General features: G+C 43.0%; 7 protein-coding genes and 3 long non-coding RNA genes across 35 annotated transcripts; 6 read left to right on the top strand and 4 right to left on the bottom strand.

Moving 5' to 3' along the window:
- The first annotated feature begins 664 nt into the window (after window positions 1-664).
- PLCH2 (phospholipase C eta 2) lies at window positions 665-45451 on the top strand. The gene is made up of 22 exons (XM_084494690.1): window positions 665-953; window positions 12284-12430; window positions 13924-14167; window positions 14725-14854; window positions 18128-18298; window positions 20369-20462; window positions 21266-21469; window positions 21616-21736; window positions 22614-22785; window positions 23078-23185; window positions 23952-24110; window positions 25389-25481; window positions 26478-26578; window positions 27322-27419; window positions 28252-28434; window positions 28879-28986; window positions 29172-29296; window positions 30291-30375; window positions 30875-31021; window positions 31154-31233; window positions 37173-37509; window positions 42312-45451. The coding sequence occupies exons 1-22, from the start codon at window positions 911-913 to the stop codon at window positions 44042-44044; spliced, it is 4683 nt and encodes a 1560-aa protein (XP_084350816.1). The 5' UTR covers window positions 665-910; the 3' UTR covers window positions 44045-45451.
- A 2750-nt stretch (window positions 45452-48201) lies between these two features.
- LOC311422046 (putative glutamate receptor) lies at window positions 48202-61452 on the top strand. Of its 7 annotated transcripts, none has more exons than XM_084494694.1 (13): window positions 48202-48325; window positions 49288-49490; window positions 51063-51169; window positions 53201-53232; window positions 53870-53929; window positions 54478-54657; window positions 55518-55744; window positions 56441-56538; window positions 57065-57282; window positions 57579-57804; window positions 58241-58488; window positions 59036-59155; window positions 60897-61452. In XM_084494694.1, the coding sequence occupies exons 3-12, from the start codon at window positions 51097-51099 to the stop codon at window positions 59135-59137; spliced, it is 1464 nt and encodes a 487-aa protein (XP_084350820.1). In that variant the 5' UTR covers window positions 48202-48325; window positions 49288-49490; window positions 51063-51096; the 3' UTR covers window positions 59138-59155; window positions 60897-61452. The 7 variants fall into 7 exon arrangements, with proteins under 7 accessions (XP_084350820.1, XP_084350818.1, XP_084350821.1 ...); XM_084494695.1 differs by lacking the exon at window positions 48202-48325 and adding an exon at window positions 48486-48558; XM_084494692.1 differs by having other exon boundaries at window positions 48207-48325; window positions 59036-60907.
- On the bottom strand, window positions 59945-83510 carry PANK4 (pantothenate kinase 4 (inactive)). The gene is made up of 19 exons (XM_084494691.1): window positions 83360-83510; window positions 80743-80825; window positions 79776-79984; window positions 76957-77140; window positions 76382-76474; window positions 74467-74620; window positions 73305-73486; window positions 71722-71803; window positions 70447-70547; window positions 69584-69739; window positions 69326-69438; window positions 68718-68805; window positions 66590-66741; window positions 65017-65072; window positions 64403-64452; window positions 62861-62968; window positions 62312-62412; window positions 61727-61795; window positions 59945-61173 (listed from the first exon to the last, which is right to left on the bottom strand). Exons 1-19 carry the CDS (start codon window positions 83478-83480, stop codon window positions 60960-60962), a joined length of 2316 nt encoding a protein of 771 aa, XP_084350817.1. The 5' UTR covers window positions 83481-83510; the 3' UTR covers window positions 59945-60959.
- On the top strand, window positions 78599-103796 carry LOC311422049 (transcription factor HES-5-like). 9 transcript variants are annotated; one of them, XM_084494701.1, is made up of 7 exons: window positions 83399-83517; window positions 88031-88232; window positions 93107-93229; window positions 96766-96894; window positions 101564-102220; window positions 102373-102553; window positions 102676-103796. In XM_084494701.1, exons 5-7 carry the CDS (start codon window positions 102158-102160, stop codon window positions 102915-102917), a joined length of 486 nt encoding a protein of 161 aa, XP_084350827.1. In that variant the 5' UTR covers window positions 83399-83517; window positions 88031-88232; window positions 93107-93229; window positions 96766-96894; window positions 101564-102157; the 3' UTR covers window positions 102918-103796. The 9 variants fall into 9 exon arrangements, with proteins under 9 accessions (XP_084350832.1, XP_084350828.1, XP_084350829.1 ...); XM_084494706.1 differs by lacking the exons at window positions 83399-83517; window positions 88031-88232; window positions 96766-96894 and adding exons at window positions 78599-78793; window positions 92136-92272 and having other exon boundaries at window positions 93111-93229; XM_084494702.1 differs by lacking the exons at window positions 83399-83517; window positions 88031-88232; window positions 96766-96894 and adding exons at window positions 78599-78793; window positions 92136-92272.
- HES5 (hes family bHLH transcription factor 5) lies at window positions 83946-85675 on the bottom strand. The gene is made up of 3 exons (XM_084494712.1): window positions 85461-85675; window positions 85169-85334; window positions 83946-85078 (listed from the first exon to the last, which is right to left on the bottom strand). Exons 1-3 carry the CDS (start codon window positions 85512-85514, stop codon window positions 84825-84827), a joined length of 474 nt encoding a protein of 157 aa, XP_084350838.1. The 5' UTR covers window positions 85515-85675; the 3' UTR covers window positions 83946-84824.
- Window positions 90423-92216, bottom strand: LOC311422048 (transcription factor HES-5-like). The gene is made up of 3 exons (XM_084494699.1): window positions 92112-92216; window positions 91627-91807; window positions 90423-91467 (listed from the first exon to the last, which is right to left on the bottom strand). The coding sequence occupies exons 1-3, from the start codon at window positions 92175-92177 to the stop codon at window positions 91208-91210; spliced, it is 507 nt and encodes a 168-aa protein (XP_084350825.1). The 5' UTR covers window positions 92178-92216; the 3' UTR covers window positions 90423-91207.
- A 297-nt stretch (window positions 103797-104093) lies between the features above and the next one.
- Window positions 104094-112927, top strand: LOC311422042. Of its 2 annotated transcripts, none has more exons than XR_014685158.1 (6): window positions 104094-104387; window positions 104704-104803; window positions 106189-106301; window positions 107163-107240; window positions 108659-108816; window positions 112469-112927. It is a non-coding gene; the product is annotated as an uncharacterized lncRNA (long non-coding RNA). The 2 variants fall into 2 exon arrangements; XR_014685159.1 differs by having other exon boundaries at window positions 104149-104387; window positions 107163-107236.
- On the bottom strand, window positions 109593-166323 carry MMEL1 (membrane metalloendopeptidase like 1). Of its 9 annotated transcripts, XM_084494688.1 has the most exons (27): window positions 152166-152842; window positions 149677-150250; window positions 148525-148692; window positions 145940-146150; window positions 144918-144973; window positions 137925-138088; window positions 131365-131424; window positions 130418-130579; window positions 129949-130029; window positions 129447-129542; window positions 128731-128849; window positions 128001-128066; window positions 125628-125762; window positions 125022-125111; window positions 124301-124437; window positions 123712-123805; window positions 123339-123467; window positions 122970-123068; window positions 122313-122396; window positions 121945-122048; window positions 119423-119481; window positions 117199-117318; window positions 115950-116083; window positions 115590-115655; window positions 113260-113355; window positions 112918-112994; window positions 109593-112542 (listed from the first exon to the last, which is right to left on the bottom strand). In XM_084494688.1, exons 6-27 carry the CDS (start codon window positions 138076-138078, stop codon window positions 112443-112445), a joined length of 2262 nt encoding a protein of 753 aa, XP_084350814.1. In that variant the 5' UTR covers window positions 138079-138088; window positions 144918-144973; window positions 145940-146150; window positions 148525-148692; window positions 149677-150250; window positions 152166-152842; the 3' UTR covers window positions 109593-112442. The 9 variants fall into 9 exon arrangements, 3 of the variants coding, with proteins under 3 accessions (XP_084350814.1, XP_084350815.1, XP_084350813.1); XM_084494689.1 differs by lacking the exons at window positions 145940-146150; window positions 148525-148692; window positions 149677-150250; window positions 152166-152842 and having other exon boundaries at window positions 144918-145066; XM_084494687.1 differs by lacking the exons at window positions 144918-144973; window positions 145940-146150; window positions 148525-148692; window positions 149677-150250; window positions 152166-152842 and adding an exon at window positions 138225-138364.
- On the top strand, window positions 117328-138387 carry LOC311422043. The gene is made up of 3 exons (XR_014685160.1): window positions 117328-118506; window positions 133725-133812; window positions 138253-138387. It is a non-coding gene; the product is annotated as an uncharacterized lncRNA (long non-coding RNA).
- LOC311422041 lies at window positions 166093-221347 on the top strand. Of its 3 annotated transcripts, XR_014685155.1 has the most exons (7): window positions 198571-198646; window positions 210457-210501; window positions 211674-211759; window positions 212720-212795; window positions 213810-214202; window positions 219548-219681; window positions 220723-221347. It is a non-coding gene; the product is annotated as an uncharacterized lncRNA (long non-coding RNA). The 3 variants fall into 3 exon arrangements; XR_014685157.1 differs by lacking the exons at window positions 219548-219681; window positions 220723-221347 and adding an exon at window positions 166093-166247 and having other exon boundaries at window positions 213810-214815; XR_014685156.1 differs by lacking the exons at window positions 198571-198646; window positions 213810-214202 and adding an exon at window positions 201452-201577 and having other exon boundaries at window positions 220723-221158.
- Window positions 221348-222883: the final 1536 nt, after the last annotated feature.

Here is a 222883-nt window from a genome sequence, read left to right as displayed (position 1 = left end):
TGTATTTCAGTGGCACATAAGCAGGCAGGAGCTGTTTCTAGTTGGGATTTCTTAGGCAGCACCCTCATACTAAGATGCACCTTGAGAATTCTCTCTAGAATTTAGGCAGACCTGAAGGTGTTGCCATCTTGTGCCTGGGGACACAGCATGCAGTGATGTGCATCACTTGTTGGCCATTTTCCCTAATTCTTTATTAATCTTTCTCTGCAAGTTAATGAGGGAGATACATTGTCTTTGCCAAGAAAAAGAATCAGAAGTCTGAAGACAACAGCGTGCAAATTTTTAATCAGCAACTGTAGACTCGATTTCTCAACCTAAGCAAGCATGGGAGTATACCTTAGCAGTACGTGGGATGCTGTTTGAACACAGGGGAGGTATTCAAACAAACAGGAGATTATTTTTTTTCCTTCTCAAATGAAGCAGCTCCCCATTAATGTTGGTTTCCTACTGAATGAAAACCATCCCTCAGGAATTACAAGTGAGTTGTCTTTTTTACTCATTTCCTAACATACACAAGCATTTCCTTGAGTGCTTTTTTTTTTTTTCTTGGAGTGAAACAAAATAGGTGCATGTATCTTATCTGAGAGTGGGGAAGCAAAGAGTTAATAAAAGATTATCCCAGGTGGCTGAACACTTGAGTTGCAGTGAAAGGCTGGTAACATTCATTTAGCTCCTGTGCTGGTTTCTACCTGTCAGCAGCTCCTGATACACTACTATACAGGGAATAAAAAATGAGCTTGCTCAGACCAGAAGCAGCCAGCATCCTTAGGAACTTTCTGATGTTGCATTAAAGACCAACCTGCAACGTAATTTTTTATGATTTAAAAAAGGCTTTGGAAATATCAGTGATGTACATATGGTCTTTGCTGCTTCCTCTGGTATTTTGTTCACTTGATTCTCTCACTGGAATATGGATGATGCAAGCACCATTAAATGCCTCAGCCCAGATAAAGGTAAGGAGAAATGTTATTTTAACCACCTTAATATTACCTTAAACCACCTCTAGAGCGAGTTACACTATGGAGAAAAATAGAGTTAAGAGAGCTTTTTTGGACGCTTGTTTTGTAATTCAAACTTAAACCCTTAAAACAAATACGTAGCAGTTTCTTAAGGCAGCTTTTTGCTGTACCATACCTTTGCCTCCTGTTACCTCCAAACCTTAAATAATACATGTATTTCCAATGGCTGCTGCTTCCTGCATGAGTGCAAAGAGGCACCAGGTATATTTATGTCCCTTTTCTGCTTGCTGAAGTAGCTAGCTGTCACCATAAAGAAAGGCTTTCTATTTTTAACCATAGACCTTCTGCTACCCACATTAGAAGAGAGAAAAGAGACTCCGGTATTATTGCGAGTCAGCTGTATTGTGTTTAATATGTGATTTGCTTCTAATTAGATGGCTTCTTTGCACCCAGCAAATGAGTGCATAATATCAATTTGGATTGACGTTGTCCCCGGTGGAGTTATACCGGGGATGAATTCAGTCCTCCAGTCCCCTCTGTGATCTGCCTCAGGCTCTCATAACTCTGCTGCAGAAGTTATCTGCAGCTGGAACTTGGAGGCCAAACCTCTGGCTTCTGAAGAAATTTGCAACAATTCAAGACCAATTCTCTAAAACCCTGCTTTTATTTATGAAAAGCTTTATCTTCTAGTTGATTTATTTAGGCAAATATTGGCAAAACCCTTAACTGCGGTATATTTTAATTTAATCAAGTGTCTACTTGCTTGTCTGTGCGTATTTTCTATTTTATGCCTATTAAGCATGTGGTTTTGTGATAGTTACACAACAAGCACTGTGGCTCCGGTGTGTTGAGAAAACCTGCTCCGTGTGTGCTGGGTGCTGTTCTTCCAACACCTGCACAGCTGGGGAAAGCCGAGCAGGAACTGCCTCCCGGTGTTTCCAGCTAGTAGAGTACATCGCGACATGCTCCTGAGTATCCTGCTGGATCTGCTGGAGGATACACTCACTCAAGTTTGCTTTCCTTTTGTAATGTTTGCTTAAGGATCCTCACCAATGCTGTGCTGCTGCCAGGTGGTGTCGTTGTAAGCTGGGTGCTGGAAGCACGCTTCAAAGAAATGGTGTGGCTTAGAAGAACAGAGCTTCCAGGAGCTGAAGCTGCAGGCAGAACCTTTAATAGAGTTACTTTTTGAAGGGTGGCCACCTTCCTGCCACTCGTGGTCTCAAGAGGAAGTGCAGTTCCCCTCTCACTTGGTGTGAAGCGGTGGTGATGTAGCGTGGTTGCTGTCCTTGGGGTGAAAGTGGTCTCCACTTCCCCGTATGAGGAGGCCTGTGTTTGTGGTGAGCTGGCATTTGGTTACGAAACATCTCTTCCCATTGCCTTAGTTAGATCTGGAGCTGAGATCTGATGTCTTTCACCTGGAAAACAGAAGTGTTCTGCCTTCAGATCATCTGCTTGACATCAGGGCGACCTTATGAAAGTGACAGGATCCACATCATTTTAAAATTTAAAATTAGCTTATGTGTTGGTGGGTGACCGTATTGCATCGCCCTGGGACGGCCTTGGTGCACTCATTGTCTGTTGATGTTCCTATTTATGAGGGAGAGGAGCAGCTTTTCTTTCATTGATTTAGCAAGAGATTTAGGTTAAATATAATTAGGTCTGGAAAATGAAAATGTGGCCAGAACTCAGCTGAAGAAGCTGATACATCCAGCCTTCTTTGCTCCACGTGCGTGAGTGCAGTGGAGTGAGAGGAACAGTGCACATTGTATATTTGTTATGTAAAGGAAGGATCAGTGAACTAATTAGGTTAAAAAGGCTTATTTTTTTATTTAGAAAACACTTCAAGCCTGATTTCTTACTGACTCGCACCTTGTGCAGTCAATTGCACTTGTAAAAAGCAATTGAAACATGTATCTGAAGCTTAGTTCTTGACTCGCGTCAGTGGAAGAGCTCATCAAGCCCACTCCTCACAAGCAGAAATGACGACAAAGTCGTGCTTTGCAATAGAGATTTGAAATTTGCTGGAATGTGCCTTTGGCTTTCCTTATGCAGTCCTACCCATTTGTTACTGAAGAAATAACATCAAGTAACTAACATGAGTCTAAAAGTGTGAAACACTGGGAAGTAGAAAATAGGGTTTCTTTCTGAAAGCTCAGTGATTTGCCATACTTTTCACGTAGAGAGACATTTATCCAATTAATGGGGGCCTTTAGCATAGGAAATGATGAATGTCTCGCTCTTAAGACACTTCTAACAAGGAACATTTTAGCCGTGAGTCCTTGTCTAATTCTAGGTGTGTTAATTGGGAATTCTCAGTTGAGGAATTGCGTTGTCCTTGGTATAAATCAAAAGCAGCTTTTGTCTACGGCAAGGCATATGGGAGGAAGGTGTTGCTACGGCTTGATGCACATGCCAGTTCCTTTCAGGACTTCAGGAGGTGAACGTGAACCTAGCTCAGCTAGCAGGGGTGGCAGAGCACAGCTCAGCTCTCTGGCATGATGTGGCCAGGCACAGAGGGCGGGTGGGCCAGCCCTGTACACAGCAAAGTTCAGAAGCATCATTAAATGTGGATCCCTGTAAAACGTTTTCCCAGGAGCTCGCTTTCAGAGGTGAGCCTGCAGGCCAGCTCTTTCCAGCCTTGCAATGCCTGCTCGCCTCCTGGTTCTGCGCCCTGGGGGAGCGAGGCTGGCAGGCTGCTTTGGGCCAGGAGGGAGGGGATAGTGAGACCACAGCTAAAAATAGGAATAACCTTTTCTGTAAAAGCCCAGAAGCAATTACTTCCTGTATCTTTACCCTATCTACTGAGTCCAAGACTAAAAAATATTGGGCAATAAGCAGCATTGCTGACCTGCAGCCTTCAGGTGGCCCTCAGCTTGCCAGCCCTGTGCGGATGCTCCCTGGGCACTGCTTTTCAGCTTCCCCCTTGGGAATTTCAGCGGGTGGTTCCTGCATAAAGACAGAACATAATTATGATCATCTTCCAAGCCTGCAGAAAGACTTGCAATTAGCTTCTGAGATGTGCAGATGCTAGGTTCTGTAGAGTGATGTATTTTTGAAAGGAAGATGAGAAGCCGTTGAGTGAACATGCTTTCTCAATAATAGTCACAAATGTTAAAAATGTTTACGACAAAAGATGAAATCAAACCAATCTCCTCTCACCCCCTCCCCCCCCCCCAAAAAAAAAAAAAAAGAAAAAAAAAAAGAAAAAAGAAAAAAACACAACTCCAAAGTAATTGGAGTGGAACTTGAGGCAGGGATCTCACATGAAAGTGCATTTGCCTTATTTCAGCCTCCAGAGGACTGTTAACCTCCACCCTGCGCAGCCCGCACTGGAGTAACAGGCACCACTGGAAATGTCAGTGCCCTCCATCTCTGAAATCAGGTTTCTGTCTTCATGGCTCAGAGCACTTCATGCTCGTGTTCAGAAGAGAGGCCGACTGCGTGTTGTGGACTGTGGTGTACATTCGGGTAACATAGTGATTGCTTTACCCATTCGTTTCAGTTTAATGAGCAATCAGCCATTAAAATGTTAACAAGGTGCTTGAACATGAGCTTGGTGTTTTCTTACAAGGCAGGAACAAGAAAAAAAAAAAAAAGCTTTATTTTCTGAGAATAGCTGGTAGTTAATGAAAAGGATGCTGTCACCTCCCCACTACTCCTGCTAGTCTAAGGAAAATGTCCAAAACCATTTAAGTCCCTATGAAAGTGTTTCCTTGTTAACAAAGTTGAAAGCCAAAACATGGCTCTGAGCTAAATCTCATTTTCTTTAAGTTAGTGTGATACTGAAACGTTAGATAAATAATTCTTGTTCGTTGTGCCTGTCGGCAGAGGCTGGAGCTCTGCCATGGCCCCTGTGATAGGGAAGGGCCATGCCTGATCATCCTGATTCCCAGTAAGAAGCCACAGGGCTGGGAGGCCGATACGTTCCTGTACTGAACTTCCAGGGCACAGGACTTCTGGGCTCCCAGGTCGTTTAAATACAAGCCATCTGCTTTCTCATTTTTACACTGACGATCCGGATAGCTTGCTTTCAGCAATGGATGGGCTGACCAAGGGGCTGCAGAGGAAGCTGGCCACTCTGACTGGTTTGGGAGAAGTTTGGGATTTAGAATGAACTCCTTGTGATGATCCATCTCAGTAGCAGATGTCCTTTCTTAATGCCTCTCAGTCTGTCTGGTTTCCCTGCACCACCCTTTGAGTTCTGGATTCTTAAAAGTATTTTCTTAGAAGGTGCTCAGTAATACCGATGGGTATCTTCCCTGCCAACCTGCCTTAATCTCCCTTTCAGTGTTTATGACCCATGGCACTGAACAGATGGTAAAGTGCTGAAAGATCTTTAAATGGAAAGAGTTTAAGCTCTTACTTCTGTCAGTGTGGGGGGGTATTTTCTTGTACAAGCCAGAGGTTGGAAGCAATGACTTTAGAGCAACATCAAGTCTATCTCCAGAAGAAACTTCAAATCTTTATTTTACACCGACATTTGATCTACAGATGTACAAAATGTCATCAGTACAGCTTTGCAAGGAAAAAAAAATCAAATTTTTCCCATGAGCTCAAGGGAACTGAACACCATGGAGGGAGACGGGCTGGCTGCTGTGATTACATGGGTGCGGGTGCCGCTAACAAACGCTTACTCACACAAATAAAGTAAGAGATTTGCGGATCAGTTCATTTTAATAATGCAGATTTCCAGGGAGCATTGGGAGGCTCTGGACGTGTCCGTGTCCGTGGTTGGTGAGCCAAGGCAGCTGTGTCGGGGCTGGCCCCTCGGGATCCATGGCCTCACACAGCTGAACAGCGCAGCATTTAGGTAACACCTAATAGCTTGGCTCTGTTCAGAGCCTGTGCCGAAACGCTGCGCTTTGAAGCACGCAGGGTGGGAAGCAGAAGGCAGTAAACAACCGTGCTTCCACCTGCTGCCGTGCGGCTTTAATCCCAGCGGTGGATTTACTGCGCTTAGTGGGCTGCCCAGATGGCCTCGGCCGGCTGCTGTGGCCCCATGCCCACGCCAAAGGTCAGTGGAACACTTCCCGGGGAGGCGAGGAGCCAGCCGCCCGCCTCGCTCGGGGTTGTGGTGGGGCTGCTGCTGCTCTGAGCGACCCCGGGGAGCGTGGTTCTGACCCCGCACCCATCCCGGTTTTCCAGCCTTGGAAGTCAGCGGCGCCAGCCCAAAGGGATTGTTTGGGGAATTCTTAATGCGGCCAATGTGGGGTTTAGTTGCCTGATGAAAATAGAAATGATGACAGATGTTGTCTGTGCGCTGGCAGCATGTACTCGCTGCATCCCTCGTGCTGGGAGGCGAGTGGTCTTCACCCGGTGTCTGTGGCCCCTCTTGGGGTGTGTTGGGCTCGGAGCTGTGCCCTACCTCGGGTGTTGGTCTAGGCTGTGCTGAGTGATGCGCCTCTCGACCAGATGTTTGCTTTTGTTGTCTGCCTTCTGAAGCATCTCAGCACGTGGTGCTTCAGTGCCAGGAGCAGGCATACCACAATGAAGATGAAGACCTCAGGCAGAGGTACCCAAGGTGCAGCGGTTCTGTGATTGCTGCAGGTTTTCCAGGCTTTTTGCCCGGTGTTTGCAGGAAGTACAAAGGTGAGGAGAGAAGGAAGTGGGGAGAGAGCACACAGATAAATGGCACTGCACCAGATGGCATCAGGAGCTGTTGTTTCCCCCTTTAATTTTAGTACTTCTGCTGTGGGTTTGCAATCGTTTTCTTGTTACTCTGCAGCCATTAGGAGGATGATTTCCCTGGATGGGAAATAGCAATGCCTGTATTAGAGTCCGTATCTGTGTCACTAATTGCTGCCAATGTGTCTCTAAGTACTTTAGAGTCAGCCCTGGTGATGAGGTCAGGTTGGTAATCTGGTGAAGTGGGTCTGTAGTGTGAAGCATGCCTGTGCAAGGCCAGGCGGAGTGCAGAGCTGTGAAGTGACAAGCCTAATCCGGGCGGATTTGCTGGGCAGTTACAGCACCAGGCTGCAATGATCAATGGTCTGGCAGTCAATCTACCGACCATTAAAAACCAATTTATTACGTGCACCTGAGGTATCTTTTGTGCGAACCTCCGTAGCCAGCCGAAGGAGAGGAGTTGGCTCTGCACGCTGGTACCTGATGTACTTCCGGCTGCACTCAGCTGAATTTACCTCTCATGTTGCCTCTCTTTCGGTGCCTCATGCTTGAATCCTGATGTGTAGAAGGCACTAGAGAGAGCAGAGGCTGGACTAGGTATTGACTTTTCCTCCACTGCAATTTTTAGTCTTTTTAAGATGTTTCCCTTTCCTCAGCAGTAAACCATGCATGTTGGAAGTGAATCCACTCGTCCTGGTAGATTGCGTTAATCATAAACCCATTGCTTGGTGAGGACCTTCATTTTACTCGCTTCCCTCTCCCAAACCATATTTTTGGCAAGGTGCTGTGTCTGTGTGGTGGAGCCTGGCTCTTCTGCCACTGTTAACGTAAATAAGTTCTTTGACGAGGCCTTTGTCATTGCAGCATTGTTCTCCAGGTCTCCTGAACTCCCCTTTTAGCTAAGCCACAGGGCAGCCTGCAGGCTCAAACACTGTCGGTCTTCAAATCTTTTTGTGCCATGAACACCCTTTGGTACATTTGGAGAATAGTAAGTTTTTAAAGTGCCATGGGGAAACGTCTTTCATCTGCACCTTTTGTCAGGTGAGTGAGACTTTTCTTGGGATGTCAAGTGAGGCAAGAATAGAAACCCGTTTCAATAGGCTTATATCCTAAGTGCTCAGCTCAGTAGCTTAGGAGCTGGGAGAGGGATTAAGTCACGTTTAACCCTTTGTTATTTCCTGTTCCTTTCCCCCGCAGTTACCAATATCCAGCCACAATCAGTACTTAGAAGGGCTTGTTAGAACATCTCATTTTTCTCTGTTTGTGATCATCTTAGCAGGCCTGAAGGATGAGTTGATTGTGTCAGCTGAAAGGATTTACATTAACCTTCTCTTGGTAGGCCTCAGATTGCAAATCTGCCTTTAACTTCAGTGCCAGCTGCTGACATTTTGTTGTGTGTGTAACCTGGAAGGCTGCAAGCAAGCTTTCTGATCAGGCTGCAAGGGGAAAAAAAAGGAGCTAAACAAGCACAGTACTACTGGTTTATCGCAGAAGGTTGCCTTAACTCTGTCTCCTTGTAACTGAGACCATCGGCGTTGAGTTGTATCTGCAGGTAGTTAAGCTGACCTTTGTCAGGTCTCGTTCTGGCCCGTGCTAGACCTGGCTTCCTGCCCCAGAGGGCTGGGATCTGTAGGGGCTCGTGCCTGTAGCGTAGCAGTTTGCAGCCCCACATTTATACACAGCTCAGCGCTGCACAGAAGGCACTCCTCCTCCAATGGCAGAAGGGTGATGGGCTTGCTGTTGTCTCACCAAACTCCTCTTGAGTGAGACATTAGGGGAATGGAAGGCTATTTCCCCAGCGTTGGAACAAAGCTGAAAGCAACAGGGGGGTACACAGGCATATTGCTGCCTCTGATCCTTAGCCCAGACCCACTTTGTTTTTTCTTCAGGATAAATCTGTGGCCGAGCTCTGTGGCCAGCCTAACATCTGATTGCTGGACACAGGCAGTGAAATAAACATTGTGTACTTGGGAGTCAGGCATCTCCACAATTAACTGCGGTACTGCTTTCTCACACTGCGAAAGGAGGAGTGGGAAGCACTTAATGAGTATGTTTTAAACGGGCAATTTGTGTTCAGCTCGTTGAGCTAGAAGCATGTTGGGCTCCTTGTACAGATCACAGATGGCAAGAGCAATTGTATATTGTACTTAATGCAGATTAAGAGGTTGTGATAACGTAAATGACAGATTTCTGTATCTGGAGTGTATTGGATGTGTTTCAAAGGGAATGAGATAGTGACTTAGTGCTTTTTAAAAATTAATACTTACCTGCTTTTCTCTCTGCCAGTTTTCAAGCATTGTGTTCCTGGTTTCTGTGAGCAGCAGTTGTTCTGTACAGGGTAGCTGCCTGCCTTGGGTCCTAGGAGAGCATCCTCTATGGCGTTGTCTCAGTTTGCAGAGACATTTCTACACAGATTGTGAGATGGAAAGATGATGCTAACTAAGGAAAGGAAAAAAAAAAAAAAAAAAAAACACGCAATTTTTTTTAACCTTCTTATTTTTCTACAGCTGTAACATGTGTCACCTAAATCCCTTGACTGGATAGGGCAGAACACGGCTTTAGGATTAGTGCATACGGTGGATTTAGGATTTCAAGCAAACATGTTGCTTTGTTTCCAGCAAGTCTAGTTTTTCCTGCCTGGAGAGAAGTGTTCCTTCTTTTATCAGGCATGCCCATTAAAATATTGAGGATAACCTTCTGAGGAAAGGTGAAGATTTGTACAGTGATATTTCAAAGAGCTGGATGAGAAGAGGAGGTGATAATTCTTTTGTTTCAGAACTGGGAAGAGAGAGACCGAAGAGCTTAAGCACCTCGACACATTCACAGCGCAATGCAAGGGTGGCTTGGGAGGGCAGGGAGGAGACGAATTGTGCTATTAACTTTGCACTTATTTACTGCGATGGATATTGCTGGTTGTTTCTGAAGAGCAAGTAAAGCCACCAGCAGGAGTGGGACTTGCAAATCCGTCAGTCATCAGATGTCGGAGAGGGATCCGGCCCGCTGCGGAGCCGCTGCTGCCAGGAGGAAGCAGCATGGAGAAGGCAACAACTGTGAGCAGGTTCGGTGGCTCGGTGGCTGCTCAGCACCTGGTAATGTAGCACAGGAAAAGAACGTCATCAGGAGGCCTTTCTGTCCAGAAGTGGGTTCGTCTGCATGCCAGCTTGCCTCAGGGGCCTGAGTCCAGCCTGGGTTGTCTTTAAAATGCTGAACTGAAACTGAGCCCATCTTCCAAGCTAGACACATGGGCACGTCACCCCGAAAGAAAGGATTTTGCTGGTATTTTAATAGTCTGTACCTGAACTAGGAGGCTTGAATGTATTGTGAAACTGCTCTGTAACAGCCTGAACAATACCACTGGATTTTGGAAATCACAAATTATCCTGTAATGATTTTTCCTAACACTATTCCTATACCATTACACTGAAAAATTTGCAACTACTGAACCTTAATCTCTGCTAAGGCCTGTGGTGCTTGTGTTCACTTCTGAAGCTGCCTTTTGTCTCGGAAATGGATGCTCCAAAAAGTCCCTTGCTTCAAAATAAGTTTTCAGTTGCCCGCCTGGCTGAAGAATTTTTCTGGGTTGGCGGCAGTATCGTCGCTTCTCCTCGATGGAAAATAGGCCATCTTGGTAAGATGCAGGCTGAGCGCCTGCCACTTAATTGCTCAAGACACTATCATCTGGAAGGATTTTATGCTTAAATCTTGTTTAGTGACAACTTGGTCTAGAGCTGGTGGGGAGGAAAATAAGAACTCGAGACAAACCCTGGTCCCAAGTTATTTCACAGCATTTAAGTCTTTGCTAGGGTGCTATTCGGTCATCAAGAACCTCTCAGTTATGTTTCCGTTATTGTTTTCTTTTAATTTCTCTGGAAATGTAGCTGCAGTGTTGTACACTTTGGCTTGTGTGGACTTCTGAAATTTTCCATCTTCTCCCTCTCTCTCTGTACCCAGGAAGACAGGTTTGCCCTCTGGTCTTAGTTGGAGAATTTGTACAACTCTTCACTCTGTTTTTTCATGCAATATTTGTCTTGTCTTCCATCTTTGAAGCAAGCTTTTGGAAGTATTCCTGTTGTCTTCTTCCACAGTAGGCCACTGAAGTCTTGTAAGATTATTTTTATATATACTGGCGTGTAGTTGCAATGTCCTTAAGCTTCACAACTGTCTGAGAAAGGTCACTTTTTGTTTCCTAGCAGCCTTTCTTCTCTAAAGTTAATAAAAGCAGTACAGCTAGCTGGAAATGGCTAGAGAAATACTATTTTTCCTGTTCCAGTAGATGGATTTTAATAAAAGCCTTCCTGTAACACTCGTGCCCGGTGAGGCCATCTGCAGTGGCCTCAGTCGGGAACACCTGTTGAGTTGGGAGCACTTCTTGTCCCACTTGTCACCAAATATTTTCTCAACAAGAGAGCTGCAGGCATAGACAGCTTAGAAACTAATGGGAACTTCTGCAGGGGCTCAGAGATGCAGAAACAGCGCTGCGGCGTTTCCTCAATCCAGATGGCTGAGGGACTCCAGGTCAGGAGCGATGGAGAGCTGACAGGCTGACTTCCAATTAAGACTTCAATTCCAGCAGGATTTACAGGATCGTTTCTCTCGTTAATGTCTCCTTCTGTAGGGGCTGTGCATTTTCGTGATGGGCTCAGTCTTGCATTCACACTGGTATGCAGCAAAAACACTGTCCCAACCATTGCTGGCAGAATTATACGGATATGTGTTCTTTCAAAGATACTGTGAGATTATTATGATACTTTCATTTTATTTTTTTGGCCAATTAAAAGAATATTAGAGAGTCCTGAAATTTAGTGAGTCTTGAGTCAGTGAGAGCAAGCAGATGAGTAAAAGTTCTGGCACTAATACTGAGATGGTTGGTTTAAAGGAGAGAAAAGGCCTGCTCACAAGGCTTTAGGAATGCAAAGTCCTGTGTGTAGACAGAAAACGCCTTGAGCTGACTCTTGACTATGCCACTGCTGCGTGACAGTGTCTGGTTGTCTGGGGTGTTTTGGGTTGGTTGGGGGCTTTCTGTTGTTTGGTTGGGTTTTGATTTTTCTGTGTCTCTGTGTGTACCGGACCTTGGTCATGCATCTTTTGACAAAGCTGCTCTGTGTATAAAAATACTCAAGTGACTCAATCCCTCTAACTTCTCCTTATTTTCACATGCTGAAGTACTCCCACACCTCCCCACATGTACACCAACTCCCCAAAACTACAAAAGGACAATAATGCTACTGAACCATAAATAAGTGACAGAGGTGAGAACATCTTTCTAACAATACATGTGAAATGGGGCTTTTTTTCCTTCTGTCAGGATAAATTGTAGGGATTTATGATCTGTATAGTTCTGTTATTATAGTTCTGTTATTAATTGTGTCCAGCAAGACTTCTACATACTGCAGCAGCTCAAATTGAGCACTTGGAATGGGAATGGAAGGATATGTACCTTGTGCCAATTCTGACCTAGGACTTCATACCTATTAATATGAGAATGGAAACTTTCACGTTTACAGAGTAGTTCACAGATGCCAAGAGTCTGTTTGATTTTGTGATCACATCACATAACCTCTTACAGCAGACAGTACAGGAAAGTTTACCCGTTGACTTGAATTGGTAATTGAGCAGCTTGTTGTTTTTTTCTTTCCTGTAAAGGTGATTTTAAGGGGAACAAAATCTGACTGACTGATATCACTTTATTTTCTTTTCAGTGGAAAGATGTATGAGTTCCATGCAAGCTGGCACCCAAATGATCAAGCTCCGTGGCGGTTCCAAGGGACTGGTCCGCTTCTATTACCTGGATGAGCACAAGTCATGTATTCGCTGGAGACCGTCTCGAAAGAATGAGAAAGCCAAAAGTGAGTGTCAGCCACGGAGCCTTTCCTCTGATTCCTCCTAAGATCTTTTAAGCAAGCCAGCATGAAAGGTTTGGTGCAGGTGATCAAGTGAAGTGTACTTGGATTTAAAGAATGTATTTCATAATGATTAACAGTTGATGATTTAGTTTCCTTATTCCATAAGTATGACCTAGTGCAAAAGCAGCAGAAAGCTGCATGTGTTCACAGCTTGTTCACACTTATTTCTTTACATTAAGTTGTCCATTATTTTTATTTCCAGTGCAGTGCAGCTAGGGTTTCCTTGTGCCGTACACTTTGGGAAGAGGTGATGAGAGACAGTACTGGAAGTTGTGTGTGAGTGAGTGTTGGTTCATTGTGATCCCAGTAAGAAATGCTCTCAGACTGCAGTTACTAGGCTATTTAAGGAGATGTGTGAAACTGCATGGGCAAAGAAGCAGTACAGGGGAGATGGCATGTCTGGGTGCAACATCAGCTGAAAATTAGTTTGGGGAGAGGGCCTATTACTGTTCTCTCCCTAGCAACTGCTAGTTACCTACTTTTGGCATAGAGACATTCAATAATGCAATCTTTGTTCTACTGGTCAGTTTTTCCTTTTAAGCTCTAGCCATTTGTCTGTGTATAATATTCTGTCCAGCTGCACAGTAGCCATACCATAGCAAACAGATGTCTGTTCCTTATAATCTCCAGAGAACAATGGAACAAAGCAAAACAAAATTTGTCCTTTTTTTAAAAAAAATTATTATTATGATTAGAATTTCTCTTCTCTCAGCTTGGGAACAGGAACATTACAAGAGAAATAAATTGTTCATGCAATTATTAGATACACAGGCTGTGAATGTTTATCATCTGCACATCTCTACATTAAACCAGAAAGTAGAACTGGAATTTACTGATAAGATGAATCACTGTTCTGACCAACTGCAGTCTTTTTTATGCTCTGTTTGACCTCTCAAAGAGGTAGAAATTCTGATCTTAGAGGAATGCGTGGAACTGAATTCTCATCTGTTTTGTCCTTGTACCTAGGGAGGAAGGAAAGTGCCTGTCAGATAAAACCACCTTGCCTGGACTGGGCATGCCTGATCCTCTCTGCCCTTAGCACGAATTAGGGCAGGGATGGTATTCACAGCGCGGTGGACTTTGACTGTGGCCCATTCTGAAGGAAATCTACAAGAAAATGAAAGCTAGAAATATTATCCTGTTGTATTAATTGCAGATTGTTTCATGTCTCAGTTTTCTCAGGCTCAAGTAAAATCTGAATCTTACCTAGGCTAATTTTGTTATAGATGATTTTTCTTTTTGTTCGAATTGGAAGGTAGGCTCATTTGTTATGTTCGTGGCTAAGCACCAGTGTGATTCAGCAGTGTGATTAAAAGAGATAACTTGCATCAAGACAAACAAAAAGGGATTTATTTGTAGGACAGTCTCACTGTAAGCCAGCCTTCATGGATATTCTCCTACAGTCACTAATGAGCTACACGCTTTTGTCATTCTAGTTTCCATCGACTCTATTCAGGAGGTTTGTGAGGGGAAGCAATCAGAGATCTTTCAACGCTATGCTGATGGCAGTTTTGATCCGAACTGCTGCTTCAGCATCTACTATGGAGATCATATGGAATCTCTTGACCTGGTGTCTTCCAGTGGAGAGGAAGCACGCACTTGGATCACGGGTCTAAAATATCTGATGGCAGGAATCAGTGATGAAGACAGCCTCGCAAAACGCCAGAGGACCAGAGACCAATATCCTTTTTATACTGCTTGAAAGAGTATCTCCCAGTGGTGAGGAACAATCAGCAGCATAAGGATTCCTTTAAGTATTTGTTTTACTAAAAACAAGCTCTACACTCAAAGCTTCCAAGTGGTTTCTGTTGCAGTCCCTGTTTCCAGAGACAGAAGTGCTTGAAGAGGAGTGGTCTGGGAAAGAGAATGGACTGAGAAAGGTGACTGGGCAAGAATGGACTGGAATATGTACGGGTATATTCCTTCATCTTTTGCTCCCTGTGGAAGGTTGTCCCTTTTATTCGGTTGTACAAGACAAAATACAATGCAATGTTTCAATTTGCTCAGAAATCAAAGTTGTGTGTAACGTTCTTCTTAGTGTGGGTGAATAGCATGTGTTGAATAATGAGCACAACAAATCTGGAAACTGCTATAGATATAACACAAGTGGAATTAGTTTGTGTGTTACCTTGAATTTTCTTATATCCCTAGCCTCATTTACATGAAAAAATTCCTATATACATAATGTTCTGTAACGTGCCTTGGTATTCCATTATGGTCCTTAACTCCTGTTTAATGTGGTTGAAGCAGACATTTGATGAAGCAGATAAAAATGGGGATGGCAGTCTGAGTATTAACGAAGTGCTCCAGCTGATGCACAAACTGAATGTGAACCTACCCCGACAAAAAGTCAAGCAAATGTTTAAGGTAAGAAATTAAAAGATATTTTTTTCTAAGAGAATGGTGCTTAAGCTCCTGGAGATTTAACATGAAGCCTTAATAGGAGAGCTTGTAAATACCTCAGCAGCTGGTTCGTTTCCACTCTACTGAGAGATGCTATATCGTGCATTTGGTAAATTGAACAAAGTTCCAGAAACACGTCATAAATAAATTGTTATTCATAGAAAAAAGCATTATACCAGGTACTTTGTAGTGTTATATAACATAAAGACAGTGCAAATGTTGCTTTTTGCTGCATTTGTTGATCTGAAATTCAGTCACGTAGCTTCCTCTGATTACATTCCCTCTAGTAAAGTATCCAGTATCCTCCAGTAACTGGTACTAATGAAACTCCATGTATGCAGTCTTCCATGTCCGTCATGTTTTTTTCCACTGCTAAAACCTATTTGTTTGACATTTGGTTTTCTGCTGGCCTTGACACAGTTTGTTGTGCAACTGAACTGTGAAGTTCTGTGTGCTTTTGAATTCAAAAAGTCTGGTGCGTGAAGGACCCAAGCAGAAGTTGAATCAATAGTTCTTAGTGAACTGCGATGATTTTGTGTCTGAGTCAGGAACATCTTAGCACAGTTTTCCAGCAGCTCTCTATTAAAAAAAAAAAAAAAAAAGTATTGGACATGCTGTGAGAGATTGCTTTAGAGAGAACTAAATACTGGGATTTCAGTAGAACTGGAAGGAATCAAATCATATCTGTCAATGGCATCTGGGTTTATTGTTTTGTTGTTTTTTTGAAGTCACAGTCTAAATCTATTTAAGGCATTGTACATAGCTGAATACATAATTTTGGTTTAGTTATTTGAGTGGTAGAGAGATGTTATAATCCCCGTTCACAAAGTTGAAGCAGAAGTAAGTGAATTGCCTAAGGTCACACAAAGAGCTGTGGCACAGCAAAGGTAATTCTGTTCTCTGCAGGTGCCTGAAGACTGAGCTGTCTTTTATTTTAAACATTTATTGTGGTTGTACAGGTCCTCTGCAGTTTGCAATTGATCTAAGACTGATTAAAGGTTTCTGTAAAGTTTACATCTTCACTTTTACTTGCTATTGGGATGAATGATTGTGATCTCTGCAGCAGTGCTTGCTAATGTGTTAGCTCCTGGTTGTTTCCACGCCCAACTTTGTTACCTCCAGGGTGCAGGCTGTACCCTGCGAAAGAGTATGGGACATGATGACACTGCAGCTGTTTCAGTTTTTCTGATGCAATGTATGGACAGTGTGTATGTATCTTAAGAAACATAATGTACATGTAGGTGCCTGAAGTCTCACAGATGGAATGGCAACTGTTGGAGCACTGCTTCGTGTTTACTACGAAGTCATGCTAGTCTAGTGATCACGTGAATTTAAATAATTAGATCTGGGACACATTCCAGGCTCAAAAACCATTGAGATTTGTGCATGTACTGCCTAAGAAAAACAAGGTTTTTTTGCCTGTTACTTTTTATTCATTTTTTTCTTTTTTTTCTTTCATGCCATCAAATGTTACACTTACGGATGTAGCTCAGTGAAGAAAGTAAATTAAAAACTCATTAAAATCAGTAGATTACAGCGACTCTCTTTCCAGTAGGAGCCATTAGGTTTGCTAAATTTTGACTAATTTTTCTATTAGTCAAATAGAAGAAAGCAGGTAAAACTTTTCTGCATAAAAACATTCACTCATTGTATGCTGTGTTCTGGCTTTACTGCTTGTAATCAATGATAACTATTATTCATATCAAGTGCTTTGGAAAACATATTAGCAAGGAAGAATGGATTTGCTTTGTCTCTGTGCAGTACATAATTGAACTCAACTGGTCTCAGCTGAAGACATAATTGCTACTTGATAGCTTAGAATCAGAATATTAAGCAGCCTTGAACTGAACAATCAAATTTTTCTGTTAATGAAATAGCTACTCCAAGTATTTTAAGATAAAAAAAAAAAAGGGTACATTATATATAGGCACTGAAAAAAGTTACCTTGAATATTAATTTTCTAGTTAAAAATAAAAATGGTTAAAAAAATCTTGCCATAATTACAATGGGAAAAGTGGATTTTAGTAGCTAATTCTTGCTCATGAGTGCTTTCATATTTTCACCTGGGGCTCTTTTCTAAAGGAGCTCCACGATTCCTTATTCTTCCAGCCACATCCTCCATAGCAATGGCAGCTTCAGCCTTGTAGCTGATACAGGCTCTGAAACTGCTGAAGTGGGAGACTGGAGAGGAGAAAAAATCGTGAGGTCTGTCGAGGTGAAAGAGGGGGGCAGGTGCGGGGTGTGCTTTGGGAACAAGGAGGCTGCATAAGGTTTTAAAATCTCTCTGGATCCATTAGAATAAATTGCAGGGCTGTAGAAGTACTTTGTGCTTGGGCAAATAACTGTGAAATGCTGTTAGCAAACCAGGGCGGAACTGTGCTGTGAGGGCTGCTCAGCGTTGCTGTCCATGGTTGTGAGAGCTTATCGGCAGCCTTTTCCTCAGCTGATCCGCCTGCCCTTGTGTGGCAGTACATGAAGGAAATTCAGTGAAAAATATGAAGATTTGGTCAGTAAGAAGATGCCTTAATATACTTCTAATTTTCTGGCCTGAAATGTGTTTTAACTTGTCTCCGGTGAGGCTGAGCAAAGCAATATGCTGACAGCTGATTTACTGAAAGCACACGGGAATGCTGGCAAAGCATTTTCAGCAAATATGCAAGTACTGGGTATCCTGCTTGGGAAAGTTGCATCTTTCATTTTCATACTTGTCCCCTGGCAGAATTTCCCATTCATTTTTTCACGCTTTTAGGAAATTTTGCAGATTATTAGTTTACAGCCATGGATTTAACAGAGATCCTCCCAGATCCTGGATATAAAATTCATTTTAGAATGAATGAGTTCTAATGATCCTAAGAAAATAAGAATGGGTAAATCTGCCAGATATGTGCATGCTCTCTTCTGTGTCCCAGGGTACCCTGTCTTACTTCATTGTTACAGATAGAAGAAGCCCTTCTGGGTGCCCCATGGAACAAGAAAGGCCGTAAAAATGGTTTCTTGGCTCATGCACTACTTCATACATTTAAAAAGTTCAAAGGGGAAAGCATTTGTATGACAAACATCAGTCTGTAAATCAGTCTGTTCTATCAGACCCTGCAGTGAGTAGCCATGTCAGGCAGCAACAACCTGCATTTAATTTCAGTGTTGCTTACCCTTGTGCAGGGGTTTGTTTATTTAAAGTTTGCTCAGGCTGCAGCTGGGCAGTCGGGTATCTCATTGCTGTATTGCTGTGTGATGCAGGAGGCCGACACAGACGACAACCAAGGCATGCTGGGCTTTGATGAGTTCTGCACCTTCTACAAGATGATGTCAACACGACGTGATTTGTACTTGCTGATGCTCACCTACAGCAACCACAAGGACTACTTGGATGCAGACGATCTGAGGCGCTTTCTGGAGAATGAGCAGAAGGTAGGCCTGACCCAGGAAAAGCACTCCAGTCTACGTGCCTGTCTGTCTGCCCCGGGCGTGCCTTGCCTTTCTAAAAGGCAGGGAACATATATGTGAACAGTGAGCAGCTACTCTGATTTTAGCAGCTTCGCTCTGGAGAGCGTGAATGTTAAAAATAGCCAGTTAGATGCCTCTTGGTTTTCACCTTGTAGGCTGGGAAGACTGTTTCCTGAATCTTCTTGCCCTCACTGCTTCTTTCTTCTTGTAGGCTCTTTGATTGTGTCCAGAACTGTGATGTCTACAGTTACTTTATTTATCTTGTATTCTTTTAGGACAGTCCCATCAATATCTTTCTCCAATGTTAAACGTCCCAGTGCAAAGATGTTGCTTCTGGCTCTGCTTTTATCTTAGGGCACAGTCTGCGATGAGACACTGAACTACGTTGTCACCCTTTCTCAGTTTGCAAAGTAGTAGATTATGTTCCCTGGAGCTGCTGAGAGGATTATTTATGTCTGGGGAAGTGTTTTGAGGATATGTAGTAGTGCAAATTAGGTTCTCTCTTAGTGCTTTAACATTGCATGGCTGGAGTGAGTCTTAAAGACTCTCTTCATTGCACTGATCATGATAGGAGTGTGAATCTTTGTAAACCAAGCTGCCTGGAAGTCCAACACACTTACTCCGATCCCAAATAGCCCTTGGTCAGAACAAGTTTGTTTTTTTTTTCTCAAAGATGGTAACTTGGAGGGCCAGAAAGTGGCAACGCATGTGGTATCTGTAATCTAAGAAATGAACAGATGATAAACCCACATCTCTCTGGCAGTTATGATTTTAGATAGAGGGGTGTGTTTCTGTTTCATTGGCCAATCGATCCTCCCCATGGTGAGAGGAAAATGAGCACTAGCCAGAGGACACAAATCAGCTCAGCTAATCGCTGACATGGACAGCACATGCCTCTAGGGTTTCTCTCCCTTGTCTAGCTCTGCCCTTTCTTATGAGGTACATGCAGGGAAAACAAGTGTTCATTCTGTATGTTTGAAGCTGTGCCAGAAAAATCTGTTGTTTCAGAACTTTTTCTTCTGAACCTGGCAAGCCTATAATGTGTGGACAAATAAAGGGTTGGTTGAGTTTTATTTTGTTTTGTTTTTTCCTCCTCTTTCACGTTTGTTTGTTAGGTTTTAAATTACTCCCAGAAAAGGCGTTGATCTTGTAGTAAACATGTTGTAGTTTGATTCCCCCCCCCCAAGCAAAGATTTCATGTTGCCAAAACCATCAACGTGGCCACTTGGCTCTGGTGACCATTTTCATGTGTCGTGTAAAGCAGCCGATGGAATAGATCTGCTTCATCACTTAGGACAGGAACATTAAGTAATAGCAGGGATAATAATTTGATGACAAATCAAGAAATAGCAGGAATATTAAATTATACTGCTTATCTTCCAATATGTTTATAATTCAACTTTTAAGTACAGATAAAAATATAGCTATCATAAATTGTCTTTTTTTGTAAATGTTAACATTTACAAACATTTTTCCCTTTGTACCCTTTTCTTTTTTTCAATTGAGCATGCAAAGAGACCTTGAATTTAGCAGATTTTCTTCAGCTTTCTGAGAGCAGTATGTCCTGATTTCCTTTCACCCTGCTAGTTAAAACTGATTTTTCTGCCTGCTGCATAAACATATGAGCTGTTTTCTTTTTTCTTTTAAAGTGAAACTATTTTGGTAATGCAAATTTTGATAAGGCAAATCAATCATTAATTCTACAAAAGAAGAAATCCCATTGGTATGTGACAAAGTGTGTTCAGTTTGAGCGCTCTGTGTGGCTAACAATGCTAATCAGATTCGACCTACAAAGTAGACCTCTGTTTTATTGGATGTGATCAGGCAGCTGCCAATAGGACAGAAACTTTTCACAAAGCAGTCTAGTTCTTATCTGACCTGACACTGACTGGCGGGAGTGAGAATCTCCCTGGGTAACTGGAAATCCGTAGTGCCACTCTGGATAAGTTGGCCAGTTGATGAACTGTATACAGAGAAAAGAGCTAGGAAAAGCTGTGACTACTAGTTAACACCTCCTTTTTGCTACTTCTACAGATGACAAATGTGACTAAAGAACAGTGCTTGGAAATCATCAGCAAGTTTGAACCATGCCCGGAGAACAAGAAGGAGGGAGCTCTGGGGATTGATGGTAAGCTGGCTGCTGTCGCTGTTGCAGGAGAGGGTCAACAGTGTTTAAATTCTTAAGAGAATATCACGTTTGTTTGGATAATAGAAAGTCATAGAATTTTATTAGGTTGTATAGAGTAGTAGTGCATGGTGTTTTTTTTTTTTATTCTCTATTATTTGCGGAGTTGAAATTGGAAGATTTTAGAGGTATGTATCATGATGAAGTAGGAGTCATTACAGGTCGGCTGAAACTGTGTGTGTCTCTATTTGTGCATTTGGAAAATACAATAGAATTGAGTTTTATGATTCCTGCAGGTGTTTTTGGAATTTATTTAGACTTTAATAAGAGAAGCAGTCCGATCCCTTCCCTCAAACTGTGTTCGGCCACTGGAAACTGTCTCTAGGCAGTGCAGTACTGTACATCTTTCAACTCATTTCACTGAGGAGTGATGCCAGGATGTGACCACAGATGTCAGGAGGCTTTTATTCACTATCCAACCTAATGTCCCACCATAATCCTTTGAATTGTAAACCTAAAGGTTTAAGTGAAGAGGGGGATGCAAATGAAGGGTGGATTAAATACAGACATGGTTTTTAGGAAAGTCAGAGTGGGGAATTGAACAAAACACCTGGAATGTTTTTGAAAGCAATAATCACAGCTGGTCTTTGTGACAGATAGAATACTGTGGTTTTATTTACTTATTTTACTTGTCATGTTCATGAATATGTTGGTAAAATGTCAGTATGCATTTTTAGGCTAGTTTTAGGAAGGCTACAGCAACACAAAGGACAAATTGTATTATTTATGGTATTGTTTATTTACAGGTTTCACCAATTACATGCGGAGTCCATCAGGGGACATATTCAACCCAGAACACTACCAAGTGAATCAGGACATGAGTTATCCTTTGAGTCACTATTTTATTACCTCTTCGCATAATACCTACCTCATGGGAGATCAGCTGATGTCCCAGTCTAGGGTGGACATGTACGCGTGGGTGCTACAGTCTGGCTGTCGTTGTGTAGAAGGTAAAGATCAAAGAGGAATCATCACTACTCTCCATACTTTTGTTTCTTCTGTAAAGGGACACCTGTGACTTCTGCAGAAGACTTAGGTCCCATGGTCTTCCATAGATGTTATTTGTCTGACGGGTGTCATTGTTTCTATTCTGTAGTTGACTGCTGGGATGGGCCAGATGGGGAACCGATTGTCCACCACGGATACACTTTGACTTCCAAAATTCTCTTCAAAGATGTGATTGAAACTATCAACAAATATGCCTTTATCAAGAACGAGTATGTATACAGTCTGCCAACTTTTGAAATCAAGCTCTAAGCTGGAGTAATCTCAGGCATCCTTGTAAAGGAAATGATTGAAAATCTAACCTGTTCCTGCATATGACAGACAGGCACTAGAATTATGAGTTTTCTGTGGGGAAAAGGCCTTTAGAAAGAAATAACAAGACAAAACTGGCTGAGCAGGGGCATTCTGTGCAAAGTTTTGACTGAATTTTTCTAGCAAATAGATGACAACTTAGCCACATATCTCTGGATGTGTATTCCAGTGATGACATGGTCACACTTAGCCAGGATAAGGCTGAAGGCATAGCAGTTGGTCATCTGCGAATTCAGCTAAGGAGCTAACTTCAGGCAAAGCTAGGAAGTCAACTATAGCCATCAATTTGGAAAATTTTGTCCTGCAGGCATTGTCTGGCTGAAAGATGAGGAGCTAATTCGGGCCAGATGTCAGGATAGATTTCTCTTTATTCATAATTAGTTTTTAATTAATGAATCCCTCGTAATTCATACTTAAAGTGCATTGTATAGTAGCTCTTGTTCTCATTCTAAAATATATCCTTCTCTTCCTTGAACCTCTCTGGCAAGAAGTGGAGGTTAGGACTGGGTAGTGTAGGAAAGTGAAAAGTGTGCTCTAGAAAAAAATGCATCAAATCTGATAGCAGAAATTTAATTATCCTGTGACTGTCAAAAATGTGTGGTTTGGAGTGAGTAGTGGGGTATCAGTTCTCTGCCCACACTGATAAATATAACCCCTGTGGATTTCAGTGGTGCTGATTCCCCTTGTGGGAATAGCTCTGACAGTAATAACCCTTATCCTCTTAATGCTATAAAAGCTACATTTGTGGTTGATAATACTTGCTTATATCTCTGCCAGGTACCCTGTTATCTTGTCAATTGAGAACCATTGCAGTGTAATTCAGCAGAAGAAGATGGCTCAGTATCTTACAGAAATTCTGGGAGACAAACTGGATCTGTCTTCTGTGCACAGCGATGATTCTACCAGACTCCCTTCACCAGCAAGTCTTAAAGGGAAGATACTGGTTAAGGTAAAAACATGCTCAGTTTGTTCCATCCATCCTTTTTTGTGATGATTACAATCTCTGCTTGGTTATCACTTATACACTAATTTAAATGAGGTCATGATAAGCTTTCACCTCCCTGATCTTTAGCGAACATGGATGAGTCCAGAGAATTTTAGCGTTTGCTTGGAGTATTATGATTTTCACTTCTGTAGGAGTTGATTTTTGTTTCACATTGGTGATGTGTTTTTGTTTTGTTTTAATATGTCATAGCATGAGCTGTGTGTTAACCTGCCTGTGTATTCATTTCATCCTCTAGGGGAAGAAACTTCCAGCCAACATTAGTGATGATGCAGAGGAGGGTGAAGTTTCTGATGAGGACAGTGCTGATGAGATAGATGATGACTGCAAACTAATGAATGGAGATGTAAGTTCGGTGGTCGCTTGAATGTAAATGTATCTTCAGTTTTCCTATCCCAGGGAGAACAAACCTTGTGTGAGTTCTCTGGAATGTGGATGTGGTCTAATCTTTGGGTTTCATCACAATTTTTTAAGGTTTTAAGCCTTCCTGGGCACAAATTTGGCAGAAGTGCCTACTAGACGGCACCAGTTCTAGTTATAATCTTTCAGTTTGGGAATTTTTTGCCTCTTAATATTTTTGTGCCTGCAACTGTGTATTTATGCCAGATTCTGAAGCTTTTCCCATTCCATCCAGAAGAATCCTATGTCTGCTACAGTTGTAGAGTTTGCTGTGATGGGGAGTCATCTCAGTAATTATTTCTGTTGGCTTATAACAGAAACGTCCTCTGAGTAGCTGAGTCAAGCTAACAGTCTTGATTTATTTCAGCCATTTAAGAACTGCATTAATTAGTTTTACTTTCTCATGACCTCAGACACTCTGTTTGCACTTCAGATCTAACATCTACATTAGGGCTTCACATTCTCGCACATCGTGCATGAAGTGTGATATTGAGCTGCAGGTAACTGCCTCACATTATGTAAATGAAGAGATTGTTTAGCGTGCTCCGAAGCAGTTACTAGTAGTCAATTAAGGCAGATCCTTTGGCTAGTTTCTCTTCACTCTTTTTTTCTTTCAAATAAAATTTTAGTTTTCATTAGTCCTGTTTGGAATTATTAAGCCTTTTTTTTTTTTTTTGTCGATACTTTGATTAACAGTTCTGTTTTGTTTCTAGGCATCTACTAATAGAAAAAGAGTGGAGAATATAGCAAAGAAAAAGCTCGACTCACTGATAAAAGAATCCAAAATTCGTGATTGTGAAGATCCAAACAACTTTACAGTTACCACTCTACCATCATCGGGAAAGGCTGGTCAGAAATCAGATATTAAGAAGGTGAACATGTCTTACTGTGCTTCACTCACCCCCTAGGCTTGACTACTGTTTTGCTTGTCTCTGTAGCCACTTAGTACTATTATTTCAGAACAACATTTGTTCTTTCAAAGGCTGTCTGAGGTTGGGCTTATCAATGTGTTTTGACACTCATGAAATTGTATCAGCTTACTGAATAAATTATATATTATACACTTCAGATTTCATAGCTGAATTAATTCAATTAATGGTGATGCCAGGTGAGCGTCACTGTCAGATATGCAAAGCTTTTTTTTTTCCACTCAGCAATTAGAGCATGAAATGTACACAAGAAATGACTTTTCAACAGAAAGAGTTTGTTTCCCATTATATAAAAAAGTGAATATGAAAGTTGGGCTTTTTTTTTCCTCAGTTCTCTATGTTCTATGCATTTATATTTGTATTTTATACTAACAGTTATTTATAAAAATGTACTCAGCCTACAGAGCACACTTCATGAACTTGAGGCATTGTCAGTTTAGAAGTTGTGATAAGCCACAAAAAGCTTAGGAAGGTTGCTGCATACAAATGAAAAACATTGGAGGCCTGCCAATAAGCAGGTGTACTAACTGGGGATTAAAACTAGAGAGCTAAAACTCAGCTTTCCAAAACTTTCTGTTTCTATTGAGTTTTGTATGTACTTTTAAGCTTAATGATTTATGTGAAATATCAGACAGTATTCCTGTAAGTTCTGCCACTATGCTGAGACTTCTGGGTTAGCCAGAACAATCTGTGTTCTGTTAGACTGGAAAACAATGAAACTGTAAGGTCATATTAAAGCCTAGTGGCACCAACAAATTATATACATATTTAGGGTTTGCAAGAATTTTGCTTCTTTCTTACCATGAAGAATTTGCGGAAAACCATGTAATTGAGGTCACATCTCATGGCAGGATTAAGTCCTGTTAAACCAGACTTTTAAAATATTAAGCTACAAAACAGTCTGCTGTCAGTGAATGTATGAGACTTGACACTCAAACCTTGCGTGGATGAAAATAAACTTTCATGGTGCGTGGTATTAGGTATTTTTGGGGTTTCTGTCTGTTCTGAATGTTTCTGTTGACAAAAGTGGTGTCAGTTATTGCTGGGATAAAAGGTCTTGTGCTCAGCTTGTGTTTAAAAAAAACCTGCACTGGTTTGGTGAAGTTCTGTTGATGCTTTAGGGTGGGTTGCTTCACAAACTACTTTTGATTGTGTTTAAATACGATGTCTATAGCACCTTATTTGGTCTACTGCATTATTCTTTCTGTTTGATTACTTCAGAATAAACTTGAGGATGATGCAGAATCTGGGGAAGACTTCAGTACCAATAAAAGGCATAGCCGAACGTTGATGGGCAGCTTTTCTAAACGCAAGGTGAGCCACTCAAGAAGATTAGGTCTACACTAAAGATTGCATTCTTGGATAGATTCTATATTTGCTCACAATGGTGGAGAGGAATATCATAGCTGGATTGTCCAGCAGAGGCTTGCCTTCAGACTCACAGAAGAAACAGGGTGGATAACTGGTTGTAGTTGTGCATAACAGGTAGTTTCAAATTACATCAAAGAATAAAGCATCCAAGATTTAATCTGAAAACATTAAAACTGGTTTGCACTTTTTATGTGAGGCTCTGCACTTTTTTAATAAAAAAACTTAGATGTTGGGCTGAGCCATCCTCATGTGCATGCATATCATTCTGCAGTACTACAGATAAATGGATACTCAAAATCAATAGTGCCTTCAAAATGCTGAAGGTTTTGCAGAATCACAATGTGACTGAGGTTGGAAGAGACCTCTCAAGGTCATCTTGTCTGCCCCCCCTGCTCAAACAGGGCTGCTTAGAGCAGGCTGCCTGGGACCACATCCAGGCACCTTTTGAATGTGTACAAGGAAGAGGACCCCACAGCCTCGCTGAGCAGCCTGTTCCAGTGTTTGGTCACTTTCACAGTAAAAGTGTTTCCTGATCTTCAGATGTAACCTCACATGTTAGAGTTTGCACCCACTGCTTCTTGAAAAGCAAGTTTGCTGACACACATTTACTGACACATTCGTTTGTACCACCAATATGGAAGTGGTTTGTACCATGACAGCTTCTGTGTGCTACCGCAAAGCCCTCTGCATACATGTAACTCGTGTTGCTATTTTAACACCATAGAACTTGTTAGTAGTTTCCTTGATTGCTTTATTCAAAACAGTTCCTCACAGAAAAGAGCACAGAAAATTTTCTCCTCAATTTTTATTACAGACTGTTTTAAATGTCTTGAGTTTATTTTTCTTGTTGATTGTTCCACATCATTTGTAGAAAAGGGTGAGTCTCTCTTGAATATTAATATCAGTTTAAAACAATGGTTTTATTTCATTCTGGCACAGAAAAAAGGAAGCAAATTGAAAAAGGCAACCAGTCTGGAGGAGGATGAAGACGACATGGATTCTCAAGGAAATGTAGCCAGAGGCTCTGTACATTGCACCAGGTTTGTTACAAGTGGTTTTGTTTCTAAAAAGAAGATGCCTACATAAATGTGCCCACTAAATAGACATGCTACAGCTCTAGAAGCCAATTTGTTGAGGGCTGTCTGTAGTTGTGTGACAGGAATCTGGTATAAGGGTATATCCGTTGTCTGCCACATTATCTCAATGATATCTTGGTGCCATTTGGCCTAATTAGCAAAGTACAGTGGACCTAATGTGTCTTTTGAGCTCTTACCATCTCATCCAGCTGACATATAGACTGTTTGATTGGTAGCCCAGTGAATTCATTAAGGTTGATTTGCATAGTGCATCAGCTCCCCAGCAGATTTTTGGTTTCTAATTTGCCACGTGCATCAAGGTTCGTGTGATGTTTTTGAGTTCTCTTTGGAAACTGCCTTTTCAAAAATCCTGACATCAAAGGTCCTTTGTGGAATGGCTGCATAAGATTCAGGCTATAAAAAAAAAGAAATCAGATCAAGCAGTTCTCTAGGATACTTTGGGAGATTAGTTGTTAGTGATAACCTGAAGCAAGTAAGGAGGATCAGAGACTTGTTCTGTATACTTTAATGTGGTTGTTTCCATAACTTCTGTGCTTTGACAATGAAGCTCTGTGGTATAAAACTGTTAAATGCTTCCTTGGTGTAAGATAGACTTCTTATTTGTCTTTACCCTGATTTATTTTTAAATATGAGAAGGAAAATTTCTTTCTTAATTCACAGAAAATTGATTTGCTTTATCGTTCTAGGATAAACCGACAGAAGAAAACAATGAAGCTGTCTCGGGCACTCTCAGACCTGGTGAAATATACAAAGTCTGTTGGCATCCATGATGTTGAAACTGAAAGTAGGTTGAACTAAAAGTATCCTAAAAGTAATTGCTTCGTAAAGAAGTTGAAAGGTTTATGTTATCATACCTATCCGTATTAAAAGCTGTTTATCTGTTTGTTTCTCCCCTGCCCTGAGAAGAGTTTAACAGAAGAGCTGCGCACAATAAAGCTATACTATTTCAAAGTGGCTCACCACTTGCTATTCAGAATCCACAAAATGAGTCTAGAGTTGTGTGACAGCTTCCATAAAGGAGGTAAAGCTATAACAGGTAGTAGTAACACATGTAGTCTTCAGTAGCTTTTATAAAGGTTGCTCCACACTATTTACATCCTGGGAAATAGCAGAGGACTTAGTTATTTTCTTGGGAGGAAAGGTCTGAAGAGCATTTCAAATCAACAGAGGTGTCTCCGGAGTTTGGATTTTACTTCAAACCTAGTGAAATGTCCACGTTAAATTTCTAGGATATTTCAGTCCTCTTCCTAAGTTTTCTGCATCTGATTTTTACAGGAATCAAGATTTAGTTAAAAGCGTCAGAAAAAGAAAATTGCTTGCCAGAAATCAAACTTTCTTTGAGCAAATTCAAAACATCTTAGAGAGTGTTTTTTTAAACTTCTTAATGAAGATTCAGGTCGTTCATTACATTCAGCTTCATTTTCCCAGCTATAACTTCTCCAATTAGCACAATTATTCTTCTGTAGTATAAGAAAAAGATAGCACCCAATGAGTTGGAATTATTCAAATTATGATAGATCATTATAAGTAATTAGTGCTGTCTTTGTTTGAATGCTTTATTTAGATAATAAATAAATAACAAGATGACCTCTGATCACCTCTTGTCGTCTTTGTAGTCTCTTCTAGCTGGCAGGTTTCGTCTTTCAGTGAAACAAAAGCCCACCAGATACTGCAGCAAAAGCCTGCACAGTATCTACGTTTCAACCAGCACCAGTTATCCCGCATCTACCCATCTTCTTACCGTGTAGACTCTAGCAACTACAATCCCCAGCCATTCTGGAATGCTGGCTGCCAACTTGGTGAGCAGAAAGAAAGCTTATTTATTTTTTTGCTTTATTTTGGAAGGAACTTTTTAATGGGAGCTGCAGAACTAACTCTCAAATATGAGTTCTCTCCTCATCCAAGTCTACTGCCATTTGAGTCCTTCTTGTTATTTTCTATATTGTTACCTAGATAGATTACCTCAAAAATGCATCCTACATGCAGGCAATTGTCTGATAAATGAACATCCTTTTCAAATGAAAGAAGACTTCAGAGTTCAGACTCTTTCAAGGAGCTTCTCTCCCTGAAGCTGTGATGTCTGCTATATAAGAGAAATCTTTTTCAGAAAAATATTTGAGTCTTTGCATCCAAGAAGTCAAATGTCAAAACATATTTAGGTCTTCTTTCTTTAACTTGTTTCTACAAACAGAAATGTTGTCAATGTACTTTGGTAGTAATATCACTTTTTCTTTTTTTAACAGTGGCATTAAACTACCAGTCAGAGGGGAGAATGCTGCAACTAAACCGGGCCAAATTTAGTGCCAATGGGAACTGTGGCTATGTCCTCAAACCAAACTGCATGTGTCAAGGTAAGAAAAATCAGTAGAATAAGTGGATTACTTATTGCCTGAGAAGAGTTTATGTGGATCCTTATTATAGTTTGTTGAAAAATACATTTCTGATGCTAGAAGCAAGTAAGCCAGAAGGTATCAGCAACTAAAGCTATCCCCAAAGTTGCTGCTCTTTCACATTCTGTGGCTTCTCATTCTTTCAGGTGTCTTTAATCCAAATTCGGAAGACCCATTGCCTGGTCAGTTGAAGAAACAACTGGTTCTACGAATTATCAGTGGTCAACAGCTCCCAAAACCAAAGGATTCCATGTTGGGAGACAGAGGAGAGGTATTGAGCTATTGGTGACTGTTCTTATGTTGGTGAAGGTTTATTTCCAATTTAGCTGAGCTAAGTGTGAGGATTTAACTTCCTGCAGTTATCTGTTGGGAGACATAAAACATTAATAAATGAGCACTTAGTATCCTAGATCTTTAGGTGGTTTTCATGTCTACTAAGCATCACAGCAACAGCCTGATTTTTTTTTCCTCCAATTGTCAATACAGTTCCTCCAGGACAAGCAAAAACAGGACAATAAGCTCATCATTCTACTCACAACAGTACTTTAAATACCCTCCAAACCCCTCTGCTTGCATCAATCTGCTCCCAGTCCTTCATTTAGCACAGTATTACATGTTTTCTTTCTGTCCTTCCTTTGGCTTTCTGGTGTATGATTTTTTAAAATTGTTATTATTTATTTTGTTTTGTGATGACCTTTTTTTGTTTGTTTGTTTTATAATGCCCCTGGCAATTCCACGTAAGGAAATACCAGACTGAAATGAGTCAAATTTGCAACTCCTTGGTACCTTTTTTAAGACTTTTGTTAATTACTTGTGTTGTTTATCAGTGTTGCAATATCATTCACATGACTTTATTAGTCATTAACAAATGATAGGATGAGGCAGTTTTGTTGAATTAAAATTTCCTTTTAGCCTTTTGCCTCTTAGAAATAGAATCAAACCTCTCAAATGAGTTCTTACATGCTTGGTTTTTATGTGGATGTTGCAATCTGCTTCTAAATATTCTTTCTCCACAGAACTGTTTTAGGTAAACTACCCTAAAAAATAAATGTGGTAGAGTCATACTTAAGGTTTGTTGAACCTGCTTGGTTTCAATAATTTATTTCTTATTTTTATTAATATCACATATGTGACAATATGGAATTTGTCCTAATTCAGTTTACACTCAGATTTCAGAGGATGAAGAATAATCTTTTAAACTGCCATTTTATCCTGAACAGTAGGGGAATTTCTTGTCTTTTCAATATTTATTTTCTGTTTTCCAGATCATAGATCCATTTGTTGAAGTAGAAGTTATAGGTCTGCCTGTTGATTGCTTCAAAGAACAAACTAGAGTAGTTGATGATAATGGTAAGATCATATGTGTTTTGTTTGTTTGTTTTGTTTTTTTATGGTTGAAACATCCTCTTTCAGGCAAGCTGTTCATCAGGAGACAAACAGATGAAATTATGTGCCTATTATAGAAGAAAATGAGAAATGGATTTTTAATCATTTTTGCTGTTTATCATTCTTGGGTCTTAAATTGTTCAAATGAGTTGGTATGATGTTGTGAAGGTCTTGGTGTGATATGAGCTGTTTGTCTGACTTCTCACTGAGTATGAGAAAAGGCTATTACAAGCTAGTGGTTGTCAAAAAAGTCAAAAGAAATTCATCTTGTTCAAACACAACTTCTTGTGCTGTTGCACCTCCTACTGAAGTGAGTAGGGGTACTGGATTATCAAAAAACAACGTTTAAACTATTAGGAAAACTAGAATGTCATTGCAGTTTAGGCATTCCTTATATAGGCAGTCTTCTTTCTTCATCTGTCTTGTGAACAAAATATGTAAAAGCTAATTCTTTCATTCCTAGGTTTTAACCCAATGTGGGAAGAAACATTGGTGTTCACACTGCACATGCCAGAGATTGCACTGATTAGGTTCCTTGTGTGGGATCATGATCCAATTGGACGTGATTTTATTGGACAAAGAACAATAGCTTTCAGCAGTATGATGCCAGGTAAGACATAAATGGGGAATTACCAAATCAGTTGGCTAGGATTTTTTTTTTTTGCAATTTACAAAAGGAAAGTCTTTAGATGCTTTTTCTAGCATCTGTTTCTCCTTGTCAGCTTTGCTCACTCTGTTTCAGGTTACCGCCATGTATACCTAGAAGGTATAGAAGAGGCATCCATCTTTGTTCATGTGGCTATTAATGACATCTGTGGTAAGGTGAGTGCTGTCAGAGCAATGCAATTTGGTCTGCATGTGTAAATGAACTGACAAGATTTTATATCACACGAGGGAAGCCCAGTGGGTGAGGGTCCAAACTAATTTATTTATTCTAACTTCATCTCTGTGATTGTCATGGTAGCCTGAGATCTGTCTGAATACAGACAAAAAGACAAAGGTTACATTATAAAAAGAGATTCTTGCAGCACATTTTAGAGGGAGCCACAGGGGGCAGGTTATTTCATTGTAGTGTATGCACATTAATATGATTAAGTGTGGTTATGTCCAGTACAGTCAGTGCACCTTGCTGAACAAAAGGTTATACCCCTGAACCGCGTGTGCTTTCTGTCTGCAAAGCTTATTCTATGAAGGCTCTGTCTGCCTGATGTTCTTGCATTTTAAATTTAACTAAATTGTTAGACATTATTTGCTTGGGGTGTTTTTCCATAATAGCACTTCAAGTGCAGAGGAAAGATGATCCTCATAATCATTGCTGGGCTTATTCTTCCCTGCTTATTTGTTAGTAATAGTGTGTTTGCTTCATGTACAGGAAAAATACAACTTGATGGGTGCTGTGCCTATTAAAATAAAGCCTTAACTTTTCTTTGGCCAGCTGGCAGTGACATGGCTTATTTCCTCTCGGTGCACTGGATTTAGTTACTTTCATGGGATTAATTCCAATGAGTTTCAGGTAGACTTAAGTATGTTGTAGTGCCTTGAGAACCTCAAAACCAGTTTATATCCACTCACAATGTAAGACTGAGCCATCTTTCAACAAGCTGAAATTTCAGTATCCTGACAGCAGAAGGCACCATTGAATAGGCCAGGAATTGTGAGTTCTTTTTCTTGTGGTGTGCTTCATGCAAGAGGAATTAAAGTAATTCTTAAAAAGGAAAATATCTCTTTAGACTGCTAGGTTTGAATGGGGTGAAACTAAAATAACTACAAGGAAAACATTTTATTTTTATAGAACGAAGGGCTGTTTCTGGAAAGAAGGTCACTTCAGATATTTCAGTTAATGCCTGTAAAAGGAATGAGATATTAAGTTCAGCTCCTGCTTTTTTGTCTGATGTCTAACACAAAAGCCTTTGGGCAGATATAGCTTCATCAGGATAGGGATGGGAGTACTGCCTGAAACTTTGTATGATGGCATTATGAATCTGTTTGAAGGTAGCTCTGTGGAGCTACCAAGACTTTGCAAGAGACTTTAAAAGCTTTGGGTAAAAGAGAGAGTTAGTGTTGGTCTGAGTAAGACAGAAAAATTTTTAATTTCTGACTGTAGGGTCTGTCATAAATAAAAGGCTAACATGGAGGTGATGGTAAAAAGACCAGTCCAAATCTTGAGGGAAGAGTGATACCAATCTGAGTATTTCAATGCTAAGATCTTTCCTGACTTTGTTTTTGGGTTCAAGGGAAGTATATAGTGTGTAAGTCGTGCCTTTTATTGGCAGTGGGTAGGGATGTGATTCTGTCTGTAACGTTGCAGATGCTTGCTGGATGTGTGCATTAGCACAGATTCAAACAGCTTTAAATTTTATTATGAACTTCTTTGGAATTCCCGTGTTAGGCCTACTACTCTTTCTTGAATAGCTCTATCAGACACTCCACGCTTGTAACAAGAAGGTCAGGTAGCTCATCCTTGGGCACGAGGCCAGTGGGAATTGATCTGATCTGATTAATGGCGGTGTCCTTCACCTCAGTCCTGTGTTTGCTGTGTGGCTCCAGCAGAGAGGCTGACTGTCCTTAACAGCCTTACTCATCCTTTTGTGAATTCTTCTTCTTAGTCAAAATGATAGAGAACAGACAGGTTCTCTTCTACCTCCCAGTGCTGCTGTATGCAGTCTTTATGCTCCAGTTTTTCACTGCTTTCAGGTGATGCCCTCTGTGCTGATATTGTAAGGATAGCAAATATTTCGGTATTCTTCATTAGCAATCAAAGCCGGGAGTTTAGTATCCACTGTCAAATGGGACAAAGACAAATTGGGTCTGCCTGCTGTAGTGGCTGATAGCTGCATCAGCTTCCAAGTCACTGCTCTTGACTGCAGTGCTTTGTGAAAGAGATCATGTTCACAGTTGTGTGAAAATATGAAGAAAATATTGAAGAAACACTACACAGCCCTTTCTGCTTTGGTCTCTAGATCATGTTCTGCTGTGAATTTCGGTTAACAGAGTTTTGCTAAAATAAGAACTGTTTCCCCTCTTCTAATTATTGGCAGAAAAATCACCACAGTTATCAGTCTAATTTAACCCATCCTTTATTAACTCAGATATTCTACTGCAAGCATTTGGGAGCTTTTTTTTCTAGATGTAGATATTCCACCCTCAGTAGCTTAATATCACAGAAGCACAGTTAGATTTCCTTCACCTTAACTAGTGTTTAACTGATTATTTTTTTCTAGATTGCACTGTTTTCTTGGAGACACTTCTCCTTGTCTGTGTCTCTTCCATAGTCTATTAATGTATTGTGGAATTTCTTGTGTTTTTCTAGATGTGCATATCTTTGAGATTCTCCTTCGCTGCTGTTTTGTGTCTTATTTGCCTTTACTCTGTCTGTTTGTGATTTCAGTGGGCTTCTCTATGTCAAAAAAAGTCTACTTTTAGAAGCAGAACATTTTTAGACGCCTTGAAGGTACCCCTCCTGCCTCAGGGAGGTGTAGTGACCACCACCACACACCTGCATGCCTCTAACTCTTTTAGCATCGGTGTTCCCTTAGTAGCATTTTGGAGCTCTTCAACTCATGTAACGTGGATTGTGACATTTGGCTTGGTCAGTTCTATTGGGTCATTGATCAACCAGAGAGCCCTGAATTTATGAAGTAGATCCAGGATAAAAGTCCTTCTAGATCCTTTCTTTCTCTCTTCTTCGAGTCTCTACTTACTGTCTTTTCTCTTACATGCTGTAATTCTTTTACATGGAAAAGAACATTCAACAGTGAATTGTTTGCTAAATTGTGGGAAAGCCTCGTGCTGCTTTGTAAGTCTCCTGAAGAATTAAATAGGCCAGTGACAGCTGGAGTAGAGGCTGAAAGCACATATTCTGGATCTCCGTCAAAATGGCTCTCTTTTTCCTTTTTTTTTTTTGTAAGTTAACCAAATTTGTCTTTGCATTCTTGAATCAGTCCATTGATTCAAGCAATAGCGGCTAACTTAACAAAGATGCACCAAAGAAACCAGAATGATACCTGAGGTCCTGCACTGTGTGTCACTCATTTCATCAGTGCTTTTCTTTCTTTTGTTTTTGGGGATATTATTTGTATGTGTGTATGACAATTTTTGTTCTGGATTTTGCAAACATTTATATTGTGTGATTTTTGTACCAATAAATATGTGTACTTGCCAACTTGCAGCAATTGGAGCAGAAGATTTTTTGCTTCGCTCCTTAACAAATGCTGAATCTCATTTTGAAGCTTTCTGGTGGAAGCTGGATCCACTGTGATCCAAGCAGACTGTTCAATAGCCTGGCTCTCACAGGACACGTATTAATATTTCAGTTACATTTTCTCTGCCATGTATTATTGGCACTTTTTCCTCCACAAATGGGGGGGAAAAAAAAAAAACAATCCCTAACTTCTTTATCTTACCCTGTATATATTTGTAAAGTCCATTTTATGTCTCCTGTTAGCCATCTCTGTCTCACACTGGGTCTTGGCATGTTGTAGCTAAACTTCAATCAGAAGCTGCTAAACTTCCAGCCTGAAATAATATTCTGAATGCTTTCACTGGGGTTCATCTCAGGCGAATAAATCATGATTCCACATGCCGGATTGCACAGGACACTTATGAATAAAAGCAGCTTTTAAGCTAGTGCAGTTAACTGTACAATACAACTAGTTCTATTGGTGAGTTCCTATGAAGCAAAACTTGAAATATGTCAGCATGTACTCGAATATTTTGGGAGTGACCATTGTAATTTAAATGAGATCTTTCTGACCCGTTGTTTAGCACTGCAGAAAAGTGGCCTCACATGGGACATCACGGGGTAACGGAGTTGAACGGACAGCAGATGCCAACAAGTACTGATACTGATCATATTTATCATGGGTTTCTTACAATGCTTGCGCGCTGCATTTTTGTTCATTGTTTATGCTTGAGGAAGAGAACTACTGATATTAAAGAATCTGATCTAACTGGGAAATAAAGGGAACAAAGGAGGAGAAGATTAGAAAGGAAAAGTTTTCTCTTTAACTGATTTTTATGTATGGGGCTCTATGTACAGAGCAAAGCCCGTCTACCCTTTATCATACATCAGCTTTAAAAGTTGGCAAGTACACCTGGAATGTTTACAGGAATGCTGAGACTCTTTCAGTTTCACTGAAATGTAAATCTGCCGGATGAAGGTGGGAGATCCTTAACAGTTTGTGGTTATATATATTCAATGCTTAAATAAGAGCTGAAGTGTGGGAAGTATTCTCTTACCAACCCGACTAACTTCCTTTGTTTATAATGTGTTTCTTCAGTGATGAAAACACACGTGAGTGTCTTTGGATGTGTTGTGTAGTAGGAAATGATCAAATGTAATCGCACAGGAGAAAAAAGAGGACTCTTTGAGGATCCTGTGCCACACACCTAGTTGTAACATGTAACTGCTGCTCGTGGTAGTGCTCGATGCAAGTGCAGTGTCAATCTCGTTTATGCTGAAAGCCAAAATATGATACTTTTATGTCCACTGTGTATTTCCTGACAGCTTCTAAAGAATGTAAAGCTCCATTTGAACATCCAATTTGTTATTAGATGTATTAAGTCAAGACTATTCTTTAGCCTAAAAGGTCACTATCATTTAAATTCTGTAACCACCCAATGTTGCATGAAAATTAAAATTGAAATGATTTCAAAATATCTTTTAAAAAAAAAAAAAAAAAAAATGCTGCCATTCTACAGCCTGTTTTGTGTGTGCTGTATTTATTTTTCTTTCCTTTTTTAGTTTTGTTTTTGTGTTTCCTCCTGTCATTTATTCAGGGCATTCTTTTTGTTCCTGCTCGGACCTTGGTTGCATGCTACAAAGTCCTTGTCTAAAGTATGAGCGCTAGTTGATATCTCCAGTGTAAGAGACAGGAAAAATAATTGGATTTGGCAGGATCTAATGTGCAATTCTGCACAAGTGTTGTGTCCTGCACAAGTTGGGAAATTCAGCTCTGTGTTTCCAATTAATTTAATTCTTTGGCAATTCTAATTGGCCCTATCCTAACATTTTTAAGTCTATGAAATTGCATTTTTTTAAATTGAAAAACATGCTCAATTTTTAAAGACTGTTCTATTTTCCTGGATTACTGTGGTGACTTGATTGCCTGTGCCTCCTCCATGTTGTGCTATGTATCCACATGATGAATCTGTTGGGACAGAATTGTTTTAAACATGCACATTGTGTTGGGAAAATGGCCCATACCTCACAGAGCTTTGTGTTTAAAAACAAAACAACAACAAAACCAGGAAGCTGTATTGCTTGAAAGGAAACCCTTCAACTTTAATCTTAGAGTCTGAGTTGTGTGGCATTACGAATACCTGAGTTTTGTTGCTTTCCACATGCACTGAGAAACTCTTCAGCTTTGAGAACTAGACCCTTATACACTGACATATTTCCTTTTTCACTTTTTCTCTTCAATATTTTGTGATTTTATTTTTTTTGTTGTAAGTAGCTATAAGCTAGTAAGAAAATTATGACAAGTACAGAGATAAGGCTGGTTGGAAAATTTTATGTAAACACGGTTCAACAAAAAATGTGAAATTTTGCAAAACTGTTGCTACTGATCTCTTCCGTTTTTAATTCTTGTCCTATTTTTGGCTATGTTCTCATGCTGATGGTAGGCATATGGCAGAGGACTCCTTGTGCATGCGTGTGTGTGGTGCATGAGTCTGTGATTTGATCGTTGAACTTGAGCTCCTGTGCCCAAAGGAGGAGACTTGCACTTCCTAGTAAGACTTTGTTTTTCTTATTTTTCCAGGTCAAACAAGCTCTAGGCCTAAAGGGCCTGTTTCTCAGAAATCCAAAGCAGGCATCTCTGGACAGTCATGCTGCTGGTCAGCTCCACCGCAAACACTCCTTTAGCAGCCACATCTTGAGACGGACAGCAAGTGCCCCCACCAAAAGCCAGAAGAAGAAGAAGGGCTTTCCCGAAATTGCTTTTGACACAAAAGACAACAGCTCTGAAGGGGCCAGCGAAGACCGTGAAGCAGAAGCTGCCTCACAGCCTCGCTTTGAGCAAGAGGCAGAAAGTGCTCCTCTGTCACCAGCTCCCAGAGATGGTGCCAGTGGGGAGGTACATGGCAAAGGGTTGAAAGGTAAGGCCCATAGTTCTCGTAAAGCCAAAAGCCACAGTTGTGCGCAAGGGGGTGCTGCTTTCAGTGAACCCATACAGAGGTCTAACAGGGTCCGGCTTCAGGAGCACCAGAGCGAGAAGCAAAGCGTCTTTGCACGCTGCGCCATCAACAGCTCTGGTAGGATTGGCGTGGCCACCAATTGCATGAAATGCATGATTGGTTCCAAAGAAAGCCCAGATCTAGAAAGCAAGTGGAGCGACCATCCTACCAGGCCTCTCGCTAAAGATATGCTTCACCATGAGCAGTATAGCAGTATAACTGGAGAAGAGAGGTTAGAGCTAAAAGACTGGGGTGGTACAGGCCAGCCCAGACCGCAGTCAGATTTGCAGTCTTGCAGCAGCCCTGGAAATGCTGATGACCTAACAAGGAGCACCCAGTCTTTTGTGACCCCAGGGAAGAAAAATGTTGAATCTAAATGCCATGGAATAAAGGCTCGTTCCCGGCAGCGGTGGCAGTGCCAATCAGGTGGCAAGTATGGAAGCACTGTCAACTTGGTTCCAGCCAGCAATGGCTCTATATCCTCCAACTCCAGCAGTCTAGAAAGCCTTGGAAGCCCAGAATTCCCCAAGCACTGGTCTGAAGCTTCTCGAAGGCAAGTGGGCACCCTACAGAGGGAAATGAATGCCTTGTTCGTTCAAAAATTGGAGGAAATTCGAAGTAAATCCCCTATATTCTTTACTGGTAAGACTAGATTTTCTTCACCCTTCTCCACCTTAGATCACATCATTGTCTCAGCTGCTACGTAGCATCTTAGAACCTGCTCTGTGTTGCTTTGCTATCAAGAGCGCTTTTTCTTTATTTTTTGCAATGACAAGAAAGGAATTGCATAAATATTTTTATTTTACTTTTTTTGTAGATGTGTCTGGTTTAGATTAGTCCTTCCCACACTTAGCTGACCATCTGCAGTAGTAAAAACTGTCAATAGTCCATGAATGTTTGGGTCGCTTGTTCAAGGTTTTTTTGTTTCCTTGTTATTTTGTGTTTTGTTTTTATTTTTTAGCAAACGTGGTATGATACTAAGTAAATTTTGAGATCCAAACCAGAGCATTAAGTAGAGATTGAATATGGGAAAACCGTGTTAACAAACATTATTTCCACTACCAGTGTTTGTGTTTTATTGAGCAATAACCACAGCAGAGCTGCTATTTAATGTGCACTCCTCTAACAACAAGCCAGTCCCTTCCTCAAAGAACTTGCAGTTTTGTATGTAAGTTACTGACATCAGTTCAGGGATCAGTGGATGGAATTCTATGGTCTGGGTTATTAAAGAGATCACACTTGACCGTTCTGGCCCTTCACATATAAATCCTCAGTATGCAAACACTTAGATGTGCTAAATGTTGTTTGTGTGATTTGACTGTGACCAGAGGGCACAGAGTTACATAATATAAAGCAAGCAAGGTATGTGACCTGATGTTACTTGACATCAGCCAAGCTGTGTGGACTGTTAACGTTTCCCAATCGCAAAGTAAAATCTGTGCATTTAAAGGAAGGCTGCTTAAGCTACAGCATTTTATTTTAGAGTTGTTTCAAACCAGGGATATGCATGTGCTCACTGGGATCGTGTGGCTGTGTCTTTTCAAATGAACTGTATGTGAATATGGAAAATAGGAACAGAGGTTACTGAGATATATATATTTTAATAAGGAACCTGGCTTTTCTTCTCCCCTGATTTGGCAGAGAGGGGAAGGAAGGGAAGAGATTTTGACAAAATTTCCTCTCTAACAGAACAACTGTGAAAAGGAAGTAAAGAAATACAGCTTTTCCCTATTACTGCAGGAGTGTCTCTTCAGATTCCTTCCACTTAGTTGTCTAAGGAATATGAGCATTGATGATTACATTTTCAGGAACTCTTAAGTGACTTGGGTGCTTTTCAAAACATAATCCCTTTTTTAGTAATATGTTCTTGTCCATCTGTAGTGGGCTTCTTTGAAAGCCTCATACAGAAATCTAAAATATTCGGTGATCAAATTTCTTTCTTTTTTTTATTTTTTTTTAATTTTTCCCAGTATGTGCTTTGAGGTTTTAGGAGAATACCAGGGCAACAGGGGGAAGGAAGAAGTTTGCCAATTCCTGTCACTTGAAATTAATCCAAAACAGCAGAACCCTTCCTATGCCTAACTTACTAGCATTGGGCTTTTCATAGGCTCTGAGTAGCGTGACATACGGAACCATTTCCCATTGTCAGTGCCAGCTCCCCTGCTAGCCCCCTAAGTTACTAAACAAATATTGTGATACGCTTGAAATTTGATTAAATCCATCTGACTTCTCACGCATGGACTCAGCAAACCTTTAAAATTGTGCAATAGTCACTTGGCCTGGATGCTGACGGTCCGGTGACAAGCACTGTTGCACAAACAGCGTGCTTTCCCCATCCGCCCGCTCCTTTAGTGCCCTGGGCCAAGGCACCAAGGAAACCACTAAGAGCAGCCTAACATGGCTGCATTTCATAATTCACATTCTGCTGATGGGAAGTGCCAAAAGGGTGAGGCAGGAAAGTATAGTCTCGTCTGTCCTCTTTATGGCAACAGCATTACAGTTTCCAGTGTTTCGCCTTGTCAGTGCACCTTAGTCTTTATAGGTGACCTAGCCTGGATGGGAAGAAGTGGAGCTTATCAGTATGACCAGCTCTGGACTCCTCCAGGTCCCCCCAGTTTGGCCACGTTGTGAGCGGTGGATGCTTACGTACGTGTATGCCTTCAACAGCCAAGGTGCCTTCATCCCTTTTAAGACTCCCGACTAATGAAGTACCGGCTGTTCAGCGGCCGTCACTTGTTCAGCTTCGTGTCACTTGGAAAAACTGCTGCTGAAAAGAAAAGACCTAGTATGCTCTTGGCATTTCCTGGCAATACAGATTGTTTTGTCTGTAGCACTGGGAAGCGGGTTTGGTGCTAGCTTCCTTTCCCTGTTCTGGTGGAGTTCTTTGCTCCTCAGTGTTTTCTGCTCTGGGGCTCGGTAAGCAGGTGGCCAAACAAACAAGTAAATGCACAAGTGTTTGGTCCTGAAGCAGTGCTGCCAGTGGAAGCTTTGTCATTACTTTCAGTGGAGGAAGAGTTTTACCTGAGTGAAAAAGAGCTGGAAAAGAGAAGACAAAGCTCTTCTGGATACTTATTTATTTATTTATTTTTTTAATAGTCATCAAGTCTGATCCTGGTTGGGCCATAAAGCTTTTGGGCTCATGCTGGGGTCCTCCAGCCTGGTCTTACTCGAAGTGAACATGGGCTGTCAGTTCCTGGGAAGCAGGTGTTGTTATATTTATGCCTCGTCTGACATAGGAACGTGCTGTAAACGTGCGTCTCTTCTGTGGGGTCTCCAATTTGTCTCATTTCAGTGGTACAGCTTTGTGCTGCACTGATGTCTACCAGGCTCCAGTGACGACAGACATCTTTTGGCCATTTTATTTGCACCCAGTGTAAATGTAGGCTTTATACCAAATTCTGTGTGGCAGGTGGGAACAAACTCATATTATGTTACTAAAGTTTTCTTCCATGGTAGTAAAAATTGGTTTTTATTTTCTATAGCAAAAGAAGTGGACTTAAATCTGTCCATTTATGGATTCCACTGAGTGCTCTGGTTGGTCAGAAATTCTTAGGATCCTACAAAAATGTGTGAATATTTGTTTCCCTTCCCTCCCTCAGCACTAATTTATCCTGTTATGTGCACCTGCCTTCCCTACATTAACTGGATTTTTCCTCTGTTCTGTCCCATTATTCTACATGCACACTCTCCCTGTCTAGTTAAGAACTGAAAGGACAAGCAAGTTAAAGGTAATTGTCAACTGAGTGTCACTGATTCGAGCACCTTGTTGCCTGTACTCCTGGTTTTTATTTGCTTCCTGCCTTAAAATGATCTGCTCCAATACTCCTGAGGTTGTGGTCTGCCCCGGTGCATCACTGGTTCTTGCTGCATGTTCGTGTTGTGGTTTGGAGATGTGGGAGCAGTCTTTTTGGCATGATTGCTTGGTTTGTGCGATACAGGGTAGAAACACTGCAGGTGGAGTGGGTTTTTTTCAGGTAATTGGTGGATGTAGTGAGTCTTCAGGGTTGTGCTGTTGGCTTGGTGTTCACGAAGCATGCTTGTGTGTGTGAAAAAGAAACTGCAAGGTTTTAGGAAAACAAAGTCACTGTGTCATGTTTTTGGTTGGTTGGTTTGGCTTGGTTTTAAAAGCAAATTGACCACATTGCATTGTACATACACAGATCGTTTTACTACTAAGCTGCTTCGGAAGTCCTATGGTGCTTCTCTTTTGAGTAATCAGTTGTTGGAATCACATCTATTGGTCAGGCAATGATGTTCTGATTATTATATATAGTTTGACTATGATCGGAGGTACTGTCATGTTTGAGTGCTGCGGAGAAGGAAAAGAGCAATTCAGCTGTTGCTAGATGGTGGAGGACAAAAAGTTGTATTCTAAGAGGGGATACAAGGGCAAAAAGAAATGGATGGATACAGTTATGCTTTGAATAAGACAACAAAAAATAGTGTGTTGCTAGCATGCATGGACTGAGATTTTTCAAAAGCAACAGGCTTTTGGGGCAGCTCAAACTGAATGAATAGAAATTTTTGCTGCCTTTAGCTAGGCATTTGAAATCTTAAGTTATTTTTAAAAATCATTATTACTATATGCAACTGCTACCTTAAATACAAAAGGATACCACATAAAGAATAGATCTGCAACTAAACTGGCATTCATAATGGTTAATTAACCATGCGTCTGTTTTTCTTCTTTCTTTCTTTTTCCTCTCTTTCATGTCTCCAATTAGATGTCTGCCATTTCTCAATGCAGAGGTCGGTCACTTCTTTATGCAGCCTAGAAACTATCACTGAAGAGCCTGTTGTTGCCAATGAAAACCATCATGCCAGCCTCTTCTTCCCCCTGCCCATTACTTACAGTGATTCTGAAGAAGGGTCTGTGTCTGATCATTCCACTGAGTTTCAGTCCAAAGGAAGCAATGCATCCAACCAGCCTCAAGAAGTTCTTCTCACTAGAGAACAAAGACCAAATCTGGCTGCGGAAGACCACGTGCAGGCAGCCACAAGAGCAGTTGACACAGTTATATCCGTCCAAGAAGATGAGAGGACAAGCATGGTAGGACCTCTCAAAGAGGAAAATGGTTGGACACAGGCATGCCGTGAAGCCGAAGATCAGCGTAGTTTGGCAGTGTGTCCTCAAAAAGCCCGGCCAGTAGTGGCAGCAGGTAAGGCTACTGGTCAACCTGTAGAAAACTGCCAGAAGCAAAATGGCCAGACAGTTCAGGTACTAACAGACTTGAAAAACACCACTGAATTAAAAGGCCAAAAACTTGGTGCAGCAGCCATCCTGCAGCAAAACAATGTGATTAACGGCACACAGACAACTTTGCCTCCAGATGTTTTCCAGAAAGCCCAGGCTGTACAGGCTCTACCTTCTCAGACGAGCTCTTATGTGTTAGTAAGGAAGTCAAAGAGTGAAGGGATGAAGATGTTGGACTCCTCAGCTTTAATAAAAAACCCAAGTAGCATATCTCCAGCAGCAGAAGTATACTTTGATGCCACAGTTAACGACCGGATCTGGAGCAAGCTAGATTGCAGCAGTCATCGTGACAGCATGTCTTCCTCCTCCAGCATGTCCTCCAATGACACTGTGATAGATCTCTCTCTGCCCAATCTAGCTCGCAAAAGCCTCCCAGATCTTGGCATCCGTCACGAGAATTTTGAGCCCCTTGCAGCTAGAAGGGGGATGCGCCCACGTTCTGCTACAACATCAGGTAACGAAATGCCAATGGTGAGCAAGAGCAAATCCAATCCTAACCTGAGGTCTGACCAGCTGCCGGCAGATGAGCTCTGCCCCCGTTCTCTTGCCAGGAGTCCTCAAGATGCATTCTCATCCATTCCTAGGAGGCACACCTGGAGCAGGCTGTACATCGAAAGTCTCAGGCAATCTTCTAACAAATCCAAAGCCCAGGATATGGTTGGGAACAACCAGGCAAAATCCAAGAGTCTTGGAGACCTTACCTCGGATGATATCGTGTGCACTTTTGAAAGCAAATACCGTAGCATCAGCAGGAGTTTTGTCACTCGATCGATGCGGGAGCAGCGCCGCTCTTCAGGCCTGAGATCCTCAGTCAAATCCCAGGACGAACTGACTGAGCAGCTAAAGAAGCTGACGGCCTTTCAGCAGGAAAATGATATCACTTCCCCCATCAGTCTTGATCCAACGGAATCTGAAGAGGAAGGGGAGAGCCTGGGACTCCTGCGCAGGTCCTCCTCTCGCAGCCAGAGCAGGGTGCGGTACATCGCCAACAGGGCCAAGCAGGCTCAGGAGAGGCAGCGGCTGCAAAGCCTTGGCCAGCTGGGTGGGAGCCCCATTGAGGAGAGGGGGAATCCAGAGGGAGCCTGCAGCGTTGCTAAAGCAGTTTGCATGGATATAGCTTCTCCTACCGTGTTTACAACCCAGCCTAAGAACCAAATCGATTATAACACTGACACAGAAGTCTTCTTTATGCTGAAACTGTAATTCTGGTGAGCACTGAGTAAGGTGATGTTTACATTTCTGTCAAAACAAAACAGGGACCTGAGGGGCACAAAATGTCCTCATACAGCTTAGTGCTTCCTGGCCCTCCCTTGATGGTAAAGGTACTTTAGACCACGACTCCAAAAGAATAGCTGAGTGCTAAATTTGTCATCAGTCTGTGGAATTAGAACAAATGAGTTTAATTAGAGACTTACATTTTTACAGTCTTAATGACCTGACCTCGCTTTTGTATTACACTTTCTCCAGCCTCAAATCTGGCCTCCTTTGTGTGTGAGCATTGCTTGGCACTTGCAGTTTGCTCTGTGCAAAACTCATATTCTGTGCTAATTTCAGTAATTGCTTTGTATAACAGCTAAACGTCAACGTGATGTCCATGACTGCTAAGTTAAATGTTGCTCTTACAAGTTAGGGATCCATGAAAGGAGGCTGGATTTAAAATCATGTCCCTTGCTTTGTTTCTTTGAAGAGTTTGAGGCATCTGGGAAGTGGTCAAAATTGCAGTGGAATTGTTTCCTTATTAATGTAGTAGATAAAGCCTATCTTCCATCACGGACTTGATTATTTCAGTGAAAATCCGTATTTCCTCACTCTTTGAAGAATTCTCACCGTGTTCCAAAGCAATGCTTTTTTTTTTTTTTTTTTTTAATCAAGCTTGTTTATGTATATATAAATATATATATACACATCTGTGTGTATGTAGGTATGTATGTCTGCCTATACATGTACACATGCACACACTTAAACTGAACTGTGACTGTTCCTTGTCTCAAAGCATAATCTTAGGGAACGAGACAAGAGGAGGGAATTAGAAAAAACAGACAGGAAATATCTTCTGACACTAATTCAGAAATGGCTAAAAAGCACACTAATCTTTCCTTGAAAACAGAACCATTCCTTCTTTATGGTATTTTAACAATGCTGCTGTACATAGCACTTTTTGGATGAATTTTACTACTTCTGTATTGCACTGCCATGCAAAATTTTCAATGATATGTTTTAAAAAAAGATATATTTAATTTTTTTAGATGAACATATTTAGAGTTATATAGCAAGCTGACGAGAATAATAATTTTTCCCCCCATTTTTTTTACGTTTTATTTTAGGGTATGTCCCCCTATTCTAACCTTCCCCTTCCTTCCCACTCCCCCGCTCCAAAAAAAGTCATTTATTATAGATGTGCATTTTATCAGTGATGGAGAAGAATGTTTACTGAGATGCATTTTAAAGAGAAACAGAGATTTAATTTTATTTTCAGGCTGCATAGAGTCCCTATTATTGAGAAGATATTTTGCTTTTGTTTGTAATGATTCTTCTGTGTATATTGCAAAACGGAAAAAATTGTTTGTAAAACCACCTTATGCTACTAAAATAAACATATTTAATCTTCCAGCTGCTGACTATTTAGCTGTAACATAATGCTTTTTTTTTTTTTTTAATGCTGTCCAGAATTTGTGGTATGCAAACATGGTTAATTCTACTTGTTTTGCTTTAAAAATTCCTTAGCGGTTGATGTTTAATTTTACTCTTTTTCAGAGCAGTAACCATTTCAGGTCCTGCTAAAATTTTCTCAGGTCCAGCAAAGCACCTGCAAGTACTGGTACAGTGGCGTTCTGCTGTGGGACACACAGCACGTGGCTTGTGTGGGAGCAGTGTCTGGCAGCCAGTAATGGCTGTGTAGATGAAAATTCTGGCAAGACTCACGTAGTTGGTAGTCAGACAGACAATCCAAGGACCTGATCTATTCTGTCACAGCCAAAGCAGTGAATGTTGTACAGAACAATACAAAGATAAACTCTATGGTTTTCCACGTAAGATAGATAGTCTTGTTTCATTACTGAGGTTGTTCAAGTCTGACTGAAAATACTGCAGCAAAAATTTTCTCTTTGCTGATCTCATTCAAAAATCTCTTCTCTTCCTATCCCAGCAAAGTACACAGCGAAAATGTGCATTACTTAGTTCATGCTCTCTCCTGGAAAGGTCTTGGGTTTACTTGTAGGTTGCAGGGCTAGAAAGGAGTTCCTGGTTCTAATTTTAGCATCATTTGGTTACAAGCATTTCAATTCTGAGATATCAAAATGTGAGGCTAACTGTAGGTAATGATTTCATCTTGATATGGAGGTGGGGGCTGGGAGGGGTTAAAGTCTGTGATTAAATCTTTTTAAATGATCTTCAGTGTGCTTTGTCTAAACATGTTCCCTCAGCTTTCCATCCTGGCTCTGATCTTTATTGCTTGTCTTCATAATTTGGAGGAGAGGCCCTTGAGGTTTGTGTAACAAAGGTTTGGAACATGCACTGAAGTAACCCTACAATATCTTTGCAGCCTCTGAAGAAAAAAAGGTAAATCAACAGCAGAATGTGTGATCTGCCAAGATTAGTCTTGCATTGTATCTTAACACAAAGCGAATTTCATTAACATTCTCGAGACGGAAAGTCAGCCTGTAATACTTCAGATTTGAGCTGAAGAGCTGCAGGGAGTTGCTGCTTTTTTATCTTTAAAGCACACAAGTACATGCAAATTGACAGCTTTAGAAAGTTAACATTTAAAAAGCCTTTTTGTGTCTTTTCGAAGACCAAGTTGCACTTTTTTTTAGAGCTTTTATCGATTAAGCAATACTTGTTAAATTAATGCACCTCACGGAAGGCAGCATCATGCAGCAATTCAAAACATCTTCCTTTGTTCACATTTTTAAAAAGCTGTGCTTGAATTTAATTTACTAGGGCACATGTGAATTTTGTCCTGCCTGCAAATTCATAGTAACTGCCTTGACAAGTTGTTTTGTTGCACTACATAAGACCATTAATGATGTATCCATTTACTTGTCTGAGTGGAATGTATTTCATGGCACCAACACCGCGGGAGTTTACTGTGCAGTTTTGCTCTTCATCTGTTCTTCAGGGAAGAGGGAACACTCTCAGATCTGCTCAGCAGGCAGGGCACTGTCTAAAAAGGTAAGGAAAGCGATAAAGATTCAGCAACAGCGGAGGGAGTCTGGAGTCAAGGCTCTTGGCAGCACTGATTTTCTTTCCTTTTAGGACTACCTCTCTGCTCTGGACAGTCTTCTCCACCATTCATATGATGATCAAGATGAAAAAGCAGATTCTCCATCTCCCTCGTGAAACTGCAGGTAGATTCAGCGTAGATCCAGGTTGAGCATGAAACCACAGCAGGTTGTGCATGCCAGCTGCTCAGCTGGCAGCATTTGCTTTGCAGTAATCACTGCTTGCCATGAAGAAGGTGCAAATATTTACTACAGTCACACACCTTAATACAGCAGGGTCGAGAATTCATCCAAGATGGAGGCCAGAAGCACTTGCAAATGCTGCACAGTCACTGGTATTTGTTCTCCCTTCAGGATGTCATGCAACAACAAAAGCCTGGCAGCAGGTGTGAAGGAATTCAGAAAGGCAGGTGAAAACAGTATTCTTCAAGAAGGTCAGTAACTGAGTAAAAAGCTACTGAGATGTTTAAAAGTGTCATTTGCTCTGAAGAATAATTAGCACAGTGATAATTTAACCAATAAGTTTGTTTACATTTTTGTTGCTGTTGTGTTTACAAATGGAAAGATTCATGCTGAATCTGGTATCACAATCAGGTTTTTAAGTACATAGATCTTTTAGGATTTGGAGTGGATTTTTCTTGTTGCCCTGCTCCACCCACTGCCAAATAAATGAAAACTCCAAAGCCTTGAGCTAAATCTCTGTCCAGAGAAAGCCTGTTTTTTATCTTTTTCTGCTGGTTTGTAGAGTAACAGCAAGTATCTTCCCTTGTCCAGAGCTCATCCTGTGATGTCTCAGCTTCCTGCCCTGTGTTTTCAGCTCATTACAGTGTAAGATTAGGAGTCCTAAGTTTCCAAATGACAAACACTACATGGTTGGCCTTGCGATTTATGGTCCGTATTTCTCCAACTTAGTGTGTAAGAACACTGATGTTGAATGTTTGTGTCTTTAAAAACTCATTTTGTCAGAGCTGAGATGCTTTCAGCTGCTTGGAGTTGAGTTTATTAGTGGCTTAGCCCTCATTAGCTGCCAGCTGTGACAAATCACATACCATAATGTGCATCTTACTAAAGCCTAGAAAAATATTCATGAGAAGCAGCTGGGAACCTCAGCTTACCTGCTTTTTGCTCACCTCCCTCCCTATGCAGCCCTTTGCCAGAATCTCTAGGGTGAAGCTATCACACAGAAAAGTGAAAAACAACTGACGTGCTGGCCACGAAAGGTAGTACCTGGCAGTGCAGCTGTAAGCAGCCCAAAGCATCTAAGGTGAATGGATCTTACAAGATTCTTTTTGGTTTGGCTGAATAGAGAGCATGTAGTTACTGTTTATAACCTACAAGAGCATCTTGCCATGTTGTGAGGATGACTTGCACCAGCTGGTGTCTGACGTGCATTAAAAGTAAGCTCCCCTTAACTGCAGCGAGCTGTGAGTCAAGCCCTTTCACTCCGTTAAGGCAGACATCACCAAATGCAGTATTATAAGCACTTTTTATGGAAAGGTAAGTGGTTTTCATTGTGGCAGAAGACAAGCTGTGGTGACGTTTAATGATTGATTTGCTTAGTGGCATATCTAAGAGAAGCTTAGGGAAGAAGGCACAAGCAGCTGGAGTGTTTTCCATCTTGGACAGCGATTAAAGTCAAGTGGGAAGTAATTTTTTGTTTCTTACTCAAGTGTGGACATGTTCCAACTCCCCTGCAGGATGGGTTGTAATAATTTACTCTCTTCTGAATTCCTGTGAAAGCCCTCCTTTGTAATTGCAGTGCTTTGGTGTGTGTATTTATAAATGACCTGGCCCAGTAGAAGTGGCTGCTTGGCAGGGCTGTCCTGTAGCTCATGTCTGACGTGGAATGATTAACTGGAAGGGTGAAGGGAACAGGAATTTCACTTCTTTGCCCGTGTCTTAAATGGTTATGTGCAAGCCAGGTTTACCTTGAAGCTCAGGCTTTTCCTCAGTGCTCTGGGCATTGGGAGGAAAAACATGGAGCAGATCTGAGAGGGTTTTGGTGTTATACCCAAGTCCTGCAGCTGATCTGAGACACTCAGCATGAAGAAAGCTTTAAGCCTGCAGGACCAGTAGACAGGAGATGGGCACAGCTGAAAGGGCACGGTTCAGTAGAAAAAAGGCTTTTACAGGACCGAGCAGTAGCAGTCAGCTTTTCTGACCCTTGATGTGGCATCGAGCTGCTGGACTAAACTGCTTCCAAACATCCCCCTCCTCTTTCCCCAGCCCCAGGTGCCCCGGGAGCCTGCGGTGCCAGCTGTCAGTGGGCATCCTGCAGGAGCCCCCCCCGGCTCCTCCCTCGGGGCTTATAACAGCCCAGCGCTGCCACGCCGCCTGCTCCAGCAGTCCCACGGTGCCTGCTGCTCATCGGTGTTCCTGCTGGTGCCCAGCCAGCCAAGCCAAGCTGGGAGAGGCTTGAAGGAGTTGCTGTAAGTGAGATGCTGCCTTCACTCGCTGCTCTGCTTGTTCCAGCCTGCCTGCAGCAGGCTGTCTCCTTCCTAGCTGGTGGCTGCCCAGCTTTTCCATGCTGCTAATGCCTTCCTCCAGTACTGCATGCAGAAGGATGGCAGAGGAGTAGGTGGTGTCTCTTTTTTGTTTAGTTCTTGAAAGGCTGAAAAGCTTCTGAGGAGTGAGAGCTGCTTCTAGCAAAGTAGCATCTTAAATCCTTAGTTTGATTTACTGTCAAACTTGAGAAAGTTTTGTAGTACCTCGCCAGGTAGATGTGGTAAGTGGATGCTGCAGTTTAGTTTAAGCAGTAGCTAAAGAACTCGTCACAGGCTGGAGGTGCTGAAGCCCTCTGTGCTCCCATTATTCTCTCTGTAACTGATTACTGATTCTGTTTATTCTTAAATCATTCCAGTACTAGATTAAAGGAAGCATATTTGCCTTTGCAAAAATGCTTTTTTTTCTTCACATATTTAGACTGTGTTTGTTCTTAGACAGTAGCCAGTGTGTTAACAACTCTTTCATTTTTATTATTTTATTACCAGCTCTGAATACTGAACAGCTTTTTCTTTACTTATTGAAGGAAGCTGCCTGAAGTATAGATCACTTTATAGCGTATACACAATTGCAAGGAAAATTAGCAAAAATTTAGAGGTTAAATCTAAAGCTTTAAGAAGAGAAACCAGAGAAAAAGAAAAAAGCAATTCCTTAGTGGCTCAACCAGAATATCTCTGCTGCTTTCTCCTCTCTGTGCCTTGGTGGCTGATTGGACTGTCCATGTGCTGCCCTCCCAACAGCTAAGAGTATCTAGCATTTTGTCTGTATTCTATAATTACTTTCAGAAAATTTAGGTCGCTCCCTAACTTGAATGTCAGTCCTCTCCTTTGATCCTTTAACACTAATCCCATTTTGAAGTATTTTTAACAATAACAAAAAGAGGCAGCATTTAAATTTAACACAAATAATCTTCTGTGTAAATTTTATTCACTTCTTATTCTTCGTATGAAAGTGAAAAATGTAGAGAGAATGAATGAGAAAAACCACTGAGCCTTTGTAATGTCAGGAGTTTTCACAGGTGTGCAGGTTTGGGGAAAAATTCATAAAAGTTGATGAGATAAAATTAACTGAAGCAACCTTTCTCTCTTTGAGCACATCAGTCAGAAGCAGGTAATACCACACTGTAGCACCTTTTTCACCTGCATAGTCTCCTAAATGGTGATTTTTCCTAGTACTTTTTCAGTGTGTCTTTTGTAGTTTCTGTGACAATGGTATCCTGACCCTTGGTTGTCACTGTGATTACAAATAGTCAAAAATATAGCAGAAGCTTGAGATGGAGTATAACATGGCACTGGCTTTCTTTCATAATTCTGTTGCTGTTTTGCCATGACACATGTACAGTTATTTCAAGTCATGCAGAAATTTTGTTGCAGTGTTTAAAATGAAAAACAATTGGGACTCTTCCAAATGTGGTGCAGACAATCCAAGACAAACTGATTTAACTCAGCTTTGAGGAACCATAAAACCAGCCTTAACTACTTGTCTTTCATCTCGAGCAGGAATTTCCTCTAGACAGTGACTATTTCTGCTCCAATGGACAAAGGACAACACTTCGTGTTCTTTGTGCTTACAACCATGCTGCTCCTGAGAGAATCAAGCCACGCAGGTGAGAATATTTGGCCAACAATGCTGGCTGCGTCCAAATCTGATTTTTTTTTGTTCTTCACAGTCTGATAATTCTCTCGTTCTTTGACGACTAGTGCTAGATGAAGCCCGTATCTTAATCTATATGCAAAAAGGGAAATATGGGTGGAGGACACAAAGGCACGGGTTTTAGCCTGGACAGGAAGGACAGGGTAGAAAATCGGGGTGAGGCAGTTCTTAACAGTGCTACAAGCCATTTCTCATGAAGTCAGGCAGAGTCATCTCCCATCAGAAGGCTGTTCATGCTCAGAATAGAAGGGGTAAGGGCAAGGCTGATTTTTGCAGCCGCAGTAGCTTCCTGCCTTCAGGGCAGTAGTTTCAAGCCTTTAGGGGACAAGATTTGGAGGGATGAGTCCCTTTTATTTGCGTTGTGTTTTTGTAGATCCTCACAACGAGGACCTGGCTGCTGAGAAGTGTCACTGCCATGAACTTTGGGTTAGCACTTGGGTTAGTGCTGCGACTTGATTACTTATGGTCCTTTCAGGAGCCCTTACAATGGGGCTTTGAACAGCTGCATCCAGTGCCACTGTGGGGGAGCTGAAGCCCTCAGTACAGGCTGTTTTCTTCCAAGAAACCCTAGCAGGTCTTCAAAAAGGAGCCTCAAATGGCTTTTACTGGCTCTAATGAGTTTCTGAAGGGAGACAAGAAAACTCCTTTGTGAAGATTTCCAGCTCCCGTGGAGAACTGTAGTGGAGAGGGAAAAAGCAGTTTTTGTTTTAACAATAATGTAGAGTTCAGCACAAGACAAGAAAATGCAAAACCAGAGAATGAATAATACATAATGAATGAATATGTTGTTATATTTAATGAAAAACTCACAGCTTTTGCTTGGAAGAGCAAGAACACCCTCAGTTTTTTGTTTTCTCTTGAGGGATTTTTGGCCTTTGTACTGTGTGTTCTTTGATTGCGAGGAGCAATGTGCACATTCCAGAAAAACATCCTGGGCAATTAATAAGCCATATAGTGGCTGTGGTTTTAATTCTGCATCACAATTATTACAGCGTTCTTCTGAGTGTTATGAGAAAGGAGGCTGTGGATCAAATAATTTAACAGGATTTATTAAAAGGGCAGAGAGCAGAACCAGAAACTCAACTAACCCCATTAGTGATACTTCTACAGGTGGATTTTTACCAAATAGGAAAGTATCAGAGCCTTTGTTTTACAAATGGGAAACAGAGGCACGAGAAGAAGTAACATAAAACAGGTCAATGGCAGATCTGACAACAGGCAGGGTGTTGTTCACTGCAGGCTGCACTGTCTCTCATCACGTTTAAACTCTCAGCTGTATTTACTTCCCTTACTGCATAGGATGCAGAGAAGAGGCAAAACAGGGCAGACTTGCAGACCCTTCTCTAGTGCAGTACCTGTTGGTTCCTGGTTTTGGTCCTGATCCTTGTGGAGGTTTGAATTTTCACAGGAAGGAAAGAGTCGGAGTGCTTCTAATTCTGGGGGGAATGCAAGAGGACGAGCTGGAGAAGGGTTTCTACCCCTGTAGTTGCAAGACAGTCTGCTTTGACAGGAAGAACCTCTCGTTATTAGGGGAAGAGAAGAATTAGAAACCCCAGTGCCTTGGAGTGTAATGCTGATGAGCTTCTGCTTTTCCTTAGGGTTACAGGCAGAGTTTTGCAGGAATTAGGGAGGAATCTTAGCTGTGTGAAGTAGCAGAACTGCTGGCTTTTCGACTTGTCTAGAGGGCAGTTCTGAAAAATCCGTCCTTCAAAGTGTGAAGACCAGAATAATAAAGTTACAGTCAGAATCCTCTGAAGCCTGAGTCTGGCGGTGTACATTTCTGCTTCTGTTTGCTTCACACTAACACTGTGCTGTGAAAGAGGAAACAAACCTGGCAAAATTGGTGTGAGTCAGCTGTGCTGTGAGCTTCTGAGCTAAGGGTAGTCGTTCTGTGTAAGTGCAACATGAAATGAGTTTATGAAACTTCACTCTTAAGGAACCATAAAATATAAATGCTGCAAGGAGTTATTTTGTTGTTTTTCAGGAGCGATGAGGAATGATGCTGCTGCGAATAAGGTACGTCCAATTCACTGGTGCAGAGCTATGAGTGAAGTTGTTTGTGAGAAAGTGTTTTAAATGCAGAAGTAGATGTGACAGTGTGCAAGGCTTTTCATCTGTGATGGGCAGGCAGCTTTCCTGGCAAAAGCTTTAGCTGTTTTGAAGTGGTACTGATCAGAAAACACCTTGAGTTGTGTAAGGTTGGGAGATGCACTCCTGAATTGTGTGCCTGTGCAGAGGCGAAGTTTTGTCTCTTTCCTCAACATCTCAGGTTTCCTACTGTTCTGTCTCCTGCAATTGCTCTCTAATGAGGCCTTAATTGGCTGCTAGCTGTTTTGTCAGCAACATAAATTGATCTATCTTTCAGAAGACTGTATGCACCGTGTATCTGAAGAATTGCGACAGCATCTAAAGTGATGTTTTATTTGCACAAAGTACACTGATAACATGCAGTAAAGCAAAACATTTGTGATTTATTAATTACTGTCATGGAACAGCAATTCCTGAAGAAGGTAGAGTAGTGGTGAGGTGACCTGCTGCAGCTCAGGGGAGCAGATTTCTAGCTGATTTAACTCACACACACACAGTAATGTAAACCCTAGCTAAGTGGGGCCAGTTCTGGGAAATCCAATTAATTCTTCACTTTTATTTGTAGGACACTGACTTGAGGGGACCAGAAGAGAATCTTCCAACTTTGACTGTCACAACAATCCTGGTAAGGCAGTTACGTGATACTTACAGTGGCTGGGAGGTAGCTGGAATTATATCATTATTAGATATATTATACATATCACACATTTGCCCAAATTAAAAACATGTTATTAAAAAATGGGGGGAAAAAAAGGAAAAAAAAAAAAGGAAAGATTCATTGACACAGTCAGGATCATTCAGAAGAAGCAACACCAGCAGATTTTCTGATTCTGCTGCCAGACACTAGCACGTAACTCTCAACTGATGGGCCAAAGGTAATGTATTTGGGTGTTAAGCCTGTGAAGAGGGCATCACTTGTTTATGTAGTACATGTGCTGTGCAAAATGCAGCTGCCCTTCCTGGAGCTGTATTCTTTTACTAGCGGCGGCACATGACTCCTGTGAGTATCTTTCAAGACTGGAAATGTTTTCCTCCTGATAACGTGGACAGAGGTCTTTGTGGAAAGGTGTTTTTTTTTTTTTTTGGGGGGGGGGGGGGGAAGGGTTAATTCATAGTCAATTGCATGCTGCAGACTGGTGGCATGTAATTGTGTGCATTTCCCTCTCTATGCAGGAAGATCCCTACGTCATGGTGAGAAGGGCGGAGCTGGAGGGATACTGCATTGACCTGCTGAAAGCTCTTGCTTCAATGCTTCACTTCAGCTACAAGGTGAAGGTGGTGGGAGATGGGAAGTACGGCGCTGTCTCTTCCAATGGAAACTGGACAGGGATGATTGGAGAGATTTTGAGACAGGTAATTTTCATCGTATGTTTGTGAAAACTGCAGCTGTAACAGGAAAGAGACCAAAGGGCTGGGCTGGCACAGCTCTTAATTAGAATTTCCTTGGGGACTGAGCAACTTGGGAGTTGTTCTGCCTGTTGTGTAGAACTGATGGACAGAAAGACTTGTAGCTGGTTTTGTCCTACAGATACGGACACTACAAAACAAGGAGACAATGGCCATAGTAGAAATCATTGTAACAAGGCACTCCTGCTGCAGTTCTTGTCTTGTTTCAGAGACTGCCCAGTGCCTTTGTAATCTGAGAGGCTGCACGAGACATCGTAGCTCTGTAATGAAACAAAGGCTTTAAGGAAAAGGTACCTTGTACTTAAGCTCTAGGCCAAACCTGTCTCTTCTGAAATGTAACCCCTCAGACTATCCAAATAGCTGCTCGAACCTGCTTTTTATCCATGGGGTACCACTCCCTCTAGCCAGCATTCTGCCAGCTGTTGGGAACACTTGAATCGAATTCTCTTTGCTCTTCTGAACTCAGTAACATGTCCTGTCAGCCATGTAGGTGCTGCAGCCAGAAAAAGTAAGGAACGTGCCTTCTGTTTTTTGTAAACAAACCCACTGTAGTTCATGGTGCACAGCCTCAGCTTGTTTGGATCGTAGGAAACCAGAGGCCCCAGACACCAGCCAGCCCCCCACTATGAACAGTGCAAAATGGAAAGCTGTCCTCTGGAGCTCGGTCAAAGCCCACAGCTGTCCAGTGAGACAGAGAAGCTGTTTGCCATGTAGATATCTGCCCACTCAGCCTGGGAAGTGTTCTATTTGAGTGCAGAAATCATCAGGTAGGTTGGACAGTTGATAGTATTTTTTTCATCTTACAGGAAGCAGACATTGCAGTGGCTCCCCTAACAGTCACATCAGCCAGAGAAGAGGTGGTCTCCTTCACCACACCATTCCTGCAGACTGGGATTGGAATCTTGCTTCGAAAGGACACCATGTCGCAGGAGATGTCTTTCTTCCACTTCCTGGCACCTTTCAGTAAGGAGACCTGGACAGGTCTCCTATTTGCTTATATTCTGACGTGCTTCTGCCTCTTTCTTGTTGCCAGGTATAAACACGTGTCACAGGTTTTGCTCAAAAGTTGACTGTTTTCCCAGCTATGAGGAGATCTCGGTTTTAGAGAAAGTACAAGTTGCTAAAAGCCTGTGTGTTTGCACTTCAGCTTTTCTTCCTCACTTTTTTCGAACTTGTTTTTTACTGTGACCACGTTCGTACGTGCAGTTCTCTCTCCTGGTGTTTTTATGCACTCAATCCTGCACTGACTTTGGAAGGAATTCTTCCCCTCCCTCCTCTTCTGAGGAGATTCAGCTTTCTCCCACCTTTCTTGATTATGCTGTGCTAAGGCTCTCTGCTGCTGGAGTCTTGAACAGAAGCTCTGGTGCTGCTTTTCAAGTTCTATGTGTAGTCTTTTATAGATAAGCATTCCTTCCAAGGAGCGGCCTTCTTCTTACACTAAAGAACAGAGCCAGTGTTGCCTCTTCGGTGGGCCAGGGAGACTAGATGCAGTGGTTCAAGAAGGGACCTGGCAAACCTGTAAGAGGAGCCTCCTGAGCTTTTACTGTTGTGAAATACTTGAGGCACTGAGCAGGAACACCTTTCTCTGTACTGGTTAAACTGGACCACAAGTGAAGAAGGACCTACCATGGAAGGAAAAGGCATTTCTGGGCTAGCTGCGCTGCTGCATGTCATGCTACAGGGTTATTTTTTCCTGACTGTCTGGTTTTATCCCATCATTTCCCCACAGGCTGAGCCCCTGTGAATGGAACGAGCCCAAGAATGAAGAGAATCACTTCACCTTCTTAAACAGCCTCTGGTTTGGAGCAGGAGCGCTCGCGCTGCAAGGTGAGCTGAGAGGACTGCAGCAGAGGAGCCCTGGGAGCAGAATATTTTTGTAAGCTGCTTGCTTATCCAGCCCTCATCTGTCTGTAACACCGGGTGCTGGATGGCTGGGTGCTGCTGAGGGGAAGGACATTGCAGCAGGGACACTCGGCAGTACTCAAACTCTCAGCTGCAGTTTGAGACTTGTTGGAGTTGTACAGGTGGCTGGCTGCAGCTGAGGACTGCTTTTTCCTGCTGTAACGCTTATTCTGGGGAAAGTCAAGCTAACCTTCGCCCTGATGCTGTAGAGTGGAGGCTTTTTATTGCCTCTGGCCACTAATGCTGCTTCAGCTCTCTGCGCAGTGTGTGGTGTTGGTGCTGTTCAGCCACTGAGGGCTTTTCAGGCCTGTGCATTTCCTAGGTAGCTGCAGGGCAAGTTTTGCAGTTTGGCCTTTATTTAAAAAGAAGTCTTGTGCCGGCTTTAACACAAGCTGTCTCTCTCACTGTACATCACCTCCCTTGCTTTTTATCGGCTCCTCTGGTCGCGCAGGTGTCACCCCTCGGCCCAAAGCTCTTTCTGTGCGGGTCATTGCCGCCATCTGGTGGCTCTTCACCATAGCCTTGCTGGCTGCCTACATCGCCAATTTCACCGCGCTGCTGAGCTCTGGCAGCGAGCAGCTCCCAATCCAGACTTTTGAAGATCTTGTGAAGCAAAGAAAGCTCGAGTTTGGGACGTTGGACGGCTCCTCCACCTTCTACTACTTCAAGGTGCAGAGAATCTGATTGCACACATACACACGTGCCTTAGGGCTGCTAAGCTGGGGCTGAGGTGCCTGTAAAAGCTATTTTTGAGGGGTGGTGGTGGGAAATAATTAATCCCTGTAAGATTTGAGAGGAAATCTGTGCCAGCTAGATGATAATTTTCATTACAGAGATGGCCCAAAAGGGGGAATGATTTATGTGCTCTTATTCTCCAAATTGTTTCACAATCTTTGCATATTTATCCAGAAGTGCTGCACATTTGTTTTACTCTTCAGTCTAACACTTGTTTTTTTGGGCTGCAGAACTCCAAGAATCCCATCCATCAGATGATCTATGAGTATATGGACAAGAGACGAGACCACGTTTTAGTCAAAACCTACCAGGAAGCAGTTCAACGCGTGATGGACTCGAACTACGCCTTCATTGGTGAATCAATCTCTCAAGACCTTGCAGCTGCCAGGCACTGCAATTTGATCAGAGCCCCTGAAGTTATTGGAGCCAGAGGATTTGGCATTGCCACAGCCCAGGGTTAGTCACAGTGCACCACTTCTGTCCCACTTCTCCACTTGGATTTCATGGGTTTGAAATAGCAGACTGAGAGCAAACAGCCTGGCACAGCTAAGTCCTGAAACTCAGGAGCATTGGTTCCTTTATTTATTTACTTAGTTTTTAAGCCTTGGGCCCGGGAATGATGCAGAGCTCCTAAATAAATTTTTCTTGTGAGCTTGATTGCTTGTATTTGTTAAAGGACCTTCACTCCATTACTATTATGCAAGTGCATACAACAGGAATCATTGCTATCTAAAAAAGCACTCAGCTTAGTCTGTGGTGTTCTGCAGAATGACCATTTGGTAGCTGGGAATCAGCACCCAGCTAACACTGCTTGGTAGGGTAGCACCAGGCTGCTTTAAAATGTTATAATATTCATGATCTGTCTTATACTTTTTCATTCCTCTGCTGCTAGCATCCCCATGGACTAAGAAGCTCTCCATTGCGGTCCTCAAACTGCGTGAGTCAGGTGACCTTGACTACTTGCGGAACAAGTGGTGGGAGACCAGCTGCCTTCACAAAAGCAGAGAGCGATGGAGTCCTCTCCAGCCCCAAGCCCTCGGTGGACTCTTCCTTACTCTTGCAATTGGCCTTGCACTGGGAGTGATTGCAGCTGTGGTGGAGCTGTCAAATAAGAGCAGACACGCTGCTGGACACGTCAAGGTAGGTGATGGTCATCTCCTGTCCTCCCTCCTTGGATCCCTGCTGTTTAGCACAGACAAGTTAGGTACCGTTCTGCCCCACTGGGCAGAATACCAGCTTCCTTAACATCATGATCTTGCTTTGTCTAAGGAAAGGAATGTAATGGGATCAAGGAGACTGCTAAGTATTCACTCTTTACATCTTTGAAACGTTGTAGCTTGGACTGTGTGATAGGCAGGTAGCCAAAACAGTATAAAAATAATAAAATGAAGCCTAAAATATTAAGTAGAAATATTTACTGTAATGCAGCGAAACTGCATTGCAACACTCTGAGTGTGTACAGAGGACAGTAAATCACCAATAACAAGTTTATTCTCAAGTATGGCTATTTTCAAGTCATTTGACAAGTAGGAACCCACATGTAAGTAAAACTGCACTGGTATCTGAATGTGCATTGTGGTGTTCTTGTTCTCCATCCATTGGAATGGATGGGTAGCACACATTTTAAAAGTGGATTTTATGATGCAGAAGAACTCACCCCCTTGTTTTCTCCCTTTTTGTTTTTCAGAAGTCTTGTTGCTCCATTTTCACAGAAGAAATGTGCACTCGTCTACGTATAAAAGAAAATACAAGACAAAGCCAGGAGACTTCAGGAAGAGCTAATGCTTAAAAAATTGTTAAGGAATGGGTGTGTATTAGGGTTCTACCATATGTATTTCATAGGAACTACATCACTGTAGAAACATATTTTTCTGCAAGTCTAGAGTGTTAGTTTCCTAATCATAAACACACAGCACTTCTGGATTGGTGGTGGAGCTGGATTCAAAAGAAAACTAAGCAGCTGGGAGAAATTTAAATTGATGAAGGATGGAGTGCAACTGTTAAAAATTAAGGAAGGTTAAGATGGGGGAATCACACCTATATTTAGTTTAGAAGTTTACTATGTAAGTGCATAAATGCCTATAGGAGTGAGGGAGTTAGGATAGGTTAACGTGATGCCTCTGTTTACTAATTACAGTATGAGGAACAATCTTGAAAATTAAAGCTCTCACCTGATTGTTCTAATCACAAACAACTGCTTCTTAAATATTTTAGTTACAGACTACTTTTCCTCTCTTCTAGGCAGATGATGGTCACTGTGAAGGTAATTTCTGAATCAGAAAGGACAGTACTGTTGCATAATCCCCCAAAATGCAGGACTTTACTGCATTCTCTGCAGTAGCCTAAAATCCAAGAAAGGGGATGATGCAATTAAGGAACTAGATTTAAGAAATGTCTGTTTCCCATCAGATGTTTCCTAGGTTGTCTTAGTTAACCTGATCAGGAAGTATTTAGGAATAACAATTAAAATTCACCAGCATGAAATTTGGTAATCAGTCAATTAAAGGAAGTACAAACTCACTAAGCAAGGGCAAGTGAGTAATGGGTATTTTACATTATTCTCTTGCTGTCAAAGAAAAACAGTTGAACTTCATGGGGAAGTTATTTCAGTTGCGTATTTAACAGTTTCCTAATTAAGATGGTTTTCTTTTCAGAGGTGGAATGACTGATGCATGCACATGCTGGTTTGTAAATTCATGGTTAAATGACTGCATTTATGTACTGCACATCTGATGGGGTGGGAGGGAGCAAATTCACTTACTTGGAAGTGTTTTTTTAACTGTGCTGCATGAACAAATAGACAAATTCACATCAGCTCCAGCATTAAATAACCGAAGAAAGCAGACACTAATCTGCCTTGTGATGGGGAAATAGCTGGGTGTTCCTGAATAAAGCATTACAGAGTCACTTGAAGCATAGTGTAGACTCTAAACTTCTGATAGCTGCCCAGAATTTAGTATAGGTGCAGCTTGCCACCCCTCAGTGGCAACAAGAACAAACAGTGGAAGCAGCAGGAGTTACGAGTTCTTCAAACTGCTGTAGTGCTGTTCAGTTATTGGCTACGTGCTCTCAAATCATGACACTTCTATTTTAAATGCAGCTTAAGCAATGGTGGTTAGAGTAGGAGGTGGATCAGTCCTTCAACCAACTTAACTACGGAGCATGAAACAGGTTGGGTAAGTTTAAAAGCTGACATGGAAAAATACAATGTCAGATTCACTTAGCACTTTAAAAACTATTTGGTATGTGCCATGGCATTGCTGGCAGAGTAGGCAGAGATATATAAAAAAAGGTTTCATTGACATTTAAATATATTTCTATATGAATGTCTCACAGAACAAAAAAATAAAGTCTCTTCATCACAAATACTGCAGCATTAAAATAAACACTTACCAAAATAAACAATGAGTGAGATATACATATATATATTTGAGTGTGTATACTATAGAGTGAATCATATTGTTGCTTTAAGTCACAAAAGCACAATATAAATATGGAATTTCCTGTGACCTCTTTTCCCTGTTGTAATAAAAATACATTCTTTACAGTTAAAGTAAAACTAGTGCAAGTCCATTCTGCTGCTCCTGTTCACCCTGTCGACCGGATCCGTATCATTTACATGGCACTTCGTACTTAAAAATGACACTGAAGATTTTCCCTCCGAGACGATCGGCAAGCCAGGAGTTTTTGATAACAGCAAGCTTGAGGCTCTCGCACTTCAAAGCCGCGTAGTAATTTGTGTGGATGGCACGACCCATGCCTTCAATGATAACCAAGTCCGTCTTCCGTTCTCTGACCAGCACAGCCAGGCCTTTATCCAGGCGGCTGAAATGAGAGGTCTACTTAGAAGCAGTCATACTTACATATGCTACATATAAAGACTAGATGTTCTACGGGCTTTAGCTTTTATAGAAAAGGTGTTGAGGTATGGAATTACTGATGGCATTAAACAAGGAACACCTTAATCAAAGGAAATGGGATTGAAATGTAGTTTTAAAAGCTTCATCAAATGCATACAGAATTGGGCTTTCCCAGAAAACACAGGTTAAGTTCTCTCTGCAGTAGAGAAATAAAAAATAAATTAACAACATGAAATGCTTCTTACGCTCAAGTGGATGTCTTGGTTGCACACAGTATATTTTACATCAGCAATAATTAAGTTGCCCATGAAACTGACAACATATAATTCCTGAACACCAAAATGAAACATAAGCTGTAGAACAACTAGGAAGGCTTGATCAGTATCACAAGTCTGCAAATCCAGACTGAGCACCTCTTAACGATTTCTGTGTAGTGTGGCTGAGAAATTCCAGAACACTTAATAGTCTCTGGTTATCCTTCACCTGATGAAAACAAATTTGGTACTTTGCCAATATACCTTAGGTCTAGACACGGAGAACTTGAACCTGTCTGGACCAACAGCAGCTTCTCTTCCTTCAGTGCAGATCTTTATTTGAAAAAATATAAAAATAAAAAGTGTTACATGGTCTGTCAAACATAGTCATGCAACTCTGGTAATAAGCCAGACAGTGAATAGTTGAGTGTACTTTGCAAAGGTTTCTTTTCCTGCTAGGACTCAGAAACATGTTTCCTTAAGCAACAGGTTATTTAGTTATATTATATATATACATACACACACTTTTATATATATTTATATATATCCTCTACATAGGCTAGTCTGTGCATGATGCATATTTTCCTCTATTCATTTTTAACATAAGAAGTACAGGGGTTTAGTAGCTTGAGTCCTTATCAGGGATGACACTAGCAGGAGATAGAATGACGTGCCAACAAGAACCACTTTGTAGATTTTTTCACCTTAAGCTGATCATCCTCTGTATCTTACTTCCAGGTTGCAGAGTTCAGACAGCAATAAACACAAATAACAACTATGTGTGTTAGAAGAAACTTTTTTTTTTTCCCCTTTTGTATGCTACGTAATGAAGACAGGTTATAGGCTTACTGAATAACTGGATCCATCGCTGCTATCCGCTCAGCAACAATCAGGGATTCACTGTAGGTGACATCGTTTAGGGCAGGGCCAGAGTTACAAGCCAATATAACCTGAGGCAAAGATGTCAGAGTAGTTCACTGATTAATGCAGGCAATACGGTGTTAGAGCTTCTTGTTTGTTTAAAGATTGTCATTGCCTGGCTTATAAAATAAAAGAGGCCTTGAGAGAGGAGAAGGCCTGAGAGGCCCAGTCCTCATTTCCCCCCACCCCTCCCAGGTTAACCAGCTACATCAGGTCTTTTGACATCATAAACCCTGGTTTAGCACACTTAGATCTGCCAGTCTCCCTTTGCTCTGTTACGTTTTGCAGTCTACTTAAAGTTAGACCTCAGAGTACCAGGGATTTGGGGCCTGAAGCTCATTGCCCTAAATTGGATCATTCTCAATTGAGGTGTGCTGAGCCAGTCTCACAAAGTGCACTGCTAGTAGGTATTTAACAAACCTTTTACCAATTACAGACGCTGCATTATGTGCTGACTCTACAACAAAAAACACCTACCTCTGTCCCTCTAGAGAGGAGCTCTCTCACAAAAGGAAAGACTCCTAAAATTATGTCTATTCCACTGTTATCTGCGAAAATTAAGGCACATTTATGAGGGGGACCCTCCTGCAAGAGAAAAAACAATTCATTCAGGCTTTAGCTCATAGTTCAGGTCATTAAATAGTTCGTGTTATTTAGGAACACTCATTTTAAGACCCCAGGTTTTATACCCCTAAATGATTGGCAATTTTCATTATCTAGCAGCAGCATAGTACTTCATCTACCTCTGATCTTAAGCAAAATCAGTTTCCCTAAGATTGTCTTTGCACAGTTATTTAAAACAACCTATAATTACTTCACTTCATTCGAGAGCTGTCTCAAACTCTGTTAATTAAGCTACAGCTGCCAAAGATGTGTGTAACTCCAGCAGCTGGGAACAGAAACTTACTTCAGAGGGCTCTGAAGGGTGGGTAGTCACACCTATAATCCTACCCTTGGGAGGCTAGATTAGAAATCCCATTTCATTATGCCATGCAGCTGGAGAATAACCTTCCCTAAAACAGAAGCAGCAGCATGGACAGTTGCCTACATGAACGTGTTGGTTATCAGGGTAAACCTACCTTTGTGGATGTTTTAAGCTAGCATGATGTAGGGTGAACAGGATTTCCTTCTGCCAGGAAAGGGCAGGATGGACTACTAGGGGCAGTGACATCCTAAAATAAAAAAAATATTTCCTATTCTCCATTAACATTTTGATTTATTCTAAATCTGATGTTATAAAGTTTAATTCACTGCAGTTTGTAACAGCAGATGAATTTCTACTGTAACTAATGCTCAATTCCTAAGGAAAAAAAATGGTCAGGACAGTGCTTGAATTTCCTTAACTAGCACTGTCATAAAGGATTACATTTTAGAGGTCTTTACCAACCTAAGTGATTCTATGATTATATGATACTTTTAAGACACAATATGCAATGATTTGGAGCGGTCCGCTTACACCAAGCATTTGTCTATCATTTCCAACATAGATCTACAGAGAGAACCAAAAAAACATTTCAGCTTTTCAGTGAACCTTAATTAAATAGTAATAAACATCACACAGAGCCAAAAAGCTTTGGTAATTGATTAATTACTTTCAGAAATCTCCTTAATTAATGCAGATTTTAGCTTGATTACTGAGATGGAGGAACAATACAGACATTACGTTTGGATTTAAGTTTTCAAAATTACAAGTCCAGCTGTGTAGAAATAAAAGTGCCCTGATAAAGAAGGGAACTATGGGTACATTGGAAGAACTCTGAAAGCAGCTGGGTTATGAATGTTGCAGTTCCTGCAGAAATTCAGCTAAGAAACTTGGTAAGTAATGAAGTGTCAAATCCCTTTTATTCCTGTCTTTATGGTAAGGCTGCTGAATTACTGGTACTGTATTAATAGAGTTTATTTTGAGTTGCCTGAACAGGGTTCTATTAAATCTGTTAAAAACAAGCTAACGCTTTTTTTTTTCCCCTCAAGATTAATGTATTAAATTACTTATGGTTAGTAACAATTGTGGCATCGTACCTTCAGTCGCTCTAGCCACTGACTGTAGGAGTCTTCTAACCAGGGACGTTCTGTGTCACAAAGAAAATCATATTAGTGTTACTTTTAGGCAAGGAGCAAATCTGTATGTTTGGTCTTTTTAAAGATGCTGAAGCAGTTTGAGCTCAGGTTTTGAATGTTAAAACTGTATATTCAAGAAGTTGCTAAGGTCTTAATTATGGGAATAGCTCGATTACAGTGCTCTTGAAATGGAATTTTCATAATAAACCAATGGAGTCACGTGAGCTAAATACCATTATGGCTCACCCTAAGATGGGTGGGGTTGTACTTGAGGGGACACTACTGCTTTGACAGGATTAGACCACTACAAAAATAGCACAGCTGAGATATTCCAAACACCTGTGCAGCTAAGACTTCTGTGCAAGGAGATAGGCTTTCAGTTTCCAGTTCCTTTGGAATGCAAAGAGCAACGTTCCCCTGAAACTCTATAAATCTGTATTTCAGACAAACCCAGCAAGTATGAATGGGTCCTCATCATCTGGGCAGCAGAACCATCACAATCACTACCTTCCTGCTCTCCTCCACTCACATTAACGCAATATCCAGTTCCAACCACCACACATCTCCCCCTGTACCTTGCAGTTTTGATTTGGCTTCTTCAAATCCAAATTGTGGCTCAGATTCCAGAACGCTGTATCATGAGAGAAATAAAGGGTACGTAGTTAAGCAACTTAATCACATAAAAACACAATTCAAACATTCCTCTAGCAGGTGGTCAGCAATTTTATTGCATTGATTATTATGAGGAGTGTGGGTAGGTCCATTGACTGAGAAACAGACACATTGTTCTGATGTTAAACACAAAAAGCTCAGATGTACGTTAAATTAGAATGTTATTATGCTAAAAGAAAAAAGCTCCAACAATATACAAACATTTGTAGGAACTACTCTACAGGCAAAAAAAGAAGACTTTTGGTCTGCAAACTGCCATAAATGTAGTCAGGGTCTAAAATACCTGCACAGGAAACCAGTGCTATACAAAGTCTAATTTGAAGATTAGTTCACAAAAAATATTTTAAAGTTGTACCTGTGTAGGCAGGGAAAAATTAAAAAAAAAAAAAAAACTCCTTAACTAGGTACAGGATTTAAGAGCTATTGGCTGTACATACAGCAAAGTAGCTCCAAACACTTAGGTGGTGATGAGCATACAGGTAATGAGGCTGGATTCAAAGCTGCCAGTTAAAACGTTACACCATGTGGGCAGTGCTTGCCAGTCATGTCTCAAAGTTCCTTACGTGTCATTTAGTACCAGATGTAACTCAGCCTGTACATCTCATAGTTCCTTCCTCAAAGAGAGGGAGAGCTGCACTTACCACAAGGAGCAACTAGACTAACTGCTATTACAGGTGGCAGTTCGTTTCTGTGGCTGTGGGCAGCATCAGAAGTACCCCAAGTCTAAGAGCGCCAAGGCAGCCTTGAATCACCTCGTTTTGAGTGGACTTTTTTTTTGGTTTACTCAGAGGGGAAAACTTTAAAGATGCAGAAAAGGAAAGGAAGAGCTGAATGTCAGCTGTGAGGCAGTGACACCCTTTCCCGTGTTATGGGATCTATGTGATCAACCCCACAAAAACAGCTGTAAAATCCAGAGTTGCAAAATCAAAAATATTTTAAGACAGCTGGCATTTATATCCTTACGTGAATTCATAGCTGCTGAAAGGATGTAAGGAAAAAAAGCTCTAAAAACAGCAATAGGAATGTATGTTGATCAAAAATACTTAGTGTTTAGTCATCAGAAGAGACCACCCAATCTAGCTTACAGCCCACTGAATGAGTGATATCAGGACAACTGTGGGTTGCAGAAAAACAGCATATTTTCTCCTAGAGGTACATAGTATCAGTTTAAGTACAACATATACCCAAAAGCAAGGCTATTAACCATGCTACAAGCAAAGCAGCCAGGCTGGAATATTAAATGCTCTATCACTTAATTCAAACACTCACAGCAACGTGTCTGCCAGGTTTTAAAGGGTGGAAATGTAAACTTTGCTGCACCACAACAATGCTTGCAAATAAACAACCAACATATGATTAGGTAAAATACAAACTATAATTAAAGTTAGATGGGTGCACTTTATTTAATTATTTTTAAAATGAACAAGTGGATATTCTGTGTCTTAAAAGGGTGCTTTTAAAATATTTAACACCTACTCTGAGACTGCTTTTGCTCCCCAGTCAAAGACATTCCCCGCAAGAAGTCCTTTCACCAGAGCAAACTGCCTCTCCTCCCAGCCTAATGAATCCAAAGATTCGATTACGCTTTGAAAACATTTTAAGGCTATGCCATTTTCTTTCTGCTTTACCTGTAAGAAAGACATGAAACATTGGATTTATAGACAAAAAATTCTTACCCATCATTGGTTGTCTCAGTCCCAAGACCACGTTCAAGCATTCTCCTCTACGTTCATGGCCTCTAATGGACCAACAAGTTACTGTTATCAGCATGCTTAGTAACAACAAGAAAAAAGTTTCCTGGGATTCTAATAAAAAGCTTTATTAGTGCTAGAATGTGTTCTGTTGCCTAAGAATTACTTAAAAAAAAAAAAAAAAAAAAAAAAAAAAAACAAATAGATTAGAGGTATGATAGATCTTGGGCAGACTGGGGAATGGAAGTATAGACACACAAAAAAGACACTTAAGCAGCAACACGATCCACCAAAACCAGGTGATCTGCATGAGGAGGCTTACCACTAGCAGTTTTACAAAAACTGGAGGTGTTGTTTGTTTTTCTTAAATTTTTGTTTCAAGAGGTTCATCATCCCAGATGCCTAGAAGCTCTTGATTTTTTTTTTCCTCCACTTCTACCTCCAGTGAGATCAGTGTTACATAGCTAGTTCTACTTAAAAATGTACAAATGGTATTGATTACCATCTTTACATCATCTTTTTTTTGCCACTATCTTGTCTGAATTACAAAAAAAAAAAAAAAAAGGCAAAAAAAAAAGTAAAAGCCACCTCACACAGTTCTAACTTTTTCTTAGAGTGAATGTGACATGTAACAGTGCAGCTATGCAGAAGCTTCTACATACTTTGCAGAAACAGAGCAATAGTCAAAAAAAAAAAAGTCTCTAATCAGGCTCTGGTATTGTTATTGTTCCTGTGTCTGCACAAAAGTGGTGAGGATCACCAGTACAGAAAGCTATTTTTGAGAAGTGATGACTTCACATGTCCTCTCCCCTAACAATAGTACATCATAGAATAAACCCCAAAGACTGAACAACTGCAGAATAGCAACAAATTCTTTTAAGAGCTACAGGTTATGCATTTGTGTACACTCCAACCCAACTCAGCAAAATATCTCAGCAGTTACAAAAGCAATCAAACTTTTTACAGCACAGCAGGAAATTAACCCAGAGACAAGATGCAGGAAAGTGGCACAGTTTGGTGTAAGGAGAGACTGCCTCAGCAATTAAGGGACACAGCAAACAGATTTGTTTTGTTTTTTCAGGCCTTTTTGGGGAGTGATGGTGTGGGGGAGGATGACTTTGCTTGTGAAACTCTTTCTCCCTGTCCTCAATTTACTTTTCTTTCCTTTTTGGGGCAGAGGAAGGAAAGAAAATACAGTGTAAGGTAACTAAAAGAACACAGAAACTTCATAGCATTAGTGACTTTTGCATGGAGCTCTTGAAATTGTTAACTGCTCTACAAGATAATAATGCCAATTGCCTTTCACAACTGTCTGAAAATCTCAGATTTATTCAGAAGTACTTACACAGCTACACATAACTTTCCTTAATTTTGAAAATGGTTTTTGTACCATGAGGAGAAAAACAGGAAAGAGAAATTCCTGAAGTCTGCTAGACTGCAGTAGTAGCCTCAGTATAAGAGGAAGTAAACTGATTACTCAGGTCACTTCTAAGGTTATCCATGAGCAGAAGTGGAGCCTCTCCATGTAGTCTCCTTACTTCTAAACTGAAGGAAACAGATCCTCACTGAAGGAGCAAGTTACAATAGCATCTGATGAAGGACACCATGTACTCATCAGGAGCAGGATGGACACCACCAGTTCCCTTCTCAGAAGCATGACACAACCAAAGCTGGTAACTTTTTGTTAGCACTACCCTCAACACGACGGCATTCAGCAGGTTAGAGGTCAAAGGCTTTAAATCCCACCAGCAACTGCTGTTTCTCCTCAGAGCAGCAACCATCAACCAGTTAAAGCTGCTGCAAGGTAGTTACTACTCTCCCTTTATAAACCATTACTTATACAAAGTTTTAGAGTATGGAAAAAGTGTCTTGAACTTACACATTGTCCACCCTGTAAAACAAGAACAACTTACCTTTGAATAGGGATCCGGAAAATTGAACTCGTTTAAACAGTGTTCCCTTGTATCCAAAAGACTTCTAACTGTTAAGGTACCATATGCACTTTAAAAAGGGAGAGGGGAAAACAGATCAACTACTTCAAACAGAAAAAAGGTATTTTCTCCTGTTTCCTCCATAATTAGGATGAATTCCAGTAAGTCACGGCACGTAAGACAGACGTTTCAGTTAAAAGTCTTCACATGCCACATGTGCTAAACAGTCTCTAAGTGGCGAATCTACTCAACAGACTACTTAAATAGAGAGGGGAAATGTTCAAAGCAAAGTTGCCAGACAACTGAACTAACACATTACTGCTTTAAATAACTTCTAGACCATTAGTCATTTTTCTGCTGAGATAGAATTTAACTCGAAAATTCTAATAGGGGAGATCCTATGGTTCTGTTCAGAGGACCTGATATTTGGCACATCAACTTGCTCCAGCCTAAGCAGATTTCAGTTTGTTCTGCTTAATATTTAATAAAAGCTTTTACTTAGCTTTTAGTTTGTTTATAGTTTGCTTTTAATTTGCTCTGCTCAACAGAAGCAGCCAGGTGATGAAAGCAGGAAAATGAAAGACACTTACAAAGGCTGCTGTCTGAGTGTCTGCAGCTTGTTCCAGTATTTCTGTCGGAACTTTTCAGCTCTCTCAGGTGCATCAACAGAATCTGGTTGACTGGCTGCAGCACGTTTTGCCACCTGGTAGAGAAGAGGAAACACTGAAGTTACCAATCAAATGACTTTTTCTTTTTAACTGACCTAAAGTTCAGGCTGAGAAACAGCCCCTCCATTTGCTTTATTATTCAATTATCACTCATGCATACAACTCCTTTGTGATATTTACCCCATCCAGTGCCTCCTCAAAACAGGTAAGCCAGTATTTTCTGGCCATGGCATCATCTGTGAGGTCAACAGTGTCTGGAATATAGGTCGATGGGTCCTTTAGCAGTGGCAGGTTAACAAGTGGTCTCTCCAGCCTATCCATTTCAAACATGTCAAACTAGGTAAAAAATGAAAGAATTATTAGAGCTTGTTCAGAAATTGATTCATAGTAAGTGAAACTAGCACAAGGCCTACACAAGCCTGTAAGAGTTTTATACATCATCTTTGGGTCTAAAAATGCCAAGTAACAAACAGAAAATAACCAACTAAAGCCAAGTTCGCTTCCTCCCCTTTCCCCCCAAGTATAGGAAGCTACCTTCTGAAGACTGGGAGGAGATAAACCAATGATAGAGGAAATTTGAAAAAAAAAAAAATGACATGAAAAACACTGGCATGCTGATCAACAGAGGACAGTAAAATATGCTGAGCTCCACCATTGTTCCCTTTTCAAAAGCACTTCAGCAGATCCAGTCTTAGAATATTTTAAGAACCTGAAAGTATTTTCTAATTGCTTACTGTATTGCTACTTCAAAGAAAGGGCAGGAGACTAATGTTTTCTCCCACCTTTGGTGAGGCAGAACAAGACAAAGTAGCAGCCGTCAGCTGCTTTTATGAAGCATTACATCAAACCATCACAGATGACACAAGACATCATCGTGCACAACATGACACCACCACACATGATACAAGATACTGTGTTAGTCGCTTCTTTCGGCAAGCAGCACAGTCTCAGGGGCATGAAGCAAGTAGCTTTAGAATAATTGTCCAGGCTTAAAGCACCATTGCCAAGAGAAAGCACTTAGCTTAGGAAAGACAACCACATACTGTACCACTCCTGGTTCTCTGCATGGGATAAACATCAGGTGATGTGCTCATGAGACCAGAACTCCCAGCATAATTCTCTCCCCAGCTATACTGGTTTGGATCTAGAAAAGAGAAAGAGAGAAAGACACATAATCTGAAAATAAAACTGAAAATACTCCCATGCACAAGTCTAGAGTCAGCACCCCTTCAGAGAAGCTGGTTCACTGCAAAAGCCATTTCTCCTTGTCTTTATACATAAATCAGATTTTTCCCTCTAGGCCCCAGTAGGTATGTTTTAACTTCTTGGTGACTTACCTATCTCTAAAGAGCTTCAGATTAAACTGAATGAGACACAAGACAATTACAATTCTAAAATAATTTTTAAACCACTTTTTTTTTTTTTTTTATCATTAATGGCTATAAGAGCAGGATGTCTTCAAAGCACTATTGATGGCTAATTTTTCTGTCATCAGAACTAATGTCTTATTTCTAAAAATAAATCCATTATTAACAGAATATATTGCGAAACTCAAGGCATAGTGTAAGGTTCATATAAACACTAGTTATTTCTAGAGTTTTTCTAGAAGTTTAAGTTCATATGTACAGAACATGCTACAGAAGTAATGTCTTTAATTCCTCAGTAGCTGGTTACCTGCCCACGTCTATAAAGTGGGTATGAAATGACTTCCACATCCATTGCTCTGAGGTACATTTGATATTTACTAAAACTAAGCATCATTAACCACCTCATTATTTTTTCCACTATTAGTAAGGTACTGAATGGCTTGCTAGTACATCAACAAGAAAGTAAAAAAAAAAAAGGAAAATACAAATGGCAAAATTCAACCAAGGCATCCTATACCCAAAGAATGCTGGAAAGAAGTGTCTCATCCTTCATAGAAATCTCTGAGGCTTTTCACTCAAAAGAGTAAGTTTTGAGATGCCGGTCTTCTGCAGTACATTAACTGAATTCAGAAGCTGGCCCCTTAAAGAGGAGGAAAGTTCTCAGTAACTCAATTTCCCCAATTTGATTTTGAGGTAATGACTGCTCTTTGCAGAAATGCAGAGAAGAGAAGAGCCAAATCCTGCTGGATTCTCAAAGGTGAGCAGGAAAACAGTGAGAAATTAACATGTTCTTGCCAGAATATATAAAAGCAAAGCCCAGCATCTGTGTTTATTAGTGCCAAATGTATTTATGTAGGCAACAACTTACATGCAGCCTCTTAAGAGAAACTTGGACATTACACTGACATTTCAGAACACAGCATATACAGAACATAGCAATGCTGTACTTACTGTCTTGTTCAGCTCCTTTTAAAAATGCCCCAATGGCTCCCAGGTAGCCTTCATGTCTCAGGAACAATGCCTGAACCTCTCCCTGCCACAATATGAAACATTGCAATTGGATGGTCCCTGATGGCTAATATGTACTTCTTTGTCACTAGATTTACACTTAAATTTAATAGAAACAACTAAAGATGATAATATTCATTTGTGCTACATTCTAACACATTCAGTAATTTTAATGGTGCTCCAAAAATGGTGTTTCTGAAACACAGCTTCAGGAGGAACTGCTTACACACATCATTCCACAGTTCTAAGACAGCTGGAAAAAAATACATGCAGAAGTGGTGCGTATTCTAAGCCTGTGCAACCACAGAAGCAGAGGGAAGCGAATGCTTCGCCAGGAAAGACCACTGCATCATCCCATGAATATTCAACTCCTCTTGCTTGAACAGGCTGGAAATATAAGGTCAGCTGATTTCTAGGTCATCAACCTAGGTGTGTGCCACTGTGCATCCAACACATTCGAGCCACTGTTCATTTTATTTATTTCATTCTGCTACTGTTTAACATGCAACAATATACAGTCACCCTGTACGTTCTCCATAGGCATTTTCCCCATCAGGTTGGTTAGTTTAAAAGTAAACATATAAAAGAATGCCAGGGAAAACAGGACCACCACCCACCCTAGCACCCGTAGCTTTCCTAGACAAGGCTGAGTGAGACCTCCTCTAAAGGACAGTAAGCCAGGTCTAGAGCAGATAATATCAGAAAAGTTAATGCTGGGTTTAACTATAGTGGAGGGGAAAAAAATAATAATTTACAGTGAGATTTTTGTATAGACTGAATTGCTGATAACATGCTTACAGCAATCTAGAGCTGCGGTTTTGTGGTAGTTTTCTTGAAACGCAACCAAGGTTTTACAGAAAGACTGTAATGGTGAAACAAAGGAAAATAAAGCAGCATATAGGAGTCACTTGCTTGAAGCACTGAGATGAGATAAAATATAGCATCATTGGTTCTATAAAACTGCGACATGCATTGCAAAGGTGCAGGAACCAATCTACCCGTACCAAGCATTAAGTGAGCTTTTGGACTGCACTGGTTTTCAACTGAAATATCATTAGTATTTGCCACATCTTCAAAACCTGGAAAGAATTACAGCTTGTTTTTTTTTTTTTTTTTTTTTTTTTTAATAAAACCATCTACAAAAGCCCAAACTACCACCACCGATACTAGCTTCTAATTATCTCAGCAGAACAATCCTACATTGCATAGCCTGGGGGGTGAAAAGAAATAGTAGAAGTCAGCAAGAGGAATTGAATAACAGTGGCAGCTATCTAAGAAAATAGTGACAATTACTGTCAATCAAAAATAAATAAATACAGAGAGAGAAAGAGGCCAGAGAGAACTCCTAGGCAATTCACATTTATTTCAACCCTCCCACAACAGATCCTTCTAGCCCTGCCTTACCTACCTAAGAGCATTCCTTTAAGCTGATTTAAGGTGAGAATCTATTTTAAGTCCCCCAACCTCCTAGAAGAAGATACCTAGGCACATGAATTTGCTATTAGGAGAATCTCTGTTTTCGTTACCTTTGAGAAGAAGTTGATACTGTAGGTTATTGTGCGCATGGTAACTGGGTGACCCCGAATAAAGAATCCTCCAAAATATATTTTATCTAAATTATGGAGTTTAGCATAGAGGCAGGCAAGTTGACCAATGTCATTGCTGATCATGTGTAGTAAGCTTTTTGCCATATCTTCTTTGGAAAACTCTTAAAAGAAGAAAATAGCAAGAAAAATTAAACACAGCTGAAGAATGCTCAAAGGAATCATATAGTTTTTTTTTTTTTTAACAAAGAACCTGCAGCTAGAGAAAAAAAATCCCTTTGTTTCACCAGTCTGTGTGTGTAGAATAAAGGTGTTACCCCCTGACCCAAAATCTTGTTATTAACAAAGTATTTCAAACAACAAGCAGCGTGTATTTGACTGAAAACACTGTGGAAAAGCACTGAGCTGCTGTGAAATATTGCTTGAAAGAAGTCTGCTTGAAAGGTCAATAGTAAATGGCAGGAACTCCGATTCTTCTCTAGGAAACATGGATAATGGTTCATCCATCCATCTCGACATGTGATGTGCTGCAAGCATTTTATTAGAACACTGCAAATAAAGTCACAAGTTAAGAGTAAATCACCGCCACAGGTCTTTTTCTGGACCAACACAGCCAATTGTATTTTTCACATAAAAAAATTAACATTGGGCTAACTAGACAGTTATTTTTGTTGTTTGCCTAGGCTTATGGAATCCCAAACTGAAAAACTGAATGCCTATTTGCAAGGCAGTACTGGATGGTATCTCTAATCAATAAAGTATTGTGCAGGCAAAATACACCCAGGCAAGATCATAAAAAGCACTGGTAGTTATTTTCCAGCTCTACTTGCCTGGAGAACATTACGAACATCAGATTTCCAAGTGCTGGAGGACATGGTTGAATTTCTTCTCCTCATTAGCTTCAAAGAGCAACTCTAAATAACTGGAGCGACTCAGGCAGCGTTCAGTGCCCCCCTCAGCCCACACACATAACACAGGGAAATGGATAAGGCAGCGTACATTTATGTTGATGGAATTGGCAACTGTTTTTCCATCCTGACAAGCATTCAGAGGAAGCTTGTACAAGTAGCAAATCCATGCTGACAGGCAATGTAAACTATTAATTGTAGAGCAAATCTTGGGAAGATCTTGTCTATACTGATACCTTTATCTGCTGTAGTAGATTTCCCGAAGCTGCTAGCTATCAGATTTCCACTTAGCCCCAGGGTCTGGCAGGCGCCTCCATACACATCTTTTACCAACATGTCTACATTTGTGTGCTGTCCTTTTGAAGCGAGCTGCAGCAATTCATCAAATTTCTGAGGATGAGAAGCAGAGTTACTCTAGGTTTTTGGGACAGCCAGAGAACCTTACCCACAAACTGAGTTCTGCAGCATCCTTACTGACAAAAATAAAATAAAATAAAAAGAACAAACCGAAACAGGGGCTTTGGCTTGGAACCAACCCTGTCAGTAAAAGAGAAAGCTTTTCTAGTAACAAGGATTTATCCCAAGCCCACATCTTATCAAACAGACCGATCTTAAGTTGGGCCCCTTCCAACATCAATCATTCTGTGATTCTGTTATCTACAAATAATTAGTTGAAGTTCCCCATAAAAGCAGAAGTAGAGTGCACAATTAATCACTTTGTCTGTCTTGCAGTATTCTGGAGAACTGAAAAATCTCTGGCAGAATTATGCCATACAAAACTTGAGCAGTATGAAATAAAGCAAAATTTGCCAAATTCTGCTCTCTGTGCAACTCCATTGAGTAAGGAATTGACCATAGGTTGTACAGGCATAAATAAAAAGGACTTTATCCACCATCACCAAAAGGATTGGATTTTATAATATTTTGGCAAGTAAATTACCAAAAAGTTCTCTTAGTCTAGCACCTTTAATCTCCTCCAGATTAGAGCATATGAAAGTCAGAACCCTCATATATCTCTTATCTTCAAATGAAGTCAGGAACACAGTAGCTAACAGCAAGTAGAATTATGTCTTCGTGAGGCATATAAAAAAAAAGGCTTAAAAACAGTTGTCTGTCTTTACAAGTGAAGAAATGCATTAATGTCCCTGAAGTTAAACTTGCACAAAATCTGCATTATCCCAATAATTAATATTTATAGATCTGTTAATGCTAATTTCCATTTCTACAAAATTATAAAAAAAGTTAGGAGCCGACATTGTCATATTCTAAGACTTGTTTTTAAATGCATCAGACAAAAGTATTGTAAGTATGGGTCTTCCCTTTGACATTTTCTTATTTGGTGCATATGTAACTCTAGCTTTTTCTACATTGGTGACATTTAGGAGCGCATATTTAAGTCACACGGATCTCTGAGACAGGAAAAAACAGCGTGATTTAAGAGCTGAGTTAGGCAGAGTAGTACTAGATCAGGCCTTATTCTGGCAAATGACCAACCTGGGATTGAAGTGTTGAACCCCTGGAAGCGTAAAGTGTAATGTAAGAGAGGTGTAACTCCTCCTACCTACCTCCAGATATTTTGCAATAATTAGGAGTTCTCTCTCTTGATTCTGTGGATACTATTCCAGGTACTATGCAGGCATTTCATTTTGAAAAAGAGTACAGAAAATTAGCAGGCTATTCTTTGCCTTATAGCCATTACTCGTCCTTGTTGACCAACTCCTTGACTCAAGCAGGATCATTATTTTGCCACTGCTGAGCATCTTAACATTTTTGCCTTTGTTCTACTAATACTTTTTGCATTTAAAGCTTCCCTTTATACATCAGAAGCACAGAAAACGCAAACACAAGTCAAGGACTCAGCCTTTTTCTGACAGTTTAGGACCACATGCACCTAAAGGAGAGGTATTAAAATCACCCTGAGCGCTGCAGAACTGCCTGTTCTGTGTCTGTACAAGGCCAGCAGCTCTCTGAATAGAATGTAACGCCCCACGAGAGATATTTTTCTTCATTTTCTTGTGCACTGATGTTGGGTTTCTAGTTTCCTACATAAATATCACTTAAAATCATTATTTCTCCTTATTTAAAGTTTTAGCATTCCACCTCTAAGCACATTTTTTCATCCCATACCCCTGAAAACCGTTTCTCTGATACCTTTGTTTTTGTGAGCAGTGCTCCAAGACCCCAGAAGGTTCCACCTCCAATTGAGCTCCCTCCTATCCATTCAAATTTGTCTTCTGTTTCTACCTGTCAATAAAACAAGGCAGATTTGTCCAGAAAATCATATTATAGCTACAAACACACTGTAAAATATGTGAGCATGTGGGGTTTTTGAGAATTGGAATTCTCACACACCTACAACACAAGTAGTATTTGAAATCTTTATATTTAATTCTAGACCAAAAATCCTACTTATAGATGTTTTATTTACATTTATTTAGTCCCCCCAAGCAGTGTATTGAAAGACAAAATTAGTTCTGATCTGACAGCCTTTGTCCTGTCAGTTAATATAACAACTTCTCTAAACACCAAGTTGAATTTTATTTAAAAAGATCCTGCAATAGTGAATGGGAAAACATTCATAACTATGTAAGAAAATTAAAAAAAATATGTATGTTTTCCTTCTAAACTTTGTATTACCCAAGAAGAAACAACTACAAATTTAAAATAGTAATGTTTCAGATTATGTCTGTCAAATTCTACAACAAAACGTTTTAGCAACCACTCACCTTCACTATAGAAACCCCAGAGCCAATATTCACCAGTAAATAAGGAAAAATATTTGGGTGATTTGTCTGAAATCGGAATTCTGTATCTGAATCCTTCTGGTATGCAAACACTTCATGGGGTATGTTCCTTAGCACAAAGTTGCATCCTTTAATGAGGCAGGTCATTACGTCTTCCTTATCTACTCTGAAGGGGAAAGAGAGAAAACCTTATAATAACTTTCACAGCCCTACTGATAAGCAAGTATCCTTTACATTAATTTTTAAGACTTTACACGTAGGAGATACTAACCCACACCATATGGCAAAAGCCCAGATCTCTTAAACCACAAAACCAAGATCCGCATATGTACTGACATTCAACTTCAGTGACAGAACACAGTCCAACACTGGACTGCAGTTACCCAGTGTCGTGGTTTAACCCGACCGGCAGCTAAACACCACGCAGCCGTTCGCTCACCCTCCCCCCTCCCTCTCTGGGACGGGGGAGAGAAATGGAAAGTGAAGCCCGTGAGTTGAGATAAAGACAGTTTAATAAGACAGGAAAAAAAAAATAACAAAATAATAATAACAATAATAATAATGATGATACAATGGTGATAATACGAAAGTAATAATAGTATGTACAAACAAGTGATGCACAATGCAATTGCTCACCACCCGCTGACCGATGCCCAGCCTAACCCCGAGCAGTCCGGCCCCCTCCCCCCGGCTAGCCACCCCTATATATTGTTTAGCATGACGTCAGATGGTATGGAATACCCCTTTGGCTAGTTTGGGTCACCTGTCCTGGGTCTGTCCCCTCCCAGCTCTTACTGCACCCCCCAGCCTGCCCGTTGGCAGGACAGAGCAAAGGCTGAGATGTCCTTGGCTTAGTATAAGCACTGCTCTGCAACAATTAAAGCATCGGGGTGTTATCAGCACTCTTCTCATTCTAAGACAAAACACAGCATTCCACCAGCTACTAGGAAGAAAATTAATTCTGTGCTAACTGAAACCAGGACACCCAGTAACTTTGATCTTACATTAATCATGCTGTCAGTAAAAATAAGTCTGTTCCTGTCTGTTTGGTTCTATTGCCTCTCTAGTGTGCCAGTGCTCACACAACTCTGTGTGCACCCATGCAATAAAGTAGGTCAGAAACTTATCTGGCAATTAATGGAACAAACCAATTTTCTAACCCAGCATAATATTCTTTTGCTCTTCTGCTGCCTTCTTCAAAAAGGACAAAAGGCCACCTCAACATTTCAGCACTCATTTACAACAGATTGTAACGACTGCAAGGAGCTTACTGCTGGCATTACCAAACACAAGAGAGACTTCACAGGAATAATGGGCTTCAAAACCATACATATCCTGAACAAGAGCACTAGGAACATGATACGTAACTTAGAAAAGTGACTTTTGTGAACTTCTGTATTGTGTATTGTTGCTGATGTATGCTGAATTTCCAAAAGGAAATATCATAAGCCCTTTTTTTGGAAAGCACATAAGCAAAGCACAAACATACATCTCAATTAATACAGAATACTTTCAGTTTGTCAGGAAAGAGAAGCCGCTTCTATGGACCAATCAAGTATGGTTTTGCCCATAAAAAAAAAAAATCAACACATGCCCCATAGCTCAAGAAAAGAGGGGGGACTTCAATCTAGTCTTGATTAACTGGTACTTAGTAACAGCCAATAAGGCTGGTTTGAAAAAAAAAAAGTTAATAGAATCCTACCTATCAGAAAAGAAAGATATTGAAAAAGCAATATAAAAGGAGATGAATGGAGTACTTCAGAAACTGAGGAATATGCTGTATGAGGGCTGCTCTGAAGTTCTTCCCCAGTAGCAGCAGGTAATGTTTTATGTTGGTGTAAATGAACGATATGTTTATCTATATTTACAGTGGCTTTTTTTAGCATATGGCTTTTGATAAAGTTTTTGAACGGTAAACTTATGAGGCTGTAAATTCAGGAAACTACCATTCTGTCTCCTACAAGGCTATGCTGCATGAAGTTTAGGCATGACCTATGCAGTAAATTACTATATTGCCTCAGTTATTTACTTCTGGGCATGCAAGGAAAAATGTTAGAAGCTTCGTAACCTGAGAACCAGGCAACTGTAGCTATTAGGTACACACAGAATAAAAAGCATTTGCCAACAATACTTTGGCTTTTAATAATACTGTCTGCCTTTTGTAGATTTCACCTTTAGATCTGAAATACTGACTCATAATTAAAAAAACACAACTCAGATTAACAGCTCTCAATTAAATTAACAGCTCTCAAAAGCTCTCAATTAAAATTGTTACTAACAAGCTCACTACCAACTTGCTGTAGTTCAAATGTTATTGTACTTTATATGTTACTGTAGGTTTTGTGTAGTTGGGTGTTGACTAAGAGTTCAAAAGCATGTTACTGTCATCTAGGATACCACCACTGAAATGCTGCTAGTTGTGAGGTGAAGAGTAAAACAAACAAAAATCACTGTAATTACAATACAGAGTAGTTTAGGTTTAAAAATGGAATGGGTGCAAGCCAAATCCTTTATACAAAAAGCTGTGATAATACCATGCTTTCTTCCTTGTTACTGCCTTTCTCCTAGCCCCTGGGTTCCTTCCTGTTGGCTCTGTTACTGGACTCCTGCTGTGTCAGCTCATGATACAGTATCTTTCTGCAACTTATGTTCAGTCTGATCTGACCAAGACACATGCACAAATTCTCCTGCCTCAGTTTTGCTATGTAAAAGGCTTTTAAGGGCAAAAGGGAGAGTTAGTCTACTAAAACACACTTCAAAGAAACGCATTCCCATAACTAAATTTAAACAGTTTCACTTACTTCAACCCCAGCTTCTTTTCAATAAGATCTTTGAATTTATAGGCGCCGCCACCTGTAGCTTTGATGACTTTAGTCTCTGTATTGACAAGATGGTCTTTGATGAAATCTAGACAAGTCTCAATGTAAGTGTTCTCAAACTTAATGAAGTGAAGTCGAGCTGTAATCTCCTCTTGAACTGATATTTCATACAAAGGTTCATTTTCTATGTCCTTTAAAAGAAAGCAATTTCTTACAGATTATTCAAAATCCTTCCTGAAGAAACAAGGATATATGCTGAATTACAAAACATCAATACTTGTGCTTCCTAGGCATTATAACCTTGTTAATTCTGCTAAACATAACGTCACAAACTACTTTTGAAAAGGAATACAATTTAAACACATCTTAGTATTATTAAAGCTGGGAATATAATCAGTTTTCTTGCATGTATTAGACACGCATGAAATTGAAGCATGAAACAGTTATATTTACTTGTTTTTTCACAAGTGTCATACTAATTGGTCTAGAAAATAACTATTTGAAACATTAACTGCACCATCCACACTTATCTATGGTGAAAACAATGAACATAACTGAGTTTGCTCATGTATGTGCTGTACAACATTGAAGCCTTGCAATTTCAGCAAATAACATGTACGATGAATGTACAATCACGTGAATTTGTACCTAGAGCTAGATTAAACTTGCAAAGCAAAAGTAACCACCAAACCCATGCTAAGGGTTGGTTTCCTGTGAAATACGCTAAAAGGTTTTTAACCAAAGCCAGACTCCGAGCTGCTGTACGAATGCTTAAGGATATTGTGAACTCTGTCAGTAGAAACTAGATCGTGTATTTTAGAAAACGTAGCAATTTCAGGTAAGATTTCTATCGTACTATGAAAAGCCAGCCTAGTACTTCACTTCCAGTCCTGGCAGTACCCTTCTTAGGAGTCTATCAAATGCAATTGAGTGATGATGCAGTTCTCACCTTTCCAGAATGATCAAAGGATCTCACTCTTGCCACTTTGTGCTGCACAGTCGAATAATAAGCCAACTTGGTTAATGAACCACCTGTTAAAAAGATGACAAGTAATGATGAATGCCTCACCTTAGAGCAAACAATCTCACTTATGTTTATGTATGCTTTGCCTAAGAGTTCTTGTTTAGCTGAGTTCTCCTCTAGTAAAGCCAGATATAATTAAGCTAGGTGCCTGCTGTAGTGACCCAAAGAACCCTTGACTGGAAAACTGATTTTGCTTAGCTAACTCCAAATGCAGCACTCTATGGGTAAAGCTCCCCAAGATGAGCATGTGCCCACCTGATGTGGAGGCTGCTGAAGATGAGCAGAAATAAGAAACATGAACTTCTGCTCTATAGCTAAGTGAGGACTGAGGGTAAAGCATGGATTTGTATAGCATCTACTTGCTTACGTTATTAGTAAGATTCCTAGAATCCTCCAAATTTGCTGCTTGTAAGAGGATTTTATTTGTACATTTGCAGTGATTGAGTAATGTATGAAGTCAGACCGAGTAACGTCATTAAGTCATTTTTCTTAGGGCAAAACAGTACCTGGTGGTAACTTACTCAAGTAGGTATTTGACCATGAAAGTCATGAAGCCATTAATTTCTTCAGGAAAAGTGGGGGAAGTCTGCTACCCACTTCTGTATTAAGGTATCAGTATGTTTCATAAAACTCTCAGCTGCTGTGGCTGTTTGAGGAAAACATTAATTTTTAACTCCGAATAAAAGTAGCCTGGGCTGCAGAACCACACTTCTAATACAGAAAGTCAGCTCTGACTTGGTACCCGTGTTGCGAACACGAGTACGAGGCAGGCAGAAGGTCTGTACTTCTCAGTGCTACAGTTCTAGCATGTGGTTGGATTTAAATCTGTATGCGTAACTGGCCTCTTGACAAAGATTTGGCATGTTACCCCCCTTGGCAATTTTTCCATGCAATCTCACAGAACATGCTGTAAGAAAGACCAAGCAAGTAATTATGAGCAGCTTCTGGGTTAAAACTTAAGTCCCAACAGTAAGTAAAAATCTGTCTGTTGGATCATAACATAATGACTACATGCAGTGGCCCTACACTCTGCCTTACAAACAAATGAAATCAAGAAATGCAGTTTAGGCAAGTGGAAAAGATAATTGGTTAGTGCTCATAGCTTTGCCTACGTAGCAGTACTCTCAACTCTTCCATAATGCTGAATAAACAAGGAATTTTTTACAACCTGTAAGAAAATGAAAGGCTTTCTCCAGCAAAATTCAAGTGAGGTCAATTCGGAGCAATCCCTGGCAGATACTTATAGCAACAAAAGCAGTAAAGCTTGCCTGCTCTCAGATCTTGTTTCAGGTCACTGGCCAATGCTTTAAAGGTTCTGGTAAACAAAATCCAAACTTGTCTGCTGGCTTACTGCATTAAGGTGAGTTTTTTACAAAAAAAAAAAAAAAAAAAAAAAAAGGGGGAGGGAAGGAAAAAATAAATATATATATACATATTTCTCTGCTAGGAGGAAAAGCTTCCTTCAAACCAATTGCAATGGTTGTTTTGAAATACAATAGTTTGTACGGCACTGATAGATGAATTGCCATTGTACCTACATTAGTATCACTAGGTAAATGCTATGTGAATGTTCACCTAGTGATGCTTATATGTCCTTCCCTTCCTCAATCAGTTTTTGAAGACTTAAATCCACTCGGAACACCAGCTGAGCCACGCAGCCAGGCTTTGTAACTAATCCTGCAGCTCTAATTCTGCTCTGACCCTCAAAAGTGCCCATTCCAGCTGTTATTTTAGCATGAAACAAACAGCTTCCTTCTGAGGGTGCAGAGGCTTGCTGTGTGGTAAAAGCCCTTATATTAGGGTGCGTTTTTCCCCCTGCAAGCCGCCAGCACCCAGAGCAGGGCAGGACCCAGGGGATTAAGGGCGCAGAGTGACCGCATGGTGCCATGACGGCAGAACATTTTCTGTGCTTGTACGCCCTTTTACTGACTGGAACTTATGGAATGGAAGCAAAACGCGTGCCCGGGCTCTCCCCAGGGGGCACCCCCCTCGTTGCGCTGGGGCCTGGGGCCAGCCCTCAGGCCCCGCCGCGGGGCGTGCGGAGGAGCAGCCCCTGTTAGCGGTCCCCGCTGCTCCGGAGGCACCGAGGGGAAGGGAAGGGAAGCGGGGCGGGACAGGGCAGGGCAGGCCCCGGCCGCCGCCTCAGCCCGCCGGGCTCCCCTCGGCCGCCAAGGGCAGCCCCGGGGTGTCCCTCAGAGAGTCCCCCCCGTGGCCCGTTAACGGCCGCGCGCAGCACGCCGGGACTCGTAGTGCCACTCCCCGCCCGCACCGTGCAGCCGCCAAGTGACGGGACTTCAAGTCCCGCCGTGCCCCGCGCCACCCCCCTAGCCGCGCAGCCTGCCGGGAGCCGTAGTCCGCCTCCGGCACTCCACACCGGGCGAGGCGCCTCAGGGGACTGCATTTCCCGGCGAGCCCCGCGCCGCGGTGGGCCGCCGGGCCCCGGCGAGTCCCCTCAGCGGGGCGAGAGCCGCCGCCCGTTCCTCCGCCGCCGCCCCCTCCTTGCTGCGGCCCCCCCGCCCCCCCGCGGCTCCGGCGCGGTTACCGATGTCGATGGCGAAGCGCTTGGCGTTCTCCAGGTTGCGGAAGATCTCGTCGGGCGGCAGGGTGATGCTCTTGTCCAAACTGCCGTGCCCGCCGCTCCCTCGCCCGCCCCGCTCCGCCATTTTGAGCGCAGCCCGCTCCTCGCCGGGGGCTCATTCGGTATGCAAATGTATGCGCATAGATTTACATGGCAATGAGGCGGGGCGCGTGCACTATGCCATGAGGCGGCTGGCGGCGTGCGCATGCGCGGCGGCGGCCGCGGGTCACCTCAGCGGGCTCGCTGAGGGGGCCGCGGCGCTGTCGGCGACTATCGGGCGATATCGGGACGTATCGAGAGCTGTCGGGGGCTTCACGCCTGCAATAGAATCCCCCCGCGTCAGGCTGGTGGCGGCCACGGGTCGCAAAGCGCCTTTCGGCTGCCGCCCGAACGCGATCGTGCCCGGCGGTCTGGTCTCAGGGCCGTGAGGCGCTGAGGCCCCAGGCAGTGTGATGCTGCCCTCCCCGAGCCCGGTCCCTCCTCCTGCAGCCCCCACAGCCCGGCACCGCGGGGAAACCATCCCCACAAACCACGCAATGAAGCCAGCAAGTCGTTCTTAGCCAGATTTTTTATTTATTTTCGTGCCAGTGAAAGTTTGTGCAACTTCTGAAGGTCACAGCGGTTTCTGTCGCGGGTTATGCGGTTGGTGCGTCTCACAGTGTGTCAGAGCATCCGCGGGTTGTGCTGAATTTACATCCTGCCCTGGGGGTAGGGTACCAAACTAAATATAATTTGTACACCTGCCTTTCATAAAAGACTTGGATAAATATTTATTGCAAAATCGACAGCACAGCCGTAACTTCCTTTCCTATAAGGAAATAAACATGAGCTGTTGCCTTTATAAAAGGCGTACGCATCCTGCACCTCACAAGCAGTACCCTGGCTTTGTGAGCAAGACATCCCGAGGAATTTCCTCTACGTCCTTTGGGGAATGGTTCGACCATTTCCAGAGCACGCTTAGTACGGTCTACAAATATCATAGAACCCCTCACGGCACCCCGAGGGCTAGGTTTTCAGAGGTGTCTGGTGGACCTCAGGGGTCTCAGGGGGGCAGGGAAAGGCTCCCGCTGGGTGGACACCCCTGAAAACTCTAGCCCAAGCGTCTCGGGAGGCACAGCTTTCTGACCAGAAGTACCCGGGCAACCTCACTAAGGTTAAGAACCGGCGGCGTTCCTCTCTGAACGGCCCGCTCCTCCTAGCAGGAGGGTTACGTTTTGCATTCCTACAGAATTACATTCCCTCCACGTGGTGGGATCGTTGCAGTCCTTCAGGAAGAAGGGAGGGAGGCATCCGAGCACCGTAATGCTCTGTAAAAGGAGAACATTCTTCCCTACACATAGGAGAGGAGCCAGGGGACTTCTCTAGCGAGTCACGGTCTCCTCTGGAAAATGAGCCAACGTCCAGGCCAGGTGGGAAGCGTGCTCTCGGCCTACCAAGGCCTCCAGAGGTTGCAGAAGGGTTTCGCTGGTGCTTGTTTTGCAGAGGGCTGCTGGCTGGAAGTGGGTGCAGAGGAAGAACCCGAGTCCTTGGGCACTGCTTGTGACCTCTGGAAATGGCAGATCAGCTTCATCTGGGTCTCTGTGTTTGCCGAATGGAGAGAGAGGAATTGCAGAGCTTCCTTGAGGCACCAGGCGTACCCTTCGCAATAGTCCTGCTGAAGGCTTTTGGCAGATGCTGCGAAAGCTGAACGAGTGGAAGAGAGGTGTTAGACAGGCACACTCAGGCTGGGGGTTTGTAAAAAAGTAAGGGCAGGTGATCAGGGAGCATACTGACCTCGGCTGTACTTCAGGTAGCTGACGGTCATCTCCAGGATGTCGGCTTTCTCCAGCTTGGAGTTGGGCTGGTGCCTCTGGAACTCCTTCTCCAGGAGCAGCTTCAGCTGCTCGATGCTGCTGTTAATCCGATCGCGGCGCAGCTTCTCTACGATGGGTTTCCTGAGCTGTAACACAAAACAGGAGGACGGTTAGTGACCAGACTTCCCCCTTCCATCTCTGTATAACCTGCTGCTGAAGCGGTTCAGCCCTTCTCATCATTAAACCCTCGCGGTCAGAGAGTGGCTACTTACCCTGTTCTTCTCTTTGGGTGTTAGGATTTCCAGGGAGAGAGCACTGGGTGCCATTACCGCGAGTGGCTGGCTGCGGGGCCACTGGGGAAGGCAGGGAGAGCTCCTCTATTTATACGCCGTAGCTGCATACAAATGTCTGGGGCCGAAGCTTCTCCGAGTTTCCCACAGTCGATAGCCAATCCAGGCATGCGGTGGGACAATAGGGCCAGCATCTATTACAGCATGGTAAATTGACTGTGAATTGCCTGGGGATAATACCCTGCTCCCAAAGGAGCAGGTGGACTGAGGAGCGTGCGACACAATAGGGCTTGGCATGAGGGCGCTGGGGTAAGGACGTGGGAAAGCGTTTGGCGGCATTATAACCCAGCTTCTGCCCGGTGCTGGGGACGGCGACGTCTCAATGTGCTGCCTTTTCCCAGGCTGTGCTGAAATTAAGCACAGAAGACTGATCCCAGGAAGAGATAATGCTCGGTCCCCATGACCGAAAGAGGATCTGAAAAGGAAAAGACGCAGATTTAGAGGGGCTAAAGCCTTTCATTGACATTAAACCATGCTTAGATGAATACAGTACCAGATAATTTTCAGGCAACAAGTGACTGAAATCAAGGGAAGAACCCTTAAAACAACTTGCTCTAAGCAGCCAGCTTGAAACATTTCCCTCTCCCTTGTCTAGATGAGTGAAGCCCCTCCACAGGCTGTGTGAAGAGCTCTTCCTTGCTTTTGTTGGGCGGGCTGGGCTCTCCCGTGGCAGCCCGTGCCGTCCCCAACACGTCCTGTTTGATTTCATGGCGCTCTGCGAACACCTCACCGTTCCCTTGGCTCGGAGCCCCTGAGTAAAGCCCAGCAACGAGAGCAACTGGTGCTCACAAAGCCCCTTGGAGCTTCCCGGCTTCCCGTGACCGTGATTTTTGCTCTCCTTTCCTAGCCTAGAGCCGCTTTACGTTTCCTGGACCACAGTTTTCATTGGTGGCACTTGGCAAAAACCCAGCACTGAACACAGAGCACGAGCCCCGCTCAGAAAATCACCTCCCTGATTTATTCTGCCCTCGTGTCCCCGGCAGCATCACCGGCAGCTGGGGCACCTCTGTGGGGCACGGGGTCTCGTGCAGGACCCGCAGCGAAGGGCCCGGCCCGGTGGGAGCACGGCTTCGACCCCGTTTCCAGCTCAGGAGCTCTGAAACGAGCGCTTTTAAATCACTCCAGCCCCTGGGCTCGGGGAGGCTGCCGCAGCCCGCGCCGAGGAAGGCTTTACCCCTGGCTGGGCGCGGGCAGCTGGCGCAGCAGGCGCTGCCTTTCTGCAAGGCCCCGCGGAGGCACACGCCTTTTGTTGGCAGTTTAACACCGTGAACGGGACAATGCGGGAAGCCCTCGGCTCGCGCCGTCCCATGTGAATGGTGAACCAGGCGAGCTGCCTGGCGGCCCTCTGGGGCTGCGGCCCCCGGCTTCTCTCCCCCCCACTGTTGGCTGAAGGGCAGCAAGCCCATAGCTCCTCCCGAGCCAGCCTCCCACCCTCCAGAGCCTTTTTTTTTTCCCTTTTCTCCAGTTTATTTTGATTATTGAGAGCTGGGAATGTGGTGGCGACAAGGTATCTCCCGGCTGATGTTTCCGGGTCATAAATTCTCTGTCTGTTACGGAGCTGGGTGCAGCACAAGATCAGGTGTGAGGAGAGGGAGGTCTCCCAGCCTCGCCTGGTGCAGATGTTGGAGGGTTTAGGGGTCAGAAACCTGCAGGCAGTGCTCGTGGGTGCTGCGTGTCAGGCACCAGCCCCAGCTTCCAAAAGGTAAGAGCTCAATATTTGGAGGAGCTCAGGGCCGGGAGCTTTCAGGCCCTGCCTGGCAGGTGCCCGTTTCAGCCCCTCCTGGGCGCTCAGGTGGCATTGGAAAGCAGCCCTCTGTACAGCTGGGGCTGGGCTTTCTGTTTGTTGGCTCAGGGTTTTCCTTTCCCTGTTGCTTGCAGAGCGTTTTTATTCCAGGCCGTTTCCTCCACTGATGTCAGCCTGTCTCATGAGGGCTTTTGATGGCGTTTTTGAAGAAATAATTACGATTTTTATTTATTTTTTTTTTTCTGGCCCTTCCTTAAATGGTTTAAAATCTTTCTGACAAGCCCTCTCAAGACACCTATTTAGTGTCAAAGAGCATAACATTCCCAAGTTCTAAAAGGGCTCGCAGAGTACTGATCGATCAATGTGCTCCTTGGGAAAAGAGCCCTCCAGATGGTCCATCGGGACAGGAATTGCTGGTCACCACAATGCTGAGCCAAAAAGCGTCACTAATGCGGGCTGTTGTGAGGCACGCTTCCTTTGTGGGCCCTTTGAATGTCATAAATGGGGAAGAAAGTGTGGGAAACTCCGCGAAACTCAGGCCCACACTCTGAGGTTAATAGGGGCTTTGTCGGGGGAGTCCTCCCGGGCTGTGGGATCAGCATAATGAACAACATCTTCCCGAAGGGTGGGAATGTGTCGGGGCAGGGGAGCGTCACCCCAGGGGACGGAGTAGCAATAAGCAGCTTTGCATTCAATTATTAGAAGTGATAATAATTAATAAACTGTAAACATAACCTCGGCTTCGCAGGGACCGCAGGGACTGGAGGTCTGCCTCTCAGCTCGCAAGTAATTGGGGAGCCTGAGCTCGGAGGAAGGCGGCGTTGGAAGGCGAAAATGAGAAGTGCTGCACTTGTATGGCGGTGCTGAACCCCTGGAGGGGCTGGGATCCCCCCGCTGCCCGCAGAGCAGGAGCTCACCCTCGCTCCCTCACCCTGCCCTGCCAACAGTAGGTGTGGATCTCCCTTTTCTGCTTTCCCCACGTGTTTCAAACAAGGCAGAGCACAGAACAGCAGCAGCCCCATGCCACCACTCTTGGTCAGGGTGCTGTGGGCTTTGGGACCCTTTGCCTGAGTCCTGACTGCCCCAGCCTGCTGTCAATCTGCTGCCTTAATTAGGCTTAATTTAAAAACACAGGCATAGGTGAACAGCTTGAACGTTGCTGGGATTCAGGAGCTTGTACTAATTGGCAAAGACAAGTCAAGCACAACAAGGTGAAGTGACTTTTTCAAGATCACCAAGCAACACGGAGATCTATAAATATCTCCTCTGAATTATTTAGGAGCTTGTTAGAAAGAACAAATCTCTCTGCAGCACGGGTGGCAGCTCCCGATGGATTGCAGAGCTGTACAAAGAGCCCACCTTGCGCTGCGTTGGCAGGCAGGTGAACAGCACGCAAGCAGCTTGTGCATTGGGGGTAAAATAAGAACCAGAGGGCTCCATGCAGCCATAATGAGGCAGGGGAAGAGGTTCTCCATGTGCCCAGGAGGTGGATTTTTGGCCCTTTCTGTCTGTCTGAGGGCTGCATCCCAAACCAGGTGAGGACTGGCCAGGTGCAGGTAGTGACGTGTGCATCCACTCTGATCCGGTCACCCTAGGAGATCTGAGTTTGTTTGATCCCTAAATAAGCAGCCACTTGATGACATCAGCTATTTTTGGTTTCATCGCGTTCAGGGGAAAAAAAACATGTGCCAGAAGTGAAGTTTTTCAAGGGCATCCCTCCCAGGCACTCTGGCGGGAGGTGGAAGTGTTGACCAGTGGAGTTCTATGCCATTAGCATGTCTTTGAAAGAATGAGAGAATTGTTGTATATCCAAATTACTGTGTTTACTGTAATTACGTTACTGTGATTAGGTAATAGTATTGTGAGCTGATGGTTTGTGCAGGTTTAGTTTACTTTGAAGAGAAGGGAAAACAAAAGGTGAAGAGTCCTGACCACGCACAAAATGGGAACTCTTCTAAGGAGAAGTGAGTGAATGTTGCCGTGGGGAGCGCTGTTTTGGTGAGGCTGCTGGTGTCCAGGTGTTCTGGGGTGACTCAAGGAGCCCCTTCTCGGGCTTTTCTTCCTGCTTCTACCTTCTGAACGTGCTTGCTCACTCACCCTGCCCAGTCTCTGTGTAGCTGTGTGGGAGGAGGACAAGCTCATCCTTCTGGACAGGTGCTCGTCTTCCTCACCAGCGTACAGCTCTCACTGCCCTCAGGAGGGAGGAATTGTGCTGCTGCAAATCAAATCCCTTGCCATGGGTCGCCCAGCTGGTGCGAGCCGCGTAGGCAGCCTCTGGTAAATCTCCCCTTAAGAGGATATGGCAGGTTTGTTTTCTGGATTGGGGTGGGCTGAAAACACCAAGGGAGGATGATATAAAATTAGCACAGAAGCTGACTCTTCACCAGGCTGGGTAGAAACCCACTGAAGCCTGGCGGAGCATCTCAGCTCCAAGGCGTGTTTGGGACCCTTAGGTGGATGTCAGAGGAAGAGAGTGACATCCCTGAAGAAAAGATTATGGGGAAATAACTTAGGAGAAGAAATGCTGTCTTAATCTTTGATCGCTATCAAAGTGTGTGTTCTTTTAGCCATATGTAGGTAGCTTTCATTTCAGCTTAAAAAAAATAAATCCACGTTTAGGTAAGAGAAGGTAGTTGCTGAAATTAAGAGACAACAACTAGCTCACCCCACTGTGGGTAGTTTCCAGGAGAAGGGTAAGATCCCCAAGTACAGTCTTACTTGGGTAAGATCCCCAAGTACCAAACTGTGGAAGTTGTTAGGAGCTGTGCATGTTAGCACCTCTTAACTGGACAGAAAACATAAGGCTGGGCTCAGGTTGGTGAGCAGATTAATGGGGAATGGGGGAAATAAGCTGGTTGTGAAAGCAGTGATCTGCTGAGGTCTGAACAGGCTGCTGTTAAGTACCTGGGGCCACACCGCTCAGTGTGCCACTTCACCTCCATCTTTAGTTTTGATAGCTTTTCCAGGGGCTGCTTCTTTGCAGGATCTGAAACCCTGCTCTGCCAAGTGAATTTCACAAATAGGGGGATGAGGGGCTCAAAAAATGACACCTCCTGCTCGCTGCCCCACTGCGGTGCCTACGTGCAGCTCTTAGTCCTGGAACATGATCCATTTTAATCACTTCAAACCAAAGGCTGAAGGACTCAAACCATTTTTATTGTATTGTACAGCGAAGACTCCAAAGTTGAGCATCACACAGGATGAATACATCACGACTTTATAAAAGCTTTTTAAGCTCATTAGCATGTTCAGTGAATGCTTACACAGTACTTACTGCCTGCCTTCCTCCCCAGCCCTCACCTAAGATATATCCCAGGTACTTCCTTTACAAAAGGCATCAATTATCCCTCAACGGAGAGAGCACATCCTGGCCATGAAGAGAATTTTCCCTACAGCTATCTGTTATCATAATAACGATCTGTGAGGAGGTCCACTAAAAATAGCACAGGAACTTCAGAAGAATCGGCGTTCCTGAATGCCATCTTTCACTCAAAAGGTAAAGGCTCAATACTCTCTTTATGATACAAAGTACATTCTCCAAAGTGCTCCTGCTTTAGGAAGGCCAGCACATTGTCGGGAGACAATGGAACACTTGAACCAGTGACCCAGGGAGTTCATAGAAAGATCTCCACTGACAGCCACGGGCTCAATAGCCAAGGGAAGGGGTGGTGGGAACTGGAGGGCATTTTGCTCCACGTCCCCACAGCGCTCAGCCCTCTCTTTGGCAAGGAGCCACCACCAGGAGCAGCAGCTTTGCTGCCAGATACAAGCACACTCCTTCACTGTGAAGGGAAACTACTGAGCGACCTCCCACCTCTGGAAAGCAATGTTTCCTACTGTAAAGAGGGACTCTTAAATCACAGGTCCCTCTATTTTTTTTTTTTTGTAACAAAACATAGGAATAAAGCAAAGTTCATCAGCAGGTCTACCAGGGTCTCCAGATGGTAGGAGCTGGGGTCTTCTGGGCAGGCTGCTTTCTGGCGAGCAGACAGGGTGACAGAGGTGGCCTACGAGGAGCAGGAGAGTACGTGACATCTGTACCTGTCTGGGCTTTGCAGAAATGCTTGATGAGCTGGGCCTGGGTTTCCCTCTTGGGTTCATAGTAGGACAGAAAATGCATCGCTTCCTTGAGGCACTGCAGGTATCCACTGTTAAAGTCCTGCTCTGGATTCTTGTGGACAAATGCTAGAAAAGAGAGAGAAAAGCACATTCAGGGGGTTAAGATCCATGCATGAAGCGTTTTCCAAGAGCCCAAGTCCACAAGCCTTGCTCGTGGGACCAGAGCTGGCGTGGTGCTGGCCGGGGGAGTGGGCTGTGGGCCGTGATCGATGTGTCTGTGCTCACCTGGGTCCTGCAGCTGGCTCTGCTGTTTGAGGTAGCTGACAGCCACCTCCAGGATGTCGGCTTTCTCCAGCTTGGAGTTGGGCTGGTGCCTCTGGAACTCCTTCTCCAGGAGCAGCTTCAGCTGCTCGATGCTGCTGTTAATCCGGTCCCGGCGCATTTTCTCCACCACCGGCTTCCTGAGCTGGAAGAGACAGGGCAGGGTGTTTAGGGTTTTCTGACACCTGGCCTGCTGGCCCCTCCTGACCCAGGCCGTGACATGCTCAAAGTTCCAGGACACTTTCTGTAGGAGACCTTTGCCATGCTGCCTACCTGTTGTCTCATTTTAAAGAATCTGTATTTCCCTTTCTGTCTCCTTACCCTATTTTATGCCCCCTCCTCATCTCATCATTCCCCGTGTCATTCTTGTTTGATAGAGGCAGCGCCTTGCACGGGGCACAGGCCAGTCCTGACCATACCTGCCCGATCCCATTAGGGGCTCTACTTACTTTATTCTTTTCTTTTGGCAGCAGTTTCTCCTCCACGTGGATCACGAGAGCATTACTGGGAGCCATTCCTGGTGCTCTCCAGCCTGGGCACTGAGCACACGGCTGTGCTCTGGCAGCGACCGGCCGCCTCTATTTATACCTCGGAGCATTTTGGCAGCTACGTGAGTCTCGGGGTCGCTGGTGTTTCCCACAGCCCTCCAGCCAATCCAGGCACGCAGCCGAACAATAGGGGAAGCATCCATCAGTGCACGGTGCATTGATCCTAAATGCCCCGGAGAGAATAACCTTCTGCCCACGCCGACTGGTGGAGCGTGCAGCCCAGCTCTCTGGGGCTGCCCAGGGATCTGGGAAAGCACCGAGCCTCCAGCTGGTTGTCTGGGGTCGGTGGCATTCCGGAGGCCCTGCATGTGCCAGGCACATTTGTGGCATGGAGGAGGCACACTTTTGGGGGGAAGGCAGGAAAAAAAGAGAGGGAAATGCTGTTTAGGGTGAAAAGCAACAGCACCAGGGACATCTCGCTGCTCTTTCTTGAGAGGGCGCTTTGCAGCCAGCTTGCCAGCTGCAGTTTGCTGGGGGCTGTGCGTGTGTTTGCGCTTCTCCATACGGTTCTTACACTTTTTTGCAGCAGTAACGGGTGAGCTGAGGTGGTGAAACAACAGGTCTGTTGGCCCAACGTGTGCCACTCAGGGTGGTGGACAGGGTTAATAAATAAGTAATGGGAAGCCAGTGGAGATTGTGACCTCTGTCTCTTCCCCATTAACACATGGGGCAGTGAGCCCATCGCACCAGTGTTCCCTTTGCTTTCGTTAAGGGCAGCCAAGCAGCTCCTGGCATGCCACATTCTTGTCCCAGCCAGGAGCATCGCCCTGCTCCGCTGCAGACTGGGCTAAAAATTAAGCCAACGTTACCTATTTTGTAGGAAAGGCAAGAAAAAGAGTGAATCTTTGTGGACACTTGAGTCACCTCTGGTTTCTGTCTCTGGTTTCTGTCCCAAGGCAGCACTGAAAGCCAGCCGGGAAGCTCTAGAGCAAAGCTGCACGGAGGTGGGCTCATCTGCTCCCTGCACACCTGGAAGGGTCTGGAAATGGAAATAGCAGAGAGGGGAAGCGTGTGGCCAGGTAAGACAGCCAAAGACACGTTCCTGCTTGGAAATCCTGAAGCAAAGCCCGCGTAAGGGGCAGTTGGAAGGAAGGAGGGAGGTGTCACCGCAATAGCCAGCTTCATGGCTCGCATTGTGCAGCCTGAATGGGCTTAGCTCTTTGTTAAGGGCAGATGTTGTCCTCCGAGCCCTTTATCCCCATGTTGTGGGAAAGCCAGGAGACAAGTCATCTCAGGAAGACTTTGAACCGGTCAAAAGATTATGATGCAAGATAAGATACGGCTCAGAGACCATGCCCTGGGTTTTGCCAGCTACAATAAGGTGTTGCCCTTTCTTCTGTAGTCTTTGACTGGCCTTCCTCCAGCACTGGGCGTCCTGTGCTCGCTCTCTCCTCAGAAGGGAGCAGGGGTGTCAGGCCTGGAAGCTGGGAGGTGACAGGTAGGCATGGTACCAAGCTGGTTAAAGAGACTCTTCGATGTCAAAGAACATCTTTCTCCCAACTCCTGAGAAGCAGCCCCGACCTTTATTGCTGTATTATAACTGATAGCCAGATGGTCTTTTGGGAGTTGGATCCTTTCCCTTTAAATCATTCAGGTTCAAGCACCATCACTAATGTTGTGAGTAGTTGCGAGGCACACTTCTATTGTCCCAACAAGAAATGTTATCAATAGGGGAAAAGTATGGGAAACGCAGAGAAATTCAGACCCACACAGCCTGGTGCTAATAACTCCTTTGTGGAGCCCGCGCTGTCAGCAGGGCACTCTGAACCCGCACGGCTTTTTCACTCAGCACGGCTGAAAAGCGCGTGTTTGGCCGTGCGGGCAGGAGTTTCTCAGGGATTTGTGTTCACCGGGAGAAAGGGGCAGCGTGGGGCAAGGGGGCAGGGATTCAGGTTCGCACACGGGGTGGCCAGCTGCAGTACTGGGGCATCCCTTTGTCACCGCTGCTGCAAAGCAGGGCCGGGCAGGATCTGTCCTGCGTGCAGCCTGACCTCTGGTGAGCTCCTCTCCCTCAGGCCAGCCCCTGGTTAGCACTGCTGGAGAGGTTTGTGGGCACAGGTAAAAGAGAAGAGATTCAGGACTGCACCAGCTCTGCCCTAGCTTTCATGGGTACCGTGATAGCAACTGTATTGCTGAGGAAGACAGCAGTGAGAACACCTAGAACACGTAGACCAATGCTGATACATCTCTGCTGACGGTATCTTTGAATGCCTGCTGTAACTGAAGGGTCTGTCTGTTGGGCCACGCTCGTGTGCAGACGTGACCTAGTGTCTGAGGTTCCTAGGTTTTGGCACTAGGGGTTCAAATCCCTGCAGTGTCACCACACCCCTTCAGCTTTATCCTCCTGTGATTTGCTTCACGGTGTTTTCTTGGATGAGGTTTGAAAAGACAGGGTGCTGCCTATTGGAGGGGATCCCTAATAATTCTTTGACACTTTTTTTGAATTTATGAGCCACTGCTTGCCGTTGTGTCACAGAGGAAGGTCCCTTCTCCCAGCCCTCCAGGTGCACCTCACCCTGCCTGCCAGAAATTACCTTGCAGAGCTTGCTATTCAGGATTGGCCTCTTCCACTAGCACAAGCCAAACATAATTCTTCCATCTGAACCAACAGAGTGGAAGTGTAGTGAAACCTGCCTCTTCCAGGAGAAAAGGTTATGTTGTTGTTAGACTGACTGTATAAAATATTACATTAAATGTCATTAGCATGGCATCATCCTGCCTTCTTTAGACATCAGAACCTTGGCCAAAAATACCTTTAATTACTGTAAAGTACATTCTTTACATGTTTAACCTTTAAAATTAGTTTTTCTTTGGATTCAGAATGCTTAATATGCTGCCATTCCCAGGTGCATAAGGGGAGGAAAGTGGACTTTGATCATTAAGAAACACATGAGACAACTCGATCTGCATTTTCAGGGTTGTTAGAGGCAAAAGCAATTTCCATAGCTGCTTGTGTGGGTGACCCTGAAATCGTCATGCCCCAATGACATAGTCTTGCTACAGTGAGTATTACAAATAATTAAAAATTAAGGAGAATTTATTATTTTTCTGCCCAGCTGAAATTCCCACAAGTCACCTCTCAGCATATTCAAGAGTGCACAAGAGGGATTTATTATTTCCTGGTATATTGACTCTGAAAGGTCTGGGGATTACAGCTGCTTTGCACATGAATAGCTGGAGTGTGTTGTACAAAAGGCATGGTCTGTGGGATAATGGGGTTGGATGTGGGAAAGCGCTGACCCTGGGGGAGAGCAGGCTGGTGCCTGATGGCAGGAATCAATTATGTCTCAAAGGAACACATTGCCCTGGGAGCAGGCTTTGCGGGAGCCACCATGTTATGTGTTTACCACCCTCCTCCTTCAAAATCCTGTATAAAACAGTCACAGAAAATATCCTCTCCTCCTGCCCTTGCTGGGGACCCAGCCATGCCCGTTGGTGCTGCGTTAGGGTCTTGGTAGTGCAGCTGGTCCCAGCTCAGGGGCAGCGCCGAGCCACAGCAGTTTTCTTGCACGTGCTGCCAGTTTGGAGAGCCTAAACCCCCCAAATACTGGTGACTCCAGTGGGGACACACGCTCCCAAAGCCCTCCGAAACTCCCAGAGCCCATCAGTCACTGCCTCGGCTCCTACTAGGGGAGGGGAGAAGCCTGGCACTGCCAAGGGATGGAGCAAACACAAGCTGCTGAGCTCATGCACTTCCTTCCCTGTGTTTTATTTATTTATTATTTTTTCATGATGGTGGTGTTCAGTTTTTACACTGATCTGGTATTAATGCCAACCTTTCAAATGTCAAAATTTGGGCTTCAACAAATCATGAAATGAGCTGAAAGTTGTAGGGGTTTAACAAACCTTTCTGACATGAACTCCTACTGAAGGCCGTAAGTATCATATAGCTCGTGATAAAATTCCAAGACTTAGCAGACAGCCTTGCCAAACATTCTGGGGAGTAAAAGTTCTCCTGCAGAGAAAAGATTTCAGAGGAGCAGGTTTAGGATTGGGAGGGTGGTTTCAGGGTCTGGTCCCAAGGACCACTTGGTGTGGCAGGCAAGGTGGGTTGAGCAGGTAGCAGAATGAGGATGGATCTGCCTGACAAGAGGGGTTTTTCAGAAGCAAGATAACCTAGTCGAGAGCCGGGCAGAGGTTTAGCAGAGGAACACACTTAGGAACTCACATGGCATGTAAGGCAGGGTTGGATGCCCTCACCATCATGCTCCAGGCAAGGCACCTTGTCAGATGTCAGTGTCAAGGGAATGCGGTGCAACAAACAGAGCCCAGCTCTGAAGAAAACAGTCTAGAGAGGCAGTGGGTAGGAGAACGACCCCCAGAAGATCACCTGTGTAGCTGGCAGCATAAACTGTGCCTACGAGCATTTACAGCGCTAGTTTGGGGGGGGAAGCTGTTAACTGAAGCAGCTTAATACTGAGGCTTGGTTGGTCCCCAGGAGCAAGAATAAACAAACTAAATCTTGGTTTGCTTTTCCAAGAGATCAAGTTCATTTCTTTTGATGAGGTTATCAAGTATTTCCTGATCAAGCATTTGAGCGCATCTTCCTTTTCAGCCAGTTCATGGACTTGAAAAAATTGTGCTGAACATCCTTCTCAAAACCCACTGCTGAACTTGAAAGCAAAGGAGAATTTTTGCATCTGCTTATTGAGGAGAGGCACGACTCCAAGTGTGGTCTGGGCAGGTAATCCAAGTTCTCCCACAAGCTGGGGAGCCGGCTGCTTTTCAGAGCTGACAAAACTAATTAATACAAAAGTGAGTGCTGAGCATCTTTGTAAAAGTCCCAAACGGACCACTTGGGTATAGAAGCACTGCAACCACGAGGCTGTTTGAAATACTGGGTTCCTCCTTTCTGCCTTATTTTCTTCTTTTGTAAAACGTCACTAATAATACATCCTCATCTTGCAGAGGAGGTTGCTGAGAATTCATTAGCTGGTATTTGTAAAGCACTTTGAAAATGCAAAGCCAGTGCATTATTCCTGGTCTTCTGGATGCTTTCCATGTTATTAAAAACAGGATTTCAGAAAGGCTTATAGGGGATCAAAACAGCATCCCAAACTTAAAAGGAAGCACGACTGTTAAACCATCAACTGTCGCCTCCCCCTGCAGCCAGATGTTAAGCCCTAAAGAAGTGAAGTGGCACAAGGAATTACTTTCCCAAGTTCCCCCAGCTGGGCTGACAGGCCTTGATCAATGGTTTTCTCCGCAGTGAGTGCTATGCAGATGGTCTACCCAGAGTAAGGTTTCTGTGAAGTACAAAGGGAAGTCAAACACCATTTCTAATTCAGCTTGTAGCATGGCACACTTCCTTTATCCTCCGCCTGAATGCAGTGAATAGGGGAGCAGTGTGGGAAACTGGAAGGGACTCCAAACTCACACAGTCTGAGGGGCTGTAAGACACTCCTGTGCTCAGACCACATCTGCCTGTGACACAGAGGGAAAAAGAGTGACAGAACGAAAAATCAGATTATAAAAACCTGCGTGATGCCCAACGAAAAGGAAAGAGGTGAAGGAAGCTATGCAGGGAAACAGAAATGCCAGGCTCGAAGAGGGGACTGCCAACAGCAGAGCGAGGCAGTGCTAGGAGGAAATCCAGAGGAACGAGCTGCAGGAGCAGAATCTTGCTCTTCCGCCAGTGAGGCCAAAGAAAATTGCCCCACTGAAGGCAGCAGAGGTGGCATCAGCCCACACCAAGGCCCCTGAGCCACATACTCTGTTCTGTTTCTTTAATTCCTCAGATTTGTTTAGTATGTCCCTGGAAACGCAGACCCTTGCTATCAGTTGAGCCACTCCCAAGCTCGTGCAAACTGTTGGAAACAGACCGAGAAGCTTGTCCAGTCCTTCAGTGCCCCGGTGTGTTGCTCTGAACTGCTGCTTGTTGTAACGTAACTGTAGGGTGTCATTACAGGACGGATTCCCTCCTGCCAGCCTGGGGATCCTGCTGCAGGTGAGGCATTGCCACAGTTCAGCTTTGCCACAATAACATGATTTTGTTTTGCTGTGAGCATCCATGGGGGCCTTGGTGGACACCAAGCCTCTGTTGCCGTGTCATGGGCAGGCTGCCCCTTCCCCACGCTGCTCAGTCCTCTGTCTTGCTGGTGTTAGTGAAGCCTGGCCTGCCTGAATGCGATGGCAAACATCACAACACGTCACAGGTAGGGATACGGTGGGGCATGGACCCCTAGCTCCGCGTGCCAGCCCACGGGCTTTCCTGGAACAAACATGGAAATGCTGAGCTCTGGAACGCCCCCAGGGCAGGCAGCATCACCATACTTGGTGGTGGGATTTTCACATCTCTTTGCTGCACAGTGCCAAGGGCAAGAGGTGACTCTTTTATGGACCGTGAGGGCATGGTGATAGCTGTGTATGGCCCCTGTTGCTCACCCAGCCTCCCGTTCCTGAGGAGTTGATGCCTGCCTGCTGTGCGGGCTCATTACAGGTGGGCCAGGAACTGCCCCTTGGCCCTGATGTGTGCTCAGGTGTTGGCCAGGAGCTGCAGGAGCCAGGCTTGGCTTTTAAGAAATTTAGCTCAGATTTTATACCAGCGATATTGCGGGGAAGCTCTTCTCTTCATTAACACTTCTGCACTGTTCCACGGTGTTTAGAGGAAAGAAACGGGAAGCAGTAATTGATGCTGGTAATAATAACAAGATTCTGGTCCTGGTGTTTGGCAGGGGCGAATGTGGATAAATCCCCCTGTGGAGGTGATTTGTGTACCCGGAGACTCAAAAGCAGCCCTGAAGGTACAGACCCTACAGGCTGAAAGTAGCAGCCTGCTCCCCAGAGGCCGGAGTGCCTGCTGGCTCCAGTGAGGACCTCCACCTGCATGGGGCTGTTAGGATGGGACCCGTTTTATTTTCCACCTCAGTGTGTTCTGTAGGACGAAGCACTTAGCTGAGCCCCCTGCCCCGTTCTCTGGGGCGTTGCTCCCCAGCACCTTGGCGCTCTCAACGCCCCTGACATAAGGCTGGGGAAGTTGGCGTACCTTGGGGTTTCCCACACCATTTCTTAACCGCATTCATGCCCGTCACAAAGGAAGTGTGCCTGGCTACAAACCGCATTAGCAACGGTGCTTGCCTCTGCATTGTGTTCAGTGGGAAACCCTGCTCCCAAAAGGCCATCTGGGCAGCACGGAGCAGGAGAGAGGCAACGGGGGCAAGGAGCGGCCCTCCAGACCTGGGAAAGCAGCAGCATCCTTGAGTCACCCTACAGAGCTAACATCTGGCCGAGTTTCTGGGGGAAGGCTCCTGCTCAGGCCCTATTTCAAACACCCAGATCCAGCATCTCGGGATTGCAGTAACTTTTCTGTCCAATATTCTCTGTGGGACCACAGTAGATGTGGGTAATTCAGAATTCATTATCCTTAGCGCAACGTCCACTGGCTCAATTAACTTTATACCAGGGGTGATTTTTATTATTGTTTTTCTTCGGGATTTCCAACCAAAGCAGAAGCAGAGCATCCATTTTGGGTAACTGGGCATCTCATTTGAGTTACTGTTCCAGGATGATCAGTAATTGGCTGGTTTTACCCCTCACAGACTGCGAAACTACAGAGAAAGTAAAAAGCTATTTTAAATATATGCTTTTATTTGAGATGCTTTAAAATCAACATGTGGCACAGAGCAAGGATGTAGGAACCTCCAAGGATATATCATCTGGGGGGACATTTTGTATCTCTAAGGTTAGAGGGCCACCAGCTTCTGTGGTAAAGTGAATTTCTCAAGGTTACAGGAGATTAAATAAGCATTCAGCCGGCTCAGCAGCAGGCTTTGGGTCAATCTGGATCCTAATGGGGAAGAAAGTTGGAGCACTGGCACTTCTTGTGCCAAGGGCACAACCACTGCTGCCCTGCGATCTGGCGAGGCGCTGGCACAACTTTTCCTTGTTGCTGCTTGCCTTTGGGCTGGCCAAATGTGGGGAGCTGAGCTGCTAGAAAAGCTGGTACAGGGAGGGCATCAGGTACTTGTAACACCTTCCTTGGACTAAAACCTGTGCTGCAAGGGGAAATTAGGACTTATAGCTGCTTCCTAGCGAGTCAGTCAGGGAAACAGAAACTGTCCCTAGCAAAGTTGCCAGTGGCCCCTGCTGATTTGTAGTTGCCACATTTCTTCTTCATGCACTTGGTTAATGAGCTCCAGCAATGAGTTACTGCTCAGGAGTTTCTGTTTCAGGGAATCTCCCCAAGAGGGATGCGCAGAGGGAAAGATTGGTTTCAGAGGTGGCATTACATGAGCTCAGAGATAATCCACCAGCTTAGAGGAGAACATGTGAAATGGTGTCACAAAAACTTTCCCACAACTTGACATAAAAGCCTCGGAGCCCAACAGCTGCTGCTCTGTGCGGCAAGAAGGGAGCCTATTCAGCAGCAGCACAATGGGGACGGAGCAGCAGAGGCTGCAGGAGGGCACTGAAGCCTTACCTGGGCCTAGAAATAAATGAGTTGCAGGGTGAGAGAGATATGTAGGCATGTGTGTGTGCATTCGTGTTAAAATATGTCAACATATAGATGACCACACATAAATTAATGTAAGCACAAACAGGATTTACTTAGCACCTTTTCCATTTCAGTAAGAGACCCCAACCAAACCCCAGCATTACTTTACAGACTTTATCTGACAACTACCACGCCTGTGTTGGTTCTTGCAGAGGGGATACTGAAGCTCACAGGAAGGTGAGTTGCACCGATGGGGTCTCAGAGCACACAGGGAGTCAATCTGGGAGCAGCACGGCTCTGACACGCTGCTGGCAGCTTTCTCCGTGCAGGTTGGGGGTGTAGAGGATGCAGGGAACACGCTGCTGCTGTTCTGTTCCCTTCTCCAGCTGTGTGCGGCTGCAGCTCGTAAAAGCAAGCAGCACTTGCATGGGCAGGGGCCAGGTTAGGTGCAGGCAGATCTGGTTCGAGTTTTGCAGCGTGAATCTCCGGGGGTGTTTATGGGATGCAGAGGGCAGCACCATTAACACCCCCAGGTGCAAGCACTGCTGGAGCAGAGGCTGCACCTCAGTACAGAAACCGAGCCCCTGCAAAACAAGGAGTCAGGAACTTGATTTCTAAGAATTTTGTGGGCTAAGTGAATTTGTTCTGTGTGTAGATGAAATAAAGGACTTAGAGCAAAACAAGTTTTGGGAAACAAGTGAAAAATCAGCATGTGAGGCTGACCTGAGCCCCACACTCAGATCTTCCTCCTCTCAGTTTGGTCGTGCAGGTGTTTGGAAGCAGCAACCTCAGGTGCTTGTCACAGGGCTTGAGAGTGTCCCAAAGAGGTGCCCGAGATCTCAAGGAGGAGACCAAAGTTCAAAAGAGGAACTTTTTGGAAAACTATGTGTATTTATGGTTTTTATGTATTTCTTTGCAGTGAGGCAAGCCAGAAAAGCACTTTTCTGTTTCAGCTGTGCCACACTCACCTAAGGGAGCACAACCGAGTGCCTTGCAGTGAGCACAAGGCAAAGGGGCTTACAGAAACCGCTCGTGTGTGTGTGTGCAGCCACGCACGTGTACGCGTGTGCCTCGGAGCGTCCCCGGAGGGACCTGCACGGAGCTGTTGGGGTCCTGCCATCAGTGACCAGCCTCCATGTCCCGGTGTGCTGGGAATGCCACTGACGTGCAGCAGTGCTCAGCAGCCCCTGCCCCGGATGGCCAGCTCTTTCCCAGCTTCTGAGGCGTAATTCGGATCCCGCTCTTTCACGCCCCACGCACTCCCCACCTGCTCATCTGGGAGAAGGTCATTATCCCCGGGCTATTCACTGCCAGCCGAGCATGCAAGAATAGCAGCTTCTCCCTTTGTGCTGCCCATCTCGCTGATTGGCCCTGCAGTGTGGGAAACTCCGCCGAGCCGCAGACCCACAGGCTCTCAGGGAAGCTGCGGGGTATAAATATAGGGTAAAGGCAGCTTCCAGCACCACGTTTCTCCCGGATTCCCACTCTGAGACCTTCCCTCCTCTCGGGACAGATGGCTCCCAGTGCTGTGTTCCTGGAGCCTGACAACCTGCTGACGCCAAAGGAGAAAAACAAAGTAAGTCCAGCCGCAGAGAGGCAGCTCGGAGCCACGCTCTCAGCTGTTCTCATAGCAAGTTACAGCAGCTGAGAAACTGTCCCACGTTATTTGGGAACAGTGTGAGGTGGCAGAGATCTAACCGTGGGTCTCTTTTCCTTTGCTTTTTACAGCTCAGGAAGCCGGTGGTGGAGAAAATGCGCCGGGACCGGATTAACAGCAGCATCGAGCAGCTGAAGCTGCTCCTGGAGAAGGAGTTCCAGAGGCACCAGCCCAACTCCAAGCTGGAGAAAGCCGACATCCTGGAGATGACCGTCAGCTACCTGAAACAGCAGAGCCAGCTGCAGCTGAAGAGTGAGTATTGAGTTTACTTCAGTCTCCAGCTTACTATAAAGCTGTTACAGTTTTATGAATCTCTAGCCATGAACAACTGCTCTAAACTTCTATTTCTTTCCCCTCCCTCTTTTTTCTTCTAGCTGTAGCATCCTTCCATAAAAGCTCTCAGTTTGACTTCAGAGAGGGCTACTCTAGGTGTCTGCAAGAAGCTTTCCATTTCCTCTCTCTTCATAAAGTCCGAACTGAGACACAGACCAAGCTCTTAAGTCACTTCCAGAAGAGCCAGGCAGCAGCTCCAGAGGTTGCCTTTTCCCCCGGCAAGCCCAGCACCCTGAAGCAAGCATCTCCAAAAGACACTGGTACTCTCTGGAGGCCCTGGTAGTCAGGGGAGTCCTCGCTCCACGGACCTTTGCCTTTAGAGTCCAGAGGAAGGATCTGACTGCATCTGGTAGTCCAGCTCTGATCCTCTCTCCTGTAGGGAATACTATTTCCCCCTGTGTTTTATTTATGTGTGAAAAGAATGGCAGACTTCTGACTTTCATGGGAGCCTTTGGCAGAAGTTGAGGCATTCTGCTGAATATTGAAGCTGTGGGCACTGGTGGCACAGCACCCAGCATTGCCTAGTTGGGGGGCAATGTCTTCAGACTGGAGGAGGGTGTTTTGTAGATGTCACAGTTGTGACAGACGAGAATTGCTGTAGGAGAGATTTCTCTGATATGACCTGTACGAGCCATCGGCTTTTCTCTGGCTTGACTAGCAGCGCCTGTTTGCTCAGTCATCCTGGAGGATAAACGTACCACCCATCTGTTCACCCACACTTGGTTAAATGTCATTTCCCCCTGCTTGCTTATAACTTGTCCTGCATCACAGGTGGCTTTGTTCTGCCTTGGATTTCTCTCTATTGACCCTCTGATAGTCCTAGTGTATGAAGTGTGATGGATGAACAGGAGGTAGGAAACTATGTGGAATATTTCTACTGTTCTGCTGCTTTTTTCGATTTAGGAAAAGAGTGTGTTACTGCTTTATGTTAAAGAAAAGTGGTAGATAAGAAGCTTGATTGGTCAATGTTATACGTTTTGGGTGTAAGCTGTGCTTTTTCTATCATTTTCATTATAATAATGATTGCTGTCTGTATTAAGTGGTGTAATTCACGGTGGATGGTGTTTCTCCCTCTCTTGGGACAGCCCTATGGCATGTGTGCATACCGTGTATGCGTCTCTGGGTTTGTAGAGAGCAATAAAATGCATCTGTGTGCAACTTCTGCTGGGTCCTGTCTCTGTGGGGTACGTGGCCACTTGGCCCCCTGAAAATACCAAATGTCAGCCTTCCAAAGAAGCTTTCTGTGAAGTGAAAGGAGGTTATGTTGCTTATTGTCTGCTATCTATATTCTCATGACTCCATCACCTTTACATATTGAACCCCCTGAGGTAAGCAGGAGCCGCTCACACGTCCCAGCTGAATTGTACAGAGCTCCTCCTCAGGCACTGTGCCTCCCAGCCACCCAAAACCTCCTCACCTGGGTGGAAAAGCCTTACACCTGCCCACTGGGTGGCCCTACAGGCAGCAGCTGGGATCCAAGTCCTCCTTTCACCTGATTTTTTTCACCTGGCATTGAGGAAGCAGCCTGGATCACTGCAGTACTGGGCACCCTCTAATGCCTTCCTGTCACTTCTCTGAGAGCTCAAAGCACGCTTTTGTTGTGCTTTGTCATTTTTGTTTTGCCACCAGCGTGCTTCCTTGGGTAGCAGTGACGCTGCTGGTAACGCTTGGTGGTGGTTTGGGAGCTGTAAAAGGCAGGCCCTGGATTCAGGTGGGAGGACCCAGCAAGGGGAGCAGATCCCTCCCCTCATCGGTAAGCAGCTCTGGAGGAGACACGGGGTCGTTGGGGTTTCTTCTTTCCTAATAGTTGTGACAACAGCCTGACCTTTGGGTAAGCTCATATTTAGGTGCAAAGCACTAAAAGCAGGTAAAACAGATGTGGTAGTTCTGCTGCTTGCGTGCGAACACAGCGGATGTTTTGGCTAGAAATCCCTCATTGAGTTGTGTTAGCCAACAATTTTATCAAGCTAAAGCCCTTGAAAAGTTTGTAAGAATTTTAATTTTTAGCCACCAGAGGGCACAGCTACCATAAAACCACCTTCCCGTGGCTGTGTTTCACTTTGTTTCAGTTCAGTCATCAGGTGTCGGCCAGTGCTGGAAAATCTCTTCTACCTCCCAGTTTCTCTCCATATGATGCTGTGACTGCTTATATGTGGACAGACAAATGGGGTAAGGTGTAAAGCACATTTAGAGAGTGTATTTTTTCCAACAGTGCTTCTGATCACACTGAAGGGTTTTGCTTACAAGATGCCCATGCAAAATGTGTATGACTTACTGAATATATCATAAAAAATCCATAGAAACACTCATTGGGTGAACAATTTTTTTTTCCTGACTTTTTCTCTGAATTAGTTCTTCGGCAGCTGGCTTATGCTTCATGGGGTTGGATGTTTTCCACCAAAACCACGTGGCTGACTGTAAAACCTGCTAGTGGTTTATTCCTGCTTGTTCTGCGATGCATGTTTTTGAAGGGTTATGTCCGTCCCTTAGTTAAAAGCTCTCGTGAACAAACTTTCAAACCAAAGCCCCAAATGGCAAGAAGTCAGAGAACTGCCTGAAGAAGAGCCGAGTAGCACTGGGTCAGCCTTCTCCCCTGGAGAAGGGATTTGTCACAGCCTTCAGGCAGCAATTGTGGCTTTGTTTTTGCAAAGAGCCGTGTCCTGCAGCCCAATCATTGTTTGGCAACCAGCAGCTGGGGACGACTGATGTACGACAGGAATTTCCTGCGCTTCCTCTTCCCTCTTGTCCGCAGCACCTTATTTCCCAGGCACATACAGAGAACTCATGTTGGGAATCAGCTGAAGTGCAAACCATGCCACAGAAGCAGTGTGGGTGGCATCTACAGAAGGCGTGGGTTTTACGTACTGGAGTTTGAAAAATCTTGCTCGTGTTTAATCTTTTGGTCTGTTTTAGGAGTTGGAGCCTGCTCTGTCGCCAGGTGGCAGCATGGGAGCAGGAAAGGGTTCCCTTCCCCTCCTGGAAAACATCAGAAGGGAATCTGCTTTTCCTGGATGTGTAACAGAGCCTCTGTGATGCTTAAATACCTAGGAATGTAAAACAAAATCAGCTCTGCAGCAAAACACCTCTGTGAACAGAATTTTCCACTAGGATGAAGTATTTTCTGCAGCAGCTTCCAATTTCTGCCCCGTTACCTGCATTTGTTTGCTCTTGTGGTTGAGGCTGTGTAGGGTTGGGGGTAAGGGGTGGTGGAGGGGCTGGGCTGGGGGCTGTTCACCCACGTCTCTAAGGACAGACACAAACAGGTCTTACACAGAACATAGCCTGGAAGCAGCCATAAATAACAGAAGCAGTACAGTGTGTGAGTGCCTGATTGGGCTTTATTGGTTTTGGTAGGGCACAATGCATGGGGTAAAATGTGTCAGAAAGCTCTGCAGGTTATGAGCATGCATCTTGTTACTTCCTGGCACGCATAAGCCCTGTTTCAGTAGTGAAAGCTCTGGGTTGTTGGGCATTCCTTTAAAAAATATTATAAGCTTTCATTTTGGGACAGCTTCATTCTTAACTAATGTGAAATGCATTATTTACTCGTGCAGGTAACAGGAAAAAGATGGTCACACACAGGGCTCCCCAGGTGACTACGTTCCTTTGAAAATACCTGAGAAGTCATCACAGCTCTACGACTGCTGAGGAAAGCATGAAACCTCAGGTAGGAGCACCACGAGTTACTTGGTCAGGTCTCTGCGTGCTGGCTCCTTGCTCTTGCTGGCTCGCACTCTGCTGCTGATGCTCTGTAAAACTGTTGTGTGAACGATACTTTTTTTTTTTCCAACCTTGTCTCGAGACTGCCAGCCAGACGCTACCTCAGTCGTGTGTTCAGACTTATCTGTCTAAAACACTGTGGTATGCCAGGCTTCAGATTAGGAGAAGTTGTTGTAACTGCTGCAGCAATGCTCTCCAAATTTAGAGGGGAAGAATAGCAGCTTGTTGGACTTGAGCAGCAGCTTTCTAAACAAGGAAGGATGTCTGAAGTTCCTCTTAGATGCTTACTCACACATGAATTAAAGTGAAACTGTTTGCATTTGCTTCCTGAGACCTGAGAGGTGGGAATGGGACAGTCAAAAAAAATTCAACAAGTCACTGCTGCTTTTCCTATGGAAAAGGCAAGTTTTCTTAGGTTAAACAAGGTTCTGAATTTGGGAGGCAGAAGAATAAGTTTCTAAGTATCAGCGTTAAATTTTTGCAAATGTCCATGAGAGAAGGGGGTGTACCTTACAAATGAACTTTTTTTTTCTCCTTAGAAAGATGTCCTTTCACTATCCATTTTTGTTTTGAAAAACCTTGGCTGAGGTCTGGCCTAAGCTACAAAAAGCTTCTTCCTTCTAGATTCTCTATCTCTTTCTAAAGATGTAACTCCAAATAGTAAATTTGTTTTAGTTATGCCCATTTTGCCTCACAAAACTATAAACCCTTTTGATTTACTGTGTTGGCCGTGGACTTCCCAAATACTCGTAAGAGGTGGGTGTGGGCACTGTGGTTTGAGATGATCTGGGGTGTTATTCCTCTGCAGGTGGGACTTCTTGAACACACCATTCCCAGAGAAGATGCCGTTGCTGCAGTCTCAGTGCGGTGTGCTGCACACAGGCAAGTAAGGGAAACACTTTTTTCTTTTACAGTGACTGCCGGGGCCCTGGGGAAATGAAATAAGAGCCAAATTTGCTATCTGTAAGAACATCTCAGCGGCAGAAAATAAATGAACAAAAGGTTCCTGTACCAAGAGGTGCAGAAGTTCCTTGTATCTGTCTAAATACCTGTGTGTAGGAGCTATATGTAATTTTATGAAGGCTTTTTTATTTCCCCCCTCCAGGCTGCTATGTGGCTGGGGTCCTAGCTTTTTGTGCTCTTCTCAGTTTTGGAAAAACTCAAACCCTCAGTCTGCCAAGTGCCAGAGCCCTCTCACAATTTGTGTGGTGCCCTGGGGCAGCTGGGCTAGCACCAAACCCACCCGCGGGGACCCCCCTGGTGATGGGGTGCACCTAGGACAGAAAGATGCCTGCGTGCAGCCAAGTTGCTCCGTGATCCACTAAGCACCAAAGTCCGACCAGGCTCCAGAAAGGCAACCTGCTGCAGAGCAGCAACTTACTTGGAGCTCGTGTCTCTTCTCGTGTCATCAAGGTCGCTGGTAGCTATCATGATGTAGGGGCTGTGACTGCGGAGGGGATTTATGACCGCAGTAGGGGTGAAATAAGAGGGCACGTGTGGGACCGTGATGGGTGGTTGTAGCTTATGCACTTGGGCTGTGCTGGCAAAGACAGAAAGCAACAGATGGAGAGATTCTTCTGCAGGTGGGAGGCATAATAAACTTAGAAGAGAAAAATAAAGTAACTTCCATGTGCTTTAATAATAACTTGGAATAAAACCTCCCAGGCACATTTTAATTATCCCTTTAGCAGTTGCATGTGCCAGAACTTCTAATGGCACATCTCCAGAGCTTAATGATTTTGCAGAGTAATTAAATTGTCAGCCATGTGAACCTCCTCCACCTGACCTCTGCACAGTTGTGTGCTGGTTCCCTTGCTTGGCATATATATACTGTTGTCACTTGCCTGAGTTTCCCAGCAGTAGGCAGTGACTGCCTAGCAGTTGGGTATCAGACGGTTTCACAGTCCCTCTGCTAAGACTCCAGTGAATGAATATAAAATAATTCTCTAGGCCAGAACTGCCATGTGAATGTAGTAATCCAGGACAACAGCTTGTGCTTTCAGACAAGGATTAGATGCAAATCTGACCAGCCCCAGGACCATTTCAAGTAACTATATAGTACTTAAGTTAATACCACTGTAATATTTGTAGCATACTTATAGCTCTTATAGTCCAGTTAAAACTGTTTATAGCACTGTATTATCAGTCACAACTTTGGCAGACTCTTCTTTTGTAACTGCATGGTTTTGCTCTTGTGCATAATTCTGAATTGTCTCATGAGTAAAGGACCTTTCCAGCAGGTTGGGAATGCGCTGGGATATATAACCTGCTCCCCAGCCATCATTACTCTTGTGTTTCTTGCAGTGAAGTCAGGAGGTCACCAGATAATGGAAAAAGAGCATGGAAAAATGAAGCAAAAATGAAGCCACAAGGACTCTCTGTTCTCCATACTGCTTACTTGTGGTAAACTTGCCTTCATGCATTAGTAGTCCTGTATGTTTGCTGCATCACTACAAACACAAGTACGTACGATATGCATCAAGACACCATGCCAGATTCTATCCTTAAGTTTGTGATACTGTTCGTGTTGGCAATTAACAGAATGTGTTGGTTTCTGTGTGTGTTGGTTTTGTTTATTTCCATATATTCTCTTGGATTTTACATCAAAAGCTTTTCAAGTTCTTCATCAAATTTGCTTCTCCTTACTGTCCCTTAAGTATTCCAATTGTATGTTATCCAGAGGTACAGTTACTAGAGACTTAGCAGACAAATTACTGCTCAGTGTAGTATATAAAGTGTCTCTCTCCTTATAATAACCCTAGAATAAAAACATTTTCATGATGGTAAGTAAACTACTGATAGCTGTTATGAAATCTGTATTTGCCAGATTAATCTAGACCTAACTGTTATTGTTCAGCTCTGAGCAAAGCTGGCAAAAGGAACATAATGTTCAGAGCATAGCAGGACTCCCTTTAGAGCCCCAGGGAGAGCTCCTTTCTCTCAGAACAAACTGGGAAAATGGGTGTCTATTACTGTGGTATGTGGGGGGAAATTGAAGGCATCTCAAGGCCAGGATGCTTTTCTTGGAGAGTCCTGATGCACCGTGAACACCAGGCTCTTAAAGGTACACGAAGACAGAGGAAAGAAATGCACTTTGGCTGGCTTAGCTTACTGGAAGAGCCATGTGAAGGTGTTAGATAAACAAGGGAAACATTTTTATTGCCTGAATAAGAAATTCAGCTTTACTATGCACATGCAGCATGGCATGGAAAGTCAGAGTAAATGAAGATAGACAAAGTGCAGATAAATACAGTTTATTTTGCCTGCCACCATACACATATAATCAAGTTACAAAAGCTGATTTGTCAGAGCACTTGACTATCTTGTGACCAGTCATTTAATGCTAAAATAAATTAAACTTCTTCAGATAGGAAACAGTAGTCAAATGATCTATCAGTAAGAATCAGTTTTAGATGTGATAACGGTTAACCTCACTTAATGCCCAGGACAAAGCTTGGACAGCATTTCATTCTACAGGTTTTAGGTCATGTTGGTAGCTACATAGATAACACCTCAGAAACAATAAAGTTTCTAGCCTATTACATGTATAATCCAATCCAGAAACAAATGCAAACCTAGTCTCTATGACAGTTTTAACAAGATATGGGCCAAGAACATTTGGATCATTCAAGAGCAAAACTACTTTGTTGTTGCAGTGGATAAAAAACAAAATGGAACATTACTAGGCTTGCTTTCAACATCTAGTTGCAAGCACCTTAAAGCACTGTTGTTATGCAGAACTTAGTCTTAATTCTCACTAGTTTGTTGGTGTGTTGGCCTCTTACCTCCCTGATGATGGCCGGTGTAAAATGATGTAATATGCAGGAAGCCTTTTAGGGCACTAGAATCCCAATGGTCTCCTGCTACTTCTGCAGTCTCGCGGCATTGTTCTAGTTCTGGATGGAGTCAGAAGCCAGTCAGTTTGAACCAAAACTTCATTAATGTCTAAGCTATCCATTTGTGTCTGTTACTTCCTAGCTTTAACTTGCATCCCCTCTGCTAAAGGACACCAAGCCATGCGTAAGACAGGGGGCAAATAAACGTTACTGGGCAGAAATCAGAAGCTCCTGAAGAAAATACTTCACCCTACTGGAAAAATTCTGCTCACAGAGGTGTTTTGCTGCAGATCTGATCCCATTTTTCCTAGGTAGAGGAATACATGCCTGGTTCTGTAAAGGCTTCCTTTGAGAGCTTTTGAGCCATTTAAGTGAGCTTAATCTCAGTGTAGAATAACAATTTTGTTTGTTCTGGAAAGGGCTCAAGTGCAATTCTCCCCAGTTAATAGACACAGCTTTAACATAAAACCAAATGCAATTTAGGCTGCATTTCCTTGAAGAGGCCTGTGTATGTAGTCATCTGAGGTGCAGCACAGAAACGAATTAGATGTGAAACAATTTTCCTCTATTAGCTGAGGTGAAAGCCAAATTCTGTGCTTTGTGTAAGACTTGTTTGCAGTAGGCAACTTTACTAGTGAGTGCTGAACAGTCTGTTCTTAATCTTTTGAAGAGAGATTAAAGGAATAAACCTGCAACTCAACCCTATGTAAGTACTATTCTCTCTTCTATACTTAACTCAGACTTTGAAGGGCACAGATGAGTGGTTAATCCCTGAGGTAGCACTGATTCTCTGACAAAGTAATCTTCCAAGATTACTTTGAAGATAGAAGTAAGATGCCGTTGAACTATATATTCCCAGCTACAGTAAAAGCTGCAATTTATCTGCAACTTGATTTCACTGTAGCAGATAAAACGAACAAAGTTTAGAGGGCTTCATTCAGTGATCTATCCAGCTCTTGTTGTCAAATAGGCCAGAATACTTCAGTGGGTCATCTCTGTTGGGCAAAGCTTTTCCTCTTAAGTGATTTTTGCTTCATTCCCTGTTGTGTAGGCGATCAAACCTCTTGTTAGTGGTGTGCAAACAAAATAAGTGAAGCAAATGAGCAGTGTGATTTGGCACTTCATGAGCTAAGTACTCGTAGTTACTATCTCGCTTTCCAGCGATTCCTGTGCTAGAAAGAAAAAGCATTTGCTGGAAGAGTATTTAAAATGCACTATTAAGTGTTGGCAGTTTAAAATAGTATCATCATATTAGAAAAGTTACTTAAAAAGCCACCCTAATGTTTCTATAGCAAAATCCTTGCTAAATTGGCTACTGTGGTTTTGTTTTAATTAAAATTTGTCATATTTTCAAGTGTAAATACTGAAAAATAGACTATGGCAAAATGATCAGGCTTGGGATTAAAACTACTTAATTGTTTCCATTCAATTGTTTGCCCAAAATAATTTTATACACTTCTACAAGAATAAGCATCTTTTAAAATATATCTTTGAAGGAAGAGACCCTGTAGTTTTATCCATAACAATAGAATTTCTACTCCTAAAATTGATCTTTCTACCTAGTAATACCTCACTTTAAGGTCATGATACAGTTGCTCTTTGGAGCAGAAGAACTCAAACAGGAGAGTGCAGTTCTGCATTAAGTCAGCAGCTGACAGGCATTTTAACATACAGCTCATTTTGTAACATATCAAGACAAATAGCAATCTCTTACATCAAAGCAGTAATCAAAGTGAAAGTAGACAGATAATATGAGAATTTCAACTAGCTCTAATCTGAACCTGGGAAGAATGCACCAGAAACGGTATCGGAATACTAGAAAACAGTTCAGTGAAACACCTCAAACAGGTTTGCTGAATCTCAGAAGGCGCAGTTGTAGGACATATTAAAAGTATTGTTCCTTTCTGAAAAATAGATCTGTAGTTGCTTGTTGGTTTGTCTTTTATTTTTAAGAATTAGTCTTTGTAACCCTGATGTGGTATCTTAGTAACAGTCAGGATGTCGTTTCAAACAGTCATGTCTGTTCTGGAGCATACTGTGGCTTTCAGCACAGCCCCTCAGTCACTGAGATTCTTTCGCACTTCCCAGTGGAACCATGAGAGCTTGAGTGCTGTAGTTTCCTTGATTCAAACTACAGTAGCTGCACCATTGGCCTTGGCTGTGACTGAACAGGAAAACATCAGGCACGTCATTGGCAAAAACTGTTCACTGTGTCACCAGAGTATCTGTCATTCTTGCCAGTGTTCCTTTGGTTACCAAACTCTGCATTTTTCTGCAGGATGCATGGATGTGCCTTTTTTACAGTGGAACACCTCTGAGAAGGCTTCGAAGTTCTGCAGAGATCCCATCACCCTGAACAAAGAGAAGGAACTTACTTATGTGGATGCACTGCATGGAGACCACTGCTCTGGAAAACAGAAAGCTATGTCCATGAGGTGATTTACAGTCAGATAACCCAGTTCCAGTCTCAGAGCTCTGCAAGAAGAACACAGCTCATGCAGCTAATTAAGAGCTACAACAAGTATTCTCTGTAAGATGGCAAACTCACCAGGCTAAGTAAAGGAATGTACTCTTCAGCAGCATCCTACTGTGGCAGGATTTCTGAAAGTTAGCCTATGTTTATCTTGTCTGTCAGCAGCCAGCTACTAGCAATGAGCCGCTCTCTCCTTTTGTGCTGTATTGGTGCAAGGCATTGAACCAAGCGATGCTATCAGTAAATAAACCCACCTGTACTTCAGAGGGCTGTGAACATCTGTCTTTATTGACTGGCTGGCATATTCTGGTCTGTAGGAACCACACCAAACCTAGACAAGGAAAATTGATCATTAGTGGGTCAGTATTAAAGGGAATTCAATTCTGATACCTTCTCCCTGTTTTTCAAATTTTTTTTTTTTTTTTCTAAGAGACATCCCATTTGGTACAATATAGTTGGGAATATGTTTTATAGAGGAAGCAGAATAGATACAACAACTTTCCAAGCAGAACTCAACACTGATTTTCTCTCTAAACTCTAGACTAACCCGATTTATACTTTCACATAGCATGTAGTGGGTATCCAAGGGTTATTACCTGGGCAAAGTTGAGGAAGAAAAGCTGTTTGTGGGACAGATTTAGTCCAGGCAACTTCGGTTCCTTCCCTTCCCGTTCCAGCCATTTTAAATAAGCCTACAAATTATCACAGATTCAATTCAGAGAATGGCTTATTCAAACGTGATGAGTATTTTGAATGTTACTTTGGGGCTAGAGATTTCAGTCACACTGTATGTGAACCCAGCATGTCTGCCATTCTGTATTTTCCTAATTTTCATCTTTCTGATACAAAGAGAATGATTAATTTTATGGAGGGGAAAAAAAAAGTCATAAGCATTCTGTTGACTTCTCTATACAAATACACCAAGATAATTTGCACTCAGGTTCTGAAGCAATCTTTGAACTGAAAGCTGTTTGTGAAAAAGGGAAAAATACCATACTTTCACATGGAAATAAGAGTTTCAAATTAGTAGCTGTTACTGGCCAGAAGCTGTGTGTGTTCTTTAGGGAGATGCCTGGAGCTGTCTTTGAGTTTCTTCAGCAAGGTGGTGTACACCGTTTTACTGCTCTGACGGACTATTGGTTTGCTGCTGCGTCTCAGGAAGCAAGCCTGCCCACGTGTGACAGCTGGTGACAGATGTTAGATCAATAAAGCAACTCAGACCAAATGCCTGTGACTGCAGTTTGAAGTAAAATCACCAGCTTTCATCTGACTTCTTTCTGTTGGAATTTTTGTATCTGGAAATAAAGTGTTAAGTCTCCTCCACGCTTCTGTACTGATGATTTCTGTGTCTTCAGGTAACTGCTTATAAAATATCAGGTAATAATCTTGCTCAATGTTAAATCCATTACCTCTTATTGTTACACATTAATTGGCCAATTTTCTTTTTTTAGCTATATTGACATAACGGAGACAAGTTAATGTGTCCTCATGCTGGTTAATTTCAAAGGCTCTATTACCTTATCCCTGTAGATGCTGAGGTAGTTCCAAAGCACACAAAATGTAAAAAGTAGAGCTGAGGGTAAAAATACATTCAATACCACAGAGCCTCTGAAGATCCGTGTGCAGGACATTATGTTGTACCACACCACTCTTCCACGTTTGTAATGCCTTTCAGAACCAAGTACATATTCATTTTAATGAAGTAATTAATTCTAATGGCGTTCCTCAAGAGTCACAATTGTCAGTTTAGATTTCTAAAAACTCAGAATATTCTTCCATAAACACCCTTAACTATCACTGTATTCAAAACACTGGAGACAAGAAGTTTTCCCATGATATCTGTTAAGATCTGTCTTAGAAAAGAACATTCCATGCTCACACCCGAGCTCCACGTGGAAAGAGCCTTTGTGCCAATAAATGCCATGTTCCTATTCGTGACGACGGTTTGTGAACCTGGAACATGGTTCATCAGCATTCCCTGATGCTAGACACTGTCTTCCCCCCATGTAGCAGGAGAAATAGGATGATTATGCAATGGTGTTTTTAACAGATAATATCATGCTGAACAACATTGGTTTTCAGCTGCAGCATGGACGTTGTGCCCTGACATACCAGTTGCATTCCTTTTATTTTCAAATTCCTCTTATTTTCAAAGTAACTGACTGACTGAAACAACCTTTTTACCTTGGAAATAGGCAGGTAGTTCTGAGACTAAATATTCTTGCATTTTTATTCTACTTACTAGCAGAATAAATAGCAGCAAGGTAGAAGAAACTTCTGTCCGTTATCTTCCTAAAGCTATTAAAACAAAGCAAGCAACAAAACGAGCTAGAATTTTAGAGACATACTTCGGTAGATATGCTCTGTATCCCTCTCGGGAAGGAGAGGGTACATCTAAATATTCTTTTCACATCCTACCTGACGTGTCACTTTTGAGATCAAAGATGAAAAGTGTGAGAGAAAAACCTGGAAAAAAACAGTTGCTCTGCTTCATAATATCACAAAATGGTACTGCCATGAAATTAATGCTCTGTTGCTGTGTGACAAGCTGTTTGAAGTTGTAGCTGCCATTTTCAGATTAGAGGCTTTAGAAAATGGAAGGTGCTTTACCTTTTTCCTCCCTAACACCGTACCTATTTATGAACATGGCCCTTGTTTACCTGAGACCAAAGTATGCAGCATCAAGCATTTTAGTACACCAAATTATGGCTGGGATACTTAGGTGTTCTTCTCCTGGGTGAAAGAATGCCATCAGTCCTACTGGGTTTGGATCTATTGGGACATAAGCTTCCGGATATGTAACTGAGGCTTCCAGTTTTAGAATAGGGCAGTAACATGTCAGTTGTCAAATTGTCTATGCTATAAAAAGCAGCCCCATTGCTGGATCTCGGGGGTAAAATTAACTCACAGTATATTTGAGAGTTACCTTATAAGCCTGTCGGACTCCTCCATTATCTGCAATGTTTTCTCCTAACGTGCTTATTCCACTGACCTGTAAAAGAACAATCATTTGTTTCCTCTGCAGCCAGTAACATCAGTAACCCTAAAAACCATAAAACCACAAGCTGAAGCACTGTCATAAAGCACAGATAGAAAGTCATGTCTGGAACAGAAGGTAGCAGTGACTTTGTGCTAGGACAAAGAAATTAAAATTAAAAAATGAATAGGGTAAAAGCCATAGATTAGAAGAATTTGAACCAAGTGCTTGAGCTTGCTGTTTCAATATCCATTTCCTCCAAAGAATCAAAAGATCCTAAATATGCCTGTTTCTGGGAATGATACTTACATTTTGTCCTCCAGCCAGCTCCCACGTGTAGTTCCCATACTGATAAACCATACAGCGAGACTGCTCCTTGAAATGCATGGCTGAGAAATTGCTCCACCAGTCAAACATATTTCCATCTTTATCAAAATTCCTACCTATGTGAAAAATCCAAGGAAAAAAGGTTAGCTTTGAGCCAGAGTTTGTTAATCACAGCAGCTGCTCTTCCAGTGCAGCACCTGTTTCTTCTTATTGCTCAAGTCACGCCACCTCCTCTTCTTTCCTCCTTTGATTTAGAAGGACTGTGCTCTAGAAATTTACCAGAAATGTTTTTGGTGCAGTTGATTCTCCTCTGGCACAAGAGTACAGATAAAATTTATTGTGTTCCTTTCTTCTATTCTCTATTATTCTACGATACGTTGTTCGGCTGGCAGCCCTGACCTCAGTTAGGACACTAAGGTCCAGTTCTATTTCAAACTGGATTACCCAGACATCATGTAACAAAACAAAACTTACTACCTTCTTTTGAGGTGTCTAAGGTGCTTATTTTGTGTATCCATGTGATTATAGGAACTAAGGTTCATAAAGAATTAATTATTTTGCCACAACAGGAGAAAGATGGAATTACAGTTCTGGAGTTGGTGTTCTCAGCTCTCTTGCTAAAGCATTCTTTTTATTTGCTAGATTACTGAGGCTATATTGTATGCTTATGTGTACAAGCTTAACTAACGTTAAAAAAAATGAAGAAAATTCATGTATAAGAACTTACTGGCTTATGCTATCAGAAGTTTTTGCTCAAAACTATTTTATATAACATTAAAGAAAGATAATAAAGTAAATCTATTTCAGAAGTTTATGTTGGAAAAAAAGTCTCCTGTTTTCAAGACACTACCAGCAGCTCTTTCATCAGAATGAACAAATGAGGAATATAGTTCTCAGATTTCATTTTCATTTAGAAGCCAGAATATCTGCTTGTTCTGACAATATTTCTAATCTGATGATGCTGTAAAAGTAACAGGTTTTCCTGAGAATTGTGATTGAGTCAATTCATTTTTAAAATCTTCTTGCATCCTGAATGACCCACAAAGTTCATGAAACATTCCCTGCAATATGCTCAACAGAACACTTATAGCGTGCTTGTGTGGGTACCAGATAGTTACTGAGCAGGTACATATATAGTATGCATAGATCCTTCAGTCACAGCAGTGTAACTTCAATTTTTTACAATGTAATGAGCGCAACTGAAAGAATGTTTTCTGAAATATCTTCTCACCGTTGTCATCAAAGCCATGAGTAATCTCATGCCCAATAACCATCCCGATTCCTCCAAAGTTCAGGGCTTGTGGTTGGTGTTTGCTGAAGAATGGAGGCTGTAGAATCCCAGCAGGAAAAACTACAACAAGGGGAAGAGAGAAGAAGATGCTATAGAATAGCTTTTATTTTTGCATATTTTGCAAACTGAGTGGTTATTTGGTTTAAGGGTCAGGAAAGAACCTAAAATATAAAATTATTAGAAACACCGTCTTGCCTCCCCATGTGAATTTACTTCCCACTAGATAAATGGAAAATGACAAGTTAATAAAGGTTTAATTTAGCACATCTGCAATGTCAGTATCTCCTCGTTTGAGAACCAACCATCATTTACATTTCAACATTAGCCTAATTTGATCTATAACGTATGCTCCCACCAATCAAGAACAAAACTTTTAGCAACTGTAGTTTGGAGATAGGTACAGTTTGTGCTTTAGAGACATTTTACAGGGGAACTAATGGTTATTTCATTGATTTACTTTTGTTGAAGAAAGGTTAGCAATCATATGCTGGTTACTGACAACACTCAGTGTGTAAAACATACACAGCAGTAACCTCCAAACCTCTGAGTGTGCTTACATGTCAGCCTGGGGAGGAGGAGGAGGAGGGCAGCAGGAGGCATATCCTTCTTCAGTCTACTGAAGCCTCATAGAGAATCAGTAGATTTAGTCTTTTTCCCGTGTATGTAAAATGAAAGACATACATGCTTCTAGAAGAATTAAGACTGTAAGCACTCCATTCTAGTGAGACATTCTATAAAAACTGAAATACTGTAATTATATGGCAAATACTTCATTCAAAGTCACGAGCCTTTTTGACCACATAGAATTTTCTATCCATGCGTTTTTGAGGAGAAATATATAGGACAGGCTGTAGTAAGGCAGAAGCAAGAGACTGAAAGTAGTGTGGAAAATTAGTTTCCTCAAACTGGAGATATAAAGAAATAGGATTTAATGGACATCTACGCTATTGCAGGCAGCTGTGCTGGGATTTGCCTTGAATATCCATCTTCAAATTAAGCCAGTTACTTCCACATTGCTTACAAGAACAAAGCTGTAGAGGAAAAAGACTTCTTCAAGGCCCGAGTTCACTGCGGGAAAGCTGGCTCACAGCTGATTACTATCAGAATAAAAACAGTGTGGATAAATGGGGAGCCTGAGAGCAAATACACCTTTTGCTCTAAGATGGTCTGGATCAGCAGGCTGCAGGAGCATGCTACTGAGGCTGAAGGACTGACTGGTCTCAGCTTTACCATGCCTACAACATGAAGGTAAGTTTAAGCTGCGTAAATAGGAATTAGTCTTTTATGATGAGGCTACAGGACTAAACAATGAGTGCTTTGGGTGTTTCTACCTTTAGAAATTATCTAAATCTTTCCTTTTGACTGTGGTTTTATCCTGTCCTTCAAAAAAGATACAGATTTTGTCTGCTCAAGAAAGGCACAGATATTTCTCTTATACTATTTGACAGTACTTAACAATAGAAGCTCTTGGAGCCCTGGAAATTCAGATTACCACTACATAACAGAAATGACCGAGCTCCTTGCCTGTGTGAGGTGCTCAGAGTTCAGCAAAGACTGCTGTATCTCTAGGCTTAACCTGGACTTCTGGCCACCTGCAGGAATTGGGGAGTACATGGAGCCAGACAAGTTCAGTAAGTCTTACAGCTGAGGATCTTCTTGTCTGCTATGAACAAGAGAGGTCAGGCTAGCAACTCTCCAAAGTATCTCGGACCTAACATCACATTAAGCTGAGGCAGCTTTCTTTAGTCTATTATACTCCTTAGCAAAACTATTTCTGTACTGTCTGTACAGAAAACAAACTGGAAAGCTGCCCTTGTGTTTATCAGGAATGTGGAAACATGAGTAGAAACAGCCCAGAATATGCTATGAGCACTCTGGTTGCTGAAGCTGGCACTCACATAGTAGCAGTTACTGTCTCAGGCTTTCAAACATAAGGCTGTTCCAATTGCAGTATATGAACTATGCCTGCCAAGTGTGCATGTGTGGTGGGGATTTGAATATTCATCAACAAAACAACATTTTGAAAAGAACAGCCTGTCTATCTTGCCCAGAATTTCCTCAAAGGCAGAGGCAGGTTTACCTCTAGACAGCTGACATGCACTGTTGTGGAGCAATAAATGGTTAATTAGGTCCATACAGCTGCGTAAAATTGTTGTAAACCTACCTATCTGGTTCCGATTGGGGGAATAGAAAGCATTGACCACCGCAGCCCCGATTATCCATCTAAAAATAAATGTTTCACACAAAGTTAGTCACCAACTATAAACATTCTTCTTACTGATCAGTCAAAAATGCAGATTGACATGTAAGGAAAAGATTGAGGTAGGGAAGAAGGCTGCCACTACACGCACTTGTCAAGAAATAATTATATGAGGAAATACCTGAACTCTCACTCATTGGCATCTTTCACTCAGAAGAATACCAAGTTGAAGTGAGAAATGCATTTGCTCTTGAATGTTGAACAGCTACACTGGGGTGAAGTGTGGTGGCTGTTTACTAGGTCACTTTAACACTCTGAGTTTAAGAGGAAATGAGAAGTATTGCATTAAAAAGAAAATTAGCATATAGATGATGTTTTAAGCAGCAGAAGGCAGATACTCCAAATGAGAAGTTAAGACAAAACTTATCTGTTGAAAAAAAATTAATTAAAACTGAACAATCGCACTCATTGCATATCTGACTCCAGATTTGCAAATGTCTGCCTTCGGAGTCCAATATTTTATAGATAATGATAATGAGTACTATCTTTAAGTAATTCTTGCTTGAAGAAAGCTGCTCCTGGAAAATATTCCCAATAGCTTGACAGCTTTTTTATTCTTTGTATTTCTTCCCTTCTGCCCATCCCTCCATGTCTTCTACCTGATGTACACTTCTAGTCAGCCTGCTTTACTGACCAATGCAGTAACAGTTGGATCCATGAGCTCATGGAAAGTGTTTAGCAGCGTCAGCCTCAGACATTCCTCTTTCCACATTTCTCATCCCTACAGTTTCTTGTGGTGCCAATAGTTGCTATATTTACCGTTACCTTGATGTAACTACTGGGCTGCTCTGAAAAGAAAATCTAACTATGAGCACTGACTTACTAATTGATCATTAGATTTAACAAAGTAGCATCAACATTGTCAGTTACACACACTCATTTGGTTTAATGGAATGGTGAGCTGGAGTGGAAGTAGTTTTGTCTCCTTGGGAAAACCTTTCAAGACTCCGGGTTGATGTCACTAGAAAACTGTAGGTTGGGTAAAAAAGTACAAATTATTGGTATTTTGTATATTGCCAAACAGGGAGGCAAAGAAGGCCCAATGCATTAATTGTTGAAAAGGCAAATGTGTCTTCAACAACACTTAGAATGAGCAGGGGTGTGGGGAATTCTTGCTGAAGCGCTAACAGTCTCTGTAGACAGACTGCAAAAGGCAGCAGTGATCTGTAACACAGTTTGTGGATGAAGAAAATCAGTCCTCTGCAAGAATTCTTGCTATGAAGAGCCCCAGGATTGATGCAATCAAGTAATGAGGAAGCATTTAAAAAAGCTCTGCTTAAAAAACCTCCTTGGTGAATTATTCATCAGTAATTTACTTCTAAGTGTCTGCATTGTCTGCTCTTGTTTTGAGTTATAAACTACCTCACAGGAAGAGAGATAGGAAAAGTATTAATAGACTTTGCGATGATTAACTTGACCTGGGCTTCCCTTTGGAGAGTCTTTTGTTTGCTTATTAATAACTGTTGGTTTACGTTTGGTCAAGATGTGTTGTTTCCTTTTCTCTTCCAGCATCACACAGGCTGGAAGCCCGCTAGTGAACAACACATCAATTTGGTATTAGCTTCCTTACTTCAGCCTTGCATTCTAATTGTCTCTGTTGCTAATGCATTCGGCAGCAGCTTTGCCAAGTAACTGTATTGGAGCTGTGTAGCTCAGGAAGCCAAATGGACTATTAAAAGTTCAGATTGGTTAGCTCAGAGCTCTGGAAACTGGGTCATATTCTAGTGCATTTGTTGCTGTAAATAATGTATTTTATATAATACCTTATAAACATGCTACTTATATTTGATTTTTTTTTTTTTTTTGAGATGAGCACCAATCTGAGGATTTGTCTAAGACTAGAGAACTATGAGGTAACAGCCAGGGCAATACAGGCACGAGACCTGAGATTTACTTGGATGCCTTAATGAGTAAAAGAAGGAATCATGAAGCAGCCAAGCCTGTACTTATGACAGGAAGTATCTGAAAAATACACTTTTACCTTACTAAGTGTAGTGTGAAGTTATCAGCTTGGAAGTAGGCGTTAACTGGATCTGGTCTTCAACTTCCTTAAGACAGAGTATATTTCCAACAGAATTCTGGCCAGAATACTTCAAGCTTCTCTTTCCTCTAATTGCTTATTTTGGAGATTCCAACACTACTTATCTCCTCTCCTCCTTGCTGAGTCACCAGAAAGATCTGTCACTGCTTTTGTGTTAAGTAGCTTTAATCCTTCATCAAGCTGCTTTGCATTCAGATTCATTAGTGAGATTCCAAGAGAACTGAATGAACTCCTACTACAAGAAGCAATGAACTACTTGTTTAATTCCAGGAAATAACTTACAAGATCTCAAATATAAACATTTTCACTTATCCACAGCATATGACTAAAACATGATAACTGTTATTCCAGGATTTAAGATTGTGTATGTAGTCTTGAAACTTACATATCTTGGTCAACTCTCTCTCGAAGTTTTCTCAAGCTTTTTTGGGCTCCAGCTCTCAGATTTTCTAGGATGTTTTCAAAGTAACTGTGCTCGCTGAAGTTTAGCTGAAGAAACAGATATCTCTGTATCAGTGAGCTGTGCTGAATGAGGAATTCCTTGTGCCAATGAATGTATCTTCTAAAGTGTTTTGAATGCAAGTTAAGTGATAACTGCATGCAAAGAGCTAATGATTATAAAATGCTCAATGCAATCAATGCTTTCTAGCCACTTGGAAATAAGTTACATAGGCACAAGTACACCAAATGGTGAGAAAATAATTGTAGGCTTTTATATTGAGGTACTTACTGAGGTACATACAGCATACTTACATTGGCATATTCCTGATCTAGTTTTTCATTGTGATCTTCCAAAATATAATCTGGGTAGCCAATCTGTTCTTTAATTGCCATTGCCTAGAAGAAAAGAGTTTACTTTTTCCTCATTTGATTCATTTTTTTCATTGCCCCCTTGTGTGTAAGAATTTGGATAAAAATGGCTGAAAACAGTCTTCAGATACACCCTTTTGCATAGTGAGGTGTTTTTTTTTAAATGTGAAACAAAGCCTCCCTCTCCTCCCGCCATTGTGGTAGACTTGCAGACCCTATAGCACTATCTGACAGGGATTGAGCTTAACCCTCACCTAGTGCTTTCTTGGTATTGCAACAGCACTGATAGTCCTAAAATCAATGACAACTTTCCTTTGGGGTCTGCGTTGTATTCAGCTGTCACTGTAGCTGATGCATTGGGTGTTATCTTCTCTCTTTACTTATAATGTGGTTCACAAGACTCATTAAAGGAAACAAAATGTGTGTGAACTAGTAAAGGATTAAAAAGAAAGGCACAATGTAATAGGATAATGGATAACAGGATAGTGAACAGTAAAGTTTTCTCCTCTCATTTGAAGAGGAACCGGGAATAGTGATGCAACAAAATTCCAAAGATTTCATATTCATGAAGGGATACTGAAGTTTCTTGTTTTCTCTGACCTTCTCACGAGCTTTCTCTTTAGATGCCTCATCCATCCACTGTAACTCATCTAATGTCTCAATGAACACTTCACGAATCTTATCTATTAAATCTCGGACCTAAAAGAGGCAGTAAAAAAAAAAGTTATTTACGTCTTATTTTTCCTAGCCACAGCAAAGGTGATGAAAGGTTTCCTACTGAAAGCTGACTTCTCCCAAATTGTGTTCTAAATTATGATACTTCACATTAAAAACAGTATTACAAATGAGTTCTTATGCTTTCTAATTTTTGGCTGACGGATCTCTTTACCAGATAAACCAAGCTGGGAGATCAGATGGAGGGGAATGGTCACTGGGGGTACAACAGTACAAAAGGGTAAAACTACATACCATCCTCTTGCTCTCACCAGCAAATGTCTCCCTGACATACATTGCTCCCACTGCATTCTCCATGTTGTTGTTGACATAACTCACACATTCCCTCCAGCGGGCTTCTTCCAGTGTTGTCCCATAAAGTGCCTAGAATTTGAAACACCACAGGATCAATTCTGCCTACACATCTTTTATTCAAAATCCTCTGCCAAATTGCTGCCTAATGAGGGGGCTAACCTGAGACAAAGGTTTCTATCATGATTGTTCTCAGATTTGTTTTGTGTTTTATATGATATAACAATGTCTTTGTGTTGGCAAAACTGTACTTAGTGAATGGGGAACTCTCTGCCAGTACTATGCTCTATAGTCTCTTTAGGAAGAGAGGAAATACCTTCCTGTAGTTTGCCCGTGCATCCTTGAAACGCCGACTCAAACTGCTGACTCGATCAATTATGAGTCGCCAAATGAGGTAGTTCTGGATGGTGCTGTGCAGGGAAAGCAAAGCTGAAGTTAATCTCTTGTAAAAAGTAACATAAAGTTCCCCTCTGACTGTCTGCACTAAATTTTGATGAGGAAGTTTGTGATTGCCAGTCATCAGTTTCAGAACATCTACAAATGATTGTTCTTATTTAACAGGCTGGCTAACTCTAGAAGCATCCAGACTGAGCACTGTGCTCTCTGGTCTGTTCAGGGATTTATTTTTCTTCTCTCCCTGCCCCATCCTCCCAACAAGAGTGTAACAAGCTAATGCCCATGTCATATTTCTTCCTATTTAAACCCTCTCCCAAGCACACGAGCCAAAGAGATACCTACTACCACAGTACTTTGGGACCCTTGGACCTTAGAAGACACTTCTCATATTTCATAGTGAAGCCCTCTGAATCTTTTAAGAGCAAGTCTGGCAGAATTAGCAAGTGGGCCCAATAATCAGTTTCCACAATATTTCTGTGACTGTTTTCGGTATTTCCTTTTCTTTTTACCTTGCTGAGTACTTTGAGATAATTGCCTTTAGCTCTTGTAGGTAGGGCATGCCATATACAACCACCTCTTCTTCGGGGTCAACCTGAACGCTTACTGAAGACATGACACCTTGGATGAAGAAGGTCCAGTTAAATTCCTAGGCAGAGAGGAAGACATACTCATGCCAGGTGTTTACGTGCCTTAGTAACTGTCCAGAGTTTCTACAGTCCATGGTATGGAATGTTCTAGTGTTGGCAGCAGAGCTAACAAAATCACAAGAAAGGGTCTGCTGGATATACAGATCCTTGTTTCCTGCTCTAGCAATGCTGAGGTTCAGTTGCTGTTAGTAAATTTTTCTAATATATGGTCTAGATTTAACCTTATTTTGACTGATTGTTTGGGGCTTGATCTTTTTTTTTTTTTTTTTTCTCCAGAATTTGTTTTAGAATGTATGAACCAAAGATGCAGTTCACCTTCTTATATGAAGTACTTTGAGGTACATGTTTTTATCTTTACACCAAGTAGGTAATAACCATTATTAATCTAGAGACAGAAAATACAGCAAATACTTCATCTGTAGTGTTGATCAGGAGAAAAATGCTTTATAAGACTCTGAAAATAACATTAAGAATGCACATTTTATACTTCTTGTTGCATCACTGACAAATTCAAATAGCTATTTCCAGTTTACATAGTAATAATAGGAGGCTGAAAATTGTAGACTGCCTGTTAAACACTTACGTTCAATGCAAACTTATCCTGTAGTTCTTTTAAGGTCATTTTGTTGTATAACAAGGTTACATCGTGCCTTTCTTCTGCTGGGGTAGTTGCCTGAAGACAATCACAAGATTATTACTAGAAGTGTCAATGGTTGAAGTTGCATGTATGCATGTGCACATAGGCACGCTTAAATAGTACTGAGAAGAAAAACAAATTTCTTTTGGAAATGAATGCTTCTATGCTTCAGTATAGCAACTCAGGTCCCTCTAAATAATGCATCATTAGCATGAACAGCCAAGCTTTTAAGAGTCTACAACACCAAGGAAGATAGCTCTGGGGTTATCTTATTGCAGCTCAGCAGAACATAGATTATCCTGCTTTAGGAGACTTCCAAAAATAAGTATGGTTAGGGTTAGAGCAGGCAGAGTAGCAGTGTCTACAATGGATGTAATTATACACGCAGAGGTTCTGGTTTCTGGGCTGATCACAGCACAAAGTCTCTTGCCCCCCTCCTTTTCCTCTTGGCCATGAGTTTTGTGCTGTGTCAAGCTGCTACAAAATACGGTGAGACACTTCTGCCTCACCCCAACCCAAACATCCTGAGAACTTCTTGATTTCTGTACTCACATTTGCAATCTCTGTTTCAAGCTCCATGACCTTTGTCATTTCCTCTTGGACAAGCAAATCATCTTTAGATACGTTCTTGTCTTCTCGGATCATTTTAGCAATAGTGATCATGAACTGCAGGTAAGCTTCTCTCACCTACATGCAAGGAATAGTGTGTGTATGGAGTCATAAAGAAGAGATTAGCTGTCTGTCATTCCTCATTCAGCAAACAATTATTTTAGCTTTACAGAGTCTGCTGTGGAAGAAGTTTGGCCCAGTGGCCACATCCTCTGCTATGGTCTCCAAAGAAACCTTCTACACCCACTTTTTTCTTTAATGTAATGGATACTACTGCAAAACCTAGGACCTTACCTCACCCTGGAATACTTTGCAGTGCAGTTGAATCTCAAAACACATAAAAGAAGCACTTTCTAGAGTTACAGCATATAAGGAAGTAAAGTCTGAGGTTAGAATTTCTACTTGAGCAAGGAGAAAGCCCTGTGCCTTAAGTCACAACGTGGGAATTAGTGATCCCTAACTAGACAAAGCACTAGGTAAAGGTAAACACGGAAGATTTAAGTTCTCTGGAAGTAATACTGTAAATTCTTCAAACTCTGGTTTTACTACCTGAAAGAAAAGCTCTCTCAGATGGTTCCCAGTGATACCTTTACTTTATTTGTAATACATGTAGGAAGGTCTGGCTGTGAGTTATTTCTCAGAGTGTTCCCTATAAAGATATTTGACTGCTTAGTACATGTCTTTGATAGAAGAAAGCTTAACGTTACCTATTATTCTTGCATACTTTTCTTCCTACATAGACCTTGGAAACCAGATAAATAACTGTTGTGAAATTGAGTCTGGGCACTTACATGATAATGGCTTGTGTTTTTAGGCTGAATGCTGAGGCCTTAATCAGGCTGGACTCCCACAGGCCTCAGTAGGAGTCTTGCCAAAAGATGCTGGACTAAGCAGAGAGGGAGTTTGGGTCATCAGTTTGGTTCATTGTTTGTGGGAAGTGAGCTGTTAAATAGCAAATAAAAAGGGGTCGTCTCTCCTCCTTATTCATAAAAATTAAAAATACAGCCATAGTCCTTCTTTATAGCCTCAAATTAAAGCTACTTTAAATATTGAGTTTTCTTTTACTAAATTAAGATTATCAGTGTATATTATACCTGTCTTTCTACCCCAAGTTGTTTCAAATCTTAATTCTGTGTAGTGATGCATAAATATCCTTCTTTCCTAATGTAACTGTTACTACATAGGTGAAACCTGTAGAACAGAATCCTAGTTCCAAAAGCTAACAGCAAACTTCAGAACAGCCCTCTATAGTTCCCAACACAACCATGTGGGAATTGAGACAGATTAACAGAAGTTGACAGTTTATAAAGCTGGCCAGAAGGTGTGGAAAAACAACCTCCTGAAAATTTCACAGGGCTGTGTTTTAGACTGTATTATATATGGAACTATATTCCAGTACAATGAAATCAGAAGAAAACTAATCAAACTGATCTTGTTTTTTTTTTTTTTTAATCTGTCTTTCAAGCAACTATACAGAGTCTGAAATGCTGATTGTTTTTTTTTTTTTCTCTATACCCTTCCATTCATGTTAAGAAAACTAGTTTGATGTTAGGTTGCAAATCCTCTCTGCAAATATGACATAATTGACAGAATAAAAAGTACTGAAGCAGTATTTTCAGCCTGGAAACAAATTATCGGAGTGTTTGCCCCAGCTTACTAAGTTCTTACAGAACCTCACACTTTCACCCTGAGTGCCTACAAGGAAGAGCAGCTAGAACTTACTCTCTCACAACTTTAATGTAATTTTGGGGAAAGGTGGGAGGGTGGGGAGGAAGAAAGTGGCAGCAGATTCTTACCAGATGAGTATCCCTTAATGTTGCTGTTGCTGTAAAAACTGTTTTTCTCTCAATGAGCGTAAACTTTTGAATATTTTGGTGTTCAATAACAGTCATTTTGTGGCGTTGTATGCTCAAATATGGGAGAATTGTCACACTAGATCATATTTATAACCCACTTTCTAGTACCTTCTTTAGCAGTAGCCAGAACCAGTGGTTTTAGAAGATATAAGCACTAAAATGTGAACCTATCTTTCAAAATTAGAGACTTTAAAGTTATAAGACACAATTGTATTTTGTTCACACAGACCAGAAGAAGGCCATGTGAGTTAGCCGGTTCTGGGGGGGCTTGGTGTTTATATAATTGTTCAGTACATTTGTAAGTTTAATGGAACTTTGGCATAAGTAGAAAAAAAGTAGCTGTGAATGTCAGTCTGTTGCATAACATGAAGATTAATGTATTTGAGGTTTCTGAAATATGGGAATAATTAATGATATTACTTTAGTAGCACATAGTAAATAAATCACAAGGAGTACTTACCCTTTGATAGTTGCCTCCATTAAAGTAGTAATCTCTTGATGGCATTCCTAAACTAGGTTGGTCAATCTGAAAGAAATCATATACATGTATTTAGTTAGGGATGAACTGGAACTGGTGTTGTCCTTGAAAGACAACATGAAATGCTGCACATGCCATCCAATGTTGGAATGGCCAACAATATGCTTCTACCAAACAGTAAAGAACTTCAGTTTTCTAGAAACCGGGATGGAAGACACAACTTCTGTCTCTGAATTTCTAAATGACAACAGGATGGATGTTTAACAAGGGTTATTGAGCAAAATCTTTAAGTAGTCATTGATATATAAGAATAAGCTTAAACAACTTAGAAAAGAAGTTTGAGGGCTAGAATTCATGCATAAGAATACTCAAGTGAGTTCTGAAATATTATTTACGCTTCTACCTTAAACACGTGGTTTCCTGCTTTACATTAAACCTAATAATCATTTTGCAAGTCACAAGCATTTTCAATTCTTAAGTGTTGTAAATCAGCAAAGGTCCATTTACTTAGCTGAAACAAAAACAATTTATGGTACCACAAAATGTTTCTCAATATAACTTTGAGATGTATCAGCCACTTGAGGGTACAGAACCACTGCATAAATTTTGTCAGTTGAGTATATGACGTATGGAAAGCTAATCTGTATGTAGGGCAAATAACTGTATTATAATTCTGCTGTACATAAATAATTCCCTGAAATATTTTTCTTACATAAATAATGTGTCTGCTGGAATCCCGGTCATCATTCCATACAAACATGTCAATGAGGACACGTTTGTTAAATCTGGAGTTCATTATGGAGAGTTTCTCTTCCATGCTCCAGCCCGGTTCTGTGACATGAAAGGGAAAATGTGCATTATTTATCACTATCTTAGGACTGATAAAATTGTAGTCTCTGCAAGGCTACTGCTGAAATTGTTTAGAAACAGACTGGAAATCAAGTGAGAATATTTGCACAGGACATCCCTACAGGGGTTACGAATAGCTAGGCAGTGTTCTCACTGGTCCTACCTATCTTGATGATATTAATCAGCAGCTGATTAATTTGTATATTGCAATATATGCACAATATAAATCATCATGACCTTGACTAATTAGGGTATTATGCTTCAATCTCTAATTAGTATGCAAGTATTAGAACACAGATTAGTTGTATAGCTTTTTTTGTTTTCATTTTTCACGTTGGTCCCGTAGGTTTCCTAACCATGCCTTAAAATGTCCAGTGTTCATGAATGAGATCTTACAATATAGGTATTTTAATTTAAAGTACTTTACAGATCACTGCATGCCAAATGTGTATGCATTACATCCTACACTTTAATTTTTTCTTTGTGAGCAAAAGTCAGAGTATCAAGGACAGGCTGTCACCTTAGTGCAGTATCTTATTCAGACTTAGTGCTACTGAACTCTTTTGGGCTCAGAATTACCTTTGGTGTCATTCCAGTCTGCAGAAGCCACTGGCCAATCTCCAACCATTGTTAAGACCTCTAGCAGAGGCAATGAATCTCGCTGCTCTATAAGACCTGAGACAGGAAAAACAATTACTACATTGTTTTGGAGAGCTGTGGGAGGAGGGATGGAGAAAGGACTATTACCTACTTTTCTTCTACCAGTTTAAATCTGAAACTGAATCTGTCATAGTAGAAAATAAGAGATACCAAAAATCTGTTTTCTACATTAGTCTTCATAAACGTAGCAGAAATATGTACAGATTCTGACTGAATGGCTTTGGAAAAAAATTAAATAAGATGCACTTTTGCACTCAGAAGGAGAAGCTTTGCATATGGGAGGTTGGTAACCAGTATCTGTGCAATGTGTGAAGGCATCTGTGTTCATCTGAATGATTTACTATCCACGCAAGAACACTAGACTTTTGCTCAAGTTGTATGCCTGGTACTGAACAGGAGAACAGAAGAAAAAGGGACTCACTCTCATTCATGCATGACTTGTAAAGTATCTTAGCTTTCTGAAATGCTTCTCTGTCCCCTTGATCTGAAGTCTCCAACACACCTGGGGAAGGAACCACTGCAGTGAGATTTTTGCACTGGAAAACTTTGATCTTTTCATAGAAATCACTGAGAATTCAGGGCTATGATAAATATCTGTTACCTTAGGCTTCAATTACTATTAAACTAGAGTGCTCTTTAAAGGAGCTATTAAAGGAAAAAAGTGTCAGGAAGAAGGACATGCACACAGCTTGTCCGTCTGCCTTTGAAGTTAGTACCAAATCACCTATGGCCATTTTTTTAATGGGAACAGCATGTTATCACTAAATGGATGTAGTCAGAGACAGATTAAAGGACTAGAGGGGAAAAAAATCACAATCTACACTTTCTCTATAGTGTACTGTAAACAATATCTGAAGTGAAATGGAAGGGTAGAGAAGGCTCACTCCTACCTTTTAAGATGATCTCCAGTTCGTCTCTCAGGATGTCAAAAATGCTGTATCTGGAGCTAGTTTCTGGGATAACATGCCGGTTCAGCCAGCCACCACAAGCATACTGATAGAAATCCTTGCAAGGGTCAGCTGTTGTGTCCATATTCTGAATTATTCTAGCAGCTAGGTATCAAAATAGGAGAGTTGAGTTCCACAGACTGCTCAGTAATTTCTGGGACTACCGAAGATTGGTAGAAAGGCATCTTTCTTATGCTGCTTATCATGTATTATGACTCAAAGGATCTAATTCTCTATTTAAAAATGCAAAGAAGCATCTGATGGCAGACATCTGCACTGCAATTATAGTGCTTTACAGAAGGAGCCTCTGAACGACAGAATGATAATTCTCCTACAGCACAGGGCCTTACAGGCATGTGCAGCCTGAAGCCCTAGGTTAGGTCTCTACCTATGAATCCAGTGTTTCCAGGGGATAACTGAACATCTCTATTGTGGTCTTACCTCTCTTGATTGTATATAATGGAAGTATTTCAGTAGATGTCCAAGATAATAAGGTGAATAGCCCCATATGTACAATACACTCTCTTTCATAGAGAATTAGATCTAAGGGAATTTTGGATATGTCATAGATACAGACTATGTTGGTAAAGCCACGTCTTCGTGTCCAGAGAACTGATGACCACAACAGAAATCTTGCTGTACGACCACCTTATAAATGATATTAAATGATGACAAAGCATATAATGGAAAAAGAACAGTAGTTGTGTTCCTTCCCTTTACACATGGAACTGTTTGTGGATGCTGTACTCACTGCCTTTGACAGAAAGAGTTTCATTTCTTTTAACCTTCTCCAATCTTAAAGCCTGCACTACTGTTTATTCAGATTGGATAGGATTAACAATTTGTAAAACACCACTTCTGCAAGTATTATTCACAGTACGACTCATTACCTGCTGTAACACATCCAGGTGTGGTACATATGTTGCCTGAATTGGTGCCATAGTGTGTGCCTGGAGGAAGAAAAACAGGAAAGCAGACAATTAGTTGGAAATTGCTACCAATGTCATTCACCAGCAGCCCAACCTTCATAACAGGTCTGTTTAGTTTTAGAGCAAGTGAACACTACGTGTCAGCAAAAGGTATCAACACTAAAGACATCTCTTAGTGAAGACCTCTTCAAGTGAAGCTCCACAAAAACCTACGCACTGCTAATGTCAGTGAGCAGGAACTGGAGCAGTGCCTAGCTCTCGCTGCTTGCTGCGCTGTAGTAAATGTACTGCTATAAGTCTGATGGCAGTGACACAGAGCTTCTTGATGTGAAAACAAAAACCTGACACCCTGACTTTCCAACAGAATTTGCCATGTCTTAAAACACTTTTTTATCCTTGGACTAGGTTGTTTGCAGAAAAGTTACTCAAATTTCTTCCAAGGAAAACAAGTGTTTTACATGAGAGCAAACAAGATTACAGTAATTCAGATAGAAATAAAACAGTAGGGAAGAAAAGAGGGCTTTGAAGTTCATCAGTGGAAGCAACATAAAAAGCCCCCACTGTGATTGGGAATGTAATATTCAGGGTTCAGCTGAGTGCTGTTGTGCTGCGTGGGAGTAGATCTGCATTAGAATAACCACATGCCTTATAATAGTTTAGTGTCTACCAATCTGAACATGGGATGAGCAAAATATCTATAACAATATGAAGCTTCACAGGGAGGGGTTTAGCACTTTGCTACTAGATGAGGCAAGCACAATTTCTGGAGTTTCCTCAACCCTCTAATAAAATATATAGTTAAAAGCCGAGGGTACTTCTGGGGGGAGGATATCTCTAGGGAAAAGTTAGTAGTTCAAAGCCGTTCTGAAATTCTCCTAGAGGAGAAATACTACTGGGTAAGGTGGGAAGGAGAACTGCATTGAGTATGCTGTATTTCTTCCATTGTTTCTCAAGGATGGGATAGGACGGGACTCAGCTGAAGCCTGTTTTTAATTGAAGTTTTTCCCTTTAATATAATCTCACGACATCTACCTTCAGTTTCTGGAATCCAGCTGCTTTCAGCAAGATTCTAACTCCCCTCATTCAAGAAGCTCTTGTGATCGTGGAAATGTAATTGAGATACATAAGCAGGGAAGCCAAATCTGTTTTTGAAGCCTTGGTTACGCACACAGAGCTCTGAAACTCGGCCATGAAAACAAATAATTAGAAATGGCTGGTGAGGGGCTCTCAGCTTACTTCTAAAAGTGGTTCCTTTGTTGTTTTATCAACTGTCTCTTATGCCTCGCTACCATGCCTGACAAAGAAGCAAGCCAGCCTGACTCTGAGATATGGCCAATGCTGCCCCGTTTTCCTCCACAAGGTATTTGTGGAGCCTTTGTTCACTTTACCAAGGCTCTGGCAATTGCACCTTTCGAACCTCAAACAACTTAAAACAAATGTAAAATGTACCTCCTAACATCTCGTTTTTCTCAACTTGCTTCATTTGAGAAAACCACAAGCAACAAACCTTTTGGTTGACAAAACCACAAGCAACCACCTGCTCAAGTTCTCAGTATAAATATAGATATCAGGAGTTAGACTCGATGATCCTTGTAGGTCCTTTCCAACTCAGATTCTATGATTTTATGACTTCTCTACGTATTTTTCTGGTTAAACATTAGTGCCACGTTGAGCCATGACAGAGCCTCCCGTTCTCATGATGACAAAGCCTGCTGTGAGCACAGAGGTGGGAAGGCCAGCTTACAGGCTGATGTTCTACAGAGCCCAAACACAGCTGTAACAAAACGGGCATCTGGCAAGATGTAAAGAGCCAGGGTAGGAAACTTCTGAACAGAAAATCCTACCAGTGGGGCGTGAACTCACATTTGATACTAATTTAAGGCATGAAGACAGTGATTTGTAGCAGAGGAAAATCAGTACGCTGAGCTCTGAATCCCACGTTCCCCCTGCTGCACAGAAAGTACACACATCACTGGAAGGGCTTGTGGGGAATCAACGCTTGGCTCTTCTCCTATCAAACCTGAATTCCCACTTGGCTTTTCCCCCAGCCAACTTCGTCTAGGATCTAATTTCTTACAACTTTTTTAAAAAATTAATCATTCAAATTTACCACTTTTTTTTCTTCTGAGATGCCCTTTGTTGGGCATTCCTTCTAAAACAATCCAAGAGGGAAGTCAGACAAACACAAATGGGACAAAGATTTCAGCACTGCAACTGCTCTGTACAGTACCAGGTTCTTCAATGGCTGACAGAATTCAGCATTACTCTTGCCTTTGCTTCACAAAGTCACGCTTGTGCTCTGAAAATAGTTTTCTTTTCAGCAGAGAAGAGCCAGAGATCCTGCTGCAGACTTAAGGCACTCCTCACCTCCAGGCTGGCAGAGCACCATTGGAGAACTGATAAGGGAGGGTAAGTTTTAACAGAGCTAAATAAAAGGAACTTAGCTGTGGGGCTGCTCCAGAAAGAAGAAAATAAGCACTCCAGACAACTTCAGAGGCCAACTGCTCACCAGAAAAATGTCAGAGCTGGTGCATGCTTCAGACCCCACTGAATTCACTGTGAAGAATCCCATTATCTTAACGTGACTTTACAGGAAGCCACAGAGCAGCACTACATATACTGGTAAGCAGCAGCTTATCAGAATAACTCCTGAGGCCTGAAGAGCACTGTAGTTCTTTTCAGCAGTTCATCTTTTGAGTGATGACTTTATTTAAAAAAAAAAAAAAAAAAAAAAAAAAAAAGGTTGCTGCCTTATTGAAGTTTATTTCTGGAGAGGCAAACCCAAGCAAATAATTCTCTGAAACCTCTGAGGCATGCAGTTTGTGTTTAGTGGTTTGCCACTGTGCTTTCTGAGGACCACAGATGGCTGGGGATGGCACACATTGAAACAATTTAGATCCACAGTTGTCATCAGGCAGTCGAGCGTGAGCTTTACCTTTCAGCACCTTATCTCTTCCTACCACAGTTCTCACCTGCAGAAGCGCTGTCAGCACCACAGACTGCCTTTGTTGCTATATAACAGCACATTGTTTGCAACAGATAATGTCATTGTCAGATTTAGCTTTTCTTTCTCTGAAAGGATCATCTATGCCACACGTCGGTGTCTTCAGATGGATTCCATAACCCAGATGTTTTTTCTCTCCAATCTTCTCGTGATTTTTTTTAACCTACATTCTGTCTGTAAGTACAGCTGATGCAAATTTAGGTGGGATCAGTAGGCTGAATAATTGCCCACTTTTGCAGCCTTGTGTGGCCTGTCACTCCCACTAACAACCTCCACAGTTTACAATCACTTAGCTTCATCTTAGTGGAATTGAGTCTTGCCACCCAAATGTCATTTCCTCATGACTTTTGTGTTAGCTACTACTTTAAATTCTCCATCTCCTTGACTAGATGACTCACTAATGAACATCCATGGAGCCAAAGAATGACGACACATCAGTCCAGGAGATGAGCCAGATCTCAGCTTTTCCCTGCTGTGGTAGCACTGAGTTTAGGTATTGCTCCTAGTCAGCAGGCTCTTGCAAACCATTATTTAAATGCACATTAATTCCATTTACAGCATAGGAAATGCAGGGGCATAGCATGGTCTTCTGAAATCCGCTCCCAGAACAAGGTACTCCTTATTCCAAAGACTGTATTTCTGTTTGTAAACTGCCTAGGAGGTGTGTGAGTAGGCCCACTAGCTCCATGACAGCCTGTATAATAAATGTGAATACTGAAAACCAGTAGGGATGCAAACAAAAAAAAATCTGCAAACCTCACCTGAGAAACCCTACAAGCCTAGCAGCCAGAAAGTGAATAAAATATCAATTAAAGTGCTAATATATTTGAGTGGTTAGGACTGGCAATTAGGTGAGAATGGAAGTTGTTTGGAGAAGTCACTGACTACGACTTGATGTGCCAGCTACAATAAATGTTGAAATGTTCTTCAAATTGTAACCTCTACAACAAGTGATGAGATTTGGAGGTTGGTAAATATTTGTGGAACATAGCTGCGAGAGAGCTGTGAAAAGGCTGCAAAGATGTGTGGGTGGTGATGGAAAGATGTAATTGAGAGCATGCTGCAGTCAGATTCAAAAATGAATGACTTCACTTCTGTCTGCCTGCCTTCTATGTTCACCCAAATATTACTCTGCTATTCTTACTATACTTTCTTTTAGCTTATTTAGACAATATTTTACGAGTATGAAAACTACTTGGGATGTCAAAAATCCCCAAAGAGCTTCTAGAACTATACAACAACCTGCTGTGTGAGCTTCAGTGCGGCTTTTTTTTGTCTGAGTATATAGATAAAATCACAGTCAATAATCACGTGTATTACATGTACTATTGCTTTAGCCAGAGGCTTGTTTCATGCACAACAATGCTTTTCTGCAGGATACATACAAGAAGAACAAAAATATGCTCCCTGAACCAAAGCCTATAAACACGCTCATGTATTTAAAAAGAAAAGAGAGATAATCCTCTTAATTTTCCATTAGCTAAATAGAATTATTTTTAAAAGCCTGTCTGGGTAGTGTTAGTCTGATAAAGGATGTAAAAAGATGAAGCAAAGAGCTCTGGACTGAATAAGCTTTTAGTAAACAAAGCACTATCCCATACAGATTTCAGAATTCATACTTGAGTTAAATTAGTAAAAATAATAATTAAAAAACAATAATAATAATAAAGGGTAGCATTCCTGGTTCTATCACAAGAATACTGTTCAGCTGCATTTTTTCCTGTTGCAGTGTAGGATTTATTCTCATGTTATTGCTTTGAGCAATATATACTTTTCACTCGCTAAGTCAACAACAGGCTTTTTGACTGGGTGTGGATGTGGACCTAGATATCAAAACAGTACCAAGTGGAGTATTTGGGCAAAATTTTCAAGAAACAAAAAATGTCCCTGTCCTGCATTTGAACTTTCACCAACTGCACTGAAAAGCTCTTGCTTGTGTAGCAGCTTGTGCAGACTGAAGCTCCTGCTGCTCAGGTCCTACCTATTGCTTCCGTAAAGCTGATTGCTGCTCTGGGGTATGACTGCATCTTGGCATCTCCTGTTGTAGTAGGTCAACTACATACACTTAAACTCCACTTGAGAGAGAGAAACCTACTCTAGGTTAGTACTGAAAGCAGGAAAAAAGAGCAGGGAGTAGCTGCATATCAGTTCTGCTATCATTTTGCACTCACGTTCTGCTCAGGAATGTCTGGATCTGGGAAACATTTGGAATGAAAGCATAATTGCTGATACAAGCCTGCAAAATATTTAGATTTTGGAATTCCTTTTCCCCAAACAAGCTTGCCTTTTTTTTTTTTTTTTCCCTCCATAGTCCACAGTAGCTTTGTGTGCACAGATTCTTTGCATGGATCTTGATCTGAGACTGACATTGGGGCAAATATTAATAATGCCTACATTCTTATTTGCCTGAGCCCAAGAAGCAATGTGTACAGCAGCCTTCTCAAATCTTTTATACACCCAAGCAACAAAAGTCTTCATAACCCAGTGTTCTGATATAGAAATTCCTACTCCTGGGAGTTTTTTGCTACCTTGCTCTGGGGAGTTGTTGTTTTTTCTGTCTCCTGAGGTAACAGAATATCAGCAACTTAGTGCTGAGTATTATGAATACCAAATACTCTGGGATCTCATCTAGCACTGGAACAAATGCTGGTAACATTCAATTGTTGGCAGTGAAGGAGTAAACAATAAGGCTTTTCTCATGAATTATTACTCAGCAATGCATGGTGTTGATGTACTTACAAATACTGAAGAAAGCAGTTCACTGCAGGCAGGGATGCAGAGACAATATAAGGAGAAAACTGCCTTGCTTTAGTTTTGCTATTCATACTTAGGAGGTTTTTGTCTTTAGCAGCTTAACAAAGCTCTGAAACCAAGAGACATTGACAGAACTGATAAACACGAGGCAGGTGCTGCTACCAATCCTGTTTATTGCTTCACAGAATTTTTAAACAGGACTGCAAAGTGGTGTTCTAGTGGAAAACCTTGGTTTTGGGAGTAACCGTGCTCTGCAATTAATATATTGAGGTAAAGCACATCAAAGTAACATGCTTCTTTGTCAAGTTCCTGGCAAGTCATTCTCATGAAAGTCACTGAACCACATCTCATCTAGAGCTCAAATTGCCTGATGTAATATTAAAAAGTCTCTCTCTCTCCAGCAGTACCCTGACTTTTTTTTAAAAAGCTCTCACATTGTACTACATAAAATGGCAATGTCAAGACACACAAATGTACATTTTCCCCTTGAAAAATAGTGCAACTATTCTGGCCTTTGTCAAAATAATGTTAAACTCAGTAAAATGCATAGAGTTACTTAAAAACAAAATTCTACTTCACATAATTTAATAACAAAATAAAATCCAACATAATCCTCTCTCTGTGAGCTTGGAACAAGGCAGAGATGGTGAAGTCCCTCACAGAGGTGAGCTCACCTTCTTGTATTTTTGTTTTCATTTAGTTCTGCAGAAAAGACTTATGTTGCTTGCAGGGGAAAGAAGCAAATTATTCATAGGTTACTTACCTCTGCTGCTGGCATACAGGATTACCAGGGTGACCACTGAACAAGTCATGAGGAGCAGCAAGACAGCCAGACCGATTGCCACAAAGCGCCAGGATTTCTTCCCAGGTTTTGTTGATTTTTCCACAATATCCATTTGGCTTTCTGATTTCCCCATTATTGTAACTCTAAATTGAGGAGGAGAGGGTAAGAGAGAATTAACAGCACAGCTAAATCAAAACGGGGTAAATGCATGACAAATCAGGGAGAAAAAGGAAGCAGAATAAAAGCAAGGATAGGTAAAGAAAACTTCCAAATTATTACATGTATTTGTCCATTTGATTGTCCACAGATTTGCCAACCTCATTCTCCATTTTCCGTGCCTACCGGATTGCCTGCACTCAGGATGTGGGGGCTGCTCTGCGCTACGCTACCCCAGACTCAGTGGTGCAGGGTCATAACTTCAGAAACCTGCTTTGGGAAGCGTGGAAAAGTCTCATGACTAGGTTGGGTAACTCCTTTCTCCCAAAAGGGGGGAAGGAGGGGAAAAACTGCCTCCTTCCACTCCCTGCTTCGAAAAGTATCTTGCTGCTTCAAAGAATTTTCCCCTCTTCTTCTGTGGACGTGAGTAGCTCTGCTGGGCTCTGTTTGCAGCAGTAGAATCCAAACAGAAATCCTTCCAGGTGTGAATGTCTTTGAGCCGTGTCTGCTCTGCCCTTAGCAGAGAAAAAGGGTTTGGGAAGCAGAAGGCTCCGAGAACACTTGTCGGCTCCCAGGCTTGCAGGAGCTTCTGACCTCCGGCTTCTCGGTCTTCTCAGAGCCATGCCCAAAGTTCTGAGCTCAGCTGTTTGCAGTTCCCAGCTTCAGGCAAATGCTCCTGAGCAGCAGGGGGAGGAGGGCTTGCATCACACGAGCAGGCTGAGGGCTCCGCGCTCGGAGCGGCAGGCAGCACAAGCTACACCCTCTGCTGTAGCTGCTGCTAAGTTTCCTCTAGCTTTCCCGAAATCTGCCACCAGGTTATTTGGCTGCTGGGCTCGGAGGAGGAATGAGAAGTTAGAGAGGTGCAAACCTATTGAAACCTTCTGGCTCCGTGAGTGCTGGCAGCTTTTCAGTGTAATACAGGGAAACAGCTTCTAGTTTGAAAACACACTGATTTATAGAGAGGTGCAGGCTGGGCACAGAACTTCTCTTATGCTGCTCCTTGGAAATCTATGTAACAGCTGGATAAGACAATAAAAAGGTGGTTATGTGATTTCCCTTAGGTTTTATGTTACACTTTTCCAGAACTGACTTTGTAATGGAGGGAGAAGCAGGTTCTTTTTTTTTTTTTTTTTTTTTTTTTTTCCCTTGGTCCTGCCAAAGTTGATCCTATATAAATGAAGGTTGGTACCTCTTGACCGGAGAGGTGTGTGTTGAGAAGGAAGGAGGAGGGGCTGAGGGCAGAGCAGGGATTTCTTTGAGGCAGTGCTGTTTGCTGGGAACGTACAAATGAAATGTTCCAAGAATATGAGCACAGACCTGTCTCCCTGAATGGGGTGGGAAACAATGAATGCCAGTTTCTTCTGCCAGGGGTCTGAGCCTCCTCTTCTAGTCAGTGCTCTGCCTTAAAACCTGTATGAGAATGTGCCTTTCTTTCAGAGTCGAGTTATCTTACGCTTCTCTCAAGTGTGAAGGCAGCTATTCTCATCCCTCCATCTGAAGAGGAGTCTAAGAACACAAGGATCTGGGAGGAAAAAAAAATAAAAATGATGTACTTGCAGATCCTGGGTGGCCATATGTGAAAAGGAGCTACAGAAGGGAAGGTTGCTTAGAAGAACGGAGCTAGAAATTTAATTGTGACTTAAGAGATCTCTTATTTCTGTTTGAAGGGGGTTCCACATCCAGTAAAAGATTAGTTTCTTGTGTGTGTGAATCCTCCACCTCCTTACTGCGTAGTTACCACGAGGTGCAGCTGGCCTTCAGGAAGGTCTGGGTAGTTCAGGCCCGTAACACTGCAGTAGACAAGCAGCTCACAGATTCAACGTAGTTATTTTTGTAACGCGGCAGTACTACACCAAAGGGCATTATTTTGCCCGTTTGACAGATGGAGAATCAAGATGCCAAGAATAAGATCTCTGTGCCTACTGCTTTCTATGCACGCCTATCATAAGCACGGCGATTAACGTGGTGTCTGAGGCTGGGAATGCTGTGGGGGATACAGACTGCCTGCTATTTGGGTGCAGGAACTAGCTCCCCATATAATCAAGGGACAGAAGAATTACGAAGACCCAAGAAACAGCTCTAACAAATGATATGATCAAGGCCAAAAGTTGAAGTTCTGCATGAGCCCCAAGGACACCTATCTCCTAGATCCCCAGATAATCCAGAGATTCCATTGAAAAATATTGCCAGTCATAAACAAAATCCTGCAGTTCCTTTTTATTTTATGTTGGGACAAAGTGGGAACTATATCAAAAATCTTTTCCTGTATCTCTGCTGGCTTTGCTTCCTTACAGAGCAGAGGAAAAGGTATCCTGTTTCCAGTAGGAAATAAAATGAACTTTGGGTGTAGCAGATGGCACTGGCTTTCATTTCCTAGAGGTTATTGTAGGCCAATCTGAACTTTGGATTGGGAAGTCAACAGTGACAAATATTTTTTATTTCTCTTGTGTAGCTTAGCTCTGAAATAAACTTCTTAGTATTTGTAAGGAAAATGCTTATATTATCAGTCTTCCAGCACGTACCAGGCTGGATAGGGCCCTGAGCAACCTGATCTAGTGGGTAGCATCCCTGGTCTAGGTAGTGCTGAGCCTTCTAACTTTTTGTTTAGAGAATGTGGAAAAAGGGAGGAAATTGATCAGTAAGTTTAGAATAAGACCTGAGAGAATGCGATAAATTATTTTTTTTTAAATGTTCTTCTATAGCAAGTTTGCACCTGGGTAAGCAATAGCAGTACACTACCCCAAGCAGATATCCAGAAGTTCACAGTTGTTGCAGAGATGTAAAGGAGCTACCTGACTACTGGCTCCATTTTCCTATTGGGAAAAGTTTTTACCTTCTTATGATTCAAATTTGCACTGATTTGGCAAACACAGCCTATACTTTAAGTGTCTTAGGTATACACACATTGTATTTGCCAGGCAAGTATAACCAAGTCAGTTGGAAGCCCTAAGACTGCTTGGCAAGGAGTGAGAGCCAGGAGAGGCTGTGAATACAGCCGAAAGGCTCAGAGGCTTAGGAGCAATCATTGCAATGAACGAGCACCCCACCACTGCATGCTTTCAGATAATTAAATTATACAGCAAGCCAATAAAAATCACGTGCTGAACCTAAAAGTGAAATTGATTGTTGTTGTTAAGATATCAGTGAAATAATCCCCTGAGCACTTTTGCAGATGAAATACACTGGGAAAATCTGACGTTGACGGTCCTGGGGAGAATCCTTTTGTATCTTTAAACTCAGGGGGAAATATTTCTCTCTTTCTTCTACTTGATGCATCTATGGGCAAATTCCCCCCTTAGGAGAGGCAAGCAGAGAGCTACTCCTAAAGGCAGACAAGGGAGTTGTGAGTATGTGTGAGAGCAGGATTATGCCCTTAAAATAGACATGCGGAAGGTGGGGAGATGAATAATTTTTAAAGGTCCTTGGGTGGGAAAGGATCTTGTCATTGTTTGCATTATTGATTAGGACATGATACACTTCTGGTTGGTGATTAAGCTTTCAAGGGCAGACATGAGCTATAAAACATTTGTCTGTAGCTACAGAGCCAGCAATACTAGACAGTAGGAGGGGTTTTGATTTACTGCTGATGTATCTTGTTTTTATTAGATGTTTCTGTTCGTGATGGGAAAGCTGGAGACAAGCATTTAGGTTCCTGTGCTGTAAGAAAGTCCTTCTCTTCTGCATGAGGAGAAGTACCATCAATTCTAAAGGGTGAACATCAATCTGGGGATTTCTTTTTCCAGAAATTGAGAAACAGTAGGGTTTTCAATTGTTGGGATACATGCTGTCTTTTCCCCAAAGCAATTTAGATTCAAAACACATGAAGTAATAAGGCATTTGCTGTTTACATTGGGCTACTTTGAAAGGATTTTTCCCTTTTTGCTTGCTTTGTAACTTTTTTTTTTTTTTTTTTTTTTTTAATATTTTTCACTTGGACCCTGAAGGGCTGGGGCCTAAGCAGACAATCTGGATGACTGCCTTCTTTTAGGGTGTTTTTTACTGTGAATGTTAAGACCCCACATAAGACTGTTTATTTAAGAGGTACTTCCTCAGGCATAAGACATCCCAAACAATACAGAACTGTTCCAAGACTGGCAGAGAGGGAGGAACCTAGTCTGGAGGTTTTATTAAAGGTTGTTTTTTTCCTTAGAAAAGTTTCTCAAGTCTGTGAGGAATTTATAGTCAGAGAGCTCAAGCCCAGACAGCACAGACTAGCTCTTACCTCACTTGCTTGGAAGACTGTACGTGATTCAGGGCTATGAGTATTTTTGTTTTCATATTTTCCTTGGGGAATCTGTAATAACCATGGCTATACCTGAGACACCATGCTGGGAGTAAGATAGCATTCAAGGATACTACAACCATCTTCCCCAGAGGTTTGGTTGCTATGTCTTACTTGCCCACCATGTGAAATTGACCTTCAACTCTCAACTCAGAAATAATTTTTTCTACAGATAAAAATTATGTGGGGTTCTGCACTTTTTTTTCTCTGTGCATACGTTCGCTTTACCATCAGTAATGTGTATGTCAGAACTCCTGTGGTAGCACTGTATGAGAATACATCACCTAATTCATTTCCTCCCATCCCGGGGTTTTGCAGTCATTCCTCAATGCCCTGGCTATGACCTTCTCCCGACACTTACTCAGGTTATACTACAACATTTGTTGTGTTTAGTATTGATGTAACTGAATGGGCTGAGTCATCTGAATAGATGTTGCTGCTCTCCATATACTCTAAGAATCAGGGATGGCATGAATAATACAGCAGCTGGTGCTTGGGGGTTCTCCCGTAGGCACTAAATAGCTACACTAAGTGTATGAGCACTGCAACCTCCTAAAGTGATCAAACCCAAGCAGGACGTGGTGCTGACATCATCCTTAGTATGATGTGGCTTAAGTATTGTTCCCATGGAAACAAGGTACCCAACTCTATCACATTTTGTATCTCCCTACAAACCGATGCACACTAAGATGTCAGAGAAAATCCCATACCTCTCGATGCCAGGCTTCTGGGCTTTGCCCTGAATGCATGCAAAAGGTCACATATAAATCTTTGTCTCTTAGGCAGCCATCCAAAGCCTTTATGGTGAAGTGGGCATGCAACCCCTCTTGTGCCATCACTCCTGTACAAGGTGGTTAATGCAGAAGCTTTTGGGAAGCTGCAAGGGGCTGGCCTTGGCAGCTACCTGCAATGTAATTCACATCCGTGGCTAACATTTTCAATACTTAGAGATGCCAAAGCAGCCCTGGCCAAGCCTCCTGTGGGAATGTGGAAACACTGAGAAACTTTTGGCGTTACGGTGCAATCTGTAGTTATTCTATGCAGTCGCTCAGCACCAAGCAATTGCTAACTTCTGGAGTTCCTTAAAGGCTTCCCTTCGGCATGAGCTGCTTGTAGCTAGCAGCAGTGGAAAAGCTATTCCTTCAAGTTGCATAAAACAGACAAGTAATCCAACTTTTTTATACATCTGATCTCCTGAAGCAGCCAAATGCTCTGTTCTGAGTATCGCTGGAACATTAAAGCATGCAGAGCTACCAGGGTGTGCAGTCACAGGACAAGGGGGAATGGTTTTAAACTAAAATAAGGTAGATTTAGATTAGATATAGGGAAGAAGCTCTTTACTATGAGGGTGATGAGGCACTGGCACAGGCTGCCCAGAGAAGCTGTGGATGCCCCATCTCTGGAGGTATTTCTATCCCCATATCAGGTAAAAGTCCGGTACCATATCTGAAATCAGTTGCATGTGAAATATTTTTCATTTCTTCTTTAGTTACCAATTCCACTGTATCTGTGAGAGAGAAAGTAGGGGTATGGAGAGTACTGTAAAACTCTTCCAAGAAACTGCATTAAAACTCTTGTTACTTTTCTGTTTGTCTTTAGGACAACAAAGAACCAGAACTCTGTAATGATAGCTCATTTCTGTTGTGACTTGGGTTCTAATGTTCAGGTTACACAGGTACTAAGATGTATTTGTTTTTCTCTGTGTGTGAATTAATCCCAGAATCCCAGAATCACAGAATTAATGTAAATAAGAAAGCTCCCATGCCCCAAGGTGTATACAACGAATAGATTTACTATCCAAATCACTATTTTGCTTAGTAACCGAAGCAGTATGCAACAGCACAATACTGCAGAGTGTTAGCAAATACCTTCCTTCACCTCACAGTCTCAGTCTATGCTGTTGCATTCTGAAGAGTGAAAGGAGTATTAAAGAAACTGGCAGAAATTAGTCTGGTATATACACTTTCCTTAAATACAACAGACAGTCTGAAGCTATAGGGTGATATTAAGAAACAAACAAAAAAACCCCACAACAGCCTAATCCTCCATAAATCAGCACAAATAATGACTCTAGAATGATGGCTACCCTTTGATTTATTGTAGCAGGGATGCAGACTACAGAAGATAACTCATTGTGCTCAAAATGATGGGTTTGTCTTTGAGAGCCAGCCTAACCCTGTTATCTGTCAACTAACAGAAAAACAAACAAACAAACAAACAAAAAAACAAAACACAAAACAACAGAAAAAACAGTGCTCAAATGTCTTCTCATAGCTGGTTGGCTACCAGATGTGTGTAGAGTAAATAACCCCCAGTAGATGCACATCTGAAACAGATTAGAATCAGTAAAACCTCCAAGTTTAGATGCTGTTTCAAAACTCTTCCCTCATGAGACAATGATATTTTGAACATCATAAAAAAAAATAAATCAGACATCAGTGGTATTAGGTATAAAAGACAATGGCTTCTGCAATTAATTTCTAATTGCATGCACTCTGCAGAGAGAAACAGGTAAAAATAAGAACTTGTCTTACCTCTGCCTGGTGGAGACTGTTTTTCAGCTGTAGAAGGCAGGTAGTTCATGTAGCTTCTGCAATATAATTAGAATATTTACATTTTTTGGCAATCAGAATCAAACACTTATTCTTGTTATTAGCACTAATCTCTTTAACAAGGCTTTTCCCAAGAAATGGTCTTGCAAAGTACTGTGACTACATCTCTCTCTCTTCCTTCATACGTTCACTCACACAGAGGTGGATTAGAATGCCCAATGAATTAAATGCTCTGCTTGGAGACTTATCAGGGAGAATTAACCCTTTCCACCATATTTGAAATCACTTGATTTTATATCTAGACTGGAGAAAACAGACTGTGCAGCAGGCACTACCAGTACTGTCCTTAATGGGACAAGATGATTTACTAGCTTGTTAGCATTTAGAAAAGTCTCTCCTATTACAGTAAATCTTAGGACAGTTCTCAGTTTAACTTGACATGCTTTAATTCTTTCCCAAGAGGTTTGAAAGTATCTATGGCAGGAAAACTTGTTCTGGAAGGCAATGCCTGATTTTCCATACATTTAATTTCCATGTAGTGCTTAATATTGCAATTAGAATTTTAGAATGTTGTGTCATTAAAAATAGATGTGCATGACTTAAAAGGCATGTCTTTGCTTTATTTTGGTACGTGGAAAGACAGACTGCAAACAAAATGAATTTAAGTTATTTTACTTGAAATGATTTCCAGCTACAAGACACGCAAAATTTCTGCAGTAATATCCATTAACCATGTATTGTTTGTATCTTTCAAATTAAGTATGATAGTTCTGTTCTCAAAGGGAAGATATTCAGACCAACTGAAAAATGTAGAGTATATAACCAGTCATATGAGTTCATATACCACATATATATCATCTAATTAAACACAGAAAGCCAACTTTTCAATAAATTCTTACACTTATTTTTAGCAATACTATCCATAGTGTGAAGTTCTGGATTATCAAAATGCTTATACATGTGCTTAACTTTTAGCAAACATCCCATTTTCACCTCCACCTCACCTTCCTGCATGCCCACCAATGGTTAGGATGCTTGTGGAAACTGGAAGACTTGCATCATTCAGGCTGAAGATGTTCTGAACTTGTGTTCTGAATGAACAACTGGTATTTATGTTCTGTAGTACCAAGAGCTGCAGCACAGACGAAGGTAGAGAGATCTGGTCAGTTCTTTCACAGAGTAACTGCTGGAGGTGCCATACATCAGGAATGGACCCTGGCAGAGAAGCAGAGAGGTACCTGAGTGCCCACTAGGAAAGGATTTGGATTCTAGATGCACCTCTGTGGTTAGTTTCCCATTTGGTACTACTGGGTTGGTGTATAGCTCACTCTCAGAAACAAACTTAGGCAGTGCCATGCCTGTAAGAAGGAACCAAAATGTTCTTATTGTTTCCCTTGCCATTGTCTACAACATAAACACAACATCTGTCCCAGCAGGCTGCATACAGTGGGATGCTCAGGGACACATTCTTGTTCCCACTGAGGGCTGAGGCTCTGAATTTACTGTTGCCAAAGAGCTGTGCAAATAAATAAACAAGGGAGTGTGCAGTATCAGAGGCAGAACAGAGGGGTGACCTCTACTAGCATCACTGATTGGGGAACGGGTTTGATGAGAATCTGTAGCTCTTTTGCAATAGCATGTCATCTTCAAAGTATTTTGTACCCAGAGCTGAGAGATGAGGACAAACATCTGAAATAGAAGATTATCCCCATTTTACAGATGAAACAAAGTCACACAGAGAATCAAAGTCAAGATTAGATTAATAGATGTTGATGCCAGAGGAACCATTATGTCGTCTGGCATCTGGCAAAATAGAGCAGAGAATTTCACACAAATTACTCCATTAAATCTACAGTCTCTGAGCCTAGAAAAAGACCTCCAGAGCTGTCATACAGACACCATGCCATCTTTGGGTGAGCTGCTGCAGGGCACTGATGGAAGCGTACATCCTATTTTTAGTATGAGTTTATTTCACTTATATCTGCCTCATCTAGTGTTGTTTATTTACAAACAAATATATTTTTAAAAAGTCTAAATATCTTCTTTGCCTTTTTGCTACCTAGTACTAATTATCAACATGTTACCTTCTTCAGGGTAATATATTTCATGTATTTGCTGAATACATTCCTATGACCGTTCAAAAAGTCTAGGAAAGAAAACATTTCAAAAATAAATTTTTAATAGAATATTATGGAAGGAAGAGGACAAGTATAGGGGAAGTTCTTGGGAGGAACCAAAGTCAGCAACAAACAAAAATGTTCTGTAGATAGGAACAGACTTGAGCATGTGCTTGAAAGGTGGGTTGAATCGGGTCTTGGATACCAGATCTGCTGCCAGTTATTGTCAATTAGAAGCTTCACTGTTGAGAAGTGATTTGGGTCTTTCAGAATAACACAGTCTATTCTAAACTGTCAGTTCTGTGGCATTTCCCCCTACATCTCTACTTGATGTGTGATTATATTGCAGTTCATCAGTCAGGTTTATTAGGAGGCTTAATTGGATGGCATTAGCTGGCATTTTAGCTATCCAAAGCAGTTGAGAATGCAATCAATTAAAACATCCAAACACATTAATGATGTGGATAAAGGACAATTTATGTAGATGGATAATTACCTGTTTTCTTCAGTAAGTAGACTTTATTGCCCAAGAATGGACAAATGATGCATGAGAAAAAAAGAAACAGCATTGCAAACATAATGTTGGCAAGGTTGCAAAAAAATAGAAAGCAAATGGTGAAGTATAAGTGTTTCTGTTGTTAAAACTCTGTATTAAAAGAACTAACCCTACATTGTTACTAGTACTCAAAGATGTTCCTAATATTGTAAGATTTTAATGTGATTTTTAGAGAATGTAGTGAGTATATTGCCAGTGTTTGAATCTTATACGACATCTGAGGTTTCTAAGCAATCAAGATGCTCCATAAAATGGTCATTCTAAGTAGGAAAATAATAATCAGTCTGTTTTTCATTTCATCCACTACTGATCTGGATCTAAAACTGTGTCTCTCCTGTGACTTCAGATCCCTATGCATCATGCTACGTGACACCCGTGAAGTATATCCACCAGGTCGCATTAGGCATACACAACACTGACCTGGAGACAAAAATACAACCGAGGGGCATAACAAAAATGCAGAACTGGAATGGAACAGAGTCTTCCTCCTCCTCCTGTGTTTCCTGCTCCCTCCTATACTCCCCCTCTGGGTTTACTGCTAGATTTTCTCATTCACTGTGACGCAGTTCAGGAATGAGACGTAAACCTACCTGATACTGTTCTTAATTTCCTTTACAATCTGTGGGAAATCCTTACGCTAGTTTATTTTCTGTAACACTTGATTTTTTTGGAATCATGTAGGGAATGTACAAATACAAAAATGATCAGGTTGAATGGTGAGACACCTACACCCACAGCTAACCTGGGAAGTTAAACTTGGCCTTGCATTGCACACCAAACAAGTACTCAGTGCTCCTCAGGACCACAGAGTAGACCTGTCAAGGTCTGTGGTAGGTCTTGGCCATGCATCATATGCCCAAAGTAAAATTTCTGAAATAAACTGTAAATGAAAGTTATATAGCAATTTGTTCCCAACCTGTCCTCACCGCTTCTCAGTTGGTGAACACCACGAACGGTGATATCATCCTCCTCTTCTGCCCTCCAGGTACTTCAGTGACCAAACAAACCACTGGTCCTGTACTTGGGGTGTCAGAGGTGTACACATCTGTGAGGCAAGTGCAGGTCTGCAGTATTCTTTGGTGTCCTACAGAACAAATTAATATGTAAGAGTCATTTGTGGAAGCCATAGCGGGTACAGGAGAGAAGAGAGAGAGCATCCTAAACCCCACAGCTCTGGAGTGCTGCGCCTTCAAAGTAATCCTTAAGGTGTCATTGAGTGATGGCTGACTGAAGCAATGGGTCCTGACATGGACTAGTTTAGCTGAAATATGATTGAAATAGCCAAGACTCCAAAGGCAGGCTACAATGCCAGTGATAATTTCATGTAACACATTAAATTAATGATGGCAGTGACTCCTCAGAGCCCTGGCAAATTAGAAATTGCTTGATGCAGAAGCAGTACAATGATAACACAGTTAATCTTCTGCAGAGAAATGATAGTAAAAGAAATGGCTTTTAGATTAGCTGTCATTAAAGTGAAACATCTGCCTCTGCAAGTCAAGTGGAATGTCCTCACTTGTAAACACAGAAACTCATTAAAAGTTACTGGGTCTGTGTGGCTGTAAGCCAGAGCCACATTTCCACCATGATGTAAATCTGGGAAGCTCCATGGATTAAACTGAAAGTCAGGAAGATGACTTCCCAGGCAATATGTCAGCTTCAAAAACGCATTTGATCAGTTGCTGATGTTTTTTGATTCTCTTACTACCTAGGAGCGCTTAAGTAACTGAAATTGAAAAAGCAATGGGGGTGATATGAGTTTAAAGGAAAAAATGATCTTTTGAAATCAGAAAAGTTCAGTTTAGCTCTGTCTGAGCTCTGAGAAAAGCTTCCAGTTGACTATTTAATCCCAACCAATCATTTCTAAACCGTTCCTTGCCTGCTTGACTGCGGCATACGAAGTCAGGAAACTTTGCTCATATAACTGTGTGTGTGCAACAAATATTCTCACATCTGGTATCCCTTTTATGTGTTTGTAAGAAATCTTGAATATTTTATAAAGCCAACGCTGGCAAGCGATCATTTGTGTAGAAACAATCAAGCTTTCAAAGCCTCCTTTGTTCATTACCTGGTGACAAGGTGCAGCAGGGTAGTCTTCCTTCAGCTTCTCTGCCTCCCCATGTAGATGGACTGCAATTATTACAGCCTAGCTGATGCATTGCTGAGGTTGAAGAAAACTTCAAAGAAATGAAATTCAGAGGGAGCAAAGGGATATTTGGTAGTATCTGCATACAGCTCAGAGTTGCATGAGCTACAGGTGTTAAAGCTTTCCTTGGGATGAATGTAGGTTTCAAATAAATTGGTATCCAGTTCCACTGTTGACACCGGTTGATCAGGCCATATTCCCTTCCTGATTACTCTAGTGTTGGCTCATAACTATGCTCAAATTCTTTGTAGTTATCCAACGTTTACACCAGCATGCTGTAAGAATGTCCTGAAGTGTGTTGCACAAGAGACTTTCAAGGAACAGGTATTACAATAGTTCCTTCTGAAAACAATTTCAGACATCAGCTGCAGGCACAGAGTGAGTAATGCCTCTCAAAGCAGTTGCAAACAGCTCCATAATCTTCCAAATTGCAGCATACCCTTAAAGAAACATGTAGAAGTGCTCACTGCAGTTTCTTCTACCCAGATTCTTCAGTCTGGAAGTGGAAAAAATATCCCGTTAGAAAATGGCATGTATATAATGAGGTGGTTGGTGATTCCACTGAACAGTCCCAGGCCCTGAGAAGGGGCATGGCATCAGATAAGAATGAGACTTATCGGCCTGGACTGGAAGGGAGATGTTTGTTGAGAAGTACTGATGGATTTCTGGTGCATAACTATTGCTGGTGGGGGAGACTGGGCTGAAAGGAAAACAGCCAAAGCCAGCTCCCTAGTGACAGCAATGCCCTCTCCGATGGCTGCTGTGATAGCTTGTTTAACATTGCAGCAGTCTGGCTAGAGCCAGACTCAAAAGCAGTGATGCTATTAAGGCATCTCAAATGGTCCTCATGGCCTCCCTAGCACTGCCGGAAGGATCACAATTAGCCTCAGAGTTATATCCACAGCCAGTAATGATGACTGTCTCTTAGAAAATGCCGAGTACTCTGCAAGGACTTCAGTGGTTTTTTTTTTGTTTTTTTTTTTTTTGCAAGATACTGTCTTGTGGCAAAGCACAGCAAGAGAGTGGTGGAGGTATGTGAACCTGAAGGCACAGGCATGCTTTTGGCTCTTAGGTGCATGGGCTGGGCAGTAGCTGAAATAAATGGGTCACATTTAATCCTGCCTGCTCCTCAGGAGTCTGGGAAATGAGTGTCAGAATGGGTTGTGCTGAGTGTGAAATTGTGCTAGGCATGCATAATGCAGCGATGCTGCTAATCAAACCCCTCTCACTGTGACTAATCAGAAAGATCTATTTGATATTCCAAGAAATTAGTTGGAAGAGCAAGCCCATAACGGAGAAATAAAGAACAAATCAGAAGCCTAGGCACAAACAGAGATAAGGGCTTTGATCGCAGTGGTTTAATGTGCACAGAAAGGGGACAGAGAAGATAAAAGAAACAAATAAAAATGCTGATGAGAACAGTTTGGATCCACTGAGAGAAGCAGCCATTAATCTAGACCATGACTAACAGATAAGAAGTTATATGCCTTCCTGGTGCTTGAAAAAATAGCAGTCTTAGGCACCTGAAAGCATTTTTTTCCTCAGTATAGCTCTACAGCAATCTTATAGGGGTGAATTTGGAAAACTAAGCTAACCCACTTTTACATGACATAAAGACCTGGGTCTTCATGAAAATTTCAGTTCATTATGAATGACATACTAAAATTCAGAAAGTTGGTTCTGCTTCTCTCAGCAGAGAGGCTATTAATCCCGTAGGCTACTGTTTTCTTCTTTTTGATTTCAACCCTGACTCTTTCTTCAGTCCTTGTGTTGATATTCCTAACTGTCAGCATGGATAACTCAGAAGAGAACCAGATTCTTGGTCTCTCTGTAATGAAATTACTTTACTCGAGTGCAACTGAGTGTCTGTGTGTCTAGACCTCATGCTCTCAGCGTTGTCTATACAACATCTGCAATGCTAACTGTGGCAAAGGAGAGACTGAACAGGGTGAGCACATTATTTGGACGGTGTAAAAGCCACTGAAGGATCAAATTGCTCAAGAGAAAAAGATCAGCCAACTGGTATTGAATCAAACTCACCAGTAAAAGAGGAAATGGTAGCAGAACAGCAACCATGAAGCTTTAAAGAGGCTTATTATTCCAGTCAAACAGCCAAAACAAAAATAAAGCTAAAGAATTTCAAAGTCCCAAACAACTATGTATCAAAAAAAAATCAGTATGAAACGGAGAAATTCCTTTCTTAATTGCTAGTTGAAAAAAAAAATCAGCAGCTCTTTCCTTCAGCTTGCATGTGTAGCTGGAAGTTGTTTAAGGACATAATTTCACACTTGGAAAGAAACTTCCCTATAGCATCTTGATGCCAATTAGGAACAAGAAGTACTCATCAATGTCAGTAGGCTTAGAAGCAGAGTAACTTTCCTTGAATTTGAAAGAAAGAAGCCCACGCTCACCTGTCTGTAGTACAGCTGTCTCTGTCCCCTGGAAAGCAAGGTGTTAGTCACTAGGTTGGATGTTTCATCTCTGCTGGATCTCATCTTTCATCTTACATTGCCTGGGACATTAGAACACTTTGCTTTGCATTTATACTGCCCCACTTCTTTACGCTGGTGCTGATTATTGCAAACCCATTAGAATATGACAGCAGCTCCTTCCATTCAGGAGTGGGACTTTTAACTGGTGTAGCTTCACAACTTAAAAACATGTTACAAATGTTACTTTTGAGCAAACTTTTTGGCCTACAAAAAAAAGACTAGCTAGTTGAGCAGTATGTGTTAAAGCTAATCAGGTAAGTAGCAAGGAAATATGTGGTTATTATTTCATAAACTGCAAGCTACTTGACTGCTTCCCTTCACTGATTGGAATCCATGTGTTAGGGAATTAATCATTCAGCTTAGCCAGACGAACACATTCTTCACAAGGCTTATGCACATCCACAATAATTTTAAAGAATACTGAATGTCATTTGCCTTTTTCTCATAGCTCCCTTGATCAGCTTTGTTTCACTATCCGAAATTTTCTACTTCTAGCCTTGCTGTGCCATATTCAGTGCCATGTTCCATTCCATATTTATCATGAGCTCCTTGTCCTTCCCTTATTCTTGCAGCCTTACAAACAAACGAGAAAAAACAGTCACTGGAAAATTCCCAAGCGGATAAATTAATGTATGCTACAGCCTGATGCCTCTCGCTTGAGTCTTGTTTTCAGTTTCTTAAGTTCAGGATTATTTTTATCAATTTTAAGGCCATAATCAGTGATTTTCCAGGCCTCTTCATAATGCTGCATTTCAAAATTGTATTGTGCAATCTTATGGAAAGTTCTGGCTAAAGTTCCACTGCCAGGACCATTCATGATGCTGCACAGTGCTGTAGATTCATCCAACTGCAGTGCTTCAATATACTGCTTAACTGCTGCTTCTTCCTCTGACACTGACAACAGCAGGAGTCCTTTTGAACAGTGGTCCTGAACTCGTGTTCTCAGACTGTTAGAGCCATGGTTCTGGATTACTTTCTCCATATCTTTTAAAGCTTTGTCATATTTTTTCAGGTGCATAAGGCAAGCAGCCCTCTGTCGGAGGTATCGTGGATTATCTCTGCTTGTCAAGATAGCCAGGGTAAAATAACCAAGAGCCTTCTCATAGCGATATTCTTTAATCAGCACATTTCCTTCTTGCACTGCTACCTGTTGACATAAAGTTAGTTAATATTTGTTATTAGAAGCCGGGGTGTATGTGTGTACATTTCTGCCACAGCTTGCTCTAACAGGTGACTATAGGGAAATTGTGTTTTCTGGTCAGTAAGGAGTTAGCCCCATGCATTGCTCCACAAATATCCACACCTGCTAATAATGAAATATGGTTTCTACTGAAAAGGTTCCCCAAGCTACAGGAAAACAAACAAACAAAACAAATAGCCAACTAGTGGTTTAGCTCATCAACAATCTCAAGTGCTTGTGAACTATCTGCTATTACCTGAAGGGAAAAACAACAACAAGAAAATAGAGAAGGCTGAGCGAGCCACATAATTTTTAGGCTTATAAAAGTCAATAAAGAAAACTCCATTAGAACTATTTGCCTCAAATGGATTTCTCATTATTTCCCTTTATTGGTAATAAACAAAGCTTTTAACATGCTGCAGCAGATTGAATATTTAAGTTATAAACAAGACTGCCACCAGCAGCTTAGGTCTTACAGAGCGCTGAGCCAAACAAGCCGAGCCCAAGTACAGGATAAATGTTGTCATCAGTCCCATTCCAGGGGATATCACATTGCCTTCGGGTGCTGGTGGCTACCCAAACTTTAGTTAGCCCAGCCACTGTCTCAGTAGCCGTGCTTGAGCACTCTCCAAAAGTCCATCTCAGGTCTTCTTCCAGTCTGCCCGTTTGCCTTGTCTTTGTATGTTAATGGCTTAGATTAGCACCGCTTGATGTTTAATGCAACAAAGGAAAACAGGTTCCCGGTGAAATGGAACAGTATTGCAGGTCAGCCTGAGAAACTCATCTCAGACCTGTGACATGAAATAATTTAGCCACTCCTAACAATTTAGGAAGAACTCTACCCCAATTTGCCACAAAATGACAAATATGAATACATAAGTGAGTTTCTATTAGAGAATCTCTCAGCTTCCACATGTAGAAATAGGTAGGACCTTTCCTCAAATAGTGTAAATCATTGGCTTTAATAATTCTGGCCATAAATTGGAAGGCAGCCTGTCCAAAACCATCAGATCTCTGACTACAATTTAAAAAGTAGCAAATTTAGTATGTCCTTTCAAGTGTTTTTACAGCAACTAGTCCGTGCAGGTGTTTTCTTAGTGGTGGGACTTTAACAGGGGCTCGAGGAGGAACTAACTGCATCTGCATGTTCTCTGACATGAGAACAGCTCTTTCCTAGAAATTCTGAAGTTCTAGATCACGTTGTTCATTGTGCAGTTCCTCAAAATGCCTTCTGCTGAGGGCTTAATTTAGACACAGGCTGTATCGTTTTTAAGGCTGTTTCTGTAGGAATCAGCTCTGGACAGCCTATGGCATGTCAACAGAGCCTGCAGCTCCGAGGATCGGGGCAAGGAGCTGGCAATCAGTCACACATCTAACCTCTGACATAGGAAACAGAAGGGTTGAAGCTGCACTAGCAGCAAGCAAACTCCCTTCCTCTGACCTTTTGGAGTTTAATAAGTCTTTCAGATTCCTATTCCCATGTGGCTCTCACAGTTGTTTACAGATTCCTTATCATGGGACCCCTTGGACTATAAATAATGCAAGAATTTTATTACTTTGTTTTCACGAAAAAAAAAAAAAAAAAGTAGTACATCAAGGAGCTCTCCTTCCTCCACCCTTTCCTATGCAGCTCATGTTGGATTATTTTTACCTTTTCAGACCAGACTCCAGGATAATGACGATACATTTCTATAATACCCTTAATCTCCAAGCGCTGCTCTGCTAGAGACACGCTGTGGGACACTGGGTAAATCCCTAAACTCTTCGGTGTTTCAGTCTCCTTATTTGTGAAATGGAGGTAACAGAAAGAACACGCTCCCCCTGCAGTGTAGTTAGGAGCCATGGCACAGTAAGGACACTTGTTTTTTCACACAAATTCTCTCTAAGCTCTTTGCTTTCACGAGATCTTCCTTTCACACAAACTGGAATAACCTTGTGGGCAAAAGAAAGTCCTACCAGAAAGATCCTTTGTGATGTTGTATAGATGAATTAGCCAATTCCTTCCCCACCCAAGCAAAGTACATATTTATCCCCTTAGTCACAAAATGTCTATCAAAAAAAAGCCACCACAACAACCACTACTGATTCTGGGCTAATCAGTAATAAAGACAATCATGCTCAGTAATCTTTGCAGATTAGAGAATATAGAAAGAGACCCCAGGTGCTTGAGTTCAAATGTTTACTTGATTTGCACAAAAAGCCTGAGAATAAAGATTTAAAAAATTACTCTTATTTTACTTGCAACAGGTATTCAGTTCCAATCTTTAAATCAGTCCAGCCAGCCCCACACCCCCAGTCTCTCGTGTGGTGGAGAAATCTTTCATGATAAATAAGCCACCAGTAAGGGGTTAAATGCCAGACCATTCCGCAGCTGATAAAAAAAAAAAAAAAAGTGCCTCTCCTCTTTTAAAGGTTTCACTAATCTGTACCACCAGTGAGTTCCTAACACATCAATTCAGTTTAAACTGTACATATTTTTTTATCTCGTTGTCAGCATAACAATCCCTCTGCATTTTCTCAGAAAGCAGCATGGATGGACTTAGCTGTGAGACTTCCACACAGGAAGAGTGATGTAGCAGCAAGGGAAATTCAGCTGTAAAACTTATCTTCATTTGTAGATGCCTCCTCAGGGCCTTCACAGACACATTCTTGAATGTACCTTTATCAACTTTATATAGTGAAAGATTGCAAATTGGCTCTGAGATCTCCAAACTCTTCCCCAGAAGACTGAACTTTCTACATTATTCTGAAGAAAGGGGCTCTTTTCTCTGTAATGGTGTCTATCTAGGGACTGGTAAATTAATACTTGTTTACTTATATCCTCCTGCTGTTTTGCTAAAATACATACAAAGTACTCTTCTCTAGATGCATTTAGTATATCAGCATGTTGTTTGTTTTATAACCTGGGAGAAAGCATAACAATATAGCTTCTCACCAGGGTACACGGAATCTACAAATTGAATAAAAGGAAGCAAACTGATTCTCAGAACACAGAGCTTCTGGGTAATCAGTATTGCAGATGCCTGAGTGAATGTTAAAACTGCTCACCATCAATCTGACCTTGTCCTTCCTTATTGTTGGAGATGCTTTCTCAGAGCTGGATGCAATTTGGGGGCAAAATGTGGAGAAAAAAAAAGGGAAAAATAAATACTCCATGGGACTAGAGCAACATGATACTTTTGTGTCAAACAGTTGTAGCTAAGAAAACCAATACCAAACCTCCCCAACCTCGAAGGCATTTTATAAAAATGTGAATATATTTACAATTCTGAAGTTACACAAGTAAAAAGGATTGAAGTGTTTTATGTGATTGAATCAGAACCTTCAGTTTCATCTCAGCAGGAAAATGAACAAAACATGAATTCCCTTTCCCCATTAGTCAGCTACGTGCACCATGTAACTCATACAGAGTACAATATTATCAACGATCCTGTTAAATCTCTAGCTCTCCCTCACAACCCCTGCATATTAGTGGTGGGATTAAACAGGCTGCGTGCTAGGGAGACCATCAAGAAATTCCCCCAAGTGGTAAGAAGCGGTAATGATGAATTATTAGAGACTGAAGCAAGGTCACTGCAATGAAAGAAGCTGAATCCAAATTCTCAAATCTACTCTGACTGGCTGGAGGGAAGGATGGAGAAAGAAGCCAGTTTGTATGTAATTCTTCTGATAAATGGTCTTCCCACATAGTTCTGTACACTTCCTGTAAAAAATACTTCTGTACTTCTGTTACTTCCCATTTCTTTCCCTGCTGAATCTACTGATGAGGCAACAAAAAAGGGTTGTACCTGAGAGAGATGCTGCTGTTGCTTAGCATCTACAAAGTTCAGGAGAAACCTCAGCTCCCTTTCATCTTTCCTCGCTAGGATGCTGAATGAGTGAGCTGCCACTGGCATGTTCCTCTTCTTCAGCTGCAATACAGCCAGTCTTGCATTAGCAAACTCATCAGCACGAGAGTGGTCAAATGCTTCCTGAAGGTGAATCAGGGCCTCTTCATACCTTCCTGTTGGTTAACATCAGTACAAGGCATGTAACCCATTCCACAGGGAGAAAGAGACATCAATAAACTTTACTAAAGCAGACTATCCACATTTCATATCTAAGGGTATTATAATTACTTTGTACCCTCTCCTGAAACTTTTGCAAGCTTCTCTCAAGAAGTGCTGTAAAATAAATACATGCTCCCATTGCCACTGAACATTTTTTTTGTGAATTCATTAATCATTCACTTATTCTGATGAGCTATGTAAAGAATTAGTGCTTACCATTTGCAGTCAAAACATCTGTATAGAAGATGTGATATTGAGCATCCTTGCAAATTTTGATTAGTGCTCCTGCAATCACGAGAAGGTCCCTGAGGGTCCTCCTTTCCTTTGAAAGGTCTTTAGTAGCAACAAGCTCAGCTAGCACGGTCCTGCCATGCTGAAGAAGCCACTGAGCGATCAGCTCCCGGGCTTCATGCTTTAAAGACAAGATTGCTGGGATCACTGCTCCTGCCTCTGCCTTCAATGCCGAGATCAAATCTTGTACTGCCTCCTATGTAGAAACAAGACCAAAAATGAAATGGTGACAATAGCTATTCGTTGTTTTATCTTTTTTAATTCTCTCAGTTGCCAGCTGTTCCACAGCCAAAGCAAGGGCATTCACTGAGCAAATTCTATAGGAAACTCTTGACTACAGTGAGTCCATGACATGGCCTATGGTATCTTACACTGATATTGCTTAATACTGCCAGAAAATTCACCAGTAAATCAATACAGTGATAATACCTTCTGCTGCTTCAGAGCAAGGTAAACGAATCCTCGTCCACTCAGAGCTTGAACGTTCCCAGGGTCCTCCTTTAGGACGGCATTAAAATCAAAAATAGCAGTTTTCTTCTGACCAAGGCGCCCATAACACTGAGCCCTGATGAGGAGGCAGTCTTCAGCAGAGCCACCTGGAAAAGACATGCAGCCGTGCTTACTTGAAAGGTCTCCAGTCTAATGGTCTAAAGTAAGGTGCAGTAAAATCCCACTGTGTGCAGACTACTAAGCCCCACCAAAGGGCTTCAATTAGGCTAAGTGAAAATGATGCAGTAGATATACATGTACAGGTTGTGGAGTGCTGACTGCAGGGCTGAAAAGTAAGCGTTTTATTTAGACCTGTGGCAAGGGCGGAATAAGCGGTAGAATTCTGCCAAAGAATGGATTTTCACTGGTGAAGTCTTGGATGTGTTTTCAGGAGTGCCTTACAAAGACAAGGCTGCTCTGATGTTCTGAGTCTTGTAGTGTACGTTTCTCACTTACAGATAGATGGCTGACAGTAGAAACCGGTGCACCTTTATAGGCTAATAAGCGACAGGCAAATCTGGAATAATAATAATAATAAATGTCTGGGCTGCTATATGGGCAAAAATCCTAGTCAGGGCATATATGTTGCCACTAAGATAATTTTTCAAAAAATAAAAATTCTGCATGCTATAAACAGAAGAATCAGTTCTGGAAAACACTAAAAAGATGCATGTATATAATATTTATATACACAGAAATTAAAAAAAAAAAAGTTCTAATAGGGTTTACAGAAAGTTGGGGCACTTTGCTGAGAGTAAATGTATGGCTGCAATCTGATTTATAACTGTAACTGTCCTACCGTGACAGAACTCTAACTTTCCAGACAGGAACAGGAACCACACTGTGCCAGGCACACTACAAACACAGGCCTTACTTCAAAGAGCCTTCAGTCTAATTAAACAAGCCAAAAGAACACTGCAATAAAAAAATGAGTGGAAAAGAGAATCAAAATCATAAAATCACACTGCTAAATTAGTTCAAAAGCTTCCTGGTTTCTAATAAAATCAATACACATGTCAATAAACTTTATCTCTTCTCAAACAGCCACAACTGCTTTTCTGATTGCCTCAAGGTCTCAGCAAGAGCGAGCCTCCTCAGAAACTGTGAAAGGAAGCAAACGGAGTGGCCTGCAATTATTAAACACTCAACATGCAGGCGATATTTTTCTGCCTTCTCTGGAATACCTAGACTCACACAGCTGATAGTACAGAGAAATTATACATTTTCCAGGTGTAATGAAACAGCTTCTGTCAATTTTTGAGGAAGTCTGGAAAGTTTTGCCATTTGTTATTCTTGAGGACCTCTAAAAACAGCACAGTAACGCTGCGATGGAACGCAGTAAAAGTAAGACGAGGCTATTTATTGTAAAAGGGCATGTCTTCACATCTCCACATCTATCCCACAATCACAACTGTCTCCACAGACAACATTAACGTGCCACAAAAGGAGGCAACCTACCAATAACACAGCCACTACATAAGGATCTGAGCTGGATTAGGATCCAATTCATTAGAACTAATCCTGGGAGATTTTGGTGTGTTGGAATAGGAGCAGCACAAATTAGAGAAGAGGGCTCTAAAAGGAAGGTACGTGAGGATGGAAGCACAAAGCCATTTGGCTGTTTTAATTAAGTAGAGTCAGAAGGTACACGCTGTTTTGGATAGAACAGGAATCCAGATGGGACTGTCTAATTTACTTCCACACTTCATTTGCACCGGAATTTGCATATAAGATTATTTTTCTCTGCTTTCAAATACGCGCTGCCCAAATAAAAAAACATAAAGCTATCCATGAAAAGTATGGTCCCTTCATCCACTGGATACAAAGTGTGCATCCCTCCCCCATCCATATGCCCCTTCCTTTCAAGGCATTTTTGATGAGGATCTTAATTTGCCCAGGACTGCAATCAATAAACGTGGCATCTCAATACTGGATGATAAATTATCAGTGCCACTGTAAATATTTTTTTTATCAGGCAAATGGAGCATCTTGCACAGCTGCCTGCAGAGATGAGCCAGCAGACAGGCCCCTAGCAATTCTTTTACAGTAATGAGGCTTTTTCTCCCTCCTGATATGCTCCAAAACTTCTGTACTAAAGGTTATTATCGCTCTGGAGCTCTATCAATTGGCTCCCATAAAGACAATGTCTATTTCTTAACAAGCATCTGTTCTAGCAGGTGGGGGGTTGATAAGCTGGAATGCACAGGCTGTGAAATGGAACCATCTCAAAGCAATTAACAGTTTTCTTTTCCATTTTCATAAACCAATGTCTCTTCTTCTCAATGCTGCTGTCATAACATTTGCTCAGAGTGAAAGGCAGATTACCATAAAAATATGGTTTTGCTTGGAACATGCCAGAAGCATTTCCATATCAGCCTAATCTCTCTCCTTAGGAAAAGCTGGGATAATGATGCGTGTAAGTGGGTGCATTCACTCATTTGCACTGGAACCACACATTCATTGGTGTGTTGGAACATGAAGGCAGGTTGTTTGCTGCAGTGACTTATCTACAGCATGCTCATTATGAGGAACAGGAGGTTCCACGTCAATTTCACTGGTAGGAGGATTTTCAGGGTACTAATTGATGTAACACACTAAGGCTAAACAGGACCCTGCTACCTCAAAACTGCTGATCTAAAATGGGCTGAAGCTGAACCTGTTGCAGCAGCTTTTCCACACTGCTTATCCGCTAGCACTTCCCCTAACAGTTACACAAAATAAATGGGATAAGGGCTTCCTCTTTCTTCTGAATCCAGGATTTCCTTCATTTAGATGACTTTGTGAAGTAGCCCCTCATTCACAGTCTTTTAAGGACTAAGTGCTCACAGGGACCAAATTTCCCTTTCATTTATCAGAAGTTTGGCTTTAACCTCTTTAAGAAACAATTGTGTTTTAGAAGAAACTCTCATCTCTTTCTACATCAAGTTTGACTTTCTGGGAAAACTATGTTTTTAGATCAAAAATCTCTGGTTTTTCTTGCAATTACCAGCTTTCAGCCTTGCTTCAGTCACCTGTGTGCAGCTACTTGATGAAAATCACGGAAGGGAAAGCAGTTCTGCAGGATTTCCTTGAGACATTTCCCTGTGTTCTGAGCACATATATGTTGCGGTGATAAAACTGCATCCCTGCATCAAGTACCAAAAAATCCCTCTGTTACTTTGCTTTTCCTGTACCATCAAAGAACAGCATTACACTGCTAATCCTAAAAGGGTGTTTTATTTTAATTTTTACCTTCTTACATGTAAGTCTACTGTTTCAGTCTTCTCATTGGGGAAATGATGGATGGGAATTGTTTGCATACCCACTGATGTGATTTCCCATAGAAGTACATCTCCTACCCATAGCTTTATAATCTTACCTGAAGCAATGATGGCAAAAGAAAGATAGGCAATGGCCTCTTTGATGTCAGCATCCCTCTGTTTGTTCTTCAAGATAGTCAGTGCTCTGAAACGGCAGTGAGTTTCCATCAGCTTCCGATCTTCATCTTTGAAAATGTCCATGATTGGCAGGAGGCAGGAGGTATCGCCAATTTTGATCACTTTCTTTAGCAGCTTAACAATGGGAGAGAAAAAGATAGACTGGCATGAAAAGATAAATGAAATTAAGAGCTGCTAAAGCTAGAATTACTTCTGTCTAGGGATACAAGTATGCTCTTTTCCAGTGCTTCTCCATGTTTTACTGGGGTGCTGGCTGTGGTCTAGCCATACACCATGAATCTCTTCTATTATGTGGAATTATTATCTCTTTTATAATGTGGAAATCATTGTAGTGGATATAGTAATGCTGCTTTGGTTACTTTGAAATCAGCTGTTCAGACTGCCAGTTAACTTGCTATAAATACAGCTGAACTACAGGATGATTGCTCCAAAAAGAGAAAGTTTCTATGGAACAGGACTTTGCTGAAACTTTTTGGTTGTAAAATTGAAACTAGTGAATTCAGTGAAGTGCCTCACCTTCCTTTTAGTACTGCTGAGAAATGTACAGATTCAAATCCACGAACTACTGTCCTGGGGAAGAATCTTGCCTGACATATGGTATCTTTGCCTCCATTCACTAGAGTGAAAATCACCAAGCAGTTTTTACTAAAATTAATACGGAAAAGAAACAAAAGGTGTTTCCTCTGGTAAAGCAAACGTGCTTACACAGGTAGTCAACATTTGAATCTAGGCCAGAGAAGCAAGAATGACAAGAACAGTTATCTTGATACACCAAACATACACATAGAACTTATTTAGCTCTCTATTTTGGATGCTAGAAAGCAAGTTGATCAAAAATGTTTTGTTGAAAAAATTTTGGTGACATATATTCCATCCAGAACTTGTAGCAGAAGCTGCAGATAAGAATCTAATTTCCAGGGCCTACCTGCTGACTCTAATAAAGTCATGACATTCATGAATAGCTTCCCAAAGACAGCATATTATACAAAACATTTATTTTTCCCAGGAAATGGTAACAACAAAACCTGGGAACTTTTTTGGCTAGCAAAATTTATCTGGGATTTTAAAAAATGCAATAGTTCCCTCTGATGGCAGAAGCTGGTAATTCAACTTTGTAATCCTTGGTAGGAGAATCAACACATTGGAATTTCACCCACAGTTTCAAGCACAAGAAAGAAAACTGCAGACTTTGAGCTGCTGGTTTTTTGTTTGTTTGTTTGTTTGTTTTTGTTTATCCCCATTCACCATACCATCACTGATCAGTCTCTCATTCTCCCTGCTAGCCAGGTGCTCCTTACCTGGTTGCCATCATACAAGAAACCCTTCTTCAATTGCAGAAGTGCGAGTCTAGCCAGGATGGGAGACCTTTGTGGATTTCTGGAGAGTGACAGTAAGAGTAGTTTGTGAGCTTCTTCTACCCAGCCCATCTGGTATAGAGCATCAGCACAAAGGATCTGTGATGCTTCATCAGAAAGATCCAGTTCCACCAAGAGAGAAGCCAGCTGATAAACCCCAAGGGCATCCCTGAAAGAAAGGAAAAAAAAAAAAAAAAGAAAGGAAAAGGAAAGGTTCAGGTAAAATGCTAACAATAACAGAGCCTCTTTGTCTCATCTGGAAGCTCAGACACAGTCTATTATCAAAACAGTTAATACATTTTACCACATCCAGCACCACATAAATCTCTTGCCACTTAATTCTATAATTATTACCCCCCTTTATAAAAATATGTTCTTAAGCAGCTGTGGGTCTAAAGAAAGGCTGAAAACATGTGATTCATACCTGTGGTTGCAGCTGATACTTCAATGGGAAAGGAAAACCTAACAGTGATACTGAAATCTATCTAGTGGCCCAGTATGTCCTTCAGTTCGGAGCTGAGACTGAAAGGAGCCAGCTAGCACTAACAAATCTGTTTTATTTTGGGTGTAACAACTCCTTTAGAGGAGAAATCTCTGTCATATTCCATCTAGTGTTTTGCTCACTCCTAGCTCAGGCCAACTGTTGCATCATGAATTAACTTTCACATAAAGATTGAGCTGATTTGGCTACGTGGATCCTGTCACTTTACAACATACCAGCCAAAAGGTATTTTGCTGGAATAGCCTCACCTATGAAGTTTTATTTTATTAGGAGCACTTTAAAAGGGTCTAAATCCTATTCTTGGTTATCTGACGCAAGAACCCTCCCTGCTACTCAGGCCACTCTGTTGGGAATCTGTTCAGCTGTGTTTGTTTTCCTGTCCCCAGGCTGAGCTGCCTCCAGGGTACCTCTTCTTCTGGAGCATCTTCTGTCCCTCTTCTTGGAGGACCTTTAGCAGCAGTCCTCTTTGGTTCCATGGCACATAGGACTTGATTGTGAAGATGGTTTCTTCCAGCTTTAACTGGCAAGCTGTGATATAATCCAGGGCTGTCAAGTAGTGGCTGCCACCAGAAATCCGGATAAGTCCACGCCCACATAAGGCTTTAATACAACTGCTGGGATGTGGGGAATCATGCTCGATGACTTTTTGAAAGTCCTGCAGAGCTTGCTGCTGGTTCTGAGTGTGGAGGCAGCAGAATCCTCGCAATGCTAGCAGAGTATTGTAGTAAGTTTTCTGCTCTGCTGCTAAGAGGTGGTCACAGATTTCCAGGGCAGTTCTGATGTGTCCGTGCAGGAGATGGCAGTCTGCCAGCCGAACACTGAGCTCACGTTTGGATCCTGGGGAGATGTGCAGGAGGAACTGGACTGTCTGGATCACGGAAGGGAGAAGTTCAGTACCATGATTGCTTCTGAGCTCAGGCCGAGCACGCACAGCCTCCCTGTATGCTGCAAACTTCACCTCCAGGACAGTTCTAGCCTGTTCTTCTATCTTCTCAGTATCAGGTGGTGAGAAAAGCTCTTCAAAGTGCTTCATTGCCTGGGCAGGGGTAGCTGCAAAGGCTTCTGCTAAATCCTGGATCATTTCCTGCATCCGTCCACCCAAGAAGAAATATGCAGCAGCCCGTTCCAAGAGCAGACCCAAAGCTTTCTCATCTCTGATATTATTACCTGCTGACAAACCCTTAAGGGCCTTGCTACAAACTGCCACGCACTCCTCAAATTTGCTTTTCTTAAACAGGTAATCTGCCTGCATCCTGCAAATGCAGATATCATCTGGTGCCACTGCAGACAGGAAGTCATAGCAGTTGCCCAGCCACTGGTCCAAGGATCTACAATCTGGGCTTTCTTTCTGACATGTTGAGAGAAAATTAGAGAAGGCCTGGATGATCTGTGGCAGGTGTTCTCTTTGCCTGGTACACACATAGGCCACTGCCTCAGTGCGATGCATCACAAATGCTTCAAGATAGTCCACAACTCCCTTCCTTATTTGTGCCCCTGACAGCACCCATGCCAACGCCCTCAGCAGCAGCAGTTCCATCGAGTGCTTCGGGTTAGCCTTGAGCAGAGTACTGCATTTACTCACCACCTCCTCTGAGCATCCTCGTCTAAGCAGGGCCTCCAATTTAAATAGTGAGGATACCACATTGTCAGGACTTATGGTGGAGAGAAAGGCGGCAGCTATTTCCACTTTGAGGGACACAGCGTCCAAGTTCTTGCTCTGGATCTTGGGAATCTGACTCTTGTCTTTGCACCACATCTCCAAGGTGGCTACCACTTTCTCCCAGAGCTCTTTGTCTAGGGAATTCACTTTCTGCACGGCCGTGGGGGCACTGCAGCTGAAGGCAGCCAAATAGAAAGCAGTGGCTTCTGGCAACTCCTGCTGGGCTAGATGGCGGTCCCCTTCTTCGCACAGCAGCGTGGCAAGCCTCTGAGGTGACATTTTGAGCAGCTGTAGCTTCACCAAGGAGCATCACATCAGCATTTACACCTAGAGCCTGTGAAACAGAGAATAGGCAGCATGAGGGGCTGTTGAGCATAACTTCGTTTTGCTTGGGGCAGTGGAGCTTTCCAATTGACAGTAGGAAAGTAGGAAAAGAATTTGAAGTAGAAAGCTTTCCAATTGACAGATACAAGCAAGACAAAATCCTGTGAAAATCCAGTGTTTTGTCATTGAGACCTTTACTGGGGAGCAAAGCCAAGAGCAGAATCAGGCCACAGAGGCTAATTAATTGTCCACACCTGCACATTAACCGCTTTTAATCAGAAAGCGCCGCACAAAACCTGCCAGTATGCGCAAGCCCCTTGGCTGCCCAGGCTGTGGGACCTACTGGGTTTTGTCTCCCTGGCCACGATGCCAGTTTGATAAAGTTTTAATCACTGATAGTTTGTTGGTCCTGGTGGCGGTCAGGGAGGGGGCAGCTTAACGCCCTGCTTTTGCCTTTGAGGGGCTGGAAAGGGAGAAGGGAACTAGCACTGAATTTGCCCCTTCCCCCTGTAAGCCAGGGGTGAGCGGGGAGGGCGAGGTTTAGGGCAGAGGACGGAGTGGCGGAGCCCCTTGCTCGCCCCAATGCACCCGCTGGGGTCTCGCCACCCCGCGGAGGAACCCCCGGGGGCGTCTCGCCCGGAGAGAGCTACCTGAGGGCACAAATACCTGGCAGCGGGCGTCTGACGGAGCTGCTGGCCTCTCGCTTCCCCCGATGTGAAGTAAAGTAAAGCGGCCGGGCCGGGCGCGCTGTTGCCTGGAGACTGCAAACATGGCCGGGGCCGGGCCTGAGGGCCCCGGGAGCGGAGCCCGGCCGGGGCTGCCCGCCGGCGGTGCGGGGAGGGACGGGGGGGGGGGGGTTCCGTCTTGGTTTGCGCTCGTTGTCGCCTCCTGGGAGGTGACACAGATCCTATCACTGTGTGACCCGCGAGGGGGTGGCCGGGGAAAGCAGCTGGTACCGGAGGAGAAGTGAACGGGGCCCGCTGACCCTGGGCGTGACGGGGGCTGAGTTGCTCGCCCAAACTGTGCGGCTCCCTCCCTACCCTATCAAGGGTAAAACCCTTGATTTTTAGTAATCCAGGATGTTTTTAAGTGTGTTTAAACTTATGGCAAGCCTTTAAGCCAGGTCCAGCTCTGAAGTTTAGCCTTTTTGTTATATCCTTGTTCTTTCTCATTCAAATGAGAATGAAAAAAGCCCTGTGATTAATAGAGATTTTTTGACATTTTATTAAGAGTTTGCCTGTTACTTTGATTTGATTACTTTCACTTTAATTACCATAATTAGCCATCGAGATATAATTTAGCATTGCTGTCACATTAGGCCACAGGTGATATTGCCAAGAAAGACTTGAGGGCATAAAAAGAAACGGTTCTGAAATAGAAATCACATTAAAAGGAGCTGAGTTGATCAAACGCGTGTGCCTCTTTGCCCCTCCGCTGAGGTTCAAGCATGGCTTGTGGGAATAGAAACAAGACCGGTGCCTTCAATGGATTCTGGCCCAGGCTGCAAAAATCATTACCCATAATTTGACTTTGCTGCATGACTGAGTGGTGTGCAAGTTGCTTCCAGCCACGTTTTGCCTTGTAGTTGTAACGAATATGGAGGATACTAGCATCCTCCATTCATCATTTCTAGCATAAAGATTCCCAGTTTAGTTAAAGATACAGTGTGTTCACTGCACGGGTGTTGTGAGGGATGCTGCTGTGATCTTGATGTGCAAGGCTGGCCAGAAAGGTGGCAGTAACTTGAAGCGATGGTTTTATTTACTGAGGGTCAAATACCAGGTGTTACGAATACAGCCAATTTTATGTTACACATCAAACTTAATCTCAGGTTCCTAACTGCAGTCATCAAAGGAATAAGGGCAAGAGCATCTAGAGGAGCTCCAAGATGATTTGAGAAGAGGGTATTTTTCTGGTGGACCGTGCTCTGGTATGATACGTGAGGTGTATGAGTAGAGGCTGGTGTGACAACCCCTCAGTACGGGTAGCAGAACCAGCAACGCAACAGCTCCCAGTCCTGGCTCCTAATGTTTCTCTCAAGTCACCAATTTGTTGCTTGTCCTTTGGGGCAGATATGGCAAGTTCTGTTTCTAAGATCATAAAAAAAAGTGAGAAAAGGGAAAAAAAAAAAGTATAGAGATGTTTATTTAAACATTCATTAAATATTAAGTATTCCACACGTTCATTAAATATTAAGTATAATACAATAGCTCCTCATAATGTCTCGACTAGTGATTAATTTTTAAAGGGAGGCGAGTGGGAAGCGAGTAAAGACACCACAACAAGTGGCTTTGTAAAGCTGGAGATCCTCTAACATATATGTGCAGTAACTCTTTCCAAGGATGTGTCTGAGAAATCTTGCACTTCTTTCAAGGGTTCTCAATGCCTGCAGGGCTTGTAATGGGTTCCTCCCCTTCAGGCTTTTAAATGTGAGACATAGCTTGGTCTGAAAGTGAGAAACCAGAAATACTTGCATTTGGTACACAAGATTGGGTTTAGAAAATGAACTTTCTTTGATAGTATTGTAATGGGTTGGGGCACTAGCAACATTTTAAAAAAAAAAAAAAAAAAAAAAAAAAAGGTATTTGATTTACTTGACTAACATTCTTCACGCTAGGCTCTACGTTGGTTGGAGAGCAAACCCCAAATTCTGCTCTCATTTAGCCTGGTGTAAGCATAGGGTATGGAATGAAGATGGCTTGTACTAAATTATACAGGCTGGGCGACTGAATGCCCACAGGACTGAAGTCAAGAAGCTCTCTGCTGATGTACTAAGCTGTTAAGCCACACGATGAAATTTCATCCCTGTACGTATTTAGTTCCACACCCACAGTCTGCCAGGAGCATTAGGCTGCATTAGGCTGCTGGTAACTCTGTTGTCAAACAGAGTTGGGATATTCTTCTCTCATGAAGGAAATCTGCACCCCAGCATTGTATCCTGTGACCGCAGCTGCTGCTATTCCTTTGAGTCAGACCAGCAGCTTCCAAACGGAGACCTCTAAGCTTTGCTATTGACAGATCTTCTTCCTAATGTTGTCTGGAAGAAAAATGTATATAAAACCTCTCTTTTCAGGTTGTTCAAATTCTCAGTTAGCCTTATATATGTTTCTGTTTATATGATATGATAGCCTGCTGTTCTGTCAAATCTTTCTGAAACCCAGATAATCACAGAAGTATAACACATCCTAGGAAAACTGTAAGGTGATTAAATCAGTGATTGTAAAGAGCTCTGGGAAGTGTGAGTGAAAGGTGGCATGGGTCAGAGAAGTTGTAGTCTTGTTGTTTTATGGTCCAACCCCATTACTCTGGATCTGGATGATTTTTTGTAAAATTTACCCCTTTATTCAAGCTTATTAGTAAGGCCTTGAAGAAGTGACTATCCTGAATCTTTTGGCTTTGCAATGTTTATATATATGTGTGTGTGTGTATATATATTAATATATTAGATATCCTAGAATTGGCTGTGACTGCATACTTTTATATGCTCAGAAAGCAGCATGCTGCCTTTATGCACTGGGTTATTTTCATCTGTTTACCCCAACGAGAATGACAACGTGAAGGATTGCAGGGCTCCCTGATGAACAGCAGGATTAAGATGCACTTGAGCAAGATTACAAGAAAAAAAGTTGTCGCTCTACTAGAGAAAGAAATAATCCTTTTGTTTATGTTCCAGAGATTAAAGCTCAAAACCCCCAAAGGTCACCACACACATGCTTTGCTCTCAGTTATTGTCTCTGATTTAACTGCGGGATTCAGCATTTGTGTCCAGTGAGGAAGCCATCAGAATAAGCTGGAGCACACTGGAGCAGAGTCCTGAATGTGGCAAGCAAGCAGCATATCCTCCCAGGGCATGCATCCTTCCAATAGCATGTCCTTCCTAATGGCCACTATCAAATTTTGTTTCTGTGGTATGCTGTTTACCATGCTTATTTAGAATACAAGCTTTTGAGGCTAAGGATACTGCCTGCTATGATGAGTGTGATGGGCTGGATCTCTTCAGAGATCTGCCAGCACTGATAAAACATGAGGAATAACACAGTGAGGGATAAAAAAGGATGCTGTTACAGCATCTTGGTAGATATGCTGCCAACTCAAATTAAACAGGTGGTGCTAAGCAGCCCACTTTATTCCTCCTTTGTTAGTGTTGAAATGTACTGCTTTTATTTCCCCTTGTTCCTTCCCTGCTTTACAGAGAAACGGGGATCAGAGCGCATTGTTAAGGGATAACTTATTTGGCTGCGCTAAGTTTCCAAATCATATTGGATGGAACTAAGTTTATCAACCAGGCATGGAAACATTAATCACCCAGAAAAATAACACACAGTGAAATGACTTTTCAAAATGTCGTTGGTATAATTATCATCTTGGCCATTACATTAAATGCCACCATTTATAACTGTTATGTTTAAGTATGCAAACAGTAATTAACTTGGTAATGAACTGAGGACCCCTGTGCCTCTCTTCCCTCAGCTAATTTGCATGTTAATTATCATTAGCAACCAGGGAAACAAGTTATAAACAGCTTAATTAGCAGCTTAATCATTTTTACAAGAAAACGCGCTGCACTTTGATACATGAGCAAGTTAGATTAATGAAGTCAGATGAGCGTGTTTTTTCAGCACTGTTCCCTGCTGCAGCCTTGCACTTGTGCTCAGGCCCACGGACATGTGCATGCTCATGTTTTGGGGCTCTGTACCTCGTTCTACAAGCAGGCAGTGTTTCCACAGCAGGATCTGTCAGCGTTTTGGGAGGAACTGCTTTCCTCTTCCATTCCTGGAAGCATGTAGTTGGGTTAAATGGGCACCACAAAAGCTTCTACTCCAGCATGCTCAACCACAGTGCCGTGAGGCTGGTTCTCATCACGCTCCTCGCTCAGCCCTGCTGTTTCCAGGTCCTTTTTGCTATGATTTGACCTGTTCCCCTTGTTTTCAGTGCAGTGGGTGCCTGGCCACGCAGTGCTGTGCTGGCACTGCCCTGAACACCACTATCACCCCGTCCTGCTGCATGCGCTGCAGCCCCCGCTGTGCGTGGTTGGGAGCAGGCGCTGGGCTTGGTGCTGGGGAGCCCTGTGGGGCTTTTGTGCTTGGGGCTCAGCTGAGGGCTGAGCTTGGCTTCCTCACCAGCACGGTGAATGTCTTCAGCAGTTCTGAATTTATAGATAAAATTATTTGCTGTTTGTTTTCCTTTTTTTATTTTTTTTATTTTTTATTTTAAATAACATTCAGAAGTAAAACAGAGAGCTGGAAATGCATCTTGTTGCAACAGAGGAGATAATAATTAAAGAGATGAAAACTGTAATAGGGAGGAGAAATGCTGCCCACTATGTCTGACAGCAGCCGTGTGGTGTAAACAGGCACTGATCTGTGTGAAGTTTGGATTTCTGTGCATGTACTGAAATCCTTTATGGGTAAAATAGCCAGATGAGGCTTCCTCTCTTGCTTATACAAAGGATAAAATGTCATTGTGGGAATTATTCCACATCAGTTTGCCAAGAGCACTCCTCATTTGATCAAGAATCAATCATCTGATAAAAGCCAATAGAAATTTTGTCATAAAAGGAGAAGACCTTGTCTAAGGGGATTGTGGAATGGCTGTCAGCAGAGATTTTGGGAACGGGTTACAAGAACACCTGCAAAGGATGGCCTGGGTATTGATCCTGCTACAGGATGGCGGGTAGACCTGAGCTCTGAAGCCGGGCAGTTTTCTGTGATGTGGTTGGAGAAAATCGGTGATGCTTGATAGGAAAATGTGCAATGTGATAAAACTCACTTCTCTATATGGTTGATCCAAGTTCAGGCTGGCTTCCTTTTATTCCACAGGAACCAAGGGATTATCTTACTCGTAATTAAGATGGTTATGTTGCATAAAGCAATAGCAGCTTGTACAAAATTAAAGGGTGTTACAACATTTATGCTACTCGCTATTGGCAGTACAATTCCCATCCTCGTGCTGTGACAAGCCGGTACCAGCAGAGGATGCCAGCGCACCGTTTGTTAGGGGAACAAGTGTCAGCCAGAACTTGAGTTTCTCAGTTTTTCAGTTGCTGGGCTAGCACAAAAGGAGGACGCTGCTGCCTTGTGAGGCTCCTGAGTTCAGCTCGCAGAACTTTCCCCGGGCAGCTGGTCGCAAAATCCTGTACGGACAGAGGGAAGGAGTCAGTGGTGGGGACTTTGGGCAGTCAGCTGCCTGCTGCTGGAGGTGCTCTGCACAGGTCAGGGCTCACCTGGGAAGGGGGAGGCTTGTGTTAAGTGTTCACTAATTTACCTAATATTTCAGTAGATGGGTTTTGCTCGGGTACCTCGGGAAGCACTGTCCCGTGCTTCAGAAATGCACATGCACAAGACAACCACCCGGGTACTATCACAGCAGAGGGTATGGCTGGGAGACATCAGTCCTTGTAGGTTCGCTTCTGTGAACTTACCAAAGACCAGACAGTAAATGCTGAAAGGGGAATAAATCATTGCACGAGCACAGAAGTGGCAAGCCAGCCCCATGGCCCAGCAGAGCTCAGGCAGGGCCCAGGCCGGGAAGCACAGCTGATTTACACCAGCTGAGGATCCAGCCTGGTTTATCTCCTCTGCCACCGACCCCCGTCATTTCCTCACGAGGGGCACTGCCCCGCGGAATGGCAACCAGCAAAGAGAGCTTCCTGTGCTATGTTCCATAAATTCTTTATCAGCTCGTGTAATCAGATAGCATAGCTGGATGTTGACTTTGTTACGGTACCTGGAGCAAATCTCTATATGTTAATTTAAAGCCATAAAACTACAGCTTAGGGTTTCAGCATCCTAATTGAAACTTCCTCTTCTTGGAGGCATTCATGCTACAGCAGAATAATAATCATCATAAAAACGCAAGATGCAGATAAAATGAAAGTGCATTGTTTCAAGTAACCCATAAATGCCAGGAAAGCTCTGACACCTGATGCCGAGTGTGCCGCAGCGTTGAAGGATCTCCACTGGACTTTCTGCTCTTTTACCAGCAGTCTGGTAGAAGCTCCACACTGTCATCGTGGGGTACTTAGGAGCAGAGATAAAATGGATGGGATTGGTAGAAGAATCTCATTGATTTTCCTGGGAGAAACCAGCCCTGTGGTGGGTCTGAATGCCAGGGTCCTGTCTCCAAAAGACCTTCAAGGAGTACAGGAGCTTGTGCTGAGAAGTGCTGCAGCAAGGATAAGATGGCACCAGGCTGCTGGCTGGGCTGTGCACCAAATGCTGTCACAGATCAAAGGGAAAACTAAATTATAGATTGATATGTGCTTTAGTTCATAAGTTATTAAGCACCGGGTAGCAGGTTAGATTAATATTGTGCCTGGAGGTTTCTTTTTTTCCCCTTCATTCCCTTTTTTTTTTTTTTTCTTCTTTACTCTTTCTCTTTTTTTTTTTTTTTTTTTTTTTTTGAATAGGAGAAAACAAAATATTTTTCTAATTAAGTAAATCTACAGTGCCTGCTAATGGGGCCCGTCTGTGTGCTTGTCACAGGGCACAGGGAGAACTGGAATAATGATTTTATTTTTTCATTAAATAGAATTATAGGCAGTTACTCAAAGCAACTGTGAGTCTAATTGAAAGAAAACCATTTCTTCTTAATTTACTTTCACGGTTCTGGATGATAAAAGAGTGTGTTCGCTGGAAAATTAAATAAAAAACACAACATGAGGAAGCTTGGAATAATGTTGCTCAGGCACAGGTGGGCAGGGAGAGCCCAGTGGTGTTCCTGGCGAGCTCGGAGCCTCCTTGAACCCCCTGTGCTTCTCCTCTCCGGGCCCTTCCCAAGCTCTGCTCCCTCTCATTTCGGGGCATCCCTTTGTGCCCTGGTTCTGTCATCCACCCTGTAACTGCTTCAAGGTGCCTCCTGCAGGGCTGTGCTCCTCCTCCCCATCCCTCTCCAAGCGTGGATCCAAGCTGCATCGCCAAACCACGGCACTGCACGTGGGTATGGGAGAAGCAAGGCACAAAATACAGCTTGGGGGTGCATATAGGGCTCCCCAGGGATTGCTCCTGATGCAGTGGGGGAGATGAAGTGTGCCCAAGGGCATGCACATGGAACGAGGGCACAAAGCTGCCATCCGAGCAGGGCCTGGGGCTCTGCATTGCCTTCCACAGGTGTGCTGCTCCGGCCCCTCCTGGCCACCCTTCTCCTGCTAGGGCTGTGCTGGGCAGCTGAGGTTTGACCTGATTTTTTGTCAGGCCCCAGCAATCTTAGGGCCCATACGGGCGTGTGAGGGGTTAAGAAAATGGGAACTGATTAATTCTGTGGCGAGGGTCCTTATCTGGCCCCGGTGCTGCCTCGGAACGGACACATCTGGTAGGGTCACAGCGTGGAGGACTGGCTGCAGCACCGAGGCAAGGGTCTGTTTCCACTAACCATTTCTGCTACTTCTTACACTAAGTACTTCCTAAAAAAGGCACGGGATAATGTTTCACTGTGGCTGCCGTTAGATTTACGGGGATACCATTTGCACTGACTCTTGGATTCACTCAGCCCGGGACAAGATTAAAACCAACTCCTCAATTTCCTTTTTTTCTTTAGGAAATTAATTGTGGCTTTTCTGCTAATGAAAGTCCAGAGACACGAGCTTAGTCAGGCTCTGTGCTTGTTTGATATATCTTCAAGGTGCACCTGAAGGAAACAAGAAGCTCAGGCATCTATTGGCAGCCAACACTCAGTCTTTACCCTAAAATCCTTGTCGTCCCAGTTTCATCTCCATTTCTCCATGTTGCATAATAGAAATCAAAGGAGTAATTTCAAAAGAGCTTTGGAAGCTTCTCTTCTCCTTCTAGTGAAATCCTTCTGAGAAATGCTTTTGGAACCAGCTGTATTTAAAGGAGCTTCTTGCAAACTGCTCTGCTGCTGCTGATGCCGGAGGGAGGAAGTTTCCTGTAGCCCCCTGATGTGCTGTGGTGGGATGGGACTGGGGAGCCGGGCAGGGTGACTGGGAGCACTGGGACAAGATACCTCTATTTTCTCATCAGTGGACTCATTTGAGAATTTTCTGACAAGAAGGGTTTTCACTGGAAAATGCTGGTTCAGCCAAAATTAGTTTTCTTCCATCTCATTCCCGGCAAACACTAGCTTCTTTGTTCCTCCTGCTGCTGGAGAACCTGGGCCTCTGGGATCGGTGGTCCCAGCGCTGTCCCAGCTCAGCCCTATCAGCTCCTCCCTCCGGAAAATAGGAAGCCTTCCAGGCCGGCTGGAGAGCTGGACACCACGAAAATCCCCATGGAGGCCAGTGAGCTGTGGCTCCAGGATTCAGCTGAACCCTGGCTCCTGTTGGGTTTGCAGAGGATGTGCCAAAGGAAGGTTGTTGAGGTTTTCTGTTTGTTTTTCATCTGTATCTGCACTGATGGGCTCGGTTAAAGAGAATCCCTGGTCAATGGATGCTCTTCTTTACTGGCAGCTAACGCACTGGGAGGGATGGCCAGGCCCTTTAGTTTGGTTTTAGGTCTGGAAACATGCTCCAGCTCCATTTGGTCGGATGAATAAAAGCAAAGAGAAAATGTTGCTGAACGCCCATTCTTACTAACAGGGAGCCTTCCCCCCTTCCGAACATCCTGCTCAAGGGCTCTGACAAGTAAACAGCATCCCGTGAGCTACCTGATAAATGTTTCTTTCAAAATAAAGATTTTTTCCAAACTCTCTAATACCTTCCTAATCTGAAGTACAATTTTTCTCCTGTATAATCACTATATTAAAATTTAATGCCAAGTATTAATATAGCATATTTAATGGCAACCTGCATATTATTCTGAGCGTAGCTGCCTTGCAAAAGAGCTCTGTGAGCTAGAGCAGGAGAGTATTTAACCCTTCCCAGGCACTCGGTGGGTAGCAAAGGCACCTGGAGTTTGCTGCTGCCACACAGAGCAAACCTCGGCGCTGGGAAGCATAGTGGCAGGTTGCAGGCAGCGAACACATCCTCCTCATTTGTCTGCTGGGACAACTTCTGTTTAAAAAATGCTTCTTCTGAGTCTGTTCTAGCAGGTAAATTTGGACTGGAAAGGTGGAGAAAGCATCTCCTGCACTCAGCTCTTTCAACCCCAGGACCAAAGTGCCTCCTTCTTATCCCAAGCCCGTGGGCAGGAGTTGACCCGTTAAGTTTCATTGCTGTGTCTAGGAAATCTGGATACCTGCCTTTTGGAGCCTGATGTTTTGTGGTACTGGAGCATCAAACATAGTGTAATTACCAGACAAGAAGCCTTGAAAAATGGGCTGTGCCACAGGACGATCAGGCTGGCTTCTAAATGCAAGTTTCCTGTTGGAAGTCATGGTTTTACATTTTGGCTTTGAAAGGCATCCATCTTCTGGTGTTTTAGCTTTTGTCTGCAATACGGGAGGCACGGTGGCACATAAACACAGACGTGCAAAAGCAGCAGCTCAGTGCAAAACGCCGAAACTCCTGACAAAGATTGGTGTGGTTGACACAGCCGTAAAGCCTCAGGTCCACTTAGAGGAAAGAACAGAGGAAACAAGTATCCCCGAGCAGGACTGGTTCTGCTGCTGCCCCGGCCCTTTTGCCTGATGGCTTAATGTGAGAGTGGTCTGAGGAGGTGAAAGCAGCGGGAGCTGCTCCTTTTATAATGTTTTCTTAAATAGAATCACCGAGTAAAATATTCTCACCTGGAAAGAAGTCTGTGCTGAGGTGGAGGGAGGGGGAAGAAATTAGAAAAAGAAAATAAAGAAATAGGCAGTGGGTGGCAAAAGGGGGAGAGGTACACAGTGGTGAGTGTGAAGGATGACTTGGAAAGTAGAGGGATGCTATTGAGGAACAGCACTAGGAAGGAAAAGGGGGGCTGAGGGGAAAAGCAGGAGACATGGTAAGTTAAGTAAATTCACATTTATTTCTGCAAGAATTTGCTTCAAACGCTCTTCCTGCCCTCGCTCAACATTTGCTGTTTGGACGCTCTCCACTCCGGGGAGGAACAAAACGGCTCTGTTAGAGCACCAGCGGCGGAGGTGAATGCCAGGTCAGCGGCAGGCGGCTGTGCTGGGCTCTGCCGTGCTCCACCTGGGGCACCGCCGTGCACGGGGCTGAGCCGGGGCCGAAGACCCCCCGGCCCCCACCGGGTCCACCCTGTGCCCACGGTCTGGTGCTGGAAGCCAAACTCCGCTGCGAATTATTAGCCATCTCCCCAAACCTCTCGGCTTTTAGGGTAGCTGGCTGTGATCCCTGGGGAGCAGTGGTCATGGTGAGGTTTATTAGCATCGTCTTGACAGTGTTTAACTGCGTAATGGACAAGCTAGACCATACAGCTGTAACCGTATCCTGAGCTGCCAGTCAGATGTGTTCAGCAAGAGATGGTCCCTGTTTAAATTAGGGCCTTGAATATCAGTGCAAATGAAAGAGTTTTCATCGCCGAGGAGGACAGAATTATTTTTACCCTTAGCTAACCTCGCTGCTGCCTGCGCACCAGATAGCAGAGACGTTCCAGCTTATTGGGACTACAACCAACCTATTGTTTTGGGCCAGCGTGAGCCAAAGGGAACAATTGGAGACATTGTCGAGGATCTGATGCTGAAGGTTTTTAAATGCATGTTCTGCTGTGAAGGCGTAGGGCATCTGCAGTGTGACTGTCTGGAGACGTTGCTGTATGGTCTCAGGGAGGCTCCTTTACGCACAAATCACACTTGTAATGAGGACATCCCATTTCCTAGGCAGTCCTACATGACTTCAGCTTTCATTGCTGTATGTCTAGGGGCTCCTCTCGACAAAAATTGTAACTCTTTAATGATCATAATCTGTTATTTCTTATCTCCTGTGTTCTTCAGTCGTGGCTGTACTTGCAGTTGCTGTTCACACCTCCCGTAGGTGAGGGATGTTAGCACACGACAGCTGTCCATGCATAAACTGCCCTTCTAATTAAAACTGGCGTAATTCTGCTTGGCCAGCCTAGTTCAGCCCTCATTTATTAGCGTAAGGTCTCCTTTGCTTCCAAAGTATGGTGCATAATGGTATTTAAGAGAAGAGCTGATTCACTTCTTATGTCCATTAAAACATCTCATTTCATTGAAATGCACCATTTAGTCCTTTATGCGTGAGATCTCTCACTTTAAAGAAAGTTTAGAAGTTTAATTTGAAGTTCTCTGCAGAATTTCTCTGGCTTCCACGCCCACAGAGGAAGGCTCTTCAGACGAACACTGAATTGCATTCGGAGTGTACCTTTTTTCTTGCTTTCAGGGAATACCTTCCCTGCCACGTGAGCTAGAAGGGGACGTTTTGTGTAGACCAGCGTGGCTGGCTGATGGTCTGACAATTGAGCAAACCTAGTATTTCATCCAGTGCAAGTCGCGGCGCCTGTAACAGGCAGTTCAACGCGCTCCCTCCACGCGGTAACTTCTTTTGGATGTAGGATTCGCTGGCTCTTCAAACGAGACTGCTGCCCTGCGTCTCTGGCATTTGCAGTAATGCTGGAGGCATATTTATTAGAGTTCAGTCCTGCCATGAGAGCGTTAGAAACAAGGACAAGATTTTAGAATATATCCAGTAATTTCTATTTTTATTACTTTGCAGCTGAGTTATCCAAGTTTCCCACTGACAGTCAGGGTCCTGTAGCCAGCACGCTCCAAATCTCTGTAAGGAAACCAGTCCAGGTCCCAGAACTTGGAGCCTGACTTTCATTGATCAGTTACTGAAGGTGGAGGGTGTAAGAGGCTGAAGCGCGGGGTGCTGCTGCTCGTGCCATTCATCTGCTCCCTCTGCAGAGTTGCTGCTGAGCCCCGAAGCCCTGATAAGTAGCAGGCAGTCGAGGCCAGAACGCAGCTTACAGCTGGATGACATTTTACACACGTTTGGAGTGTCTCACAAGATGTTCTCCAATTAGTCATCATCACTCACAATATGTTTTACATATTACCACACAGTTTACAGTCAGTCAGACTAATACAATTGCCGTGCAGCTGCTCACAGCAAGACACAAAGGTTATGGCACTGTGTACATAAGCAAGCTGTGAAAGTTACAGCCATCCAGCTCCTTTACCCTCTTGTGCTTTTAAAAGCCAACAGAAGCAGAAACAAATAGCGAGCGCGCCTCTCATTTCAGCCCTGGAAAAACATTTGAAAGCATGGAGTGAAAGGAGGGATTTTGTTTTTATAATTTGATTCCCATTGCTGCAGCTGCAGCCAAAACCTTTGGATTTTGGAAAAAGTTCAGAAAGTGCTGCTTTTTGGAAGAGGCGGTGTTTATTGGAAAATTACATCTTGCCCAGTAAAAGCTGACAGTATAAGTACTCTAGTCTATTAAAAGCTACAGAAGACACCGTTAAGGGTTTATTTAATGATTGCTACAGATGGGCTTTGGGAACTTGGAGCCTGGCATTGGTGTATGGGCTCTGAGGTTCAGTTCTGAGAACACAGAAATGGTCCTTGTCGTACTGGTGACCCCTATCATCCTCCTACATGGTTACACCAGAGCTGGCTGCCGCAACTGGACTCTGCCCAGTAATTTGGCAAGTTTTCCTACAGAAAAAGCTTCAGAGGTCAGCACGGCAGCTGTGAGAAGAGCTGAGGCGCTGCGACCAAGAGTCCGCGGCTGGCAGGCTCGGGATCCTAGCCCGAAAGCAGGCTCTGGCTCAGACCTGGGTTTGACCCTGTGAAGTTTCCTGGAACTCTTTGGGTTACGGAACAAAAATATCTTGTGGAAAGAGAGGAACCACTGCCTCAGAAGTGTTAGGCCTGATCTAAACGCCGTTAGAACATAACAAGTGGCACAGGCATTGGCAGACTTTGAGCTGAGCCCTTAAAACATAAGCCACGCTTACCTCTAAGAGGGCTGAGCGTGGGGAGAGGAAGCAAACATCACCACTGGAGTACCAGGAAACATGGGAATTCATTTCTTAGAGCCTGGGAAAGGGAACAGCCTTCCCCTTAGCTTGTGGAAGCCTCCTTTTCCACCAGCTGTCCAGTCTCTGCCTGCAGGTCACGAGGAAAGCTAGGTACATCAAATTGTTTTGGGTGGTTTCTGACTCCAGTGTTACTGGACGGCAATCTGAGCCATCAGTCTGTGCAGTGAGGGATAGGTAGGGCACTGCTCTGCTTCGTTGGCTCCTCTGCTCATCTCACTGGAATCCGGGTGCTTTCCTGGAGTCCTTCTAGGAAGCAGCAATAACATCTTCCATGTGTTTGTCAGACTTTTTTCTAGGAAATACTGTTATGATCTTGGAGCTGTTTTGGTGTGTATATGCACACATTGCACTTTCACTGAAGAAAAGAGGATACAGTAGTGGCCTCGGTGTTTATGACATTTACAGCAGAAAGAGATGAGCACTGTGAGGACCTTACGTCCTGTAGGACACCTCTTCAGCAAGTCCAGGCCAGCCCTGCTGATTTCCTCTTTAAATTCTGGCTGTTGTATTTGCCTCAGTGGTGCCCAACATCTCGGGGCTGTGTGTGTGCTGACCATTAGCACTAAATTCTTGTGCCACAGGTGTGGAAGTGTTCGGGAACTCAATGTTTTGCTTTGAGGCTGGGGTCTGGAGGCTGGATGAGGGACCAGGGACCCCTGCAGGATCTGCTCCTTGCCTCTGTGACTGAGAGGGGATCGCCTACAGCTGTCTGAAGGCATGCTGCCCTGCTGAATCCTCTCCTCTCCTTTGCTTCTCTGGCTTCTGTGACCTGAACTGAGAGGTGACTTCCGTGCTGTTTTGAGGAGCTGCCTCTCCCCTGAGCATCAATTGCTCCTTTGCTACAGCCAGCAGCACGCGTGTGTTGTAAAGATGCCGATGTCACAGCTGTTTAGAGCGAATTCAGTGTAATTCAGTTTTACAAGAAGTGCTAGGCTAAATCCAAATCAACATTGCTTTCAGCAAAATACAGTTATAATTCTTTTGGCCTGCTAACAACGTGTGTGTTGCCATATTTGTCTTTCGAAAGCAAAATAAAATATGACATTTACTGACAGCCTGCTTCAGAAGTGGAAAGGCATGATCTCTCTTACGTGTCGAGGCTCTGGAGGAAATCCATTATTGCTCCTGTTTCCACGGGTAGAGCTGCCACCAGAACGGAGCCACTGCAGAGGGGGAACTCGGGTAAGAGGAGGGGCTGTGTTTCTTTCAGGAGCAACGTTTTCAGCATGTAGCTCATGTGAAGGAGCCAATTTTGAAAGTCATCTTTGAGGATTCCTGGTGGCTGGCGCTGAAGTCAGGCAGAGTGCTAGTGCTCAGCTCAACGTTGATGCAGGGGCAGAAAGGCTGTGTTTTTTTGTCTTTATGTGTTGGGCACAGGCTAATTTATGAACCTGAAAAATGTCAAAGGCAGCCATAATTCTGATTTTTAAAATTTTACAACTGAAAACAGAAGAATTTGGAGGGAATGGTGTGAGTTCAATGCCATGAGGAATGCCACACAACTTCTAGGACATCCTCAGGAGCCTAAGACCCTGAGCATTCACTGCTCACGCAGCATTGCTGCTGCTGTTTGTAACAGATCCTTCTGCTCTTGGCAATGTCTCTAGGGTCTTGTGTAGTCATCCTGTAGAGGGGTTCATCCTCCACTGAAAGCAGCCTCATTAGCCTGCATGTTTAAATACTGTCTGGTGGATCTATTTCCCTCCCCGTTTTTAAGCCTGGAGAGAAAGAAAGTTGTGCACGTGCGCACAGCTATGTTCTGCCCCTCTTCCCTTGGTGATACTCACCTTGCATACGTACCTCTTTGGATTCCAGACCTCCTCTCCCTTCTGCACATGTGCTTGGAGGCAGGCACCCTCCTTTGCTCACCCCACTTTGGCTCTGCAGTATTTGGGAAAGCTCACAGCTAAGACAATGTTGGCTGCTCTCCTAGCATTATTCCGTGCCTCTTCAAATCTTGTTATGTTACTTTGGTGATAAATAGTCATAATAAATTCTTTAATAGTGTGAAGATAGGTCATTACTCATCATCGCCAGGCTGTGAAAAGACCATAAATCTGGAATAAAAGCCATTCATTTAGTTGGAGAATCCAAAGCTTCACTGTTTAGAAGGATTCATTTCCACCATCCCCCTCAGTTAATCATTCTCCAAGTCCTCATAAATATCACAGGCAAAGGAAAAGAATGACCTATTCTTGCTGTGCCATAAAATGTACGATGTTATGCTATGAGTTTTTACTTCTCAGCTCACATGTGAAAAATTCAGCAGCAAACCAGAGGTTGCAATGTGAAGTTTCTTGCTCACTGTGCTTGCTAGGCCAAAAAGGGAGGTGGGCAGAAATGGATTCAAAGACAACAGAGTTTCCCAGAAGAAAGAAAATAGACAGAAGAAGGATCCCATGCATACATACTTATGTGTTGATGTATTTTCTCTTGCTATTTTACAAAATCAGTATCAATAGTACAAATTTTAAAATTACTCAGCCAGACTGTGCTGTCTCAGAGCCTCTAGACTTAAACGAGGCTGGATTGCTTCATAATTCTATCAGCTTCTCTTTCTGGACTTTATGGGGGAGGCAGAGGACATTTTCAGGCTTGCTCTCAACTGTAGAAGGCAGAAACAGATTTTTGCTAATGAAGGTTAAGATTTTCAGGAATTTATGCAAAGTGTCTTGTGAAAGACACTGAACTAATGACAAATGAGTCATGAAGATTTCCATACTGGAAGAAGGACAAAACAAAATAAAAACCACTGGGCAAAAGCACATATTGTATTGCCATCATGAAGAAAGATTGGGGGCACTTAAAGCCAAAGTGTGAGCAGGCTTCACGCAAGAGTAACTGAAATAGCTGTAGTGCCTACTCCGTGGCTGAGCCCTTGAGGATCTAAGTAGGAGGCTGCTACAGGTGGGACCGCTGCTAACTAGACCACAGTTCATGAGTTAGTGTTGGCCAAGAATTCGTTATCCAGATGTGCAAGTTATTTCATCTCAAAAATGCCAGTTTTCCTTGCGGGAAAGGTTTCTGACAAATTCTTGACTTGGATTGTGCTTTGGAAAAATGCTTTGAGTTTGTCAAAATATGCTACTTTGATATTTTAAAAAAATAATTTGTCATTTTTCTGGTTTAAATGACTTTTTGCTTTGCAACTTGAGTGAACTGAATTAAATATACTTAGTGTTGCAAATCAAATGTTTGAGTACAATATGTTTTGAAACAATAGCAAAGATCTTATGGTTGACAGAGTGGTAAGGTTTTTTTTTTTTTTTTTTCACAATCTGCTCCAGCCTCTGGTTACTGACAGCTATTGGTGGTGGTGGTTGCTTGTAGACTAAATCAGAGAACCAGTGATGATTGTTAAGAGTGTGGCAGCTGCTTAAGGAGACCGCCTCTGTCTTCCTTCGTTTGCACATCACCAGCCACCTGGTGCTGTGGAGGAGGTCCCTGCCCTTGTGCTGCTGCTGTCCCGCTGGGGAAGAGGGTGGATGAGGCTGGGAGGGCCTCCTTGGGACGTGTGAGCACTGCTTGGAGAGATCCTGAGGGCTGGGGATGGGATGGGATGGGATGGGATGGGATGGGATGGGATGGGATGGGATGGGATGGGATGGGATGGGATGGGATGGGATGGGGCGAGGAGGCTGTGGTGGTGCTGAGCAGCCTTTCCCAGGCTGCAGCAGAGGAGTTCCAATGAATGTATTCAGGGGAGCAACCACCGGGATTGATTTATGCGCTAGCTTTGAACCAGAAACTATATAAGCAAGCAATAAATCATGGCACTGGAGGAACACAGAAGCTATTGCCTGGGACTCGGCAAGTTATGAGAAGGAAGTAGAAAAAAAACAGTGAAAAGGAAGAGAAAGAAAATTGTCTATTTTCAATAAATTGTTTGAGCTCCAGCATTAGCGGGCTGGGCTTTGCCTTGGGATTAGGAGCCAGCTTGGGAACCAGCGAGCGCTATCTTTGCCTTCACGTAACCTCATTAACTCCGTAATGTTAAACACATTCTCCAGCCGGGCTCCGTGGTCGTGTCTCCGGCCCGCTCCCTCCCAGGGCCGCGGCCCATCTCGCAGGCATCTCTGTGAAACCCTTGTAGTAAACGTTAGCGATCCCTTCTGAGCTGTTATTGTCTCTGCCTTCAGATAACTAAGCAGGTATACACTTAAGTCCAAGATAAACACTTCCTTGGCCTCTCATTTATTGCAGATATAAACTCCTATAAAGCTCGCCACTGTGCTAGCTATCATGCCCTCTATCGCCTTTTTGCAAAATGTAATCCATAAAATGCTTTCATGGTAACCTTATACATCGGCAACCAGTGATAACATCTCTAGGCCCCCGTGACAGACAGGAACTCGCAAGCATGGAGTTAATAATGCAAACTTTCAAAAAATGAAACTGGCAGAAAGAGACGAGGAGGGGAATAAAAGGGGCCGGTGTGGCTGTAATTGGGACCATGTGAGCTTCCTTAGAGAGGGATTAAGGGAAAGAGACAGGCCTCGCCCGCGAAGATTAGTTTCAATTAGACGGGCTGGAGGCGAAAGTCAGGACTTGGTGAAAGATTAAAACAAGAAGGGAGAAAGTTTCCATTGCTTTTGCTCCAGGCCTACACAAGAGGGTTCAGTGAGATCATGCTAATTGAAGGCAAAGCTCGCATGGAAGTTAGGAAGAACTCGCATTAATTGATTCGATGCTGCGATTTTTTCTTTATCCGCAGCGTTCTTTGGGGTTGTTCTTTCTTTTCCCCCTTTTCAAAACGTACAGAGGGAAATATCACCCACGACACCCGCCGTGGTTGTGCGGAGCCATGCAGGCGAGCGGGGGGCACTCACCTGGTGCCACCCCGGCACGGCCGCGCTGCCTCGCTGCGGTCCCCGCTCGGTTTAGCATCAAGCCCTAGAACCAAATTGGTGGTGTCACTGCTACTACTGTACAGCTGAGCTCCTCGTTGCACAAATTAAGGAGCCTGTTCCCTTGACAGATTTGTTTTTCCTGCAAGAAGGTCCAATTTAGAGCGTTAATTAAACGTACCCTCTGGAATCTACTGCATGGGAATCACCCAGGCTTGCGTTTTCCAGCCCTGGGGTTGAGCAGAGATAACACGTGATTTCCTTCTGGCTATCATAAAGAGGAGCTCTTTGGGAAATGGTGAACAAGGTATTGTCATCTATCCCTGACTGGGAGAATAAAGCACTGGTGTAATTGTGATGCTGGTGAGGGAATTGCGTTGCTTTTCTCCTCCCGCCTCCCTCCCTGGCTTCCAGTTTGAGTGAAAACGGAAACTGGGGAATCGTAGGAATTAGAAGTGGACAAGATGGGTCCATGCTGGCCCCCAGTGCAGAACTCCTCTCAGTGGTGTAGTCCTCAGTGCTTTGTCTGCTTTGCAGCGGAGTGAGTGCTGAAATTACAATTACACCATTTCCTTTAAGAGGAAACTATTCCAAATATGAATAGGTTTCCATGTTAAGATTTCTCTCCTCTGCCCCCTTGATAATACAGAGAGCTATAGCAAAATGTATATCCAATCTTTCTATATTAGATCAATATTTTTATTCCATTAAACTTGTCTCTGAGGGGCGAGATACATCATCTTTTGCCAGATTTCTGTATCAGATTGTCACTCTGTGGATTTTTGTTTCATAAAGCTTTGGAATTACAATGCCTAGTCAATTATAGTTAAATGCATTTTCACAGCCGGCCAGAAAAACATTAGCACTAATCAAAAACATCACACCAACAGGGATTCCCAAAGAGGGTTTTTTTTTGTTGTTTTATTTTGTTTTATAAAAATGTTCTCTCAGCTAGAAACATCAAAAGACAACCATGGACGTGATCGGCTAAAATATGAGAGAGAGAATTTGTGCTCTAGCTGCAGCAAGATCTGTCTCTCTTGCAGATGACAGCTGATGCAAAATTTTTGCATTTAAGCTAATATCAATACCCAGCAGGGGAGGTCACTCCTGACAGCTCTAACGCTCTAATAATGGCTTGCTACCATCCTCTGTCTTCGGCTTCACATACGCACATTATTTCATTTCGGTTTCTTGCTTCCTGTTGCATTTTTCAAATTCACGATGAAATTAGATACCGGGGGCTAATTGCTCGCTACCTTTTCATTTTTCATGTTAGAAAATGGCAACACCCCCCTGTAGGATCTCGCTTGGCCACTAGATGACTCTGTGTGATGTTCTGGTCACCAGTGAACCCAAGGCTCCGCTTTGGGGCTGTGTGGAAAGCTGTGTCTGCACTGGTGACTTTCCTCTCACAGTTATTGTGTCCCTTGCTTAACACAAGGTGTGGTGTTTCAGTACATCCCAGCCCTACGATGCAGAACCTGGGAATGAATTCTGTAATGCTCCAGACGTGGCCCGGAGGTGCTTTGCTGTCCCCATCTGCAGCAGGACCTGCCCATGTCGGCTGGGTTTTTCCAGCTATCCGAGTGACACCGTGGACATTCAGGTGAATACGGTTGCAGCTGGGGTCTGGGGGCTGCAGCTGACTGAACATGAAATCTTAAAAGTTCTCAGACTGGACTTGTGCAGCTGTGGAACTGCTGCGCAGAACAAATTGACCTCATTTGCTACCTCGGAGTGGCACCTAGGCACAAACATCACTTTGTCATTATGATATTTATTTTAAATGGAAACACTGACAACATTCCAGTTTTTCCCAGTTAAAACCTGGTATCCCTGATTTCCTCTCCCCACCTCCCTCTGCCCTTCAGGCTTTTTTATTTTTATTTATTTATTTTTAACCTGGAGTTATTGCATGGAAGCCTGATAAATGAATGCTATGAATGAATGTTTTCCAAACATTGTAGGAACTATTAAGAAAGTGGTTTTCCTTCTTCCCCTTTTTCCTTCCCACACTCCTCCCTCTCCCACCCCACAACTAATAGCACACAAATAGCACTTCATGTAAGTTTGGCTACTCTCCACTATTCCAGGCAGACTTCAGGAAATCTCTTGATTTATGGTTGGGGCATCCAAAGGCAGCATGCTGCCTGCTTCCTTAAGGGGTGCCTATTGGTGACATTTAGTAAGTTTGAGGTGCAGTATTTCAAATAGGGAAAATCCATATTTTAGCCAGATAACTATATGTTTATACTTATAAATTGATTTAGTAATGAAATGAGCTCCTTTCATGGTCCTTGCTGGCTTTAGGGTCTTTGTTATGGTATACTCAGACTGTTCTTGAAATTTAGTTTACCAAAGCAGAGCCAAAATTTTCTATCCGTGTTCCCATGAGCAGCCCAATTGAATTGAATAGGGCTATTCACATCAATAGGTAAAGCAGGATCTGGGACACAGTTCAGAAAAGCCACCGAGCACGTGCTTGAGGCCTGCTGTCCCTTGGTCCCCTCCTGCTGCTCGTGGCTGCTTGAGGTGTATCTGTTCACCTCTTGGGTATGGGAGTCGCATATCTGGTCTCCTGTGGATAGGACACTTGGGATGGGTGTTATTCAGGCCTAAGTTAGAGCTACAGCTGAGTGATTTGCCCTTGTATTTGGGTTTTGTCCTCTGTGGCTCAGTGATATTTCACTTATCAATAAATTCCTGCCCCAAATGGAGACTGGGGGTAGCTGCTGCCTGGCAGACCTAGGTGCTGCCTGAGGATCACCAGAGAAAACGTGAAGAAACTTGTCAGCAGTTGGAACTTTCTAATTTCCAGTGCTGCATCGCTGGGTTCGTATGTTAGAGGCATTTTGGAAAACGGCCTCGCCGATACACCGTGCTGGAACACAGCGGAGGTTTGCCAGGTTAGCGCTGTGCTTAACTCAGGCTCATTTTCAGTGGGGACCTGTAAAATCTTTCCATAGGAAATGCTAGAATAAGGAGGACTTCAGTTTAGACTCCTTCACGTGAGACAGGGCTGTCGTTGTGCTTGGAAGGAGTTTCTCATGACAGCTGCTTTGTGCTGGCCCGGATCCGGCTGCACGAGGAACACGTTTCAGAAGGCAGGCATTGTTCAACGCTGCGGACGAGAGGTGTCATTGCAAGCAAAAAGGCACGGGTTTGGACTTCTCTATCCAGCTTCTTTCGATGAATGAAATGTTAATTGAAGGATGCAGCTGGATCTTGCCTGAATCCCCGCAGTCCCAAGCTCAGCAGATACGGTGATGGCTTGTGACCAAGGATCGGGGTGTTTGTCTCATTGCAAGCTTTACTCTGTTTGGCAGCATTTTGGGGGAAGAGTTATTTTTCCTGTTTTTCTGCATACAGATGGTGCTGATAGCAATGAGGTCCTGTCCCTTACTTTTTGGCTCTGATGAAACCAAATTAATTTTTAAGGTTAAGAATAACTTCTGCAGTAACAATGGGTCATCACCATGATGCACTCACCCAGCATGAAATTACCGCTTTATATCAAGTGAAAGCTTGCACAATTTTCTCACAGCACCACCTGAAAGACAAGCAGGGTACCAGGATCCAGGCACTGTTTCAGTTTTAGTCCATTTTACAGATTTGGCAGGTGAGCTGTGGCATTCACTTCTTCTGAAGATGTTCTGGTTTTCCCACCTATAGAAAGGGGAAGCAGCTATCTCTGTAAAGTGTCTGGAAGACGAGCACCACACAGCCTTGTTTCTAGTGAGTGCTTTTTGGAAGGTGCTCAACTTTGGGTAAAATAAAGCTTTTTACCGTGAAAGCATTATTATATGTTAGGCCAAACCGTGGCATCCTTGGACAATGCTGGGCCACCAGCTCCCACGGAGAGCTGGGGATTTGTCTGGTCCAGAACGTGTCTGGAATTCTGCCCAGAGTTAAGGACATTTTATTAGTTTAGGTTTGTCTTTGAAGGGAAAAGCGCAACTGTGCTCACAGATACCTGAAACTCTTTTGGGGGTAGGACTTCAGGTTTCCCACCGCATGTGAAAAATGTGCCTATCACTAGGTAATATTTCTTTCTCCGTTTGTAATATATTTCTCCTTATGTTATTTCTTTTCTCCTTTACAATTTTTTTCTTTATCTTATATGAGAAAACATGCAGCAACGCCCACTGGCAAACAAATGAGTTAATCCTTTTCTGCAGCACTCTGATAGTTCATATATCTGCCTTGCTTCTTCCTGGATTATGACAACAGGTAAAGCTTCTCCTAAGAATAAAATAAACCCTGCTCACAGAGCTATAGAAATCCAGAAGTTTTTGAATTCAATTTGCAGTCCCGAAGCAGGCAAAATTCCCTGCCTGTTGTGCTCCCAAAAACATAGCATGAAGATACCCAGTTAAAATTTCTTTTAGACAGTTGCTGAAGAGGAGAATTTAATGAAGAAAGAGAATGCAACAAGGGCGCTGTTCGTGCAGCCTCTTCGCAGAGCCCCATGCGGGCCCGAGGCCTTTGTCTATTGAAAACCTGGACCAAAAAGCCCCTGCTCCTGTCCCGCTCCTCCCACGGCTTCACTTAAATTCTCGGATCGTGAGGGCATGCAGGGAACAGCTGCTTATGATCTCTTCACAAGTGCTGGGTCATTGGTAAACAACCATCCCTCCACCCTCCCGCAGAAAAAAAAATTATACAAAAAATGTATTCATTTTCCCTGATGATGAAGAGTAATGAAGAGCACGTGCATGCTGCACTAAGAGAGAGAGAGAAAAAAATGACAAATTAAATCATGTCTCGTTTGACAACCCTTTAAGTGTAACAGATCTGCACTTGTGCTGTCTGACAGGCATGATTGATACCACGGAGCACTCGTCAATTTTTAAACACACAGACCGAACAAAGAGTCACTTCATCCCGGTGCTTGTAGTTTACAGGCAGCCCAGTGCTACGCAGGGTAAGCACCCCTTCATGCGGCGGTGTTTTACTTGGCAATACACTGCATCTCACTGTTTGGACAACTATATTTATTTTTATGATCCTTAAAATATTGTAACCCAGTCAACTCAACAGTCATTTAAGGTAATTTCTGGTCTGAACAGCATCTATTTTCTGGACAACTTTACAATAATATATGTTTGCTATGGGCCAAATTCTTTGTGTAGGTACCTCTGTTTCTGGGCTTATTCATAGCTGTTAACTGGGAGGGAGTCACAGTATCCAGTAATTTCTAATAACTTGGAATTTAAACCTCCTGGTTGTTTTTGACCGTGCATTTTGCAGGCGATGTATAGGAAGGGAAAACAATACGCTTTTCTTTATTTGTGTACAAGCAAGTGGAACAAAACCAGAGGTGGCCTTTTAAAATGATGTTTAGATGATGGTTTTGGATACAAACTTATGTCAGAACAGCTCATAGTGGTAAAATAAGGTCCTGCTGTAAAGAGTCAGTCTTTAATTATCAGAGCTTTGCTATTGCACCGGAGTAACAGAGTTACTGGGAGGTTTTTAAAGGCACTGATAGGAACTGGAGGATAATGCTCTGTTGCATTTTCCATTTCCTTCTGAAATGTTGTAAATGTCTACACTTGGACATCTTTCATCCTGCAATGACTATACAACATCACTAGATTGTTTTTGCCAGGGTGAATCATCCCTCAGTGGTGTTCCTACACCTCCATGGCAGGGCGTGTCACAATATAAAGCCCTGCTTGGCACTTTAGGGCAGCCGGGGAAGAATTCTTTATGGCACAGAAGCGCAAAGGAGAGCCTAAGCAACACCCCTGTAAATAGACTGGATGTATGTGACCCTGTGGGATCACAGAGGAGTGTAATAACCTTGATTTTCAGGGATTTTCATGGAGCAGCACCCTGGGCAAGGAGCTCTGAAGCTGCAGGCAGCAGCGATGCTCTCTCTCATCTCTAGACATCCTTGACTCATGTTTTTGTGTGAAATTATTTATTAGCAGCAAAAAAGGAATCAGCAAAGCCTTGCAACATTCAGTGGGTGTTACGAACTAAACCTGTAGTCTCTGTAAATCCAAGGCCCTCTTTAGACTGGGATTTAAGAGATGCTTACATGCATATCAGCCGTGTCTGCGCAGGGATGAATTCCATCATCTAGGCTTTCATTCTGTGTATCTTTACTACTTGTCCTGGGCCCTTAACTCCATTAAGGGTAGATGCACAACTCTGTTTATTTAGACCTTTTTAACCTGACAGTTCCAATCAAGCTAATTCATCCGAGAGAGACCAACCATCCTTTTATTTATTTTAAACTATTTTACCAAGGTAACCCAATCCAGACCATCTCCATATCTTGTTTACAAGAGCAGCCTTGGTGACAACATCTGTCCTGTGTAAAATGTCAAAAAAAAAAAAAAAAAGGGAAAAAGGAAAACCTAGCAAAAATCATAAAGCCATCAGAAATGTTATTCAGATGCACGCACTGAAGTGAGCTTCCAGCATCATTGCCTACACTGTCCAGAGAAGAAAAAAGGTCAGAAGGAGGTATCAGGGCCATGAAAGCCCTTGTTGGGGCTGGGGGGTCAGGCTGCAAAGTGTGTTCAGGGAGGCTGTGAACCCCTCTGGGTAGTGGCCACCCCTACCTGCTGGCAGGAGGTGGTAGCACTGCTGGCGAGGTGTAAAATTGCTGAGTGTATCGCGGTAGGCTGTGTCTTTTGTCTTTCTCTGATGCTATTTCTTTGAAGGTTTAGTGTTGATATATATATATATATTTTTTTTTTTGACTTTTGGAAACGTACACGTCTTCTACACAAAATGGAATGATCTAACAGCTATCTGCACAGGCGCAGGTAGAGTAACCTGTGGCTGTTTGTGCTTGTAAAGGTAAATTGTTTAAGAGGCAATAGGAGAGAGTCAGTTCCTGATGTAACTGGTTAGATATGTCAGCAAAAGGAGGTTAAAAGGAAACAAAAAACTACTGTAAAATTCAGAGTCTTTGGGCCTTGTACTGTCTGAACTGTCAGAAGAGGCTTTGTGCCATGCTCGTGATTGTTTGGCTTTTAAACTACACACAGTTTCTGGGCTGCACGGGGGGGATTTTTATTTTTAAGTGAAAACCTATGTATTTTAAATGAAGGTATCCAATAAAGCAGGGAAAGTCTTATATAGTTCCACTCTAAAAGGTTAACTTATGCTAGAACAACAATTGCAGTACAACATTTGAAAGTCCTACAGCAGTTCAAAGGAGATAGCTGGCTGACAAGTGTGGCAGCGCTTTGGGGTCCACAGGGGCGGGGGAAAGCTGAGCAGCTCCCATTGCTGAGATGCTTTGGCAGAACTCAATGGCTTGTCTTGATCCTTGCTGATCCCTGCAAGCTCTTGTATTTCAGGAAGAGGTGGGAGCCTGTGGAATTTATTTGTCACTTGAGCTAGCGATGACCATCAGGAATGAGACCTGTGTAGTCCATTATTGCTTGCCATTGTGTGGCGAGCTCTTGTTCAAATTTGCGGCCGCACGATGTGTGGTTTGAAGTGGATTTCATGCTGGTGGAATGCTCCACATGGGCAGACTGCAGAAAACATATTCTGCCTATGCACGGAGCAGGTACATGATGGCAGGAGCACGTCCTGCCTCTGAGCCTTCCTTGGCTCAGCCTGGGGCTGTGTCTGAGAAGAGACCCCGTGGGCAGAACTGGCAGAAATGCATCACACCCTCAAGCCGAGCAGGAATGAAGTCATTATTTTACAAATCAAAATTAACGTGTTTATTTTGGTCAGAAAAAAACGCTTCTTACAGAAAAGATAAATTTTCACATGAGCCGCTGAATATCTGACAAATATCTTTGGTACTAAAACTGCAAAATGGATGTGAAATTAGAGAGAGAGGGGGAAAAACTGCCCAGCTGATCCTTCCAGTTTCAATGAAACCTGCCAGAAATAAATCTAATGAAAAACATTGTCTGCGTCTTGTAGAAGCCAAACAAACATACCTGAGAAAGCTCTTTACATTTATTATGACCGAGCCTCTCTCTGCACAGAAACGAGCCACATCTGCTCTTGGTATTGCACTCACATCCACGTGAAAGAAAAGATTAAAACAAGATACCAACATAAAAATAGATTGATACAGGAGAAGTGAGTGGGAACTCCTGGAAGGAGATTGTTAGATAGTGACTGCTTGGAATTAGTCCAGCCCCAATTGCGGCCGAGAGAAATTGGCTTTCTGCTGGGCCGTGTTTGCTGTAATGCAAACCAGTGTGCGCGGGGGGGTAGGTGACTGTCGTTACAACAAGCTTTTGCCAGCACAGTAGCTCAGACACCAGGGGATAATGCGTTACACAGTGATGCTTTCCAGGACATCAGTTCTGGTGGGTTGTTTCTGTCGGAGGCTGCGAGTTCCCGAGGCACGGTTTCCCACGAGGTGTTATCTCGGCAGTCCCAGGTTGGGATCCTTCCTGTGGTGCTTCGGGGAAATACCTTCACCTCCTGGTAGTCTTTGGGTTTCAGCTGGCATTGCTGCTTTCTGAGGGTAAAAGCAGGATTCATATTTCAGGGAATGGGCACAACAATCAGGAAAGCAGCCCCCTGTTCCTCATCCAGCACAATCCCCACCTGGCAGAATGGCTCGTGGTGGCCTCAAAGCCGCTGCAGGCTGAGGGCTCTGCTGAGAATAAGGCACCTCTGAGGGGAGCCCTGCTGCTTCCCCCCGCTTCATGGGCTTCCTGATGAGGGCTCTGGCCAGGGCTCGGCTGAAGTTTGGGGACCAGGTGGTGGGGTTGAGGATCCTGAAGGGGGAAAGCATGCCCAGAGCTGCCTTGCAAGCAGCAGCATCTTTCAGATTCGGTGTAGGATCCAGTGTAAATGGAAAGCCCTTGGTTCCTTGTGTGGAAACCCTGGGATGCCACCTTTGCTTTAAGTAGTGGTGAGATCAACAATTGAGTTAAAAAATGTGTACTCACATGCTGCTGAGCCCCGACCTTTTGTAATTTCAGATTAATGCAGTAAATTTAGCTTCCCGTCCTCAGCTAGTTTGCTGTGTGCCGCTGGACACTACTGCGTGCCACGGCAGAGGTGGCAGGTGCTGATCGCTGGGTAACTCGATCCCTGGATCAGTTGTAACACATCTTAAAAAATTTAACTTACAGAAATATAAAAGGCAGTTTGCAGAATGAGATTTTCCCCCTTCAGACCTGGAAAACCTGGTGGTGTCTGTGGTTTTGTAAAAACCTCTCATACGGTATTTATTTTTATTTCTCTGCTAGCCCTTGGGTAAAGATTACTTTCAAACAAGCTGGTTTACTGTTTGCATAACACAGGCTTAAATTCAGTTAGAAATAGATCATTTTTCAAGTAAAATTCCCCAGAAAATAATTACAGGTATTTGGGGGTGTTGGGGAAACCATCAGAAAGCTTTGTTTTTAAGGCCTGGTGACACCTGGCAATTAAAAGTAAAAATCCATTTTTCAATCCAGACCTTCCTCCCTCTCCTTGGGGATAAATTAAACCGAACTGCAGGAGTTTCAAACATGCTCCTAAATCCAGCATCGTTTGCTTCTGGGTAGATCCTACACTCTGCAAATTATTTCTTCCTGGGAAAGTGTCTCGGATTCATATTAATGAGGATTCCATGTTTGCGGTTAGGAGAAATTTGGTCTTGTGGCTTAAGCGGCCTCAGGACTCTCATTAAGGACAAGAGGTTAATAATCTAAACTAGCAGTTAACTAGCTCTGGTCAGCAGAGCATTATTGCTTTTGGCTCGGCTTGCTGAGCGGGTCCCCATCCGCTGCGGTGCCGAGGTGTGGGTGAACATGGGGTTGCCCCCACCCTACTGCCACGCACCTCCAAGAACCCAGCCCCATCTTCTCAGTGTTTATCAGGTAGCAGCAGATGGCAGTGAGGTTCCCCCTTTTCTTTCTCTTCTCTGGGCTGAACAGAGTCACCCTTTGAAGCTCTTGTAAGATGTACTCCTGACCAGCTTGGTGGCCCGGGGCTGGACTCACTGCTCCCTGCCGATGGCTTTCTTCTACCAGGTGGCCCCAGAGTGGACACGATGCCCCAGGTGCAGAAGCAGAAGAGGGCAAGGATCGCTTGCCTGGACCTGCTGGCCTGGTTCATCCAGCTATCGGCAGGATTAAGTTTCTTTCTTGGTCAAGAGCTTGCAAGAAACAGTGCAGGTATTCCTGACATTGAGGAATTGCTGCTGAAACTAGAAGGCAGTCACAAATTAGCTCTATCCTTCTACAGCCGGTGGAAACTTTAGTTTTAATTGCACAGACTCCAAGCAAATTAAAAAAGAAGCAACCAAATCAGTTATCAGGCTGGCTTCCTGCAGTGTCCTGACAGTTCAAGGTCCCAGAGGCCTCTGCAGAGACTAGAGGTTTCGCTGGCTTCTGCTACATCCTCCCTGCTTAAGTAGAAAAGAAATAAAAACAATTTTAATCTGGAAGTGATCTTTGTGCAGTTATGGATCAAACTCTGTTCCCAGTGGAAAAAAAATAGGGCATGATCAGATATCATACAATTACCCTCCACTTTTTCTAACATGTTTTATTTCAAGGATGCAATTTATTTCACGGGATATCTCTTGTTGAAGCATCCACGGATTTATCTTCTGGCATTTTGAAATAGATATCTTAGAGTATCCAGAGAAATACATTTAGTCTTGCTCAACTTTTGGCTGAGAACGAGTATCCAAGACACTGTCTAGAAATCCAAAACCCCAGTCCACGAAATCCAGCAGAAGCATGGTCTGCCTGAACAGCCAGACTCAGCAGACACTGTCTGTCATCCAGGCAGCATCGCGTGTCCATCCCATGTAGCATCAGCCTACACACTGGAAAGCTTTGCAGCGTGCTCTCGATTTGCTTCCAGGGGAGGCACCTGCTGTAAAAGAGGAAGGAGCTTTGTTACCTATTGTTTTGCAGGAGAACACGATGCTCTTGCTGTCTGCAGTTCCCCTGGGACCAGGACAAGTGGGCTCCTGGTTTTATCATCAGGCAGCCAGAGTTGCCTTGGTGGCTGCTTGCAGGAAGGAGAAGTGCTCGAAATGCACGGGAGCCCCCAAGTTAATGCTGCTCGGGCCCGTTTCTGACGCCTCTCTCTTCTTGTGTCAGGAAAGCCGTCTCTGCACTCGCAGTTCCCCTTGGGAAGAAGTGCCTGGGACTCTAGCCCAGCCATACATCTCTGTCAAAATCTCTATGAATAAATTAACCTTTCTAAAGATTAGTGCACCCTAATACCTCAGGGTTTTTTTCTTGTTTTTTTAACAGAACAAATGCTAAAAATGCCTTGACAGACCTTGCTAGGTTTTGTGCTGTGGATCATCTACAAGGGATTATGCTGGGGATAGCTTTAAAGGCACAGCCGTGAGATTCTGGAGAGTACTAACTTGGCTCCTCCTTTGGAGAAGGGCTTTAATGCCCAGCAAACATATGACTATGAGCAGGAAATCCTCGTTAGGGCAAATAATAAAGAAGCTAATGAAAATCCTCATGCTTCTCCTTCTACAACACCTCAGATTCAATCATCTCCCAGCGTTTCACAACTGTTAGTGCACCGGAGCAAAGAAATGATCTGACTCGGGTGACTTTGAAGACTTAGGTGGCTGCACTTAACACTCAAACAGCTCCAGCACGGGCTGCCCGATACATCTGTGAAACAATGGGCTCAGTGTCAGCAGCCCAGCTGGCCCTTCTCCTGGAGACTTTTGCCCGTTCTTCCTTACTCGAGCCCTTGTTTGGTGGAGCGGGCTGCGGGGAGGTCAGGTATCTGCTGCTCTGTTCTCTTGCCATTGAGTTGCTGGAATTGATCTGATCCTTTCCAGGCGGCTGGGGGCAGGGGAGCCATTCCAAAGATGGTAGGGAGTGTTTTGATTTTTGATCCTTTTGAGATGAATTATGGGGAGGAAGCTGTCTGCTATCAGAGGAATTAGTCAAATTCCTTGTCAGATGTGCAATCCCATTAAAAATGCATTATCTGTTTTCAAAGCTTAAGCATGGGTGTTGGTTGAGAGTCTTTAAAATATTATTGTAAACTTTCACTGAGAAGAAGTATTCCTGAGTCTTTCATGAAGGCTAATCCCACTTCAACTACCTTAAACCATCAACTTCTGGGGTGGCCTTCCCAAGCAACACCAGGCGAGAGCACGCAATTATTCTGGGAAAATCCCCCTGGAAGATGCGTACATTTGTTTTATGATGTTGTTAGCAGCTCTCAGCATTCAACTGATTTGTTCTGATAACCATTCTGTATCTGTGTGCCTCCTCAAATTCTTCCTTTGCTTTTCTGCCTGGCATCTAGAGTTCAAATAGGACATATTCAGACCTTTCTTAAGAGCCCTAAATGAGACATCGAACAGATCATTAATGATGTGCTCGGGCTGGTTGCATGCTGTTCTGTAGGGTATTTTCCTGGACTTTTGCTCAGGTGAATTGTTAGTGCCGGAGAGCAATGGGGTTTCCAGCACTTCTATCTGCAGCCTAACATTTAAATCTCAAACTTCCTTACAAGGCGCAGTTTAATTCACATGCTGAACTTTGGAAGGAGATGGGATGGTTGATGGTAGCCCAGCCGCTTTGCTCGGCTCTGCAGTGCAAATGGGAGGAAAATGCTCTCATTCTGTAGGGTCGCTTTAACACCCCTGCCACTGCATCATCCGAGCACCACTGGATTAGCTGAGAACCTGCTAATCAGTCTATGTAATTAAGCTGTGTATTTAGAGATTACAAAATCAGGTGGTCCCCTTTTGGAAGGAAAGAAGCAGCCTTGGCTAGCAAGGGAATCTTGCGATGCCAGGACTGTGCCGGCACAGAGGGACATGTTTCGTGCTACTTTGTTTTTCTGTTCCATCAGAGGAGTTGGCAAAAAAATAGGCAAATTCCTCTGGTCTGGCTGAAGGCTCTGGCACCAGGCAGTGTCCGTGTTTCCTGCCTGGTTCTCTGGCAGGAGCGTTAGTTTCTGTAACAACTCCGGGCCTCTGTGTCCCCGCCGGCAAACGAAACACAGCTTGGTGCTTATCTCCTGAAATACCAGTGAAGTTACGGGTTCAATCACCATTAGGCATCATTGCCAATCCACCTGTTAAAATATTTTCCAGACAACAAAGTATGAAAGTAGTGCATGCACATCATAAATAGTTGGGATAATGTGTTATGTTTGAACACTTTTAAGGAGCTTGGATTTTATTTTGATGGTGGCTGAACTCCCAAGAGACCGCACCGGGACTTGTGAACAAACGCTGCGGATTGAAATAAATTGTGCGGGAAGGTGAAAACCAGCTTCGCTCTCGCTCCAGCCAATCCATCTAAAAACTCAGCCCAAAGTTTTCTGAGAGTTTCAAGAACTCCCCTCTCTCTTCTGCTTGGTTAATGAGGGAACACAAGCAATTATTCTCATGCTCCTTTCCACATTTGTAAGCAGTGAATCTTGAGAACCTCACCTGGTCTTTGCCTTGCAAAGCTTCTGCTCCCCGTGCTCTCGGATCAGAGTTCAGTTTGCTGCAGACATGCAGCTGTGATGCAGCTTATTTTAATGCTCCGAAGCAGAGGTGGTGGTGGCACTTTAGTGTTTCCTTTGCTACAATAGGTTTATCTCAAAAGTTGATGTTATTTCAATGAAGTGCAGTGTTTACCATGAATAGTGGGGCCTGCAGAAAGCCTGTTGCAACCCTGTTCCTACTGTGAATCAGCAGTACCTCAAGCCTGAACCAATTTAGGAGGGTATTGGCCATATGATTTTAATATTAACAAGCGGAGCAAATTTGTGAGTGGGTTGTTGGCCAGTTTCATAGTGAGGGGCACCTGCAATCGATCAACGCGGCTCCTACGACAAGGTGTCGATGCACAGGCAGAATAATAACAGGAATTCGCTGCGTGCAGGGATCACTCAGCTGGTGGGGAGGTGTTAACACGAAGGAGAAAACAAAACATGATGGTGAAACGTTTTTATTTGTTGGGGAGTCTTGCTCAGAGATGTGAATGAAGCAGGGCAAGGGATGGAACATGGCAAGGAAAAAGAGAAAAAGGGAGAAAAAAGGGGGAAAAAAGGCATTACAGTTGTGAGACCCAATCCAAGGGTTGGCAAAAGGACCCAAATCCCAGGCTCCTTCTCCTTGGGAAGTTCAGGGGGCACTTCCCAGCCTTCAGAAACACCAAGTGGTTGGCTAACATGGGTCAAGGCAACCCATCTGTGGGTAACATGGAGCTGCCGTGTCCTGCTTTAGTCGCTTTGTCTCTGTTTTTTTTACCTCCGTTTCTTTATTTCTACATCATGTAGCAAGTCTTGACTTAGCAGAATACGTCTGCTCTAATTCAGGCTGCCCATACATGCTATTGGCAACATGTGCTGGCTTTATTGTGTTAATGGCATGCGATTCTGCAGATCTGAACTAACACCAATCTTTTTTCTCCCTCCAGATGAAAAAGCCCTGAGCCTACATTCTGCTTTGCCAGTCGCTGTTTCCTGTCACTCGCAATGGCCTCTTCCCAGGAGGTAAGAAAATAATCTTGTGTATTTTTTACCAACGGTAATCTGTTGTTTTGGCATTCTGTGAATGACTGGTTTCAGGCGATTCTGTCAATGTACCTAGCCAGCAACCAGGTTTTGGATGTTTGCTTTGGGAACATTTTGTGGTTGAATGGCTGTGTTCCATTCCACATGTAAACATGGGCAAAAACTCATATTTAACAGTTCTAAACAGTTGGACACTGGTCAAAGAGGCTACCCCCCCTTCTCTTTAATACACTGAAATTTTGCATGAAGTACAGAACAATTTAGTAGCAGGAATGCCCAGGTCCTGCCAAACGTATGATTTTGTTTTATTTTATTTTTAAAAATGCCTAGCACAAAGACCGAGCCTGTATTTGGAAGGAGATGTCAGGAAAGCAAAACTTAATTGAATCTCAGACTGTACAATTGGAGTCATGTCTAAAAGGAAAGCTGTCTTTTCCCTCAGCGTGCACTTGTACTGGAGGCCAGTTTCCACTCTCATCTGCATGAGTTTAAGCCACAGTAACTCCGCATGTGCCTGCACCAGTGGGGCTTGAGATCAGAATTGGGTCCCCAGCTATTTCAAGCTTTGTTTTTACTTGCTTAGACATCTGATTGATCCCAGCGATGCCAATCTAGTTACTTGTCTTTGCCACTCGGAAGAGTCTGGCCTCGGCAACAGGACCTGGTGTGCGTTCAGCACTTCCCAAAATCCAGCTCTGTGTTACCAAATGTTGTGTGCTGTGCTTCAGTGGGAGCAGGAGATCCCTGCATCCCGTAACAGTAAGTGCTGTGGAGTAAAGAGCTTGTGCCAGCCCTTTGCCTATGGGCAGGTTTATCTTCCAGGGGTTTTCAGAGCATCCAGTGGAGGCATCTCCCTCAGGTCCTCGGATGATGGAGCCCATTTTCCCTACTCAGAGTTGGTTCTCCCATGTCGCAGGGCTGGAGCCCACCTGCTGCGCCTCAGAGCATCTCAGCTGCCTGGTTCCCTCAACAGGTCCCTGGTCCTTCCACCTGGCTCTTGTTGCCTACAGAAAGGATTCCTGCAGAGTGCTGCCTTAGTTCCTGGGGGAGATGTTCGCTGTACGGAAAGCATGAAAAACATTTGGAAAGAGAGGGCTCCTTTGGTCTGACAACAAAGAGTGCTGTGCAGAGGGCTGCTCAAAGGGTGGTGAGGATAAAAAGGCCTTTGTTCAAAATCAAGCTTAGCCCTGGTCAAAACGGAGAAGGAAATGGATCTTTTCCTGTCTCATTTGGGCATGAGGCAGAAGATGAATATTTTGGGCGCAGTGTGCTTGGGCTACTAGTTTTATATGCTAGATCATTTGTTCAGAACCGACCCTAAAACATCTACTTCATGGTCCTTTTACACACTCACTGATGGTCACAGAAGTGCAAGTTGTATGACGTATGTCCTCACGTGTATTTATGATGAGCTGACAGTTGCTGTGTAATAAAACCCACCATTTCCGCACCTCCTTTAGCTCCAAATGTGCCAGTTAGGTCTCTGAAAATAGGCTTGTTTCTTGCAAGTGATCCAGGAATAGCAGAGCTCGGCCTCTCAGGCGTTCCCAGTGTCGGGGCACCTCCTGGCCTGCTGAATGTCCCCAGTGTGTTCTGTCGGGGGGGGTCGTGCACAGTCTGTGGAGCACCAGTGATCTCTGGTAGCACTTGTTGGTGCTGCACAGATTGTCTGGTCACATGCCGCTGGCACGCTGCCTTATTTCCAGCTGCTAAATTGCATTCAAAGGCCATTTAAAATACTTTCCTAATAAAACTTGCCTATAAAAATAGTTACTATAGCTGCTGCAGGGATGTTCTAGGATCGGATCCAAAAGACAGTCCCTACTGAGATGAGATCCACCCTACCAAAAAAAGCTGAGAAATTTCAGCCTTAGCAGAAATTCAGCAGAAATTAATGGCAGGGGAAGTGTTAATCAAACCACGAGCTTTCTTAGTTAATGCACGGTCAGTCCTGCAGCTGATGAATAAGATAGGGAGCATGGCTTGTCGGGCAGAGTTTCTGAGCTGTTTAAATGTGTTACAGCTCTACTATTAAAGTAGAAGAGTTTGGATTAATTGAGTAAGTGGCACTTAAGAGACGGCAGGTTAGGAGGATGCAGAGCGTGGCTACACGCAGCTTGGGTGTTTGCTCTCCTCTTTACATCTGCTGTTGCCCTTTCCCTGTAGCTGTGGCGTGAGGACAAAGCCGATCAACTGCAGGTTTCATTGCCAGCGAGCTGAGACATGCAGCTGTTTCAATTCTTTGATCACAGAAGATAGCAGCACGAGCAGACCCAGTGCTGATGCAAACTTTTTTATTTGAAAACCCCTGGGTAGGAGCTCAGCGCAGCTGCTGGGACTCTCAGAGGGTGGCTGGGGGCAGGCAGGGGTGGGCTTGCAACCCTTGCTGGCCACGTCCCTGCAGCAGCAGGTACAGAGTCTTCCTTGTGGCCAGGTGTAACCCGTGCTGTGTTCACCATCCCATGCCAGTGCCCAGGAGTGCTGGAAATGCAGCTTTTTAGGAGCGACTTTCTCCATCTCCAGAGGAAGAAGCTGGCACGCTCGGTCTCAGTTTGCACGTCTTGTTTCCCTTCTCGTAGACAGGAAGCATATGTGTCTACCTCACCCTTATCTCACCAGCTCGCTCGACGCTTGAACTTATCCTTCCGTTATCATTAGCTTGTCAAGGCAAACCCTTCCAGGACTTTCTGACTCACATCCTGGAAACCTTTTTTATTTTTTTTTTCTTAGCAGTTTGGTCCAAGATAGAGATTTTTTTGTTGTTTTCTCTGCATATTTGGACATGCCTGGTGCATATGCCAGATACTACAAATAGCCCAATCTCCCCTCTTCGTCAGGCAGCATCTGGACTTTTTCCTTCTATGTCATTGCCGTGGTAGATGTTGACCTGGATTCTCTGCTATATAACGGGTAAGAAAGAAGTGGCAGGGAGCTAGTCCCACTGCATAGCATTTTTTTTTTTTTCCAGAACTGGATACAGTCTTGTTTTGCAATGGGGATTGAAGGGCTAGCATTAAGGAACTCAAATTTATTTCAAGACCTAAGCCCAAACTAAGGATCTAAGCCATAGAGGAGGTGGTAATTTTGAGAAGCAGAAGAGAATTTTCCCTCCAACTGCAGATTCCCACACTGAACCAGCACAGCTCCTCACCTTTGGCTTGCATTTCTAAGCAGACTCATGCCAGACACCCCCTCGCCACTGCTTCTATCCCCAGGACCTTCCTTTGGGGCACTGTTGCCCCATTGGCACAAATGGCATTGGTCTCTGAACAGATCTGTGCACATCTTCAGGGAGGCCTCTAGCTCTTAATGCGCTGGATCTTAAAGTGTTCTGCTGTGCTGCAGTCAGAACCACGTGGAACTGTCTGATTACACACAGCGGCTGCTGGAAGTCAGTGTGGTTTTCCTGAAGTTAGGAGTCCCCTTGGAAATGGGCTGAAACTTTTTCTGTAGCACCCTCTGCCTGCTCTCTCCTCAGCCTTTGCCTGTGGTTTTCTGTGTCAGCACTTTGTGCTGCAGTGAAATGGAGCCCGGGATGCTCTGGGCTGCGGCTGAGCTAATGGCAGTGGTGGAGCGATGTGAGGTGTAGGTTCTGTGTCCTTGGGATGGTCTCTGTTCTGTCTGCAGGGGGAAGGTATCTCAGTTGGGGATGTAAAACATTGATTTCCAGTGTTTGATACTGCTTTCTGGGAATTTCTTCTTTAACTTATTAATCTGGTTTTGTAACGTGTTAAAGTTCAAGTACTGATATTGCTAGGTGGCCTACTTCAGCAACACTTAAAATGGCATGAATGGTCTCTAAAATGGTATTTATTTTTGTTTTTAAGGGAAAGCTGAAATACAGGAAGTAATGGGATTTTTTTTTTATTATTATTATTTTTATTTCTTCTAGTAAATTCTAAATGAAGCATAAGAACTACTTTTAAGGTTGTCTAATTCAGGTGTAGGTACTTGGAAATATTTCATCTTCCATAAGCAGCCTACCATAGTGGAATGTTGTTTTCTCACTGTGCATTACTAGGCTACGATACTTCCACTTGTGGGACCATTGTCTAGGTAAGGGCTCTGTAGGGCTGATTTGTCCTCGAGTATCAAAATCAAGGCCACAATTAATTTTCTAAAGCTGAAACTTTCTAAAGTACCATATGAGTTGGAAGCATAAGTCAGCTCTTAAGCAATTTTTCGTGCTTTTCCTTGTGCCTTTCAGTGCAATTAACATTTTTGCTTTTACAAGCACTAAGCACCGAGGTGCCCACAGTGGCTTCAGCGGTGCTCAGCCTGCAGGGATCTCAGACCACAGGGTTCGGAGCCCCACTAAAAGCTTGTAGTTTCTAGGCAGGGAATGAGCCCTGTATGGGTTCTTGTCCTGACATCCCTATAACAGTCTTTGCCAGTAGGTGGGGTTCCAGTCCTATTAAAAAAACCTGGGAAACCTCTTGTCTATAAACGCTCGCTCCCCTTGCACTTCCATCCACAAGCTGGCCACATCTGGAAATGTTTGATTTGATATAGTGTCGTTTTACATTGCAGAAATGAGCGTAAGCGGTTTTTTAACCCACCAAGTGAGAAATGTGATCTGGGTTTTACTACCGACCCTTTAAATAAAAAACAGATCGCTTATTAAACCATTATCTATCAAGGATATGGAGAGAGTTAGAAATATCCCAGGATCAGAACCAAAATTGAAACGGACACATTTCCGTCTGCTGTCCAGTCCCGACAGCGTGGTCCAGTCGTGCAAGAGCAGAGCTGAAATACCTCACGTGGGGAAAAACAAGCACAGAGAGACAGGGGAAAGGAACAAGCTCACATCCTACCCCGAGATCTGTGTCTGCTGTGACCATTCCCATTCAAGTACGAGGCAGTGCTCATAGGAAATCACTGAAATGTATTATCATGTGTTACTTGTTGTCAGGATTGGATAAAATCTTCCTGTACGAGCTCCTTGCGCAGCAGTAGGTGAGGGGATGCCAGCTGGGCTCCTTGCAAGTGCCACTGTGCTCACCTCTGTGTGAGCAAAACACTCTCAGTGGAGCTAACTCCTGGCTTGTGAAACACAATCCCAAGATACTGTGCTCTTATTTGCCAATTTTGACTCCTCATGTGTCTTTGCTTGAAAAGCAAAGGGTTCCAGCTTAAAGGATGCATGCTAGGTTTGCTCACATGCTCTCGCCCCTGCTTGATCAAATGCTGCTTCCTCGCTGGTCCGGGCACATCCCACTGCTCTGATGGAGCAGCTCACGTGAGCAAAACCAGAAGGATTTGACTCTCCGTGAATTATGACAGTTGGCATCTGAAATGAAACAAAGATCAGATCTGAGATGGATTTTTGCCATCATGTTGCATTTAAAAGCTCGTATTACTTTGGTTGTATTACATTGCATCACACTCGACTGAGTCAATGTGTCATAAAGCTGCCTAATGTAATTGTACACTGCATAAATGCAACAGAATGCCTCCGAAAAGTGATATTTCATGCTTGCTAGCTAACGCCTCGGCAAAGATTAAATCCATGAAAAGTAGGTATGTCCAATTGTTAGTTTGGATCAGCAAATAATTCATTACCCACATTATCTTTTTTTGAAATGTCACTCTGTGCTGTAAATCACTAAGGTCCTGCCTAAAATGCCAACACAGGGAGTTTTTTAAAAGAGCAAATTAAATTTGAGGGCCAGTTGGCAGAGTGCTTTTCCCCTTGAGCGCAGCTGCCCATCTCCAAAGCCGACCCCGAGCACTCGCCTCCCTCTGTCTGTGGTGGCTCGTGATGGGCACTGCTCATTCTCCCCAGCACCTCCCTCGCAGGCACTGGCCTCCCCCTGGATGCTTTCAGGAGAGGAACCTCCACCCGGGGTTGAGCCCTCATTCTGCTCTTTTTGGGGAAAGAGGAGCATTGGGCTCCTTGTGCCTCAGTTTGCAGGGCTGCAAAAGCCCAGGAGGTTTGAGTTATAGGGAAGGATACGAAGTCAGGCTTTCAGAGCTCATTCCCAGCAGCTTTGGGTTGTGGGTGCCAAGCTGAGGATGGGGAGAGCTGAGTTAAAGTCTGGAGCTGCTGGCAGGTCTGCTCCCGAAAGGGCAGCAGCTCGGTGATGCTGTCGAGGCCGGAGATGGACAGACGTGTGCACCCCAGCAGGGACCTGCAGGCCCCTTCCACTGATGCAGGGACGGAGGCTCAAAAAGGCATGAAAAAGCTGTGTAAATCTGAGGCAATCACAAAGGTGTTAGACAGGAGGAAGGGCACGTGCTCGTGCATCCAGAGGATTGCTCTGGAGCGCGTGGCGAAGGGGTTCATGGCAAAGGGGTTACCTCCCAGCAGAGGAGGCTTCCCCAGCCCCAAGGAGCTGGGTTTGTGGGGTGGGAGAGGGGAAGGGTTTTGGTCCTGGCTGCCACCATGTGAGTGGTGGTTGCATTGAAGGTGCCCCTCGCCTCCAGCCTTCAGTTTGGAGAGCACGGAGCAGGGGGAAGGAGGTGTCCGGAGGGAGCCCAGGTGCCCAGGGAGGAGGGTTTGATCGCCAGGCTAAGGGCAGGTGCTGGACATGTGGAATCAGCCTTGGGACGTGCTTCTCACACGCCTCTGGGGAGTAGGTTTGTTCAGAAGGGAGCTGGGGACGGGTGCCTGTGCCATTTAATGCCTCCTTGCAGGCTGGGTCCAAGCGCTCTGACAGTGGAAAGCGAACATCTCTGCTCGCCTCGTTGTTAGGGCATCATTCAAACGTAGGGGTTGTTGTTCTCAGGAATGTCAGGGAGCCACGTTTGTGGCAGACAAAGCAGGATTTATTTCCTGCATTAGTTAATAGTACTTCCTTTCCCCAGTCAGCATTCAGACTGGAGGGTATGAATCTCAAACGGAGCAGCAAAGCTCGTAGTAACATTTTAACAGGATTTATTAACTTTATTTGCTTGAATAAACATTGGGATCCTCGAGCACTTTCTTTTTTGAAGATTAACAAACAACCTGGCCGCCTGACGCTGGCCTTGCCGTGTGCTGGGGGTGTCCTTCCCCTCAAGTTCCTTTACAGATCTCAACCTAAAGCTTTTATTGGGAGGCACAAGGCTCATCGGCCCCAAAGTACACACCTGTATGGGTTTCTAAGCTCATGGGTAACACAATATTTCCACAGCTGCTTTGTAAGCCATTTGCTGTCAAGTAGGTTCAAAAGATTCCACGTGCGCATAAATCTCTGTGTCACCAATATACAGCGGGACAAATTTGCAAGATATTTGTACAACACAAATGCTGTTACATACTAATTTTATGAGTCATTTTTATATCACAGAGAGAAGAAAACAACACGCGCCGTTACTGTGAGAATCAGTTTGGATGAAATAATATTGTAATTCATGTGCATGCGTAAAATTTTATAGGTATTATTTAATGCTTGTTACACCTCAGTTCCTATCTGTGTGTGAAACTTGTTTGCTCTTTATGTTCCTACTCATACTTTACGTTCAGTTTCTGACATCTCTCTCGAGCTATTTGCCTTGCCCAGGTAATGAGCTGTTTCACATTTGGTGCCAATTAGGAGACATTCCAGGCTACTGATACAGTTACAAATGTTGATTCCCAGAAATGTGTGAAATGTGTGGACCAGATTCTGATCCATTCATTCTAACGCGCAGCAGCACCGCTAACTTCAGATGAGTCACTCGTGATTTATAGATCTGGTTTATACACAATAAAAGCGCCTGGCCCTAGCTATTTCCCTCTTACAGTTATGTTTGCTTTGGGGGACTAATTATACTGCAGGCTGCTGCTTGCGTAGGGTTGATTGTGAGCTCGTGGCCCAAACTCAGATCTGAATATGCTCTAGTATCTATTAGAAAGCCCCCTTGGGATTGGGTTTGGAGCTTGGGATTCCTAGGTCCCTTTCCTACTTGCTTAGGCAAGCTGATAAATCTCCTTTGCTCCGAACCTCTCTATTCCATTTCTACAACAGATATAATGTTGTTTGCTTTTTACACAACATGTAGGGAGTGCCCAAGAATTCTAATTTTTGAAGCAATCTGAACGCCTTGGTTGAAACCTTTTCATTTTGGACGATCTTTTATGCCTATATTGAAAATATCAACAGACTGCTTGTGAAAAAGCATTTCCAATTCCATATGGAAAATGACTGAAGGGTACGCACAAAATTAAGGCTTGCCTGTTGAAACATTAACAGATTTGTCACACTGTTAGTCTCAGAGCTGGGCCGTGCAAAGATGAGAAGAAAGCAATTCTGTGTGAGTTTGGAAGCTCCTTGCTGTCTGCAGGGCTGTTAGGGTGCTGAACAGGGGTGTTCCTTATGCCTTCTAAATTGTCTTAGGAGCTTATTTGCAGCTAAAAAGTCAGCTGGTAGGGAAATTTACTGTGTCTACTTATTACCAGACAGCTGTTGTAGAGGATACACTTCAACATTCAACCTGTGAGAGGTATCTGGCTTCTAAGCCTGCCTCTGTTCAGCTCATCACAGAGAGTACCAGCACGTGCCACAGCTGCCAGGATCCCTAGGAGAAGGGGTGCAAAGTGATCCAGCGACCTGGAAACTTGGGAAAGGAGAACAGGTGAAATAATGTACTTACACTTGGGTGTTCCCTCCTGGTGCCCTGCCATTCCTAGCAGCTGAATGGTCACATTCAAACAAGTTTTAGTGACATAATCAGACTGAAATATTGTCCAAATTGCCTTTGTCTTTGCCATCTGTCTTTATCCCAGCTGACGACAAGGGAGACCCTAAAGCAGTGCAAGTTTAATCTGCTCTGGGTTAAGTATGCGAGAGACCCAGTGCTCTGTAGTACCTTGTTCAGCAGTGATCATCATGGAAAACAGAGCCGTAATCGAGAAGAACAGTTCTCTGCCATGTAAACAGTCCTCCATTTCAATCCAAATGAAAGTTGACGCACAGAAATATCATGCACAGAGATATGCAATCTCCTTGTTCGTATGTTGGAGCTGGAATCATGAAAACATCCTAATGTGGTCTAGATTTGGGTAGGTCCTGGTGCCATGTGCTCCATCCCTGCTTTGCCGTTCTCTTTAATTACGTTCAAGTAGGCAAAGAGAGCTAGCAGGGTCAAATCTGCTTGACAGATCCTCTTTGCCATCTGCTGTCCAAGCCACCTGCAAAAGGTTCAGGTTTGCCTTGATAAATGTGGTAGGTAATTCAGCAAAGTAAGTAGCCCTGTATGCTGAGATTACTGTAACCTCAGAGGGAGAAAACAAGGAAATCGGTGCATTTCAGCGCATACCCCACTGCATGTGCATGACTAAAGATAGCAATGGTATCCCGTGCTGTACTTTGATCTCAGGGTATTCCATTTTAATTTCTGTTTTCTTAGCTTTTATCCCAAAATCTGCCTGGAAACTGTTTTTTGTTTTTTTTCTGCACACATCATAGTTTGTGTGCGCAGCATAGGCCAAAGGGGACAAAGGCTGAAATTTGCAGGCTGCTATCATTTTTCTTTTGTTTTGGGTGCTCCCTTTTTTTTTTTTTTTTTTTTTTTTTTTTTGTGTGTGTGTGTGTGTGTTGCATTCCAGTTCTGATCCTATCTGCTAATATCATCATTTGGCTTCACTCCCTCATAGTTTGATGCCCCAACTTTTCCTTGTTAGCACAGGGAAATGGTAAGCTTGTAGTGAGTGATAGCCAGTAGGTCTGGGATTGATTACAAACAAAAATCCTAGATAAGATCATAAATTTAACCCATCCCTGTGATGTGATTGTATCAGGATTCAAGTACGTCTAAAAAGTTGTTTCCGATTTTCAGCCACTTCATCTGGTTTCCATACAGCCCAGCTGGGAGCGAAGCTCTCTCGCGGTGGACCCTAATCCATGCCAGCCTGGCGTGGAAGAAGCCCTTGTTTCTGTTGTTATTGTATTATAAAAGTGGATAGAAATGATTTAGACAAGATGGCCATTTCAAGGAGGATCAGTTCAAACACTGCTGAGATAAAACTGACCTGATAATAAAACAGGGCTGCTTTCCCACCCTGTTGCCTTCCTTCCCTTTCCCTCCCTGAAATTTAGCTGCATTTAAACACATTCAGAATGGTGTCTGAGCACCCTGAAAGTCAACAGGGAACCATCAGCGAGAAAACCAGTACTTGGTTAAGAATAGAAGGTCAGCTGAACCGAAACACGGCGAGCCTAGCAAAACCAAACATGAGGATGTGTAGTGCCTGTTCCTTCACTGTGGGAAGAGATACTTGTGCTCGGCTCGCCACCCTTCTGGAGCCAGTGCCTGTCTGTTTTTGCCCACATCCTACATCTGAGCCGCCTGCTTTCCCCGCTGTAAATGACCACTGGGATGCAGTCCCGTTGCCTGAAAGCAGATTGAGCTTTACACCCTCCGCAGCCGATGCTCTCCCATCCATCCCCTCGCCCCGTGGTACCAGGTGATTTAATGTTACTGTGGCTTTAACGGCCTCGTCGCTGCTCTGCCTACACAGTGGTTGTCTCCTGTGTGACTGTGCCTGGGAAAATCTATTACTGGAGTGCCATTAATCTGAGGCTGCCGCCTCTGGCACTTTCTGACTCTTCTATTTAATGGGCCTCTGCTTCCGGAGCTCTGGAGACATGCTGTTTTCCTCTCTTGATCAGCTTTGTTTAATTATCAAAATATTTGATGCAGAAAATTGACATTAGTTGTGAAGGTTCCTGCCTTCCTCCTCCTCGCAGCCTCCCTCCCTGCTTTGTAGTGACATTGAGATCTTCCGCATGTACCACCTTCACCTTAAAATAGCAAACGGCTTGAACAATCATTCGCTTGTCCGGGCACAAGCCACATCAGCGAGCCATGGATGGGGCTCGCTGTGAACACCCTGCTGCAGCACGGTGCTGAGCACGAGCTGGCCCCGTGCACGGCTGCACCCTGCTCTGCCTCCCGCACATGGAGCAGCGAGGGCAGCCAGCACCCTGGTCCTGGGATGGCTTCAGGGTGAGCTCGTCAGTGAGACTCGGGGTGGCAAAAGTCCCTCTGGAGCTGAGATTTCCACTCCTGCGTCCTGCTCTTGTCCTCAAAGCAGGCAGCTGGAGGGGTTGCAGGTGGCCCAGTTGCACCAGTGTGCTTTGCTTGCTGGTAACCACATTGCTCACTCCAGTACTCAGGATGGGCACATATAAACCAATATTTATTGCCCAAATGAAGATCCGGTGGCAATATGGTTCCGACATATAAGGGTCTTCACAGGTAGGGAGGCCAAAGTCCTGAAAAATCCCCCCCATTAGCAGGCAAAAAGCACGGTAAGACCCCCGGTGGGGAGACAAATCTCAACAAGGTGCATTGTTCTTAATGCTAAAAGTCCTTAGCTGCTGGAGCAGCTATCAAAGGGAAGCAGTAAGTTTTCTGTGCTTGAAATCATTCAGTTGGGACTGGATGCCGTTCTGGAAACTCCACTTTTCCCAAGCATAACATAGGTTTAGTGCAGGGCAAGAGGGTGAAAGTGTCAGGGCTCTTGTCCTGGGCAGGCAGAGGAGCTGAGCTGGCGTTTCCTGCAGGACTTGGGGTCTGCCTCTGCCACGCTCTCCCCAGCGCTGCCGTGTCCCAGAGGAAAAGGAACCCTAAAGAGGGTCTGAAATTCGTGTCCTCCTTTTGGCAAGCCACCTCTCTTATTTCTGCTGCCTATCTGCAAAATGCAATGAAACATGAATTACTGAGATTTGGGGCTACTGGGAGACAGAGCAGGGGAGTGATTTGTGTAACCCTGAAAGACACGAGTACCGTCGTCGTATTCCTCCCTCACACGGTGCCTGCCTGCTCCGCCGGGCTTATCCCTTCCCACTAACATTTACTGCCCTCTCTTTCTCCATTAGGCACGCCGTGCTTCCCTCACAAGACACAGGCAGGCTGTAAGGAAGGTGAGTAAAGTACAGATGGGGCCCATAAAAGTTATCCAGCTTGCTGTTACGGTGACTTTCAACAAGTAAATCACCTCCCAGCAAGAGTAATCCTCTTTTACCACCACCACCTTAGATGCTGCTGTCACGATCACACTGGGAATAGTTGCTGTTTGGTGTTTGTATGATTTGTTTGGGTCTTGCTATATGTATAAATATTTTCAATTCTACTAAGTAATTCATATTAAGTTGTATTTACTAATTAATTCATATTAGAAGGCTATCTGCGGTATTTGAACAAAACAATTTACAGTGAAAAATAACATTTAATTGAAGTCAGAGCATTTTGAAGATGGACGTGCATTTTGATGAGGAATCTTGTCAGCAGCAGGGTATGTTCCTCAGCCAAAGACTAAGGGACACACTGAAAGCTCCAGCACAGATGATCTGACAGCACTGAATTTTGCAAAATTACTCAGATGCTTTAGTTTCAAGCCATGGAAATGGAAGCAATGTTCAAAATCTCAAAATGTGCTGTATCACAGTATTGCTTTCCAGCCTGTTCCTGTGCCCTGGCAAGAGAAGGAAATTGTCTGGGCTATGTTCTTACCTATTTGGATGCTTAAGTGGCAAATATGGTTGTTTCTGCAGTCTTAGCCACTTGGAAGAGTTGTTTCTCCTTTATGGTACATAAGAAACACATTCAGGAGCAGTGAGATGTGCAGGCAAAGATCCTACCCTGTGCATACACCCGCTGAATGCCCAACAGTTTTTCTCGCCAGCATGTCTGTGTTGCCATCGTTGTGTCCTCTCCCTTTGGTTTGGTTTTTGGGTACAAAGACAAAAAGTGAGACAAGAGCACTGCCTCCAGACCCCCAGCCTGGCCTGTGTGTAACAAGCAACCCAAATGCATCCTTGGGTTTGTTAATAGACTTTTCATTAAGTTCCAATGCTTCCTTAAGTAAAGGGGCAGATTGAAAATTCATACAAAGCCTGACCAGTTTCACTAGCTAGTGCACAGTTGCATAATCAAAAAAAAAAAAAAAAAAAAAAGCCAGGGTTATGGCTTCTTGTTTTTCTTTTATTTTTTTTTTCTTTTTTTCTTTTTTTTTTCTCTCCTGTTTGCATGGTTTAATCTTGATGGTTTATGTTTTTCAACCTCTTATCTCTCTCTTGCATTACTTTTGTATTAGGAATACATGTATTTCTGGTGAAGTCAGTGGAGTTACCTCTGTGTAATTCAGGAATAATCAGTTGGAGGCAACCATGGACTGCTCTGGTAAGTAATGAGTGCACTGTGAGAGGTAATCAGATTCAGACTCTGCTTGTGAATATCCACTGTTAAATGATCAGTTATAAGTCTCCATGCTGTTTGGGACTCAGAAATGTAAAGCCAGTCTAGTAATAGGTGTTCACTGCATCACGGATTTGGGCATAAGGAAAAGGAATATCTTCAGCTTCATTTATACTGCAAATGAAAATAATCAGAAAGATACAAACCACCAAGGTGCAAAATGAGTTTTCCAATTCATAAACACAAGCCACCAGGAGTTAAAACCTCTTGGTTTCTTCCCATAGTGCCCCAGGCAATAGTTTTCATATATATTTCTCCATGGTCAGAAGTCAGAGCAGACCACTGCTATCTAAGACCTTGACTTTTTTTCCCTGACAGTTACAATTATTACAGCCCGGGGGACTCATTTTCTCAGTCTGGCCACCCGCTGACCTAGCCTGCAACCAGAATACACTTTAAAACAAACAAACAACAGCTAGGCTCACCTCTCCTCGCTTCTCCTCCCCCAGCTCTGGAATATTTTTACACCGCACCCCTTGCAAAAGGATATTAGCCACTTTTGCTGAAGGCACAATCACATTATCAGCACCATTCTCTCTCTCTTTCTCCCTCTCCTCCCCCAAAGATAAATTTTTTATGTTGCTATTTTCTTCTCTTTTGTATTTGGCATTCGATATTTACTTGATAAACTGCAGAGCTGCTACTAAATGGGCCCTGATACAACTTAATAAATACATAACAACATCCAGACTGCACTGTATTACTTCGCTGTGTCCTGGGCTGCTAAGGAACCTTGGAGATAATGTCAGCTAAAGAAAAGTTATACCTTAGCTCAGGGGGAAAAAAAAGATACTTATTCTGGAATAATTATTTGTGCATTAAATGACTGCTGCTGTTGCTGTTGAAATGAGCTGCCTGATAATCTTTCCCCCTGTCTTTCTGAAGTGCGCACATGCTCGGTGTTTCTCATACACAGAGAACCTTGCTGTGTTGGAGCATCTATTCTTCTCTGGAGGAATATGTAAGTAACACACAACTAACAAATTTTTACTGGGAGACTTTCCACTGTTCTAGCCAGGAAATATCCACCAGCAAAACTTTGACATCTGTAGGTTAAACTTTTAGAAAGGAGCCTGTGTTTAGGTGCACTGCTGAACTGAGGTGTGATTCAGTGAGTGAGTGTGGCAAGACCCAAATACAGGGGCTGGGCCTCGTTAAATACAGATATGAAAGAAGGAGATACAGTAAAAAGTTAGAGATCAAAGCTGAAGCGGAGGTTACTCACTTTCCTCTAAAGTGCACAAAGTTTTCTCTGTTCTCATTGTCATATTATAACACCTCTAAATTTTTAAACAAGTTTTTCGCATCTTGAGATTATTATTTTTTAATACAGAAACCAATTTAAACCAGGTAATTGACAATCACCCAATGTACAAAATATTATTCCCACATCTGCCAAGCACTGACCAGTGAATATTGCCAGCTGTGGCTGAATGATAGGAACCACCACTCAGTGTCCTGGAGCACTGCATCCCATGTCTCAGAGATCCTCTTAGACACGCATTTAGAAGCTATTCATAAAGCCCTGGTTCTCTGGCGGAAGGTACCCAGGCATTTCTTCAGCCTTAGCCAAGGCTGGGAGGCCTTCTTTGTGGAAGCAGAAGTTCCTTGTTTGATGGTAAGCCCTTCCTTATAATAAGACTAGTCAGAGAGGTGGAAAAATTTGAATGGAGATAACGTATGAGAACTGTACACCTCTGATTTACATGAGGGAACATTACTTCCTATACAGCACATACTGGTGTTTTGTTACCTTTCCAGGAAGAAAGCAGAGAGCATTCCAAAGTCTGTATTTAACGCAAAAGAGCATTGAACAAAATACCTCAGCAAACCCTGAACCACCTGTGGTTTCGAGATGACCTGTTCTGCCTTTAATAACATGGTGAAGAACATGTATGCATGCGTAAACACAGACACATGCACAGGTACATTGAGGAGTCATTCCTCTAACCTTCGCTATATTTTCCTTTTCCAGGAGGGCTGGATTTTCTTTACTAGTCTTTTCCATCTGTGTTCTAATTGCTGAAAGCATCAGCATAAAGTGCCATCAACCAAAACGAAGTGAGGCAGACTCCCACAAGCTGCAAAACTTTGCAACACAAAGCCGCAGTACAAAGAGTTTAGCTCTATAGAAACCGCAGTGAATGCTATGAAGAATCCCAGAAAACTTTGCACGATGCTTCAAAATGCACCACAGGGATCCAGCGCTTGTTACCTCCTGACACCATCTCTCTGTAAAGCAAAAAGCGTGCAGCGCTCCGTGCAGCGATTACCCCGAGGTCCTACGCATTCAGTGCTAACGGTGGAAAGTTTCAGATCTCACAAAGAAGACAACAAGGAGCTTTGATTGCCCCAGTTGAAGCTCCTGGTAAGGAACAGGTCACTTCCCTCCAAGCCTCTGAGCCTCGCTGTGTGGATATTTTCATGCCCGCTTGACAGGTGACTGGTTTACCAGACAGGGTTGTCAGTGCTGCTGGGGGTTATCTGGATTTTGCTGTAGGCAGGAACTGGACCACAATGAGCATTAAAAAAGCTCGCTGTTCTTCGTTTGTTTAGAGACAAGCCATCTCAAACTTGTTTGAAGCCTTTTTTATTGAATTCACACTCTTGTGCCAAGCACTGAAAGATTTACTTTGGCTATTGCTGCAAGATGGAAAGCATATGAATGCGTGGCTGGCTGCCAGCCGCGGGTGCGCAGTGAAAGCTCTGGTACAATGGCCGGTTACATGGAACAAATGTGAATGCGCTGGGCAGACGTGACTAAAGAAAGGCCTTGGCATTCAAAGAACCGTTTGAGGTTTTATCCAAGTGACTGAAGTAGGGTCAAGAGATAACACTTCCAACCAGCAAAGCAGCTGAAAAGTAGCGAGCTACAGGTACGTGCACGCGTCACCTGAAGTCGCAGCTGCCTGGCTGTCCTCGCAGGCTCCAGCGCTTCCCCAGATGCCATCTGTGAAGGCAAAGACCCACTTGGACTTATCCAGTGCGAGGCACCCCAACTGCTGTTGTATATTTCTTGCAGATGTTGCCATAATTTTGTTGTGGTACAATTTGACATACGGCTCCCTGCTGCATCCGAAAGGGGCACATTATCTCAATTAATGTTTCACAGCAAACGTGGCACTGATAGTATTCATGGGACTAAAGACTATTACCATTTGCATGGTGACTAGAACAAGAATTATGACTATGTGTGTTTTCTGCAGCAAAATTTGCCCTTGGGCTCTTTTTTTTTTTTTTTTTTCTTTTTGGCTTGTGACAATGTTCTCTTTTTCTTCCTCCTTCTGTTTTGATTTCTACTTAAAGTTTTATGGCTCTGTCCCCTCCAGGGTGCTATTATCTTGTATGCTAATAGGGCTATGCATATTCTATTAGCGTTGTCAGTGTGAGATAAGAGGCACATTCTGTAAGGAGCACTCAGGGGGTAATAATCACAGCAAGGGGTCTCAATGTTAGTACATTATCAGTCATCTTCACATTTCAGTGGAGCCTGTTTATGCACCTCTTCAGCTGCGCAACTCAGACACTGAAAATTGCTGAATGTTTACGGAAACTGTTGTAGAGGAACATAATGAGATTTGAGATTGACTTGATAAAGGAGCCTTCTCCCTTGTTGCTTCCAGATACAAGATGTTTGGAACTGCATGCAGTAAGTAGGATAATATGTTATAGGGCAGTTAGCAGCTAAAAGCAGGCTCGGATCTGTATTTCAAGCAGTAGAGCAGCTATCTAGGAAAAGATATCACGAGGGTCAGCATCGTTGTGCTTTCTTCAGAAATTTCTCTTTCTGTCTCCCTTTTCTATGTGGTTACACATAAATGGGCACACCTGGTTCACATCAACAGGAAGGCTGACAATTTTTACACCCTTTAGTCTTGAACTTGAATGATTATAAGCCAGTCCACAGCAAGAAAATCAGTGACAGGATGTGAAGGGCAAACGAGTGACCATATGCAACGCTTAGTTAAATAGCAGTCCTTGGTTGCAGCAATGGCCAGTGGCTGTGAAAGAGGTGTCGTGCGAGTGTTTTTTCCAGCTATTGATGCTGCTATGGGCTAGTGAGGCAGAGGCTTTTCTGCTGCTGGAAATGTCTGTTGTTGCTCCCAGCTGACTTGTGCTCCCACCAAACCAGGGACTTTGTAATAAATTCAGTGCCTGGTTTTGCAGACCATGGGAAAATACATGTAGCCTAATGAGGAAAGACACAAAATACAGAGGTGAGGAACTAATCACGTATTCAGAACGAAGGAGCAGACAGTTCCTGGGGACAGATGGGGAACTTTTGCTGTAAAACTTTTCCTTTCTGCAAATAAAAAACTAAACATCCTGCCATGGGCAAAGGTTTTAGGAGAGCCTTAAAATGTTAGTGAGTATAAATATGCAAATTCCTAAATGCATAGATGCCTAGTTAGATGGTCTAAAATTAATTCCTGGGAAGCAGCAGCTATATGCTGGCTACAGCTGAACAACCATAGCAAGAAGGAAAGTGCTATGTTTTGGATCACTTCTGTAGTACTTAAGATTACACATGGATATGAACACTCCTTACTTTAAAAATATTTGTCCTTGACATTTCCAGACACATGGCTCACACCAAATGTATTCAGCTCCATCTCCTGAGGGTCTTGAGATTAAAACCCCTGCTTTCTCACCTTGTGATCTGGCATTAATAGCTGATAGAAAAATCACATACATGACTGACATCTTCCTAGAAATGTGAGACTGTGGAATTAATGAATGCCATGCTGGAAAGCAGGGGTCAGTTTGGAAATAGGATTTCTGTTGCCAGCCATCCAGTCATGAACTGGACAATCTGCCGTTCATTTTTTTTCTTCAGCATTGAGGAAAATTGGTCTGGAGAATAAAGCAGTCAGAAAATAAGTAGCTATGTTTCTTTGGCCGCTGGAGGTTGATGGACTTTTACGGCTTGAGGAAATCGGGCTGACTTCTGGTTTACAGAAGAGCTGTTAGCACATTCTTCGTGCCTGCTAAGTTCTTTATCCTGCTGTTATCCACAGCAAAAAAATTTGCAAATCTGTAAATCTGCAACTTCTAGAGGCTTGGGTGGCCCAAAGAACTGATGGGCAGACGCTGTGGTACTGTTAGACCAATGACAGAGGTACAGCAGTGCTAGGTGGCTGCGCTCCCACCCCCTGGATGGTTGGTGAAATGTCAGGGGAAAAGATATCCTATTTGGGGGGAGAGGGGTATTTCCAGCCCCAAACTGCATCAGCTGGAGAGAAGGGGCCATGGAAAAGTCTGTTCCATATGATTTTAAATCATTTTCAGCGAAATAATATTTGGTGTACCTTATCTGATGTTTCAAGATCCCCTGTGACCCCAGCAGTGCTAATATTGTTGCCTGTTTTCTACCTTCTCTGCTGCATCTGTCTACAGTTTTGTCAACACTGATCTTGTCAATGTGGCCGTGATGAAATCACATTTACTCATGAAATAATACCACTCGTAAATGAAACAGCACAGCCCCTGTACAACACTTCTCACTAGCATGGACTTAAATTGCTAGCAGCTCTGTGGAACTAGTGATGATCTCAATGAAAAAAAAAAAAAATCAGCACTTCCTAGAAAGTAGATGGTTTCATGAAAGAAATAATGCCTTTTTGTGTATTTTTAGCATGAGATCAAAGCTTGGAAGCATTTGTTTTCTTTTCCCTTTTACTTTCTTTCCAATTTTCTGTTCTCTTTTTTCAAGAGCAAATGAAGAAGAAAAAAAAAAAGCTAAATACAAAGGGAGCTGGAAGAGAGAACTGGAAAGGAAAAACTTTTAGTTAAGACTTTTTTTTTCTTGGTTAAAAAAAAAAAAAAAGAAAAACAGGAATATTTGATTGAAATGTTTGCAGGTGTTTTTTGGTTTTGGTTCTTTTTTGCGAATGACATGCTATTTCTCATTGTTCTGTCAAGGTAGCTCCCACTCCCTCTGAGCTCTGCTGCAATCATTCTTGTTGCTTCTGGGTGCACACTGGTTATTTTGGCTTCCAAACAACTCCCGAGTCTGTCAGCTAAGCGAGAAGACAAATGCAAAAAGGGAATTACGTATCTTCTTTTGCTGCTCTTTTTACATCTCATCAAAAAACAGCAACAAAACAACAACAGCAACAAAATCCTATCTGTGCCCTGATCCCTTTCTGCACCCACATTGTACGAATGCACTGAATGGCTTTAATCTGAGCGAGGGTTAATTCTCTTTTCTAGACTCCCTCTAACTGGATTCCTAACTATAGGTGCGATCAAAGGAAGGTTTAATTAAATCAAAGGTAGTTTGCATTCAGCTAAAGCAGTCATTATAAATAAGTTTCCTTTTTAAAGGGTTGTAATAGCTGTGTTTGTTAAAAGGATAACACTAGTGAAAGATCTGAGGGCAAATTATCTTCTGTATTCTGTGACTTCCTTATTGTTTCAGAGCAACTTTTAGAAAAATAAATCCCAAAGCATCCTGTTTACCTCAGCCTGCGGGATCTGTAGGTGACAGAAGAGAAAAGCACGTGCCACCAGCATGCTGCAGGCGGCCTTATTCTGCCTGAGCTGTCCCACTGCTCGTGGCAGCCAGGCAGGTAGTACCACGGGGCTGAACCCAGCCACCGCTGGGAGCTGTGCAGGAGTCCTGGTGCTGGAAGACGAGACGGGACCCACAGCCACTTGTATGTCTGAGAGCCATCCCATTTTGATCAGCGAGCACATGAACATTGCACGGGGAGAAATGTGGAAGCAATTACTTTAAGAGCCGTCTTTTGGGCAATTCCCAAAGAGACATCAGACCCTGTATTTATGAAGCCTATTGCATCGGGCCCTAATGAAGCAATTAAGCAAAGGGTCCTCTGTGTTTGATCTAAATGTGGTAATTTTTACAAAAACATCGCCGAGTGATAGATACCCATAACTCAGAGTCCTTAATTGTACTTAATTTGTTTGGAATACGAATGTGCATTTAATTAAGCCAGGGCTTTGCCCACATGTTTAAAGAAGGGCTGTCAAGGAAAATTAAGACCCAGTTTGTTTTCAAAGTTACTGGTTTTTATCAGGCCAGGACAGCGATCTTCGAACAGAAGGTTACAGATAATTAGGCAGAGACCTCAAGCCAAAAAAAAAATGCAGAGACACTGTACAGCTGAGAAAGCAGGAAGAAAAACTCCTTGATGAAGAAACATAAGAATCGGCTGTTCACATAGTAAAGTCATGCATGGCTAGGATTTGGTAAATGTGACCTGTTGGTTAAAATGTGTTTTGCGTTCTTCAGCTCCAGCAATGTGGATGGAGCCTGGCTGTGGTTAATGGCAAAGCAGCTGGCTCTGGCAGCAGAAGTCGTGCCGTGCTTCAGGACCACTGGGAGCTGATGGCATCTCCATCAAATGACAAGAAAGTGCAGAGGACAAAAAGCACTTTTCTTGCTTACTCAAAGTTACTGAACCTAGCCTTTGAAAGGTGGTTTTAAAATTGTCTCTTTCCCAAGCATGGAAATACCGTAGGTGCTTGTCATTCTCTTGGGAAGAATATTAGTCTGGTGCACAGAAGAGGACTTTATTCCTGGATAAGTAGTGCTTTTGACTTGCTGATACTAGTACAGAAAGCAGCAGAATACACTTTTACATGAGCAAAAATATTTCAGTAGGAAAGAAAATATTTTAATAGGGGAGGAAAGATTGTAAGTGAAAATTCTGAGATGTGGATTTAAATATTTTTTTCTTTCTTATTTAGTGGAAAAATAATGAAGTTGAAAGCAAATAATGCTTCAACACACATGAAGAAGAAACAGATTTGGATTCTGAAGAATCAGTATCAGCATTACAGCAAACAACGTTCATGTGTGGACACTGAAACCTCCGATTTCTGTGAGTCCTTCATGAATCACATGCTGGTTATCAGTTTCTCAACACTGTCATTTTTAATGTCATGGTGAGGCATTTATGTCAAGACCCTTATTGTGGAAAATAGTTTCCCTGGCATTATCTTGCAGCCTAAATAGGTTACGTGGCTGACAAGGAAAGCTGTGCACACATCACTGGTGAGTGGTGAGGTAAGTCACAAAGAGAGTGACTTGTCTATGGAAAGGTGGTGCATCTGTAACAGAGCTGAAAATTGAACCCAGATTCCCTGCACCAAGGGAACGTCAGGGCCTGAATTGCAAAAATCATACTCTGAGTGTTTTGATGGGCTACCGCTCTGATGACAGCTGCAGTGGTTCTTAATTACGGATCACAAAACATGTGGAGAATCGGTAGAGTTTTTAAAGGAAAACTCACTGCGGATGGTGTTATCTCCTGTTTCGGGATCTGCCTTTAACTGATTAGTAGCTAATTCAAGCTGGCATCTCGCTGTGAGATGGTACCTGGCCTTTTCTGCTTGGGTGGCTCAATTTAAAAGCTGGCAGAATACCCAGAACAGCATCAGAGCTAATTTAGTATAAAATTATTCGACTTAAAATAAACAGAATAAAATAAAATAAATCCTATGGTATTAGAGTTCTCTTGGCTGGATTGTTTTATGCCTAGCAAAGATTTATGGCCTGCTGTTGTTAGAGCATCAGAAGGTCTGTACAGAGCCGAAGTACCCTGCAAGCCCTTTACCAGGGGTCTCCTTGCCCCCAGTGTCATAGGCATGTGAAAGTTTGCAACCCCCCCCGAATGAGATGCTGAAGGGGAAGGATGCTGTGGGAGAGCAAGAAGGTGCTCAGTGGCACCGGTGAGGCAGAACAAAGGCAGGGAGGTGCTGCTGTGCATTCCAAAGCCACTCCAAGGAGGTCTCTCTTTTTTGATGTATCTGCTAAGCACATTGAACCAGTTTGCATGCGCAGGCCCAGAACACAATTCTTCTCGTGGTAAATGAGCATGTCAGCCGTTTCACCCCCTTACTGGTGTTTAAAATTTTTGCAGCAATAATGGAGAATTTGAAAGGACATCAGAGGTGGATTTACGGGACTCCTGGGAAATCAACTGTTTCCTGTTTCAACAGCTTCTTCATCATAACTTGCTTTCTCAGTCACTGAATGATGTTCTATTAATCTTGGTGTGCAATGATTACTATTAAATGCAGAGCTGGATTGAGCCTCAATTTGTGAAATAACCTTTTCTGTGTCTTCTGTGAGTCCAGCATGGTAAACTTTGGGTAGAGGTCTCCTGACCAAGTGGATAATTGTGTTCCAATGCATCCCGTGAATAATGCAGATAAAAAAAGCTGGAGTGAATAATTCATTTTGCCTCCACTCATTTTGAATTAGTCTATTCATGTATGTATCCTTTCCAGTCTGCCTGTCTCTATGCGTGCATGTATTTACATAGCAATGTTGTAATTCTCAGGTACTTAAATATCAAAGCAATATAACTACTACTCTTTGCATATGTTCCTGACTATGCTGTGTGATTGCATATGTATAAGTCAGCACTGTATATTGTACCATAAAATTCAGGGCTTGGTTTTAAGATGAAACATGACACATCATTTCTGCTGCTGTGACGGCTATCTAAAATTAATATTAAAAAACTTTCAAACATGGGCAAATCATTTTGGCCTGGCTATAAATTACAGAATGCATATTTTGGGCTGCGTTCAGATGCAGTGCTGCATGTTGCCAAAGATCAGATCGCATGCTCACAAGTTTACCTTGCTTTTACCTTGCCAGCAACTTCTGGATCCTAGGTCAAGCATAGCCTGCGAGCACGAGGAAGCTCTTGCCTTTGGGGATGGCGTTCCTTGAGGGGTAAGGACAGCAATGAAATTGCGCATCACTGGCACCTGCCTGCAGCTCAGGAGCCTTCATCTGAAAAGCTGGTTTCCTGATTGAATCAGGTTTGTCAGAAAAGTCTCAAGAAGCATCTGAAATCTGCACAGACAGCTGAACGGCCCGTGGCTCTGGTCTGTGGCAGTGTATCAGCCGTGTCTGAGAGCTGTCACTGCCCCGTGGTGGATTCGTTGGCCCACTCGAAGCACAGCTCTGCAAGATGAGGTACTGGGGATGTTCCCGAGGGCATGGGCTGTGTGTTCTCCTGCCTTGGGCAGCCAACAAGTTGTGAGCACGCAGCTCCTAATCGGGGCTGGCAGGGCAGGTGGTTTATCTGTGCCTGAGAGGTCCTGCTCTGCAGAGAGGCAGACGCTCGTTTTGCCTCCTTGTTGTGGGCTTTTCAGTTTCCAGTCCATTACAGGTGACACAGCCGATAAGGAGCCTGTCTGTCAGCGCCGTCCCTGGAGGGGCGAATCTTCATCCCTTCCTGTACTCAAAGCAGAGCCGCCTGCTCACGCTTTTTCAGATCATGCTGGGCACCAGGTGAGGGCTGCTCTGCTGGAAGCCAGGTCACAGCATCCCAGCCCTGCCAGGCCCTGTCCCACACAGCACCTCACAGGCCACAGCAGCTCCAGAGCAAACCTCCTCCCCAGTGGGGATGGCAGTGCGTAAAATGAATGCACTGACATTTTCTGAGGGGGTCAGAAGAGGAAAGACTTGCAAAGCTGTTCTGTGAACAGCTCCAACCCCCTGCTCGGGATCTAGGTTTTGCTAGTAGTGAATAAGCGTGCTGTTCACTACTCCGAGCCTTACCTTTTTTCCTTTGAGCTGACCTCAATTCTAACTCAGCTTATTACAGTTTTGTGTCTGATGTTTCAAAAATTATTTTCCTAGGGTTAATCCCTAACCCACAGCAATACCATTAGGAAAGTTATCTGGCAGACTGACTTGTTACCATTTAGAGCAAGCGGTCTTCTCAATTCATAGAAATCTGTATGTATTATTCACAGATTGGAGAAACTGGAGCAACATTTCTACAGCGCAATGCTCTAGTTTTGCCTGACAGACCTGTGCTAATTACTCTGTGTGGTTTTGACAGAGAGCCAAGAATGGGTTGTAGAAAAATGTGTATCACTAAAACTTAGGTCCCCAAAGTCAAAAGTAAAACAAACAGTGAGAGATCATTATCTGAAGCAGACCCTTACTAGCTGTGTACAGAAAAAAAGTCATTCCCATGTTTTGTTTTCCTTTTTTTTTTTTTTTTTTTCCTCCTTTAGACCAAGTAGTCATGTCTGTATTTGGAAATATCTTGAGCT

This window comes from Aythya ferina (assembly GCF_964211825.1).
Source record: "Aythya ferina genome assembly, chromosome: 21".
NCBI classification, from domain to species: domain Eukaryota; kingdom Metazoa; phylum Chordata; class Aves; order Anseriformes; family Anatidae; genus Aythya; species Aythya ferina.
The sequence above is the reverse complement of the archived record's forward strand: the minus strand, read 5'-3'. Positions and strand labels throughout refer to the sequence as shown.

Bases quoted from the DNA above. Each gene is read 5' to 3' on its own strand.
- HES5 (XM_084494712.1), bottom strand. From the start codon at position 85,514: ATGGCACCCAGTGCTCTCTCCCTGGAAATCCTAACACCCAAAGAGAAG. The intron at 85,335-85,460 runs GTAAGTAGCCAC...TTTGTGTTACAG, and splicing joins CACCCAAAGAGAAGAACAGG to CTCAGGAAACCCATCGTAGA. The intron at 85,079-85,168 runs GTCAGTATGCTC...CCACTCGTTCAG, and splicing joins CTACCTGAAGTACAGCCGAG to CTTTCGCAGCATCTGCCAAA.
- PANK4 (XM_084494691.1), bottom strand. From the start codon at position 83,480: ATGGCGGAGCGGGGCGGGCGAGGGAGCGGCGGGCACGGCAGTTTGGAC. The intron at 76,475-76,956 runs GTGAGTGGTTGC...TTTTATTGACAG, and splicing joins CTGGGGTTTCTATAGTGAAG to GTAGAAACAGAAGACAAATT. The intron at 64,453-65,016 runs GTACAGGGGGAG...TTTGTGACACAG, and splicing joins AGCCAAATCAAAACTGCAAG to AACGTCCCTGGTTAGAAGAC.
- PLCH2 (XM_084494690.1), top strand. From the start codon at position 911: ATGGATGATGCAAGCACCATTAAATGCCTCAGCCCAGATAAAG. The intron at 22,786-23,077 runs GTAAAAACATGC...TTCATCCTCTAG, and splicing joins AAGGGAAGATACTGGTTAAG to GGGAAGAAACTTCCAGCCAA. The intron at 37,510-42,311 runs GTAAGGCCCATA...GTCTCCAATTAG, and splicing joins ACATGGCAAAGGGTTGAAAG to ATGTCTGCCATTTCTCAATG.
- MMEL1 (XM_084494687.1), bottom strand. From the start codon at position 138,274: ATGGAGAATGAGGTTGGCAAATCTGTGGACAATCAAATGGACAAATAC. The intron at 125,763-128,000 runs GTAAGTACTCCT...CCTTGCATGTAG, and splicing joins ATGGAGGCAACTATCAAAGG to GTGAGAGAAGCTTACCTGCA. The intron at 123,069-123,338 runs GTATGTAGTTTT...TGCCTCTTTTAG, and splicing joins CTGGTGAGAGCAAGAGGATG to GTCCGAGATTTAATAGATAA.
- LOC311422048 (XM_084494699.1), bottom strand. From the start codon at position 92,177: ATGGCTCCCAGTAATGCTCTCGTGATCCACGTGGAGGAGAAACTGCTG. The intron at 91,808-92,111 runs GTAAGTAGAGCC...TGTCTCTTCCAG, and splicing joins TGCCAAAAGAAAAGAATAAA to CTCAGGAAGCCGGTGGTGGA. The intron at 91,468-91,626 runs GTGAGCACAGAC...TCTCTTTTCTAG, and splicing joins GAGCCAGCTGCAGGACCCAG to CATTTGTCCACAAGAATCCA.
- LOC311422046 (XM_084494694.1), top strand. From the start codon at position 51,097: ATGGACAAAGGACAACACTTCGTGTTCTTTGTGCTTACAACCATGCTG. The intron at 53,233-53,869 runs GTACGTCCAATT...TTTTATTTGTAG, and splicing joins ATGATGCTGCTGCGAATAAG to GACACTGACTTGAGGGGACC. The intron at 53,930-54,477 runs GTAAGGCAGTTA...CTCTCTATGCAG, and splicing joins TGACTGTCACAACAATCCTG to GAAGATCCCTACGTCATGGT.
- LOC311422049 (XM_084494706.1), top strand. From the start codon at position 102,158: ATGGCTCCCAGTGCTGTGTTCCTGGAGCCTGACAACCTGCTGACGCCA. The intron at 102,221-102,372 runs GTAAGTCCAGCC...TGCTTTTTACAG, and splicing joins CGCCAAAGGAGAAAAACAAA to CTCAGGAAGCCGGTGGTGGA. The intron at 102,554-102,675 runs GTGAGTATTGAG...TTTTTCTTCTAG, and splicing joins GAGCCAGCTGCAGCTGAAGA to CTGTAGCATCCTTCCATAAA.